This window comes from Strix uralensis, chromosome 18 (assembly GCF_047716275.1).
Source record: "Strix uralensis isolate ZFMK-TIS-50842 chromosome 18, bStrUra1, whole genome shotgun sequence".
Classification (NCBI taxonomy): domain Eukaryota; kingdom Metazoa; phylum Chordata; class Aves; order Strigiformes; family Strigidae; genus Strix; species Strix uralensis.
The window spans coordinates 14,917,571-15,199,148 of record NC_133989.1 but is presented as its reverse complement, the minus strand read 5'-3'; the positions used below and the strand labels follow the sequence as shown (position 1 = coordinate 15,199,148).

At 51.8% G+C, this 281,578-nt stretch overlaps 8 protein-coding genes and 1 long non-coding RNA gene across 17 annotated transcripts; 5 read left to right on the top strand and 4 right to left on the bottom strand.

Moving 5' to 3' along the window:
* Positions 1–40,106: 40,106 nt before the first annotated feature.
* On the bottom strand, positions 40,107–66,275 carry CHMP4B (charged multivesicular body protein 4B). Its single transcript, XM_074888018.1, has 5 exons — positions 65,891–66,275; positions 45,457–45,634; positions 44,591–44,705; positions 43,885–44,011; positions 40,107–40,921 (listed from the first exon to the last, which is right to left on the bottom strand). The coding sequence occupies exons 1-5, from the start codon at positions 66,084–66,086 to the stop codon at positions 40,854–40,856; spliced, it is 684 nt and encodes a 227-aa protein (XP_074744119.1). The 5' UTR covers positions 66,087–66,275; the 3' UTR covers positions 40,107–40,853.
* Positions 66,276–70,808: 4,533 nt separating this feature from the next.
* ZNF341 (zinc finger protein 341) lies at positions 70,809–91,989 on the bottom strand. 7 transcript variants are annotated; one of them, XM_074887877.1, is made up of 16 exons: positions 91,920–91,981; positions 89,367–90,052; positions 87,408–87,518; positions 86,072–86,259; positions 84,803–84,955; positions 83,882–84,121; positions 82,516–82,711; positions 81,202–81,286; positions 79,991–80,181; positions 78,821–79,014; positions 77,804–78,012; positions 76,279–76,375; positions 74,547–74,679; positions 73,996–74,107; positions 73,119–73,189; positions 70,809–71,913 (listed from the first exon to the last, which is right to left on the bottom strand). In XM_074887877.1, exons 3-16 carry the CDS (start codon positions 87,514–87,516, stop codon positions 71,399–71,401), a joined length of 2,493 nt encoding a protein of 830 aa, XP_074743978.1. In that variant the 5' UTR covers positions 87,517–87,518; positions 89,367–90,052; positions 91,920–91,981; the 3' UTR covers positions 70,809–71,398. The 7 variants fall into 7 exon arrangements, with proteins under 7 accessions (XP_074743978.1, XP_074743976.1, XP_074743979.1 ...); XM_074887875.1 differs by having other exon boundaries at positions 87,408–89,478; positions 89,936–90,052; XM_074887878.1 differs by having other exon boundaries at positions 89,936–90,052.
* LOC141951516 (uncharacterized) lies at positions 76,386–79,726 on the top strand. Its single transcript, XR_012631374.1, has 3 exons — positions 76,386–77,039; positions 79,261–79,354; positions 79,463–79,726. It is a non-coding gene; the product is annotated as an uncharacterized LOC141951516 (long non-coding RNA).
* A 470-nt stretch (positions 91,990–92,459) lies between the features above and the next one.
* Positions 92,460–100,234, top strand: PXMP4 (peroxisomal membrane protein 4). Its single transcript, XM_074888117.1, has 4 exons — positions 92,460–92,710; positions 93,116–93,178; positions 93,764–93,962; positions 94,972–100,234. Exons 1-4 carry the CDS (start codon positions 92,583–92,585, stop codon positions 95,233–95,235), a joined length of 654 nt encoding a protein of 217 aa, XP_074744218.1. The 5' UTR covers positions 92,460–92,582; the 3' UTR covers positions 95,236–100,234.
* A 6,508-nt stretch (positions 100,235–106,742) lies between these two features.
* E2F1 (E2F transcription factor 1) lies at positions 106,743–110,571 on the top strand. The gene is made up of 7 exons (XM_074888154.1): positions 106,743–106,940; positions 107,522–107,612; positions 108,196–108,415; positions 108,863–109,015; positions 109,174–109,288; positions 109,403–109,607; positions 109,831–110,571. The coding sequence occupies exons 1-7, from the start codon at positions 106,743–106,745 to the stop codon at positions 110,079–110,081; spliced, it is 1,233 nt and encodes a 410-aa protein (XP_074744255.1). The 3' UTR covers positions 110,082–110,571.
* Positions 110,572–116,434: 5,863 nt separating this feature from the next.
* NECAB3 (N-terminal EF-hand calcium binding protein 3) lies at positions 116,435–146,835 on the top strand. 2 transcript variants are annotated; one of them, XM_074887961.1, is made up of 14 exons: positions 116,435–116,842; positions 121,583–121,607; positions 122,666–122,774; positions 125,594–125,677; positions 129,619–129,644; positions 129,972–130,069; positions 138,894–139,030; positions 139,220–139,341; positions 139,639–139,718; positions 140,118–140,171; positions 140,821–140,933; positions 143,147–143,224; positions 143,583–143,674; positions 144,365–146,835. In XM_074887961.1, exons 1-14 carry the CDS (start codon positions 116,750–116,752, stop codon positions 144,391–144,393), a joined length of 1,140 nt encoding a protein of 379 aa, XP_074744062.1. In that variant the 5' UTR covers positions 116,435–116,749; the 3' UTR covers positions 144,394–146,835. The 2 variants fall into 2 exon arrangements, with proteins under 2 accessions (XP_074744062.1, XP_074744063.1); XM_074887962.1 differs by lacking the exon at positions 125,594–125,677.
* ACTL10 (actin like 10) lies at positions 136,623–137,695 on the bottom strand. Its single transcript, XM_074888071.1, is given in 7 exon segments — positions 136,623–136,834; positions 136,837–136,895; positions 136,897–137,023; positions 137,026–137,142; positions 137,145–137,330; positions 137,333–137,662; positions 137,665–137,695. Coding segments are annotated over 7 exon segments (1,062 nt in total).
* On the bottom strand, positions 146,594–210,862 carry CBFA2T2 (CBFA2/RUNX1 partner transcriptional co-repressor 2). Of its 2 annotated transcripts, none has more exons than XM_074887959.1 (11): positions 210,782–210,862; positions 163,972–164,115; positions 159,915–160,156; positions 157,694–157,783; positions 156,934–157,115; positions 156,050–156,303; positions 155,255–155,340; positions 153,977–154,172; positions 152,002–152,070; positions 151,424–151,614; positions 146,594–149,320 (listed from the first exon to the last, which is right to left on the bottom strand). In XM_074887959.1, the coding sequence occupies exons 1-11, from the start codon at positions 210,807–210,809 to the stop codon at positions 149,030–149,032; spliced, it is 1,773 nt and encodes a 590-aa protein (XP_074744060.1). In that variant the 5' UTR covers positions 210,810–210,862; the 3' UTR covers positions 146,594–149,029. The 2 variants fall into 2 exon arrangements, with proteins under 2 accessions (XP_074744060.1, XP_074744061.1); XM_074887960.1 differs by lacking the exon at positions 210,782–210,862 and adding an exon at positions 187,748–188,006.
* A 25,550-nt stretch (positions 210,863–236,412) lies between these two features.
* Positions 236,413–249,239, top strand: SNTA1 (syntrophin alpha 1). Its single transcript, XM_074888276.1, has 8 exons — positions 236,413–236,705; positions 239,162–239,347; positions 246,040–246,238; positions 246,331–246,538; positions 246,607–246,737; positions 247,587–247,783; positions 247,863–248,050; positions 248,350–249,239. Exons 1-8 carry the CDS (start codon positions 236,432–236,434, stop codon positions 248,440–248,442), a joined length of 1,476 nt encoding a protein of 491 aa, XP_074744377.1. The 5' UTR covers positions 236,413–236,431; the 3' UTR covers positions 248,443–249,239.
* Positions 249,240–281,578: the final 32,339 nt, after the last annotated feature.

The window sequence follows — 281,578 nt, the reverse complement described above, 5'->3', positions numbered from 1 at the left end:
TCACAGAATAAATAAAATTAATTTGTCACCCATAAGTACATGAGAAGCCAAGTTCAAATAGATATTTAATTCTACTAACATGTTATATTGTAATACTTGCCCAATAATCAGAGACAGGAGAGGAAACTTTCCTCGTGGCCTGCTTGATGAGGAGTTCCATTTCTTCTGGGTTTTGTTTGTGGCTTCCAGTGTTGAAATTCAACAACTAGAGCTACGCAGATGCTTTTCATTATTGGACCTTCAGAGGGAACTACATGAGACTAGTCTCCTCTATGAAGCACCATGTATAAAACCAACACCCATCTTAAAGCATTATAAGCAGCACTTCACACTTGCACAGCACATTGCAGTTTAGAATTTCACAGTCACTTGTAGATTAATTAATTAAGCTTTAGCATTTCCCTGTGGAGCTACATATTATCACCCCACTGTTATACAGTAAATGAAAGGATGGGAATGTTCTGGGCCTCTAAATGCAATTGTTGCACAATGTGAACTGGTTTTGCAGCTGTGACCAGAGGTTAGAAGCAACTGGAGGAAAATGGCCATTAATTAATGTTGCTGGTTGTTAGCATGCTTGATTGCTTGTTTCTCATACGCATGCAGAGTGATTGTGTGCATCTTCTTAAAAACCGTGCTCTGCGAGGTGGATTTCTAAAAGGTGCTGCTGTGGTCTTTTGAAAAACTGCCCTGGATGATCTGCCTAGCAAGCTATTTGCAAACCGTTGCAAACATTTATCAGAAGCACGTGACTAGAGGTCTCCACCATGAGATGCTGAGTGCGTTTCCTGAATGGATGGATGCAGCCACTCCCCTCATCCCAGCAGGCACACTCCAGCCAAAACTGTGCCGCTTACCTATTAGTTATCCACTTACTCAGTGTACCATGATGTGCAACTCATCATTCAAACCTGCTCCCTTTCCCTTTCTCAGCAAACCCATGGTTAACATGATTGATGAACTGCGGTACCCTGAATGCTAGTTTAATCAGCAAGAAGATTCATCCTAGGTCGGGATGTTCATGGTGACATTGCCTTCACCACAATTCAGCCAGGAGACGTCCCATCAGACAGTGCAGCCAAGGGTCATTTCACCCCAAGGAGCACCAGTGGAGCCACCTACAACCCTCCCTGCTCCAAGCAGAGCATCCAGGCTGGGCATGGGCTGTTTCTAGGTGGTCGCTGGCAAGAGCACAGCTCTCGAGAGCACTGCTTTTCCTATCAGGGGCTGAATAGTGACTAAATCATTTATTAAATTAATAGCACGTGTGGAAAATGGTTCAGCGGTTCAGACCCTAGGCTTAGGATACCCAAGTGCAAGTCCTTGCTCTGCACTTGTGTGTGCAACACCATGGGGGTCAGGAACTGCTCGCCCAGGAAGAGTGAGGAATCTAGACCAGACTTCGATGAGGGGTAACTGAATTCTGCCTCCTGCCTGCTCAGAGTGGTCCCACCCAGGCACACAAAGGGTGGCCCAGAAGACAAATACTGGATGAATGAAACAGACTGGCATTGACATTCTTAAATGATGTCACTTCGAATTAGTCTCTCTGCCTGAAAAATGAGAGTAACTATTTTTAAGTTAAGTTGGAGATTTGTTTTCAAATTTTTCCAAGTTATATCAAGCATTTTCATTTGAGAGATGTCATAGCTCATGCTTTTGGTCCTTTTTATGACTTTCCTTTGTATTTCTTCATTTTTTCTTTCTGCTGTCATATCCCAGACTTTCATCAGTTTTCCCCACAAAGACAGTATGCACTTGTGATTTTTTTTAAAGGTTTTTCTATAGAAATTCTTAGTGAACAATTCTTTGACCAGCTCTACAAATGGAAAATACTAAATACTTGATAGAAGGATACTTAGCTATAAGTGGACAACTCCAACACAGACACACAAAATATCATCCTTAAGACAGCTTAGTTTGCAAACAAAGCTGCAAAAATAAGTTGCAATTTGCAAATACACTGAAGGTAAAATTCAGCCACTACCCCACTCCTCAAAAAAAAAAAAAAAAAAGTTTAGGAACAAATGCAAGAATGACTACCTAGTCATGACAAAAAGCAAAGTTATTAAGCCTGGCTTGTGAGACAGAGGCCAGGTCCCAGGGTAACAAAACCACCCTCCTCGAGATATTTGCGGAGTACATACACAGTTAGAGCCTGAGCCGGGGTTGCTCACCCAGAGCATCACACAGCCAAACACATCTCCATCTAGTTCCTCACAGGGCACGACACATGGACTTGCTCAGGCTCAGCTCATAGGCGAGATCCCAGCTCAACACCCTCCCAGCAGCCTTGGCCAGAACAACCCCAGATACTGGCATTCAGATACAAAATGCTGAGGATGGCAAGGTGATCCCTGCAAAGCCCAAATCTCATAGTCACTAATATTAATGATTTTATTATAGGATGGGTTCTCCACTGCTGATGTCCCATTTGCCATGTGTCCACATGCAGGGCTGGGCAAAACGCTTCCCTCCTGGCTGCGCACTGAGGTTTGCTCTTGCTTCCCCAGGTGTGAGAGCAGAGGGGAAGAAGGACGAAGATCCAGGCCCTGGAGAAGAAGGAGGTGGGAGACCGTCCCCCTTCACCCCTTGAAAGCATCACACAGTTCTGCTGTTTCCAGTGATGTCAAGGGCTATCTCTGCTAACAAGGTGGAGGTGAACTCAGGGAGAGGAACTTCATTCAGATTCACATCAAAAATAAAGTCAAACAAGAAAAGGCACCATTCTCACCAGGCTTTCCTCCTGCACCCTGGCTAGTCAAGTGACTTACTATTCACTGAATATTTAACTAGTGCATCTAATATGAACTTTGCTTTATAAATGATAAATCAAGCAGCTTTTTTTAAAGCTATACCTTATCATAGTCTCTCCTCCAGCACTTTCATGGGCAGGAATAATTATTTAGTGCACACTGCATGTATAATGAATTTTCAGGCATACTTGTTTGATCTATAGTCTTGGAAATAAAAATCCCATTAGTCTAACAAGCTCACCAATTATTTCCTGAGATCATTGAGGCTATACCGGTGAAGAAAGTTGCATAAAATTGAAAATGAATGGAGAACAGTGCAATATGTTGTTTTACAGAGTAAAATGTTTTAAAATAGTGTTTCACATCATGTTGGGGGGTGCGGGCAGAAGAGGGGTAGAAAGAGCAGAGAACTTGGCTCTGCTTTAGCTAGGTGTTTGTAGCTCACTTCCCGCTAACGGATGGAAGTGGAGTTAAAATTAAGGAAGAAACACATTTGTCTAAATGTAGATATTAACCACTGTGATGTCTCGGTCCAAGCTAACCATTCAGACTCCTTTTGGAGGTTTCATGTTAAAAAAAATCAAAAAAACCTCTCCAAGACACACATTCTCACTCATTTCAGATATCTAAATCCAGAGAGGTGAATGGCACTCCAGAAAATTTCTTCCTCTCAGCTTCAGGGGAACTCGCTCAGACACCTAGTCACCATGAGCTTCTAGGGGCTGCAGAGACAGTGTCCCCCAAGAGCCACACAGTCCAGATATCTTTAGATACCAACTTCCAAATCAGATCGGCTGCCCTCTAGGGTGACCACCTTCCTCCACTGCCTTGGCCAAAAGCAAAAATGCTCTAATGAGATGCCTCAACTTCAGATGGCTGATGGTGAGCTGAATCCAGCACACATCACAGGGGTTCATTAGCTGAGGGCAACAAGGGGACACATCCAAGGCAAAGATTCCCAGTTACGTCTGCAGCTTGGAACAAGCTGGTAGAGGGTGTGGACAGGATACAACCTGTTTGCCAGCCTATGTTCTCAACAAGAAGTAATTTACTGTTAGCATTGTTGGGGGTTTAAACAAGGATTACATCCAAATCTTGCTCCTACATACACTTTGTAGCTCATGGATCAATACGTTAAGGAAGGCGTTAGAAAAGACACTCAGCACGGTTGCTCCTCCAATGACAGAGATAGCTCCAGCACTTTCATCAGACCTTTCTCTGCCTCTCACAGTGGTTGAAAGGAGGAGGGAGCCCCAGGCTCTGTCTGCAAATAAGGGAAGTCAAAGCACGACTTCATTCTTGTTTGGTCTTCAAGGCTGTTGGGAGATGCTTTTTATGTGATTATAGAGGGACAGAGGAGTCTGCAGCAGCAGCAAAGGAAGGAGTGATTAGAGAAAATGCCTTAACATAGCACATACAACACTGGCATTTCTGACTTTTGAGCACTCCACTCTGCATCCAAAAAGGTAGTCTTTTACTGCTGAAACATCCATGAAAAATACAAATTAAACAGACCCTGAAAACAGAAACATTTTTCCCTGTGGGATGGGGTCAGCAACAAAAGTGGACCTTCATAGACAGAAAGGATGATGTGCATTGATCTAACAGGATAACTGTAGCTCTGATGAGTTATGACCTTGTGCATGGAGTGAAGAGATGCATTTTGAGGGTCACTTCCACAGCTTCTTGCTGGCACCACAACAACCCCAGCGTTTATCTCCCAGATGCCAGTCCAGCCTTGAGAAGGAGCAGGACTAGAGGGTGCAGGTCCCTGTCCCAGCTTGCCCAGCCTGCTTCCTTCTGCTTTTATCCCCTTACCCTGTACTTTGCTGTCATGGAGTATTCTTCCTTGTTCTTGCTTCTCACCCTGTGCCTCTGAGCAGGTCACAACTGGTTTTCTTTTCTTCTTTGCAGCCTTGCCCTCTTTGCAAGCCTGAGTGAGACCATCTGTTTTCTTGCAGTCCTGACACATGGCACCCAGCAGAAGCAGGTGTGATTGAAGTCTAGGTGTCCCCCAAGACCTTAGGTGGAAAATGTTGAATTGCTCTGGCTGAACAGACCACACTCAAGTTCATCCCGTGCACGGGAAACAGGTGAGTGCAAAGTAACATCAGCACAAATGGGCTGTTTGGAGGCTCATGACATCCCCGCTCTCATTTTCCGAGTTAACTGACCCTCCTGTTGGATTGATGCAAATGACCATGATGCCATGTGCTCAGTCAGATAAGGTTATTTCAATTAAAAAAAGAAAACCGACCACATTCTTTCCCCCCTGTTTCTCTGGAACAAGATCCACAATTGAAAGTCAAACATGGGAGTATTAAAAACTGGGAATGATGAGAGAAAGGGCATGAATGGGATAATTGAGCGATGAAAATAGAGTCTTGGCTTGTCACATTCAGTACTGTCTAGAGGATACTGGAAATACGTTGCTCACTGAATCCCTTACTACATATCTAACAGTGTCTAAGCTTTAGAGACCCATCCAAACAGGGCCATGAGCCACTTCTGGTTAACTTCTAAGGTTTGCAAGTACTCATCAGACACACAGCAGGATATTAATTAAGGGTTTGAACAGATGGACATCTGCAGATCACATCTGATCAAGTTCAGAAATGAGTGCCCCCCACTCTTCCCAGGAGCTGTTAATTACCACCCATCAGCAGGAGATCACAACTTCAGTGCTGAAACATGCTGCACGGTGATGGAAGCTCCCGGTACATTTTAACACAGGTGAATAGAGTTTACTGCACAGCTGCAGCAGGGATGAAGCCCAGCTCCTCACCTGGGGAGGTGCTTCCCAGCTGTGGGCAACATGTGGCAACCCAAGCCACCAACCTCAATCTGCTCAAATCCACCTGAGCAGCTCGTCTGTCTTTCCCAAGACCCACTAGCCATGTGTGAAGTGCTTCATCTGGAGGAGCAGTGAAGTTTGCTTTTCTACCCAGACTCCTGGGCTATCTCTTACTAATCCCTTCAGCTGAAGGGCTCTTTCTGGACTATCCCAGCAGCATTATGTCTCCCCACATCTCCTGGTCAACATGGCTTGAAGACTCGCCACCCAACAGCTCTCCTGCTCTTCCGGAGACAAGCTGGTAGGAAACTACTTCCCTGGTGCTGGGGCCACTGTCAGCCATGGGCAGGAGGCAATTTTACCTGCTCACATGGGATGGTCCAAATGTTACCTGTTCTGGACCCAAATCAGCCCATGACTTTGCCCACATGGAAGTTACAACTCACCTCTTCCTGTCTAAAATAGAAGCACTCTCTGACATTGTAGAGAAATGGTTGACAGCCAACCCCATTTTCACCAGAAATTGGCATTGGAAGACCCTCCCTGTGGGTATGGAGACCTCCTACATCCAAGGTGTTCGGATCAAGGACGACCAGTGTCTGATAGGTTGTGCAAAGACAAAACACTGAACTGGAAGCAGAAGTCACAGGAAGGATTTCTTGGGCACATGGAGGTTTGTTCATGTCACTGCAACCGCCCTTCCCAGCCTTGAAATCAATGTGGTGCTGGCTCAATAAAGCAAAGCGATTTTGAAAAAGTCTGCCATTGCCCCTGGATCTGGGATGACTGGCAATTCCAGGAGCAGAGCAGGGTCACCCCAGCAAGGGGGATCTGAATGCACAAAGGCAAACTCAGTGGAGCACAGTGAAGGCGGAACAGGGAGCTGGGATGCAGTCTGGCCCAGCCCCACAGCTCCTCTGCTTCTCAACATCAACCATAGGCTAAAACATTGGATTTGGTAATTACACACTGTGTAATTTGGCTGTGATGCTTGCAGGAGGCTTAGCTTGGGCTCTGAAGTAAAATTGCCCCTTATAGCTATGTCTTCAGGAATTGTTGATCAATGAAGGACACTCAGAAAATAGAGAGCACCTGAGAGGCAGAGCCAGAGCTGAGGCTTATCACACACCCCCAGAGCCAAGGGAGAGGGGATCTCCTCTTGGAGCTCAGGACCACCTCCAAGGCACCACTTTTTAGGGACACCATTTCACAGAGAAGAAAAAGGAGAGAGATCAGGAAATTGGTCCACCTGGTCTCCATTTAAAAAGCAGTGCTGGCAATAACCGTGGCTGAAGAGGAAAGATTATCTGCTGGGCCAGCTACTTGCCCTGCCCACAGAAACTGCAAGACTTCCTGCTTGGTTTCCAAGAAATATGGCTTTTTGTCTTTCTTTCCACTTTATAAGGCTGTTTATCATTTGGTCTCTATCAGGCTGTCTTCCATCAATCAACTTTATTCCTAATGTGAGTCCAGCTGGGCATCTCCTTATTTACTATTGCCCACCAAGATCAGAATTGGGCCCACCAAAAAACAGAGAGCACAGCCCAGACCCTCTTATCTCTGCAGCAGGCTTGGTCTAAATGCCAAAGCGAGGCTGCTAAATACTGCAGTTTCAGATATATTATCACAAACCAAAGGGTTTATTGAATAAAATATGAAAACTCAGAATACCATCCATGCAGTACCATTTGACTATTTAAACTGATATTAAATACAATTTATTTTACCCAACTCTTACATTTTTAATTTTAAGTGAGCTACAGAATATTCTGGGTAAAATAAGAGTGTTAGAAAACTGTTACCAGTAAGCTGGAAGCTCCAGCAGCTGAGCTGGAGACACCTGGGCTGCACACCAGGTGGGGAGTCTCAGCAGAAACCTCCTGAAGTTCCTGTTACCAAAAGAAAAATGAAAAAGCATCCCTGGTAAAACTGCCCCCACACCCATGGGGGCCCTGTGTGGAAAGGTTTCTTTGTAGATAAAAGGGAATGATGTTTTTTCATGAGCAGCCCTAGGGTCTGCCAGCAGGAAAGCTGCCTCTCAACATCCCCAAGTGCAATAGCATGTCCGGCCTGTGCCACTTGTTTGGCAACAAAAAAGAAGTTTAAAAATCTTCTAATCCACTCCAGAGACAGAGCAAGCAACCCTCAAGGTGTCTGGGGCAGGTTAGCTCCAGCAGCCCTTGCAGAGAGGCCACTGCCCTGTGCTTTGCAAGGCTTCATGAGAAGCATCTCCATGGGCTCCCCAACCACCACGTGGGCTTGATGGCAGATAGGTGCCCAGTTCAAACCCCTCATGGCAGTGCTGCCCCAGTCACCCAAAGCCACACTCACCAGGGGGAAATTTCCTCCCCAGAAGGGCACTGAGGAATGGGTAGGAGCTGGTGAAACAGAGGGGGCAGGACTGATGGAGAACCTGACTTTCAAACCTGTTGATTCAGCATATACACACACGGAGTCACGCAAAGGCAATTCATGAAGCACGGCCCAGGAGTTGTAGCTGAGGGTCTGGGTGCTCTCCTTTAGCAGTTTGCCAGGTCATCTCTACAATGCCATATAGTCCATTCAGACATCAGTTGCCCTCTAAACTATGGAGAATATATAAGTAATCCCCTTCATTCTGATGTTGGGGACGTGACACTTCTACAAAGGACTCACAGCTGAAAGGACGCTGAAAGCAACAAGCATCTATTTCTGGTCACTGCTGACTTTCCATAGACACTGTCTTGTAGAACACCAGCCCCAACGCGAGTGTGAGTACATCTCTCGGGAACCTTTCTACACCTCTCAGAGCTCTCTGGTCTGCAAATCTCTATCAGTAGGGACACACACACCAGCTGGCCTACCAGTCTTCATCTTGCCAAGCAACTCACTTCCCAGCCTGCATTTGTGGTACTTGTTTCCAACATTTGCAGGAGACACAGCAGCTAATAATAGAGCAGTGCAACTGTCTGCTGGTTAATTTGAGGTGACTAACAGGATTTTCATCAAAATATATCCCAGCAAATTCCAGTAATAGCCTGAGACTGCAGGGAACCTTGAGCAAGATGAGCAGATGGTGAATTTCCTAGCCCAAAACTTTTCAATATCACCTCTATGTCCCAAGGGGCCAAGTAACTCAATGAACATGCTCAGTGCAGGGAACATCTTGAAGATGCAGTTCTCAATGTTGGCCACAGAGACAACCTCATGCTAAAATTCAGGATAGCTCTAAGCTATGTTGTACAACTCAGATGAGTGCTGCCCTCTCCCAACTTCATGGGAGGTTGCAATTTTCCATGTTTTCTGACAGACAAACAGCTGTTAGCAAAGAACAGAAACCCTGAGAACTCAATATCCCTTCCTCTGTCCCCCCAAAAAACCCAAACCAAACAACAACCAAACAAAAACCACCCAAAAAAAACAACCAACAAAATAAACAGCTCTGCAGAAGTTTGGTTTCTTACACAGATGGCAGCTATTCACACATGTTCCCATGCACAGGCAGGTCCCAACCATCACAAGCTTATCTTCTCCTGAGATGCTGGTAGCCTGACCTGAAGGGAAAGACTCCTTGGTTACACAGGTCTAGGAGATGTCTCATCATCTTTTCTTTGTCCCATTGATTTAATAGGATTCATGCTCGCAGCTGCCTTTGCGGCTCCTGGTCCGTGTGCTGACCCCATTCCCCCATCTAACAGCTACAACTCACAGGAGCCAGCCGAGACGTGATGAAACCCAGCACCCGGGGACTGCAAAGCCATGAGGCAACACAACCTTTGCAGCTCAGCAGATCCTGACAGCTCTGCTCCCCTGCACATGTTTGCCCAATGCAAGTGCTCAAGGGAAGATAATCAGGGCAGATTAAGCCAACACAGACATGTTTACTTATGTCTGCCTGAGTTTGTCAGGGTAGACTCACCAGTGACAGTGTACAGAGAAGGACAGCAGGAAGGCATGTGCCATAGTCCTGCCCAGCAGCTCCCCTGGCAGAGGTGCTCCCAAGGAGGATACAGCCCTTTACCAGGCTGCAGTCAGCCTCCTCTTGCATTAGGTACCTCAAACCCAGCCCAGCACCCATTTCACCAGCTCTCTCCATCCCTCCCAACATACCTCTGTTCTTTGTAGGCCTCAGGGAAGATCAGGGATGTGTCTAAACTTCAGCAGATCACAGGTGCTAAATTGGTCTTAGGCAGCACAGAGGCAGCCTAAACAGACCCCACAGCCCAGCCACTCACACCCAGGTCTGCCTTGGCTCCAGCTGGTGCGATGGTCACTCCTGGACACACACCAGTCTGCCTGATATCCCTCACCCCCTCAATCCTAGACATAACACCAAGTTCTTGGTGTCAAAGATCTTCCCTTTCCATTGCTGGAGGGAGGACAAAAAGGGGAAAAAACAAAACAAAACAAGTTTCCCCATCCATATAGGAAAAAAAAATCTGAGGAAGCCCAAGAGAGGTGAGCTCTCTGGCTGAGTCTCAGGACACCCTTGTCCCCTGTGATTGCTCCCAAGAGTGGTTGAGCTTTGAAAAGATTGAAATAGGCTTCATTTTGTGCAGAAGGCTCTCACAGCCTCTACAGCACCAGCTCTTAATGGATCAGCTGTTGGGCTGGGAGAGGGCTCCTGCACACCCTGGAGAGCAGCAGGTACCCTGGGTGCCAAGGTCAAAGGCAAACAGAAAACAAGCAGAAGATATCTCCCTCCAGCACTACTCTGCAGAGCACTCTGCTTCTTTCCCTTCCCGCACCCACCCATCCCACACAGATGGGCAAGACAAATGATTCCTGCTTAAATACATTTTTGAGTTGGAAAGGGCTCAAAGATTGATGTGTCCCCTGGACCAGACAGCTGGCAAGAGGGGAAAAAAATTATAAAAAAAAAATATCAATCACTCCACAAATTATACTCCAATGCGTCCTTCAGGCATGAAGGTCCCCTGCTTGCTGCCATATTTGCTTCCCTTAGGGTATCACAGATGACAGCAGCCGAGTGCGTGTTTAGGAGGACCCTGCCCATGGCAGCCACAAAGCCCGTGCAGGGCATCGCTGCGGGGTACCCTGGCCGGGACGGACACTGGGTGTCATGCACCCAGCATCACAGAGCAGGTCCCCGTAGCCCCTCTGACAGGGCCTGGCTGAGCAGCACTGCTCGGGAGCAAACCAGCACCAGGCTGAGGTGTGCTGGGAAGCACTAAACCACTGCCCGTGCCTCCTGCCTCCCTCCTGCCTGCGGAGGATGCGTTTCCTTTCATCTGCTCAGTTACGGGTTTTTTCCTTCAGTTGTCATTCCTTCTCTCCAGCTGAATCTTGATGCTTATGTCTGTGTTTGATCACTCAGCTGAGAGTGTCATGTTAGACGCCGTGAATGAAAAATCAAAGCTTTCTGGTGTTCCAGAGCTGTCTGCAAACACCTCACGTACATCAGCCTGTTATTACAAGCAGGTGCCTGGCACAGCATACTCGAGCTAAGGTGACAAAACAAGCTCTGTTATTACCTCGGCTTTTCACATACAGGTAACTTTCCAGGTATTCACTATTTAAAGGTGAAACTTTCTGTATTTTCTGTCTGCCTGAACTTTTTGAGAGGGAAAAGGGTTTGAAGAACATTTTGTCATTTTTTTGAGTCATGGGAGAGCAATTGAAAGATGCTTTTCCCAGAGGTTTAAAAAGAAAATAACCATAGACACACTTTTCAGAACTGGAATAAAGCAAAAAAGCAAAAGTTTGAAACTTGAAACTGGTTCAGTCACCAGGCTGTGGAACAACTTGTAAATCAGATGAACGAATCGGATCACTTCTGAGCAGAGGCAGCAGATACGTCCTAGGTCTGTCCCTTCAGTCAGCTTCTGTGTGATGGTTTTCTTTGCTTCTTTTTGTAGAGGAGACAAATGAAGTCCTTTCCCCCTCCCTTCCTCTCTGGCATTGCTGGAAAGTCTTCCCATATCCCTATTGCTGGAGTGTTTTGAAGAGGCGACTGGTCAGGCTGCTGGCATGGCTTTGTCAGGGCAAAAGCAGCCTGAGGAAGCTGCAAAGCAGGAGTCTGGGAAAGGAAGGACTGCAGCCTCAGACCCCTATGTTATGTAAAACACTGCAAAAACTTCTATAAAGACTGATAATCCCCCTCCTCTCTACTATCCCTGGACTCCAATACACCAGCTGTCTTTGAGAAATTGCATCCTATAAGAGCACACATGTCTATTTGCTGTAGCCATGACCTGGCCAAAGGACACAACTCATCAGGGTGGCATCCCTACCCCACAGTTTCTGGCAAGAAGTAGCCCAAGACAGCCCCGACATATCAGAGGATATTAAGAAGTTGAGGGTCAGGTATCAGAGCAGAAGAATGTGGCTTTGCCCTCAGCACATCGCTTGGAGACTCTCTCCACCTGTGGAGCTGCTCTGAGCTCAGAGGGCATTTGAACATGAGATTTGTGTTGGTACAGCCTCCGATATCAACCAAAACTTAATTGTTGGTTTCAATAAAGCAGATTTAGCTCTTAACCCATCTCTAATATGTCTGTTTCTTGTAGCCAGATGAATAATGAACAAATATAAATCACAAAGAATTTATCTGATGATGGCAAGGAGAGAAAAAGATGAATAATTTATTTGACGGATATTATTCATCCATCCACAGAGCCAGCCAAGTAATGAAAACATTTATTCACAAATCACTCTGTTGACAGTTGAAAACTTTATACAATAAGTTATTCATGTATATGATTTGACTCCCTAAAAACCCAAAATAGAGATCTGACCTTGGAGAGGTGGAAGAAGTGTTAGTGCTGCACCTATCTTAGACCTACCTTTTGCCTACCGTCTCTGGGGTAGCTCTGGACTATGGAAAATGGGATCTTCACTCACAAGACAATCCCAGAATTGGACAGTCACATACCATATGGCCATGTTTGGAGGCCCAGTCTGAGCCTGCAGTCCCCAAACGTCCCTGCTGAGACAAGGCACTTTGTCAGTTGTCAGCACAGCTGAGGTTCTCCAGATCTGCACTCCAGCTTAGAAACCTCCCAAGGACCAGTTACTCCCCTGTCTGTGGAGACCATTTCTCCCTGATGCTTCAGAGGGGCTTCCAGCTCATCCCAGTAAAAATCATTAAAACGTGGCATGCCATTATCTGATGAAGGCAAAGAAATGCTCTTCCCACCAGCCCTGCTCTGTTTGAAAGGGTACAGAAGCACCTACCCCTCCATAAATAAACCACTAGAAATGCCTTAAAATAACTTTTTTTTTTTCTGTCAGAGGACATCCTTATACCTTTCCAAATCTCATGCAGCTTACTCCATTATAAGAACCACATTCTCCATCCTGTTTTGCAACTTTCAGATTGAATTAAATAAGCCAAATGGGTCCATATTCCCTCTAAGTAACACAAACAATAGTCAAGCAAGGTTATAGTTGCCACAGATGAAAATATGATATCTATGTCCCCCTGAATTCCAGTCACTATTTTATGACCTCAGCTCCTCTAAAGAGGGTCACAAATCTACATGAAGTCCCCAAGTGCAGGGCTGTGCATTTGGATCCTCCAAGATATTTAAAATTACGTGAAGATGGGCTGCTTCCTGTTGACCATGCATATACAGAGGCACAGAAACACACATTATTCCAACATGACCACAGAATAAATTGCCATCTGCTTTCAAGTAGTAGAAGAGGAAGAATTTCTACAGCCAGACCTCTGGAGCTGGTAAACCAGAAAACTTGCCACGGTTCAGTTAATCTCACAAAATCATGGCTGCTTCTCCGAAGTACATGCAAACTATCCATTCCCCTTTGGTGAATGAAACTGGGCTGGCAATCATGTTAAATCGGGCTTCTTATGAGGTTTTAGTGCTTCTGGGAAACTACAATGGAACAACTCTGGGCATATGGCATTTGCAAGGTATTCTCCCCAGCTGAGATCATTATTGCAGAAGATGTGGAAATGAGAATTAACATAAAAGTTCATGCAGGCTGAACAGATGGCTGCCATTTCTTTGCAGCAAAGACCCTGAAGTAGATATATGTCTGGGGGGGAGAAAGGTGGAAGGGAGAAGAGCAGCCTGGGATGACTTAAGACACAGGGCTGGACTTCACCTCACAGACCTTCACATCCACTTCCCTGCAACAGCTCAGCAGTCACTAAAAGCAAAAGTGTGCACAGGTGAGAAACTGCTCTTCATCCTTATATCCACTTGCAGCAGGACAGAATCTGAGCAGCACTACCTCAACAAAATTCCCAACACGGCCACAGGCAACCAGCTCTTTGTCCAAACTAAAAAACCCTGCTGGCTTCTTCTCCGTGCCCATTTTGCTTGGACAGACAGATGTCCTGTTTGCCAAGATGCAGGTGATGCCAGCAGCAGGTCAGCTGAGGGCAAGATCTACCAGCACGTCACTGTCCCAGGACCGAGGTGGATGGCATGCTCCTGCCTCTGACATGGGGCTGACCAAAGAGACAGTTGTTGGTGGAAGAGGGAAGGAGGTCCTGGTGTTTTAGGTAGCATTTCTGGCCCAGAAAATCATCCTTGACTCATCCAGAATGTTTCGCCGAGATGGTGGGATAAGATAAGAGTGGTTAATGGAGCAGGTGGGTGGTGAGTGCTCTTGGGCAGCCTCACCTGCTGCAAGTGCAACACTGACCTTGCTGAGCCCCAGCCGGCCAAGTGGGAATGGTTGTATTTTCCCACAAAAGAAGGCTCAGAGGACAGATAAATCCAGATGAGTGAAACATCTTCACATCCTCTGCTGATTCTTTCTAAAGTGAAAAAAAGGTATTTACCTTAGAGTACCTGCAAATTATTTACGTATTTTTCAGATTTTTCTTTGTGAGGAGAAAAACCAGCAAGCAGGTATCAAATGAGATCAGCCTAAGGCATCCTGGGGGCTTTGCTGGGATGGACGGGGTGGCCACCGATGTCCCTGTGCAGGTCACCTACATCAGGTCCCTGTGTCCAGCCACCTTCCACTGCTGGGTTGTGAGCGAGTGGGCAGGCGGGCAGCCAAGGGCAGCCAGCTATCCTGTAGCTCCATCTAGTGCGCTGCACCCGTGGCATGGCCAGGGCCCAGGTTTTATTCCTGTCTCCGTATTTTGGGAAGCCCTGGCTCCTGGAGTCCCGGGATTCCGGGCGACTCATGCTTTATGATTCTCAAAATCAGTATGTTTCCAGTGATTGCCACTGCGGACACCACCATAAAAACACAATTCAAGTGTATCTACAACCAGAGAGACAGTAAAAGAACAGTGAGACTCTATTTTTTCAAATCCTCTCATTGGTTTTCCACTTGAAAGTACTTGGGGCTGCCCACACTGCAAAAGCTTGTGCTGCTCACCAGCACTGCAGCCTCCATCTCTGTAAGTGCAGAGCAGAGCCAGGCATCACGGCATGGCTGCCCAAAACACAGCTCTGATTTTTCAGAAAGATTCAGATTTCCACGTTCTCGGCACCCACCCCATTGTCTTCATAAACATTCACCATGCCAGAGATGCTGAGGACTCTGGGAAAATGATGGTTTCCCCTTAACCTCTTGCTGTGAGCTGTCAGCAAACAGGGAGCCTGCACCATGAGCATGACAGAGCCGTGAGCTCCTGGTTTTGCTTTAACCATCAGTATCAAAGGGGGGGAAAAAAGAAAAGAAAAAAAAAGAAGCCTTTTGGAAAAAGAGCAGCATTAATTTCTGAAGGAATGAAGGAAAAAGCGGGATGAGATCCTTCTGGCTGCTTTTTCCCAAAATGCACTCCACTTGGCATAGAGACCAAGTATCTCTCTCCCCAGCACTCCATGCAAACTCGTTTCCAAATGACCCTCTGCTGTCCGTGCCCAGGACACCAGCCACAGACCCCTCTGCACAGCTGCACCTCGGGGAAGCTAAGTAAGACTTCATACATGGGATTACATTTTAAACCATACCCAATATTCAAGGAGTTTCAACAGCAAATACGTCTTTGTCTGTTCAGCCATTTCCCCCAGCCACAGAAGCAAGAGTCTAATTACGTCACTGCGCTAACGAACGACTCGTTTATTTGTCACTTGCCTTAGTGCCAGATCAGAGCCCAGCCCCAACGCTCCACAATTCAGCAGAGCAGGTGGGCTCAGGCTGTCCCCTGCACTGAGAGAGAGGGGAACTTTAAACAGAGAGAGGTGTATAAATACTTAAAGACATGAATGATTAACAGAAATAATTGGTTTTATTTTTCCGTGACAATTGTCAAGATGCGTTATAGAAGGCAACAAATTATTTCCAGCTATTAACGGATGAGGTGTCGGCATTAAGTGAAGGTCATAGAGTGATTTATACAACATGCTACAACACATTGGATCAATCTTTTATTAAATATTGCTGCAGTACTTTTCACAGAATCACAGAATCATCTCGGTTGGAAAGGACCTTGAAGATCATCTAGCCCAACCATTAACCCAGCACTGACAGATCCCAACTACACCAGATCCCTCAGCGCTGGGTCAACCCGACTCTTGAACACCTCCAGGGATGGGGACTCCACCACCTCCCTGGGCAGCCCATTCCAACGCCCAACTACCCGTTCTGTAAAGAAATACTTCCTAATATCTAGTCTAAACCTTCCCTGGCGCAGCTTGAGGCCATTCCCTCTTGTCCTATCACTCATTACTTGGTTCAAGAGACTCATCCCCAGCTCTCTGCACCCTCCTTTCAGGCAGTTGTAGAGGGCCATGAGGTCTCCCCTCAGCCTCCTCTTCTCCAGACTAAACCCCCCCCAGTTCCCTCAGCCGCTCCCCATCAGACCTGTGCCCCAGACCCTGCACCAGCTCTGTTGCCCTTCTCTGGACACGCTCGAGTCATTCAATGGCCTTTTTGGAGTGAGGGGCTCACTAACTGCTAACTCCTCATCAAACACATCCTTCATGCAGTTTACAATGGCTCGGATTTTCCAAGCTGTCCCTCAGCCCAAACCACTGTGTGGAGAAAGGGGAATGGCTGTAAAGAAATAGGTCACAAACTCCCAAGGCCAGCGCCTCAGAGCATTAGAGCAGCCCCAAGGCTGCTCTGCGCTCCCCAGCTGGATGCAGCCCGGTGGCTCCTCGGTGCTGCTGCATCCCGACAGTCAGCTTCTTCCACTTCACAGGAGCTGCTGCCTGCTCTGCCACATGCCTGCTCTCCTCCACACCAGGCCTGCGCACCAAAAATGAGGCAAAGAGCATGGTTTAACTAATGAGACAAAACCTGTGGCCAAAATGTGGGGTTTTTTCCATGGCTTACAGCAAGCAGTGGGACTTCCCACAATGCACCACTCCTGCGGCAGTAATACCAGAGAAACTCCACGCTGCCAGGCTTGAGACTGCAAAAACTCTCAAAGAGAAATCAAAGGGCAAACGTGCTTCTTTCTTGGAATATAATCATTGTGATTTTCCATGCTGGCTCCAGGGCGGGGTGCTGCCCTGCAGGGATGTGCTCCAGCTGGCCGCGGCTCCCATCCCAGGAGCTAAGGATGTGTGGGTGTGGGCCCATGGGCTGCTGCTTTATTTTGGCCTTAAGTCCCTTATGTCTTACAAAAAAAACCTCTTAAAACAACTTCCATAAGTGCTTTTATTCTGAGGATGTTCTGACTCGAATACATCTGATTCATTTCCCTGCTATAAATGACCCTTTTACAACACAGACTGAGCAGTTGAAGGAAAGTAGAGTTGTTTTCTCCCTGCTATCACAATGAAGTTGTTTCGTATAAAATGTGGCTTGAAAGTGAATCCATAATGTTCCTGGCAATACAAGGAAACTGCTATTACCAGGAGTAAAATGTAGGTAGTAACTCTGTGGGTTTTTCTCCACTGAAACTGTAATTAAAGTGGATCCTGTGTACTAAGTGCAGGGAGAAATACAGTCTTCACAGCAGTTAAAACGCATCTCATTAGCACTGAAACTACTGTATCGTCAAAATGCATTATGTTCAGCGAGGAAAAATTGTGTAATTGAATTCCCACCAAAGCACAGTTCATCTGCATCAAATGGCATTGTGCTCATCGTGGAGCTCATTTCGGCTGCTGCTGGAAATGAGGATTAATTAGGATACCTGCTCATTATTTGGGGGAGCACGTAGACGTGCTGTGGTCAGGCTGGGGGCTGCAGTGAGAGGCTGCGTGCCCAAACCTCGGCCAGGCAGAGAGGGGCTGCAAAGGTTTGTCCACTCCCGCAGTCAACACCCTGTTAGCAGGATGCGTTAGACACTCAAAGATTTTTTGTCAACGCAACAAATGCTGGTAAAAAAGGGCTGACAATTCAAATGAAGGCACCCTTTTGCTGCATAAATACTTCGGTAATAATTAATTAATGATTTATGCAATTGCTTTTGAATTATTCTGTGCTGCATTGGTACAAGTGGCAGTGATCTGTATAAATCATTTCATGCACAGCAGCTAACAAGCGTGCTGCAAGAGGTGTGAATACATGAGCTAATAAATCCTCTGAAGAAGTACATGCAGGGCTCTTCACCTTGTTCAAGAATAACTTACTGATCTGCAGCATTTTAATGGGTAAATTATTATTAATTTAAATAAACACATCAAAAGCTTCCAAAGCCAGTACAATGCCAAGGAAAGACTGGGAGCAGATTGGAGACATGCAGACAGAGCAGCAGGGAAGTTGCAGAGATTCAGAGTCTGAACGTCTCTGCTTTCACTCAATAATTTTTCAGTCAGATCAGATGAGATCAGAGTGGATCTAATCTGTCTCTTTACTACAGCACCTCCTATCCATGCGTTGAGGCACTGGGGTGTGTATGGGCAGCAAGAGCTGATTAAATGCATTTCACATCATCATCATATATTTTCCCTTTTTTTCAGAGTCACATGTACACCAGATTCCCGATACATGGGTCACCAGCACAACAGCCAAGCTGAGAAAACCAGCCAGTAAACCAAAAAAGCGGAGTTATTTTGGGGCAGAGGCATTCTGGGGCAGAGTGGCACACGGAGAGGGAGCTCTGCTGCTGCTCACCCTGTCGGACTGCAGCAGTTCAGTCCAGGGATGACCTTACCCCACGTTCACCCACTGCTCAGCACCCCAGGCCCCAGCTCCCACAGTCGCCACAGTCCCCAGGAGAGTGGATCAGCCCCCTCAGCATCCCCGACCCCCCAGCAGCCCCTTTGGCCCTTGCTGTAGGGAGGCCGTGGGAGGAATCCATCATCTTCAAACTCTGCAAAACCAGGGGCTGCTCTGATATCATTTTAAGCAGTCACTTGGGTGAATTTTACTTACTGGAGGCGTGAGGGACACTGAGCCCCAGCTGGCCTCAAATCCCCAGACATGTGGGGCACAGCCCCACCACTCCCGGGCTCTTGCTCTGCTTGCCTCAGTTCCCTCCGATGCGGCCAGGCACGTCCCCTTACTTCTATTCTTCAAATCCCATTATTCAGCTCTAACGAGGAAATAATTTTAATTAAGGAAATTAAAAATTTATTTGCATTTGAATTTTAAGTAGGTGTTAATTTGAAGGCACTGAAAGGAGGCCTCCAGCGGCGTCAGGATCCATTTGTGTCAGAAGGAGCAGGGAATGGAGCTGGAGGATGGAGGAGGGGGACAGCCCACTGCATCCCCGCGGAGCAGGGACAGTACTGACAGTGTGGCCAGGTGGGAGCAACCCTCTCCAGCCTAAATGCTGAGACATCTGTCCAGCCTCCCTGCATATCATTACAGGGCTTGTTTGCCTTTCAACCCCCAGCAGACCTGTCAGACAAACTACCATAATGCAGCAACTGCCAAGAAGGTGCCCGATGATGCTGAGCAGGACATGACTGCTGATGTGACAATGGCATGGACAGCAGGCGACTGCCTCATCCTCACCTGGTCTTTGCTCCAATTTGAAATGAGTTGAGCTGAATAACTAACTATTAAGGCTGCCCACAGCTCCCAGGTCTACCTGATGACCTGATGGCTTTCCTAAGGTGAGAAAAGGGTCTCCAAGATTCTGTCAATCTGTGCATTACCAGTGTGTTGAGCACTTTCAACCCACCTGTCTCCTTCCAGTTCCTGTTCAAACCCAGTTTGTCAGCTAAGCAGGTACCACTCTCTTGATGAAGCTCAATACACAGCCAGTTATCAGGATCTCCCAGTGTGGAAGTGCCAACCAGCAACAGCCAAAGCAAACCCCCAGCTAAGGAGACCTCCTGCTAATTGCATTTCTGCAGTAGGTGGGAAAAGCAGAAAAAAAAAAAAAAGGTGTTGGAAAAATCCTTCAGAGGAGCCCTGAAGCCATGAGGCTGCAAGGAGGGATGAGCATGTTCCCAAACTGGCCCATGTCCCCATGGCCTGCGGTGGCCTCTCGGTCCCCTGCATGGGCAGCCCTGGAGGGCTGAGAACCCTCAGGTCCTGGTTCCACTTCCTCCTTCAGTTACTGATGGTCTCTGACACCGCAAGACTCTTCACCACCAGCTTGCTGGGGCTTCCAGAGGTGCCACCAACCAGCGGGCAGCTCAGCTGAATGATGGTGCCACAGGGAGATGGCTTTCGGCCAAAGAGGAGATGCTTCTCATTTCATGTCCTTGCAGCCAAGACAGCCCAGAGAACAATGCAATGTAAGGCTCAGTCTAATGCATCTGGATAACAGTCCTATTGAAAACAGCAGCTAATTAGTTAAGTAATACCCAGTGTTATTAATTCTGCAGCTCTGCCGTCATCGATGTATTTGTAATAATAGTGTTTCCTCTGTAATAGCATTAATCATAATGGATTTACTAAGAAATTAAGGGGGAAGGGATATTATCTCCCTTGGGAACACCATTTGACAGCAACTCTAATTACTGTGCAGATTTTTATTGGTTTAATTCTTAATGTCTTGCTTATTAATCTGCTTTCTAACATCCCCTCACAAACGCCCCTCTGTGAGTGGAAACCACAGGACAGCAAATGCAGCCCCTCTCCTGCCAAGCACAGCTGGGCGAGGGGGGCTCCAAGCAGAGCAGCCCCAGAGAAGCCCATCAAGTCCTGACGGAGGGTCAGCACAGCCCCTGGCGATTTCTCATGGCCTTCGAGGGCAGGACCTGCTCTGCCTTGGTGGCGATGTCCACTTCTGGGTGGTGTCCACTTCTGGGCAGCATCCACTTCGCCAGTCAGTTTGCTCATTCTCAGCTCTGTGCTCAAAAGCCTCTTTTGGCATTTTCAGGGGAGAAAGAAATAATCAGCATTTCTTCCCAACATTTATACCAAGCATGGAAAGGTTTAATTGAAACTTGTTTTCCCATAACCCCTTCTCCTCCCAGCAGGCTTCTGGCTCAGGACACTTTCACCAGACCAGGCTGTAGACCAGCAGCAGCTTGTCTGAGCCAGGGAATCAAGCGAGACACCCACCATGGTCCTGCACTCAGCTCATGGACAGGCAGGACACCGAGCCCGACCACACTGGCACAGGAGTACCCACGTATCCCCACGCACCACGTCAGTCACAGTCATGTCCCCACAGGAAACCTCAGCAGCTCAGTCCCACCATCCTCACTAGCACCCACCCACAATCAGTTAAGCTTTCACCAACAGCTCCTTTCTGATAAAAAATAAAGCCTGATTTAGCTGCTAAATATCAGATAACCTGATAAAAATTAAAGCCTGATAAAAATTAAAGCCTGAAATCTAAAGCGATCCAGCTCAGGATTTTTACTAAGATTAGTTTATGGCTGTTCATAAAGACGATGACATTTTTAATGCAGCCTGCATTAAACCCCTTCGATGACTTGCCCAGGAGAGCAGCGATGCCGTGGAGGCTGTCCACCCGCCAGCAAGAAAACAAAACGAAGACAAGTGCAGAATGTAAGAGCATGGCCAGTGCTGCTGCGGCCGCCAGGGCAGCACTCCTCCAGCCTGCCCTTCCGAACCAGCGTGGCCTGGCGCTGGTGTCCCCAGCACGGGCAGCTGGCTGTCCCCGGCGGTGGCCTCCGAGGAAACGCAGGGGTTTCATAGCTCATAAGAACATGGATTTGTTGTCCCTGTCCTTCACTCCTTGCAAAGGACCCAGTGATGCCTGGTTCATTTTTTCAGCCCAAGTTCTGATTCACAAATAAAAAACATTTTTTTTCTTTGCCCCTTTAATTTGCAGCAGTGACTTTCTGACAGTGGAGAAAGCTGAGAAGTCATCCCCTGTGCCCTGGATGAACTCTAGGAGAGTCGCTGAGTTGAGGCGATGCCCAAGCTCCCGCCTGGGCTCTGCGCTTTTCAGAGCCGTGAGCCTGACTTCCCTCTCTTCATGTTTGCCATGTTTTGGTTCTAATCTGTTAAGCATGAGTTGCAGCCTGGCTAATTACATTTGTCTTAATTAGTATGTATTACCACACACCGCCGCGCTGAAGAGACTTTTCTTCTGTGGCCAGCTCCTCACCACGGCTCTAACCCCTTGTTTCCATAACCATGAGCCCAAGCTGCTGAAATAACGCAGCCCATTGCCATCGGGCTGCTGGCAGCCAGTTGATTAAATACAGAAATGCTTTTTGCACATGTCCCCAGAAGTAAGTTATAATGTCAGTGCAAAGCAGGATGCCCTTATTACTGTTTTATCCTGGTTTTTTTGACCTCACCAGAAGCAAGCCTCACCTGCGGGAGAAGCTGTGATGCTTTGTGGGCCGCGGGAGCAGGGGGGTCACAGGGAGGGACACCCAGAAAGGCAGGGAGTGGGTCACAGGCAGGTTGAAGGGAGCCTTTAAAGGTATTTAAAGGGAAGATTTCAAACGAAACCTTGAAGTCAGAGTGTACATCTGGAGATGAAGCCCCTGCTGCAGGGTCAGCTTTTCTGCCCATGTTGAGAAGCCACCATGGATTGTGGATGGGGGCTGGAGATCCAGGGGTGGGAGAGGGTGGGGGTGAAGCGTGGAGTACGATAATTAAATGAGCAGAGATCAGGAAGATTAGTGGTAATACCCAGCATTTCACCAGGCAATGCTGTGGGACTTAGAAAAGATTACATTATATTACGAGTGTTTCAAGACATGTGCCGTGGATTAGAAATGAGAGAAATGATCCATCTTAATCAGGGGGACAAGACACAGTGCTGGGGAGGGAATAACTGAGGGTGAGATGGTGCCAGCTGCTGCCTTCTGCTGAGGGGCCTCATCTGCCCCACGCTGCTGGTGAGCAGGGTGTAAAAGCACGCAAAGCCAGGGAGAAAACAAATGCTGTGTCCAGGTCATACCACAGATGCCATTTGTCCCCAGCCCTCTTGGATGTCAAACAGGTTAATCTAGGTACCAGGTTATGATTAATACCGTGTGGAAGAGCATGATTCTTGCATCAGGACTGAGGGGTGGCAAGGCTGCAGCACACAGAGCCCAGACAGGGTGCAGGGAAGAGTGCAATTTGATGTAAACTGAGCTTATTTTCAGCCCCAGAGCTTCTTATTGAGCTTTGAATTTCCGAGGCAGCTGGCTTTGGGGCTGAGCGCTGGAGTTCTGCTGTTAAAAATGAACTGCCAAGCACTGCCAACAAGTCACTGACTTTATGAAGTCATTAACCAGTCGATTGAAATGAGCTTTCTCTTCCACTGCCATCCTCCTGCCAGGCACCCATCCATCCATCACTCCTGGCTCTTCACATCCATCTCAGTGCCCCAGCGCCACTCCCTTGGGTCTGCGCTGCAGCTGGATTTGGGTAGGGTGAAGCAGCTGTGGATGATGTAGGTGAGAAATTCAATTGACTGGCTGCATAAAAAACACATTTTTTGATGGAGATGGGCCGTTTTAGCATTTGTGATGCTGAGAAATGAAAAGCACTGGCTGGGGTCTGGTGGGGTTCAAGCTGGGGCACTGCAGTCCCCCAAATCTCACTGCTCCCCCCCTGGCTCATGCTGCAGTGGGATTATCCTGCTGCAGTGGGCTCATCCTCCCCTGACACTGTTTCACTTCTGTGATGGCACCAGCAGCACCCCTACTCCACATGCCAGCCCAGCACCAGCCACAAAGCCCAACTCCATCCAGACAGAGGAGCTCCTGTGCTGGGCAGGGTACAATGACCTGATCAGAGAATTAACAGCCCAGGGAAATAAAACATAGTCAAGGTCCCAAAGCGAGGACAGGGGCATTTGGCACAGGTCCTCATGGCTGCGAAGGCAGCTCCACCCCCGGCGCAGTCGCCTTCGGCTGCAGTGGGACGTGCTGGGCCAGAGCGACAGCAGCGTGGGCTGGGGGATCACACCCAGAATAGAGGCGTTGGTAATACTCACCTGCACGGGGCAGTGAGACAGTGGGTGACACCACAGCAGCCACCCTGGGAAAGAAGGTCCCTTTTCTTGCAGCTTTGCTGTGGCACCCTGGGGACCAGCTTTGCCATGGAACCCAGGAGACCCCAGCTTCGCCGCAGCAACCCAGGGACCCCCAGCTTCACCTCGGCACCCAGCAGACTCCAGAATTCCTATGAGCAGAGCTGGGGCAGTTCTTTCCCGTTCAAGTTCTGGGATTATACCTCCAAGATGCAAGCAGAGACCCAGCTCTGCCCATCAGGTGCAGCCTGTTGGGGTGCAGAGTGATCTCCAAGAAGGACTCAGCCATTCATGGCACCCCCTGTGCCCCAGGGACAAGTAGCACAGTCTGAACTATGCTGGTTTGCTATGAGCTTTGCTGAACCAGACATCAGCTCTGCATGAACACCGAGCACCCATTGCCACCTGCATCAGGATAAGCAGAAGAAAAAGGCCTTTCCCCTCTCTCAGCCAAAATCTTTGACTCAAGTTCAAGGCAACAGACTTGAGCCAGTTCATGCCCACGATGCTGCTTTGCTCACCAAGCCCCAGAGCCGCGGCAAGGACCGTCCCCAGCTCCCTGCCAGCCACCGCAGGAGTGATGGGGACCTCAGCAGCACGTGTCCAGCAGAAACTGCAGCGCTCGCTGGGTCTTTATCCCGACACTCCCATCACTCTCCCTGACCCGGAATTGGTTTTTGATGGATTGGTAAAACAAAAGCGCCCCAAACCTTCCAAGCAATAATGTGAGCTGAGGCACTGAGAAGGAGCTGATTTAGCACCTCCTGGCCTCACTGCAAGTTGGTTTGGTAGGGGAGAATAAACTGCAGGCAAGTGATGAAAGTAGTGGGTGCGGGAAGATTTGTCACGCTCTCCAATAGCGAACACTAGAAACTGTCCCAGCAGGAATATCAAAGCAAAACTCTCCCCGCTTGCTCGCCGGAGTGACGCCTCCTCCCATCACGCTCCGCCGCAGCACCGCTCAGCCCCGGCCAGGCTCCAGCACTGGGACACAGCCCCAGCCCCGCGTGTCCCTTCTGCCCGGGGGTCTGTGAGGCGCGGCCCACCCTCATGTGCCGGGTCTCCAGCTGGTCCCCTGCACAGCACCATACCTCTGTCCCTGGAAGAGTTACAGAGCAGAGAGTTTCCCTCTTGCATGTGCCATGGAGGATTTTCCATCCACACCAGGACACCAGAGCCCTGGGCACAGGGGGATGCCCGCGAGGGGATGCGCTCACAGCCACCCAGCCCCGACAGCCCAAGGCTGGGCAGACACGTGGGGAAGAGCAGCCCTGGTGCCCAGAAAACACCCCCAGCAAACCGCATGCACACACAGCCTCTTTGCTCTCCCGTCCTTTTGCTCTTATGATTTAACTTTGAGTTTGTGTCCCCTGGCTCCTGTCCAGGGGATATAGACTGTACCAAGCTGCAAATAAAATAACGTTCTCTGGTACCGGCAGGATTATATGAAATTTGTCAATATTTGCTCAGGATTGAGGTGAAACTGAACTGAGTGAGGCTAAGAAATAATGTCAGATATTGGATTGTGAAGTGCCATTGACAGCCCAGGGTGGTGGTTATTGAGGCATAACCAGCTGTTAAACTGAAAAGGCTCTTTTTTTTTTTTTTTTTCTCCCCTTCCTTTGTATTTTAACTTTAGGTAAATTGGTTGTGAATTACACATTGTACAGCCACAGAGCCGACCAGTGCAGAAAACCAACAACCCATAATAAGCTCAGCAGGGTGAGTTAATCTGCACGCCTGCTTCATACTAACAAAGGGAAAAGCAACAGCCAGAACTGAGGGTGCCACAGGCTGCCGCTCGTGCACCCCGTCCTGCACCCCCGATGGCTGGATACGGGGCCCCCTCACCCCGGGAGCTCCCCGCTACCACCTGCCAGCACCGGCCGCTGCAGCTCAGCCCTGCCCGGCTCCACAACCTGCTCTCGAGCAGCATGGAAAGAGTCAGATGAGCCACGGAAAGAAGTGAGTGAGAACCACAGATTTAAAATTTAAACATTTCTTACCCAAATTTGCCCTGGGTGATGGAAAACTTACTTGAAACATCTGCCACAGCTGCTCTGCACAGCTTTTAACGGCTGTTTTTGAGATGCTCCTGCTCCCCTTGTGCGAGGGATGAGAGCTGGCAGCGGCTGAGGCTCACCGAGGCACAAAGCTGGCACAGCCACCACCCCTCACTCGCCAAAGCCTTACCAAGGACAGCAAAGTCAGACCCTTCGTACCACGCAAGGGCTGGTGGAGCCAGTGAAACACATGAGGATGGGAAGGTGCTTCAGCAGGGCCGGGAGACCACGGTGCCCACCCCAGCCTTACGTGCAATGCAGAGCTGCTCCCTGTTGAGACCATCTGACAAATTTCGGTGCAGATGCCTGTAAAAAGAAGTGGTGGCACATCCTTCCACAGAGCTGCCAGGTGGCCAGCAGCCTCCTGCAGTGCTTCCTCCCACAATGGGAGGAGGCTGAACCAGTTCAGGTCTTTCCTGGGGGAAGACATCCCCCACACTGCTCTCAGGCTGACACAGTGGGAATGGGCTTTGCTGACATTGTCCCCTGCAGTACCAGCACCTCAGAGGACAGGGTTTGGTGACAAGAGAGCAGGAGCACCGGAGAGGTCCCACAAAAAGCAGTGTCTGTGATAAAGGGGAAAATGGAGCCTCTGCACAGAGGCTGGCTGGCACTCACAGTCCCTCGGCTGCTCACCATGGACAAAGAGGGAGTCCCAGGGTTGAACCTGCACTGAGAAGCTTTGTGTAATGCCACGAAGGTTGCTGAGACCCAAACCGCACTGTCACAGTCCCCAGTGGTCCTTCTCTGCTGCACAGGAGTGCTGAAGCATCCATCCACATCCCTCGGCAGCCCCCGCTGTCCTGCTGGCTCCCCAGCCCCCCCAGGGCTCCCCGACTCGTTCAAACACCAGTGCTTTGAGATGCCAGGAAGCTCCTTTGCAGCTGACATTCCAGCAGCGCCTGGCAGAGCTGCTCCAGGGCACCCCGAGGATGAGGCAAACGCTGCCTCACCTTGAGATGAAGGAGGCTGCGAAGGCTGGGGTGCACGGGCCTCTGGGGCAGCTCGCATTGCACAAAACCCCAGATCTCCAGCACTGTTCTCCTCCTGACCTGCAAAGCTGCTTTTCTCTCCGGGTCTGGGACCTGCCATGGGCAGAGCACTGCTGAGCAGCACCCCCAAGCACAGATGTCTGTGTGACCATTGGAGTTGCCTGCACGAGCAACACGGCTGCAGCAGCCAGAGGCAGCACCAAACACGGCCACAGGTTTGACTTTCCAAGGGAGTGAGTCTCCAGAGCACCCACTGATGTGGTCAGAGCATGAAATTTTGGTGGGAGCAGCCTCTTGGTCAATGGATGCTCAAAATTGGGTCACTCATTAGACCTCAGCAGAGCTGCAGCCGTGCTGCTGCCCCCACCCTCCCTCCAGCCCCCCCACTGCCTGCGCAGCCCCAGGATGCACCCCCAGACCCCTCCCGCACCCTCGCCAGAGGCTTGGATGCCCCATGAGGGGACCCATGGGTCCTCCTTCCCCCAGCCCTGCACATGCCAGCACATGGCACCAGGACATCTGGGGTGAAGGAGAGCTGCTGCCAACCCCCAGAGCTGGCCCCAGCCCCCATCCCAGCACTGCAGGATGTGGAGCTTCCCAAAAAGCCCCACTGATGTGGTGGCCCTGGGGCCACCTGCTCCCCAGCAGCTTTGGCCCCACAGCCAAGGGCGCTGATGAGCCCATCATCACACTCAGCCTCGCTGCCCACCAGCTGGCCGCTGGATACCACTTTTGCACAACATGAGACAGTTATCCAAAACATTTTTGTAAATAATTAGCAAAACATTAACGCAAAAGTCAGATTTAATTATCATATCAAACGCAACGTTAATTAGAAAGCAGTGACAGATGGCTCTGCCCTACCTCCCTGCGCTACACATCTTTCACAAGCACCTCCTCAGTCTGCGGGACATGCATAAGCATTTTCTGCTGGGAACATGTGTCCCAACGCAGAGATCTAGCACTTGCTTCCCGGCTCGTGCCTGCGGGCAGCAGGCTGTTAATGCAGAAACTGAAAAAACACATCCTGGATGCTCCTGCTCTCCTTGTACGCAGGGTTATGGGTATGAAACCCTGCCTCTATGCATGTCTGACCTGGGGCTGGGAGGTTTCTGTTTCCTCCACGTGCCCAAAAATGTCAGCAGGCCCCCGTGAAAGTCATTACAGGTGTTTCTGCCCTGCACCTCTGCAGTCAGGGAGGAGCAGACACAGGCAAGGACAAGGGTGGACAAGTGCTATCGTCTCTTGTGGGACTCAGACGTGGCAGAAGGACTGTTTGGGACAACAGACTGAAAAAAAGATTACATGTCTCACAGGGCTGCAGAAAGCCCCAGCACAGCCACAACCATCAGCCCAACAATCCCTCCTTCTCCCCTGTTGCACACAAGAGCCCCAGAGCTGGGACACCTTGAAGATGCCTGCAGGGAATGGCTCCTTCACTGCAATGGATCCTCAGGGGCGTGCAGCAGAGATGCTCCCCTCCCAGGAGCCGGGCCTCCATTTTTGGGGATGCTCAGCACAGCATTTTTTGCCTCCAATGCTTCACCAGAGCCAGCACAAAGCCCAGTGATGCCACCAGGCCCAGCATTCCACCACCACCGTGGTGCCAGACCCATCACCTGGGGCACGCAGCTGCACAAGCCTCTGCCAAAGTAAAAGTGTCACAGAGGCGAAGAGTGTCCCATTGCCATTGGGCTTGACATTCACTGCTTAAAATTGTTCATTTGCATCTGTAATAGCTCCACTTACAGCAGCACGCCATCGAGAAACCATATAGCGAATTTCCACTTTCTCATCTTCCAGCAGAGGTGAAGGAGAGAAAGGTCTGGGAGTGTTCACTGAGCATCGGCAATGCCACTGACACGAGTGGGACGCGCTTGTGAGAGATGAAAAACCAGGCCTGCGAGAAACTAAGAAAAACAGCCTGAGAGCGATGAAAGTTGAGGCTGATCTAAGGAATGTCTTAAACACTCGCAAGATGAAACTATTAGTCACGGAGTGGATAGTGTGGAGGTCGAAGCTGATAAGGCTGCCCGAATAACACAAGACGCAGCTGGAGGAGGGAGCCCTGTGGAGACAGGACGGCTCTGCTCTGGGGCACCTGGACAAATTTCAAGGGCCATCTGTCCGGTGAATGACCTTTGCTTCATTATCCACGAAATGCATATTAAAGTTAACATCCCTCAATATGCTAACGAAGACTAACATGATCATGCTAATTACATCATCCCATGAAACACCTTACCCCTCCCTGTACATGGGATATGTGGGTATGTGGGTCGACCTAGGGGATGGACCCAAGGAAAGTGGGTATAAATCAAGGCAGGGGGAAAGAAAGGGGCGGGGGGGGACACTGGAGAGTGCAGTGAAGCGAGGAAGACAGATGCCTCCTGGAACCCTCGCTGGCGGGATCGATGCAGAAACCCAGACCGGTGGTCTCCATTCCCTCTATCTCCCTCGTTTCCTTTTTCCCCTTTTTTCCTTCACTACCATTAAGAAATGCAAGGCATATTGTATTGCTTACCACAACTTGCTATATACCTAGCCAACTATCGTGTGTTCAATTAGTACATTGTGGGTAGTTAATAAATGTTTGGACTTTGAGACTTGTCTCACCGTTGTCTGCTCCATCAGGGATTTGCAAATCTGAGTCCCTTGTGTCCCTCATCTGAGCAGGACGTGACAGCGCTGCTGGTCAGGATGCCGACACGCCACAAGATGGCCCGGCCCGAAGATGGTGGTTGTGCTTCCCAAGAGCCTGACCCACGGGGCAGCGCTGCCACTCTGCACCTTGGTTTCCCCACCTATAAACCAGGTTAACTGCTTGAACCAACAAGCCCAATTCCCCCCTGTGTTATCAAACATCAGCTGATGGTTTTCTTACTAGAAGTGTGAGAGCCACAACCCAGCCCCGAGCTGCACCTCGATGAGTGGGTTCAGTTTTGGGCCCCTCACTCCAAAAAGGCCATTGAATGACTCGAGCGTGTCCAGAGAAGGGCAACAGAGCTGGTGCAGGGTCTGGAGCACAGGTCTGATGGGGAGCAGCTGAGGGAACTGGGGGGGTTTAGTCTGGAGAAGAGGAGGCTGAGGGGAGACCTCATCGCCCTCTGCAACTCCCTGAAAGGAGGGTGCAGAGAGCTGGGGATGAGTCTCTTGAACCAAGTAATGAGTGATAGGACAAGAGGGAATGGCCTCAAGCTGTGCCAGGGCAGGGTCAGACTGGCTCTTAGGAAGTATTTCTTTGCAGAAGGGGTTGTTGGGCGTTGGAATGGGCTGCCCAGGGCAGGGGTGGAGTCCCCATCCCTGGAGGGGTTGAAGAGTCGGGCTGACCCAGCGCTGAGGGATCTGGTGGAGTTGGGAACAGTCAGGGTGAGGTTCATGGTTGGACTGGAGGAACTTCAGGGGCTTTTCCAACCGAGATGATTCTGTGATTCTGTGAAAGCCAGGCAGATATGTAAGGCACACTGGGGCAGAGCTCAGCCTGGTTTTGGGAAGCCTCCAATTCACAAGGAGGGATGGGAGAGGCTCCCTATGTCCACAGATCACAGCCGAATCCACCCAGCTTGTAACGATCCTGCCCAGGATTTATTCACAGATCAGAGTTTGCACCATGGGACTGCTTGCACCACAGTCTCTTTATAGCCCTCATGCCTTCAGGGGGGCGTAAATTGTACAGCCATTGCCAGCGTGGGAGAGAAGAGCCTTGGACTGTGTCTTCCCTGCAATAAATAAGCATATTTTACATTTTATCTCCATGTCATTGCTGGTCAGGTAGAGCTGAGACCTGCATCTCCCTGGCATGGGTGAGCAGAAGCTGGGACAGGCTGTGCCAAACCCCACAGACCCCAGCATCACCCCGGGGCATTACCCCAATAGGCTGGGGGTGTCAGGGTAACAACAGAAAAAAGAGCTGCTGAGACTGGGGTTCAGACACAGCGGCCTGAGGACAGCTCTGCAAAGGAGGGATTTCATTGCTCAGAGCTTCACTAATGACTCTTGCACCTTGGAGGTGATGAAGCCAATGGGGGACAGGAGGAGTATGTGGCCAAGTGCCCCAAAAGCCACCAGCCCTGGCCAGGAGAGCCCTAGAGACTTCAGACCAGGGGCCATGTGGCCATCAGCCCAGTTCATTCCACCACGCCCACTGCAAACAGGAGTCATCAGTAAGTGGTGACATCTCCCACCTGCAGCTGATCCTGCTCACCCATTCAGCATCGCAGGGCTGAGCACGGCCGTGGGGACCTGCCCTGGGCTTGGCTCCCAAACAGCCAAGGCTGAGGGCTGAGGATGGCTTACCCCAGCTATTTTCTTACCAGCAAGCAGTCTTCTGACTTCAGCCCTGAAGATCAAGGCCAGTAACACTCTCCATAATTGATGCCGGAGCGGGTGCATGCTTAATAATGAAGGTGGGGTATATTTTATTTATGATGAAACTGGCCTTGTTCTGATCTTTTTTGGAAGAACGAGGCAAACTTCTTCCCTGGAAGCCAAAGCAGTGCAATCTTGGAAAATCACAGCTGGGTTTGAGGACAGGGCTGTGCTTATGGCAGCCTTAGGAGCAGCAGCTTTCCTGGTGGGTGAAATAAAAGATGTAAGTGTGGAGAGCTGATCGGCTGAGCTGATCCCTGTTTCTGCAGGGAACGGCTGCGGGATGAGGAGAGCCTTTGCAGTGTCCGGAGCAGCATCGCTCTCTAGCTGCAGGCATGGATCGCATCCTCCTCCGCTCAGCGCTTCAGCTGGCTACAAATTTTCCCTGGCTTGTTCTGTTAGTAGAGACTAAAGAGACCGTCATGTGCTGCTGATTCATTGAAAAAAACAGAGCAAGGCAAAGCAAGGATGCCAAAGCATCAGTGGCCCCTGGGAAGGTGCTGCTCCTCTGGCGGGGTGCCCATGCCCTGCGTGGCAGGAGAGCAGAGCCCAGCGCCCGGAGCTGCGGCCGGCCCTGTGCAGGGGTGCTGGTGCTTGTGCTGCCAGTTACCAGTCCCGTAGAGGAAGGCATTGTGCTCCCCGAACCCGATGTTGCTGTCACTGAGTGTGACCTCTCCCACCTCCAGAGGTGGCCAGAAAAGGAAAATGCAAGTTGCTTTTTCAGCACATCTTGGTGGGAGAGATGGGGACCGATGGCACTGCAGAGCACACGGAGATCCAGGCAGAGCAAGGGACAGGCAGCAAGCTGTGGGTGCAGTCACTTGAAAAAGATCATCTAACTTCTTGCAGGATCCGATGCATCCCTCTGTGGCCAAGCTGCCATGTTACTGCCCGTCTGCAGAGCCACGAGAATGCACCACGACACCATGCAGGCACCCTGGGATTTCCCTGATTATTGTAATGATTTTCTGGTCTCCAAGTCCCTACTTTCAGCCTATTACATGCAGCTGCTGCTTTTTAGTGTCTTCTATGCAAAAGCACGTGCTTTTCTGTGCTCCACACCATGTGTATTTAGTGCAACCCCCCTGTATTTTGCCACTTGTAATTAGATTTTCCCCTTCCCCTACCACGTTCGCAAGAGACCAAGTTCCAACCAGCCCCACGTGCATCTGGCCTGCACGAGCGCTCCTCGCCTCACTGGATGGAATCGGCACGCCGAGGGGAGCGGCAGCATTTGTCAGTGCCTGCTGGAAGGATGCTCTTGTCTCCATCGATGATACAGGTGCACAAACCCAATTAGGATGCTTTCAGCCTCACAAAGCCAAAGACAACGTTTCTCCCTGTTCTGCTGAGGGTTTGAAGAGCAGTGTGAGCGCTTCTCCTCTTGCCTCCCAAATGCTCTGCCTTGCCCTTAGGGAAATGGGCCAGCAGCAAAGCCTTGATCTTTGAGAGCCGTCAAAACACTCAGCATCATCCAGGATTTGGCCCACCCTGATTTGGGATACCCCGATCCCGTGGCTGCTTCCCCAGAGCTGCCCACGATGGCACGGCGCAGGCAGGGAGGCAGCTCCCAGCCGTCACCTCCACCCCTCACCGGTGGGACAGGGAGGTGCTGGGCAGTCGTGAGCTGCCTGTCCCGGCAAGAATCACAGAATCACAGAATCATTCAGGTTGGAAAAGACTCTCGGGATCATCGAGTCCAACCCTTAGCCCGACTCTACAAATTTCTCCCCTACCCCACATCCCCCAACAGCTCATCCAAATGACCCTTAAACACATCCAGGGATGGTGACTCCACCCCCTCCCTGGGCAGCCTGTTCCACTCTCTGACCACTCTTGCTGGGAAACATTTTTTCCTAATGTCCAGCCTGACCAAGAAGGTGCCCTCCTGCCTGCTCCTGCCTACTCCTGCCTGCTGAGGGAAACGTCGCCAGGGATGAGGCAGTTTGAAAGGGCCAGGGCGACTGTGGCCCTGGCATCTGCCTCCTTCCCGCTCCCACGCTCTGGGAGGGGGACCAGCTCTGGTTTAACACCTACTGAACTGCACAGAGATGGAAATCCATCACGGCATTGCCCTCTGCTGGTAATTCCTCCTGGATAAACCGTTCCCCTGCCACGTCTCCCCAAAATACCCTGGGGAGCTGCTTCTGGCTGCTCATCTGGGCACCCACAGCATCCCCAGGGCGAAATCCCCGCAGCACCACTGGCCTCAGCTGGAGGGACTGGGCGAGGAAGACCTTCCTCCAGGGCTTGGCTGCAGGCTCCAGCAGGCAGCTGTATGCCCAGGAAAGCAGCCGAGCGACTGAAAAAGGGGACTGGAGCCTTTGAGGGGCTTGGCATCAGTCTTGGGGAAACCGGGAGCTGAAAATTAAAGTGGGGAAAAAATGGTTTTCATTAACAGTTGGCAGCCAGTGACCCTGTTGCAGCATTCAAATATTAATCTCTAATTTACAGAAGTTTCACACAGTTCAGGAGAGACACACAGAAACTATTTTATGGTTGCAAACCTCGTTGGGAGATGCTTTCCAGAGCAGGGGGATGCCTGGCTGAGGGGCCACCACTGCTCTCGGGGGCTGGGGTGAGGCTGGCAGGGTGCCCTCAGCAGCATCAGCACCACCCCATCACCTCCCACCCACCGGCCGCGGGGACCCAGGGCAGGGGGGTGGCTGGCAGAGCCCCACACAGCCCGGCCCCGCTGCTCAGGGCAAGCAGCTTCGTGCCGACATCACAACTCATGGCAGAGGGACAGAGCCCACGGGCAGCGTAGGAAGCCCCGGGCCTGCACCACGCAGACGTGTCCATACGTCTGTCCAGCCACGTGTGACAGCAGGACATGGCACGGATGGCGATGGCGGCCCCACTGCCCGCAGGCCACAGCACAGGTCCAGAGGGTGTCTGCGTGGTCTCGGCAGCGGGCTGAAGCGACGTGGGGAATGGATGGTGTGAACACACGTGTGTGTGGACGTGCGAAGGCAAGCACAGCAGAGAGGATGGGACAATCCAGGGCAGCAGGACAAGCTTTCTGCTTGTGTCTCTGTACTCAATAGCCCAGTCTAAACCTCACTGGTGCCTGGGGCATTTGGGATCCTCAAGCCTGTGTGCTGCCTACCCAGGACCCCAAAAAGCCCTAGAAGTCCCAGTTCCACCTACCCCCAAAGCCATCTTCTCCCTCATGCCCATACGTGAGTCCCTGGGACTGGCTGTCCCCAGCCAGTGCCAGGAGCCGCAAAGGCGGCCGATTTTAGAGAACTCACTGTGGACAGGGAAGATCTGTCTGAGCCATTTGGCCCTCCATGTCGTGTCCCTCCTCCCTGCTGACCACTCTCATCTGCAAAACCTCCTCACGTCATGTGCGTGGAGCCAGTCACAGAGGAGGATGGGGAACTTCCCCTGTTAGCACAGCAGGAGCAGGAGTGCAGGCAAACAGCTGAGCACACAGCAAAGGGCAGGAGAAACCCAAGAACAGCAGAAGGTGACAGGAGCTGGCAGAAGGGTAGCATGAGCTGGCCCCAGACCCAGCTGGACCTGGCCAAGCATCCCTTCCTTGCACCCACTGGACAGCCAACAAGGGATGCTCTCAGCCCCTGCCCTGAGATGGCATGTGGGAGAACGTCACCGAGTTCCCACAGCGCAGGCAAGACAAGGGCAAACTTCCAATAATGCCCTAAAACGTGGCCTCGGAATCCTTCCAGTTGACCAGCTCAGGAGACATCCAGCAGAACTGAAACGACAAGGCAGAGAAGGGAGGGGTGGGGACGGGGATGGGCTGCTGAGAGCCACAAGATCTGGAAAGCATCACTTTGACTTAATGGACATTGATGTTTGAAAATTAAGTCAAGAGAGCTCTTTTATTTGCCACAGGGCTGAGCATAAGCCGAACGCGAGCAGGATTTAGAGGGGGAAGAGCTTTCCAGCTGAGCAGAGTGCAATTTTGTCATAAGAACCAAAATAATGATAAAAATAACTATCAGGGGAGAATGAGAGCATTGAGTGCAGCATACAAATGTCAAACTCCAGATCCTCACAGAAGAGCCATAATAAAAGGGTTTAACCTATCATATCGATTAGCGGTATTACACCTCTTGAGCGAGAAGAAACTCATTCTTACAGACAGGCTAATTTCATAAATATGCTGCATTCAGAGGCTTCAATAAGCTGATCGGTTTTAATGAAAGGGTTGAGATTTAAATATACGTCTGCAAAGGGATTAGAGAGAGTTGCAACAGGTGATGGAATCTCTGGGGATGAAGCCACATTGCCATAGTAACCCAACAGGCTGTCAGATGCTGGCGGTACCCACAGAGGTGCGGAGAAGCCCACGGTGCTTCCCGGGGCACCAGCAACCCAGGGGAGCTGTGGAGGGACAGGCTGCCAGGGACAGACCCCGTTGCCAGGCAGCCCTGGTGCAGCCGTGGGGCTCTCCAGCCCTCTCTGCTTTTTGGATGCCCTGTGCCGTAAAATGCTCACCACGCACCAGCCGTACACAAGATGATGGAGGTGGCCTCGGGACCCCAGGAGATGACGTGTCACAGGGGTTGTGCCTGGGGATGAAGGAGCTGCAGCGTCACAGGAGCATCCAAGGGGTTTCTGTGGTGGGGTTTAACAGGGGATGCAGGCAGCGTAGGTCCAAGGTAGAAAAGAGGAGGAAGAAAGGAACAGCCCAAGCAGCTTAGCCCCGGCTGTGACCTTGTGAGAGACTGAAATGTCAAATGATTGTCTCAAAGCTTGCTTGTATGTGTGCAAACCTCAAGTACAAGTTTTGCCCTTTGGATTAGTCTAAGGAATGTCACCCAAGGAAGCAGGAGTATATCGAAGGCTGCACCCCGCACTCCCTTGCAGTCGCATTGTCAGACTCCTTAGATAAGCCTCAAAGGGAGAGACATGGACTGAGTGAAACCAACTGTTTATCGCTGGCTCCATCGTGTAGCCATTTGTGGCTCCATCTGTACGCCAGACACCGTGCACGCATTGCTAATGGACTGGTGAGAGGCAGCAGTTCTGCCCCAGAAGCTGGATGATTGCTCAAGAAGTGTGAAGTCGGCAAAAAACTCTGGGACCAGAGGAAAAACAAAAGGTGGGCAGATATGTTGATCAGCTGATACGATGAACTTAAAAAGGCAGCAGAAGACTTTGTTGTGTGTGCGCCCACCATCAAAAACTGAAGACTGAGAACCAACAGGACACCGCTGGATCCGTGGTGGTGACTATTCTTGCAACTCTATTCCGGATGTTTGCTTTATTTCTGGAAAACTTCCATTCTGTCCCATCACTACCACTCTTCACTTTTAATAATAAAAACTGGTTTGGGTGTATGGCATTTGACCTCATTTGTGTTTTAATCTTGCTCTTGGGATCATATTGAAACCTCCCCTGACTGGGACAGGCCTCCAGGGCCAGGCTGCCCAGGGAACAGCAGTTCCTCAGTGCCAAAACACACGGTCGCAGCCCCAACCTCCGTCCAGAGCGAGACAGGGGCTCCCTGCTCCAGCTCCAGCCCAGCGCGTGTCCTGCAGCACCCGCACCGGCTGCTCCCAAGGGGCCCAGCGGGTGGCACCCACCCATCCCGCAGGAGAGCCCAGCAGTGAGACACACGCAGGACTCCAGAGCTTGAGGGTCAGTTTAGGGTTGGGAAAATCGGGGGCAGAAGCAACCGGACAGTAACTCACATCAGACAACGTGGGGGCAAAGACTGAGCCAGGGAACTGTGCCGAGCTGCTGTGAGAGCTGGCAGCAGGGTTTCTTTGGCAGTGAAATAAGGTCAGCTGCCCCCGGATCAGGAGTAGGTCCTGCGGGGGATCCAGCTCTATGGGCAGAGGTGAGATGCCATGGGCAGGGGCGGCAGCCAGCATTTCAGACAGAGAAAAGGAAGTCCCCAGGGCTGCCATGAGCTCTCACTCCTGTAAGAAATGTCACACCCTGTGTGTGCGCAGGGTGCAGCAGCTCCTGAAGAGCTGGAAAGACGTTCCTGCTCCCTCCCATCACAGCGCTGACAAATATGGCCGAGATGGCCCCTCGGCCCCTTTGACATAGGCCTCCTGCCTCCCACCACTTCCATATTCACCTTCCTGAGCTGAGGACACAGGTTCTCCATGCCCGTAGACAGCAGTCACATCTCCACCCATCCCTGAAGCGACCACGCTAACGAACTGCCACCCCAAGGGCGCTCAGAGCGGGTTCAGCCTTGCTCACGCTGTGAAAGTGAACTACAGCCCCGTGCAGGCACTCGACCACTGACCTCCACTGGCCGCCGAGCGTGGGCAGAGCCAGGCTCTGGCACAGCTGCAGGAACAGCTCCCAAGCTCTCTCTCCCCAGAGCCATAAGTCCCTTTTCTGCCACTGCAGCTGGCGTTGAGGCCACATCTGACCCCACAGGCATGGGCAGCAGCCATGCAGAGCAGGGGACTTCCCCAGACACAGCCTTGCCAGTCGATGCACGGTGCTTCATGCACGCTGGATGTGAAATGCTCAGACTGAAGCAGGTGGAGAAGACAAACAGCTCTTCCTTCCCTCAGCATTGAGCTATTCTCGCTGACACAAAGGAGGCTGTTTAGCCACGAGCGGTAAGAGCAGGCCTATGAACACAAGAACAGTTGTGGCATGTCCAGCAGAAAAGCCTTTGGCCGCCACCAGGTCCGTCAGGGACAGGCAGCCGGGGCACGACACCCATTCCTGGGGAGCACTTCCCTGCAGGCGAAGCAGACAAAGGCCCGATGACTTTTTCTGGTGAAGTCACACCGTCCCCCCAAACGCTTCAAGTACCACCAGCAGATCACACATTTTAGCGAGCGCGTTGCCCCGCACCACAACCCGAGCTGGTTCCAGGTACGTTACGTCCCCAAGTGCCCCCGCACGACGCGCTGCTTTGCTCCTCCTGCTCCCGCACCCGTGTGCGAGGCCAAACGCTCTCCAGCGAGCGCTTACCGCTCGCGCCAGGGACGTCCCACGAAGCGCCTCCCGAGAGCCCGTTACTAACATGCATTAATTAACAAGCAAATTTGCTTACAACTCATCACTTAAGCAACTGGAGAGTGATTTGCCACACCAGTGGCTAAGGAAGCGCCTCTTATTTCCTGCCTATTTGACACCACGCTGAAGGTTCTCGCAGTTAAATGTCTGTATCTTATAAGAGTCCCAGAAAGAGCATCTGTTGGAGAGAAGACCAGGAAAGGCGCACAGAAAAGCCATTTATACATCTGTAAAGATCCAACAACACTGAAGATGGATTTCACAGACAGCAGTACTGGGCAGAGCTGTGGATTTCCATCATTCCTGGGAGGGAACAGCCCCCACCTGCTGCACAACGCAAGCGCTCTCCAGCCCCGGGGTTTATAACCGACAGCACAGAAAGCAAAGCCATCTCCGCCACTCTCTGGCCCAGCTTTTCAACTGCTCTTTGCGTGTTTGCCCTGTTCTAAAGGGCACAAAAGCAGATACTTGGTGTGAGTGAAAATCTGAGCCTCTACGCAGCCAGCACGCAGCGATCTCTTTCCTAACTCCACCAACCCAAACACGCAGCATTAATACAAAATGTTTCCCCGCCTCTCCCGGTGAAAGTGCTGTGCTTCCCTAGGGCCCAAGCACAAATGCAATGTCCTGGTTTCTTCACCTGCATAGCAGAGAGAACAGCCATCCCCTCTGTAAGGGGCTGAAAGTGTTGAAAGGGTAAAGCAGCAACAAGGTCCATCAGCCCAGGCTGTATTTTTGCCCTGCTTTAAATGTGTCAGTCCCATACACCCATGTGTCATTGGCAATGCTTCTCACCTTCCCTATAGGAAAAAAACAGGATTAACCACAAACTGAAAACACCTGGATCCCAGCTTTCTGCTTGACTCCTTTATCACCTAACAGCAGCTCTACAGGAAAACACTGATGCAGTTGCAAATTAAGCTGCCTGATGAGGGCAAGTTAATTGAGAATGGTTTCCCAGCAGGAATTAGACTGCCTCTCCTAGGAAGGGGAAACCCCAGGCACTGAGTGCACAGCTGCAGAAAGCCTGCTGGCAGTTGGTAGCTGCTTCCTTTTACATTGCATCTTGGTGCTCTTCACAGGTAAGTTCTGCCCACAGAAGGAGTCTGAGCAAGGCAGAAAAATGTTTTAGCCTAAGCATTTTAGCTATTCACTGATATTAAGCAATATGTCAAGGAATTTAGCAATATTCAAAGCAGAAAGGTGATCAGTCCTCAGACATATTAATAAATTGTAGGATTAAGAAACCACCCCATCATTTATTAAAATAATCAAGAAAAGATAGGTTATAAGAAATCAGATTGTCCTAGCTGTCTGGCTAAAAGTAAACAGGAATCATGCACCACTCATTATTGCATTTTCTTCTTGCTGTGCAGACGAGGTTCTTCCTGTAGTTAAAGCAATTGGCTAAATGAACAGGAAAGAAAACATAACCCAGGAAACAGCTGGGTTGCCAGGTGGTGCCTGTGACACTTACAGTTTCTGAGCTTCCACATCAGTAACCTTAAAAGCATTAATGGTGCTTATGGGATTTCTTCTCCCTCTCCCAGCTACACCTGAACACTTTTATTAAGACACTTCACTGCACTTGAGACGCTCACCATAACTCCTGTAATTCCACTGCTTTAAAATACAGTATTTGTTAGCACAGTGCACAACAGATATCATTTCTATAACAAAAAGTATAAAGCCAAGGCTCCCAGCTCTGTTCCTAAACCTGTCGCTTCTACTGTGAATTCATCTTTGATTTCTCCTTCATGTGGAGATTTTGACATGGTGGACCAGAATATTAACAATAAGAAAACAGCTATAGCAGCCCTCCAGCAATTTTGCTTAGCTAAGACTGTAGTTTTATACAACTATGCTACAGTCATACAACCAAGTTCAGCTAGCTTTAGAGTTCATGTCACTCATGTAGAAAGAGGCCAAACTGACACTAAGTTATAGCCAAATTAAACATCACAAAGAACTGACAACAGTAGCCATAGATGAAAATTAATCAAGATATTTAATACAGTGCAATCCATAGTAGTTTCTTAATTAAAATAATTGTGTGCATGTATCTGAATGGGTTATCAATTATCACAAAAAAGCAATAAACATTGTAGTGCTATGTAGAAAAATGTACAACTGAAATTTAAATCTTCCCTACTTCCAAGATAGCATTTGTCAATTGCAAATCATTATCACCAATTAAAATGGGAATAGTGACTACGTTGTTGCGGTGACAAACACAAGGCTGGCCACACATCAGTCAAGGGATATAAATATAACTTGCAAAGAACTAAAAACCTAAAGCATTCTTGCACCTAAACACAGTAAGAAGCCGATGGTGGCTTACGACTTTTCCTGGTTTTTAAATGCCTTACAAGACTTCTAGACACACTTAAACTGACTTAAAATCACAGAGTGTTTTTCAGCTTATTTCAATTCAATATGGCCCAAACTTTGAAGATGAAGATCCAGCAGTGGCAGTAGCACAGTCCAAAAGCTGAATGTTTGATTTTGCAAATACCTTTTTACAGAAATTCAACCGTATAAACTGCAGGCAATTCCCCCTGCTCCCCTTTCTTTCCTCTGTGAAGACCATGCTATGCAGAAAACAGCAATGCAGTTCCCACTGCTTTGGGTTAAAATTAAAGATAAAGACATTTTGCTTATGCTTTCTCCTCAACACAACACATTTGCACCCAGAATAGGTAATCAAAGTCTTTTTCCAGCCAGTTACTGCTGTGGTTACATGGTTCCTGCCCAAGCTTCCAGCTCTTTCATGTCATCATCCTCTTCTTCCTCTTTCTTCTTGGCTGCAAAATATTAACAGAAGACAAATGAGTGGGAATCTTGACAGCACTCTGTCTCAGTTCTTCGCAGGAGAGAAGCCTCTGTGCCACTGACCTAATAAACGAAGCACCAAATGGCAGTAGAGGAAAAAAAATACACAAGACCTTTTTGAAGTAAAAGATGCCTTTTGAAAAAGTCAGTATGGGCTAAACTTTCTGTCACTACCATTTTAAGTGGAAAAAGACAATAGCTCACATGGGAAGGATGCAAACATGCACGGAGGTTAAGATGTGTGCACCAGTGGTGTCTGTCATCTTCCATAACCACCGAGCCTCCAAGCAGAAGACCCCAAGCCTTCAGCTTCTGAGTCCCTCTCAGAGGGATAAAGTTTCTTGCAGAAATTTGTCTGACATCTCCAGTAAAAGAGATGTCTTTCTCCCATAAAAAAGTAATTTCCTTATTCCATCATTAAGTCCTCAAAGTATAACAAATGAGGCCACTGTGTTTCAGACTAGCCAGGTACCGGATTTGGAGACCTCCAACTCTTGTGCCAGTTCAAGCTCTCCAAGGGGCTGAAGAGCTAACTAGCTCTGCGTACGTGGTTACCCCCTCCTCTTGCTGCGCTCACTAGTAGCTGGATGCACATGCCTTGTTATCATTATTGGTTCTTCCAAGGGAGCAAATACTGCTATTTGTCATAACGTGGCAAGTCCAGTTGCTGGAGATGAAAACCATTAACTCAGCAAAAAGGTTTTAACCCAGAAATTGCTGTAATGATTTTGGAAAATACCAAAAAAAAATGTCATTTCCTCAGACAGTGCTTTTGCTTCAAAGGGGGAAAAAGAGTCAAATAATTCATACTCAAAATGGTTTGTGTCATTCCAAAGGAAACATTTATGTAAGAGAGAATTGAGTCAGCTTTAAGTCAAACCCAAGAGCTATCATTTGTACAAGTCTGGAATTTGTTTTTCTATATTAAGCGCTTCCAGTCTCCATTAAACAAAAACAGCTTTTGCCCGAATGTCTTCTGACATCAACTCAGCTGGCAGGCAACAGCAAAAAATTTCTCATTCAGGCTGATTAAGTCAAAATCCAGACAGCTCCTGAGAACTGGAAAAGCAAGAAAGCTCACAATCATTTTCCATTCAATGAATAAAAAGGAGGTAATAGTCAGTTCTACCGCAGAAGACACATTACTTCTTTCCAGAAGACACATTACGCATGTACCTGTGTTGTTAGGTGAAGTAGTCCCTTTGAAAATCCAACCCACGATGACCAGAAGTCAACTTTTAATCCCAGTGTATATTAAGTCAATTTTAAGTGAAAACCAATTTACATTAAAAAAAAGAACAAACAAACCACACAAAATCCCCCACCCACCACCACCCCAGAATCCCAGGGTTTCCCAAATGCTGGTCTCAGAGGCAGATTTATTTAAGTAAAAAGTAGCAAGCCATTTAAATACATTAATGGAAATCTAATTTCCATCCAAAAGCAACTTAACATAAATCCTATAAATCACTGTTCTATACTCACAGTCTTCACTACAAAAACATTCATAATTTTTATTATTTTAGGAAGTGCTATGTCTGCATAAGTCTTTTCCTGTATAGTTACTTAAGTATATGCACAATTACAGTGCCTCTTACTAATGCGCAGTCATTACTACCTAATATAATGCAAAAAGTGTATTAGTTTCAAGTCAGTGTTTTAATGTCCACACCCAAATAATATTTAGAGAACAAACCTCATTAAACCAGCTAGGAAATAAAATGGTAATGCACATGTTTATTTAATCTATTTCTCCTGCTGTTGGATCTGAATCTAGATAAAGTCTCAGATTTAAGATATTTTGATGTAACTCACTCCTCTCATATCAACACTTGTCAGCAATTCTGCCTAGCAAAACACAACTAGAAAAACACAAAATCAATTATGTCAAAATAAAAGAACTATAATGCACAAGGAGCAAACTTCACAGAGTGTCACCTAAACCAGAACCTTGTTGTTTGGCAGTGTCAGCTGCTTCCCAGGTCCTTTCAAGCCTGGAAAGGCAGCAAGATGATTACAGATACACTGACCAACTGGGACTGATTTCATCCACTAGTTTTTTGGACCTTTTTTTCCTAAGCACGTGAAATAGAGCTGCAAAATCTACAACTTATTCATAATACATTAAGGCAGATTCAGCAAAATTGGCTAGTAAAGTTTCATATTTCATTATTGCATGCCAGAGGTATTCCAACTCAACAATATTTCATGAGGTATCACTTCTAGTTCATAGAAGAGCAATCAGTTCAGATTTAACAGCAGCTTTGAACTCTCTGTGAAAACACGGATATTTCTTGCCTGTTCTACATGTAAAATCATCACACTAACTAAAATTTCCTAGTGCTCTAAGACTGGGATGACCCTAAGTCTGGTACTGTCTGGCTTGAGTACGTGCCAACCTCAGAGGAGGCAACAGCTGTCCCCAAAGAGGGGACTCTGATGTTAGTTCTGCCCAAAAGCTGGGAAAGCAGGGATCAAATTAAAAAACAAAGCATCAGCAAGGAAGCATGGTTCAGTATGGGAATCTGAACCAGCCTGGGACTAATTCTAACAGCTAATTTACTCTCCACTCCCTTTCATAGCCTTGGTATGTTTGTCAAAACTACTCTCCTGTTGGGTCAGCAGCAACTGGTAGAACGCTTCCTCTCTCCACATCTCCACTCTACCCTGAGCACCATCCATGCTGTACATAAACTGGTAGCGCTAGAATAGATAATAACAGTTCCTGTGATAGCTATTAATTTTCATGGTTCTTATGAAAGACAGGTTACCCCCACAGAGAAACGACACTAGATGTAATTTGTGATTCATGAAGCAATTTCAAGCAAAATGTCTGTGTTGCCTGCAGCTAGATCTCTCAAATCTGAGGAGCTGGCAGTTAAATAAGCATACTTTTTAAGAACTCAAAATGTTTCTGGTAAAGGTCCATACATACCTGGCTTTGATGGTATTGATATTGAGGGCACATTTGGTAGTGGTACTGTCTCGGGACCACTTATTTCCAGCAAGTTTTTGTCTAGTTCTTCTTGTTCTAGTTCCTCTAGTTCTGCCATGAGTTCATCCTAGGTTTTTAAAGAAGGAAGGAAAAAAATAAAAAATAAAAGGAAGAAACTTTAAGTCATATTTATTAGCAAGCAGATTTAGCTGGTCATATTGTTAAAGAAAGTAGCTTAAACACACACGATCAGAGCAAACCGAGAAGATGAGGAGTCTAATTCTTCATCTGAATTCCTGTACATGATCTCTTGGAAGGTGGGGAGAGAAAAGCAGTGAAGGGAAGAAGAAATCTGAGTCCAAACATTCTCAGATCAGGCCATCCAGACCATTCTCAGCATAAAGTCATGGTCACAGCTGCCGTATGCACTGATAGGAACAGCTAGTAACAAGTTCTAGGAGAGATTTTATATCCTAGTACTATGCCTAGACACAGGCAATATGCAGATTTTAAAAGAAAGATCTCCTATGAGTCACCATCCCTGGAGGTATTTAAAAGACGTGTAGATGTGGCGCTTAGGGACATGGTTTAGTTGTGGACTTGGCAGTGTTAGGTTAACGGTTGGACTCAATGATCTTAAGGGTCTTTTCCAGCCTAAATGATTCCATGATTCTAGGATATAAACAGAGGCAAATTTAAAACATACCTCATCAAATTCTTCCCCGAATCCTACTGGCTTTGAGATGGCTGTTGAAATCTCATCTGCCAGCTCTTGCTGTTCTGCAATGTCCTGCATTAATTCATCTACTTTATCAATATCCCTGTAAAAGAAAGGAAAGAGTTCAATACAATCAGGCACTTTCCCAATCAACGCTTAGGACTGTACTTCTTGGGTTTTGTAGAAATGCCACACCATAGTGACATTTAAGAGGTTCTTTCCCAAAATATACTTTGCATGCAAGTCTGAACTTTATCCCCCTGGTCTCAACAAAACTATGTGTGCATTTTTTACTTCCCTAAATGCTTAGCTCACAGCAGTTATATACAGAGACTTCATATGAAAAGGTTTTGTTCTGCATTACTGGTATTAATAATAATTTGCTCTGTTCCCTGATCCAGCATTATTAAATTACATCTACAATATTTGCTTTTGGAGCAAGTAAAACATTCCCATAACACAATTTACCTTTAATTACTGCTACATACACAAACTCCATGGCACAGAAAGAAGTTTAAGTCTCCCCTTGCGGCTTAAAATTCTTGCTGCTACTAGGTGAATCTGTAACTGGTGCATCCTCCCATTTGCTTTAGACTACACTGGTGCGAGCCTTCTGTGGACAAAGGCAGCAGCTTTGTGCAGTATAAAATGGTGGCAAACTGAGAAAGCACTGATACTCACATATTTTGTTCAATACGGAAGTATATCCAGTATTTTAATTTAAATTAGAGCCTTTTAAAAGATGATTTTGCTACTCTAGCTCTACCTTTGGTTATGAAACAACTGGCATTTAGCAGATCAAACAAATGATAAACTAAAGGTCCTACAGAAAGAGGCAGAAGGGAATAACTTACATATTGTCATGCGCAGCTTTCATAGCTTTAGCAGCAAAACCCATATTCTTCAGCACTTCAGTGTTAGTGTTGGCATTCTCAAGGGCTTCCCTCTGAAATTCAATTGTTGATAACGTGCCATCTATCTGTGCAAGCTGCTTCTCATACCTCTTCTTACGCTTTAGGGCCTGAAGAGCAGCTGAACAACAAAGAAAAGAGTAGGATTTGTGAGATTTATTCCCAAAACAGCCATTCACATTTTATACCAAATGCCACTCAGTACAGAGAAATATTTAGCATGTTCTATTGTTTGTTGTCCACTTTTCTTCCTAGATAAAGTTGCCTAACCCTTGCATTTGCCTCCTTCGACAAAATTGTTTAAAGGTGGCCAGATGCCAACTGTCCGTTGCCCGTCACACAAAGGATGCAAGTCAAGAAGCAACTCAGGGACTGGTAGTCCAGTCACTTGTAACACACCACAGACCAGAGACTACGCTACAAACAGCAGGCTTCAATACGCAAGCTGATCCGCTTAAAAACATCTTTGTTCACCAACACCTCCAATACATCAAGGCACAGCTGTCGGTGCAGGTCCTGTCTGATGAGGTTATGATGCTGTGGCAGGTCCCCACCAGCCAGCTGAACTCCTGTGCAGCTGCTGGGAGAAGCAGCTCATTCAAACACAAAGCAAGACAAATGTTTCTTCAGCTTTGCTACTTAACGCTGTGTAATACACGTATTTATATATAACTAGAAATATCTGTGTACAAACAAACTTTGTGCATGTTTCATATTACTCCTACTACAAGGTACTGTCCATACAACAGTCTCTACTGACAGAAATGAGAAAAGAGATACCATCACTTAAATTGGTTTGAGCAATTTGCTGCTCGCAAGCACTTGTACAGTGCCTGCTCTTGCAAGACAAGCCCACCCATGACAGCACCAACATAGTCCCACACCCACAGGGATCGCGGGAGGACTGGTCCAACTCGCCACACTGCCAGGCTTCTCCAGCTCCTCCTGCAGTGCTCAGCTCCACCCCACCCAGACAGGTATGCATCCAGCCACTCAACAGCTACCTCCTCCCGAGACACCCCGATAGACTACGGGTGCACGCCCGTGCCCGAAACACTGACAGTGAACACAACCTAGATTTACATATAATCTTGCCCATCTGTGGCTAAAAGTTCTGGCAGGAGCTGCAGCGTGGGCAAGACTGGTATACCAAGCACTGAGCAGTGCCGGCTGACAAACAAACACCAAGGATCGCATGGGGTAAGACACGAGCACAGCTTCCCTTCATGGCATTTCTACACCCCCTCCTGACACGAACACACTTGTCCACTGCACGACAGTCTTGGTCATATAATACACCAGGTTGGACACAAGCTTCTGTCTTACCAGCCTTACTCTTGGTTTCTGAACTCAGCCACATGCACAGTTCATTTCTTCAGCGCTCTCATCTCTGTGAGCCTCATAGCAGAAAACAGTTAACATGATACAGGATTAGCTCTGCTACAAATCAACATCCTGGTCCTCGCCAACAGCTCAGTCACATGCACCAGGAATAGTGGCAAATAAAGGCTTTAAATCTCTAAAAGACATTATTTCAAACCTTTGCAGATTTTTTGGAGGGGAGTAAGAAATCCTGACAGCAGCCTGCTTCCCTTATCTCCCCTACTAGAGGGATGATAACTTTGTGACATGATAAGTATGTTCCTGCAACACACACAAAGTTGCTCCTCTCCTAAAAGCAGATTAAGGCTGCAGGCACTCTGCGTATTTTGTCAGATGCCATCTTGAGAAGCTTTACAGTCCTTCAAGATAACGTCCTGGCATCCAGAAGCCCTACATATACCTTCAGTTCTACAACTGGTTATGAATATGCTGTATTTGATTACTTTCAAATTACATTAATGCATTACAGAATAAAAAAAGTACTTTTGAAGGTACAGCTAACATTGCCAAGCATGCAAAGTAGCTCAGGTTGATTTGTACTGCAGTGCTGTGTCCCGCTCTGGGGCCCCCAACATAAGAAAGACACAGGCCTGCTCGAGTGGGTCCAGAGGAGGCCACAGGGCTGGAGCACCTCCCCTGTGAGCACAGGCTGAGAGAGTTGGGTTGTTCAGCCTCGAGAAGAGAAGGCTCTGGGGAGACCTTATAGTGGCCTTCCAGTACTTCAAGGGGCTACAGGAAAGGTGGGGAGGGACTCTTGATCAAGGGCTGTAGGGATCAGACAAGAAGTAACAGTTTTAAATTGAAAAAGGGCAGATTTAGATTAGATATCAGGAAGAAATTCTTCACTAGGGCTGGTGAGACAGTGGCACAGGTTGCCCAGAGAAGCTGTGGCTGCCCCCTCCCTGGCAGTGTTCAAGGCCAGGTTGGACAGGGCTGTGGGCAACCTGTGCTAGTGGAAGGTGTCCCTGCCCATGGCAGGGGGGTTGGAACTAGATGGTCTTTAAGGTCCCTTCCAACACAAACCATTCTATGATATGATACAATTTAGTAGAAGTGATCAAAACCACAAAAGCACAAGGTCACCTCAACTGTTCCAAAAGAAGCCAAAGACCCAAAACAAGCCCCTTCACTGACTTTCACTCCAACGACGAGTAAATCTCCCCCCCGTTTTGGGGATATCCAACACCCATTCTCATTTAACAGAAGCGGGAACAGTACTGGGTTTTCGTGTAACACAAAGGACAATGTCTGCTCTGCAGAATGAAGCACAACACAAATATCATCTAAAACATTCCAGCTTTATGCCAGATCATAAAGTGATGAGCAACACATTACTGGTATATTTAGTCTGGTTAATTTTGTGTTAATGGTTTAATTGAGGATATATAAAGTTTTCTTACTCAGAAGGATAAAACTGTTAATAGGCTGTGTTTATATAGTGACAGATGCTGGGGAAGTGTCAGACAGTGATAGGACAATCTTTATTGAGGATTTTGTGCATCATGGAGAATTACTGGCAAAACCAGAGATTTTATAACCATTATACAAAGCCAAGTAAAGCACTACAGTTTATGTACAGTTCCCACTATAACTTTCTCTGAGAATAGCTACAGGTTATCTACATTTCATGCTTATGTACTTTTAAAACAAGCTGCTCAGACACCAAACATTGCAAGCATCATTGTAAAAGAGCTTGTGATCAGGAGTTTTTATCAGGACTGTTGGGTAACCCTATCCCTCCCGTTCCCATGCATGCCAGTTCAGTGTTCCAGAACTGCACTCCCCAGCCTTCATTGTTCTGTAAATCCTTTCCCTGATTAATTTCTCATTTGTATATACAGATCAAGGCTCCCACTTTTACAACAGCGTGGTACAAAATCTTCTAGCTCACAGAACGAAGCTGGGATCCCCCCACAAGATCTGGAAGATGGCACACATCTCCCACCTGCGTGCAGGCTGCAGCACTGCTACATGCCAAGTGCCTGCTGAACCTCCTCCAGCTCCTGCTGGTCTCTCAGTCAAGCACCCACCATGCTCAGATCTGCTACAGTCAAAAGCCTGGCACACAGACCCCTGCCTAGGAACAGGAATATAAACATGCTCGTTTTAAAAATTGCCTTGTTTCAGGTGAAAACTTAAAATGGATTTGTGGCTTTTCTAACTCCTTCAGACCAAGAGTGGCCAAGGAAGATATTTGTATTTTCTCCTCTCCTCCATAAGGCCAATGCAAGGACTAACCTGCCCATGGCCACAGTGCCCAGCTGTACCTACTTGAGGACCAACTGGTAGAAATGCCTGTTTCAGTAGCTTAAAAGGAATAAGGACTGATACACTGCCCCAGCAACTAACACAGGGCCGCACATAAAGCTTCCAGGTGTGGATAGTTCAGCATGTATATTTAGCACAGATCGATTAACATCAAAGTGATAAATGAGTTTCTGCACGGAATAAAATCTTACACAAGAGATTGCAATTTTTTGCAGCCAGAAGAACTAAGGTAGAACAAGGTATTTAAGTACCTCAAATTAAATGATCGCAACTTCCTGCAATTTATTTTCATCTGTGTTTCCTTGCTTAACTTTTAATGTAAAGTCCTTGTTTATAACTAGATTTTATTAAGCTAAGTTAAGAAGATACCAAGTTAATTTAGGTCACTCACATTCATTTCCCATATTCCTCCCCCCACAGAAGAGGATTTGCACTTGACATTCAGGATTCTCCTTGTTGCAATTGGCAGCGCAGTCCTTTCACCGTGCCCCTTTCAGGGATGCTCCCAGGCGCCCGCAGCCAGACACAAATGCAACTTGGAGAAGGATGCTCTGTGCCATGTTCCCACGCCCCTGCCCTCTACGCAAGGTGGTGGAGACTGCTAGGTATTTGTCTCAGCTAGAAAAAAAAGATCACAATGATCATTTCTTTGCATCTAATTTTATTTAAAAGTTAATAAAAATGCATTTTCTGTCAGAGAAATACTAAAAATCACAGGTTTTATTTAAGACCACTACACTTAAGTCAGTTTTCCATCTCTCAGGACTGATTTCCCAACTTCAAGGTATTTTTTGATGAGCCCACTACATCAATACCCATAGCTCAGAGCTCACAAGGAATTTCTACAGTAAGGACCCATCTGGAGGCAAAAATGGGAGCCATGCCGACCTCTGCACAGGGTCAAGGGGCTTACCCAACTGGGCACAGGGAAGGCAGAAGTGCCCCAAACTCCTGCTTGAAATGCAGGACCAGCAATAGTCTATATTAAATTTTCCATATGTTGCGATCACACTTTACATACTTTACAGAGTGGTGGTACCTGACAGCGGTTAGATCCAAGGAGGTGATTCTCTTCTCATCTACAGCTACTTTATCTCTACTCTCCTATTTAAGCATTGATTTCTGAAAACTGTTGAGCAGCTGTGCCGCTTTTTTCCTGCAAAAGTCTTTACCATCTGCATAAATACCTACTGAAATCTTATGTACTGCCAGAGTAATACATTTTTATTAAGTATTCATTGAAGTCAAAGCTAGAAATACTTAATCTGAAGGGAATGACATTGGCTGTTGTTCTCAAAAAAAGATCAGTTTCCAGAATTTTAAATAAATATGAAAGAGACAGTAGGCTACAAATATGTCCTCCAGCATTACACACATGCAAGAAATCGATGTGCATTTGAAGTCAAAGTGTAACACGGCCTACCTTTGCTCTTCATAAAGACTGCTATCACATTAGGCAGCCGTGGAAGAGGCAGTCCTCAGGACCCACACCCTTCTAATTATGCCTTTACTGCTTCTAAGATAGTAATTACGTAAGTAGGCAACATAATTTAACACCCAGCTTCAATTGCTGTGGAACTGCTTCAGCAGGACCTGTAACCATATATTAACTTTAAAGCATTTATTCTCTAGCCTAGCCAAGACAGAGTTCGCTCATGACCCAGAACCTGTTGCTAAAGAGATCACCAGCACATTTTTCTAGAAATGGCTGATCTAAGTTTTCCAACAGTGTAAGAATTTCCTTATCTTCGACTAAAAATCTATACAAGATTACAAGATCCTCTGACCAGACTCTCACAGCAGTTTCGGCAAAGTGCCTGATATTCAAGAGGCTCAAAACAAATAAGGACTGATGCTTGCTCCCACGTTGTGGCTGCGTATTTGTTGTGGAAATATCTGCCTTTATACAGAATAAAGCACAGAAAGATCCTAACTATGATCTCTACATGTTACTAATTACTTCAGCACAGCTGGTAAGTCCGGTGTGTGGCAGGCAGTGAGTAAGGGCCAGGCGCAGGTCTCACAGGATCAACTCAGCTTGGCACTACTCTTGCACAGAGCTGAAGGAAATCGCTCTGTATAAAAACCTCCCCAGGTCCTAGGCATGGGACTTGCAATGAAGGACAGCAGGAACAGGTACTGAAAAATGATGGGCAGTGTCCCTGATCAGCACTCACTGTCCCATGAGCAGCCCTCCCTCGGTGAGAAGTGATGCTCCAGTGATGTCACTCAGTAACTCCACGTTTCCCCTCGCAGGGCATCCTGCCTTTGGGTGGTTAACTTACTCTAGAAATATCCCTATTACATATAAAACCAGTAGTACCAGTTCAAATCACTGGCTGGTTCAGGGAGGGATTTTTTTCTTGGCCCACCTCCCCCTCTTTTTTTAGCTCAAATCTCCCAGAGGTTGCACATGAGGAAAAGACAGCAGTTGCTAAACCATTTACTATTAAAAAAATTAACATTTGAGATAACCTTCACTTAATGAATCAGTGCAGACCCAATGACAGTAAAAATATTTGATCATTACATGGGAAATTAGTTTTCACAAGATGACAGCAAGCTCCTGCCAATAAACACTCAGTATTTTAGACAACCTACAACCCCTACCTTAGGCTCACCAGGCACCGTGCATGTTTTAGCCTGTAAGTCCAATGTGCATTATGAATTGCATGCACTTAAAGCATTCTCAAAAAAAAAAAGCAGATAACAAAATTTAGTTGTACTTTGTTTGAATTCCAGTAAAGTTTTCAGCAGAATACATAAAGTATGCACTGGGAACAAGCAGTTATATATCTAGTATTACAATTAAATTAAAGGTAATACATTTAAAACTAACTGGGTGACTTCTGCCATTAGGAGATGGTGAGCAGGCTCAAAATTATCTTCTCCACATGACATTTTGATATATCCATTGTCTTTATTATCAGCTACAACTGGGATATTGGAGCCAATTTTTATTCATAAAGATTTCACCACAGAGATCTGACCAATTAAAATTGATATAAATAGTTTATGACCTCTTTTACATTGGCAAAGTAATATAAAATGTCTCAGTGCTAATGAGCATCAGCCTCTAAACTCTGCAGTTCCTTTTTACGCAGAAATTCTCACAAAGAAAACATCACCTTCCAGAGAGGAGGACAAGTCCAGTAAAACAGCAGCCAAGTCAAAAGCAGTTAGATCTGGACTGACTGCTTCAATTACTTGAACGTAAAAACACGTATAAAAGTACACTTGAAGAACATTCTACAGCCTTTTTAAGAAAAACTTTTTAGTACATAAAAAGCTATTCCTCCCTCTTTTTTTGGGGGGGTGGGGGGGTGTTTTGGGTTTTTTTATTTACAGTCTTCAATCGATGAACTACAATTACAATTTTTAATTTCCTATTTATTTAAATTTCTGTGGTAGCCCCCCCCTAGAAATTCCAGCAGAAGCTTTACACTTGCCATTGGACCACAGTGAATAACAAGCAGCCAAGGGTTTCATTATTATGCCTACCACGGCAGCACCCAGCCCTCCAACACAACTGATAAGCAGGACCTCGCCTTACGGTTTTCAGTCACTGCTCCTTCTGACTAATGAACACTCAGAAGTGGAAAGAGTAGAGTCATTTAGCCAGACTATCCTCCTCTGTCAGCACTCACAGTCTGAAAAGCATGACTGCTCACCCACATAATTTCACTTTGTTCTCACGAAATGCTATATGTAAGAATTTAATTTTATGTATTTTGAAAGTATTACAACCTGTTTATAAGCAAATTATTAACAGAGCTGGTTTAAGTCTTAAGACTTTTTTCCTTGCAATATTTACAGCAGCTTGTTAGTGAAATAAGAAAAATGTTCACTGTGATAAGAAGCTAGCAGGATAATAAAAATACAATTTTACTACACAGTACCGCATTCAGAGAGGAAAAATTGACTATGAACGTGTCAGTGATTTCATTAAAAATCAACAGTCCTCCTGCAAATAAGTACTGCTTATACACCTGTAGGACAAGTACTGTTAATAGGATATTTATGCACACAGCAATTCTATTGAACTAATGTTTTTAAATATCATTAGTAGAAAATTATACATTAGTAGATAAAAACAAGGAAGAACTTCACACTTCTTTTTCTACATACTCGCAACTCCAAATTTTGCCAGCAAAAACACGTCTCAACTTCAGAGCAGCAGGAAGATCAGTTACTTCAAAGAGCAATGGGAACAACTGGGAAGTTGTTCAAGAGTTTCACTGAATTCACAATCACACTTGTACCAAGGTCCACACGTTTATGAACCCCAAGGTCCACACGTTTATGAACCCCAAGGTCCACACGTTTATGAACCCCAAGGTCCACACGTTTATGAACCCCAAGGTCCACACGTTTATGAACCCCAAGGTCCACACATTTATGAACCCCAAGGTCCACACATTTATGAACCCCAAGGTCCACACATTTATGAACCCAGAGAATTTGTCCCGACTGGTGGCTCACAATGTGCACATTTCCTGCCCATCCAACTCTTTAGCAAAAATCTGCTAAAAATCCCACTGATACCTAAAATAGAAAGACTTCTCATCCAGAGCAAGACGCATGGGTTAACAGCTCTGATTACTCCAATTGAAGGGAAAAAATAACTTAATCTCACATCTAATTCTTACATTCTTTCTAGCAAAGGAGAGAAGAAATGGCAGCAGCAGAGATACCACTGCAAAAGGACACCAGCTACATTAATATGGGATGAAAAAGTTCCACAGAAGCCTCAAAAACACTGTACGTCAAATGGCAGCCACGCCAAAATAAATAGTGAAAGACAGCTGCAGCAGAGCTTCCCAAATGGGGGTCTCTTGGCCCCTCTAGCAGAAAGCCCAGACACTAGAGATGATTGAGATAATCAGCTTAATACTGGGGGACTGTCTTGCACATTATATTGTGTATCCATCTATAATTTGCTCAACAGAAAGAAGTGTCATTATTTTTGCTGCTTCTGAAAATACCATTCCATCTTCCTGGCACTTGCCTCGGCAGCAAATTTCATCACAAACAACATCCTCACTGTCCTTGAAATAGGATAACCAAGAGGCACCAGTAGGTGTAAGAACTAATTGGCTGCCTTGCCTGCAGCAGAGTAGTTTAATCTCAAGACAGCAACTGCTCATCTCTCGTTCTATTGAGAATTAGCAAACTGCCTGTAATACCTCAAAAAAAATCCTAAGAAGCAAAAAGGTAATTTAAAGCAATTCACAAAATATCCTCCAATGCTACAAGCAGATTAAAAGGTAGATATAAATCCCACTACAGTCTTACCAAACTTATTTCATACCATTGAGTTTAGTCTTGAATAAATATTTCTGCAGGGATTTGCTAGCTCAAGAAACCGTTAACCAGCTGAAGAACGTTCATGTTGGTTCAGCCAAGCCCAGTAGAAAAGCATCCAGGCAGTACCTTGCCACAACAGACCTGCAGTACGTACCAAGCAGTGCTCGTCCCAGACCAGGCCAGTCTTACAAGATGCAGAAGCCAGTGACTCTTAATTCTCTACTCAGGGTCCTAAAGGTCACATCTTTTCAGAGTGTTTCCAAAACCTTTCAGGGTATTTCCAAAACCACTCTAGATATAACAGCTAGAGAGCACCCTTGTCCTACAAGCTTCTGTCTGAGCATTTTCCACGCTCTTTCCAGTTCTGGAAATACTTCCTACCACTCCCATGCTACAGCAAAGCCTTGCCCACATCCTGCACGTTAGTGAGATTTCTCTACATGAAAAGAAATGTAAAGTCTTTCAGAGACAGTAACATACAGGCCTCATGCAAGGGACTGAAGAGGAAGAAAGCAAGCATAGCCACTGAGCTGATACATAAGCATATTCCTAACTAGTTCTCCATTAAATACCCAACGACACTGAGCCAAGTGGATGCCAGAGAACAAGATGTCAGAGGTCCAAGAAGTCAGGTTTGATTTTAAGCATCACAGTGTGAAACTGGTTGAGACACAGAGGCACAGTTAAAAAATAAATTCACATCAATTCCAAGGCTAATACAGTGCAAAGCAGCATGATTTCCTTTCCCATGAGGATCACCTACTGAGATCTGTGATGTCTAGAGAGTATACACAGGTCTAGTCACTTCATGCTGAATGTCTGAAGTCATTATCACACACTTCCCCCAGTGCCAGGGCCTCATGTCTCCAGCATGGCTCCCAGAGAGCAGCTCACAGCAGCCTCCTGTGCCTTTCTTTCAGTTGTTGGGCTTTTAGCAGGGAATCGTGAGCAGAGTTCAGTCTCAGTCCTCCACTTATCTTTCTGTGTCTGTCTACTAAACATCTAATAAAGTTCCCAAACCCTATCATCAAAGGAACGCAACTATTCCCAGCTCAGCGATGAAGTGACTGATTAACACTACTGCAGTGAAGCATCCAAACCCAGGCAGAGAATAGAAGGTTTCTGTCCTACCTGTATTTAAAGCACAAGATTACAACTTCCTCTTGAGCAAAGCAGTGCCAGAACATTCAGTCTGTTATGCAAGAGATTAAACGACACAATAAGCACTCCTCATCTAAAAATCTATAAATACACAAAGGTTTAAAAAAAAAAAAATCATGAAAAAAGCATCCCGTACAACAGCAATCAGAGCTTTGATACAGGCAGTACCCAAACAAAACAGTAATCACCACCTTCACGCTGTCACCGACTGCGGCACTGCTCAGTGCTCTGATCAGCGTCGACCCGACCTTTGCACCAGCAATTGTTGATGTTGTTCCACATCCCAGAGCCGAGGCGTAAGGCAGCTACACTTGAAGCATAACGCACTTCCTCGTCATGCTCCTATTACAAATTGGTCACAAGCAGCCATTTTCATATGGAGTGCAGAAAGTGTGTTTCCAAGGGTTAGAATCCGTGATTACAGTGCTATTTATTCCTGAAGCAGCGAGTAATTTGCTCAGGCTGAAAGTTACAGACGGACACGTATTGCACCTGTGGCTGCAGAACTGGCAAGTGAGTAACCTCCTCTTGGCCTGGCCTTCAGGCAACAGCAGTGGAAAAAGGAAGCAAGCCTTCAGCCTTGGAAGTTGATTCCTCTGCCCCTGGAACATCAAGGCAACAATCCTCTGGTCAATAATCCTCTGTGAAATAATCTCTAGGTGAGCCTGGGACAGTTTTGTCCAAAAAAAGGAAAAAATGTCAACTACAGTAAGATTTGAATCCCAATTGCAAAGAAGTAGACAACAGGCTTGTTCCACCCAGGAGCCACAATGAGCCTAAGAAACACTGGACCAGCCAAGATCACCTAGGCCTAATGCTTCAAACCACTGCATTAAATCTGATCCACCCTCTGGACGCAAAGCATATACTGTATTTCCCAATTTTTGGTGTTTCACTTCTTGCAGTCCTGCGTGTCATTGGATGATGGCAGGGGATTGCAAGGCACCTCCAAAACTGATATGCCCGACACATTTCTTCTTTCCAAATAAAACTAGGTATTTTCTAAGGCTGCTGGGGTAAATTATTCTCCTTACCCTTTTAAATTGCCCAATAACTTTGCTGTTAAAAATCTGCACCTTATTTCACATTAGAATTTTATATCTATATAAAAGGAGATAATTATTCAGAATTCAACAAAAGCTTAAACTTTTAAGAAGAGAAAAGTATATCTTAAGGACTCCCTGGGATTCTCACAGCCTGCAAATACTATTTATGGGTTTTCTTCTCTATTTTGTGATTGCTGAAGATACCTTGTTAAAGAGAATTCCAGCAAAACACTGTAATCTTCCTCTGAATCCCTGCCAGAAATGCATCAGGTAGAGGTTCTGCTTTACAAGATCAGAAGTATCTCTTCTTAAATATCTCAAAATGTTCTTTTCTCACAGGGAAAAAAAAACAATAACAGAATTCCCTATGCTTAACAATATTTTTGCGATTAAGTCACAAAACTCAGAAGATCCTACCCTTAAGTGGCCCATTTCAAGACCTTCTCTTCCTGGGGAATGAGGCAAGTGGCTGCCTGGGTAATCTATCATGCATTTTCCAGCTTTGGGTAATTATTATTAACAGTGTTGCCAAGTCTAAGAATTTCGTTGAGGTTGTCATAATATTTAGCATTTCTCTTAACATATCATCTGGTGAAGTGCTATTTTTGAGATGTGAAAAATTACTTTTTTCATGAATGCTTATATTCCAACACTAACGACTAAGAGGAAAAAGTTGAAAACACAGAACTTTAGAAACCCAAAAGTTATAAAGCAAATAAGAGAAACCATATTTACTTTCAAAAAAAAGTTTGTACTTCTTGAATCAACCTCCAGACACTTACCTGGCAACACTGCAGTACGTCTCAAGGCCAGAACTGTACTGCATTTTTTAATGGCAGTCCCATACTCTTAGGCAGGGATCAGCTCCAGGAGCGGGGGTTAACAATAAGCAGATACTACAGCCCTCGCCTCATATTGATGGTGCTGCCAGGGAAGCACTTACCAGAAGAGGCTTTCTACCACTCAGTTTCCTCTCAGGGCATTGTACATGCTGAGCCCACCATGGGGATGCTGTCAAGACTTTCTATTAAGGTACCACCTTCAGGGGAGATGTAATGACTCCAAAAAGACAGGTTTTACATTTGCAAGTCTTTGCATGCATGGAGTAACGTGGCAGCAGGTTCCCAAATGAGCTCAAGATGCAGATACACAGCCAGATTCACAAACAGTCACTCTCAGGTTAACCTCAAGGGGTTTGTGCCAGCAGGATGGTGACCACATTACCAAGACTCTTAGTTTACCTTGTGCCTAAACCAACTTTTGACTTCAACACATCAGACTTACTGGATAAGGGACTGGGGGACATCTTCAATTCTGTTTTGAAGCAACTGCTGTCCGGAAAGCAGCTGCAGGGGAAGGTGGTACTACCTGGCCATTGCTGCAGACACGATCCTGCCAGCAGGAACAGCACAGTCCGGGATGGACCATCAGTTGTGCCAATACACTTGCTGACCTGACTCCCCTTACGTGGGGGAGGGCAAGGAGCTGGGGAGACGGCTGGCTGCAGGAGCAGAGGCTGGGAAAAGGAGCAGTCATGGAAGTCTGTACCGAGCTCAGCCCTCGCTTGCTGCACACAAGGATCAACATGCACGTCCCAGTGTATGCAAGAGAGATGGCTATACTGGTTATTTGGACAACCCCAAACTTCCATCATTCATTGTCAGTCAGTTGAGAGTTGCAAGACAACAGCTGTCTGTATAATTATCCTATACTTGTATTAGCCCCTATAAAAGCAGTTATTGGCAAGGCTTCATTTAAACCACGAACCTGGAGGAAGCCATAGCAGACCTCTTCCAACTGGGCCCCCAACTGCAAGGACATTACAGGCAGAACTATTCTTGCCTTTGCTGCAGCCAGGCACTGAGCTTCACCATGAGGAATCTTCTGCTCTCCCGTGTTCCCACCAGCGGGAGGTCACTGTGGCCGTGTCACTGCCCTTTGGTACTGGACACCAGGAAGGTTCCTCACCTGCAACCTGGCCACATCCTTGTGAGCAGAACTGCCTGCATCTGCCAACACCTTCAGCACTGCAACACCGCTTCTGCTCGGAGACTCAAGCAGGATGATTACGAGCAGAACTACCCTCCTTATCAGCTACGTGCTGTGGCCTTGGCTTGTCTGAGGGAAAGGCAAAGGTCTATCAACATCTCATGCGTGGCCTATTTAAGGATTCTCCAACTGCATCCTTTTTGTTTCAGGCACTTCGTGCCAGGAGTTCCAGTTTGCTGGACACCTGGCTGCAAACTTCATGGAAAGCAGGTTAAAGCGTGCGAGTTGCGCCAACTTTCAGTTTTGCAAAAATCATCCATTTTTTAAGTGGTGTGAGTAAAAGGCAAGCTTTTACTTTACATCTCACAACCCCCACACACACTCTTTCAGAGCCTTGTTGCCTGCAGAAGGTCAGGCCACATCCTCCCTGCTCGCACCACATCCCATGCAGTCTCTGGAACAAGCTGCACACGCTGCCTCAAAAAAAACCAGAGAGGGCACTGTTAACAACTTTTGTTTTTTTCCAAAATAGATGGGGATTTCACAGGGAAGAGCAAAAAAGCTGTCAAAATCATCACAGTGGTCTTTTCCTAGCTAGACTCAGCGAGTGCCAGCAGCACATCCCGCAGCCTGCTGCTGCCCCCAGCCAGTACAAGCGCCCAGGAGCAGGGCAGAGCACCGCGTGCAGGCAGAAGGCCCACGGTGTGCAGGCAGAAGAAGCTGAACTACCAGAAAAGGAGACACAGAGGCACATGGGCACACACAGCTGCGGCAGAGCTCTCCCAAGGGCGTCCACTCAGGCCAGCAGCACAGGCTACACAGTCTGCACGAGCTGTGAGGTGATGGTACCCTCCTAACGTAGGTCATCCCTGAATGCCAAAGAGCAGCTGCAAAACAGTCTGGGGAACAACAACAACAACAAAAATTTTCCCTGGACAGCACTGGCTGCAGACTCCTCTTGACGTGACACTGTCCCTCTCTTCTCTGTGTTAAATTAACCCCCTGCTCAGCAATGAAGCATGGCCATGTCCTTCACCATCACTTCAGGCCAGGAAGCACCAAGATTTGCCAGGTAAGGAGTAGCAACCGCTTTTAACTCCACGCCCCGGTACAGCACCTTTGCTACGCTGACCTGTCTGCCGAGCAGCACTGTAGATTGCACCACGAAGCAGACCTGAGTGCACAGCACCCGGCCATGCCCAGCGTCCCAGGAGGTCCAGCTTGGGATCCTGCTGCATGGCCCAGATGATGTTCAAGTACGAGCACATGGTTCTTAGCAGAACTCAGTCAGAAGCAGCGAGAAGGGATTGACAGAGAGGCCTGAATAATACAAGTGCAAAGCCCAACAGCTGGTCCAGATAAACATTGCACAACCCAGCACAAATTCTGCCAGCAAGAAACAACCTGGCAGTTTTCTGCAAAAGTCTGAGTAAGTAAAAGAGGGTTAAACCAAATCAACAATTTGGATCACCCGCAAATTACAGTTTTGAGCTAGCACTAGGAGCCCTTAAGCAGGATTCAGTAACTAGGCCTGGTAATTAATGAAATACTAGAATCCAACATCTAATACATTGGAGAGAAAAAGTAATAAACACAAAGTCAGTGGCTGCAAACATATCAGGCTTCCCTTCTGACAGGGCTTGACAGAGAACAGGAACAGAGGAAGGATGCATTGCATCAAATACAGTTACCAAAACACATCTGGCAGAACCACAGGGTTTTTTATTTAAGCCACTTTTTAAAGCTGTTTTAAAAAAGTGTTTGTGAATCCCCCCCATTCCTCACAAACTGTTCTATTCTACAGCAATCTGTTTCCAAAAGCCTCTGTTAAACATAGGTAGGGCAGAATTACGAACTAGAAGTTTCCTTGTTTTTAAACACCTATTTAAAAAGAGTAAATATCACACTTTTCTCAACCCAGGTGGTTAATGCTCAACTCAGCCTCAGGGAAGATGAAGGACTGAGGCCAGCACTCCTGTCAGTACTCTTGCACTGAAGCCGTGGTCTACAGTTAAGCACCTGGAACTCAAAAGACGCATTTTACACTAGACTATGACTTAAAACACAGAAAAAGCAGACTGAACTACTACAAGAAGGGCTGGATAGCATTTGCTGTAGGACTCCTGCTTTCCCTACATCAGCATTTTATGATTCATGGAAACAAAACCAGGTTCATGTTATTTGATTCTGGGAGCAAAGATCACTTCTCTTGCCAAATGTCAAGCAGGATCTCCAAAACACGCTCGCAAGCAATGCATTAATGTCTAAGACACAGTCACAGGTCATCCGAGTCTTTGCCCAGGCCTGAGGTTGCAGCTTTCTCATCCTTGAATTCCAGATCATTGAAACATTTTGAACCACTCACACTTCTTCACAAAAATGTCCATGCCATCATGCAGGCATGCTTCCATTTTTAATTAATGATCAGCTGGCCCCCTTGGTGGGAGATCACACTTCACCCTCAGATTTTATCATAATTAGTAGCTCTAAGCCGACCAGGCAGGGGAGCGTTGCCAGGAGAGGCAGAACTGCCCTCCTCCTTCCAGTGACATTCCTGACTCCCTCTCCTGCCAGCTCTAGCATTTGTGCGGTTAAGTGCACAAAATAACTTTTTTTTTGTTTTCTTTTAGAGTTAGGTTTTGGCTGGATCAGCAAACTAATCCAACTCATGCACTGCCCACACAAATGCTAACACTGGCACAAGAGAAACAGGCAGGACAAGGCACCACCACTTCCAGCAGCCACATCACTCGAGACCAGTTCCACAGCCACACCACCACACACCAGTCCTGCATTTCACCCAGGTTAGCTAAGCTGTGACTGAAAGGGGCAGTTCTGTCTCCTCTCGGGTGCCAGACACAGTAACCCTGCGGCAACAGGCAAATCAGATCAGCAGACCGATGTGACAGATTAAAAAAAGGTAGGGGGATGGTAAACAGTTACTTTTCCATCCCATCAGCCAGCTGAACTGACTTACCTGTGGCAGCACTGTGATCTATCGTGAACCCCAGATGGGCATAAAATCCTGGCTTTTGGCTTCAGCCTACACCCAAGTTTCTTGTTTGTTTGGTTTTGGTGCGGGGCGGAGAATAGGAATGTTCTCTTTCCAGGAAGAAGCTATATTAAACAGCAGGAACGCAGCAGTGGTTTTGCATCCATTTTGTGTACCCAGACACCACTGCTGAAAAAAAAAAAAAGCATTATATTTATTTACAATGAAAGAGAAACTTTGACATCAGAGAAGAAAACCACTAGGTAACAGAAAACAGAGTTGACAGAAAATCCATGAAATGTCAGTCTCCTGCTAAAGCCTGAATATTTTCACTGCATACTGGCATGCTATTAGCTTTTCACCCATTCTGGTGTTCATTAAAAAAAAGGTAAAATCTAGTTGCAGGCAGGAACATAACTGCATTGATTCACCCTGGATCTAAACTCTAGAGTGGACTGCTTATAAAAGCAGCACCCTAGGACAGTGTCAGGTTTCTCTCCCTACTGTAATCTTCACATTGAGACATAACTTGAGCTTTGGGTTTCCAAAAGTACCCAAAGTAGTCAGAGATCAAGGAATTAACCCATCGCTTCTTTGTATGTGCATGCTATTTCTCTGGTAGCTTGGCTTTGTGCGACCAGGCAATAGCCACAAGGAAAGGACTAAAACTGGAGCAGCAGTGATTAAGATCAGCTTGAGCTATCCTGAAATTGAATACTGAGCCCCTGAACTTCATAACCCTTGGCAAGATCTAGCAGTTTGGTTTGTTTCATGAAGTTTGAGTGCCTGATAAAACACCTCAGACTTGATAAAACAATGCCATACTGACAAACTGGAGCGGAATAAAAGGATGCAGCAGCAGCACAGTACTTCCAAACCGTCAAGCTCACAGCTGCGCACTTCTTTTGTTGAAGCAAAATTTATTTTCAGGACAGATTTTAAATCCAGTAAGATACTGGCTGATCATGCTGTACTACTGCTAATTCCATTAACTTCACTGAGGGAAGTAAATCCACTACTCATGAGGCAGAAAGAAAGTGCTGAAGACCCTCTTGAGGGGGGGGGTGGGAAGAAGATAAACATAAACACCAGAACACACACTGTTTTCAAAAGAATAGGCTGAACATTTCCATGAGAACACAAAACAAAACACAAGCATAACTCAAGTTCTTCCCACAAAAGGCAATATTAGCTTGCATCCTTTCAAGAAACCCTTCTAAAGATGATCAATCTTCTCCTCTGCAGTTTTTCATCCCATGGACAAAAAACTGACATGCACATTAAAGCCATAACTACTGGTCTCCTTAACATGCTCTAGAAGCAACATAAGTGCCTTCACACCAACCTAACACTTGGAGACTGTTGCCCTCTCCCTTCCCCAGGGGCTATTTTGATATTGTGGACTAATGAGAAGGAATTTGTAGAGTTTCTTCAGAAGACACGGTGATCATAAAATTGCCACATCTGTGCAGCCAGAAGAGAGAACAGAAAGACTCTGAACAAAGGAACTTTTAATAAAAAGTTGCAAGCGATGCCATGCCAAGAAACAACACAGACTAAGGAACTTTATACCAGATAGTTACTCACTTTAACTTTAGAGTTTCATGAGGAATTGTCTGGTTATACAGCCTGGATATCCTAAATGCAGATTATGAAAAATACACACCTATAATGATTTCATAAATTAATAAAAACATACATGTGCTTGGGGCAGGCACAGGAACCAGAGGCCTGTAAGTTTCTGTGCTTTCGTTAGACTCCAGAAGTGTTGCAGGAATTAGTCAATGAGCCTTTAGAAACCCCGCTCGCTTGGCACCCGAACAATCACACAGTGTGCTGGAGAGCAGAGAACGTTTCCTTTTGTTACCCCAAGCGTGCCAGATACCCATCTTTCTTCTGAGAAAACAAAAATATCATTTCCAGGTTTTTCAAGGTGTCTTTAAGCTTTTAGGTAAGCTCCCTGCCCCACTGCTGCACACACATACATTCTTCTGCCAGCTTTACCACAGCAGCTCCCATTAACGTCAGCACGACTGTCCAGCTGAGCATGACACATATGCACCATCCACAGTATGCTTCTCTATAGCAGGGATATACAGAAATCTCCAAAGTAAAATGCTTAAGTCTTGGAGAACTAAGAAAGATTAAGGATTCTTCAAGCTTTTTTAAAAGTTGATTAGCTTTTGCTCAGTTGTACTTAAAACATTTCAACTATATCAAGGTATCTCCACCAAAAAGACAGACTTTCACATACAAAACATTTTTATTTTCACTTAAATTATGGATTTAAGTGACTTCGCATTAAACTAGATAATTTCTGGATTATAAAACAGCCTGAAGTCAGAGAGGGAAAAATCCTAAAAACTGCACATAAAAAAAATGCGATTTGTTACAGCTCAGCTGCTGACATGTTGAACCCAGAATAAACGAGCAGTCCCGTAGCCTGTCCGGAGGGGAACTCACTTCCCAGCAAGGTAGCAGATAACCAGCTGTCTTTCCTAGCAGCCCAATAATAAAAGTTAGCCTCTTAGTTTCAGAAGTCCTCTGGAAAAAAGAGGGTTTGTTTTCCACCAGAAAACCATCCCTAGCTCTTCTCATTTTCACAGCTCCTTAATTACTCGTCAGGATCCTGTCCTTCTGCAGACCTCAATTAGTCTGACCCAGAATCCCGCTAGTGAATGGGCAGGTTTTTCTCCTTCCTCCACCTCCAAAGAAATTTAATGCCTCCACTACCCAAAGTGCTCCAGAGCACACTGACGGGCAGCATGCACAGCAGGGCATGGAGAGAGATGACATTAGAGCTGAGCAAGATAAAGACCTGAACAATCAGCAGCAGAAAGAGAAGTTTAAAAGTTAAACAGGACCAATGCAAGACAGAGGATGTGAAAACTGCACAAGAAGAGGAAGGCTACAAAGAAATGTATTTTAGTTCTCCTTTTAAGCTCATTACCAATCTAGGCCAAAAACTGCACAAGCAACTCAGACTCATTAGAACTGTTGCAATAAATTTGATTTAGAAACCAACTGAATTAAGCCTGAAGTCAGACTCTGTTGACGTCCTTCAGAAGACACATGGGGCAGCAAGGAAGGCTCTGCCACACTGCCTGCAAGCCCAGCAAGCACCCGTAGCTTGCCCCAGTCACGCTATCACTCACACGCTGTGCAAGTGAGCAGCACACTGTTCTGAAGTTTGAAAGGAGGCTTGAAATGCTGACTGAAGTAGTGACACAAAGCAGAAACTGTTATTGCTAATTACTGTAAATTAACCCTTGCTACTTGGCCGGCAGTTGTGTTAGCAGCTCTCAGTGCCACAGGCGGAGCTGCACCTCCTGCTTCAAACCTGTCTGTAACCCAGCACAGAAAGGGCAACCTCAGCACCAGAATCTAAATATGCTTTCCTGAAAACGCTGCTTTTAACGACCGCTGTAAAATAAGCAAGAAGCTCATCAGAGCACCAAAATACCTGAACTGACAACCCACTTCTTATTTTCAGGCTGACAGAGCATTAACGCATATCAGGCACTGCCTGCAAATACACAGCTGGACCTCCCCGGGAAGGCCGAGTTCCACCTGGTGAACGCCAACTTCCAACCTCCATTTATAAGTCGCCTATAGCTTCAGGATACCCTGACAACAATAAAAACGTATTTAGCCAAATCTTCAATTTGAGGAGTGGTTTGGTAAAGGGTTTCGTTTGTTAGAAGAAAAATACAACGCCATAGTAAAGCAAGGCCTCACTCCACGCTGAGGCAGTGCTGGGCCAGCTACTCCCGCACGCAACCAGCGACCCCCCAGCTTCTGCTCCCCTCATCTCTCCCTAAACCGAGGGGCACACGGAACAGAAAGCAGACCTCGCACAGGCGAGCCGAGCCACACCGTGACATCGTTATCACGCGGGCGTGACGCGGCACCCTCGGCAGGCAGCTCCCCGAGATAAAGGCTGCCCCTCCCGCGCGGGGGAAAGTCTGCTCCGGTACAGAGCCGGCCGGGCAGGGCGGCAGGCCCCGCGGAGAGGGGAGGGCTGCCGCAGCTCCCGGGCAGCGCGCTATAAAATCAAGGCAACGAGCGACAAAATACAGCTACACGGCGACGTCCGTGCTGTACGCAGAGCGCAGCCAGCAGCCTGTCCCGGCCCTCCCCGCTCCCGCGCAGCCGGGCCCGGCCGACCTGTTGCCGGGGGAAGGGGCGGCCCGGCCCGGCCCAGCCCGGCGCCCCCGGCCCGGCCGCTCACCGCGCTTGTTCTTGGTGCCGTGCTTGCGGGCGGCCGCCAGCTCCTGCTCGATCTTCTTCTCCAGGAACTCCTGCTTCTTGCTGAGCATCTCCTCCGTTTCGCGGAGCCGCTGGATCGCCTCCTGCGGGGACGGGCCCTTCCCGGCGCCCTTCCCGCCGGCGCCCGTCCCGAACAGCTTCCCCAGGAGTCCCGACATGGCTGCGCCGGGCCGGGCCGCGCCGCCGAGGCCGCGGTGTGAGGCGGGGGCGGCGAGGACGGCCGTGGAGCACCGGTACCGGCTCCCCTCACTCCGTGCCTGCCTTCCTCACAAACCGACCGTCCGCCCGTCCGCCAGCACAGCCCGGGCCGCCGCCCGCTCGCCGGACTCCCCGCACCCCGCCCGCCGCCCCGCCCTCGCCCGCCGCCCCCGCACCGCATACAGCTCCCGGCGTGCCCCGCAGCACCGCCCCGCGCCGGCAGGCGGCGGCCGCCCGCGGAGGCTGCTGGGAGCTGTAGGCGCAGGCCGCGGCGGGAAGGGCGGGGCCTGCGGGCTCCCGAGCGGAACCTGGAAGCGGCGTCACGGGGCGCGATGACGTCAGGTGACGCCGGCGGGACGGTGGCCCGCGGGGAAGGAGCAGCGGCGGCGCCATGGCGGGCCCGGCCCGGCCCAGCGGTGCCGAGGCGGGAGCTGGGGACGGCCGCCCCTCCGCCGCGCCTCGGGGGCCTCCTCGGGGAGGGCGGAGGCGCCTCCCTGGGCCGCGGCCCCGAGAAGGGCCGGGAGGCGGCGGGCGGGGGAAGGAGGCCGCGGGGGTATCCCGGCCCCACAGGGGCTTTGGGCCGCGTGTGCTGGGTCTGGCGGGGAAACGCGGGAGGAGCGTGAGTAGATGAAAGTGAAACCGCGACCGAGGCTGGACAAGGCTCGGGCAGGCGGCTCGGGCACCCCGGGCGGCGGTTGAAGAAATGAAGGGTGGGAGCCTGCGCTCTCCAGCCGCCGCGCCGCCAGAGCTGCGACCGGAGCCTCCTGCCCCGCCGGGAGCGGGTGTGGGGGCGAATCCCGGACAGCCGCCGCCTCCTCCAGTGCTCTTCCCCCCGGCAAGGGACAGCAGCTGCTCTGTTACCACCCGTAACGTACCCCCCAAACTGCCACTTGGGCACAGCCCACTGAGGTGTCGAGACAGCATGAGGTGACCTTTCTTTTTTTGAACTTCCCTTTCTCAACTTGCCAACTTTACAAAACCAAAGATTTAAATCCAGAGTTATGGTTGCTTAATTGCTGGTGACTAGTTGTGAGCTCCTTATTTCCTGGACAGCTGAGTCACACCTGCTGATCTGTGGAGGCAGGGGGGACATAGCTCCACGCTATGTGACCACAGTACCCGTGTACAGAGTCCAACGAAGAAATCAAGTCTTAAAGTGCCTCAGCCTGGGACCAACCCTTACTGGATACTTTTGAGTTTTGTTTCTTTGTGCTTGGCCTCCATCATCTGTAAAAATAATAAACACCCCCCTCTCCACTCACGGGGGTGTTGTGGAAACAGACTCAGACAATAGTAGTTTACCATTGGAAATCGCCCAAGAAAATCCTTGCTTTTGAGCAGGGTTGGACTAGTTGGTGCTCTGTAAAACAGGCCGGGATAAACACACCAAACAGCAAAGAGGAAAAATGAACCAAACGACTGTTTATAGGACAAGAGAGCCTTTTCACGCCCTCAGTAAGTGGGAAAGGCACTAGCAGGTAAACAGCTAAAGACAGCCTCCCTGTGCACGAGGTGGGAGTTCGGCAACACAGCTGTGTAATGGATCCTGCCTCATCTACCTCGCTAACGCCATAATGGCAGATGTGTAAAAAAAGACAAAAAAATACACAAGAAAAATCCATGGAGGCATAGAAACCACTCCCAGGGTAGGAAAGCTCCCTCCCAGCCAACAACATTGGAGGCTGGAAGGATACAAGTGGAGGCAGAGCTGTTACCTGCCCTTTTCTTACTCTCATAAGCATCTGCTGTCAGAAGTGGAGGCTGAGCGCCACGGACCTTTGTTCTGATCCAGTATGGGCTCCAGTTCTCCCAGGGGATGGCTCTGGCCCTGGAGTACTCCAGGGAACTTCCAGAAAATGCCAAGATGCTTCTGACAGTGGTTTTGTGAAGAAAACAATTGTACCCAGGACACAGGATGGAATCAGTCCTGTGGAAAGGTGCTGCGACAAAATTGGTGCCCCAAGCACCTTACGTATGCCTTGGCCCATGCTGATTTAGTCCATGGGGTAAAATTCTGGGTAGAACTCTTCCCTTTTGTCCAGGAGGAAACAGAAGAGCTTGTACACAACTGACTCCAGGTTTGCAGAGGAGTTTAAGCAGCTGGACAAGACTGGGACAGGGAGGAAGAAAGAGGGTTTCTGAAGTGCGTGGCCTGCTGTGATGAGGCACCTTCCCTGCACAACTGGTCCCCGCGTTCTGAATGGTCCTGAGGTCTGCATGAGACTCACCATGGCTCAGTGACAGCATTTAGCCTTCTAATGAAATTCTCTTTCCCATGACATTTCTTTCCATGTCAAAATTTAATCTGCAGGCAGTACAGCTAGAGGAGAGGGGGTTTTCTGTTGTTGTTTTAAATAACTGCATTTTTTTTTCCTTTCCACAGAAAGGGTGGTGAGGCTGCAGGAGCACCTCCCGAGCTCTGCAAGGCTGCCAGGACCTGCTGTTGCTCCCGTGCAGGCAGCCTTGCAGCTGGGAAGCACCAAACAGCAGCCACCACACTTGCAGCATCCTTTCCTCTGCCCGTCCCCCTGGGGCTGCAGCACCCGTCAAACACGTGTAGGACTCGCATCCACAGAGCTTCCAAAGGCAAGAGCTGCACAACCAACCAGCCCGGCCTCGCTTCCCATCAGGGACCTCTGTTATCTTACATATAGTGCTCAGAGGTTTACTCTAAGAGGACAATCATTACACTCAAGATAAAACTTGATAAAACTTGTTTCGGTTCAGCACCACCGCACATGCAAATGCAGATCAAGCAAACAGCGTGGCACCTTCCAGCCCAGTGTCCCACAGTCAGAGGCTGTTTTGTGGCTGTTTCCGCTCCTTGAATTACACCCAGCGTAGCCAGTGGAAACCAGCTTCCAGCATCTCGTTTGGAGTGGCTGGCCTGTGCGCAGGGCTGGTGGGAAGCAGGGGCCAGAAAGGAAGGGCTAGGCCTCCAGATGGTGCCTCCGAGCCGAAGGAGTGCTTCACCCACACATCATCTGCTCAAAATAGACCCAACTGCAGCTCCGCAGCAAGTGCCAGAGACCACATAATGACACCGTACGGCACGGGTACAGAGGGGAGGAAAATAGGAAAAGTATATTTAGCAAACTATTTCCTGATACTGTTCCCCTCCTGTGAGAGCTAAGTATTTAAAATAAACATTGTGGGCAAATAAACTCTGTCCTTCAAAGCAGACTAGACATTTCACAGAAGCGCAGAAACACGCAAGGAGGAAGGGCCATCTGGAGGTCTCTGGCCCAGCCACCTCCTCCCAAGCACAGCCGCTCAGAGCAGGATGCTCTGCTGGAGTATCACCAGGTACTGAGCTCTCACAACCTCTCTGTGGTCCCCTTCCTTTGACCACCCTCTTGGCAGAAATTTCTTTTTTTTTATATCAAGTCAGAAGTTGCCATGTTCCAGCATGTCCCTGCTGCCTCTCATCCCATCCCTGTGCACCTCTGAAGAGTCTGACTCCACCTTCTCCACCCCCGCCTGCCAGGCAGCTGTAGGCAGCAGCAAGACCTCTCCTCAACCTCTTCTAGAGCCTGAACAACTCCCCTTCTCCAGCCTCCCCTTGAAAGCCCCATGCTCCATTTCCTAACACCCGCCAACAGCAGGAGGTACAGAAGCATCACAAAAAAGGGAAAAGGGCAAGAAGTGAGTTAGGAAAGCAAGTGAGCAAAGCGAACTGGTATTGGGACCCATCCTGACAGGAACCATGTGACAGCCTTCCAGGGGTGACAGCATAACCCATCGGCCCCAGCACGCTGTCTCTGCTGTTTTTAAGATTTGAGCAAGATACACTGCAAGGAGACAGGAAGAGCACCCTGAGGGCAAGCGGTGGGCTGGAGCTCAGGCCAGCAGCAGGGTCGGGCTGGTCAGAGCAGCAATGCTGGGCTGGGTGCTCCAGTGGCCAGAAGCACCCACAGACAGCAAGGCAGGGCACTCTGCAGCCAGAGTTTTGGCACCCAGGACTGACTGAACCCACACTCTGCTCTGCACCATCCCCAGAGAAACAGGCTGGAAATGCAGCATTTTGCATCTGCAGACAACTTAGCAGCTTATCACACAGATTTACCAGGGAAAGCTCAGCTTGGCTGGCCTACACATGGAGCGGGAAGAAAGCACGGGAGAGGAGAGCAACCTTCTCTGCCAACATTGCACAATGGTAATTTTCAGTTCCTGGGTTTGGTGCTCCTGTGCTGGCTTTGGGACTCCTACTTGGGAAATCAGAGAGGAGAAGGCAAAAGGACAAGAGGAATTGTCCCAGTCACAGCAGACTTTCTTGCTACCCAACCACACCAACTCCCCCCCTGCCAGTGACCCACTAAACTACTAACACCTGGCCCACAGAACGGAGCTGAGGGAATGTGCCAGCTGGGAAGCAGCTGACAGAAGACATGCACAGCAGCACCCAGTCCAGAGTCGATGCTAGAAAACTGGCTCGTGGATGCATCACAGGCTTCCTGTGTGACCCTGGACAGGTCACTTCACCCAGGTCTTAGTCTCTCCTGCTGTACACAGAAGGTGTCACGTTTATCTGTCACAAGGATTGACTTACTGATGTCTAAGGCACTTGGAGATACTTGGATATGGAGAAAAACCATGAAAATAACAAACACTGTGGAGAGAATACCAACCAGAGAGAAAAGCCAACGCGCACGCATGCTCCCACCCACTGACTCCACACGGCATGAGGTCCACGGTGTTTATAACACATGTAGTATAGACAAGGTGATCTTTCTACTGATAGAGACAGAGAGAAGAAAGATACCAGAGATAAGTCTATCAGGGTATTTCTGAACAGTGTTCCCAAAGGATCTCAGGATGAACTTGCTTCCACTAGGAAGGATCAATTGTTTGCTCTTGGAAAGGCCACCCAAATACTGGGCAATACAGCTTTTAGGCCAGAAAACCACAGATGGAACAGGCTGTGATTTGCAAAGCCACCTGATTTCAGCAGCTCTGTTTGTTGCAGGTTTGCATGCTCCTCCTTCTTCTTACCCTGATTCAGGGATCTCAGTCTTTCTTGCCCTAGGCTGACTGGTGATGCAGAGGGACAAGAAATAATGGAGCCATTCTCTTCAGTGCCTTGTAGCCGTCAGTGGCTTCCAGGCAGTCCTCTGCCCAAGGATGGGAAGAACAAGTGGAGATGAAAGCCATTCTCTCCCATATCCATCTACCTCCCCTCAAGAGCTTTGGTCTTTTTCACTGGGATAAATTTCAGCACGGAGTCTGACAACCCCAGCAGCAGCCCTCAGCCACACAGTGGCTTTACGCATTATCACTCTGTCGTTTGGATGTAAACAGGGACAGCCAGCATGGTGCAGGGGACGTCGGAGGCAGTCTGCAGTTCTGCCAGGGCCAGATTGGACGCGATGCTGTTGGGCTGCCCAGGAACGACAAGGTCTGAGTCAGCAGCTCCCGACCCACCAACCACGATGGACAGGACTGCATCCGACTCCTGGAAGGGTTCTTTGTTAGGGCCGCCTTCGGGGGGGCTTTCCCCAGCAGCACCGTCCTTCAGCTCTGCCAGACCCAGCTGGCTGGGGAGGGAAAGGCCCGCCTTGCGCCCTCGCGCCACCCGCTTCTTCTGGGGCTTCCTGAGCTGCAGGTCTTTGTCCTTGGGTGACCCCAGCCGGCACTTGTGGTCCTTCATGTACTTGTGGCGCGTGAAGCCTTTGCTGCAGGTGGGGCAGCGGTATTTGTAGTTGCCGGTGTGCGAGCGCTGATGCTCTATCATGTGGGCTCGTCGGCTGAAGGACTTGTTACAGTACTGGCACTTGTGGATCTTCATCCCTGCACAGAGCATCGGAGGAGAGAGAGCTCAGTTAGAGACCCTGCATCCTAATGCAGATCTTCAGGAAACCTGCACCGCGCCGAGGGAGCGCACGACAGCTTCATCTCCTCTTCCAAGGAGATGTTCCCCGATAAAAGCACAAAACAGCCACCTCCTCACCCAAGAAGCCCCATTCTTTTTCAGCTTGCCAATTAAAACAAACCCAAAACTCCGTGGTCTAAGGAGACCCCAGGCAAATTCGCAAGGAAAGGGTGAGCAGCTACACCTGGAAAGTCTGTGTTTAGGAAGGGCTAAAACAATAGTTCTTGCCTCAAATAAGAGGATTAAAATATCACCAGAAAAAAAATCAGGTAATTGTGATAAAAATGTAAAACAGTGTTAAACTCTGAATTTTTTTCAAATGTATTCTCTAAGTAAAAAAAGTTTCACTTTTTTTTGTTTTCTCCCAAGTATGGGGATGTACGGTCTGACACAAACCATCCAGTGCACTGTCAGCACAGTCCCTTCTGATCACACTCTGCAGGGCTTTGGACATGACAGGCATGAGAAAAGGCCTTCAGTTTTACCCCAAGAGACAAATTCAGAACGTTCCCAAGGGCATGGGAATAAATTACGTGTCTTTATTAGGAGTGGGAGCATCATTTTTGAACACAGAGAGAAGGGAGTCAAATCCCAAGAGATCTCCTTTTGAATGTGAGATAGTACTGGGGAGGAGTGGACAGAGGACTGTAGATATTCATTCGATAGCAAACACACCGAGTAATCCAGCTCTGTTCTGCCTCTCACCAGCAGGCCCTGCCTACAGATTTGTGTTGCCTTAATAAACAGCCCAAAGCGCAGACACAGCTGTGAATGCCAGCTCACTTAAAGAGCCCTGCAGCAACAGAGATACAAAGAAATCTAAGCTAATAAATGATAGTAAGAATTTAGGCCTATATCTGGGAAATACTGTATCACACACGGTGGAAAATTCTCCCACAGGAAACTACACAGTAACTGTGTTAACTGAGCGGTGGGTGGAGGGACAGTGCAGGGAAAGCACCTCTAAGGAACATCCTGCGATTCTCGGGGTATAAAGCAGAAGCACTTCCACGGTTTGCTCTTTTTTTCTCAGGCTTACTGCTTAACATGCTCCTGCAGCACCACAGCAAGTCCCCCCCACTCCGTTCCCAACCACCAGCAGCGTGGGCAGAGCTGCACTTACCCGAATGGGACAGTATGTGAGCCTTCAGCTTGTCAGGCCTGTTGAACTCTTTATTGCAGCCCGTGTGGCTTCTGTAAGAACAACAAATGCTGGTGAGCAGCATGGATCAGCTGAGGATCGATGTACAAACAGATCCTGGACCACAAAGAGATCCACAACCCTCCTCCTGAGCAGCACCCAGGCAGGTCCCTGGGTGCAGTCACAGTAGGAGCTGCTCTATTTCAGCCCTTCTGGAGAGGGGCAAGAAATAAACAGGCTGCTACGGGGACACACTGCTTCTGCTAGATCACGCAGGGCCTGTGTCTCCTAAAAGCAGCAGGTTCAAGATCCCGGCTGGAGACAGAAATACTTTGGCAGGAGCTACAAGGTGGTTGGAGTCGAGAGAAGCCGGTCAGTCTTGGCTATCTCAGAAGGCCCATGGTTGTGCCACAGATTTGGGGGTGCACCTTCTAAACCTGGACTTGCCTGGCTCGTACATTAGCTCCTACGTTGCCAAGTGCTTTTTGAGACATGGCAGTTAGGGAGAGCCCATCATTCCGGCAACCTTGTGCTTTGTGGTCAAAAAAATACCCCTTCTCTTCCCCAGTGCTCCCCAGGTGCAAGCCCCCCAAGTCTCCCATGTAGGCAGGCATTATTTTACAGGCAATTTGGTGAACTGAGCTGAAATGATGTGGCCCCACAGGAAGTCAGTGATAAAGAACTGGGACTTCTGGGTTCCCAGTTCAACAACACACAGCATTCCTGCCTTCCCAAGAAGCAGTGGAATGGCAGATGCCACACATGTACCCTCGGGTACCTGCAGGAGACATTCCTTCCATCCCAAACCCCATCCCAACCGCATTAAGACATGCTGCCATGCTGGAGACACGCTACGTACGAGAAGGGACATTTGTATTTCTTAAAAGGCTCATGGATCAGCATATGTCGCTTGAGTTTGTCCTTCCGATTGAAAGCTGCATCACACACTGAGCACTTAAAGGGCTTTTCACCTGGATAAAAAAAAAGAGACCAAGACTCAGGGAGAGTCCAATCACACAGGGCTACTCGAGCCACGTTCAGGATTCGCTGCGGCAGCTGTGCCGCTCTGCTTCTCTATACACTTCCCCAAGCTTCCCTACCCTGCCTGATGAGGAAATGGATGGATACAATCCACACTGCACGCTGCTCCTGCTCACCAGGGCCAGCTTCCTTGGCTTCTGCAACCACAGGCAGTGGGGAAGCCACCTCCATGTCCCACTTCTGACCAGTGCAGCACTGCGCATGAGGCTGAACCAAAACCATACATCTCCTGAGCCCGTGTTACTACAAATGCCTCAGACAGTCAACTCTGTTACTCTGGTTATCAGGAAAATAGCCATGGCATTCCAGGGAGCAGGAAGGACTGTGATACTGAGCTAACGAGCACTGCGGTGCTGGGGGAGCCCGTACCCGAGTGGATGTGGGCGTGCAGCTTGAGGTAGTGCTCCCGGCGAAAGAACTTCTTGCAGATCTGGCACTTGAACTTGCTGCCCCCGCCATGCGTGGGGATGTGGCGGCGCAGGTACCTCTCGCAGGGGAACACCTGTTAACGCACAAAACCAAGGCTAAGAGGCAGCATCACACAAGGGACATCGCTGAGCCCGCACGGGTATGGGAGGTGTGGCCTGTATAGAAAGCATAAGAAGCTCATGGTGATTGCTTTCTCAGAAAGGATGCACTGAGAAAACCTTCAGTTTTGTATAAGGAAAATACAGATAAAGCTTTAAAAAAAACAAACCAACCAAGCAACAACCCTCCCTGCCCCAAAACCTTCTTATCCTTAAGAAACACATAAGCTGAAACCTTGCTGCTAAATTTTGTAGCACCATACTGCTGAGGACCAGCACCTCAGCTGGATGCCCAGTCTCCCACCAAAGCCAGCAGCAGGACAGGCTGGGCAAGGACCCCCAGTAGTTACTACCTTCCCACAGCATTAACTTCAGTTTCTGTCTCCTGATAATCTGTTACCAAAGGCTCCCATTCATTGTCTTCATAGAACCAGTAGGAATGGTTCCTTTGGCTACTGGGGATACTGGAAATACCCAAGCTAAGTGAATTCCTAATGAGCATGCTGCAAGCACACATCTGAGAGAAGCACAAGAGAGCCAGGAGTACCCGGGCCTGTGCTCTCACATCTCCAGGAAACAGCACTAGTTGTAAGAATACGAACAGAAGTAAAAAATGCTGCTTCAGATAATGGCTTTCAAACCCTTATGCTGCATGCTGAAAATCCCACCTAGGCTCAGAAGGGCAGCTGTCACCTGGTGGGGGAAGTGGAGACAAGACAGGTAAAGAAAGATGGGTTACTAACCATGGCAGGAGTGCGTTTCCCCTTCCTGAGCTACCTCAGTACAGAGTGGTCACGCCTTTGAGATTGTCCCTGCCCCCACTGCAGGATTTTCATTTCCTTTGCTATAAACAGAGGAGCAAGGGTCCAAATTTTAGTTTGGATTTCAAAAAGTAATTTATTAGAATTCAAACCCCACAAAATTCTGCCCCTCAAACCCCCTCAGGGGCTGTGCTGAAGGGAGCATTTCCAGCCAAAACATACCCGGGCATCTCTCCAGTCCCAGTCACATCACTCAGACAGGTTTCTCTTTGCCAAGGACACAGAGCACTCGTCCAAAGGAGAGGAATGAGGGGGAACCCGGAGACTTCTGTTGCAAGAGGAGATGAGAGCAGTGGAGGTGTAGGAGCTCCCGCAGGAGCCGGGGCTTTCCACGCCCAACCCTCGCAGCCATAGGTAACCAGGCACGGTGGGTCAAAGGCACTGCCACCACTCTGAGACCTCCCCAAACCAGCCTTGCTCCTCCTGCTACACCTGCTTTTAAGAAATTAGGAGAGCAGCCCGGTGTGCAGTCCTGTGCTGTCATGGGAATAAGGGAGCTCCCCTGAGAAAATCTGTTCAGCAAACAGGACCCGGGAGAAAAGCCAGCACTGCAGGGAGGAACATACTCTGTGTGAGAGGCCAGAGAGCTGGAGGCCAGGGGTGCAACCACCTCTGTCTCTCTGAAAAGCACCTGGCGAGCCTGCCAGTCCGTACTGAGGTAGGAAGGGAGAGGAAAGAGAGCCGAGGGTCCTGTCCCCCTCAGAGCCCTAGCTACATGTCCAGGACCGGTCCTGGCAGCAGTCACCCACCCACCTTCTGGCAGTGAGGGCAGGGAAAGTTGTGCGTTGCTGTCTGCAGATGGTGCTCCAGGGCTTCCGGGGTGGAGTATTTATTTACACACTTCACACATCTGAATGCGGAGAGAAAGGACAGAGCCTGTGAACAAGGCTATGGCCAACAAAACCCACAGAGCAGGCAGAGCCCGGGCAGGACTGCCCAGCCTATTCAACCTTCCAGGTTGATTTCTGACAAGGTTGGTTTGGTACAGACAATACCACCACCACCCCCCAGGTGCTCTGAAACCTCAGCAACCCACATAGCCAGATCACACTCACACTCGGCATCCTTCAGGAGGGGGAATGCTGGAGAACTGGGTGGAGAAGCTTTTAAATGCCAGTGCTCTTCCACACAGAATCCCACAGGAGCACCCAGACCTGAGCACATATTCCACATTGCTTCCTCACGGAGACAAGCCCTAAGTAACGACTTCACCTTACTTAAAACACCTCCTTCCATCTTCATTGCACGAAGACAGCAGCTCCCAGTGAAGGAGCTGAGAGCGGGCTTACAGCACAACAGCAGTGTTCCCCATGGCTGGGGAGCCGCAAGGCGACACGCTTCCACGTGGCATCTCCAGCATCTAACAAAGCTTCAGCTCACACCTCCACCTCTCTGAAACCACCTGGGCCCTCTCCACCTAACTCACCTGTTCTCACACATCCTGGCAGTATTTCTGCTGGAGACCTCTGCCAATGCTGACTGATAATGGGCAATGAGGACATGCATCATCAACAGTGAGTACAGAGGCACTCACACTGTGTATCTGCTGTGAAACCCTTTTTCCTTAGATCAGACTAAAGCCTCCTCAAATAAGCAGGGCTCTGATCTCAAAGATCCCCACTAGCAAGCTGTAAGACAAAGCTCCACAGTGCAAGGACAACTAGAAATCACAGTCTGTGCAAGAAGTAGCAGATATTTATTCCATGAAGCTCCAATAGCTTCTGGGCTTCCTACTCTTCCTGTATGTCTCTACAGGCATTTCAAAAGCTCCAGAGAGCTCTTTGTGGAACTCCTCACCCTTTCCCTCTACACTAGTAGAAAGGCTTTCCCAGGTAATAGACCCTTTCGCAACAAAGGGATAGGAAATTTTTTCTGGTCACATCTTTTACAACCCACACCCCCTTTGCTGCAGGTTTTTAAGAATCCCAGAAAATAGGCTGGGAAAGGGCTTCCCTGGATCTCTGACCCAGTCCAGTGCAGGTTCGGCTGTGCCCATCTCACTCTTGACTGACAGTAAGAGGACTTGCAGTGATGGTATCTTCCCACATAACTGACCCCAGCCTTTCACTATCTTTCTGAAAGGTTCCTTGCATTCAAAGTGCTTGGTCGTAGCAGCCCCATGAAGAGGCCCCCCCATTTGCCACCTGGGTGCCCAAAAGAACCGTGGCCACTGGACCCGCAGCCCCCTCTTCCCTCTAATGCCCCCACCACTCTCAGCCAAACACGCTCTGCACCCACTCACTCCTACAAGCCTTGTGAGCATCGATTGCTACTGTACTTGTACACGGCCACGTCCTTCTTGGGGCTGTGCTGGGGCAGCAGGCTGTGGGAGTACTGGTGGACACCCAGCTCATACAGGGAGGGGAAGTCCTTGCTGCAGAGGTGGCAGCGATAACTCAGCTCCTCCTGGTGGCTCTTGATGTGCTCCAGGAAAGACTCCAGCTTCTGGAAGGTCTGAGCACAGGTCTTCACCACACATTTGTACACCTGGGAGAAGAAGGGAGAGCAACTGGAGTGACACACCACGGAAACAAACAGGGAAAATCCCCTGCCAACAGACAGCGTGGCTTTCCTTTTTGGAAACCGTTGCCTTTACAGAAAGGGACCACAGCCTCTTGACCCACTGTGCTGGAGAACAGCTGAGCTGATGTTATGAACAAAGCAGCACTGTGCTTCCCAGAGCATCCCACCACGGCCACAGCCGTATCAGCGCTCAGTCAGGGCACAGCAGCGAAACCCTGCCCTGCACTGCAGCAGGACACAATGTGGAGGTAAAACATCCCCTTCCTCTGCTGCCTTCCTCAGAGGAGGGGTGTTTAAAGAACAATGCAAAGCAGCTCAGCATCAGAATGTGGCTGACAGCTCCAGGTGAAGCCAATCTCCTGGGAGCTGCACGTTCTGCACACACACATTGTCAGGGCACTCCCCTAAAAAAGCAAGGTGGGAGAAAGGGGTGTTTGAGTGAGCACCTGAAACCACTCGAGTGGGAGAGACTACAACACCCCAGTGGTGACTGTCCTGAGAGTGCCACCTACACTGAAAACTTTGGACTTTGCTTCTTCTCTAGCCACCCAAACTGCTCGGCTGACTTCTCACTTGGCAGGGTAGAAGCAGCAGAGCTTTTCAAAGCCACCCAGACCACACAGCTGCAACCCAGACATGCAGAGAGCTGAGCTGCAAGGGAAGCACTGGCACCTTTACAGAGCAAGAGGCCAAGGACAGACCCTGGGAGCCAGTGTACTATATGAAGCCCATTCCAATCTCGCCACTGACACAGGGCACCCTCCGTCCCTACCTGCTCGTTCTTGTGCTGTGTCATGTGTGATTTGAGCTGGAAATAAGTGTTGAATTTGCTGGGGCAGAACTGGCACTGGTAAGAGCTATCGATCAAGACAACCTGCTTGGCTTCCAGTTTGCCCGCCTCACTCTCCTCCAAGGGGCTCATGTCTTGGGGTGGTGGTGCAGGGTTCCTTGAGGGCTGAGTCAAACCTGGAGAAAGGGAGAGAGAAAGTCACAGTCTGCCATGAGACAGCTTTGAAAGCTGCTCTGCAAGCCCCATGCTGCTGAGACATACCAGGCCTGGCTCTGGGTCCAGGTTCTTCCTTCCTTTCAAAGACAGATTCTTTAGATCGGACTAATCTCACTCTCTAACAGGGTAGTTTTAAATTTGTCTACAGATTAGTAAGGGCTCTGACTACACCGTCTTCCCCTCCTTAACCCAGTCTCTTTTTCCAGGGACATAACTGTGCTCTGTGGAGCAGTCAGCAGAACAGGCCTCCACCAGTGAACCAGAGCCAGATTTACTCCCATCTCTGGCAGGAGACAGGAGGTAAGACACAGCCAGTAGCTCCGAGTCCATGATGTCTGCAGAGAGCAGCTCCAGTGGGGCCTTGTCCTAGACATGACACTGACACTGCCTTCCCTCCCCTCCTACTAGGACTGAGGCCACCAGCAGAAAGGGTGTCCAGACTCCATCTGCCTGCAAGGAGTCTTCTCTGCCTCAGGTATTTTCAGTTGGCTGCTGGGGCCAGACCCAGCCCAGGCATGACTTGCACACTGCAAACAAGCCAGAGCACCGGGCTATGCTAAACCACCAGCTTGTCTGGCGACTAGACCAGAGCTGTCAAGTGTGGCTCATGCACTGCCAAAACTGCACCTCCCAGGGAGTGAGAAGGGGGAAGACACCTCACCCTGTCCGCACGCACACACTTGCAGAGGTTGGAGTCACTGTCTCCACTAGCATCCGAATACCTCACGGCTCGGGGTACAAAAGGATGCACCTGCCAGCTGGAGTCGAGCAAATCCGACCCACTTCTCTAGTGTGTGCTGCTAAACCCCACAGGAGGAATGCGAACAGCACACAGAGCTCCTGTCTCCCCCTCCTCCCTGTCTGGAGGTGTGGGAATGCGCAGACTGCTCACACCACTGCTCTGCCCCAAGCACATGCCATCCCCAGGCAGCAAACCTGTGTGCTCCTCGTCTTCTGGCTGGTTGGGATTCAAGGCCATGACCTGCACTGTGATGGAGTTGCGGGAGATAGTGCACCCCAGCCCTGGAGGCCACACTTTATGGGTTTGCATGTGCTTCTTCACATTGGACTTCTGGGCAAAGGCTCGGCCGCACACAATGCACTGGAATGGCTTCTCGCCTGTGTGACTGAAGGCAGAAGGCACCGGATCAGCAGCTGGTGGCGGGAGGAGGCAGCCCCCGGGCAGGGACCGCGGAGTGGGGAGGCTGCTGCAGGACTGCGCTAGGCACTCTGCGTGGCAGATCAGCACCTGGACCAGCCAAACAAGGGCTGTGAGACCTGATTAACTGGAGTAAGTGGATTGTGAGAGGCCTGGGGAAACAAGGCTGTGCACAGACAAAACGCTCCCGGTCTGGGGATGACAAAGGATCAAAGGAAGAAATGGGAGAGGAAAAGAGCTCTGCAGCAACATCAGGGCATTCGCTGTCAAGGTCTCTGCATGCACCTTGGGCACCCCATCACTTTCTCAGGGGTACAACCTTTTTCTTCCCTGTCACCCCTCCCTCCCCCACACACATCTCTTCTAGATTGCAGCCCCCTGATCTCCCTGAATTTGCTCTCCCCTGTCCACAGCAGAAAGGTCTTTCTACCCTGCCCTCCTGCTTCAGGAGAAAGAGTGGACTCTAACCCATGGAGTAAGTCATGTGGCGAGTCCAGGCCAGCAAGGGGAGCAAAACCACCACTTACTCATCTGTCCTGAGTCCAGCAGACTCCACGGAAGATTTCAACTGCCTCCTGCCAGAGAAAAGCTCTCTTATAAGAGCTCCCTATATAGACCCTGAGCTTGGCTTACGGTTTGTTAACACCAGCAAACACGAAGGCTGCAGCTTGCTAGGGAGGGAGGGTAAAGGGCAGAGGCAAGCAGTGGAGGTGCTGCTGCTCCAGTGACCAGGTGACAGCAGGTTTGGCTTTCAAAGTCTCATCAGTGAGGAAAACAACTCTCCAGTCTCAGCCCATAACCAGCAAGATTACATCTATAAGGCAACCTTCACCCCAGCCACTGGGCAGAAGGTGTCCTGGTGTGAGGGGGACAAAGGACAACCTCCCAACGCAGCACAGATTCTGGGACATGACAAACACAAGCTCCACTGGACTGCGCAGACTCCCTCAGCGGAGCAGTGCCCACCTCCATCCCAGCCACTCATTACCTTCTGATGTGCTGCTGCAGGTCGAAGTTCTTGGTAAAGGCCTTGTCGCAGTAAGTGCATTTCAGCTTGGGGGACTTGGGTTTGCCTGAAAGAGCAAGAGTGCACACAGGAATGAGATCGCGTGGCACAGCCCTGTCCCCCCTGCACCACAGGGCCCTCACCCCAAGACATGCCTATTCAGGACCAAGAATAAAGGGCTTATGAAAGGATAAGATCTGGCTGGCCGGATTGGGGAGAGGTTATGGGCACAAACATATATTTAACATAGCCTGAGCTAACTCTAGAAGTACTGGGGAGTGTAGTAGTGGAGGGGGCAGGGCCATCCCCTTCAGGCATTAACCACTCCAGGGATCCTTCCAGCTGCGCTGCAAATCACCTACTTTAAAGGCATGTTGGGCATTGGGAAAAGACACAGGATTAGTGAGAGGAAGGGCCCCAGTTCTGTCTCTCTCCTATGAACTCACCAACGTCAGCCATCAGCCAGAGCACATGCATATTTCTGCCATCCAGAAGACCAGTCAGTCACATCTTCTATCTACTATGATGGGGGTATAAACCAGTGGAAAACAGCAGAACCGTGGGCTGCTCTAGGACATTCTGGACTGAGAGCTGCAGCCTGCACAATCATTCACACCTCTGCAAATAAGGTTAAACCCTAGCATCTGCATGGTTGTAACTCCAGAGGCCCAGCCTTCCTGGGGAGGAAGGCCATGGGGCTTCCCTCCTCCTCACGCCTGGGACCCTCCTTGCAGCACAGCTAGGTGTGCTGCATCACCCCAGCACCAGGCAGGCTCAGCCAGTGGAGGATCTGATGCTCCTCCATCCTGTAACAGTCAGGCCCATCCTGCCTCACCTGGGGACAGGCGTGTTTTCTTCACAGGCACTAAAACACACAGCAGGGACAGGTCAGCTGGGCCCCTGAGTCTTCAGGGCCAGGCCACACCTAGCCCACCGGCCTTGCGGCTGGGCAGTCTTCCTTAGGTTAAAATTACCAAGCTCTAACACCGTACTTTGCAGGATCTCCCCCATTTCAGGTGTGATCCAGTAAGCCTTTAGCTCCAGAGATGTAGCACAAGCTTGCCCATGCAGTAGCACAGTCCTTTCACACGCGCTCAGAGGTGACAGACAAGAAGCATGTCCACACATCCTCCTCTCTTGATAGCTTCGTGCAGGGCATCGTGTTCCCCCTCGGAGCTGCACACACAGTCAGTGCCACCCCACAAGGCCTGGAGAGCCTGGGGCTCGACAGTCCACTACGGGATAAGCACGGTGGCCTACAGGTTAGCACAGGGCCAGTGCTATAAGGACACTTACCTTCCTGCAGCCCACTCTCGTTTTTGCAGCGCCGACTTTTGGCAGTGGAGGTGGAATCAAAACCAACCACACTGCCTCCTCCTGCACTGGTCAAAGGCGTGGGAGTGCTGGTGCTCTTGGACTTGAATCCCTGCTTCCCAGGGCTGTACACAGGAGGAGAAGGGTACACAGGACTTTCCACACACTGGCTTGGTACCTGCAAGAGTGCAATTTATCAGTGGAAACAAGTCCTAACCTCCATCTCTAGCAACACCTGCCACACCAGGCTATTAGTCTGGCTGAGTTTTTTGCCTCCTGCCAAACTGGATCACATTTCTGCTTCACCAGTCCAACAGTGCATCTCTAACTAAAACTAACACCCTGCACAGTGTGAAACTCTCATGCTGAACACCAGAAAGTATCCAGCAGTTATTACAGCAGGAACAGGACAGCAAAGAAACACTCTGAAGGAGCTGTCTCATCTATGTCTCATGCCTACAAGAGTTTCTTATCCCCCCGGAGCAAGTTACCAGAATGATCACCACTGATGCTGTGGGTTCACACCCCCGCTGAAGGCAGGGATCTCCAGGCCCTGCTGCCTGCTCTGGCAGGACTGCAAAAGGGAAGGAAAGCACAAGAAAACTCTGGATGGCAAAGCACAGCTGTTTACATCGGCACTAATATTAGAAAAGGACACTTTGAGAAAAAGACAGAGGCATCAGTCTGGGGTGACATGGTTTGAGGGTGCTTCTGTTGCCCACCCTGATAAATTAGCACAGACCACTACATATTCAACATCCCCATCTGTTTCTGATCACTGGCACTTCCAGATCAGATGCCAGCTACAAAAATAAGGCTGCCAAAGCTGTCACACCCAGGAGTTTCTGTTGTGAATAGCAGTGCTAACATGGAGGCTGCGAACAGCTGACCCACCAGTAAATCCACCCCTGCCTGTGCCTCTCTTTAGGAAAAGCTGCCTTATCAAGCTCATCAACATTTAGACTGTATTCTTCTCTCCACTTAAGCCTGCAGAGCACAGCACGGTGCTCTGTACCTCTCTGGGATGTGAGCCCCTCACCTCAGCTCCCTCTCACTCCCAACACCTGCAGGTATCCCTCGACCACAGCAGATATTTGGGTCTCCTAAGCCTGTGCCAGCCAAGTCCTCCGTCCCTCTTAACTGTTCCTCTTGTTCTCAGAATCCCCATCTCTTGCCGAGACCCTTCCCTTCAGTAACTTCTCCCAGAGGAAACAATCACTGTCGAACAACCCGACCCATCTCCCCAGACTCTAATTCTGCATTTCTGGTCTGGGTGACTGCCGAGCAGCCTGGCTCGTTAGACAAGGCCCAGGAGGACAGAGCCCCTGCACAGAGCCCCCGGCCATACCTCCATGGGCGGGTAGGGCTGCAGCCCCAGCGCCTGGATCTCCACCGTGCTGTTTGCTGCCAGGGGAGCAGGCGTGCTGTACACTTCGACCACCCCGCTGCCGCTGGCGCTGGGCTGCCCCGGAGGCCCCATGCTCGGCGGGGGAGGCGGCGGAGGCTGAGGAGGGGGTGGCGGCGGGGGAGGCGGAGGCGGGGGGGGCTGGGAGAGGTAGCCAGCCCCAGCGTGCATACTCAAGCTGCTCTAAAACCAGAACAGAGACAGACAAGACGTTGAAAATGCAGCAGCGATGAGTCGGAAGGGCTGCTCCCTTACACACATTCCCAATCCCAATTCAAAATGGCACCTACAGAAACAGTAACAATGTCTTGACATGATACAGCCCTGTCCAACTGCCAGGCTGGACCAGACTGTGCTGGCTTGAAGAGGCTTGGTGTGACACACTGGTAGACACTGTCTCCTCCAAAACCCAATCGCTCAAGACCCACTGCTTTTTTTGCTTTGTTTTTAAAGCTTTTAATCCTTCTGGTTACAAAGAACATTTTCAGAGCATGGAGAGTGTATACAGCCTGGCCAGTGCCAAGGAGAGGCCAAAACAACCATGCCAGGAGGAGAGAGATCTGTGGAGCAAATTGACAAGGGCTCTGGAAGCCAACCATTATACAGGGCCTCAACAAAAAGCTGGAGAAGCCACGTTACAAAGATCTGAGCATCCAGCAACAAGGACACCAGGAAACAGCAGGCCCTGGAGCCATCCTGTCGTTTATCCATCACTCCTTCCTGAGCTTGGCTGTCATGCTGGGAAGGTGCCCAGGATTCAGCACTGAAGCAGATCTCTAGAGTCTGATCAACCAACAGGACTCTCCTGCTGTGCAAGCACAGCCCCATGCAGCGGGACTCCCCAGGCCCACACGTGCCCCTTACCTGCGCCGGGGGCTGCACCGTTGGCATGGGCTGGTCCAAGGATGTAAAAGCAGACATGGCTGACATCAGCACCTCATCGCTGACTAAGATGTTTCCCTGCACCAGGGTCTGAATCAAAGGTGATGGAGGAACAGTGATGTACGTAGAAATTTGCTGAAAGAAAAAAAGGATGCATTGTTGACCAGCAACAGGACAAAACAATAAACAAAAAACGATGACACTGTTTTTTACTGAAGCTCAGAGTCTCTGCTTTCACAGCCTCTGGTCAGCAGATGAGCCACAGTAATTATCTGCAGCTTCCTGCTGAGTCCATGGTAGTTTCTAGCCATAACAATAAGGCAGCTCCAGAAACATTCTCCAGAAAAGGAGATAAAAAATATTGCAGTGGCTTGGGAAAGTGGCCACTGGCTACAATTCAAGTCAGGGGTTACTAAACAAGATCTGCAGGACAAACTGGTTGCAGACAAGTTCAGGCCTTTCCTGGGTGCTTCTCACAGCAGGGAAGGGGGAAAACTGAGGGAGGCTGCTCTGGCTGCAGATAGTGAATGTCAGGCTCATCTCTTCAGACTGGAGTCGGATTATAGGAGGGGAGGGAGGCTGTTCCACATTCTGGGTGGAAACAACTCATGTTTGCAGCCCTGGGCAGTACCATCCACTGGCACTATGTCAACTTGAAAAAAACAGTTGGTTTGAAAGCACTTTGGAAACCACTATGATTGCAGGCACAGTACATGTCATGCACGAGGGACCTGCTCCTGAGAAGTCTGCTGGGAAGGAGAGTTACTCCAGAGAGGATATTCCCTTAACGCTCGTCACACCACATTACGTAGGCTTATTTGCAGGAAACTGAGGGGAAGGATGCAGGGAAGAAGCTGTCAGACACTGCCCTCCTCTTCTGCCCACGAGCCAGACCACAGCCCAGGGGACAGCAAGAGCCATTCCACCCTGAGCACTGCACAGCGTGCACCCAGGGATGGGGGCAGCCTGCCAGGCTGTGATGCTGGGCTCTTTGGTAGAGCCAAAGTCTGGCTGTTGCACAGACACAAAATGAAACACCTCCTGTCCTGAAAAAAGGGTTATCAGACACTTATGCTGAAGGACCAGGCAGCTTCAACCATGAGGTCAAAAGTCAACAGGACCACAACTGAGCCTCCTAGAAAAGAGGTCAGTCAGGAGGCACCACTGGATCTACAAGCATCACCCAGAGATCCCCCCAATGCCCAAAACCACGGCGACAGACCAGTAGAGCCTCTGCCTGCAGCACGGTACCTGCCGGCTGGCGCTCGGAGCCTGCTGCACCGATGTGATGGAGGGGGTGTACACATTGTTGGTGGCCAGCGAGACTGTGGAGAGGGAAGGGGCATTTCCCTGGCACTGCTCTCTCTTGTGGGTCATGAAGGCAGGCAGTGAGTTGAACTGCTTCTTGCACTTTCCACAGAGGAACACGTCTTCATCATCTGCAATTAAGAGGACCAGATCACTGTTCCAGGCTTTCTCCCGCATTCCCCAGTGCTACACCTTACACCCACAGCTGTAGGAAAACAGACACCTTTTGGATCTTAGCACCTCAAGGACATGATCACCAGGAGAGATCAGCCACAAGGGACAAACGGTTCCTCCTCCCCAGTCCCAAGCTCTGCCTAGAGCCAACTGATATGACTGAGCCCATCTCAACCGTGCTCCCATATATGACACCCACCACCTCCCTGTGACAAACTGAACCCTGTTGTCTGTCTTCCCATCCCAAAGACATGAACAACCAACCCAGCCTTGCTCCTGCAGCACCCTCTGCTTTTAGTCAAAACAGCTTCTTCCAAAGCACCTGCGTTATGCCAGCTAAGGCAGATATTATTACTCAGGTTGCACAAAGGAAGATCCAAAACTTGCATCAGGGCACAGAGTCAGTGGCAGCTTGTGACCGAAAGCCACTCCCCACAAGACTGCTGGTCTTTGGCACCTCTGCTTGATGTTAGAAGCAGAAAGAAGACAACCCAATTACCGCATCCTAGACAAAATCTGCAGCATTAGCATAGCACACACCATTGTGCCCTTGATCCAGTCAGGCTCACAGGCTGTACCTCCTGTCTGAGTCACAGCCTGAAGCAGAACATTTCCGAGGACACAGACTATAACCCCTCCAGGGGTAACCCGGTACCCACCCAGCGAGTCCTACCCAAGCCCTGTGAGTGTTCACGTGCACATAAATGACCAGTTCCCATATTCATTCACACAGATGAGATACTCAATGCCTGGAGTAGCTGTACATCCCCACAGGATAAGGAATGGCTCGTTACGTAAAAAATGTGAACCGTAACAAGCACTAGTGGCAGGGAGAGCGGCTGCTCCCTCCCTTCATGCCTTTATTGGAAACACATGGTCAAGTCTATCATCATGACCATCTCCAAAAGCAACTCTGCTTGCTGGGGCACTTGGTCCCTTCCTCCTGCTCTGCCTAGTCCTGCTGAGTGCTCACAGCACTTGTAGCAGCACCCTGCACATACAGCTGTTCTGCCAGCTGTTCCAACAGTCAGGAGTGCACACTGTAGGAAGAGATCTGCAGCCCTCCTGCCCCTCTTCTCTCTCTCCCAGTGCTACCAGGACTCACCCATCGACTGGATGGCAGTGGAGGAGTTGACATTTTGAGCAGATGGATCCGTCACACCTCCTTGGCCATCCAGTAAGGACTGCACAGCCAGCACCGTCTGATTATCCATTCCTGAAAGGAGACACAAGTACGGATGGTAAATTGAGCACAGCCCAAACATGGAACGCTTGGGCGCTGGGAGCTCGCTCATGAGTCATGGAGGGAAGCTTCTCCCACAGAGCCACTCACCTTCCCATCCCCCTCTACTCCAGAGCATTATTAACTATCATACTAAAGCAGTGCTCCGTTGATACAAGAAGAAAAGGAAGAAGGACAAGGAAAGCCAAAAGCGAGCTTGGCTTCAGGCATTTGCTGCAGAGAGGAAGGATGCTTATGAACAGTGGGTATGAAAAGAGCTAAGAAGTAGATATTTGGGATGTCACGGGCCAGGCAGGGTAGCAGCCTGGGTGGATCTGCCTGGGGACACAGTGTGACACAGCACAGACAAGCACTGAGCTCGGTGAAGACAAAATCCTTGGTGTGCAGCAACTGTCCCAGCAGCACTGTCAGAAGTGCCTCCCTGTTTTCAAAACCAGTGTTCCCGGATCTGATCAGACACAGCTCTATGAACTGCGGGAGGATTTAGATACAGTTTTAAGAAGGAAATATTAAACATGGGTTCCTGGGAGAGAGGCTTGGGAGGGGACCTGCTCAGCCACCAGCTGCCACCCTGGTTCTGGGACATGCGGGAGGGCACGACCGTGGCTCCCCTTGCTCCCAGGACTGTGCTCCTCCACGGGCTCCTCTCAGGCAAGAGCTGCCAGTCACTCGCTCTCACTTCTATTTCCCTGAGGACTCCACGAGAGCACACGCACCCAGCCAGATTTGTTGTCAGAATCGGCTCACTTGCTTTGGCACAAATATTTTTCGCTACAGCTAAAATGTTATAAAATATTCCAGATAAATACAGGAGATGGGGATTGCTCATCTAGGGAGACAACCTGGCCAGCAGCATGCAACCGTGGATCAACCCTGACATGCTCTTTCTCTTTAGAAATAAGATGTAAAGACATGTAGAACAATCTGATTATGGAAAAAAAATAGTGAAAAGGGGGGATTTTTATGCACCACTCCTCCCTACCATTTCTTTATGACAAGGAACCCATGAATAAAACAAATGGCATGCCAGGTTGTATGTTATACTTTGTGGATTAAGAGAGAAAAGAAAGGTGGGGTGTTCTTAAGTTGCTTTTCACTTTTCTTCAAGATCTTTCCCAAACAAAACTGTAAAGCTCTGAACTTGGAATTATGTGCCACAGTAAAAAGAAAATCTATCAGTCTGATCATTTCCAAGCAGTGAGGTGAGGACGGTTCCTGACGAGAGGCTGCGCAACAAACAGCACCAGGAGGGACAGTGAAACACCCTAACAGGTCACAGCATAAAGAACAGCGCAGCAGAAGCAACCACCACTGCAAATTCCTCTTGTAATTTTAAAATTTCTCCTGGATAACCACGATGTTATCTTCCTGATGGAGAGTACCCATATAATCCATGGCATTTTAAAGATACCCTCAATACTCATTTCTCCTGCATCTCCAGTGTGAAGCAAGTGACATTAAAACTCCGTGAACACCTTTTTCATCATTTCACCAAGAAGAGGTCGCAAACACTGCACGTGGCTCTGGGGGAGAGGACAGCAACCTCTCCCAGTTGCTGGGGAGCAGAGGGCACAAGCAACTACTGGAAAGCAGCAGATCACACTACTTCACATGCTACCGTAAAATTACCACCGTGCCTATGGGAACTCTGTCACATAAATCACGGGCAGGCACAGCAAAGCTGCAGGTCCAGTTCTGCAAGCCTTGGCTTGCACAGAGAGCTGCAAGCAGCCCTGCAGGACGGCCCCGCCGGCAGAAGGCCGCCGGAGCACTCCTGGGTGGATCTTCTCACACCAGCTGAAGCCCTGCTTTAAAATATACCTCCTCTTTACAAATAACCTCCTGGTCAACTGCAAAGGCAGCACTGCAGGTTCTTGTTGGCACATCCAAACCAGAGAGTGAAATGGAGCTGCACTTCTTCAGCACAAATAAGCTAGCACGATACAAAAGAAAAAGGAGGATCAAGAATTTAGGTTAAGTATATTATGGGGATAATTAAAAACAGTTTGCATCAAGAATGCCATTCTTGATATGCCCGGCACTGGACAACGGGGTTTCCTTCTTCCACATAGTCAGATCTTCCAAGTAAAAAAGCCAGATGATTGACTGCCTCGATCCTGCTAGCAGGACGAAGCTCGAGGAGAAGCCAAGACATGAAGACAGGCGACAACGATGCAGCAACACTGTCTGTGTTGCATTCAGCCTTGTGCCGGAGCAAAGTGGCCCAGGACAACAGAAATATGTTGCTCTTCATTCATTTGGCAATTCATGCCAATGCCCACAGAGTCCCCACAGTTCCACAGGGTAAATGCACATCACCACACTTAACATGGAGGGAAATCACCAAGTTCAAGGTTTAGTAATCCACAAAAACAAGCAGGTGGAGTTACTTGGTTACACGGATGCCGTTCGTGGCCATCCATGGACTCCAGGAGAGAACTTTGGATCAATCCTGCACGGATTACAGCCAGCACCAGTCTGAAGGATGTTCTTCACAGTCATGAAACCTAAAAAAAAAAGGCCATCTCTTCTCTCCTTGCAGCAGCAGCAGGCTTTCCCCAAAGCCTGACAAAAACAAGGCAATTTGGGGAAGCCAGGATAAAAGTACAAGACTACTGATCCATGCTTTTTTTTTCCCTTTCAAATCTCTCTGTTAGAGATGAAACAAGACTGCCCATTTCACTCAGGTGCTACTTTTCCCTCACGCCCTGACTTTCATGCACTGAATCTTTTTTCTGCTGACAAGAGCACCAGGTGCTTCAGTGACAGGCGAAAATGCACCTCTGCCCCACAGCACCGCTGGGAACACGCTGCTCTCAGCACCGAACTCGAATGCCAAGTCACCATCAATTTGTAATCGAATCAACAAGACAAAACAAACAAGCTCAGCTACTCAAAGCTGCCAATTGTTGTGGGCTTAAAAAAAAAGTCACGCTTTTTCTTTAATTTGCTAAAATGTTTTGCTCTTTTGAATTCTGCAAGGAAACCCACACAATGAGGAGCTGATTGCATAGAGGAAATAGGGAACCTGATTATACAGAGCACTGTCAAATGCACCAAGTAACCTGACAAAATAGAAATATTTCTTCTTTGCTCCTCTTTCTGCTGCTGTGATCACAGGTGCTGTTTACAAAGCACGGGGTGACGATCTTGATTCAAGGCCTTCCAGTCAGTGGCATCCCCCCACATAAAGGAAAAAAACATGTGTAATCCGATTTAGGAAATAAATGCCTTGTGAAATAGTTTTTTCTCCAGATGGGCTGACCCTGAGCTCAGTGTCAGAATCCCACAGCTGAGCACGTCCAAGAGTGCCCCTCGGATGGCACCTGCCCAGAGCACAGTGTCCCCACGCTAAACTGAGACCAACGCGACCGCGACCCGTTCGCCCACACAAGGGCCAGGAGCCGGGCACTGCCCAGGCTGCACCTGAGAGCGCAGATCCCCTGCACTAACACACACATGCCGGGGGCCAGCACCCACCCGGGGACCATCCCTGGGGCAAACGGCGAGCGTGGCACATCGGGGGGGCCGGCAGCGTGAGCCCCGGGGCGTGGGGAGAATGGGGGGACCCCAGCACTCTGGGCATGAGGGTGCCCAGCTGCACAGCGGTGTCCCAGCACAGGGATGGGAGGCGAGGGGAGGGCAAGGGGCACATGAGCAATGGGGGTGGCCCTGGGAATTGGCGGGGCACAGAGGTGGGGGTGATGGGAGCACCCCGATGTGCAGGGCACAGGGGCTGGAGGAGATGGGGTGCCCCGGGGCAGGGTGGCAATGGGGCGCCCCGGGGCACAGGGGCCGGGAGGAAATGGGGTGCCCCGGGGCTAACGGGGGCTGGGAGGCGATGGGGTGCCCCGGGGCACGGTGGCGATGGGGTGCCCCGGGGCTAAAGGGGGCTGCCCGGGGCACTGGGATGGGCGGTGCGGGGATGTCCCGACGCGCAGGGAGCGGGTGGCACAAGGCCGGGGGACGGGAGGTGCCAGGGGTGCCCCAGGGAACCGGGGACGGCGTGGCGAGCCCCGGGCTGCCGGCGGGGGATGCCCGCTGCGGTCCCGCCCCGCCCCCGCCGCCGCCGCGCGGGGCCGCTCTCACCGCCCGCCTGCCCCGGGGCCGCGCCGGTGCGCGCTGCCGCCGAGGTGTGTGGCGGGGAGCGGGGTGGAGGGAACGGAGGGGGAACGGGGCACGGCCCCGCGCTGCCGGCAGCCCCCCGTGCGCCGCGCCGGGCCTGGCCTCGCGGGGCGGCCTCGCCGCGGCCCCTCGTCCCGCGCGACGGCAGCGCGGCGGCGGGCGGGGTTGGGAGGGGAAGAACGAGGAGAGGCGCATCCCCGCTGTCGGCGCGGCGCGGCCCGCCCGGGCCCGGCGCGGCGGCCCCGTTACCTTCCAGGGCCTCGAAGATCGCCTGCGCCATCTTGGAGCCGGGGCGGCCGCGACCCGCCAGCCGGAGCGGGCACCGGGAGCGGCGCCGCCGCCCGCCGCCAGGGGGCGCCCCCCGCCCGCGACGGGCCCCGGGGTGGGCGGGCGGGGCGGGGGAGGGGGTGGCCCGGGGGCCGGCCCGCCGCTCTGGGCAGCGACGCCCCGGCGCGTGCGGCCGGGCCTGGCGGGGCCTCGCGTTTAACCTGGGCCGCGGCGGAGCGGCTCCTCTGGCAGAGCCCTGGGGGTCCGCGGAGGCCGGGCCCCGCCGAGAGGGGCGGGAACCGCCCGGCGGCTGCACACGCCGCGCTCGGGTTCCCGGCGAGACGCCTGCGGGGGCCCGCGGAGCCCCGGCCCCATGACCCGCGCCGGGCCGGGCCGGGCCGGGCCGCGCCGCCCCGCGGGGCCGCCAGCGGCGAGCGCTGCCCCGCCGCCGGCCTCAGCGGGCGGGGACGGGCGGGTCGCTCCTCGCGCTCCCATTGGCTGCGAGGCAGACGCTCCCCACCAATGGGCGGTTAAGGTGGTGCCGATGGACGGCCGGGGAGCCTATGTGAGCGGCGGGCGGGGCCCCGCCCCCGGAAGCGTGCCTGGTGCTGGCGGCGAGGGCCGGTGCCGGTGGGCGCTGCGGCCATGGCTGGTGGTGGGGATGCGCCGCGCGTTCCGCTCCACGCTCTGCTCCGCGCTGTCAACGCCCTCCTGCAGCAGCGCCGCTACCATGCCGCGCTCGCCGTCCTCAAGGGCTTCCGCAACGGGGCTGTGTGAGTGCGCGGCGGCGGCTGAGGGGAGGAGGGGGCGCGGGGGGCGGTGTATGCCGATTCCCTGGGGCCCAGTCGCCCCGAGGGCCGCGGGAAGGCCGCCGTGTGCCCTCCTTGCCTGTAAAGGGCTCTTGTGGTAGAGGTTCGGGAGAGGCGTTTCCGTCTCCCCTGCCGGTAGGCGAGGTTTCAGCTGCTTTTGGGGTTCGTTTTGGGCCTGGCTTATTGGGGTGCATGTTCTCTTAAGTCTGTGGCCTGGGCTCCTTCTGGTTTGGTGTGCTGCTGCCACTGGGATGACTTAAAAGTAAGATGTGGTTGCTTAAGTAGCATCTTTTGGCTGTCAGTAGAATAGAAATAGAATCATTTGATAGTATGGTACAGAAACTCTGAAATATGTGTTTGCTTTTGCAGTTATGGAGCCAAAATTCGTGGCCCGCATGCCCTGGTGATGACTTTCCTATTCAAGAGCGGAAGGTATGAACCCTAGTTCTGTATTTCTGTGTTACTGCTTAGAACGCTTTCATTCAAGCATTAAATTTTTCATGTTTCTAGAAGATTTAAAAAGGTACACGAGCCATGTTCATAGCCTGTTGTTCTGATAGCTAAGCAGGACAACTCCTATGCATGCACAAATATGTCATAGGGATTGACCACTCTTAGAATGGTTGATGAGGACCAGTGGGAAGAGGAGAAATTAGCAGATGCACACAGCAGCACTCCACTCTGTTCATATAAGGGAAGTCAAACTGAGTCAAACTGTAGCAGTGCGCGTTGTGGCTTTCCCCACTTATACCAGAGGTTTGCACTTAGGCAAAAAAATTTATAAAAGGCTGCTTGACTAGTCATAGAATTCGACAGAAGCACAGTTCGCAGTCTGAGCAGAGCTGTGTTCTGATGGGTGAGCCGGAGGTGAAGGTGTTCTCACATCTCACAAGATGTTCTGTGGGGTGCCCAAGCTGTCAGTCTAGATGGGCAGGCCGGAGGGGTGTAGTGTCCAGGCTCAGTAGCTGCAGTGATCCTGCCTTTTTGCTCTCCTAATTGTCTGTTTCTTTTCTTCAGTTTAAGAGAGAAATTGAAATCGATTGCTCAGGCTACGTACACTCATTCCCGGAACTTGGCATATTTTGTGTTCACCTACAAGGGGCTGATGGCCTTGCAGTCCCAACTACAGGGGAAAAAAATTCCATTTCATACTTTCTTTGCAGCCTGCATTGGAGGTTGGCTAGTGTTCCGTGAGAACAATCCCATCAACAACCAGGTAAATGCGTTCATTGAAAGTTTCCTTGACACAAAAAAAAAAAATAAAACCAAAAACAAAACCACAACAGATGGGTGATGGCATGCTGGGAAGTGGTTGGTATAGCCTGGCATGTTTCTGGTGGTTCCTTACCATGTAGCATTACTATATCACCATATTCCTCTTCGCATAAGTTCTTGTTTTGGCTGCTCTGCACTCAAATTCTAGAGGTGGTTGTGTGCCTCCGTGAACGGTGTGTGCAGTTTGAGCACTAAAAGCCCAGGTTTGCCTCCGGAGCTACACTTGTCTGCATCAGAAGGCCAGCAGTCATGCAATCCAAAGCTTTGGGCTACTCCACCTGTGATCTGAGCTGTGGTAACTAGCTGTGTGCCCTCCTGGTCTGCCCACTCGCAGGGTTAAACCCTTTAGCTTGAATGTTGTAAGTGTAGAGCATAATCGGTTACTGAGCTACACTTAACTAAACTGGTTAAACTGACAAAAGCTGCTCAGGAGCCATTTGATTTCAACCTGGTTGTTAACACACAGTCACAGATTAGTCAGTAAAACACACAGATGCAGATTAATCAAAAGTGTTCTACTTATGCAATGCCCTGTAAGAGCATCCCTTCGGTCTGGTTTTAGGCTGTGTCCAGACTACCCAGTTTGTGTCCGCCTGGCAGGCTAGCAGGGCGGCTCCTTGGCTTTCTAGTAGCAGCAGCATCTAAGGTAGTATTAACTGAGCAACAACAAAAGTTGTGCAACTGCAGAGATGTGTTGCGTGAAGTGTAACTTGTTGATTACTAAATTAAAGCGCCAGCAGCGCCACAGGACTTTGAGGATGTAGGGAAGACACAAACATCTCCAGTTATAAAGACTGCTTGATATGTGAACCTACGGCCTGTTTGCTTTTAAGTTGGGTAAATTGTTTCCACTCCACTTGCCTAGCTTATCGCTTCAAAATCACTTAACCGGGCTAGTATATCTGGTCAGGTTATTTACCTAATGCCCTTTGGGTTTTCTCTTCATGCAGATCATTATGTACCTGCTGTCTCGTGTGCTGTTCGGCTTGTCTCGGCTGGCGGTGGAAAAGGGCTATGTCCCACAGCCAAAGCGGGATCCCTTCCCACTCATCGCTGCTCTGTTATGGGGGACAGTTCTCTGGCTCTTTGAATACCACCGGCAAACTCTGCAGCCTTCTCTGCAGTCCTCCATGACCTACCTGTATGAAGATAGTGATGTATGGCATGACATTTCTGACTTTCTCATTTATAACAGAACGACAGACAGCAAGTAGGTGGTTCATTGTAAACACCTTTGAATGGGATGGTACCTTTTGGCAGCTAAGGGAAAAGGTTATTCTGTTGCTCTTCACTGGTGATTTTTTTTTTAAATTAATATCTGTCAGGCAGTTGCCTCTTGTGTCCTGGTCAAAACATTCTGATTAGTCTTGGCTCTGTTTAGAGCAAGTAAATACTCCACAGAAACTTGTTGCAGTCTTTTTTAGGAGAGGCCTTATTTTCCCTACAATCTGGCTCTGGGTTTTTTTGTTTTTTAAGAAACTAAACATACTTACAAAATGTCAGCCTGACAGTAATTGGAGAGTATGTCTAATCATGAAAAACTCTTCTAGGAATCATCTGTGTGCTTGCAAGACAGAAGGGTTTTTCTGTGCTCACTGTAGTGTGATGGGAGCGGGGGACCTGCTCAGGTCTGAAAGCAGGGACATAACCTTGATTTCTGTGGATGACTGGAAATCTTGTTTAATCTGTTACAAGGACAGCTGTGTGCTCCTTAAGAGAGTTTCTCTGGAGTTTTCCCTCAGGGAGACAATAAGATGTTTGAGACTAAAATTGTTAAGGCTGTCTGGTACAAGCCTGGTAAATCCGGTTTGGAAGGACTGGGTTTGCTCAGTTTTTCATGCACTTGAGCTGAATCTGTCCCTCTGCAGAGTGCACTAATTAATACCCTGTAATTATTTTAAACTTACATGTAAAGTTTTTAAGAGCTGCTTGAACTAAATACCAAAAACAGTTACACAACTTAAACTCCTTTGAAAACAGACTGAGATGCACTGCACGCCTTCAGATATCACGCTGGGTACTTTATATGTAGAAGCGAGCAACACTTTTAACAAGCACTTTTATTTTGGTGGAAGGTAAGCACATGGGTTTCTCTTAGGTCCCAAATCTACCCTCCACAGCAGTGGCATGTATTAGCTGTAGTGAAACTTGAATGTACCTGCAGTTTGTGTAGGCTTGCTGAGTCAGGTTGAGGCCACAGGTGAATAGGTGAGTGAATCTTCCTCTTAAAAATACACTTGCTGAGCCCCAGGAGTAGTGCAGCACACACTGGGCTTTAACAGAACAGAAGATTGACTAGATAGCTGAGAAAAACAGGTTCTGTTCTTAAAAGTAATAAATTCAAACTGTTAATAGTGCAAAGCACTTTGCACTGCCATATAACACTATACCATTCCCTTCATGATGTACATTAAAGTAACTCCTGATGCAGTGGTTTTATGTGGTGATATTTGCAAGAGAGTCGTTAAGTTTCCTGTGCTAATTGTTCCCTTTTGGCTCAGTTGGGATTATTTTGTTTGCTCTCTTTCTGTACCCATCTGCTTTTCCATCCTGACCTGACCATGTCATGTCATAATCCCACTGATGCTGTTCTTCATTGTCTTTTGAAGTCTCTTTACACTCCAGGCTCTAGCAATTTGTTGTATTCAATGATATGACTGAAACAGTACATTTAAGTTCAGGTAGTTTCTGAGTAGAAAAAAATTCTCAATTTCTTCTTAAGTCATTTTTCCTTGTCCTCCTAAGATCTTTGTATTACTATTACACATATTATGAGTCCCACTTTGCTCTTTATTTTTCCAGTCTCTGTGTCAGCAAGAGGGAGAGTGAAATGTTCCCCTCTCCCTAGTCTGTCTGGTGCTGCGATGTTTGGGATTGAATTGCATCAATCAAGCCTGAGTGGCTCAGGTGGAGTAGGAATAGAGTCTTCTGGCTCTTGGACTGAATCTAAGGCTGAGTCCAACTACATTCCCTGTGAGATCTTGCAGTGCAGAGGTGGAACCTTCTCTGTGCTCTTGCCATGCAAATCCACGACGTACTCATGTTTGGTGCCCAAAAGACAAGATACTGCTTTGCCATAATAACTGTCTGTGGTACCTTTAACTTTTAACTTCACCTGCTGTTACAGTCTGTACCGAATACTTAAATGCTGATTGGTGTTCAAATTTAATCAGGTAGACCCCAGGAAAGCTATAGAAGTTAGGAATTGGGTGTGTTTCTTTGTAGTTAAATGTTTTCTTTGGTGTAGATAAGCTTAAAGATTCAAGTACAGAAAAAATACTGAAGCTACAGGTGAGGTCTGATTTCTTTATAAACATTGTATCTTCATTTGCACCCCTGCTGCATATCTGAAGCAGCACCAGTGCAGAACTCTATTTTTCTGTCAGAAGCCTCAATATTGTTCCAAATAAGAATGTTAGTATTCTGCTAATATTGCTGAACTCCTACAAGCTTTGATGGGACAATCTGACAGCTATGGCTTGAGAATTTCTCCCTAAAATTATTAGACTGACAAATCCTTGACCATGTACAATTATTGTAGTAAAAGATGGTGCAGGCTGGTTATATGAGCTGTGTGTCTGTAAGAAGTTTTTAACCTTTTTAATTTACAGCTGGCATTCCTTTCTCTGAGAAAGGCTTGTGATTCCCTTAGAGGCAAAATCATTTTCTTCTGCTAGGAGTTCCACCACTGCAACCACATGGCTGCTCGTGGAGCACTTCTCTGGGCACATGAAGGACAAGTGACCTGTCCTGTCTTTTTGATACTACAGTCCTCTCTAGATGACAAAAACAAGGCAATAACAAGTTTCTAGTATCAACCTGGCAGCAGTGGCCAACAGTCCTTGGTTCAAAATGCCCCTTTTCTCTTGGGAATCTATCACCAAACTCACTTTCAAAGCAAATTGTGCCTGAGCCTCCAACCATCTGTACTTCTGATCCAGGAACCAGCTGCCATCCCTGGAAGACAAACTGCAGCTCATCCCGGGAGCAGGACCCGTAGAGCAGCAGCCATTAGCTGGGTGTTTGCAGGCGGTTGGTTTTCCTGCTGCGTTGGGGCAGGACGTTAAGCTGCAAGTCACTTCTTTCCCCAGGGAAGTAATTGGAACAGTTCTTTAACGGCATTAGTCTGCATTGCTGTTCCTGTGACCAGATAGCTGGGGATGAACCCCTTATGCTACCAAGGTGTTGGAACAATGCAGGCGTGTAGTAAGGAAGTGAACTAGAAGTAATCTGTCTGAGTCAGACTTCTCGGATACATAAGTTACACTCTCTGCCCTCCCCCAGTGCATTGTGTGGGGGATTGAGTCCCCTGTTTGTGTTCCTTTTTTATTAGCATTAAAACCAAAAGAAATAAAGAGACAGTTGGGAAGCCACCTGCGAATCGGCCAAATGCTTAAGAATCACAAAGGAGTGCCATTTTCTCGCCCCAGCCCTGATTGGTTTTGAATTTTAAGTTGAACGTGGGTTTGTTTGTCTATGGTTTTGAATTTTAAGATGAATGTGGGTTTGTTTGTCTACATCAACTTTATTTTCCCTTGTTATTTCTTCCTTGACACCTGACCGTGAGATGCTGAGTGCCTCTAAGGAGGAGTAGAGTGTCTCAATGCTTAGCTCAGTTTGTCAAAAATTAGGTTTACTGGATAAAATTGAAGTGTTCATTTTAAAATTATGTCTCTCCTTCAGATTTTAAGCCTTGTTTAGAGGCAGTTTTAAAGGTTAATGAATCAAACCGATCAAAAGTTTTCAGCAAGCCTTGAATAGCAGACTGCCTATACTGAGCTATTAATCATTTATTTTATGAAGGAACAAAGCAAGCTCAGGGTTATTTACTGCCGCTGCATGCTGCCCTGGCATACCCACTGTGCTTCACTTCTCTTTGGAGGACAGCTTCTATGCTAGTGCTGGCTCTCAGGATTGCTGAAGAACCGTTTCCGGGACAATTACATTATTTAACAAAGGTGAAAATTAAATGGGTGCATGACATTTGGTTTAGCTAAGGTTTTTTGTAGTGTGTTTGATCCTTTCGGTTAAGGGGAGGATACTTCTGAAAGCAAGACCTGTGCTCGTCCAATTAGTGCCCCAGAGGAGCGCTTAGGGAGGCGGCTGCTGCTGGAAGGGATGAACCGGTGTTGGCAGTGTGACAGCCTGCCTTGTCCCGGTCACCAGCCCTGCGCCGGGCAGCTGGGTCAGGAGGGGGAGGCTGCAGAAGAGCTGTGATACTGGTGCTGCGAGACTTTCTCGCCCTGGTGGAGTAGTTCAAGCTCTGCTTTAAATCGAGCTGGGTGGCAGGTAGAAGTGTGAGGATGTTCTCTGGCTGCTGCTGAATTAGACCAAAATGAGGTGTCCATGGGGACAGCCTGTGACTGCAGAGGGTCCCCTGTGCACGCTGGCTGGGAGCTGTCGTGGGTGGCTGGTGCCAGTGGAGTAACCAGAACCCCGTGCAGGTACCTTCACACAGGGGAAACTGCTGTGACTCAAACTCATTTTCACTGCATCAGCACAAATACAACCTTTGGATAATACCCCGAGCCCCATGCTGTTTCCTATTTGTCAGGTTGTGTTTGTCTTCCAGGATCATGCCAACTTGAGCGGAATGTGTTAGGTTTTCTGATGCTGGTTTTGAAATCCAGCAGATAAGGGAGGAGAGAAAATAAGGCGTAATGCTCTCCAGCATAACGTCTGCCTGCCGCTGTTAATATTTTAGGGGTTCTAATCTTGAATTTTCAACCTGTGTGTTCATACCAGGTTGTTGAAGGGGGTAACTTTTTTTGTTTACTTAGAAGAATTTTCATCTGCCTCATTTCCTTACGAGACTGGTGATGAGGAGGGGGAAAAACAAATTAAATGCTCTATAATACAAGCATTATTACCTCTGATTTTGGTATATATTTTGTGTTGATAATTGCTGTGTAATCCAGGCCCTGATTTTCTGACAGCGTAGAATAAAGTTAAGAGCATAAACTCAGGTAACTTGTAATTACACTGATCAGAATGCTTGTAGGAATTAATGTCTCCGCTTTTGGTTTTAAAATGTGTGAAAGAGGGGGCAGTGGGTTGTTGTCCACTATGAATTGACTTCTTGTGCAGTTGAAGTACATCAATCCAAGACTTTGTGCCAAACTCATTTGCAGATTATTTCTCTATAATAACTCTTTGAATATTATAATACTGGGCTTTCTATAATAATAATAAAATCCTCTTTTTTCCTCTTTTTTTACTGTCGTCATTATTAAGCTAAAATATTGGAAGTAATGCTTAATTATTGCATGTTACCAGTCCTATATGTAGAGAAGTTATGCACAGAGTGTGTTTGTGGCATCAGTTGTGCCCTTGTGTTACCAGCGTGGAGGCAATAGGCAGTGCTACTTTGAGCACACCGTCAGATCGAACTACTGCAACATTGGCTAGCTCAGGTGAGGATCCTAGATGCAAAGACAAATTGGGGTGGCTGTCTTTTTTTTTTTTTTTTTTTTTTAAGCGTGAACTTTCCTATGCTGCAGCTGTTTGGATCACTCAGCATGGCCATGCCTTCAGACCAAGTGACTCCAACTGTGGCTGGGCTGGGAGGATCGTAGCACATACAAATGCACGCACTCAAACGCAGTGTAAATGGGAAAGAGCGTGACCAGCTCTTGCATTGCAGCAAAGAGTCTGTCTGTCCCACCAGGTGTTCCTGGGGTGATGTGGTTACAGGGCAGACTGCTCCTTGGTGCCTTGCAGTCCGCCAGGAACGCATGCAAGTGTTTGCAGAGAGCACACAACTGTTCGGAGAAGTCGGCCGCAGGAAGCTCTGCTGGTGACTGCCCCGCTCGCGTGTGGAGTCCTGGCTTCGGTCTGTGTGCCTGGTCCTCGCCCAAATACCCCTCCTTAGGGCAGGTGGCCTGCGGCAGGACCATCTGCCAGAGCAGGGCACGGATACAAGGCACTGGATGTGTGTCTGAACCTGCTTCGCCCATTAGCTAAACACAGTAAGGACGTACACAGTCAAAATACAGATGTATGTAGATGATTGTACTGCCTCTTCCAAGCTAAGAGCTACAGAAAGGATATGCTGTAGAGGTAACAGCAGCCCCTGTGTGAGGAGCTCCCTACGCACGGGCAGGTAGGGGAGGTCCTGATCCCAAGCAGAAGGTCCTTCTTCGAGGGGATCACTGAGTAGCTGTAGGACAAAACCTCCTGCTTTATAGCTGCTGCAGTGCTGGAGTGTCCAGCCCAGGCACATGAGAAGCCAAATTAACACTTCTAAACTGATGTCAGTCCTATCTCAAAGTGGTTTTTTCCCCTCTCAAAGCATCATGCTGTACCTGAAGCCTTCTTCCATTCCAAGTGAAGCTCTGACTGAGCTGCAGGTTTTGCTCTGACTCTTTACCTGCCTTTTGGGTTTGCAGTGCCAAGGACCATGCTCTGAACCTGCTGGGAAGTGAACTCAGACTGGCTAGAGTTACTAAGTCTAGGTAAAAGCTAAAGCACAGAAGCAACATCAAGGGGCTTATTCCCAAATGTACTCCTTGATGACTCTCAGGCTATTTGCACAATGTACTGCTCTGAGAGGAGACACTTCAGCCTCCTTCCCTGTGCAGGCCTTGAGTGAAGGACGTCATAGAATCATCAAGGTTGGAAAAGCCCTTGAAGCTCCTCCAGTCCAACCATGAACCTCACACTGACAGTTCCCAACTCCACCAGATCCCTCAGCGCTGGGTCAACCCGACTCTTCAACCCCTCCAGGGATGGGGACTCCCCCCCTGCCCTGGGCAGCCCATTCCAACGCCCAACAACCCCTTCTGCAAAGAAATCCTTCCTAAGAGCCAGTCTGACCCTGCCCTGGCGCAGCCTGAGGCCGTTCCCTCTTGTCCTGGCGCTTGTTCCTTGGCTCAAGAGACTCATCCCCCCTCTCTGCACCCTCCTTTCAGGGAGCTGTAGAGGGCGATGAGGTCTCCCCTCAGCCTCCTCTTCTCCAGACTAAACCCCCCCAGTTCCCTCAGCCGCTCCCCATCAGACCTGTGCTCCAGACCCTGCACCAGCTCCGTTGCCCTTCTCTGGACACACTCGAGTCATTCAATGGCCTTTTTGGGGTGAGGGGCCCAAAACTGAACCCATTCATCAAGGGGTGGCCTCACCAGTGCTGAGCACAGGGGTGAGATCCCTTCCCTGTCCCTGCTGGCCACGCTAGTGCTGATACAAGCCAGGATGCCATTGGCCTTCTTGGCCACCTGGGCACACTGCTGGCTCCTGTTCAGCCGGCTGTCAATCACCCCCCCCAGGTCCCTCTCTGACTGGCAGCTCTCCAGCCACTCCTCCCCAAGCCTGTAGCGCTGCTGGGGGTTGTTGTGGCCCAAGGGCAGCACCCGGCATTTGGCCTTAGTGAAGCTCCTCCAGTTGGCCTCAGCCCATCGCTCCAGCCTGGCCAGGTCTCTCTGCAGAGCCTCCCTACCCTCGAGCAGACCAACACTCCCACCCAACTTGGTGTCATCTGCAAACCGACTGAGGGAGCACTCGATCCCCTCGTCTAGATCATCAATAAAGATGTTAAACAGGAGTGGCCCCAAACCCGAGCCCTGGGGGACAGCACTTGTGACCGGCCACCAACTGGATTTAACTCCATTCACCACAACTCTTTGGGCCCGGCCATCCAGCCAGTTTTTTACCCAGCAAAGCCTGTGCCCATCCAAGCCTGGAGCAGCCAGTGTCCCCAGGAGAATGCTGTAGGAAACGGTGTCAAAGGCCTTACTGAAGTCAAGGTAGACAACATCCACAGCCTTTCCCTCATCCAATAAGCGGGTTGCCCTGTTGTAGAAGGAGATCAGGTTTGTCAAGCAGGACCTGCCTTTCATAAACCCATGCTGACTGGGGTCGAAGAGCCTTGTCACATGGAGTGGCTTTTAGCAGCTGTGATGGGAAGCAGCACAACCAGTAGGTTGTACTGTGCTGTCTTACAGAGGCTGGAACAAGAGCAGAGCAGGGGGCAAGCGGGCTCTGTGCCCCTGTCACTTCTACTGAAGGACTCTACAGATTGATGTGAGCTTTAATAGCAAATGCCATCACATGAGAGAAGGAAATAACACTGCTGAATCTGTTGTGCCCAGCATCCAAGAGAGTAGCTGACCTCATGTCCTGGGAGAAGAACTGCTAGTGTAATCTTCTGTAACAAGATGCAAGGGAGCAGGCAGTTCCTAGCTTTTGGGACCAGGATCTGAGAGGAGACACCTAAACCAGTGATGCTCTCCTGCCACAAGCAAGCTTTAGTTATTCTATTTGTGCCATCAGAAAATTGCTGCGGTTCCTGTGGACAAAGGACGATGGCTGACGGAGATGGAGGGCAGTAAGGTCAGGATAGCAGGACTATGGGAGCTCTGGGCTCTCCCCAGCTGCCTGTCCTCTTGCAGCAAGAGCGTGCCACACTGTCAGCTCACTGTCACCTGAACCAAAGCGGTGGGAATGGGAGTGTTGGCAGGAGGCCCCGGGGGAAGCCACAACGCAGCCGTTCCAGGGCGACAGCTCAGCACAGCCCGTATGGGAGCTGCTGAAAGCAGGACCACACTACGGATGACAAGGACACTGAATGTGCTTCTGGGGCACCTACATGCTAAGGTTAACTGAGCACAGGGATGCAGGTTTGCATCCTGCCAGCTCTCCTTCTGCCTGCTCCCACGGACAGGAGATGATTTTGCAGTGTAGATAGCAGCTGGGGCTCCATCTGCAGCCCTGGTCTGCGCTTTTCCCTCAGCACAGGGACCAGCAGGCACCCCCCTTGGCCTGAGTCTGTCCTGAGGTGCAAGGCAGCCAAAACCCACCCGAACTCGGTGACTGCTGCAGGGTAAATCCGGCTGGGGTACAAAGCTTATGAATAGCCTTCCTGATCCTCTCCATGACCAAGTGGGGCCGGAGGATAAAGGACTTTATCTTTGTGCAGCACCCGCCAGACAGCTAATCTTGGGAGCACATCTCCACTCCCTAGCAGGGCTGGCAAGGCTGGGAGGAGTCTGCAGCTGTGCAGGAGACAGGATTCATCTGCTTTCCCTCATATGCATGCAAGAAAAGCTCCTGCCCTTCCTTCTCCCACCAGCCTTTGCTTTTCATTTGTCTTTGCAGCCACCCTTTCTCAGTGCCGCCAGCACTAAAAGCCTTGGAGAAGTTGCAGAGCAGCCAGGCAGCACGACGGCTGGGGGGAGAGGGGGGCAGAGCACAGCCTGCTCCCCCCGAATAAGCTCCCGCATGAATTAGGGGGGGAAAAAAAAACAGCCTTTGTGAGCAGAGCGGGAGCAGCTGGTGCAGCAGCTGTGTCCCAAACCCTGCATCACCCCAGGAAGCGCCTGGCCAAGGCTCCCTGGGGACGGGGAGAGCACTGCCAGCCATTCGCTCCCACCCGGCTGTTGGGGTTGCCTTTTCCCCCCCTCCCCAGATGGAAGAAACATTAACTGTGTGCAAACATCTGGTCTAACTGTTGCTTATGCTTCACAGTAATGATAATATTGCAGTGCAAGGGCTCCAGAGAGCGGGCCCTTGAATATTAGAATGGCCAAGCATTAATTAACTGTATTAATTTCCTTTAAGCAGGGCACCATTTCTGTTTGCTTTTTGCTGATGAAGAAATGAGGCATGGCGAGGTGATATGATTGGTCACGGACATGCAGTATGTTCCTGGTGTATTTAAGGATGTGTAGGGACTTGGGGAAATCATGGCATTGCTCTGTGCTGGCTGTCCTGCAGGGCAATTGCAGCCACTGCCAAAGTATCCAGCATAAAATCCTTTAAAGCCTGAAACCTGTTAGGCCAGTGCAGGGGCACTGCGTGTCAGGATCTGCTCCGCAGCAGAGTTAACACAGCCCTGCGAATGCCTCCTGCATCCCACGCACTGGTGGAAAAAACACCCCATCTCCTGCATCCCAGGCAGGTCGGATTTGGCAGCAGGGCCGGGGCGGGAGCCAGCGCTGGCCCGCGGCCCTGCCTGGTGGCGGGAAGGGGCCGAGGGCCATCGTACTCGTCCATGGGGCCCCCCGGGGACGCACGGGGCAGCTCGTGGGGGACACAGAGGCGTTAAACCCTGCGCTCAGCTCAGGGGGGTTCTGGGTGCCTGACCAAGACCCAGCCACCACACTCTGCCCATGAGCATCAACATCTCTGGGCCCTGGGAAAGGCTTAATCTTTAAATGCGGCAGTTTTATTAGAAAGGTATATATATTTTTTTCCTTTTTAATTTTGCCTTCTCATGCAGCAGGAGGGTTATCAGCGTCCTGCAGACGGGAGATGCTGATGGTGGGAGCTCCCTGTGCTGTGTCTCCTGGGTGGACTATCATCTCTCAGCGTGGCGGGGCCACTCCCGGCTTGGCTGCCACCCCCTCGGCCGCTGCCTCGCCCCTGCCCCCACAGCCCCACCGCCCCAGACAGCTGTCGGCACGGTCAAGTGCAGATTTTGCTTCCAGCAGAGCTTTTTCTCCGTGCCGCCCTGCGAGGGGTTATCAACTAGTGCTGAAGAAGCTGCCGAGATCCACAGCTGTTCAGCGTTCGGAAACACAAAATGCCGTGAATCGCCCAGCAAACGGCCGAGCAGATTGCAGTGTCCCAATCCGTCTGCGCGAGCGGGACCCCTCGACCAGGATCAGAGCCCAGAGCCTCCAGACCTGCCCAACAGCCTCGTCCGCAGTCTTGGGGGAGCTTTGCAATCCTGAACTCATCCCTTTGTCCCTCCGTCGGTTTTACAGACACGGTACAAGAGTCCCAGCATTCCCCTGGGAATGCTCCCCACAACACGGCAGACGTGCTCGAAGGCCGCACCCCAGCACGGCCGGGCACCCCTCGACGCCCACCCGCACCCGACGGCGGGCAGGGGCACTGCTGCCGGGCTGCCCCCGCCTGGGCAAGGCTGCGGTTACCGTCACCCCCCGGGGAAGGGGCACGCCCGGGGGCAGCCTGGGACACCCCGTACAGCCCAAACCCACCGGGCCCCACGGGTGGGCAGAGTCCGCGGGGAGGGGCGAGATGAACTTTGCTCGTGGGTGTGTGCCAGTGCTCTCCTCCTCCTCCTCCTCCTCCTCCTCCTCCTCCTCCTCCGCCATCCGCAGGGCAGCTGCGCCCGCAGCCGGAAGCCCGTCACCCCGACGGGGCCGGACCTGCAGCCCGGGCCCGGGGCTCGGAGAGCGCTCGGTGTCCGCCGGTGTTGCGTGGCCAGCTTTTCCCGAGGCTTAAAAAAAAGCGGGTGGGCAAGGCACGGGGCCGGGGAGGCTTCGGCGCGGGAATCCCGGCGGGGGGGTGCTGGGGGCCGGGGGTGGCGCCGCTCCCCCGCCCGCCGCGCTCCGCACCCACGCGGCGCCCCCGCCGCGTCCCCGAGCCGCCCCCCGATTGGCCCCTGCCTCGGCGCGGCGCCGCCGATTGGCCGCCTGTCAGCGCGTCGGGCGCCGCCGTCCGCTGCCAATCGGCGAGCGGCACCGCCCGTCGCTCCGGCGTCAACGGCCAATGGGACGCCGCTCCCGCCCCCCCGCCGCGGCGCCCGGCGGCGGGCGCAGCCAATGGGCGGGCGACGGGGAGGCTCGCGCCGCTTTCGCGGCAAAAAGGATTTGGCGCGCAAAGGCGCGCGGGGCTGGCGCGCCGAACAATACGGCGGCGGGCGCGGAGCCGAGCGGAGCGGAGCGGCCCCGCGCCCGGCATGGGCCGCGCCCCTGCCCGCGCCCTGCCCGCCGCGCCGCCCGCCGCCCCGGCCCCGGCGGCCATGGGAGCCATGTGAACCATGGCGGCGGCGGCGGCGGGCGGCGCGGCGGGGCTGGCGGCGCTGCTGGGCAGCGCCTCCCCGCACCTCCTCATCGTCTCCGCCGCTGAGGAGCCCGCGGGCGGCGGCCACCCCGACGCCGACCTCCTGCTCTTCGCCACGCCGCAGCCTGCCCGCCCCGGCGCCGCGCCGAGACGGCCCGCGCTGGGCCGCCCGCCGGTAACGCCCCGGGGCCGGGACGGGGAGCGGGAGCGGGACGGGGGACGGGGGCCGCGGAGCCCTGGGCCCGGCGGGGCCGCGCCGTACCCCGGGCCGTGCTGTGTATCGAGCCGCGCTGTGCTGGGCTGCGGCCAGCCGGGCGATGCGCCGGGCCGGGCTGTGCCACGCCGTGCTGCTCCCTGCTCCGCGCCGGCACCTGCCGTACCCTGCCGGGCCGGGCCGGGCCGGGTGTGCCACGCAGCCCACCTGCCGAGCGCGGCTCTGCCCCGGCTGCCGCTCCGGAAGCCGCCCGGGCGCTGGGCCGTGCTTTGCCTCCCCTTCCTGCGGCCCGCGCCTGCTTTGGGGAGCTCCCCACACCGTGGCGGGGCCCCTCAGGGCTGGGCCAGCCCCCCCCCGTCCCCGCTGGCGTGTGTGGCAGCCGGGGAGCCGCTTGCATCGACCCGTTCCTGCCGGGGGCGAGAGCTCCCGCGGTGCTGTGCCCTGGCGGGGGCTCTCGGGGGGGGGCCCTCGCGGCCGCCCTCCGTCGCCAGCGCTGTGGGGGGCAGCGGGGCCGTCCCTCTGATGAGCCCCGTCCCTCGCAGGTGAAGAGGAAGCTGAACTTGGAGACGGATCACCAGTACATAGCAGAGAGCCTGCCGGTGGGCCGGGGCAAGGCCAGGAACCCCGCCAAAGGTACCAGCCCCGCTCCCCCTGACCCCCCCCCCAGCCTGGAGCAGGGGGTCTGGCCGCCCCACGCTGCTGCCCATGGGCTTGGCTGTGCCTCCAGTCTCGTTCCTGGCAGCTTCTCCCCATCCCTTCGTGTTGGTTTGGAGAGGCTGTTCCTGGGGCCAGGCTGTTTCTGGCTACTGTTCCAGCCCGTGCTGTTGTCCCCTGAGCTGGTGACACGGTTGTCCTGCCCATCTGCTGGCCACCACACCAGCTCCATCCCCCTCTGTGCTGGAGCTGCCCACATGGTGTCGGTGCAGTGTGCCAGGTGGACCCTCCATCATCTCCGTGCTGAGCCCTGCCTGGCACCTTGGTGTCACAACCCAGCTTGCGGTCACAACTGAGCACGGGTGTCAGAGCCTGCGCCAGGCCCTGCAGCATTCTTCCCTTGGGGGATGTGGGGAGCTCGGCCCATTGCCCTGAGGAAGCAGATGGGTGCTGGTCCTGGTCCACGAGCCACCTGCGAGCATGGGGAAGTGTTTTAGGACCTCTCAGCTCTAGCACTGGGTTTCACTTGTGGCTAAATCACACTTGTCCTCGGTGGCTGCAGGGGCAAAGTCTCCTGGGGAGAAGTCCCGCTACGAAACCTCGCTGAACCTCACCACCAAACGCTTTCTGGAGCTGCTGAGCCAGTCGCCTGACGGCGTGGTGGACCTCAACTGGGCAGCTGAGGTCCTGAAGGTGCAGAAGAGGCGCATCTACGACATCACCAATGTCCTGGAGGGCATCCAACTCATCACCAAGAAGTCCAAGAACAACATCCAGTGGCTGTATGTCCCTGGACTGGGCTTGTGGGGCCGTGGCTGGCTGTTCCCTGGGATGGGGGAGCCACCTGGGCCAGGCTCAAGTGGAGTGGGAGAAGCTCAAGAGTGGTGTCACTGGGAGCTTCTGCTCAGGGGTGGAGTGGTGGCTCCCCCTTCCCATGGTCCACGACCCTGGGCGAGGGCCGCACTTCTATGCGGGTGGCTCCCGGGCAACATCGGTATTCCTGAGTCAGCTGTGAGTTCCCCTCAGGCTCCTCAAGCCAGCCTGGGGAGTGGGGGGGCTGCGTCCAGGCTGAGGGAAGGGACCCCAGGGCTGTGCCTGCTGGGAAATCCCCATAAGGCTGATTCCCTGGTTACGGGGTGGCCCAGGTGGGGACAGTGCATGGGGACAGCCACGGTGTGGGGCAGAGGGAGCGGTGGGGTTGGGCTGCTGATGGCTGTGGTGCTCCCCAGGGGCAGCCAGGCCACCGTGGGGGCCCCCGGCCGGCACCGGCTGCTGGAGAAGGAGCTGCGGGAGCTGCAGGCTGCCGAGCGGCAGCTGGACGATCTCATCCAGACGTGCACGGTACAGCTGCGCCTGCTCACCGAGGACCCTGCCAACCAGCAATATCCTTTGGTGCGGGGCCGGAATGGGGCTGGCTGGGTAGGGGGGGGATGTGGCTGAGCCCTGAGCTGAGCCTGGCCGTGTTGCAGGCAGGGCGTTTCGCAGTCCGCCCTGCTGCTGTGTGAAAGCATCCCCATGTCTGCTCCTTGACCCGCCACACCGCAGCCTATGTGACCTGCCAGGATCTCCGCAGCATTGTGGACCCCTCGGAGCAAATGGTGATGGTTATCAAAGCGCCCCCGGAGACCCAGCTGCAGGTCTCAGACCCAGCAGAGGTGAGCTGGGGCCACCCTCTACTCCCCATGTCTGCACAACCCTCGGCAAAGCCCAGCCCAGGCTCCCTGGACATCCTTGCCCCTCCTTGTCTCACTCGTTTCCCCTTTCCCCAGGCTTTCCAGGTCTCTGTGCGAAGCACTCAGGGCCCCATCGATGTCTTCCTCTGCCCCGAGGACAGCTCGGGGGTCTGTAGCCCTGTCAAGAGCCCCTTCAAAGCCGCCGCAGAGGAGTCGTCTCCCAGCCATTCACAGGCCAGAGCCTCCCCCCTCCTACATCCTGCCCAGGACGTGAACATGCCGCTGCTGCCCGGAGAGCAAGGTGGGCGACAGGGGGGCTGGTGTGATGGCACAGGGGCTCTTGCTTTGTTTGCAGCTGTGATCCCCTCTGCTGTTGGCACAAGCAAGGAGCTGGGGTGATGCTCGGGCACCTCAGCAAGGCAGGGGGGTGGGAAAGCAGGTTCTCCTGCATAGCCAAAAAAACCTGCTTGTTTGGGTTTTTTGGCAAGTATTGTGGGATTTACGGCTGCTTCCCATCCCCGCAGAAACACTGCTGCCGGGGACAAGCGCGCTGCCCAGCAAGTGCCCGGCAGAGGAGGTGAGCCTCTCACCACTGGCCTCCATGGACGCCCTCCTGGAGCAGAGCAGGGAGGATTTTTCGGGTTTCTTGGCGGACGAGTTCATCAACCTGTCGCCGCCGCAGGCGCAGGACTACCACTTCGGCCTGGAGGAGGGTGAGGGCATCAGCGAGCTCTTTGACTGCGACTTTGGGGACTTCACGCCCTTGGACTTCTGAGGCTCTGCTGGGGTGCTCAGGGGAGCTGCCAAGTGTGTGTGGGGGCCCACCCCTGGGCTCCTGCCCTTGCAGGCAGGGTGGGCAGGGCAAGCAACCCCTCCAGCGGCAGCACCCACAGCTCCTCTCCCTGTCCATTTTTGCAATATTTTCTTCTTCCACCTCCAGCCCCCCCCAGTCCAGCAGGAGCTGGTGGCGTCCCTGGCTCCAGCCCCACGAGGGGGATGCCAGGGTGGGGGTCCCATCTCAGGGGACCCCTCACAGAGCCCTAATCACGGGGAGGGGCTGCCCAGGGCAGAGCCACTGCCCCCCCCCCCCCCCCCCAGGTGCCCGTTACGGAGCTTTAAGCAGGCCTGTGTATAGATTTGATTAATTTATTATTGTCCCCTGGGGACAGTGTTTAATTTCCCAGGGGGGTTGGGGGGGGCCGTGCAGCAGAGTCGGGGTGCCGAGAGGTTTCGTCACGCTGGAAAGGGAGTGGCGGAGATGTGGGGGGTGCTGGGTTGGGGCTGTCCCTCCCCCCCCTGCGTGGGCAAGGGGGGGGGGGGGCTGTCCAGAGCCCAGCTAAGTGTGGGGTATTTATTTATTATTTATGGTGTGTGGGAGCTCTCCCGGAACATGGGGGGGCAGGAGGGAACAGGGGGACGGTGCTGGTGGGGGGGACATGGAGGGTCTCGCCAGGGACTCACTGGCATGTCCCAGCTTTGCTCGCGGCCAAAAAGGGGCTGCTGGCGAAGCCACCGTGGTGGCAGGTGGCTGTGGGAGGGGGACAGGGCTGGATGGGGCTGGCGGCTCCAGGACCGTGTGTATGTCCCCTCGGAGGGGGACACAGGGGTGCCCTGGGGGGGTGCATCTCTGCAGGCGAGGACCCATTGCTGTCTCCAGGCTTTTCTTCCCCTCCCCACGCAGCCATTCAAGCCTTTCGTCTCTGTCTCCCCTTCTCTGGCCCACTGGGGCTGGGAGAGGCGGAGGGGAGGAGCGGGGTGTCCCGGCACCCCTTGGGGCCGGGCTGGAGACGCACTTTCACTTTTACTGCCTTTTAACAAGCTTGTGTTCCTCTGAGCTTCGTGTTTAATAAAGGTTTCTACTGACTCTGGCCTTTGGTGCAGGGCTGTGTTCAGGGGGCTGGGGGCATTAGGGGTGGTGGGGACCTCAGCCTGGGAAACCAAGGGGTTTGGGGTTATTTGGGGGAATGGGGGGTGTTTGATTTTGAACTTGAAATGCATGACCAGGTATGTCACTGCCTGGGGTTGCAGGAAGTGCTTTGGTCCTTGGGGTTTTTTTTTCCTCCCTGCAACTCCATGCACTCCCGTGTGTGGGATGGGAGCTGGGGCTGATCCTGCCGCCCTCTGCTCCTCCCGAGAGGGTGTACCCCAGGGAGATATGGCTATGGCTCTGGGGGGGGTCTGCTTATTTCGGCAGTCCCATCCTCTGACAGCCCCTGTCCCCTCTCAGCTCCTCTCCTGCCTGCCCCCCTTCCCTGTTTTCCCCCCGGTTTTGGGGCAGTGTTTGCACAGGGTTGCCCAGAGCCGCAGCCCCTGTGCGGGGAGGAGGAAGGCAGCGTGGGGCCTGTGTGAAACCAGTCCATGCATCCACCACCCCAGCAGGCTCCCTGTGACTTCCCAGCTCCCCTGTTCACCCCAGCACCTCTTTGTCCTGCCTGAATGCAGCTGCCAGCACCACTTTGTGGCCCAAAGTTTGAGGTTCCCGTGTCCCTGCTCACTGGGGACGAGCTGGCTGCAAGTGGCAGCCCTGACCCTGAATGCCCCCACCCCCTCTGTGGCACACTGTTCCCTTCCTGGGGAGCAGGGGACATCAGGGGCCCCCGGGGAGGGATGCTTGGAGACTCCAGGGGCTCCCTGGCAGCCTGGAGCAGGCTGAGGGGGGCTATGGCCCCCACCCCAGTGGCAGGCAGGGATGTGCCACTTCCTTCCCATATGTGAGTGCTCACTCCCTCTTTTTGCCCGGCCTCCTGCCTGTTTTTCCTTTAAACAGCCTGATAAATATTTCACCCCGGATCATGTTGCATAAGCTCACCCTGCTCCTGTGCCAGGTTTTGCAGGGAATGGGAGCCCAGGTTCCGGCCAGGCTGCCAGTGGGTGCTGGGGTGGCACGACAAGCCCATCACCGCTGCCTCCATCCTCATGTCCCCATCCCCAGCTCGTTGTGCTGCCGCAGGATTGTTCTTACTTCAGGACACGTGTGGATAGCGGTGTACCAGTGTGGGGTAGCAAACCTCACGGCTCAGCCCCATCGTGGTGCCAGCTGCCCTGCTCCCAGCCCTCCTCCTGCAGCCCCTGGCACTGGCCAGGGCTTGAGAGTGGGGCCAGCTGGGGCCCTGGCGAGGAGGGGAGCGTGCCATGCCGTCCCAAAACCCAACGGTCAGGAGGGCAGTGGCACACACAGCCTGTCTGTCCCCTGTGCTCGAGTGGGAGGAGCCAGTGACTTGTGTCACGCTGTTGCCCCATCAAATGGGGCTTTTTTGGGCAATTAAACTGGAAGAGCTCTCCTGCTGCTCTGGTCCATGGGGCTCCTGCCCCACAGAGCCAGGGGCAGGGGGACAGGGAGACCAGGGTGGGTTGGACATGGCCCCCAGTCCCCTGCCTGCTGCATCCTTCTTTGCAAGGTCGATCTTGGTCACCTGAGGTGACAGAGGTGCTGAAGCTTTCATGATTTACTGCGGGGTGCCCAGCCCAACCGTATGCCAACTCATCCTCGCCCCTGCACTTAGCAAGATCCGGCACTCCTCCTCCTCTCCCCCTCTTAGTTTCATTTTTGTGGAGGATAACAGTGATCTGCACTGCTGCCCAAAGGGCTGAGACCCCGCCGAGGGGGAGGGGGCCGTTGGCTTTCAGGGGAGCCAGTGGGCACAGGGAGACTGGAGAGGACTCACCAGCATCCTGAGCTCTGCAGGACTGCTCCCATGTGAGAGCTAACTGCCGGTCACAGCACAGCTTTTCCCTTTTCCCCTGAGCAAAGGCGAACCTCTCTGATGGCATTCACCATCACATTCCCCTAACAGGGAGCCTCATGGGATGATGAGCCCTTGGGACTCCTGGTCCCCATGAAAGCAGGCCTCCCGGCAGGGACAGGAACGCATCCCCCGCTGCGGCAGCGCAGCCCATCTCAGGGGGAATGCGTTGGCGGCTCCACACGAGCCAGAGCACCATAAAAATAACCGCTCTGCCTCCCAGGGATGATTCATGATGCAGCTGAAGGGCTTCCCTCCTGCTATTTCAAATTGCTGGAGAAAGATCTGATGATAGCTTGTGTAGGGGCTCTCATTTCCAAAGAGCACATGGTGGTTTTGGGAAGCAGCCCCGGGCGCTGCCCAATTTTATGAGTTATCTGCACCACAGATGCTTTTCTTTGTCAAGTGAAGCAGACACGGTGTGGGAGGTGGTCACCCTGGACACATCCTGTGTGCCCCATGTGTCCTTGGTTCCTGTTCGCTGCCATCTCCCTTTCCTTGGCAGCAACCCTGCAGGGACTGTGCCCATCCAGCTCAGGGGGTGCCCGGTGCCATCGGGCTGCGGTGGCAGCTCCATTGGCACTGGCAAATGGTGCAGCAGGTGGGCAGGGATCTGCAGGCTGAGCTGTGCCAGATGTAGATGTGGTGCTGAGCCCAGGCAGTTGTAGGGTCTCCTGTCCCCGTGCTGAGAAGTTTGGGCTCAGAGGAGTCAGGAGAGTTCAACAGCGGGACGAGCTCTGGGACAGGCTGGCAGTGGCTGAGGGGCAGCGTTAGATGCTGACACAGCATCGAGTTTGCCAGAATTCATACCTTTAACCTAATCCCCCTTGGAGGGTCCAGGCAGGTTTTGGGGTCTCCATAGGCCCCTGTGGTATGTCTGGCCCGGGGTGCTGTGCCCCTGCCAGCACTGCCTGCTGCCTGCCTTGCTTCTGCATCCCGACCCACGCTTCACTATTTCCACTTCTGAAAACCACTCACATTTCTTCTGCAAGAAAGTAACTCAGGTAGGTGAAGCGCAGCAGCGTTTATTCACCAGGCACTGGTAAGTGGGTGCTTCGTTTAATTCCTGCCTGGTTGTGGTCCTGTGCCCCCCGTGCCTGGGGAGCAGAGCAAAGCCCTGGTCTGGTGTCCCCCCCGAGCTGGGCTGAGGCCATGTGTGCCTTCCCTGCCGGTGGCTTTCGGGGTGGCTTTGGAAGGAGCTGGGGGCAACCGCTGCCTCCTGCTGCCGGCAGAAGTTTTGCTCTGGACTTTGGCCTCAGGACCTTCCAGCTGCTCCTTCTCACACAGACACTCATGCTGACCCCGAGGTGCCCTGATAGGACCTAGCATGGATTTTAGCAGCACGGGAGTGCAGAAAGGCCCCCCCAGGGCTTTGCTTCGATCCACGGCAGAGCCACGCCATCGCCCAAGCCCCTTCCCACACTCCCTGGCAAGGTGCTCTGTCCCTGCTGCCGTAGGGTCTCCCCTGCCTGTTTCTCTAGCGCCTGCCTCCATTTTAGTTTGATTTGATGATGGCCACGCTCGACAGCTCCAGCTCTTGGACCTCTTTCTGCCTCCCCAGGGGCAGGGGACAGCCCTGTACTGCATGGGCTGGGTGCACGTGCTCCCCGGAACCCTCAGATACCCCCATCAGGTCCCAGGTGCACTTTTTCCGCCTCTTTTCCCTTGCACACACCCGGAGCAGCTGGGAGATGGTAAAAATAACTGTGATGCATCCCTGCAACTGCTCCGGGCTCAGCTTGCAGCTGGTTCTCCCTGGGGGAGGAGGAGAGCGAGCGAACTACACGTGCCACGGCTCGGTCACGTTGGGCTAGGGAAGTGTCTTGGTTTTGAGACCTGGGTTAAGAGAAGCAGAGCTCAGCAAAACGGGTTGGCCTCGAGAGGTCCATGTGAAGGGAGAGGTGGTGCAGTTGGAGGCAAGCCTGGCTGGGATTTTGCATCCAAGTGAAACTGGTGCATACCCCTTTCCATAGTAAAACCCCAGGATACTCTGAGAGGGATGGGAAGAAGCCCACCACTCCAAGAAATCACCGTGTACCCTGGGAGCAGTATGAAGCTTTGCCCAGGCACAGCTTTATCTAGTTTATTTACCTAATTAGCTGTTCCTTGTCTGTGAAAACCTCCGAGGACAGGCTGGGGTACAGACATGGATGTCTGTCCTGTTCCTCTCTGCATGCACAGGCCTCTGGGAGCCTGTGCCAGGCAGGGATGGAAGCAGCTCCTGCCTCCTTCTCCTCTTCCCCACAGCCTGCCCCCCACTCCTGCAGCCCCTGTTTGGGGCGCGAAGGGGTTTTACATCTTCTCAAGGTACTGGGGACCCAGCGCCATCGGTACAACCCCCTCACGCCTGGCGTGTCACTCCGGGGGGCAGCAGCACTGAGGAAAGGCTCCCGGCATTGTGGGCATGGAGGAGCTGGCACCACTGGAAAGTCATTTGAAACCACTCGGGGTGGCGGGGGGACCCCCCCAGGGCCATCCGCAACCACAGTGGGACCACCCATGGCCAAACTAGGACCACCTCAAGGCCAACTGGGGCAACCAGGGCTACCCCACGCCAACTGCAACCACACTGAGACCACCCATGGCCACACTGGGACCAGCTGGGACAACTAGGGCTACCCTGGGGCCAACAGGGACCACCCTGGAACCACCCTGGGACCACCCATGGCCAAACTGGGTGAGTTCAGGCCAACTGGGGCAACCAGCACTACCCTGGGACCAACAGCATCCACACTGGGACCATCCATGGCCACACTGGGACCAACTGGGGCAACGAGGGCTACTGTGGGGCCAACAGCGACCATACTGAGACCACCCGTGGCCAAACTGGGACCAACTGGGGCCAAACTGGGGCAACCAGGGTTACCCTGAGACCAACAGCATCCACCCTGGGACCAGCTGGGACAACTAGGGCTACTCTGGGGCCAACAGGGACCACCCTGGGACCACCCATGGCCAAACTGGGGTGAGTTCAGGCCAACTGGGGCAACCAGCGCTACCCTGGGACCAACAGCATCCACACTGGGACCACCCATGGACACACTGGGACCAGCTGGGACAACTAGGGCTACCCTGGGGCCAACAGGGACCACACCGGGACCCCCGTGGGCCGCACGGGAGCCAACTGGGAGAACAGCGGGTTGCGCTGCGTCCAACCAGGCCCAGCCCGGGGCTGCCCCACGGCCGCCGCCAGGCCGTGCCCACACCCGGGTCACGGCGGCCCCGCCGCGGCCCCGCCGCCGCCCCGCCCCTCTGCCCTCCGCCAACGACAGGCGCGGCCCTGCGGTGCCAATCACTGGCCGCGGCCAACCGGATCGCCGCGGGGGCGGGCCCTCAGCGGAGGCAAAATTGCCTGGCGGCTGCGGAGCCGCTGGGGTGAGTCCGGCTCCGCGGCGCGCGCCCTACGGTATCGCACCGCGCGGTGCTGCGCCCTACGGCAGCGTACCGCGGGGTACCGCTCCCTACGGCACTGTACTGCGCCCTACGGCAGCGTACCGCGGGGCACCGCACCCTACGGCATCGCGCCCTACGGTGCCGCAGCGCTCCCTACAGCACCGTACTGCGCCCTACGGCATCGCGCCCTACGGCGCCGCAGCGCTCCCTACGGCAGCGTACCGCGGGGCACCGCACCCTACGGCGCCGCAGCGCTCCCTCCGGCACCGCTCCCTCCGGCACCGCAGCGCCCGCGCCCGGCGGGGCCATGATGGCGTGCGCCGAGCTGCTGGCCGTGTGCCTGCTCTCAGCCGACCGCGGCCCCGCGCCCCGCCGCCAGCCGCTCCCCATCTTCCACGACGTGAGTACCGCGGGACGAGCTCCTGTCCCACCCCCGGGGCTCGCACGGGCCAGGCGGGCCGCGGTGCCTCCTGGCGGGGAGCCGTGGCGGCGCTGCACATGTAGGTGTCAGGGTGAGGCCCTTTCCCGCCTGCCCTGGCTGAGGAGCCAAGCCCAAGAGACATGCGAGTGGGCCCTGCGGCTGCGCTGGGCCCGAAGCTGTGAATCGAGGCGTGGGTTGTGATGTCTTAAATAATACTTAGTGTTGTATGTTTTTTCTGAATTATGGGCCTCTGAGTGGCTAGAAATAGCCCACTTCTTATCAAGAGCTGGCTGTCGTGACTCCTGGAGCGGGAAGCTGTGTGTGTCTGGCAGGAAAGCTGCAGAAGGTACCGTGTAGCTGTTAAAAGCCGTGGGATCCCACAGGCAGAGTGTGTCTGTTGCCCGCTGCAGCCCCCGTCCCTGCCTGCTCCTAACGCACCAGGAGTTGTGGAGGAAGATGCTCTTTGTGCAGGTTGGAGGTTGGCCAGGCGCCCCGGTGGCTATGGGTGGCTTGGGGGAGTTGAGGGTGTGGATAGTGGCCGTCTTTGTTTTCACAAGACAGGTCCTGGCACAGTGCTTCCCATCACACTGTGTCCCCTCAAGCCCTGCGGCGAGGGTGCTCCTATTGAGAGGGAGCTGTGCGCCCTGGAGCCAGGGGTCTGGGGGAGGTAGTGCCTCTCCTGTGGCACCTGGCAGGGTGGGCAGGCAGCTGCATGCCTGGCCATATCCCAGGGCAAGTGGCACAGCCTGGGTCAAAGCCCACCTCCACTGCTGGAGCACATCAGAGGTGCTCAACTCCCCTGTTCCTGGCTGTCTTTTGTGAGCAGTAGGGTGCCTGGGTCGGATGGGCAGCACCCAAATCTCCCTGGTGGGCTGCCAGCTCTTTCATTCCCTGCCCTGCTGCAGGGACTGGAGAGGAGAAAGCAAGCAAGAGTTAAGGGCAAAGGTTGCTGTGGTGCCCCAGCATCTGGACAGCTCAGGGTGGTGCCAGCTGTTGTCTCTGTCCTATCCCAGTCTGGGCAGTGCCACCTGTGTGTCCCAGTTCATCCTGGAGAAGGGTAGCAGGAGATCTCAGGCAGCACTTTGGGAAGGCAAATGCAATGCCTAGTCTGATCCTCTGCTTGGGAGACCTCCTGGCATCACCAGGGAGCATCTGGAAGGCACAGCTCCCTTGGCCGCAGTGGTACCCCAGCTTCCAGCCAGGGGTCAGGGTCTCTCTCCTGCCGAGGTGGGATTTCAGACTGCAAGGCTCTCCAGACAGCATCATTAACCACACTAATTACTTGGCTGATGGAAGATGGTCTGGAGGGGGGTTGGTGGTGACAGCTGTGTTCCAGCTCAGCTCCTCGGGGCAGCCGCTGAATCCCACATCTATCCCTCAGGGCATCATTAAGCCAATTAAAATGGGAAGTGTTAACAGCAGTAGCGGCTGCTTTCCGGGTTCTGGCGGCTTCCCTTCCTTTTCCCCATGGCTCCCTTTGCTCTGGAGATTGACAGGGTGAGTTTAATATCTCCCCTTTTGGGTCTGGGCAGTTGGCTGGTCTCCAGCTGCCCCGCAAGGCTTGTCAGGGCGAGCTGCTCCCTGCCGCAGCCGGGCAGGATCCCAGCCTGCCCCTCGGGCAGCGGAAAGGCACGGCTGCCCACGACAGATCCCGGGTGGCAGCCAGTGCTTCCCCTGGGGCTGGAGCTGCCGTCTGCCTGCCCGCAGATCGCCTGCCTTCAGGAGAGGTGAGGAGGAGAAGGGTTTTGCCTGAGACACTTCGCTGCAGGCGCGGTACTAACTGCAGTGCTGCCATCGCAATTGTTTCTCTGTGCAGACATCTCAAGCCTCTGTGAGGTTCGTCCCCCAAGCTGCCGCTCGAGGGTTGCTTACTCCCCGCTCGGCATACGAGAGGTTCAGAAAAGCTGCTTGGACAGCCCGCCGTTTTTCGCCAGCACCCAGCCGCAGCCCGCGTTAGCCTGCGGTGGGTCGGTGAGCACGGTGTCCCTGGGGTGGCTGTGCCCTCCCCAGCAGCTGGCGTGTCCCTGGCTGTGTGTCCAGCAGCCACAGTTGCTTCCAGCCCTGTAGGCAGGGAGAAGCCCTATAATGTCCCTCCTTCCTGGGGTGTGGGGGGTTCATCCCCAAATAAAGGCACTGGGTGGGGCTGCGGCTTCTTGGACCCAAGCAGATGCCGGGGGCTAAGGGAGATGTCTCGGGCTTCAGGCAGTGTCCCTGTGTTTCTGAGACTGCAAGCCTGTAGGGCCTCTCCAGCAGCCGATGCAGACCTGATCCTATTCCCAGCCTGGCTTTGCATCGCTTTTGCCTGGCTTTGTCCGAGGGCTGCTCTCCGCACCAGGCTCTTGCACCAGGAGCAGCACTTATCTGTCATTGCCGTGCATGTGCTTGCGCCCCAAGGGGGGGCTAGGAATTGCCCCAAGGGGGCCAGGAGTCACCCGTGGAGTGTGGAAGTGGCTCTGCACTATTTTTGCTTGGCTGGAGTTGGATCCTGCCTCTCACACAGGAGCCATTGGTGTTTTCTGGCACATCAAGGCACCCCTCTGCAGCCGGGGTCGGCCGAGGACGGGCTCACTGGAGGTGGCGAGGAGCCCTGCCGTCCCCAGGGGATGTGGAGCAGATGGGGGCCTCGCCTCCAGGGCTCTCACAGCTCTGCTGCTTGTACCACGTTTGTTTATTTTGAGCTTCAGGCAGCTGTTGTGTGTGCACTGGCAGTGCTTTTCTAATGCACCCCTGGAGCAGAGGCTCCTGTGTGTGAGGCAGAAGCGTCAACTGTTTGCTGAGATTCATGCTGAATCCAGGATGGGCTCACCATGGATTAGAGACCTTCTCAGCCCCATAGGATCCCCCCGAAAATTGTGCTCTCCTCTTAGCCCACAGTCAGACCCAGCGAAGCAGGGCCAGCCTGTGAGCGGGAAATGTTTGGCCTCCCTTGAATCTGCGTTTGTGAAGTGTCAGGGTGACAGTTGACTGTCTTTGGGATGAGCTAGCTGGCCTCAGTGACATCTAGAGTCAGAGAAATGTCGTTGCATGAGCCATGTGTCCCTCCGGTGACAGAGAGCTCTGCAGGATTAAGCTTTTGCCTTGATGGAAAGCGGCTGCCCGAGGCAGGAAGGCGGCAGGGTGGCATGGGCATGTGGGACCCGCTGGTGCTGCCCCTGCCCGCAGGCAGAGCTGCCCCTGCCCGCAGGCAGTTCCTGTCGCAGCTGGTAGCAGTCGAGCTCCCAAACACCTCGAGTGAGTCCTACGGGGCGTTCAGAGTGCGCCTGCCTGCTTTCCTGCAAGGGAGGCAGCCTGGGCGGCTGGAAGCCCGCATGCGGAGGGACAGTTACCTAACGCTGGTCAGCTCAGGGCAGCCTCCGTTCCCTGCAGCGGTTTGGGTCAGCAGCCTGCGTTGCTCAGAAGAGCATCCTCCAAGGAGGTGTCCCTGCTCCAGATTTCGGTCATGGGGAAGGACCAGGGAGCTCCCCACTGGGACCAACCTCAGAAAAGCCTCTGCCCGCTTGCCAGTCAGCAGCTTCCTCAGGAGTGAGCAGCAGAGGTTTCTCTGGGCAGCTGTTTACCTCAAAGCGATTTTTCAGAGACATTTCAGTAGTAGATATGGGCTTGTGCCCTCAAAACACGCAGCAAAGCTGTCAGCGGTGCGGAAGGGAGCTGGGGGCAGAGGGGGCAGCTGGCAGCAACGCGTCTTCCTGTGGCAGGGAGCAGAGCTTGTCTGGGGGTGGTTTTATCAGCGGTCTCTGCTTTGCAGGTGTGTGAAAAAGAATATAACAAAGTCTGCTTTCCCCTTTTCCTGCGCTTTTTTATTCCTGATCTTTCTTCAGACCTTCAGATTTCTTCATCAACCAGGATGATTAAGAAGAATGATTAAAAAGAAGAAAGTTGCCACACACAACTTTCTGTCACTGGCTCCATAAGGATGTGCTGGCCAAAACCTTGTACTGTTTGGTCTTGCAAGATGTTCCCAGGCTTTGGAAATGATGCTGTTGCTCGCTGGAGTCAGCCCTAGACCTTCTGACAATTATTGGTGGAAGAGGAGCCAGGCAGGGATAAGAAGCCCCAGATTTCTCCTGGGGTGTGGGCAGAAGCCTTGTGGTTGGGAACCTGGGTTGAGACCCTGAATTGGAGCAGCTCTCCAGCTGTGCTCTGTGGCAGAATTAGTTACAGATTAATTCATTAATTATTAATTACAGTGTGTGTTCTTGTCGAGGTGTTGCAGGAAGGATTGTTGTGAAGGGTGATTACAAAGTGCGGGACAAGAGCTGCTCCTTGGTGCAGACAGTTGAAGTGTCAGTGGTGATGCACCAAGTGCTCCTGTTATGGAGTGGTTTTATGCTTAATGTTCTTTCATTTAAAGGGTCTGAAAAATTAAACACTTTCCATCACAAGGGTGTAGTGAAGCCCTTTCTACTTCTTCTCCCTCTGTGTTCTCTAAAAGATGCTCGGTGTGAATGCTGGGCTCACTCGGGTGGCAGCGGCTGTGCCGAGATCTTTGCACATTGGAGGCAAGAAATGGTTTTAATAATTTGCAAAGGGGAATTTCCCTGGAGCAGCCTGTGCAGCACTGGCCTGCGCAGCCCTGGCAGTGGGGGCTTCTGCATGGCTCCCCTGGACTCCAGGAGGTGTTTTTTCCATGGTGGCAGTGCTGGGTGCTGCCTGGCTCGCCGCTCAGCTGTGCTGCTCTCCCTGTTGCCTCGCTAAACCCTGTTGTATTTTCTCTTGCAGATTTTCCGACGAGCTGACAAGAATGGTGAGTGCTTTGTTCCTGCTGCTGCCTCCCCCTCCCTGCCCAGGTCTGGGCGAAGCAGCATAGCCCGTCCCTGCTGGGAGGTTTGGCTGAACGAGTGAAGGAGGATAAGGGCAAACAGCTCTCTGCTGCAGAAAAATGCTTTTCTGCTTTGTCTGGAGGAAAAGGCTCTGGAGGCAAAGGGCCTGGCCAGGGGCTGGGGAAGTGGGCTCCTCCAGTTCAACGCCCATGTGCCACGCAGGACAGAACCCCTTCCAAACCCTCTCCTGCCTGCATGCTCACAACCTCTCCTCTGCACTGCTAGCAGCGAGAAGGGAAGGCTGTGCAGCAGGCAGCCCAGGGGCTGTCAGGCTTCTGCTCCATCTCTTGCATGATTGATTCAGTCTCTGCGCTCATTCCAGGGTTTTAGGTACCCTTGGTTGGGTGGCCCTGTTCCTGGTTGCCCAGGGGAGACCCTGGCATTTGAGAGTTAGGCTCTGCCCCTCAGTTTTTAATCTGTCACCCATAAACCAAGAAGTCCAAAATCACAAGTTGTTTTTTGGAGCCTTCCCACTCCCTCTTGGGCTCTTTTCCTTCACATTAGCTTGCAGGCTCCAGGAGCTGCTTTTGTTGCAGATCAAAATGCAGCCCAGGAGCTGAAGTCCTCCACAGACGGGAAGAAGAAAGCTCTTGAGTCAATGGAGAGATTTTCTTTCCATAAAAACCTAATGCTGTCTTCACTGTGCTGTTTGTAATGGACTCTGTGCTTGGACAGTCAGCTTGGACAGTCGTCTAAGTACAGAGTATCTGCATGCGTTTCTGAAAATGTTGCATGGGACCTTTTGGAAGGGGCTGAAATTCCCACCTGAAATTCCAGCAGCAGTGTCCCTGCTTGCCAGCGCTGCTGGGTTTTTGATGGGGACTGGTGGGACATGCTTTCAATGAGATATCAGCTCTAATTATCATGCACAACACGCCTAACCGTCCCACGCTCCTGTAGAGAGGCTGCTGGGAGGATTGCTGGGGCCTGTGTGCTTCTTTCTGCAGATATATAATTATTCTTCCCTTTTATTTAAATGCAGATGATGGGAAGCTGTCATTTGAGGAGTTCAAGAACTATTTCGCTGATGGGATCCTGAGCTCGGAGGAGCTGTGGGAGTTGTTCAGTGGCATTGACAGGCGTCATTCAGAGTAAGTACTGCGGTGGCACAGAGGAGGGGAGACGAAGGAGAATATAAAACTGCTTGACTGTAGATGGAGGACATTTGGAGGCGGGTGTGATAAATAGTCAGGGTGAGATAAACCTACCTCTTGTAACACACAGATGTTAAAACCCATTGAACACCAGCTACGAGCATTGGTGATGAGAGAAGCCAGACATTTTGAGAACAGTTGTTACCAGATTTACTGTAGTTCCGTAAAAGCAAGCATCCATTTAAAATTACATTATGTTAGTTTGAAAAATGTATTCCAGAAATATACGTTCTGTAGAGCAGGTTGTGTCTGCAGGAGGAGCATGTGGTGGTGTGAGGACGATGCACAGACTGTGCAAAGTTGCAGACTTTGCCACTGCTGACACAAGAAACTGCTTTTCACTTACATAAGAGCTGCTTTCCACCAGAAATGGGACTTAGGAGTGTAACTGTGAATTTAGGCCAGCTACTTTTAAAAAAAGAAACCCCCAAAGAACAGGAGAAGTAATTGCACTTAGCCTTGGTGTTCTCTTGATTGGTGCTATCTAGAGGAGTCCGTTGGGCTTGGCTGGGTTTCTCATCCCAGTCTTTTGGATATCAGCGTGGCCTCACTGGGGTCCCTCTGCCCTCCCAGCCGCTGTGAACGAGCATGTCTTGGCCCTGGGAGAACCTGGCTGCTGATGAATGGCATGTCTGGGGGCTGTCTGGTCAAACGCAGGGGTGCTGCTGGGGGAGAAGGTGGCTGCAGCTTCCTCCCAGTCTCGGGCAGCAGGCTCGTCTCTGGCTTGTGCCGCTTCCCCAGCACCCCAGGAAGCATCTCCCACGTCTCAACGATGCCCTTGGCCCCAGCAGTGTCTGAGCAGGTCCCCACCAGGGAGAGGTAACTCAGAACAGCCTTAGCTGCCCACACTGGTCCCAGGGCTTTGCAGGAGCCAGAGCAGCAGCACGTAGGGCCTGTGCCACGCCGAGATGCAAACAGCCCCTGAACGCCACCGAGCCACTGACAGCAGATCCCCAGCGGTCCCTGGCTGCAAGTCCCCCCATCATCCACCCAGGCCTGGGGGAACGGGGTGACTGACTCCTGCCAGCGGTGGGGTGGTGGGGCAGAGAAGTGGGCTGGTGTGTGTAATCCACTTTTAAGCCTGGCTGCCTGTTGCTGCCTGTCCTGCCAGCTGGGCTCATTGGATGTGAGCAGCAGGAGATGTCTCCTGAAAATACCTCTGTCTCTTTGGGCTGTGGGAGTTAGCAGTGAGCTTTCATCTGCAAATGCTCCTTTCCTCTCCATTTTGGGGTGGCCTTGGAGTCATCCCCCATACAATACCGCTGGAAAACATGGGTTGCAGCAAAGCAGAGTTTCAACCGTGTCCTTAACTGAACGGTGAAGATCTCCTGGTTTACCGTTGCTTTTAGGTCGGGCTTCTTCTGTCTGTCTAGAGCAGACAAGCAGGACTCACCGAAGCCAGTGGGCTGTCAGAGCCGGGCACGGCCCTGGCTGCAGCAGTGCTCTCTCCAACTCATTACCCGTAATGACGGTGCGGTAGCTATGACAACGTGGCAGTTGCAGCGTTGAGCTGGTGACATCTGTTAGCCAGGCATGACCATTGGGTCTTTGATCTCTTTCTGACATGAAGAGCAGAAGGGACCCTGCAGACAGAGCTGGTTCCCAAATTCCTGCGTTCAGTGACTTCAAGCAAGCGTAGGAGACGCCGTCCCTCCAGCCCTGTGAGGCTGCTCCCATTTCTGCAAGAGCAGAAGGGAAAGTCCGGCCCTGAGGCCATTCCAGGTGTAGTTCTTGTTTCTGTCCCTGACTGGGTCATGGTCCATGCGGGACAGGACATGGGAGGGGGCAGCAGGGAACTGTACATTTCTTCAGCTTCATCCCCAGCTCATGGAGGAGGAGGAGGTGGGGCCTCCCCGAGAGGGAGCCTCGCGCTCAGCTTCTTGTCTGGTGAGCAGCATCCTGCCCCCTGCAAACAACGTGGGGCAGCGCTGGTCTGCCCCAGCGCTCTGATCCTGCCCCAGAGCCGTGTGTCTGCCGGGACGAGGGACTTGGAGAGACAGGCCTGTCCCCGGGGAGGCATGACCCTGTCTGTCCCCCGGGGCTGCCCGGGAACTGCTTGCCCACTGCACAGCTGCAGATAACAGAGATCGAGCAGTGTTCAGCATACTGGGCCTCGTAGAGGTCTCTGTGGCTCTGCGTGTAGAGCTGGACCTTCTGGCATTTGTTTTGGGGGTTTGCAGGGGGACTTGATCCTTTGTACAACATCTGGTGTTGTGTAAGGGCTGTGCTGGTGCTCTGCTGTCCCCTCGCTGGGGGGCCTGGACAGCCCCTCTCCTCTGGGCTGCCTGCTTGCCTTGCACTTGTAGGAACTTAATATTTTTGAGAGGTGGCTGAAATTTGGTGCCAGATTCAAGAGTTATGACCTGAGGTGATACTTGGAAGTATTACAAAGCTGGGAAGCAACTACAAGCTCTACAAACATATCTGGCATGCTTCTTTCATGTCCCGTAGCTTTTCTGGTGATGGAAAAGTTTCACCCTTAATCTGGTGGGTGGATTTGGCCACAAGGGTGCTGTGTTCATCAGGTCTAGGCTGAAACTTGTGTTTCTTTATCAGTGCCAGCCTGGCCCAAGGGGAGGCAGTAACAGAGACCTTTATACCCAGGCGCTCTGTGTCTGGGTAACGGAGCGCTGCCCAGACACGTCCTGACCCTCACCCATCACTGCGAACCTGCAGCTGCTCCCCTGAGTCCCAAAGCTGACATCTGGGAAGATGAATATTTCAGAGGTCTCATATGTTACTTGTTCTCCTTCCAGAGAGCCCACGGTGCCACACTCATCCTTTTCTCCCTGTCCTTCCTCTCCAACCTTCGCTCCACCTCCCATCCACCCGGCGCTCAGGTGGGATGCTGTGGCCTGTGCGTCAGGCACCTCTGTTGTGTTTGGTTCAGATTTTATGCTTCCCCATATGGCTTTTTTTGTTCTGCATTTCTGAAAATTGTTCCATTTTGGCTTTAAAATATCTCCTTGCTCTAATTCTTTGACAAATTCAACTCTTTATTGCCATTTGGTACAACAGCTCGGTCCACCATTTCATGTAGCTTGTCAGGAAGCTCCACACCAGCTCTGGCACTGGCGCAGAACAGAAAGATTCACCTTCCTGGAAAAGTGCATTTTCATCCACTGAAATGCCTGGGTGAGAAGAGAGAGATGTTTTTGAAGGGATGAAAAAATCTCCATTGCTGCAGAAGCGTCTTGGGAGATGTGGTTTGCTCTCTGAGCAGCCGTGTGTCCGTCTGCAGCCCAGCCAGGCGGGATGGCAGCAGATCCCAGGGTCTCACGGGGACAACTTAACGGAGAGTTGGTTACAAAGGGCTTTGGACTGGACATTGTAGTGTTGCATGGGTCGCATGCCTACTACTCTTTGCAGGGGACTGTGAAACCTGCCCGGGGAAGCATCACATGGACCTCATGTGTCTTTCTGTCCTGCATCTGTTGGGAAAACTTAGAAAAATAAGGTCTGGCAAATCCTCCTTTGCATGAGAGTGGTCAGATGGTGGTGGCAGGAATTGGGTACAGATTTCCCAGAGCCTGTGTCTCTGAGTGACAAGTGAAAGAGGTGGGAGTGCTGACTTGGGGGTTTTTAAAAACTCTCAGTGGAAATAACCTCAAGACTGGTTCTGTGGAAGAAGGGACTTGTGTGAACTTTCCTCCCCTCTCTAGTCAGAAAGTCGGAGCCGCAGCATCTACCAGTCTCTGAATGATGGAGAGTGACTGAAACACTGTGGGTTACACTGGAAAGGTTTGGAAACCAGACCTGTGATGGCAGCAAAAGTTCCCAACATGATAAAAATAAAAAAAATCCCATCTGCTTTGCTGAAGCTGATTGCTGTTTTCTCACATAAATTCCAGGCGCACTCTGACAAAATCCCGACAGCATAATGATGACAAGATCCTTCATCATCAGTTCAAGCTTAATTACAGTTAATCAGTGGTTTGAGCGCAGTCAAAATACAGCTATGTGGAAATGTGAAGAGTCTCAGGATGAGTGTTTTGGAGACAGAGGCTGGCTCTTCTCTTGGAGTGGGAGAAGGGATGGCAGAGAGAGGAGCAGAGCAAAGCCTGCTGCCCCGTTGCAGCCCTGCAAAATGGGTTGGGGTTTGACGTGCAGGTTCTTTACGTAAGCTCCTCCTGGTTTCTGGTACGAAGTAGCTTCTAGTAGCATGAAAATGGCACCGCTGGCCTTGTAATTTGCTTACTGTGCTCTGTCCTGCCCCTGACCGTGCCCTGGGGGCTGCCACAGGATGCAGGAGGTGGGAAGAGGTGTCTGCGCCGGGTTGCTGACAGAGCAGGCTGCACTGGGAAGGGAGCAGATCTTCCACTGGACAGCTCCCAGAGGGCTGGTGTTTGCCACAGGATCTTGGCAATTGGTTCAGTGTTTAACTGTTCAGTGTTTTAGTGATTGATTAGTTAACATTTATTTTTAAGCAGCAAACAGACAAGATAGATATATATTAATAATCTCTGGCCTCTCCTTAAAAGCCGTAGGGTTGGTGTTGGTCGTAGCTCCTTCTCACACGGACATCTGCTCGCTAGAGCCGAGGTGGGGAACTGGGCAGTGGGATGAGCTGGTGGCCCCTTCTTCTTGCTGGTGCAACCAGTCCCAGCCCCAGGTTCTTGCTGGGGACAGATGCAAATGCCTGGGTAACGTGTGCATTAGATGTTTCACTGTGTATTTTGTTATCTCACGTCCATATCCCTTCTTTTGTGATTTTTACCCACCTCTTGGCTGGGAACCAGTGGTTGCAGTTATTACTCTGGGGCACAGGTCTAACAAGCAGTGCTGCGGATGCTGCGGTGCCAAGTCTCTTGTGGCAGTGCAGCAGCGGTGGCTCTGCAGGCTCCAGGCAACTTTCAGAAATAAGTGGAAAAATTAAGAAGGAGCAAGACATTTTTCCAATTTAAATTTGTGCTTCAAACCCCAGTCACTCTATCTAGCAGGGCTGTGGTTGGATTCATGGAGCTGCTCAGAGATGGGATCGCAAAGTTTGATGGAGTGGAGTTGGCAGAAGAAGGGGCTGTGGTTTTGCTGATTATCTGTATTGCGTCTCAAGGGAAACGCTATTTTTTTTATCCACTTTAAAAACTGTCTGCAGTTCCAGGACAGTGCGCCAGAGCCCTGCCTTAATCAGCTCCTGCGGTAGGTGTTTAAAATAGATGAGCCAAATCACATCCTAAAACTGCCTGTCTCCGTTGCCTAAGGCGGCGCCTGATGCAATTAGCTAAACAGAGGGGTCTGCAGTCCCACTGCTGCAGGTCGGTGATGACATCTTGCACCAAAATATTTTCGTGACTTGAAGCACTGCCTATTATTAAAGTACACAAAGTGGAAGCCCAGCAGAAAGAGAGACACAGTAACCAGCCTTTGATGTCTGGGGGAAAAGCTGTAGAAAAATTTTGCTTAAATTATTACACCTGTTCCTGGCATGGCATTTTGGACACTTTGCACACTTTCCTCTAATTTTACCTCAGGGCGTTTTTGCCTCTTTGCCCTGTGAGCAGTGTCAGAGGGGGGACAGGGTGATGCAGCCGTGGTTTGACTTCCCCTGGGCAGTGGCACTCCAGCCGTCCTTGTGCTTGGAGCCCAGCAAACTCCGGGTATCACTGGTTCCTCCGTGTGTGACAGCACACTTAAACTCTTTCGTGCTCTCTTCCACTTTCACAATCAGGATTAAAAATGGTTGTAATTATTTAGGGGATTTTGAGACAGCAGAATTTCTTGAGCAGAGGCTGATTTGAATACATGATGTCCTGGGGCCTTTCCCTGCAGGCTCTGCAGGTGATGCCGGGCATTGCAAGCAGCTCTGCCTCTGTGGCTTTGGCCACCTGAGCATATCCGACAGCTTCATGTGAACCCATGGCTCTGCTTGACATCCCTTCCCAAAAATGTGGCTGTTTCTGGACATTTCCTCCTCCTTCTCCACCCCAGCAGCACCTTTATTAGCAGCAGGAGGGACCTGGCTAAGCCCTGCAGGGACACCAGCATTGATTCTCCAGGGCAGTGCTCTCTGTTACTGAAAATGGGTGAGAGGTTGGCCCCTGCCTTCAGATTTTTGGATGCAGCTCCCTGATTTAAGGCCTTCACAGCAGGAACAACCCCTCTCATGGGCTGTGAAGCCAGACAACCCCCTGGCCTGGGAGCCTGAAGGCAGCCCCACATCACCAGGCTCTGAAGGCCAGGAGGAGGAGCAGCTGGGGGCTCCTGTGGGACAGATGGGAGAGGAGGGGGCCTGGTGCCATGGGGCAGCCGTGAGGGAGGACCTGGGCTGAGGTCAGGGGAAATAGGAGGAGGGAGCCCTGGCTGAACGCTTCACACCTTTGGGGGAAGAGGTTGGCTTGAAGAAGCAGCTTCTGGGACTCGTCAGCTCCAGGGCTCAGAAATGGGGCTGCCAACGCAGCTGGCCAGTCCAGGGGTGCAGGACGCTGCCTATCTCCCCTGACCTCTCTCCTGGCCCCATCATACTCTCACAGGCACTTTCCCAGCACACTGCAGCTCCAGGAGATGTTGGTGGAGCAGCTTTGCTTGCTCCTTCAGCCCCTGAAGCAGAGGTGATGCTCTGCATCCCTGCCTGCGTGCTGCAAGTGCTGGGCATAGCTCCTGAGCAGCTGGCTCTAAACTTGTGCAGCTTTTTGTTCTTCTAATCCAGCTCTTGGAAGTACATGGGAGGAGCAGTAAATCCACTGGTGGCTCAAAACAAGCCCTCAAGACCCTGCTCACCACAACTGTTTCTCCCCAACCAGCCCTACCATCTAACAAGAATTTGTTTTTCTGTTTCTTGCAGTAATGTGGAGACGGAGAAATTGTGCGGTAAGTAGGGTGATATCCCTGCCTCGGAGGGCTTCTCTTGAGGGTCTGTGGTGGGGCTTTGTGCATGTCTGACCTGGGCAGGACTGGGCAGTCAAGTGACATTGACAGTCCCTGTGCCTGAATCCCAGCACAGAGGGCATCCATGCTTTTCCCAAGAGGATGGGACATTCTGTCCCTGGGGATAGGAGAGGACTCTTCACTTCAATGCTGGAGAGGGCCGTGAATGCTCCCCTGCAGTGCTGGGCTGTGCATGGGAAGCACCATGTGCAGGGCAGGCAGAGATGGAGGCACTCGGGAAGCTCACCATGATCTTCTGTCCTGCTTCAGATTATTTCTCAGCATATCTCGGGGAATACAGGAATGTGCTTTCCGCCCTGGAAGCCCTCAACTCTGCGGTCCTGGCAGCCATGGACAAAACCAAGCTGGTAAGGATGGGACTGCGGGAGGGTGGCGGGGCAGGTGGGTGTGTAAGAGAAGCTGTGGTGATCTTAGCTGCTTGCTGAGTGTTAAACTGGGGTGTCAGAGGCAGCAAATATGGTACCTCCCAGATCCACCATCCTTCAGTTGTCTCCATGTGCAGTGAGTGCTGCAGCAGCACAGCCTGCAGCCTGCCTGAAGGAGGGGGAGCCGTGCTGGAGGGGAAGGGTAGAGCTAGTGCTTTTGTGCTCTGAAGACGTCTTCTTCCTCGTAGGGCTCTGGCTACAGTTGTTTCAACAGCTCCTTGCAGACCGCTTGCAGGGTCCTGCCTGGGGCCACTGTTTCTGGGAGCATCACTGATAGTCTTTGTGTTGCACCTCCGAGCCAAAGCAAGGTCTTTTCCACAAAGAGTGTGACATGAAATGAGGGACTCCAGGGTTGAGCCTGCGCTGGACTGACCCCAGCAGCTTGTGCTCAGCACAGCCTGTGCTAACAGCAACAAAATAAGCTGCGGAAGAGGGGGCAGGACCCACTGGGGCAGGAGAGCTGCTCTGGGAAACAGCGAGGCGCTTGGGAGAAGGTAGAAGATGGTGAATTTCATTGACTCCCAGCCTCGTGCTGAGTTCATCCCTGCAGTGAATACTCTCCCTCTCCCTGCGGCTTGTGCTGATGGGAGGCAGATTGGAGGCTGCTAATTAGGGCAAGGAGCCTCCTGCTTTGTGAGCCCCCCTGCCTCTGTGTCGGAGAGCAGAGGTCTGCAGTGCACAGCCTCACAGGCTAAATAAAGCTGCAAAAAAGCAGTGTCCAATACTGGAAGGGACCCTCCTCAGGAACCAGCAGCCCCCTTTGCACTCAAAATGTATTAAATGGTTTAGCCATGGGGTTGGGGCTGATGCTATTCACAGCTGTGGGAAGGGCCTGCTCTTTCTTTCCCTTCGGTGTGGTGGTTTGATGCTTGGTAGGAAATGGATGAAGAGCATCATCCTGTGCACGCTGTCCATGGACCTGTTGATCGGACAGAGAGGTGAGGTGGGACCAGTCCTGCTCTCAGCTCTGCAGAGTCATTGAAGTGCTGTTTGTGCCTCTGTAGTGTCAGTCATGATCTTGCCCTCTCTTTGAGTTTCCTCTGGCCAGATCCAGTCTCCACAGGATCTCCCTGGACATTGTGAAATTCATTCCAGGAGAGGGAATCACTTGAAAATGCATTTTCTCTTTGGTTCAGCTGCCTGGCCCCCTTCACAGTTATTAAATGCAAGTCCAGAGGGAGAGAATGAATCCTCTTCAGAGAGCTATGCATTATTGCAGTTCTTTTCTGTTTTGCTTTTTTTTTTGGTAATGAATTTGTATATTCACATATTTCTCCAAAGGACAGCACAATTACTGTCTGCGTAGCAGTACTGGCATGATGCATTCCTTCACTTAATAGTTTCTGGTGCCACAGGTGTTCGCTGGAAAAGAGAATCAGATTTTCCCCGTTGAAACAGATTTTTGTGGACTTGCTTTTCCACCCCTGTTTCGATCCACGCGGAGCCAGGGGGCCAGGGCAGCCTGACGTTCACAGTGCTTCTCTCAGCGGTGAGGTCTGTGCTGATGGGGTGCTCTGATCCCAGCCCTGAGCTCCTGGGTGCCCCGATGCAGATACTGACCCTCCTGGGAAGCATCTCCCTGCGCTTCCCTGCGCTGCTGGGCTCTGAGCCGGGGAGAGGGCAGGAGAGGGCAGGGCTCCAACCCTGTGGTCAGGGCTCTTGTGGAGCTGTGGGAAATTGCCGCTGCTAGAGTCTGGCCTTATTACCTACTGTGACCTGAATACATTCCCACGTTTGTGTTTCCAGAATGGGACTCAGTCTTGGGTTATTATGGGATTAGTGGGTTTATTAGGTTGGATTTTAGCCAAAGCTCACACCTCTCTGAGCCAGGGGAGGGGGCAGAGAGCAGAGATTTCCCATATGACGCATCTGTCCCTCATTTCTGTTGATTGAAACACCTCTAATGCTACCAGGACTGAGGACTGAGAGCCCCAGCTTGACAGAGACCACCCTCCTGGAAGAGCTGAATGAAACTTCATCCTGGGGAGCTGCTTTTGCTGGAGATGCAGCCATGCAGTGCACTGAGCAAACTGGAAGAAACCTGCCTGCTCTGATGGCCCTCAGCATAAAGCTCTGCTTCCCGAGCAGGGCTGTGGAGTCAACAGATCCTGAAGGATCTGCAGTCCCTGCCTGTTTTCCCCCGCTGATTTAAGAGAGCTCTGTGTCACTCCCGAGGAGGCAGTGGTACCTGGGCTAGCTGGGAGAAGAAGGGGATCTCTGACTTGGGCTGAGTCTCACCTATTGAACCACAGCATCTCTTGGTTAGGACATGGTCCATCTCCGGTAGTTCCTTACTAATGCTGCCGCAGGGTTGCTCACCCCTGCATCCTCCAGGTACTTACCCCACCGCTGTGAATAGGCTCATGTGAAATACCAGCCCACTTTACAAGCAGAAAGACAGACAGGGCTGCTTTGTTCGTACAATGAAAGCAGAGCCTGGGAGGTGCATTGGACTTGCTCAGACCATGCCAGGGTGATGAGCCACAGGGAGGAGAGAGAAGGATAAGGAAGCCAAAGCTCGGAGAAGGTATGCTGTGGCTCTGTTTGGGAGCTGTGGTTTGAAGCAGTGCTGCCAAAAGCCTTTTTAGTCTTGAGGATTCCCACCTCCATGCGAGCTGTCGCGGTTGCTATGGGCCAGGGTCCCCGGCGTGGATCAATGGCCTGTCTCAGTGGCTGTCTCCCTGCTGGCAGGATCCTCGACCTGCTGCCTGCTGTGCACATTGCTGACTGCAGGATAAGCACTGCGATAAAGCATGGGAAAGGCAAGGCGGGTTCGTCCTTCTCGCTGTGTGAGTGACTGCAGTTACTGTAGGAAATAGGGTATGTGTGGGCAGCAAACCTGCTCGTGGTCTTTATGGATCCACAGGTTCGCAGGAGGAAACCAAATCATTTAGGGGGTTCCTCACTGGGTTGCTAGAAACATGGTAAAGAAAAGATGCCTTTTCAAGAAAAGAGGATTTTTCTCCAAATTCTGTCATTCCCACTTAGATTTGTAAAATATAACTTGATAGCTATGCTTCAGGATACTAATTAAAGCTTATCTTGCAGCTAAACTTTGCATTTGTAATATAATAGCATCAGAGTAAGAAGTGAACTGTGGAAATACCTTGGGAAACAGTCTGATATTTCTCACATGGGACCTTTATGCTAAAATCTTTCCATTCTCCAGTTTGCAGACGCTGCAAACTAGCCCATAAATACCTCTCCAAGTCAGGCACTCTTATTTCTCCTTTGGCAGGAATTATGAGATCACCTATTCCACTCTGTCCTGAGCTTAACTATCATCATAAGAAACTAATAAAACCTCTCAAAAGCAGAATTATAGCAGCTCTTGGCAACTTTGGGATTTTCATCTGGGTCAGCGGAGCTGAAATACCAGTCCATGACCAAAAAGCCTTGTCTTGTGCTTGCTGAGTTATTTTCTCTGTGACTCCTTTCCATGAGTCTTTGCTGTGAGCAGAAAATGCTGTGCTCAGTGAGACAGAACACGTTTTTATTGAGCCTCTAACAGAGGGGTTTGAACTACATGCTGCAACACCTGCCAAGAGGGTTTTGCTTGTTTGTCCTAAAGTGAGGAGTGCAAAGGGGGCCGGGTGGCTGAACTGAAGAGAAGGTGCATTATTCAAGTGATTCCCTCCCCTGGCATGAACTTTTCCAAGTTGATGCAGAAGGGTGAAACAGCATTTGGGGCTCTCTTGAGAGATGGTAATTTCCATCCTTCTCGCTGGTGCGTTCCCCTGGGCGTGCTGTGTTTGACGAGGTGAGAGACAGGAGGCAGCTGGCTCGTCGTGTGCAATGCTCGCCCGAAATACTGACACGTCTGCGTGGGATCCTGCTTTGCCCTTGCAAGGTGGGCTGGGGCGTGCTGGGCCCAGGAGGATGGGGAGCCTTCTGCATGGCGAGCTTCAGAGCCGCATCCCCCCCGAGCATGGCCTGCCCCAGGGCTGGTAGTTGGGTTTTGGGGGGTGACACTCCCGGCTGGTGCCTGTGCCTGTGTGTTTGAGGTGTAAGGACTTTGCTGGGGTGAGCCACAGGGCTCAGGGCAGGCTGAACGTGCCCCCCTCAGCTGTGACACGATGTCGGTGGGAGCAGCTGCCTGCTCCTGTGATGAAGCTCCATCCACCAACATCATCCACAGAGGACATCAGGATTAGGCCGCCCTCAGGAGGAAAGTTGAGAGGATGGGCAGTGCAGGGAGGCTGGCTTGGCACTGGGGTTTCTCCAGCACCTGGCCCTTTGAAGGGGAGCGATGCGGCTGGGGAGAAGCATCCGGCCCCCGTGCAAGGGGAAGTGTCCATATGCCAAGGCTGTGGGGGCCACAGCCAGCCCCTGCGGGGGACTGGGGAGGATGGGTTGGGGATGGGATCGCACCTCATTAAGTGGGTCCCACACGGCTGTGGAGGCTGCTTGCTGTGGGAAGTGCCCTCTGTGCAGAAAGAGGGGTGACAGCGTTTGGATTTGGACCAGCTCCTGAAATGAAACAGCCTGTGCCCGGCCATGTGGTGGATGAATAATGTATCCTTTCTGCTGTGCCCCGGTGGGGGGGACTCTGTCAATTATTCTTCACTTTTCTTTCTCAGGCTTGTCCTGGGGAGGTTTGAGTGTCGGTTGTTCCCCTATAAGCAGGGGTTGTGTGTCTGGGCTGGTGGGAGCTGAGCAAACACAGAGGAGCGGTGCTGGTGGAGATTTCAGTGCCTGCACCCCTTGAGAGTGAGGAGGTGAAGGAGGGGGCAGGAGGAGTGGCAGGGGCCCTGCCTGGGGTCCCCAGCCCTGTGCTCTCCATCTTCTGGGGCCGTGGAGAAGGAAGGCTTGTGGGACCTGATGGGATGCTTGGCTGGGGAAAGCCCAGAGATGCAGAGCTGGACCTCAGCTTCTCACGGCTGCATCGGATCACCTTTGCTGCCATCTTCTTCCTCTGGCACAAAAATGAGATTCATTTTCAAGCACAGATGAGAACCCACAGCAGCACGGCCGCTGGGCAGAGGGCTCTGCTCACTGGTTGCTGGGGGGTGTGGGGAGCAGCTGTGGCCGTCCTTCGCCTGCTCCAGCACGAGCCCAGGGCAGTGCTCAGTAGATGAGCATCCCCTCTGCTTACCTTCCCCTCCCAGCCAGCTGCAGCTGTGCCAGCAGCCCCAGGCAGACGTGGCTCTGGGACTGGGCTGGTGGCTCAGCTGTGGCGCAGAGGAACCAGAAAACCACGGGGGGCTCAAGGCCCTCCCCGCTTCTCAACAGATGTCTGACACCAGCATCGGAAGGGTTACCTCCATGAGCTTTTGTGCAGAGCTTCTGGAGTTCAATATCCTCAGTTCTCTTGTGTGTTGGAGAGAAACACAGTAGGAATTGGAAATATTTGACCTGAATAATGTGGTAGCGTTGCTGGACTCTATTTTGGACATGAAAGTGGAGTTCATGGTGCTCAGGCATGTGAAGGCAGCCTGGTGGCTGGTCTGTGCCGCAGCCTTGGGGGCGCATGAGGACACCATGGGGAAGGCAGAGGTGACTCTGGTCCAGTCTGTCTCCTTGTCAAGGAAAGGGGTTGATCTCTCTTGGTGGATGCTCCTGAGGGGCAACCAGCCCTCCTTTCTTGACCTCCCAGTTCAGTCCTGTCTCTCATAGTGCTTACAGTGATGTCCCGTGGTTTCTGTGTCCCTTGACAGGCTGGCCATGGGGAGAGGAGTCTGCTATGACAGCTGGGCAGTGCTTCCCAGCTGCTTCCCCCCAGGCAACCTCTGATCCTTTTGTAGTCATCTAAGCTGACTCAGTTCACTAAAGCAGCAGCAAAGCCAGGTGAGTGCTTTTCTGCCTGTTCAGTGAGCTGAATCAGCTCCCTGAAGCACCAAATGACCTTTATACCAAAATTACAAAGAGCGAATTCAGTTCCCTGGTTTCCACCAGCTCATCCTCCGTACCCAGTGCTGAGCTGCTTCAGTGCCAAGATCAGAAATCACCTCCCGTAGTAAAATTGATGCAGTGCAGGCGTCCCTGGACCTTCTCCTCCTCAGCTCGTTCCTCCCACCCCTGTGGCTCCCCACGGAGTGTGGGGCTCCTGCAGAAGGAGCTTTCCTGCCTGCTGGAGCGGAGCCGTTCCCTGGTCCGGCAGCCGCGGGCAGTGCATTCAGGACAGCTTTGCTGCAGTGCTTGGGCCATGCGCAGCCTCCAGCCCGGAGCGTCGGGGCTCGCCTGTCAACCGGCTGTACCCAGACAGTCGGCGTGGCCTGAGTTCACAGCACGAGCTGCTGTTGTGTTGCCAGCCTGACTGGACACAGACTTACTAGAGTGATGGTGGATAGGCACAGAAATAACCCAGAGTGTAAATGAAAAGCCGTTTACTTCTTTTGGAGCATTTGAATTGACTTTGCATTCCTGCAGCGGCGCAGGAGCTGGCCCTAGCAAGGCAGTGTTTGGGAGACCCCCCTCCTGCAGCAGGAGCTATGCCCCGCCGGTGGGATGCTTTGAATGCGTGGCTGTCGTCTGCCTACTGCAATATCTTGTGTGTGTACATGGCACCGTGCTCCCGGTACTCGCCCTTTGCCATCCACGTGTGCTGGAAGCATGTGAGCTATGCTGCCATCAAGCCCCCGGCCCAGGCTGCTGTGCCGCTCTCTGCGCTCGCCAGGAGCTGGACGTGTCAGCCCGTGCCATGGAACAAGGCGTTCAACTCTAAGCACATCCTCTTGGGAAAGCCAGAAACATTGAGGAGCTCCCTGACAGCGTAGTGTTACCCACCATGTCCCTCCTGGTGTGGTCATACCTTCTGCAGCCTCTGCAGGGCCAAGTGGGGAAGCCCTGGGGAGCTTTGGTGGAGTAGCTTTGGTTGGAAGAGCGGCTCCGGGCAGAACCATCCCTTGTCCAGGGTTATCCAGTACCCATCGGGGCCTGAAATCTGGCTGAATGATGGTAACCTTGGTCGTGGAGGTCCATGGAGACATAGCAGCACTGCTTCTTCAGCTGGATCACTGTGGTCTTCCTCAAGGCCCTCAGCCCTGCGGGGTGGCTGGGCTCTGGGTCAGCAGGCTGTGCAGGTAGCCTGCCACTCCAGGGCAGTAGGTGCCCTACCGCTGGGTCTGGCCCAGGCAGGAGGAGGTGACATGGGACACTCCTGCCCCAGCCTCCACAGCCAGACCAGTGACTCCGCCATAGGCGCAGAGGGAGAGGAACCCGGTGTTAGCCATGTGCAGGGCCTGAAGCTCTCGAAAAGCATTTCCACCACCTTTTCCCTGCTGGTGGAAGGGCAGGATGGGGAGTTGGCCATGAGCACTGGCTGTTCCTCTGAGAGAGCTTTCCGGGCACAGAAGAGGTGGCTCCACAGGTTTTCCATGCCACCCCAGTCCCCGATGATGCTGTGCTTGAGTGGGTAGGTCCTGGGTGCTACGGCAAAGCCTGCTGCGCTTTCAGCGGTGGTGGAATGCCGCTGGGTCTCCCATGTCATGGTTGCACTGAAGGGATGCAGCAACATGGTCCTTAGCACAAACTTAGGCAGCTTCTGGCCTGCAAAGCCTGCCCGGGTCAAGCTCTGCCGTTGTCCATAACGAGTGCAGGCTTTGGCATGACTGGCACTCCTGAGGGACGCCAGGGAGGGAGGAAGAGCCTCACCCTGCAGTGGAACAAGAGGAGTCTTGCAGGGGAAGACCAGCCACAGGTACCTGCTTTGCAAGGGAGACTGGCTCAGCCCCAGCAGAGGAGAACTCTGCCTGCTCTCGAAGTGTCTGTCTGGGTACGTGCCTCAGCCTTTCTTCCTGTCTCCTTGCTCCCTGCCTCCTGAGCGTCCCTCCTTGGGTACCTTGTCTTCATCCCTGGGGGCCTGGAGATTTTCCCCAGGCCCTTGGGATGTCTAACAGTGCAAGGACAAAACTCCAGGTGGTTTTATGGAAGCAAGTGAAGACTGGACGGGAAAGTAAAGGGATTGGACCAGGCTGCAGGGAATGGTGCTGCCAGCAGAACCCATAGCATGTGGAAAGGAGCCATGCTCCAGGCTGCAGCCGTTCATTGCACCCAGATTTTTGGCCAAGAGGATTTGTGATCTCAGCTGGCAAAGGAAGGAAGGAGTTTGGGGTGCCTGTGTCTGTGTCCAGGCACTTCCCTGGCTCTCTATGCTTCTCAGACATGTCCTGGAGGATGGCATGCATCCTGACCTGCTGCTTAGGTGCCCTCCGGGCCATCTTGCCTTCTTGCCAGAATGCACAGTGACCCCCCCATTCTCCCCAGCGCTTCTTGTGTGCCCCCCTGGACCTGCCTTTACACGCCCCCAGCACCAACGCCTGTGGTGCACACTTTGCACATCAGACCGGGCAGGAGTGTGGCGAGGAGAGGGCACACAGCCCCGTGTTCTCACCCGACACCCCTCCAGCACAGAGCACACTCCAGAGCAGTGTGTGAGCTGCTGGGTGCAGCAAGGGATGCTCTTCCTGCCCCAGAGCCCTCCCCGGAGCTGGGGGCTATTTCTGCAAGTGGCCTTTACTTTGCAGCTTGGAAGTGTCCACCTGCAGTCCTCCAGGGCTCCCAGGGACTGTGGGTGCTGCGGACAGGATGGGGAGGTCTCATGCTGTGTGTTCTGGGTTGTGACCTCGCAGGCATGCATCCAGAGGATGCTTTTGTCCTACAGTGCTGTCATTTCTTACAATAATCGAAAATTTGATCAGGATCCCCCTTGTTGGGTTTATTTAAGGGCCAACCCCTTCCAGATGTGGCTCCGCTCCCCCTGCGCAGAGCCGAAAGCATCTGACAGATCCTCTCCCCTTCCCTGCAGAGGTACGAGACCTCCTCAAAGATGGAGCAGTTCTTGACCCGTTTCCTGCTGCGGGAAACCATGCACCAGCTGCAGTCCCTGCAGGCCTCGCTCGAGTGTGCCGTGGACACCGTGGAGGAGCAGGCGGGACGGGAGAGGTAAGGAGGTGGGACATGCTGGTCCTCCCCCTCTCCCCACCACCCGTGGGGGTTGCAGCATGGGGCAGGACTGGCGGATCTCCCTGGGAGGGACACCTGGGAGCAGGATCTGCCCTTTCGAAGCCTGCTGTGAAGCTGACCCATATAGTCAGTGACTTCAACCCTGCCTTTTGTATTTTATTCTTTCAGAAAGGACATAAAGAAATCTGAGACCTCAGTTGGCCTGCGGTCAGGGAGACGATGTGGGCGCAGAGGACAGAAGAACGTCTGTCTGTCTCCGACAGACCCCTACTCCGGGATGCTAACAACAGGTATCTGCAGCCTGGCCATCCCTTGGGTTGGTGTCTCTGCCCCACTGGAGCCTGGAGTGGGTGTGGGAGTAGCAGCGCGGGACAGCGGGGCCTGGACCATCACACCCAGGCGCCAGCTGGAGCTGCTGTGGGATGTTGTATCTCTTGAGCAGTGGGAAAAGTTTCTGGAGAAAAACCAACCAGTATTTTGGTTTAAATCAGTTTAGAAGCTTTTGTGGTTTTCAGGGTCTTGAGCAAGCTTTTGCAATGACAAAAGCAAGCTTTTTCGGTGACACCTCTCTGCCCTTCCCTGTACAGGTGTTTGTGTCGAAGACAACAGCCAGTGGATGGCACAGATCAACAGGCTGCAGCAGCTCATCGAGAAGCTAGAGTGCAAGGTGCGTGGCAGAGGGGAGGTGGGCTGGGGGCTGCCCCGCACCTCGACGCCGGCCAGGGCAGTGTTGGGACCTCTCCCCGTGCCAGTGGCACTGGCATTCGGTCCTGGCACCCATTCACCACACCCCGACTTGCAAAGCTGCTGTCTCCAAAGCCCCCCTCTCCCCTCAGCTCTGCTGACCCTCCCCGGGCTTCTCCATGGTCCATGCTGACCTGACCCCGAGCCCCACAGATGTGCAGCTCACATCCCTGTTCTCCCCCAGGTTCCCTAAGGAGTGTCCCCGCTCAGCTGGGACCCATCCGTCCTGCTCAGCTGGGCTGCACTGTGGGTTACTGCCACGTTTTACCTTGTTGTAAAGTTCTCCCAGTAACGGTGATTTTTGCTGTGGTGTTAAATGCAGAGCCCACGCCTGGAGCCGCTAAAGGAGGAAGCGATGTGTGAAGGAAGAGATGCAGTAAGTCCCTGTCCTTCTGTTTGTTGTTTGCAGGTAACCCCGTAGCATGCCCTGATCCCCTCTCGCACACACATGTGTGTGCTCACACAGCCCCTGTGCCCCGAGACTGGAGTCACCTGGGTGAGCTGCTGCCTTTGTTCTGGTGGGGGGGTCTGTGCCCGGCGACGTAGCAGGGTGGGAGTCAGAGCTGTGAGCGTGGGACCATCCACAGGACAAATGCAGCTCCATCATGTCCCCGAAAGTCCCGGGCAGCACCCCCGGCCAGCCCAGAGGAAGGCAACGCTCCACTTGCGAGTGCCCAGATCCCCCAGGTTTGCTCCGAGCGCTACAGAGCCCCTTGGAGGGGTCTCGAGGCCCCTTTCTGTGGGGGGAAGGACACAGGGAAATGCAGCAGCCCCAGAGCAGGACCCTGCCACCGGGGCATGGAGCATCTCCTGTTGGTGCTGTCCTCCTTGTAATGGCAACCTGCCCAGGTAGGAAGAAGCTGCTGAATGTTGGCGTTGTCCCCAGCACTGTGGTGCCAGCCCCTTCTTGCAGCTTCCCCTGCAGTGCTGCTCGGCACTGCCTTGTCCTGCAGCAGGGTGGGAGCAGGGAGGGCAGGAGGGAACAGATCAGTCCCTGACGCGGCTGCTCCGCTGTCCCTTCGCAGCACATCCTGGTGGCCAAGAGGCAGATCTCAGTGGCGACGAGCAGCATTGAGGAGTTCCGCCAGGCGTTCAGGTCCTACACGGAGGTCACCGCCGGGCAGAGCAGCTGCCTGCAGTAAGTGTGGCAGGTGGTGGGGCTGTTTGTGGAGTGGCTTGCCCAGAAATAGGGGCTTTTAACATGGCACACTTGGGGGATGAAAGGGCTTTTTGTGGAATTTTTTATGTGCTGGTCAGTGCAAGGGTGGGCTTGGCGCGCAGAGGTTTGACGTTGCAGAGAGGACAGGACAGTGTCACAGCTGCAGCGGTGTCTCTGCCTGCGGTGCTGTACCATCTCCTGCTGCAGGTACTCCCAGCGAGAGCCCCTTGTCAGCCTCTGGCAAGGAGGGGATGGTTTTTATGCCAGCAGGAACAGCTGTGGCATGTGCGAATGCACACGTTCCTCCCGCACTGAAGAACTTGAAAATCATAGAATCATAGAATGGTTTGGGCTGGAAGGGACCTCAAAGATCGTCTAGTTCCAACCCCCCTGCCATGGGCAGGGACACCTTCCACTAGCCCAGGTTGCTCAAGGCTCCATCCAACCTGGCTCTGAACACTTCCAGAGATGGAGCATCCACAACCTCCTTGGACAACCTGTTCCAGTGCCTCACCACCCTCACAGTAAAAAACTTCTTCCTTATATTTAGTCTAAACCTCCCCTCCCTCAGCTTCCACCCATTACCCCTTGTCCTATCAATACAGTCCCTTGTAAAAAGTCCCTCCCCAGCCTTCTTGTAGGCACCCTTCAGGTACTGCAAGGCCACTATGAGGTCTCTCCGGAGCCTTCTCTTTTCCAGGCTGAACAAGCCCAACTCTCTCAGCCTGTCCTCATAGGAGAGGTGTTCCAGCCCTCTGATCATCTTGGTAGCCCTCCTCTGGACTTGTTCTAACAGTTCTATATCCTTCTTGTGTTGGGGGCTCCAAAGCTGGACACAGTATTCCAGGTGGGGTCTCACAAGGGCAGAGTAATAAAAAAAAAATAATGGGGAGAAGTCAATGGGAGAGTGCAGGTCAGAGCAGTGCTTTATGTAAAGTGTGTGTAGCGCTGGTGGGAAGCAGGCGTGAACACCTGAAGCCAACCCTGGCGTGAGACCAAGGCTCTGCCCCCCAGCACTGCTCTGGAGCTCCGAGCAGAGCGGAGGATGGAGCCCAGGTCTGCCTCCAGTGACACGCCACTGCCAGCGTGTCCCTGGAGATTGCACAGCTGCTCTTTGAGAGGCGCTTTCCTTCTCCCACGGGAGATGTCAGGCAGCTTTCAGTGGGAAATGTTCGTGCTGTTCCCATTTAAAGTGTCATTTTTCAGCTCTTCAGTTCCAACAGCACAAAATTGCGTTTTCAGTCCAAACAAAAGGAAGATACTTATTTTGACACGTGTGGCAGAGAGAATGGTAATTTTTTTCTTCGGAATTGATGGGCTTTTCTGTCATGAGAGCTATTAGTGCAGACAACTGGGTAGTGTTGCACGGGCAGGCTCTCCATGTGAGTGGAGAGCTGCAGTGAAGCCTGGGGAGACTCCGCTGTCCTGGTTCACACCAGGGAATTGCACCACGCAGGAGGATGCAGCCTCCGAGCTGCCGGGTGACTTGCTTTGCTCTCCCGTCCCAGAGCTTGGTCCTTTCCTGCAGCCCTTGGCAGCAGCTGGAGGAACCGTTCATCCTTAGCCAGAGTGCAGATGGTTCCCCAGGCCCTGCACGCTGAGCCTTGCTCTCTCGCCTCCCTGCTGCTTCCCCCTCCATCTTCCCATGGACTGGAGAAAGCCCCAGCCTGTTCCTGCGGCAGGAGGGAGCGTGGGAAGCATCGTCTGGCGAGACAGCATCACTTTGGGGAGCAGCGAGCTGTGGTTTTGTGCTGGGATCTCGGCTCCTTGCACTCGTGCCTCAGTTTCTCTGTGTGAGGTGTGAGGGATGATGCACACCTGCTCCGCAGGGCTGGAGGGATGAGCTCCTTTGTCAGGCTGTGTGCTGCAGTGCTAGGGACGCGCTAAGAAATGCTTAATAAAACACTTAACACGCTGGTTTCTGGGCAGCAGCAGCAGGGACCAGTTTAATAGCTGTACAGCTCCTCTGCTGCCTGCCTGCGGGAACTGCGAAGCACAAGGATTTGGGTTCGGGATCTCCTGGAGCCGCGGGGCAGCCACAAACTGTGGATGCCTCCAAACCGCTCTCTGAAAGCCCCGTGGTGAGGCTCACGTGCAGACTGTGCCCCTCGCTCCGGGGCCCAGCGGGACTGACGTGGCTGCACCGTGTCAGCTCGCCCGGCCCCGTCTCAGCGTCGCTCCTGTCCCCGCAGCGTGTCTGCCTGCAAGCTGACGGACGAGGCCTGCTTCATCCTTTACGAGTTCTGGCAGGACGTGACTTCATGGAGAAGGTTGGAGGCTTTTTTTGTGCGGGGTGGGTCCGGATGCTCTGCGGGGGGGGGATGGGGGCGCTGAGTGGTGTTTCCTCTCGGGGCTCCACCAGGACCCCACTGCTCCCTCTCCTTGCGCTGCCTGTCCTGCTGCTGACTGCTCAGCCCAGCGCGTCCCCGCGGCCCTTTGCAGCGGAAAGGGGTGAACGCCCTGATAAAGGGTTTAGGGAGCAGGGCAGGAGGGGGTGCCCTGCGCCGGGTGGTGCGGAAGCAGCCCCATCCCCGTGCCTGGGCAGGGATCCCGGCGCACAGCCGCTCTCCTGCACCGCCTGGCGTGCGCAGGCCCTGCGCCCTCCCCACCCCACACGCTGTTTTACAGCCACTTGCAGTCCAGCTGCAGCAAGACTTTCCAGCGGTCCATCATCAGCTTGCTGGAGTCCCCGGAGCTGCTGACCACCATGCTCTTCCCAGGTGAGAGGGCCCTGGGGGGCTGTGGGACCCCAGCAGCCCCGTGCTCCTGCTCCGGGTGTTGTGCAGAGGGCAGGACAGGCGCCTCCATCCCTCCAGAGCAGAAGATTGGCTTGGGGGTGACCTAAATTGTGTTTTTCAAGCCCAAGTGAGACCTGTTTCCCTGGGCAGGTTTAGGGGGGTGTGCTGGCTGCTCTCCCACCAGGACGGCCGAGCAGCTGGGGACACTTCCTGGGTAGGAGATGAGCTCAGCCCTGTCTGGAATACACCTGATGCCTCATTTTTTTTTTCCCATCTGAGCCCTGAACCTGCTCTGCAAAGCCCTGGCCCTGCTGGGTCAGTCCCAGGGGCTGCGTCCACTTTACAGTGGTGCTGAGGCCGGGGAGAGACCAGCTCGGGGAAAACGCACATTCCCCATGGTACCAATAGAAATCTGACAGGCGTGAGGAACTGGGAGAGCTTGGTCACAGATAATACCAAATTAAGCCCCAGTTTGCTGTCACTTTTGGGTCTTGAGTAAAATAACATGGAACATGGGTTAATTTGGACTAAATCCCACGCTGGCAGTGCTCCTCCTGACCTGCTGCTCCCACTGACCGCGTTCCTGGTGCTCAAGTCTCTGCCACCTCCAATCCCCCTGCCCTGTTTAACGCTGACTGCACGTCCCTGAGCCCTTACACTCTCCCTCCCCAGCTTCCTGGTGGATCATGAACAGCAACTGACCCTGGGCAGCCGCCTCCAGGACGCCGTCGGCATGCGGAAGGATGCGGAGCCCTCGGCACAGCCGGCGCCTTCCCTCGCATTCGTCACCCCCTGCCCCTCTCCCCTCCTGCGGTCTGGCGGGGGCTGCCCGCCCGTTGTCCCTGGCAGTGTTTTACCCTTTTGCTCTTTCCATGTTAATTTATTTATTCCCCCCAACCCAGACAGTCTCCGTGCTGCCCGGGGGGAGCGGGGCACTCCCAGCAGCGCTCATGGGAGCTAAGTTTGGGGGTGGCAGCCTAGCCCCTGGGGGAGCACGGGTCTGCTTGCTGCGTCCCAGCAGCCCTCAGCCTCTCTCACACCCCGGCTCCTCTTCCTCCTGGCTCTGAGGACAGGCCAAGAGGCTCCACAGGGTGCTGGGATGGTCTAGGGGACATTGCCCTGGCCAGCTGTGGCCTGGCCCACCAGAGCCACCCTGGGCCACCAGTGGCTCTGCCCAGGGAGCTGGGCTGCCTCGTACAAATTGTGAATAGTGTTTTATAGAAAAAAAAATGTCATTGTGTTTCTGGCAGGGTGTGCCAGAGCCAGCCCTGGCCACGCCAGCAGCCTGTGCAGCCATTGTCACGGCTTTGAGCCTGGACTCGTGCCCCCCCAGCTGTGCCTGTGGCTGTGCCCGTCCCCCCAGTCACCCACCGCACACCCCCTGGGGAGGGCGAGCATGGCCAATAGCTCTGTTGCTTCATCCTGCGGCTCAGTTAACATAAACCAGCGTTAGCACCCGTTTCAGTGCTGTCAGAAAGAGGTTGTAGCCGAATTAATTAATGGTGGGGGTCAGTGGCGGGGCATGAGCTGAGCGGGGAGGCCCCCTTGGCTGCCCCGTGGGTCCCACACTCGGGGTTGGTTTGTTGGTGCTGCAGAAGCGGCTCCTCCGCTGACCTGGCGCTGTCACAGGCGGCGGGGAGCTGCTGGGGCACACGGGGCTGGGCAGGGCAGCGAATGGCCACAAATACCACTGTCCTTGCACCCTGCCGGTCCCCAGCACCCGGCCTGGCTCACCATGGGCACCCACACCACCAGCCCTCACTTGCTTGGGTACCTGCCCCGCCCAGGCTCTTCTCCCACTCCCCATGGGTGCTGCTCCCCAGCAGCACCCCCAGAAACATTAATTTGTTTTTTCCCCAATCCCCGGGTGCAGTAATGCAGTTAATCTGTGGCCGAGGGAGCGGGGTGTACAGCCCCACCCCGGGGACACTGCAGACAAGCTGTGCTGGGCACGGCCAGCACCGTGTCACCCCACATCCCACTACCATGGAGCCCCAGCGGGGGGGTCTGGGTTTGGTGGGGGGCTGGCTTTGCCCTGGCAGGAGCTTCCCAGGGGCTCCCTGGGTTGGGGTGCAGGGAGGGCGGCCTGGCTGATGCAGGGAGTGACCTGCAGAGATGGCATCAGGGAAATGTCTTGTTCGGGGCAGGGGGGAACCATCAGACCCCAGCCCCGGGCAGGTGCAGGCACCCAAACAGCAAACGTCCCCCTCCCCGGGACAGGGTGAGCACAGAGCCTGACCCCGTCCCCACGTGGGACCCCTCCTCCCAGTGCCCAATTATGTACCCAGTTATTGGTAACTGCTGATTTCCCTGGCCCAAGCCACAGTTTGCTGTGATCACGGGGCAGTGGTGGTGGCTCCAGCCTTCCGGGGGCCCCACACCCGAGGGGAGTGGGACGTGCTGGGGCCGGAGCTGCGCCGGGGCACTGCCAGGGGGTGGTTGGAGCCGGCACCCACACAGGGCTGAGCTGCAGCCTCCCCAGACTAGTGGGGGGTTTGGCCCCACTTTGGGGTTTCTTAACCACTGGATTAGCGTTTGCAGTGGCCTGGAGCCTGAAATCCTCAGATGAGGCAAAGGTGTGTGCAGTGGGCAGCCTCAGGTGGCGACAGCACCTCCAGGCTGTGCCGTGCTCAAAAAAAGCTAAGAAAAGAACATATTTAAACATGAACCCGAAGAAATCTGGAATTACTGAGGAAGGGGCTGGACACCAGCTCTGCCCGTACTTGCTCCCGGGCTTTGCTCAGGGCTCCCCCATGACCTGGAGCAGCATCTCCACCCCTGGGGAGGCCGTTTTTGTCCCCTGGCCAAGGCCGGGGCCTGGCAGCGCAGCTGCAGGGAGCCCAAGGGCGGCCCGAGCCCCCCAGCAAACCTCTGCTCCTTCTGCCAGAGGAGGGGGAGCTGTGTGATGAATATAGTCTTTTTATTGACTACTTTTGAGTAGAACAAACTAAATACATCTGTAACAGTTTGGGTTCCTTTATACAGTACATTAAATAAGTTATGCACAGGAATGAAGTAACAAATTTCTATTACAGAATTAAATGTCAAAAAAAATAGAAACCTCAACCCAATGTCTTCCCATGTCCGAATTTCACATTTATCATTCCATGTTAAAAAAAAAAAAAAAAAAGCAATTGTTCTAATCATGACTGTTAGTATTTCATTCATTTACACTGGGGTTAATTTTAATACACGGCCATCAAAGTTGCATGAGAATTATGGAAGACAATCTATTTACAAGCAATTCCTCCCAGCCCTGCCCTGCTCTTTCCACACCCGACCCGCAGCGCGGGGTCGGGGGGCAGGTGAGGATGGGGACCTGGCAACCAGACGTTATTTACCTGAGGCTGCTCCGAACGTGCCGGTGGCCCCTTGGGGCAGGAAAACCCTTCAGCCCCCCGGCAGAGGCCTGGGGGTGCAGGGGCAGCCCCCACCCTGCTGCTCCTCCCTGCTGCAGCCTGGGGCCCTGGAAAGCTCCTTGAGCTGGGCGGCAGCGCGGGGTCACCCCTGGGGGAACCCCTCGGAGTGGGGTGACACTTTCCCTGGGCTGCTGCACCCCAGTGCCACCCCCCCCGGGGGCTGCCGCACGCCAGGGGCACAGCACCGCAGTGCTCAGCGCCCGGCAGCCGCGTCCCTGCACAGCGCCAAGGCACCCGGGGGACACAGGCCCAACGGCCAGAGCTGGCGGGACCACCGGGCGACTTTGTGGCTTTTTTGCATAATAAAACCTTGCAGACAGGGGGATCGCCCACTCCAGCCCTGACAGCAGCTTCCGGAAGGGCTTTCCCTAAGGGGCAGAGCTGGTTCAGCGGGTCGCTGTTTATCCCCAGCAGCCAGCTACACCCCTGCAGGCTCAGTGACGATTCATTACAGCTCCATTATTCGCCTCCAACTGAAAAAGTGATCAAAAATAATTTGGGAATTACTCGCCTCATTGGGCTCCAGCCCGGCAATCGCACAAAACCAGTCATGGAAACACGGCTTTGCTGAATAGATGGTTTCCTAGAGCCCATTTGCGTGCAGCGTGGGAAAGCGGAGGCTCCTCAGAGGTGCCCATCCCTGCCCCGGGCCGTGCCTCTGATGAAGCCCCCCAGGATGAGCCCTGCTGCGCCCCGAAACAGCCCTTCTGCGGGGCGGGGGCGACTACAGGGTCTGCGCTGCCCCGGATCGCTCCTTCCACGCACAGCAGGGACGCTGGGAGCGATGGATCTCCCGGCTGGCCGGGGCAGCCCCGCAGCACCTCCCGCTCTGCGCCCGCCGCGTTCCCGGGACGGGCTCCGAGGGCGGGACACGGCAGCTGCACATCCCGGGGCAGCCCCGGCGAGGGGAGCGCAGAGGGTGTTGTTGGAGCAGCGCCCCAGGAGCCCCCCAGGGCTGGGGGTAAGAAGTGATGCAGGACACCACGTCCTGCTTTTATTCTAATAGTTTGGCCAACGTGCGTGGAGAGAACAGACTGTAAATAACCCACCGCAATCGTGTGAGGATCTCTGTGGTTAAAAACAACGGCAGTAACTCTCAAACCAACAACTTCCATGCAGTGAAAAAAACCACTTTCTGCATAGCAAAGTAACGGTACCCAGGTGGGAAGGGCAATAACCGCCTGCAACCAATCCAGGTTTGCTCTGCGCTGTCCCCCAAAGGTCCCACTCCGGGTAACACACAACTGTCTGTCCCGTCACAGAATGGGATTAAAACCAGGCCTTCCAGAAGTGACCAGCCGTAACACCCTGGTGCTGACATTTGAATGCTCTCCCCCTTTCTGCAATCATCGGCCGCCAGGAAGGCAGAAGAGGAGAAGAGGGCTCGGCTTTTGCCATTGCAGTGGAGGACGAGATGCTCCTGCTGGGAAACGGGCTCTGGTCTGTTCACAGCAACAACCGCCAGCACGGCCCTCTGGGACACTGCTCAGGGAAGGAAAAAACCCACAGATGCATATTATGGAAAAAAGGTGGCTGAAGGAGGCCGCGGCTCAGACACCTCAGGAAAAGAGCTTGAGCACATCTGACCCGTGAGGACGGGGCTCAGCATCTCCCGCATGCGCTGGCAGCGCTCTCCACCGAATCCAGGTCCCCCTGAGTGACTGCCCGGCCTCCTCCCGGTACCCCGCTGCAGAGAGACGGGCACGGAGGTGCCGCAGGCAAGACCGGCCCCAGTTCTTCACAAGCCACAAAAGGAAAAAGGCAGAATGAGATGGCAAAGCCCGAGTGTCGGTGCTCTGAGGAGGCGGCGCGATGTGTCCAATGTGTCAAGTGATACAAGTTGCTGTGGGGTTTTTTTTTTTCAGCTTTAAAAAAACCCAGGGAAACTGGTCAAATGGAGCGAACCAAAACTTCCCCTTTAGAGTCCGTTCGTATCTATTGCTGTCACGGATGCTGGGGTGGAGGACCGGGAGGTGGTCGCCGAGGTCTTCTCGAGGGCTGGGCTGGGCACGCCGTCCAGGCTCTTGGCGGCAGCTGCTGCCGATCGGCCCGTGGGCAGAGCCAGCGGCTTGCTCTGGCCGTGCAGGCCTTGGCCGCAGATTCGGTGGTGCCTCTCCCAGTCCTTGTGCTGGCAGAAGGAGCCGCAGTACCGGGCGATGTTGCAGCCGCTGCACGTCTCACTGGCTTTGCGACCGCAGTTCCAGCAACTCTGCAAGACCAAAGACGCCACACTTTAAAATGGGTTTAGTTTCCAAGAGCTGCAGGATGGTGCTGACTCAACAGCCCTGGAGGGGACTGTTCATCCCCCTCTGGCCTAGTTTTAGTAATATTAAAATAAGCAATCCATTAATTCCCGCCATTTCACAGCCCTTTGCCAAGGGTACTAACCCCTACTCTTCTGCTCTGCCCAAAACCGCCTGCCAGACTGCACCGGTCACATCCTCTCCCCTAGATCCGCCCAAACGCACAGAAGAAACAGCAGGCAAGGACTAAAAAACACGCTGCAGATGCTGCTATTCGGTCTTTTTATTTCCTGTTTTAAAGCAGCTCTATTTTGGTATCGCTCCCGGCCAAGTGCTCTCTGCAGGGATTACAGCGTGCTGCACAGGCACCATTTGCTTTGCACCCTGCCTAGCTGCACAAGAGGTCGGAGCAGGCTAATTTGGAAAAGAAAAAGCTCATTTGAAAGCCTCCCAGCCAGGTGGAAGCACTGCCAGAGCCCGAGCTTCAATCTGGAAGCGGAGCAAAGCCCCTCTGGCCGCTGGGAGAGGCGTCAGCTGGTGGGCTTACGGCGTGCCACCGCTTCCTTACGAGCGAGCGCGGGGGCAAGGGGCCAGCCCCGGGAGCTGCGGCTGCAGCTGCTCCGAGGAGGGGAGCCGGTGGATTAGCTTTCCTGCAGCTGGACTCGTGCGTTAGCAACCACATACTGGGGAGGGCAAGTTCAGCTGCAGAAAAGCAGCCTCTGCCCAGGCCCGTCTGGCTCTAACCCTGCCCGACGGGGCAACTCGCACCAGCCACAAGCAAAAAAGCTGTCGAAGCCGGAGAGCGGGGTGGTGGGAGATGCTGGCCTGTATGGGGCAGCCCTGTTGTGAGGGAGGGCTGTGAGATTCCCCGCTCCCAGGGTCTGCACCGGAGCCACCAGCTCCTCGTGATGATTTACAGGCTGGCAGCAGAGTGCCGAGGTGAGCGGGTCGGGAGCGAGGCGCTCCAGAGTCAGCATGTCCCCGAGGCTCCTCGGTCTTCCCGGAGAAGCAGGACTCGCGACCAAATAAAACCCCCACTGAAGCCTGCAGTAACTCTTGGAAAACTGGGTCACTGCTTTACAGCTGTTTGCACTTCAAGCAGTGTTTTTAAACTGTATTTCAGAGGTTACACGGCATGCCAGAATACATGACAGCTCTTCAGCGTGGCCTGTGGAGAGGAGCTCTGGGGCTTGCATGGGAGCTGCTGGCGGGGGGACGCTTGGCTGCTCCCGAGGTCCCGCGCTGCTCCCCGGGACAGCTGGAGGAGGAGGACACTCCTCTCGTATTCCCCTACAGAGAAATCATTGCTTGTCTCACTTCTTCCATGGCTTCCTGAGCAGTTCCACCCACTCCCATCATATGTTTACCGACTGGTGCATTCAACTTTCAGTGATTTAATCGGGAAATATCAGAGTTCAGACATACTTCTCTGTAATAACACCTAATGTTTACATGGTTCCTTCCCAAGCCCTGGTCAGCAGGGTGAACTGAAACCCTGCAGGAGGAGGGAGATGGACTTGCTGCCCACACAGCCCATGTTCCCACCAGATTTTTGCTCGGCAGAAAGAGAGGCAAAGCCTCTGCTCTTGCATTTGTGCGGAGAAAATAAAACAAGAAGCAAACCACACGTGGCTGGGCTGCGGTGACGCAGGAATTAACCATGCAATTCTTGCCCAGTCCAGCTGAAATCTCCAAAGCTTAATGAAGTGAGCTTCCTGTTAAGGAACAGTGAAGGTAATTAATGATTGAAGAGCAGAAAGAAATACTCTTGAGACACCCATTCAGCAGGTGTCACTGGCTATGACCAACTAAGAGTCTTCCCTTGTTTTCCAATGTGCAAATGTTTCATTAGGTGTTATGAGGCTTAGTAATTTAGGCTGATTCCCCTCGAGCAAAAGTGAGGGTTTTTTTTAGGGTATCAATGCATCATTTTAGTTATTGACTGGAGAGAGACTTTTAAAAGGGAAAAGGGACAGGGGACCTGCAGGCTCCAAGTCACTGTCGGATAAGACCTGGAGACCTTGTGAGTCTTGGGAAGTCCCTTCCCAGGATGTCCCCTGGCACCTTACCTCTGTAGACTCCTCCTGCTCATTTATCACCAAGAAAGCATCCTCGGTGGCCTGGCGCTTGGCGTCCGCGATGGTCTGCTCCATCCGAGCCCTCTCGGAGGCAATCATCTCAAACGCCTTCTGCTCGGCCTCCGCCACCGCTTTCTGCACCTCCGACATGGCCTGGCGCTTCACCTCATTCACGGCTTCTTCTGGAAGAAAAACGCAGCTTCATCCACCCGCCCGAGGAGCGGGACGAGCCTCAGAGAGATGAGAGATGTTGGGACGTGGCAGCGTGTTGGCTGCAGCTGGGACGCCCACGGGCAGCGGGGATGAAGGGACACGGTCAGCACCAGCATCACGACTGCTCCTGGGAGCGGAGGGGCCAGGCTTAGCCCCACAGGATCCCCACTGGCAGCGTCAGAAGGAGCAAAGCCCTTTGGAAAACCCAGGCGGGGGGCATTGCAGCCAGATGTGCACATCCTGAGGCTTTCCTGCAGCTGGGCTTCTCCAGTTCCTGCAGAGCAAATCTAGAGCATCTGTGTTTACCTCAACCGATCTGGCAGAATCCCTCGCCGAGGTTCCTAGCAAACACTTACCAGCTTTTTTCCATATCTCTTCGGTGACGTAGCCTGTTCCCGACCTGCTGCTGAACTCCCGCAATGAATCTGTTGGATAAGGGACACAGAGTAAGGTTGGCAAAGCCTCGTCTCCCCCCACTGCTGCTTGAGCACCCAGCAAGTGCTCGGCGGTACCTCGGTACCTCGTGGGGCAGGGTAGAATTAACCAGCTAAAACTCAAAGCAGAGGATTCCTACAGTTAAAGCCATGCATCAAACGCTCAGATGATAGACTACAACGTTTAATTAGCGCCTTGCATAATTTATAACACTATATAACCCATTTCCATCTCCTGGTACTCTATAACAACAGGCAATGCTTATAAATATGTGCCATCAAACATCTGCACTGCCCAGCGACTTTGTGCATCGATCTATACGTCCAGAAGTTTACATTAAGGGCAGCACTTTCATTCCCAGGGGCAATTCAAAAGCTTGAACTGACAAATTGTCCTGCCACAGCTCTTAGGGCAAGAGGTGTGTATGCAGCACCCGTGAGCCTGGGAAGAGCCTACGTGGCAGATGGGGACGGTCACACGAGGACCTAACACAGGCTGCAGTCACACAGGGAACCTTCTCAGAAGCCTCGTCCTGTGTTCTATCTGCATCCCCTTTTTTAAGGCTGCAGAGTTACTTTCTGAAGGGTCAAAACAAAAACTGATTCGTGTCAAAGGCTGGTGGGAGAACCAAAGCACTCCAGGAGGGCGGTGAGGTTAAGCCTGGGGTACACCTGAGGATGCTTCTTGATGTTTAACTGCACCTTCCTGTAACAGCAACAGAGCTTGAAAATTAGCCCTAGGTCCTACGAGGGGAGAAAGCATCAATAACGCTCCCAATTTACAAAAAAAAAATTAAATTATATCACCTTTAACAACATGGAGCTGTGTGTTAGTCACAATATACTTAAATGTAGAAGGGCTAAAACCAGGCTGTGCTGCTCAGGCCATCACGCGTGCGCAGCCACCCCACGGGCTGGCTGCATGCTGCTCTGCAGTTACAGCTGGAGCCACGGGTGCTTGGTTTCCGAGAAACTCCGATTAATATCTTCTATTTTAGTTCCTTTTGCTTGTGTACTTGTTATTGTTTTCCCAGGAAATACTTGTTCTCGCTCTCTGGAAACTATCAAAACTTGTTCGATTGCAGCTAAATCTGGGCTGGGCTCTAATTCAGATGGTTCTTTTTGACATGCAGGAGGATTCATTCTTTATTTTGTATACAAATAAGTTGAATGTATATAAAATTGGGAGTTTTAGTTTGACATTTATTAGTATTGCTAGAAAACATCCATCCTCATTACTGAATGATCAGCTGCTTTTTTCAGCATTTGATTTGCAGCAAATTTATTTGGATGGAAATTAGAGTTCTATTCAAATGCATAAAATCAGCATTTCAGACTTGTTTTTTGTAAAGGGTCAAAACCTCCACATGCTGGAGGGGAAAAATAGTCAGCTTTAATAAAGTTAAGTTGACTCATGATACAAAAATAGAATTAATAACTCAGGTAGTAGCTCTTACACTTACAGCAGTCTTTGGTATTTTTAGAATTAGTAGACCTTGACATTTAAAATCCTTTAGGCAAGACAAACTGGAAAGGGAAGAGGGGTGGAACCAACCACCTCTCCTGCCTTTTCATCCACGGTTTCACAGCTTGGAATGATCTTGGCTCGGGTTGCTCAGCCAGTACAGCTCAGTGACAAGGGAGATGCTCTCCTGGCACCAGCAGAAGGTGCTGCTGCTGCTGCCCAAAGGTGCCTTCAGACCTCAGCAAATGCTGCTTCCCGGAGCTCACCCAGCTCCTGTCCAATGTCTCTCTTCAAAGCTTTGAGAACAGCTTAAGTATTTAATTTATATTATCATTTGAATATATTATCATCGCTTTATGCCTAATATAGCTTTGTCGTAATTAGACACCCACTTAAAAAGGTCGTGGCACAGCACGCCCACCCCTCGCTTACCGCTGCCGATGGAGTCGGAGCTGCTGGGGCTGTGCTGCCTGGAGACGAGCTCGCTGCCCGCCTTCCGCGGCTCGGCCGTCTCACTGCACCGCCTCTTCCAGTAGTTGAGCTCTTCCCGATCGGCCTCCTGGCAGCGCCGCAGCACGGCCATGGAGCGCCGGGTCTTCTCCACCATCTCCATGATGCAGTTCAGGGCCTGCAGGGAGGAAGGGGTTTTCAGTCTCACTCACGAGGTCACCTCCCAAATTGCTCGTCAGAGGGACCATCCCAGGAAGATGAAACACGAGGTCATTTCCCAGAAACAGGCTCTGAGCACGGTATTTTGGATGATGCAGGTGGGTAAGGTCTGGGGGCCGTACCCGCATGCGCAGCAGCGATGCTGAGCAGGGATGCAGCAGCCGGTGGGAAGGAGCTGGTCAGACCCACCCTGTGAGGCCTTGGCCACCACGGGAGGTGGCTGAACTCCTTCAGGCCACGCTCCTGAAGGTGGAGGGGAAAAACCCACCACTTACCTATGGGAATAAGGTGCCCGTGCAAGGGTTGGCTGTGGTCCTGGTGCCAACTCTCCATAGTCACATCCCAACTTGCAAATATTCAGCTATGGGGCCTCTACTCTGCCCCACACCCCCCAAAAAAATCCACGAGATCTCTCTGCCTTTACGATCAAAGCTGAATTACAATCGCACCTCTCTAGGGGAAACACTCCAATGAAGTGCTTGGATGAGCAGCCTTGCTCAGAGGGAAAAAGCTGACTGCAGAAAGTCTGCCAGAAATACCAAGTCTTGCTGTCTGTGTGCCTAGTGAGGCCCACAAAAGGCTGGCACCTCAGGAAAAAAAGTCTTTAAAAAAATAACGACGGGTTTACTTATTTTGCAAGCTCCATCTCTGATTGCACATAGCACATCTGCACGCTTGTCGGCCCAACGCTGGCCAGGGCTGAGGCAGGAAGACCCGTGTGGGACAAGGCTGGGTTTGGCTGCTCAGCCAGCCAGGGCAGCACATGGCTGTGCTCGGCAGGAGAAGCTCCCCAGTTCCAGACACTTTGCCCACAGTGATCTGGGCTCCCACTAACCGTGGGCAGAGAAAACCTGCCAGGAAAGCGCTACTGCTCTTATCTGCCCTCCCCGACATCCACCTTCTTGCGGTGGCTTGTTCCTCTACAAGCCACTAGGAAAGGCTGGATACGGTATCAACAACAAGAAAATCACAAACTGGAGCAGGTGGAACACTGGGTTGCTGCATCCCACAGAGCTTCCCACACCTCCTGCCGTTCCTTACGTGATCGAGATGCTTCCACTCGTCAGCCCACTCTCTCTCCGTTAAGCGGTGGTCCACCAGCTCGTCCTGGTATCCCCCGTTCAAACCTGCAACAAACCACAGCCAGGAGCACGATTCGATGGACTGAGCTTCCAGTGCTGGCGAGGGAAGGTGGCCCCGAAGCGATAACAAGGAGCTGTATTTCCAGCTACACAGAGCTGGGATTTTAAAACACAGCTGAAGGAGGTGGGTCTACAGGGGCAATTCCACCGCAGTGCTTTTATCCCTGTCGGTGCCTCATCTCAAAAGTGCCACAACCCACTCACGGGTCTGGATCTGACCTGCCTGGGGAGCCAGCTCCCTCGTTAAAATCCCACAGGAGCTCAGAGCTTGTGATTCAGGCTGCTCTGCTGGAAACACAGCATGCGCCTCCCACACCCCCCCGGGGAGAAACGGGGCGGGGGGTCAGGCTCTGCTCTCCAGCTTTAGTGATCTTGGAAAAGTTACTTCCTATTTCCCCTGCCCTCCACTCTTGCCTGCCAGGTTGGCTACACTCAACTCACACACCAGCTCCTTCCTCCTCACCCTCATCATCTCCAGCCTTTACACGTACACAGGGAAATACAAACTCTCAATCTTCCCATTTTTAACGTCCCACGATCAGTTGTTTTCTCCAAATTCCGTGCAAAAACTCAGCTGAGGACATGCCCAGCATTACACAGCTTTGGGTGCGAGTGGCCAAGCAGGGACTGATGCCAAAGCTCAACTGCTGGACCTCACAGCTCCTATGACTAAAAGCCCTCCTGGCTTTCTTACCAAGACTGCCGTGCCTGTCCCGAATCTCTCTGTGCTCCAACATCTTGCTGGGGTCCCTGTAGAGGTGGGAGGTCGCGATATCTTCCAAGGTGTAGTGCTGAAGGGGCGGCGGGGTGGGGTGGAACTGCCCCCCGGGGTTCATCAGGGGGATTGTCAGAGCAGGGCTGTGCCGGGGCGCGGGGCTGATGGTGCACACCCTCTTGGCCGGAGGCTCTGTCGGCAGCGGCTCCCTCTCAAAGCTGTTGTCTTCCCTTCTGCAACCACATGGGCAGAGAGAGGTGTTTGTTAGCACCGCATAAATGCACTCAGGAAGGGAAAGATGCAGATTGCGAATCAGCAGAGTTTGGGCAGCGATGATTTTACCAGGGGGTAAAGGCAGGGAGCTAAAACAAACATGCTCAAACTCGTGAACAAATCCACAAAATGACCCTGTCAAAGAGAAAGTTCAAGATGTCCAAGTGTTGTGATTCATCTTTCTGAGCATGACCAAATTAAAATTTCACAGTTTTTATAAATTTGAAGCATGCTCCACATAATTACGTAACAACTTTTAACTTGGAATAAGAAGTGGTGAAAATGAACTGCATGCTTCTCAGCCCTGACAGTGCCCCCGCTCGCCGCCCGGGGAGGCGGAGAACCGCTCAGCTCTCCAGCTCAGGCTTTTCAGTGCTACCCAATAAGTCCCCCTGGGACAGAGCCTGCCTGAAAGAGGATCCCAACCTGAATTCACAGTGCACGAGGAGCAATCATCGGTGTCTTATTAACAGCCACAAGAGTCTCTGGGAGTGACAAGATCCTACGGTTTAGCCCTGGGCGCTGCTTGAAGCTTCGACAGCAAAGTCACAACTTCGAGAACGTGGCAGAGCGATGGAAGCTGTTTTTACCTGTCTGGACTGTGCCTCTTCCCATTCCCGTTCACCTCGATCAGCAGCTCGGAGGAGTCGGCGGGGGACGTGGTGTTTGTGTTCAGCAGGATGTGCTCGTGCTGTGCCAGGTACTGGGAGGGCGTCTGCTTGGCAGCCCGGGCGCAGTGCAGCAGCTCTCTCTGCAGCAGTGGCAGGTTGGCCTGGAAAAGAAGCATCGGTCTGGTTTATGCAGGCTGCAGGCAGGCCTTTCCAGCCGTTCTCAGAAGGTTTGCTCTGCACACCTAATCCCTCAGAGCAGTAACACCTAGAGCCTGTGGCCCCCGCTCAGGATCCTCCAGCTCCTGGCATCTGCACGGTCAGATCTACCTGTATTTTCTCAAGGATGACCTGACATCAGTGCCCCCAAAAACCAAGTGTCATGGGAGGCAGTCTGTGCTTCCAGCATCTAACCACCCCAGACATGCTCCGTATGCCAACACTTCAAGTATTCTAGATCTGAACATTTACAAGTAAGATTATAAGATCAGAAGCTGCTGAACGGAGCTTGGTTTGTCTCCTTTATCCCTAACATACAAGCAGACATATGTGGCACTCGTTATAATGTTAGCTTTCCGCAAGCCAGTCCCACATGGCCACTGCTACGGTCTGTGCAGTCTGTCTTGGACTTTAACAGAATTGCCGTGGTGCTGGAAACAAGAGCTTTCCCAGCAAGGACACGCTGCCAAGCGGCACAGAGCGGCACACAGAGCACCAGCAAGCCCCACCAGCTCCCTGTCACCTTCAGAAAAGGGATCACAAACGGCCGGAGGGGGAAGTTCGTTGCCTCTTGCAGCTTGCAGTGAAATTCCTCGATTGTCACCGTTGAGTTCTGAGAAAAGAAATTAAGAAATGAAATGACAATTTGTTCTTATTTTTAGACACATGGAAAACGGCTCCAAATGAACAGAACTGGAAGGGAGACTGCATCTGCCACTACAGGACTGACAATGTTTGCATCAGATCCTGCCTAACGCAGCCAAAAAGACTCAGGCCAATGGAGTAGACATGCTGCACTAGGCGAGGGGTGAACGCTGCGTGCAGCCGGGCGCTACCCAGCCCAGCATCCTCCCAGCTCTGGGGCTGGGAGGCAGGGACGGGCTCCAGGCAGGCAGCAGGACCCAGCTGGCATCTCCTGCACCCCGGCCAGGGGCAGGCTGTGGGGAGCCAGACAGCAATTCCAGCTGCTCGAGGCTGCACGCCTTCCTCTCCTCCTTCCTCCCTTTCAGCTCATCTCACCTAATCCATTCACAAGGTCAGCACCAGCCCGCTGCTCACCCCACTCGCATGGTCCCCCGCGGCCTGACCCTGAATCCCTGTGGCTGTGCAGGCTGGGTGCTCCCTGGGACAGCAGGATTTGATAACCTGCATGTACAAAGTTCACCCCTGCGGCAATTACCACGATCAGTGGTGAGAACAACAGGCTGAGGAACCTGGACAGCTTATCGTTTCCCTTCCAAAGGGTAAGCTGAGGTACTCCCCTATGCCCATGGAAATGCATACGCCTGTCTTCAGCAGCAGCAGCATTTTGCATCCAGTGCTCAAGCACTGTGAAAACCCCCGAGGCCATGGACAGACCCACATTTGCTCTGCCCGTGCCAACCTTGGAAGCAGAACTACTGCAGGCTGCCTGCGGTCTAGCTAACTTCACTGCGTGCTGAACCTCAAAAGAAACCTGCCAAAAACCAGAGATCAGCTTAGAAGCAGCGCTGGGAGCTGCACCGGACCCCAGCCAGGCAGGCGGCGTGGTGCTGTGCTCCAGGGTCTTGGTCCAGGGTATGGGCTTGCACAGCATTCCTACCAGTTAGTTTCTATACCTGCAAATATTAGTCACAATCCCCCAGCAAGACCTGTTCATTTGTTTTTTGAAGGGTGTTCTCAGCTGTCTGTAGCTACAAAAGGGCACGATGCACTGTTTATGCACCCACACGCAGCCACCAACCCCAGCTCTCACAAATCCAAGGGTAGGACTGCAGAAGAAGGGCAGAAGATGCCTACAGGTTATTTACCAAGCCTCTTCCTGTAGCTGCACCTTCAGACTGTCACAAGCAAAAGAATCAGTGCCTTTGGTAATGCAGGCAAATATGCAATCAGCAAATCAGCAGCACACCAGAAGCCCAGACCTCCTATTCTGCAACAGCAGCCTTCCCCTCCTCTGCAGACCTTGGCAACAGCCAGCCTTGCTGTGCTAGTGGGCTTGTTTAAGACATGCAGGAGCAGCCCATCGAGGAAAAAACCCAATAAATACATCACTGCCTAAGATAAATGACATCTTTGAAGTGTCTGGATATTCTCTGCACACTCAAGAGCGGAGAAGCACTACCAGCTTTTCAGAGCAAGTCCCTGCTAGTGCCAGGACCCAGTGCCCGAGCGACACCCCGGCTTTTCCGTGACTTCTGGCTGCCTTGCCGAGCAAAGCAGGTTTGAGCACCCTGAAGTCAGGGCAGCGCTAATGAAACAGTGCCTGGAAATGGCATTTCTTTGTATGGAGGCAGATCAGAGGTAAAGTGATCCACGGTCAGGGTCAGGCATGAGAAGGAAAACACTTTCCTTAGTACAAAACTACAGGCTCCTCTGAATTGTGTGAAAAGTTTCATTCATGAGGGGAAATGAAGGAGCCCAGCATAGCCCATGGCTTCCAGCAAGCCCATGGCACCAGACGTGTGGCCTTTATAGAAAAGCTTAGACCAAATCCTTCCAAGTTTTCCTAAGTTCAGCTGCACCCAAGCTCATGCCAAAGCCACTGGACAGCTTTTTGAAACCCACCAAAGACAGGAAAAAAAGAAGTCAGCAAGTCTACTAGAAAGCATAAACATTACAGAGTCTTGCTCAGTCAACAGCTCTGCTCGTAAAGACACAAACAGATAATATTGTGTAACAGGGGCACGCGCTGGCTGCCAGGATCCCATCGCCAAAGGGCTCTGGCAAAAGCAAGGCGGCCCGGGCCAGCGCATGGGGCTTACCACTAGCGCCAGGACGAGGGTCCGGACCTTCTCCCCGATCTCTGGTGAAATGTCGTTGCCGAACTGCTGCAGGGTAGTGAGGAAGCGCTTCAGCTTGCTGAGCTGCCGGGCACCACATGTGGCTGGAAGCTGCTGGTTTGTCAGTGAGGAGGAGGAGGAGGAGGAAGGACCGTTGCTAAATCTCTGGGGTGGGGACGGTGCCCCGTTCAGCGTCGGGGGGGAATGGTTTATTCCGTTGGGCACTGCAAATGGGAGACAGAAGCGTTACTGAGCATCAGATGGGCACGTCCCTGTGGTCTGGTGTTTACGAGGATCCATCTTCCACCCAAGAACCTGCTGCTGCTGGTTAATCACCGCTAGCAAACTGGGCAAGAATCAGAAAAAGGGCCATGGCCAGAGCAGAGCCTGCATGCCATGCTGGAGGGCACCCAGGTGGTCACGGGCAATGTGTGTGCCTTCTCCCCCACCTCCCCTGAGCTCGTGGGGACGCTCTGCAGCTGCCAGCACATTAGAACCACGCGCCCAGCGAAGGCATCCGCAGGAGTTTTCCTTATGGGACTGCTCAGGTGTGATTTATACCACTGCCAGTGACTTCCACAGCGTTTCTCTCCTCCACCAGCTCCATTTGCACGGCCATCAAACACCGCAGAATTAGGGCTCAGCAGAGCAGGCACACCTCCATCCACGAGGACATGGGGTCAGGCTGCATAAAGTCGATGCTGTGGCAGACGGAGTCGTGCCATATGCTCAGCCCGAGGAATTAAACGTGCTTTAGCTCAAAGTTTACAAGCCCTCGGCAAGAATCAGAGAGCAGTGTTTTCTGGTCTGCGTCAGGCTGAAAATTACACCAGATGATCCAAGGATCCTTCCCAGCCCCATCGTTTACGTCACCAGTGTTCACTACAGCCGGGGTCCTACTACCAGACACCGCAGCTCACGTGCCTCCACGTCGCCCTGAGGATGGCCGACACCATCCCGCCCCGCGGCACCTCCCCGGGGATTTACAGGCAGTTTTGCAAACACGGTTGTTTTTTCCAACCTGGTCCCATCTGCAACTTTGCCTCCTGTAAGCAGCAAGCATGTCGAAACAGACTGAAGGGCTGGAAGTTTGGGAACTCGGCAAGGGATTAGAATAAATTGTTGACATCCCCGCGCCACCATTGTGCAATCTAGAGCCCCGTCTGAAGAGCAGCTGTGCGCTTGGGGCCTCAAGTCAGTATAAACTCAGAATTTTAGAGGTGAAAAGTACATCATTGTAAATATAGTTTTAGCTGATCCACTGGGCTATCCTTAAAAGCCCAGCCCTGAATTCTTTATGGATGCAAGCACTGAAGAGAAAGCCACAAGCTATAAAAACCCACTTCAAACGACAGCGTTCAGAGCAGAAGCACTGAAGCCACTCGGCACAGCTGCCCCTTACATTCAGGGCAGGGGAAGGTGTGTGCCACGATGGAGCAGCAGCTTGCAAAAAAAAGATGCCAAAATTTCCGCTGCAGTTTCGCGAGGATCATACCAAATGATCACGACCCCAGTGAGGGTTTTTTGGAGAAGGTGGCAGGAGGTACTTGAACGGTTAAACCGCTCTGGAGCGCACTGGGGTCAGAGGCTGGAAAGGCTCCACACACCTGGACCTGCCGTGGTGAGCGCGGGAGGGAACCCAAGAAGATTAACCAGAGTCAGTTAAGATGCAAGGGAAAGATAAGGGTAGAGAGACCATCAAAGGTGGTTCCTGCTAACCAGGGGGTGACGGGCTCTTCTGCGGCATAACAAAGACAGAGAGATGGTGAAGTGAAGGCAAAGGCCAGGATTGAGAGGATGAAGGTGCAAAGAGAAAGTGAGCTTATGCCTCTTGCTATGGAGCAATGCAACCTGAAAAACTCCTGTCCATGCCAGCTTCCCCAAAGCAGCAAAGGACCAGAGATGTCCTGCAGATGACACGTACTTGCAGGGTTAGCTACCATGGAGTACCAGCAAACGCAGAGATACGTGAAAGGCAAGGCTTCTGGCAATTACTCATGAAGAACATTTATTTCATGATTAAAGTGTTTATAAATAGGAGGGAAAGCCACCCAGAGAAGCTCCTCTCAGAGGACTGCACAACTCTGCACTCTCGGGCAGCCACAACCGAGGTGCTTTACCCCTTCTCTTTTTTGCTTCCTCTTATTGTTTCAAACGAAAGACTAGGGAGAGCAACAAGCTCTATTTATACCCCGGGAGAAGTAGGGGCTGTGCAACCCAGCTGGGGGGCTGCAGGGGACCCTCGGGGGAGGCTGCCAAGGATGGGAGTGGCAGATGTTGATGGACTCAGGTGATGCCACGGAAGCGGAGCGAGCTGGGTTGGCTCGGGGCTGCTGTTAGATGCAGCCCCTGTAACCGCTCTTTGTGTTTTTAGGTTTAACCTGCCTGACCCCTCCTGCAAACGGCGTTACCGCAGGGTGGCTGGCAGTTATCTGATCCTGCGCATCGCCAGGATCTGCTCTGCCACAGACCACAGAGCCAGGCTGGGACCTCTATTTCCAGGTGAGAAGACAGTGATGAAGCAAGTTGAGGCGGCGTACAGAGACCGGTGGGATTACAGCTGTGAGGAAAGGAGGATGCTAAATTCCTGGGAACATAAAAATCATCACCTAGGGCTGCTCTGTTAAATTCTGCCTTAGGTCCTCAGTATTCAAAGGCTTCGCTGTTTCTCCAACCCTTTTGTTACTGATCTGCAGGCAGGCATGGCCTTCCTCCAGCATGCTCCTCCTCGCCTGCCCAAGCCATGAGATTTCACAGGGCAGAAGACAAACCCACTGACTCTGACAAAGACCCTTTGGTGTAACTGAGAAGTAAAAAGCAAGAATAAACTTCACCACAGGCTGTATCTCTCATCTCTCTTGGAAAGAAGCAATCAAGTCATCTGCAATCAGCAGATTCAGGCTCCTTGGCCCTTAACAGTGTGCCAAACAACCTCATTTGAAAAATTAATTTCTGTCACTTTGCTAATGATCTTTTTCTGCGTGAGCAAAAGGAGAGCCATTAAAAACCCCTCAGCGCATAAAGCTGGGGACAACGTGTCTGGCGGGATAACCCAGTGATTAGTGCTATTGCCAGCATCATGCAATACATCAGTGTGTGTCCTGAAAGAGGCTGGATTGTAAATCTCCGAAATCCATTGCCAGTGTGAAACTGTGAGATATCCCAGACACCACTGTGGACAGCAAAGCAATGCAGAACCAGCCAGGGAGACGCTCAGCGCAGGGAAAAAGGAGCGAGGAGGGCTTGGAAAATATGTACATGCCACGTGTGGGGGTCAGATAACTCTGTGCCCAACAAAGTAAAGCAGCTTTGCTCCAGAATGATGCTTTTAAAAGGATATTAAATGGCTTAAATATCAGCTAAGGGAGAAAAAAAAAAGTCTCTGCTCTTTCTAGACTGTGAGAAAAAGGTGTACATCCACTCCATCCGCAGAGTCACCTCTGTGCAACACCCTGCTACAAGTGAGTGCGAGGCTGGGCAGGGCCAGGATCTACTGCGGCTTAATAGCAAAGATTATAAAGCGAAGATGGAGAAAAGAGAAGCTGGATGGACAGCAAGGAATTTCCAAGGCTGGGAAATTAAAAAAAAGGAAAACTTTCTAATCTCCACTGCAGAAACGCTGTCTGCGAAGTGAGATACAGCAGAGGGGGAATTAACTTCTCCAAAAGATACAGTGAAAAGCCTGGCTCTTGGCTTGTTTGAAGCTGACCTGATAAAAGACTTCAATTTCTTAAGGAGTCTATGGCAGAAATCAAGGCTGCACCTGCAAGGAGAAGGACTCAAGGCAGCACTAGGAGTAAGGTAGGAGCAGGCGGGGTGGGAGGAGATGACAGACCCCGTTATACTTCCTGCATATGTAGCAGAACAGGAGGAAAGCCCCAGTCGCCCCTTCCTTACAGCCCTGCAGCATGGCTAACACTCGCCGTGCTGGCGAGCAGCCCTGGCTGACGGCTGAGACATCCCCGGTGACTTCTGTAAGCAGAACCTTTCCTCCTGGCTAGAGCTGGTCCCAGGGAAAAGCACATTGCTGGGGTCTTACGTGCAGTCGGGGTGAAGGACACTGGCCGGGGTCCGCCAGGGTTCACGGGGGGCAGCGGCGGCATGTTGGGAGGAGAGGACCTGGACTGTATCTTCACTTCCACGGGCGATCCGGGCATCACTGGCACCCTCTTCTCACCAGCAACTGTGTGAAGAGAAGGTGGTAACGCTTAGTGACAGTCACGGACAAGCACTTCCCCACCCAGCACGTGAAGTACAGTTGCAAGGGCAAAGATGAGAAGGGGTGGGGGAGAAAAATCACACGAGGCTCCCACACGGCTCTGCACAGCCCCGGGTGGGCGGGCACCCGGGGGGCAGCGGGTGTCCCGAGGTGCTGCCGGGCAGGCTCAGGATGCCCATGTTCACCATCCCAGTCTCTCAACTGCATCTTTTCACCCCTTGTGCCCAAAGATGCTTCCTCGAAGTATTTCTGCCTGCTTGCTTTGCTTTTCTCCCCTGTAAGATCCCCTTGGCACTGCCCAGGCGTGCCCACATGCACCTCGCTGGGATGCACGGGGCGGCACTGGCGAGGGGTGCCGAGGTTCCACCGCCAGCCCTGCTCCCCAACAAGAAAAAACACACTCCAAAGCAGCCACTTTGGCAAACACCTCTCTGACCAGCTTTGCACGTTTGCTTTTTAAAAAAACCTCACAAATTAAGTGTTCCTACACCTCCTCTCCCTTGCACCGGGGTGTTCCTCGCTGCCCAGCACAGCCTCCCCATGGCTGCACACACCCCACACCCGCGCTGCCGACCCCGAGATGGCTTCTCCGGGGGAACTGCCAGGTTGAAGCCATGCAACAGTCAGCTCGGTTTTCGGGTGGATGCTGGCCCACTGTGTGGAGACCATCACTGCAACGTTGGCAGCAGCTGTGTCAAAAGTGACTGAAATGCTCATGGCATTGTAAAAATGAGCCCGCATCGGCTAGTCACACCCTCCCTCCGGCGTGGAGACTCTAGTGTCTAATACAGCACCAGTTCATGCTACAGCTTCTTTTTCAGCCTCTGAGGGTCCCTCCTGAGGACCCAAGCTCTGGTGGGACGTCCCAGCTCAGTTGAACCACTTGGCCACGCTCCTGGCTCCAGTGTGGCTGAAATCAGCCTCAAAAGGGGAGAAACTGAGCGAAAAGGAGGAAATGTGTGCTTATACAAGCCTATGGGGGGTGTTGGGATTTTTGGGGGGGATTTGGGTTTAGTTTTTTGTTTTTTAGAACCAGACAGCTCAGCAGACAAAACCCAAGCATCTCCAGAAGTGCAGCTCCTGTGGGAGCCCACACAACCCCCCCGGGGGTGCTCCATGCCACGCTGTCAGGGCTTCGGCACCTGCCTGGATACGGAGCTCAGGACCCTGGGCGATGTGACATGTGGCAAATTGTCCCTCTGAGAAGGTGGTGACTGCTCCCTGCTCCTCAAGCCACTGCTCCCTTGCTCAATTAGCTTGCTAACAAGTTGTGACCGCCAGTGCAGGAACACTGATGGGTTCCCAGCACCCATCTGCACCCGGCTTGGGGGTGAGGGAGGTGTAGACACTCATCTTTCACCTCTCTCTGGTGCAAGCAGGCTGGGCTTCGGACCGGTGAATTTTCTCAGGCAGTTGTTGGCTTTTGGCGAGCAGAGAAGTCTGCCGGAGCTTCAGGGGGGCAGCCAAGCGCACCGCTTTGTGCTGGCACACAAGTGAGCATCGCTGCTCGGCGAGGCGGCCCAAGGGGGCTCCCAGTGCACCCCCTTGAACTGGGCACAGCCAAAAAACGACACGAGCACAGAGGCTCTCTACCACCTGGGATCAGTCCTGATGCTGCTTTAAGCCACCGAGGAAAGGTATTAAAGATCATGCTGTAATCTAATCAAATTAGATTACAACCTAATTTGTAATCCACTGTTTTTACAAATATCTATCAACTGTAAGAAATTCAGCTTTCAAGTTCTGGCAAAGCAATTGAATGCTGTACTCCCGCAAAGCTGAGAAGCACAGAATGAATGGTAAAGTTTTGCACTGAAATACAACCACAAAACCTGCTACTTCACAACTCCTGACAACAGAAATGCTGCTTTTGAGGAGAGAAGATGCAAACTGCCACCCAAGCCCTTCGTGTCGCTGACCTGGAACCTGCTCCGTGAACCACCAGCACCTGCTCTGCCACCATGCACCAGGCACGAGCTGGCTCATTTATTTTCCTTGTGACAAGTCATGGTTAACGTCAGCAAGGTAACAAATGAAGTGTATTATTTCTCGCATTTTTCTTTCTGTTTGCTGGACGATTTGTGGAAGGGGGCACAGAGATGAATACATGTTGAAAACCCATGTTTTCCTGCCATTTCAGCACAGCTGGAATAACTGAGGTGGTGGGGCTGGAAATGCTATAAAACCTGTGTCTGTGATACTTCCATGGCAGAGTTTGTGTCTGTCTTTATTTAAACCTGCTTTCAAAACAAAGGAATTTCTAGGCTTTGCTTTCATGAACGAAGTGAGGACCAACCAGATGCTCTATTAATCTTAACATAGAATAACCATATTAATATTGTGAACTACTATTCGCATACATTTGGTCCAACTTCCCTATGATTTAATACTGATGTGCAGACTCTCCCTATCACATCCACACATGAGTATGGTGTTCAGATGAATAACAATACATTGATGTAGGAACAGGACGTCATTCGTGCACACAGGTACCTATTCCAGCAGGTGAGTTTATAATAAAGAGCAGGAGGAGACAAACTCTTGCCTTTCCTCCCACTCAAAATAAATGCAGCAAACTAGTCAAAAGAGCAGGGTTTGTGCATGAAGTTAGGGGCTTTCCTAGCAGGAGAAGTCTGAGTTCACTCACCCAGGCAGGGAAGGGAGGTGTTGCTAAACAACCCAAATTTTTCAATCAAAACAGCACTAATTGTGCCTACCTACCACTTGGTGCCAGCTGCTTGATGGCCATCAGGGGACAGAAACATGTTTGCTCAGAATACGGGAATAATTGCAAAACCGTGAGCTAACACGGGAGAACCATGACCTGTTTGCACGTTGTCCACAGAGATGTGAGATGTGGTTCAGGCTTTCCTCTGCAAGCTCTCTGCCCACCTCTGTGCCTGCCCGGCTGCAGGCATGCCAAGGAGAGCGCTGCATCACTCCCTGCCTGCTGCTAGCCCTTTCCTTCTGCACACCCCAAATACCACTGTGCTGCCACCCGCCCGCCTCCTCGGATCTTCTTCATCTGCTTCCTATGAAACCCTCTTCCCCAGGAGTATATGGCCAACCTGATATTGCCATGCTCTGGAGAGAAACAGAGCGTGAAACCAATCCTTAAGGTTTCTCCTCTTTCCTCCTAAAATGCTCCTAGGGCGCATTAAGAAAGCAGAACTAATTTGGTTAATTTACAGGGGGGGGGGAAAAGTCACATGGAATTTATAATCCCAAAATAAAACCAGCTACTGCTGGGTTACTGCATGAGACACCAAAACCAAAGCCCACGAGAAGCCAACACCTTCTTTTCCGAGCTTACTCCGACAGACAAGAAGCAAACAGGATTGTTAAATTTAAAAGCTTCCTGCTAATGACCTGGGGCATCTATAAACGCAGATAAAAAACATCTTTCTAAAACCCCTCCTTTTTAGCCTAAACACATCCATTTAATGAGAATCATGTGAGCAAACCAGACTGCAAACGAGGACTTGAGTCAGCCTTGCGTTGACCTGGGGCTAAAAATGAGCCAGTGAGATGGTCCCTGGAGAAATGCCGCCTTCCCGGCCTCTTTCTTCTGCACTTCACTGTTCAGAAATATTTACTGGCTCACCAATGGCAACATTTCAGAGCTGTCTCCAGATGCACTGAGAGGATGCTGAGATGCTCCTCAAAATGCCTGCGAGTCCCTCCAGCATATCAGTCATCTGATATCACGCTGGAGTCAAACACTGTAATAGATTTTTGGATGATGCTCTAAGAATAATTCTTGTCAATGACTGAACTCCAATTGTCAGAGCATGACATCTACCTAAACTGGAAACATTGGTTTGTTTTCCTTCAAAAACTCCTCCTTCCGAACCCTAGCTGGACTTAGAAACATTTACAAATGCGTGGTTATTTTTCAAGCAGTGTCTGCAGGACACAGACTGAACATGTTTATGGCACAACACTTTTGCTGTCAAGCTGCCAAATGTCAAAACTTTGCAGTGACACTTGCTCAACTTTGCACCCAGGACCTGCAAAGGTTAACCAGGGAAAGAGGCGTCAGCGACGTGGCCACCCAGTCGGGTGGGAGAGCTGCCTTCCTGGCCTTGAATGTGCTGGAGTTTCACATGGGAAGACGATTCACTGGGAGTAGAATGAAACCCGATCACAGAGATGCTGTTTTAGTCTTGGCTTGGTGCAAGAATTTCATCTTCTCCAAAAGCTGACAAAGCCTGACGACCAGATTTCACAGCGATTGGAGTTACAGATTTCAGATGCTGCAAAGCTGCTGTCTGGGTGAGGACAGCTGTAGGCACATATCAGTTTATGCTGCGTGCCCTATATATTCGCGTGTCCCATTTAAGGAGCCCAGGTGTGCAAGAGGCTAGAAAGCCCCAGAGCTCTGAATACACCTGAAACCCTTCATCCCTAGTGACATGCTGAAAAGCCCCAGTTCTACATGACTCTCGCGTTGACTGTCGGTATGTGCTGTATTTCCTTTGCTGCTCCAGTTCTCATCCTAGCGTAACAAATTGAAAAGGAGCATATGTCAAGATTAAGTGCAGCTGATGATTCTCCTTTCTGGGGAGGAGAAAGAGCTAAGTGTGGCAACAGGACAGCACGCCAGGAGAAAACCTGGGGTCTTGACTGGTCCTCAGAGAATTCCCACTCCTGCGCTGCCAGGGGACCAAGACTCCAGCTCTCCAACACAACAGCACATTTTAGAAGGGGCAGTTTCAACACCCAGTTGAGACGCATTTCATCATACTTACTTTCTTTAAAGAAGTCTTTCACCTATGGTGTTTAGTACAGAGAGTGTTGCTGTGATAGGTAACCTCTGAAGAATGGCTAGCATTTACTTGCGTCGTAAACTGTATAAAGAAGCTGCTTTATTAATCTCTCTTCATGCCTCTGGGTTTGAGAAAAGGGAAAAGGCAGAAGAAAAAAAAATAGCCACAAGTTAGGGAGTATCTCAAGTACCCTGGAATTTAAATTAACCCTTAAATGCCTTTGGCAATTAGAGAATAAACTAGGTGATGAAAAAGAAATAAAAACACTGCATGAAGAAAACTGGATGTTACTTTCCCCCAAAAAGCAAGATAAGGAACTGGAGAAGAGAGCCAGGAATTACCCTGGGGGGCAGACAGACATAACTGGTCTCCTCCTCATCCGCTTCCCAAAGTTCAAAACATAGTTCCAACAGCCATCGGAATAGTATCAGGATGGGAGATTTATATTTATTAACAAAAAGCAGATTGTGAACCTTTCTCACATCCTTCTGGGGCTACGACTCCTGGGTTGCGACTCCCATATACATGGTTGCATTTTGAAGAGGTGATGGGCAGTTATGAAGTGCCTGACGCTGGTGGTGCTGCACTTTGATCTAGCTGTGAGTGCGGACCGTGAGCTTGCTGAGAGCAAGGGAGGAGAGAAAGAGCCCCTGTTATGGTGCAGAAAACATGGATGCTTTATAGGAATTCACACTGTAGCGTCTGCATGGGCACAATTTAACACCATCCATCAACCTCTGTGAGTGAGCACATGGAGTATGCGCAGGCTCTTAAACCTTCTTATCAGCTCAAGACAGTAAACACTTTCCTCCTCCCTCATGGGAAATGGATTTAAAGTCTGTGGCTGGATGTTTGGAGGGCACGTACAGCATGAACATTGGTATCTTCAAGCCATTCTTGACACAGGTGCAGGATTCCCCTTGGTTTGCTGTCGCGAGAGTTAAGGAGGGACCTGCCTGGCCTAGAAGCGATTTTGTAACTCCCATTTATAAATAAGCTGCACAGAGTTGGAACTGCTTCTCACAAACCTGTTTGCCAGACTTGAGCACTCCAGCTTTCTGTAGAAGTCAAAACATGAAACATATTGGAATAAATAAGAGAAAAACACATTACATGTGAGACAGCACTGCAAAACTGGCAGGGATGCACAGGTAAGGGTTTGCTTTTGCAGTCTGCAGGACAGAGAGAGCAGACTCAAAATCAGACCTTGCCCACAAGGCTTTGATCCCTAAGTGGTTAGATTGAAAGTCTTTAAATTAACAATGTTTTGGTTTTAGTTCATGTCTTTTGAACAAAAGACTGTTTACAAGGGCTTGCCCAGTCGTTCAGTCTCAGGAGTGAAAGCACGTAACGGTTTCATACAGAAAGAAGAGGCTTAATCAGAGCAGATGTTTTCGACTTTCATCTACAACAGGCAGAATATGCTCATAACCTAAAAAGCCTCAAGAAGAGCCCCAAATTCATACCTGCCTCTTGAGAGCAAGGGACTGGAGAATCATCCCAGTAGCAGCAGCTGAGGTTAAGTCTGCCAGGAGAAAGTCTTTGGTAGCCCAGGAGCCAGGTCCAAGCTTGTTCTGGAGCCAACAGACAGACACCTCCAAAGGCAATTCAGCCCATCCCAAAACATTCACCAAAGCAAGGAAAATAAGCCACACTTCAGACACACCTCTCTTTCCACTGGCCCTACCACTTCAGATGACCACTCGGACTAGAGGCATGAATTATAGATTGCCTACAAGTCAGCAAAACGAACCCTTCCTAGAAATAGTCCTTTGAACCAGAGGCTTGTTTCCCCACACTTTACATGGGTAAGAATCTCTGGTTTAGGACAAAGCAACACAAACCTTGTCTAAATAGATAAAGAGACCATTTGAAAGAGGGAAACAAAGGAAGGACACACCTCGGTGCCCTCTCCAGTGGCTGGCAGGACCCTGCCTACAGCCTAGGAGAGCTGGTTTTAGATAACTAGCTCAATATATCGTCCTGGAGAAAAAAACAGGGAAATGGCCCAAACCCATCCATTCCAGCCCAAACATGTCTACGATGAAAAGGACACACTGCAGTTGGTTGCGTCGCAGGGTTCCCTGTTGATAGTCTGAATGCAAACGAGAGGCAGCATCACTGTAACCTGACCTGATAATGTAAATAGGGTGAAATGAAATATGGTTCGCCACCTCCCCAGCTTTGGCGAATGTTTATTTTGAATAACATGCTTATCTGCTCCAACTGCTCACCATCTGTTTTCAGTCTCCACCAAGCTAATATTTTTCACATTTAGGAACTGAGAAATGGGAAGAATTACATTTAAATTTTATTAACATCTTTCCTCCGCTCTAAGGTTGCCTTTCCCTCCCCTTGACGGCTCTAAGCCATCTGTAGAGCACCTTTGCAGTTCTCCAAGGCATGCAGATGAGAGGTTATCTACATGCAAAACAAGAGTATCATTACTCAGACTTCCAGAAGACGCTGTTTACTGCTACTCCACTGCAATCCTTCCATCACCTGCTTCCAGACAGCTTCCCCCAAGCTCAAACTGAAACCACATCATCGAGGAAAGAGCCAATATTTTATGTTTTTGATGCAGTGATGCTGCAAAAAGTGATGGAGGGGGAAGACTGAAGATAAGCATTGGAAACAAGGCAGCCGATACAGCAGCCTTAAGAAAAAAAGGACGATTGGGCTAGTCCCAATTTGGTGAGGGAGACATTAAGAGGTTTGCAGTCAAGATTACATTTCTGTACAAATATTGACATTTATTTGCGCATAGGGTGGTTTCCAGAGGTCTCCCTTTGCTTGAATCAATAAATGATAACTTACTGGGAGACAGAACTGGGAGACACGAGTGTGTCACATAAACGGGTCAGCAGCAAATGTTGGTCAACTGAGGTCCTTCTCCATCCTCCTCCCTCCATGCCAAAGCACGGAGTTGGCTAAGATAATACTATAGCATCTGTTGCAGTGGGTAACTTATGTTACAGTACGGATACTTCCTCCACTAAATGCAGTCAGCCTATTTTTACCCTGTTTAGCTTGGTTTTATAGCACATCTAGGCTCCTGAGCTGTAAGATGCTGTGGGAGTGGAGAGGACTCGGCACCTCACAGGAGAGCCTTGCATCACACAGGAGGGAGCTGCTGAGCCTGGGATAGGCATTTTATAAATCAAAAATAAACGCGTGTATCTCCATTGCCATCTATTCCTCTCCCACACACAGCTGTTTCACTTTAAATCTCAATTCAATGTGAAACTCAGATAGAAGAACTTGAAAGAGCAAAGTATGTTATCGCTCGCAACCAGTCCAGAAAGCAGTTAATAAGGGAAATAAGATTAATAATTTATTTCTGAAGGCAGACTGCAGATCTTTATCAGTCTTGCCCTTCAGTGATTTTATAAAAACCTATTAATGTGCCTGGCTCTACAAACTCATCGGTAGCACAGGTTGGACTTCACAGCAGTTCTCTTTTGCTGTGTTCCCACCCAGACAAGACGGTTGCAGCTCTGACTCTGCCCTCGCCTTGGCCATGCCAGACCCATCAGCACAAACCCACCTCCACGTCATCTCTGCCTCCTTAGCTCTGGTTTCCTCTGGGTCCACGGCCTCATACCAGGGCCAGCAGCGCAAACCCACGGCTGCAGGATCCATCCCACAAAACAATCGCATCTGATAGCTTCCAGAGTGGGGTATGCAGCAAGCCTCCCAAATTCTGGTCATCTGACTTCTACAAGAGCAAAACCAATTTGGTGTGGTAGCCCCCCCTCTCCTCCTCTCTCTTCCATGAAGGAGCGAGGGAATAGTTACTCAGACCATGAAAGCTGCCCTAAAAACCATTCACACATGGTGCAGCAGCCACCTGGGAGCTGTTGCTGCTCTTACCAACACACCATAGCAATGCCCTTCCCACACAAGAAGTTTCGGGGACCCAAATTCATCTCTTGATGTCCCTGCCAAGAGCTTTTGCTCATCGGCTGTCTCAAAGGGATGCAGCGAGCACTGCTGGGGAGCCCGCGTGCCCCTGGGCAGGGAACCCACCCCACCCTCGCCAGCCGCTTGCTCTGCCCCCATCAGAGACAGCCACCCCGAAGGGAGGGATATGCTCCTGGAATATACCCCAGCAGAATACAATCCTGGAAACCAAAGCCCACAAAGCAGCCAGCATTACAGTTTTAGGATGGGAAGTGCTCTGGGGATCGGGGAGAGAGCTCCTCCCTCCCCAAAACCACCCCTCTGGTTGCTCAGACCTCTTTGGCTGGGTTATAACCTGGACATGGGCAGGGGCTGGGCAGGGCAGCTGTGTTCAAGCAAAGCCAGAGATGCTCACTAATTCATGTGATCAGTTACTGCTAAAGTATTTTGGTAATTTTTCATTCGTCCATTGTTCCACTTAAAGTTACAGAATCAAGACTTATTTTTGTTTTAAATCATCCACTCCCATTACAATATTAAGAAATATTTACTCCTCTGCACTATTTACTTATTAGGCTAAAGCACTCTGAATGAAAAATGAAAGCAGTTACAGATATCAAACAGGCAATTATCACAATCATGGAAAAATTAGTTCTTAAAAGTCTCAGCCTGCTGCACTGCTCTCCAAATCCTCTGACTCCGAGTGAAACAACGGTGGCGGGAGCAAACTTTCCAGATGGGAACATCTGTCTCTCATTTGCCGCAGGGAAGAAAACACCAGGAAGATTAACGGCTCTCAAGGCCGGTGGAGCCCAGACACAACACGTACAAAAGGGATGCCATTTAGAAAGAGACTTGAAGCAACAGCTTGGTATCAAAGATTTCATTCTTTTTTTTAATTATTATTTTGTGGGGCTTCTACATACAGAGAAATGTTATGTCAGGATAAAAAAGAGCTTGAGTTTCACTTATAGTAAATGCTATGTACAGTGAAAGCAAGAACTGAGTTAACCATGCTTACATGAATGACACACGGCACTTCTACCAACTCAGCTACTTTTTAGAGATGAAAAGTCATTACAAGGGTTGGCTTTAGGGAGTTACCCCCAAAAGGTCAGAAATAGCTCCCTGCCCAAAGCAGCAAGGCCATGGATGGGGTGATGTGCCCCTCTGGGGTCCAGTGACTGAACATCAAGTTTACTCCAGAGAGTAAAAAGCAATCCAACACATGGGAAACTCACAGCTGAAGGACATGCTAACCCAGCCTCCCACTGCAACGCTAGCACTGAAAATCCATTCCTCTTAGTTTTCTTTAAACTCTGCCACAGCTTAGGGACTGCATTTATGAAGGCAGGCAGGCGTTTCAGACAGGCTCCATCTCCTCCAGCCACCCGTGCACATGTGATGCTGCCCAAATGGAAGTGTCAGACCCTGATGCTCGCTTCTGCCACGGTTCAGCAGCACAGCGAACGTGCAAGACACACAAGCCATCCTCTGCACTTCGACACCAGAGCCACCAGCTCTGCCTCCACTACACACCCAGCACTGGCGTATCACAGCTTTCCTCCCTGTCTTTGACGTTCCTCAGCAGCACTTTTTGACTGTAGAGGTACCCATTATAGCAACTCATAAACTCTTCTTAATTCTAATTCTTGATGTCTATTCAATACCCGCCAGTTTTAGCTGGCATAAGCCCTCTCTGGAAGAGCATCAGCCTGTTGTGCAGGGTAACATGCTGTTAATTGTGAATTAGGACCCAAGTGTTGAAAAAAGAAAACTTCAGAATGGATGCAACTGCCTTTAAAACTTTAGAATTTTGCAAGCACTGGTGTTAAACCAAAGTTGTGCTAAACTCTGCTGAAAATAATTTGTTACCAAAAATCCCACAGGTTATATAGAACAACTGAGCACTGTAATTTTGGTAGTGGAAATTTTTTTTCTTCTTGCTTAGGCTAAACACCATAAGAGTAAATAAAGCTACAACTTTTGTACCTGTAGAATTCTGGGTGACCCAAAGGGGGGAAAACCACAGTGAAACAAGCTCTAACTTTTGAAAGTGTTTTCCACCTTAACAGAGGCTTTGAGACAGTCTTTAAGATATGATTCTATCTAGCACTCATAAATCCGTTTAAAACTTGGATTGCTGGCCATTTAACAAGCAGCTCCACCCTTCTCCTGCTCTCCAGATGAAACACATACGCACTAGGCTCCATTTTGTTACCTTCCTCTCCAACCCAGCAGTATCAGAAAAGCGGCAGTAGAGCCCAGGGAGCAGTGTTTAATTGGCAGCCTCTTATTACTAATTAGCTCCGAGGGGCTCTCCACAGCTTGTAATGGTCAATAGAAATGCATCCACTGAATTAAATGGGCTTCGGAGCAGCAGAGATGCTGGAGCAGACTCCCAGGAATGACCCCGCTGCAGTCGGGGGGACCCAGGCCACCACTGCAGCTCCCCATGGAGGTGCCAGCACGGGGCCACCGCAGCCCTCGCTGGGCCTCTCCGGTTGCAGGTACGGGTCTGGAGGAGCCTCGGGGAGGCTACAGGGTTGTCTCACCCAGGGGAAGCGTTCCCAGAGGGAATGCTTTGGGCTGCTATGCAGCTTCCCTGCAGCGCGCCCTGTACAAGAGCCTCTCGCGTGGATAATGCAATTAGAGGTGTCCGAGCAGGCACAACATCAGCAGTGCTCGCTGCTTAAAATCCATCAGCAAGTCTTTGGCAGAAGAGATTTAAGCCACAAATTAATCTCACCACCACTCAACAAACTCCATTTGAGAGTCTGGGACCCTATCTCTCCTCGGCTGCCCTACTCTATTCTTTAACAAAACAGTTCAGAAAAGGGGAGTCTGCAAAAAGCATTTCAGCACAGCAGTGCCATGATTTCGCAGCGCCGTTCTGCTCACCGCCGGCTGAGCCGAAGAGCTGCCGGTGCTGTACCCACAGCAAGGCCACAGCTACGACACTGCAGCAGCGCTCACCGGTGATGCAGCCCCCTTCTCCCTGCTGGGCTGCTGCAAAAAGCCCAGGTGAATGCTGCGGGTCCAGCATTCCTGTGGCTTCCCCAGGGGAGCCACATTTCCAACCTAAGTCCCTTCCAGGGGGAGTTTTGCTGGGTCCTGCAGCTTCCACGCTGTGAGTCTGGTTCATTCCTGGAAGCGGGGGGGGGGGGAAGTGGTGGTTTATTCTGAGACACCAGGCTAGCGACCCTTCTTTTACACCACCTGGTGTTTTATATCCCAGCTCTTCGTTTCAGTAGGAAAAATAAAGTTGTGGAAGAGGAGGTAATTTTCTAGTCAATTCTGTAAGAAATTTAGCAGATGTCGAGAAGGATGCTGTTTCTGGGTCAGTGCAGCAAGCCCTGCTTCTTAAAGGCTTCCCACCAGCGGTCCCTCTCTGCTCACTGCAGGATGAAGCCCTGCGGGTTTGGGAGCAGTCATTTAGGGAGTTTCCTCTGAGAAAAGCATCACATCAAGCAGAAGCCTTTTCACTTCCCGGTGCATTTTTAACCCCTGACTCCAAGCAGTTAAGGGATGGTGCGAAGCCCCGGGCCACAGGACCAGGGGAGCTCGGACCCATCACCACGGCTCCTGGGCCTTCGAGTCCTGCCCACTGCTGCGCCTCTGCTCCCTGTTAGCTCCTGGGAACCAGTTTGGTCACACGCAGCACCAGTTCCTGCCAGGATGTGTACAGGTTGTTTTGTTTGTACAGACACTCCCGTGGATCGCTAAGAGGATCTTTCGGACCAATAGGTCTCAGGTATAACAAAATAATCCCTGTGCCCCAGACATGAGGCTCCTGGATGCAGACTGTCAGTTCACACCCATCTGCTCTCCAGCATGCTGGGGAGGAAACTCCCAAGTAGCTCATAACCACGAAGCTTTAGGGATCAAAACTGTAGGTTTTCTGCTGCCCTTCAGAGCAGAGCCCACGTGAACCAGGAGGGGCATCAAGAAACACCATGAGCAACTCCAGGAGTGGACAGAGCTGGCGTGGGCTCTGCTGCCCAGGCAGCCCCAGCAGCACCCCGCAGGGCAGTGGGAAGAGCACCCATGAATGACGAACCACGCGTGGTCTGGGCTGGCAGAAAGGTTTACTGGAGTTTTGTGTCACCAGATAACTCAGAAATGCTTCAACCACAGCAGCAAGAAGAAAACACAAACCTCCTTTGGAAGACAGCCCTTGCCTATATAAGCTTGTCTTTTTACCCGAGCATCCCTGAGATTAGATTGCACCTTCACAGGGATCCTGCCTCACTGGGTACAACAAACACAAGCATCGTCCATGACTTGGAAAAGTTCTCAGTCCTGCACTACTCAGCCTGACTGAAGAGGCAGGTATAGACACTCCTCACAGAAACATAGAGCCTACATAGGGCAGAGCCATCCTGGAGCACCTCAGAAATTCATACAACACAAGGTAAAAGGGGAACAGCCTGAAAAATCATTAGAGGAGGAAACAGTCTCATTTAAAGTAAGATGGATTCAAACCCACCACAAATTCCTCTTAAAATCATCCAGTAATTGAAGATTTAAGAACTTTACAGCTGGTTACTAAAGACATACAGGAGGAGGTTTAAGTCAGAAGCTTTAAAACACCAATTTAAGAATACATCCCTCTCTCAGTCCTCCACCTTCCAAGCCCTGCTGCTTGATGATTTGGTTCCCACCACTATAAATCAACCTAAAACACCACCACTGACCTCAAAAAACAGCCAGTACTGAGCAAATCTGGATTTCTTATAGCACCATAACTGCCATTGAGCATGTGGGGATCTGAAGCTAATGAGAACTGGTACAGCAGATCTGGCGCCTAAGAGGTGAGGGTATCTGGTGAGTAGAAAATAAACCAATACAGGAATTGAAATAATAAAGTCTATGCATACAAGACAGACCCAAAATACCAGCGCCGGCAGCCCAAGCACCCCTACCAGTAACTGGTAAATAATGCCACTTAAAAAAAGGCAAGTAAAGGAGTGAAAAGATCAAGGCAGAACACATTTAATCTATAACAATCAATTAGACCGCAGAGAGGCACAAATAATACCAAGGACACCCAAAGCTATTACCAAAAGCCCAAATTAAACTAGAAAACCCCAAAGCTGTTAAGCACAGAACAGGTACAATTCCTGACCATCTGGAGAAGGAAGCAGTCCAGAAGCTCAGTCAGAAGGGCTAGTTTAGATGAAAACAATAGTCATTTTCGCAAAAACAAAACAAAAAAATCCAACCCAAAACAAACCACGATCCAAGTTCTACCACAAACCCAAAATGAAGCAATCAAGGAAGGATACAGAAAAACAATCCCCCTTGGATCCCTGAAGTCATACTGTTTGCTCTCTTTTCCAAATACAAAGCAGAGTCCAACAGGGAGTCTCCCTTCTCTGGATGGAGGCTGAAGAGCAGGAGCTCACCCACCACCAGCCAGCTCCAGGGCTAAAGTTCCATCAAACTTTATCCTAAACTGAGCAAGTTGTCCCAGAAATCAAGGAGGAACTTAGAAAAGACCTGGGAAGTCTTTTTCATCCCTGTTATTTACAACTTTCTACAAGTGCTGAAGTCCAAACTGAGGACCACAAGCATCCCTCACCCCACAGTCCACTGTGGCTTTACTACTGCAGCCCTTGCACCGATGCTGGCAGTGCTGCACGCACTAACACCCACCCATCTTGCTACCCCATCAATGTACCTAAGGTAGCCAAGATTTGCTAATCACGCCATAACTCACGCTGGCTCTCTTTAGAGAATGCGCTTCATCCACTTGGGCGCTAAGTACATTAACTGCTGCCCAGCTAATATTCATTCCCGATCAATGACACACGTAGGAGCCCTGCCAAGATGACAATTCTGCCTCTTAAAAACACTCCTCACGTCACTACACAAATTGCTCTTCCCCTTTGCTCCAAACCTGATCAGCATGTGGAAAGTTCTCCACTGTCCCACGGAGCTGAAGCACAGGAGCAATGCATTTAGAGATGGGTTTCAGAGGTGTTTAGGAGCCTATTGATGTAGATGGGCACCTACACACCCTTAGCAGCAGGGCCCCTGGTGTGGTGCTGGGGCAGCATCTCCTGCAGAGCCCAGGCATGGAGAGATGGGGGTGAACAGAAGAGCCATTAAAGCTCACTACTTCTTGGTCTCTTCAGGGAATGACCCCAGCAGAGATAGATGCAGAGCAGTAACTGTCTCTGCTGTGCCTCGCTCCTCTCTCTTATTGGCAGCAGAGGTGGAGATTTTCCATGGATAACCTCTGGAGATTCAGTGATGCACAGGGACCACAGAGTGAAGGTGCTGGCTCAGCTGCTGATGCACTTGCTTTCAAAGCATCATGCCGCAACACAGCACAAAACCCACTTTCCAACTTGTCATTCTTAGGGTTGTCCTCATCTAGTTACTAGTAACCTGCATTAGCCTGTTCACCATCAACTGGAGCACAAGGGAAAGACAAAGACTGTATTAACCAAGAAGTGCAACCACCAAAATTGCAACACCAGGAAACAGAGAGCCCACTTTGCAAACAAAAAAACCCAAGTTTGTTTTAAACTGCTATTTTCCTCCCCTGGTCACAGCAAAGCCTGTGACACAGTGCCTATAAATTTCCCCTAATGATGCAGCAGCGAGGCAGAGACCCATCTGTGCTTCAGCACAGGTGAGACTTTTCACTATCATGTAAGCACAGGCTGCCTTTCAATTACACTCACCAGCCCATTAGGCAAATTAGATTTGCATACGAGAGGATAACTAGAAAGTCAAGAAATAGGCCCTGAAGTAAAATATGTTTTATAACCTACACATCCCTGGGAAGATGTGGACAGTAAGTTTGCTATTCAATCCATGGCTGCATCTGATGGTCATGTTCTCCAGGTTTCTGCTCTCAGCACTGGTGTATTTTTAAGGATGGTCTCTCCACCACGCAGAACTGAAGCCAAAGACATCTGCTTACCCTGCATCCCCACCTCCCTAAAGGTATTCCCATTTCTGTGGGGTTTTGCATCATTTGCAGGTTCTGCCTTGCAGTATGCTTGATTACTGGTCCCACGGAATTTAAATTGATTCCGCCTGGATTTCAATAAATATACCATTAAACTACAGAATTATTTCCAGCACCTGAAGAAGGTGCACTGGCACATGGTGCCCAGCGGTATGGGATTGCACTGGTGTCCCATGTCACCAAGGACATTCGTGTGGACTAAATGGTTCTGCTCAGGTGATCCTGAAGAATTACTCTGCCTGCACGTACTTTTTTTTTCCTGGTGAGTGTATGCAAAACAGAGACAACCTAGCTCATCTCCCAGAATCCAGATGGCACTTGCAAACCTTGTCTGTGTATCAAATGTTGTTTTTTAGATCAAGTGTCCCTGGTTGACAACACAGAACTTCACGATGCTATCTTTAGAGAGGCTTCTCTGCAAAGAAACACCCTTTGAGCATACGTTACAGGGAATATGCTAATATGGCAGGGTGCTTTCAGCGGACGCAAATGTATCTGTTTCTGGGAGCTCAGATACCCCAGAACAAGCTGAGCCTGGCTGAAGATGAAAGGGTCATCCATCTCCCCTTTTAACACCAAGCCCCTACAGAAAACACATGTCAACAAGTTAAGACTGCAGAGAAAGGTTAATGTACACCACTGGAGAGATGCAGGATGAGCTCACAGCAAAGTCCACTCGCACACAAGAATTATGGTTACCAAAACACCCTACGAAATGAGTTAGAGTAGCTGAAAACAGACAGCAAAATCAAAGGAAAAGTCTCAGTTTCTCCTACAGGTTTAGAGACTTTTACCCTACTTTCCTGTTCATCTAAATGCAAGGGTCTGATAATAAACCAATGGTTTTCTTCCTCAAGGTCTTCATTTCCTCCTCCAGATTTCATGTAAAGATAAAAGCAGCACATGCAAAGTAACTTTTTTTTTTTTTAAGACAGGCCATTAATAAAGAACAAAACTCTACAAAACTTTCAGTTTCACATATTCCTGAGATGGTAATGTTACCCTCAACAAAAAAATTAGTAGTAGTTGTTAAAAATAACACCATCACCCGCTGAGTTGTTTTCTATGCTCCTCAGCTCCAAACCCAAGAATCATTACCTGCCTATGAAGAAGCACGAAAATTCCCTGACCTGCACGCAGTCCCACTAAGCAGCAAAATGGCATTACAAAAGCTAGAAGACAAAGAAGGCTGCAGAAACAGAAAAGGTTAAGATCCAGCTCATCCCCAGGATCAGAAGGTGACACCAACAGCAGCGAGGTGGCTGAAATAACCCCTCACACCCGCTGCTGAAAAGAACATTTCAGAACAGTGACATCAGGTAAAGCAGCTTCTTTTGAAAAAAGAAAGTGATCCAGGAGGTAGCTCCTTCCATATTGCAGGCGCTCACAGTAAACACCATATGGTCTGTTAATTTAATTAGGGAGAAGAAACCCCCTAAGTTTGAGATTTGACTTTGAAGGGTTTAAAACAAGTATGAGGAAAATCGCTCAAGATACTCTATTAGGTCGTCTTGCTAGCTTCATCCATCCTTCTGACCTGATTTAGCGGGTGGCTCTCCCCACCCTGCACAGCACCTCTAAGGGGCTGATAATTTTTTTTAGAAGTCCACTACCAGATGTGCACAATCCACACCATTGCACCTGCACAACTGCTTCCCAGGAAGATCTGGGTGGTCCACGCAGGGCAGCCAAGCCAGCACAGGTCCGTATCAGAAAGGAGGTACATGCAGTTGATAACCCCAGTACTTCAGCTTAAACCCATCTTCTTGGATACCAACCAGAATTTTTATTTTAAATCCTTCTCACAAACTACATTGGCGGGTCCCACCCATCACGGCAGGATGGACCTCAAGGTGGAGGTCAACCTGACAAATGCCAAAGAACCAATGCTGAGACACAAAGTCTCAGGACAAGGCCATTCCCCATCTGTAAGTAAATTTACATTTGTAATCTTGAGGTCAACCAGCCAAGCCCCAGCCACTCCCAAAGACCTCTCTATCTGAGCAAAGACTCACTGCAGCATCTACGTCCAGACCAGCAAGAGGGACTCTTTACCCAAAGGGGCTGTGTTATCTGAATAAAGTCATTCTTCATTTTGATCACATCTTCCAGGTCTTGCTCTGAGGAGAGAGGGGCACATCTAGGATCTTTTATAGCTAAAGGTTTGCATACATATATCTGTACTGCAACAGGAGACCGCAGCACCACTGTCACGCTGGAGCACCCTGTCAGGTCTCAGCATGAGCTGCCCAGTGCATCACCAGCAAGGAACAAGACAGATCCTATGGAAGTGGCTGCTGGGGCACCACCAAGAATGCAAAGACACAAGACTTACTGATTATCTATGAAATAGCTGGGACTTATGGGGCTTTAATGGGCTTTCATCTTCAAGCAGCCTGGCCAGGCCCAACCAGTAGCGTGCAACACCTTGGTCATGGTGCTTCGAGGACCATCATCCCCCAGCAAGCTGCTCTCTCAGGAGCCACCAGCACAACCCTCATCAGCTGCAGTGCTGCAGCATAAGCAAAGACCTTTTGGGAGGCCCAGTGTGTTGTGAGAGAAGCCCAACGTTTCTCAATAGAGGTATATACTCCCACCAATCGACCTCCGGACATGGACAGGGCTTTGACACCAAAGTTGTTGGGACAGAGCACAGAGGAAAGCTATACCTGATGTCTCCAGTGTGGAGACAAGCTGCCACTTTCCTCCATTCCTGCCTGGCACAAAGTAGGTCAGGGCTGCGTGGGCTGGTCCCCTCGTCACAGGACACGACCCACCGGTGCTCCTCAATGGAGATGCTCTGTGCCTCTGCAGAACAGGTTCATTTTCAAGCCCTAGCTAGGGCAGAAGGAGATGCACACCCTCCCTCTCTCCTGTTATCAACTGCAGCACAGCTCACCTCAGGGCAAACCTGGGCTGCTCCATGACATTCTGTCAGCAGGAAACCCAGAGGGGATTTCAGGGGGTTTGGGGTTTCATGCAACCTGCTGCCCTGAAGATGAATCACACCAGGACAAAAATCACGTCATTCCCAGAATTTTGTAACCTCAATGGCTGCATAGTTTCCCTTTGGCTCCTCTCAACAGTTGACTACACTCACAAATTAACAACCCACTTGTTCAATTATTTTTTCCTTTTCTATCCAGACCCAGGCTGGCATCTGCATGTCCCTTTAGTAGGTGTGTCACAGCAACATGCCAGAGACCAGAGTTTCCCATTTTCTAGTAAAAAAACCCCCCACCAAATAGCCAAACATCTAAAGCCCAGCAGACTTCTTCCTGCTAGCCAGAAAACCTCCTCTCAGGACACTGCAAAGGTTTAATTTACTACCAATTGCCCTCTGGTTATTTTACATTTATGGGGTGGGGGCTGAAGAAAGGAAGAAAGCAGGGCAAGGGTGTAATTAGCTTTGCTTGTAAAATGTTCATCCCAGTTGTAATAGCAACTGGAGCCTATTGGGGGCTTAATAGATTTCAGGGTTTTGTGCCTTGTGAGTGCTGAAGTGTCTGTGTGGGGTGGGGGGAATAAAAAAGGGGAAAAAAATATTAAAAAAATCAGTAAGTGGATCCTACTTCTTTCCACAACCCCATATGGAAGTAATCAAGCACAAGGGTGGCAGCTGGGGCCAATAACAGTCACCTGCAGTTGAGGGACATGGGGGTTTCGGATGGGTTTTTAATGCTAATTTCCTGGAGAAACAATGAGGGAGCGGGCGCAGAGCGGCAGCCGAGGGCGGATGAATAGGGACCAGCCGGAACAATGGCTGCACCTGGTGCCGGAGCAGCGGCACAGAGCCGGCACGCGGCAACAGCGCACGGCACATCTGTTCCCCGCACAATAACCCGCTCCCCCCAGCGCTCCACCAGCATCCTAAGTAATACCGGTCTTTAAACATTCACAGCTTGCCGCGGAGCAACAGGTCTGAGCTGTTTTGGGGCTGCAGTGTGCTCCTCCTCCCCTTGTTTGGGGCGAGCTCAGTGATGATTATCAATACTTTTGGGGCTTTCTTGGGGTTTTTTTGTGAAAGAGATGCCTTTGAAAGGGATGGCTACACAGCATCCCACCATCGGGGTGTGGCGTCCTGTTGCTGGAAGGAAAACTGACTCCTTGCTTTTTAGTTTCCATAGGACCGGCGAGTAACTGAACAGCAGATCTGTGACAGTCCTGGTTCTTCCAAATAGTCTTCTGGCCACCTGCGACTGTCCTCCTTCAATAGCACAAGTCCTGCCGCAGGGACGAAAGACAGGAGTCCTACAGCCGGGAGCGCGCCAAGGAAATTCAATACATGTTATTCTAAAGCCTTAAGCTTGGCTTATAAGAATGCCACTGCCCAGCCCAATAAAAAGGTGCAATAGTTACACTTTAAAATGCTTTGAAACCTCTGAAATCGCTATTGTCCTTTTGGACGCAAGCCGCCGACACACAAAGCAGCACTAAGGTCAAGGTCTTGACTCAGAAAATTGCTTGCAGACCCAGGAACTGAACCCAAGCCTCTAGGTACTCCACTTCAACTGCGGGATCATCGCTCACCAGTTCTTCCCAGCTCCTGCTTTTGCTCTAAACAAAGGTTTTTCCAGCCATTCCCTGAACGCTGCATGAATTAAGACAGTCTCCATCATAAAAATAAAAGTTGAACAGGCTCCCAGAGACCTGCAGTGATGCTGCCCTCAGGGACCGCTCTGGAGTGTCTGTCGAAACACATTTCATATCCAGCTTCTAACAAGCAATCGGATATGGAAATAGTCACTAGATGCTAGGATAAAGGCAAGCTTACAATCTAGCCCAGAACAAGTGTAGATAAGCCAATCCTTATTATGGGAAAAAAACCAATAGGCAACGGATTACGACCATCTCCCGATCAGATTTAAGAACTAGCCAGCATTGCCTTAAATCTGCTACATATGCCCAAGTCCTCAAACGACTTCATTCAGCTATCCAGCTATACTATAAACATTGCACATGCACATCAAACAAATCTCGGTTTTTGTCCAAATCCTGAAAAAACAAGAGGCCACCTGGCTTGCCCATCCCAGCGCACAATCGCGGGAGAGCGCTGCCTCCTGCAAAATGCTGCCAACGGTTACTGCATTTATGGGTCAATTTGTGGACCAGAGAGCTGGCTGCTTTGAAAACTCAGCTCCTGAAGTCAAACCACACTCTTTCCCTCTTGCCTACTTCCCTCAGTGATAACCTCTACAAGCCAAAATCCACCGTGAGTGATGCGCAACAAGCAGCAATAAAATAATTTGGGACTCCCGTTTAATCCAACAGACAAGGTAGCATTAAGAAGTGAAACCCCGCTCTCTGAGACACCAGTACTGTAAGACTAAGAGGAAGAAAACAGAAGGAAAAAAACCCCAAAAGCCTGACCCATGGTTCACGTAAGAAAAGCTTCCTTTGCTTTTGGCTTCAGCGGGTTTAAACAAGCCTCTGCAAAAACCAGCAGATGCAACTTGCAAAAATAGCAGCATCTTGGAAGTAAGCAGAGGCCGTGGCTCCAGTCCCTGGGCAGAGCAGAACCCGACTTGGCAGCACTGTTTTGGCCTTTTCACTATTAAATGGAGTCTCTGCTCTTTTCCTCGGGGCATTCCCTGTGTAACAGACTTCTCAGATTAACGATTTATTCTCCTTGCCTTTAGCAATTTTGCTCCTTCCTCAAACCCTTCAAATCCTTCACTTGGCTTACTGCACTCTCCTGTTGGCAATATTTTCTCAAACTGCCTTTGCTTTACCCCTTTTACCTTGTTTCTTAACACTGGGGTCTCTTAGTTTTGTATTATTTGCAGGTGTCTCTAACCACTGGATGTGCTGGGGTAGGGGTACCCAGCCGGAGAGGACCCACAGTCATTTAGGTGAAGCCTAGGTAGTCCCAAAAATCAGGTGAAACATCTTCATATTAATAGTGAAAATCGCATTATCCAGAAGATAATTCTGAGAAAACGAGTCTTCACTTAGAATAATTTTGTAGAAGTGAGGTAGCCCATCCAAGTGGCCACTGGGTTTCAAGCCATCCCCTTCCCCAAAATACAACTACCACTCTCACCTAAGCACTCAGCTCCTCAGGCACCCCAAATCCTTCCCCAGAATAAGGGAACCTGAGAAGAAAAAAAGTTTCCTGCAGGGCTTGAGCAAGACACCAGCAAATTAGTTGTTTAATGGCCAAATCATGCTGCCCTGATGCTGGCAAAACTTCTGTTTGCTTAATCAGAGCCCGACCTGCAAAGAGACTGCAGGAGCAGATGCTCCAACACGCTGTGCTGCGTTCTCAAACTCGGGGAGTCTTCAGGAGAGCCGCAGCAGCGGAGCACGGCTCTTTGCGTTCAGATATCATCACACCCTGTATGGCTTTGCTGGAGATTTTCTGGTTTTCATTCCTCCTTTGTGCTGATGCACTTTGAGACGCTGAAGTCGCAGAGTATTTAGGCAGCACACGCTCCTTCTGCCTCCTCTCTGGGGACAACGAGGGACACATAGGAGGTGTTCAGCATGTCTGTAGAAGCAGACTTATATATTTTTTATATATTATAATCCAGGGATGTTATCTCCTGCATGCTGCAAGAGAAGGAAAACCTTAAGGCGGCACATGCAGCAGCCAAACCAGACGAGGATGGAGCTGCAGCCCATGCAGCAGCACAGCACCCTGCCAGGGAGCCTGGCCTGGCTGCACCGCGCTCTCCCTGGGGAAACCCTGTCATTTGGCACGCTTAAAACTAACCCGGACAAAGCAACAGCAAAGTGCCCCAAAGGGAATCCTCCTGCACCAGACAGCCTAGCAAATATCCTTCTCTCTTTTTCCAGCTCAATAGCAAACAACCCTCAGCCACATTTTAGCTCCCCAAACTTTGAGTGCTGATTTTGGTGCGTGTCCTGTGGCTGGGCAGGATTTCTCCGGTACATAAAATGGACTGTGAGTACTGTTGCGCAGGAGCCGAGCGCTGCGGGAGGGAGAAAAAGCCGGTAATATTTTGCAGAGCACCCACCCGGGGCAGCAGCTCAGCAATCGTGCAACAGCGGGATCTTTACAACAAGCTACTCTGGAGGGTTGGAGGAGCAATTTCAACTGCTGAACCTTCCCCCCCCCCCCCAAAAAAAGGGGGGGGGGGGAGCACAGGTTTAAAATACACACGCAGGATCAGGAGATTACAATGGAATAAGAGAAGATACAGCAGTCTGCAGCCTGACAGTGAAAACATATAGGGCAGGGAGGTCTGTTCCGGTATCACAAAATTGATCAGAGAGATTTAGATGCTGGTAGCATCAGTTGCTGCTCGAGGAGCGCAAAGACAAAAAGGGAGCAGCCTCTGCCACAATGCAGAGAAGCACTGAAAACACAGAGAAAATTAAGGAAATTTGGGAGTCGATGGAAGAAATCCACCTCTGCAGATTTACCCCCCCAGCTTCAGTATCAGCATGCAGAAATGAGAGCAAGGCTAGGCACAGCGGAAAAACACATTCTGCTAAAATACACAAAAACCTTCCTGCTTTTCCATTTCCCCAGAAAATGCTGAATCCCAGCTTTCTGCTCAAGGGGAGTGGGGGGGGTGGGGGATAAAAATAATAAAAAAAAAATAATAAACCATTCCATGGCAACATAGAGAGAGCTCTAACGCAGCTCTCCTCAGAGAGTTTAGTATTTTTTCAGCTGCAGAATCCACGCATGCAGCCGGCTCCTCTATTGAAGTTTTCCCCCAGCAGAGCCACTGCAGTCGACCGGAGGCAGGCTGGGTGGTGAAGCGCTGCGGACGGCGCCGCTCCCACCCTCTCCCTTTACCTGAGCTCAAGGTTGAGGCTCTCCCCAGCCCGCCGGCAAAACCCACGTCGCTCTTCAAACCTACTTGGCGGCACAGCAGCTAAGCATCCCCCCGAGCATCCCCCCCTGCCCCTGGATATGCTGCGCCCTACCCAGTCCCGTTTAAAAATAGACCCATCTCTTGCTTACCCTAAACAGCAAGGTTGCAACGATCCAGCTGCTGTTGAACACACCTAGTTTCTTTGAAATATAAATAAAAGCGCTCTTCCTCCTCCTCCGCTCGTGATCTTCGAGCACAGCCGGAGCCCAGCCTGCCTTCTCCTTTCATTAGCTGGACATGTGTCAGGTCCCGCACATCTGCGATTTCTCACTGCCTGGAGCCGCCTGTCCGATTCCAGGGAAACACAGATGGATCCCAGATGGGAAGGTCCTGCCAAACAGACCAGCTCTCCACCTTGCCAGAATACCCAGCTTAGAGGCACACACCCTCGGCTCCCTGCCTGCTCCCTGCCTGCGCCGCGCTGCTGCCAGGCTGCTCGCCAGCTGATGTCACCAAGCACACACCTACCAGCGCCTCGCAGCCGGGCTAACATTAACTTGTTAAATACACGTAATTTGTTTATGGCCGGCAATAACAGCGAGACGACGGCGGGGCGGCGAGAGGGAAGGAGGGCTTCGCCGACACAGGCGCTTCCACCGGAGCGACCCTCCCAAAATCGGCTTTGCTTTATGCAGCACTGGGTGTAAATCAGCCTTCGTCTTAGCCCTCAATTTTGAAATCTGGATAAGCTGTTGGGTAAACGAGCGAATTAATTTTCTGAAGGTTTCCCCATGCACGTAAATCTTCCCTGTAAACTCCCCTCCCATCCCCAGCGCCAGAGTTTGCAGCGCTGGAAAGCTGGCATGTGTTAGCAATTAGAAGCAACAACAAGATAACAAGATACTGATGTTGCAAGGGTACCAAATGAGGACTGGAAAATTCAAAGGAAAAGCAATTAAATGTGTAACATATTACTCGGATCGAAGAGGAAGTGTTAAAGGAAAATGTAAATCCGAAACATTTTATAGGGTGAGTAAACTCAACCAGGGATCTCACAGCAGCAGGGGAGGCTCATAACAGAAACCCACTGGACACAACTACATTTGGCCATTTTCCCCCCATTAATACACAGACGTGCCAGCTCTGCCACCTACAAAGCTCTTGGTAATTTTGAATAGCTGTTCCCCGATGTGTGGTGTGAACAACAGATATTAACTGGAGGCCCCTGACTAATCCCATCAGCCCAGCACCATTCACCGCAAGCTGGGCACTGGGGAAACACGGATTTACACACAGCATTCCTCACCACACAGACGGGCGTCCCTGGCTGCCTGCGGTACTGCCTTGGGGAAGGGGCAACCACCCCTCCAGTTACCGCCCAAACCATCCTCCTCCATGCCATCCTCCTCCCAGCTCCCATAAAACCTCCCAAGGAGGAGAAGCGACATTTGCATTTTGCTTGCAGACCACGCACAGGCACATTTTAAGATCTCAGGAGGGATTCGCCACTCCAGTCCATATTCCTCTGAGCCGAGAGGCTTCAGGTCTCGATGTAATCCTTTCCAAATCTTTGCAGGCAACACTAACTCTCCCCCCAGCTACTTTTTTTGAGAACCAGCGACCTACATATCTTGCCAGGACAGCAAACTAAAAGCCTGCCATTGCCCAAGCTGTATTGCTGGTTTTTTAAAAGCCCAGAAATCACATGAGCTGCATTCTCTGCAGTTGGTATAAGCATGGCAGGATATTTACTCACTTACAGACAGCAAAATGCTTATTTTTATGAAATTCCCAGTGCTTTGGTAGGCTACTGCTAACTGCCAAGCCATGTCCATAAACTTCCTAAAAGTACTGCCCGCCAGCATCCCACCTAACCCTTCCCCCCCAGCTTCTCTGCCTCTTACTCCTAATTAGTTTAAGGTACCTCTGCTTCCCTTTGGGAGGGGAAAAGGCTTTAAAGGAAGTATTAAAAACCACTCTGTGAGCAGGCATGGCATGCATTCATGAAGACGTGGGCCATGATCTCCTCCCACGTAGGCAGGATGCTGGATGCTAACTGGGGGCAGGCATTTGGGCAGGAGACTTTGAGCTGTTGTAGGAGCACATGAAGCTGCTGCAGCCTTGGCTGGGCAAGCGCATCGCTCTGAGAACAGCGGCCCGGCTGCAGGCAGATGGGGCACAGATTTACAGCTACTCTCCCACCTCCAAACCTCACCTAAGAGCAGAAATATCATATGCTTCAGTTAAAAAAAAAAGAAGAAAAAATGACCATCAACTATCAGCGCACAGATACCTGGAGCACCCTGCAAAGCAATGCTTGGGCAGCAAAGCGCGCTGGGGACAGGCAGACGATGCAGGCAGATCTGCCAGCGCCACGTCTTTCTGTGCCCCAGTCCCCACTGGTAGGGCTGCTGGCAAGGCACGTCAATAAAACATTTGATTTCAGAAAGTTTAGCTCGCTGGGGCTCTGACACTTCTGATGAAGGTTGCGCAAAATACTGACGCTCCAATATTTCATAAACTGAGATGGAAAAATCATCTCTAAATTATACAGACAATGAAGGGAGACAAAAACCAAACAGCTCCACGAGCACCAGAATTAATAAAGTTATTTTCCTATGGACTTGCATCTCATGATTTGCTCCCTGGCGCCTCGCACTGTGAGGTCCCCAACAGGAGCCCTCCCTGGCCAGGGTCGTGCCGACAGCAGTGGCTCTCATGTGGATTCTCTGATGTCTTATAAGGAGTGAGCTTGTGTTGCAGCTTTGCTCCCAGTGGAGATGGTACCAGGCAGATGGATGCAGCCCTATGCTTAAGGCATTAAGCATTTAGCATTAGACACCACTGTTCCCCATCCAGCCCTGTCCCGACATCACCGAAGCAGCCTGAAACCAGGCAGTGAATTCAAAAGCTGACGTTGGTCTGAGCACAAGAGAGGAGGGGGATGCTGTATGACAAATACAAGATGCTCAAGAGATACAGCCTGGGAGCTGTCAGGTCTCTGGGTCAAAATCATCAGAGAAAGCCCTCTTACAAGGTACATGGGATGGCCCGGGGTTTGGGGATTTTATTTGAAACGGGTAACTAGCACTAGATGTTCCCTCACCTTCTTTTTTTAATCATATTTTAACCTAAGGACCTCAACAGCTTGTAAACGTTTCACTTTACATAAACAAAAGCTGTCCCCAACTATCACAACTGGGTACTAACTACCATTTGTCAACCCATGGCCAAATAAATCTTTTCTCTAATTTTACAACCTAAAGTGGTTTGAAACATCAAAAGCTCAGGCCACTCCAAGAATTTTAAGTATAGTTAACAACGGTTTGACTTTGAAAACCTTTCTGAAAATGTACTCACTCTTTGCCATGATACCCACAGGCCAGCTTCTACCAAAAACCCAACATCCTCAGGAAAGACATCCCTGCTTCTGGCTTAGAGAGGCAGGAATATGTCAGACCTTGTGGCTCGGTCTAGGAGTAAGGAAGATGCACGTGTGGTTTTGGGCTCTCAAGGCATAAAAACTAAAGGTGAGGTCCCCAGGGTGTCGTGAGCAGGAGCCATTGCAAAGCCTCCTTTGAAAGGCTCATGGATTGTATTTTAAACATGACCACATGCCTAAGCTCACCCAAACCATGACCTAAGCTCATGACCCTAAACTCACCCAAGCTGGGAGCCCTCCCTAAGCTCACTGCTGGCAGAGGCAGGGCCGTGGAGCCTCAGGCAAGCATCCCACCGCCAGCCCCGTCTCTCCAGCCGCGCTGATGGGGCAACTCCTGCTACTGCAGAGTGAGGCAGGAGAAAGCATCCCACACGCCATGCCCTGCCCAGCCTCTGCAAACGGAGCAGGGGGAAGCACAGGCAACGCACTAATAGAAGACACTGAAATACATCATCTACCAACCTCAAAAACACCTCCATGTAACCAAGAGGCTAACCCGCTCCCCTGCGTTAAAATAGATTTTGTAACCCAGACATCAGCATGACAGTGGAAGGAAGGAGGACTGCAGGCAGCACAGGGAAAACTGCTTTCCCCAGCTCGCTGCATTAATCTGCTTCTGCTTTCTTCTCCTGGGAATGTTCCATGGAAAGAACGATGCAAACAAAGTCTGAACACTGGGAGCTATTGATACCTGCTGCTAAGTGTGGTTTCTGAGGAAAGCGAGGAAATCTGAAGAATTTTTCCAGTTTCCAGTGGAATTTTTATGCCTATCACAGTCCATTGCCACAGCAAGCACAAGAGAACTACTTCTGATTTCTCTTCTGTTTCACCCATATTTCATGACGTGCCACAGCTTTATTTTTTTGCCTGCTGTGTTCTTACCTTGGAAAGAAGCTTCACTCATATTCACGGCAACCCTGGAAAGCCTTTGCCTTTTTAAGCTGACTACTTTCCATCGCACAGAAAAATAAATCCAAATGCCCTAAGGCAGCCAAAGCCATTTATCAGGCTAAGTGGAAACCGTAAATTCATGCTAACTGGAATCTGATGGAAACCAATTGGGATCCTCCTCCTCCTCCAGGCTCAGGTCTGGCAGGAAAGTCAAACATTTTATTGCCTTCTTTATGCCTTACTTACAAGTCAGTGGAGCCAAGAAGGGACTGCTCCCTTTGAAGCGATGCTGGTGGGGTTACAGGGAAGGCTCACTGACTTGAGTTCAAGCTCAGCAGACAGAGGCATCCCCCCCAAACAGAGAGTAGACCTCTCCATTCCTACCAAATTTATCACATTTAACAAACATCCCCTTTTCAATACATCCATTATTTAAATTAGCACATGGCAGATTATGTTAACAAGCTTAATTTGTCAAGTAAATCTAATCATATTGCCTCCTTCAGGAGTGAACATGAGCAGTTTTTGGCTTTTGTGCCATTTCAATATTAGCCAGAGAGGGGACAAAATGTATTAAAAGTTGGCCTTAACTGAGCTGGCAGCATTTACACCCAGAACAACTGTGATCAGACATTGCAAAAAAACAGTGGGAGCAAAAGCGCAACAAGGAATTAAACATAAGCTAAACAAGTTGCTGAAACTTTACTTCTGGTCTCTGATTTAGGGCTGGGGGGGGGGGGGGGGGGCGGGGGCAGGACAGGATGATGGGACACCTAAGTAAAAGCTACCTTATTCTGGCTATGGGATCACATAAGAAAAAACACCCAGGAACTGATGCCCTATCCAAAAAATCCCCCCCAAAACAACACACCAATTCCTAAATTTAACACCCTTGCTCTGATTAGAAATCCAAGTCTCTGTAGCTGTCACGGGTATTTAAAACAAACACAGAAATACGGAAAAAATGAGTAATCGTATTTGGAGAGAGTAAAACCTAGCCTGCAGAGGATTAAGTCTAGTCCAACTGCAGCTTGACAATATTTTCCAGATCAATAGCAGCACCATTTGATTACATAGAGTTGTTAAAATACATACATCCGCTCCCCTCCAACTGCAATTTTGGTGACGCTTGTCTTTAATTGCTCAGCACCCCAGGTGGGGGATCAGGAGCATTTCTGGTTTCAGAAGCTCTGCTGATAGAGCTGTCTCAGGCACCTCCCTGTTACTTTAGAAAAGCCAGTTACCTGCCTAGATCTGACATTTTTGCTTAAGTCCTTACAGGGCCATCCCCTCTAGCATGTGTTTATGATGCAGACAAGCTTTGGAAGCAGAAATCCTCCCTTTTGCAGGGGAGATGATGTGCTTTGAGAGCTGTGTCCCAGCCCTACTCTGGGCTCCCAGTACTCCCCACCACCTCCCCTATAGAAGTTTTTCAACAATTGAGAAAGCACATGTTAAAACTTATCAAAGCACGACTTGTCAGCAGAACTTGTGTTTTTGGTCTCATCCCAGAAAGGACAACATTTACAATCAAAAATATGAGCAATAAAATGCATGTGATGTATCCCAAGTCCCCTCCCTACAGCAGGGTCATTACGCCCCAGCTTGCTTCCTGCACCTCCCTCCGCTGGTGACTGCCCTCCTGCAGGCTGTCGCTTTTCCCCTGATAACGGCTTTTCCTTCTTTATCTTGGGCTCTTTTAACAGAAGCCTTTTTCCCTGCTTCATCCTGAGCTTCCCTCCCCTCCAGTCCCTGGGACTGCCACATCTGTGAGCGCTGCTGGGTCTCTGGTCCTTGCCCAGCCCTTCAGAGGAGATGGCACCTCCCTACGTCTTGGCATCAGACAGCCACCAAAGGAGGTTTATTTTCTCCTTAATTAGTTGTCACTAACCTGGTAACCTTGACTAAAAACATCCAAATTTCTCACCCAAACCACAGCCTCCTTTTAACACACTTAAAATCCTCAGTTGTTTTGTTCATTTCACCCAGTAAACCCACCAGTTCAGGATTTTAAGCAGGGCTTTCAAGTAGCATCCCAGTTTGTTGGTTTTGCAGGTTCAGCAGTGAACAGGGCTCCCTCTCTTCCAGCCTCATTGAACAACAACTGCAACAAATTATGTTTTAAACAGGTTTTTTTTGGGGGGGGGGTGTTTTTATTTTTCTTTGCAAAGCCCATCCTTGCCAGCTCCCTCTCCTGCTGTCGCTGGCCCTTTGGACCTAACAAATGGTGGGTTTGGGGAAAGAAAAAAAAAAGAAACAACCCAGCTCAGCCCTTTGCGCCTGGCCCGGCATTCCAACTCTCCGCTCCCGGCTCCACCAAGTCTGATTTAGTAGCACTGCTGGGAGCTATTAGTTTACGAAAGAACCAGCACGCCCACCCAAGCGCAGACGACTGCGAGAGGCTCCTCTTACACCGCTGCCATGTGCCTTTCATTCTGCCCGGAGAAGTCGGAAAGGTTGCGGTTTCTCTAAGGGCGGGAAGCCAAGGAGAAACCAGCACGGCGGTGAGCGAGGAGAGCGCCGAGGTCAGGCTGAGAAGGGCTGGATTTCATCCACACCCCTGTGCTTCCACATGAGAAAGTATTAATTAATGGGATGCTTATTGAGAGAGTTCAGCCTCCATCCAGATCTTCCTTTTATCCTGCCTGTTGCTCCTCATTTCCATGTCCTGTAACCACTCCTTTCTTTCTGTATCCTTCCTCCCTTTCCACTACCACGCTTTTAATGTCTTTTTTCACCTTATTGCTGCTTCCCTTCTCCACTCTCTGCTTCCACCATCTTCCAGGCTCTCACCTGCCTCCATCCCTTCCCTGATACGACAAGGAAGCCCCAGCATCCCCAAAAGTTGATCAACATGGTCATGCCCAACCATTTTAAGCCCACATCATCTGCCAAGCTCCACCATCTACTGGGGGTCTGCTACCTACCCAGAAATAAAGCATGCATCAGCCTCCAGCGTAGGGAACCAGGCAGCTATTCTCTGCACGCTGCTGCCTCTTCCCCCAGTGAGCTGTGGGCACACTTGTCTTGGCATCAGGAGAGGAAAGGTAAAACATTCAGCTTGCTAGCTGCAGCTTCATCTCGCAGTGGCATTAAAAGGCAGAGAGAGCAGCCTGGGGCTGGCGGATGCCCCCAGCTCCGGGGTCCAGCCCCCAGCCCCACGTGGGATGAGGCTTATGAGCTGCCGCTGTATGAAATGCAGAAGAGCGAAGCATTAACTGTGAAAGGGAAAACCAACTAGTGTGGGCTATGTGTCCCAGCAGATCTCCTCTCAGAGGTAGCAATAACAGCAAGATTAAGTGACATGGGTGGTAACATGCGAAGTCTTCTAATAGCCGCCTAAATTTGGCCAGCTTGTTACCCAAAACTGCCCTTTTTGGATGTAGGATAGAGTTAACTCCACAAAACTGAAGTTCTGTGGTGGAAGAGGCAGGGGAGAAAGGAAAAGAGAAAACAAGCAATGAAGCATCATTTTATAGTCATTAGGGTTTTGAGATTCTCCAACTGGCTTTTATTAGGATTGCTTCCGTATTTGAGTGTCTAAAGAAAAGGGGGAAAAAAATAAAGGGAAAGACTGGCTTCCAGAGGTGCAGAGCAATCAGCAGGTTCCCTCCTGTGCCTCTGTGCTTCCACTGCCCTTGGGGTGCTTGGCTGCAGCTCAAGGAGGACCAGGCACAGCAAAAGAGGACCTGAAATTTTATTACCTCCATCTTCTGCCGGAAGCAGAGCCTATTTGCAGATTTACAGCTGGTGTCAACAGGAAGTTCATGTTTACAAGGTTCCAGGAAAAAAAGCCAGCATTCCTGTCCTATGCAATAGCTCGGTGGGAACACTGTCTCACGTGGGAGTTCTTAGATTGGTATGCTAGACAGGAATGAGTTTTAGCCATGTAAAACATCCAGACAAAAAGATAAAGCTATGAAAAAAATTGAAGGCCAGAAGGAAAACAGTAATTCAGCAATTTGGTGGAAAATACACAGCAAGACAGCATAGCCATGTCTGGAAAAATACTTTTGTAGCATCTGGGATTCACACTTCAAAGAAACAGAAGAATTTTAAGAGGATGAAAAACTATATTCAGGCGCTAACATGAATTTTTCTCCCCTAGTCCAAATCCCTTGTCACTCCTCCAAGGGTCAGCAGCCAAGCTCAGCCCACAGTCACACTGGAGCGGCCCCTTCCCTCCCAACAAGCGCACACATGGGACCACAGTGGTGTCTGGGGGTACTGCTGGAGGCACCAGGACCTGCCAGGATCCACCTTTCCCCCAAGCTCAACCCCAGATCAAGCCCCCTCTTCTCTGAAGCCACCAGAGAGGTTTGAGGGATGGTGAAACCACAGCCCATAACCAGAAAGTGTGGGCAGCAGCAGCCCGCTTCAACCCCGACGCCAGGACGTGCCAGCAGCAGAGCAGATCTCTGGCAGCGGTGCCACCTCGAATCCTCCCTGAAAGGGAAGCGCAGAAAGCGGGTTTGCACAAAGGCTCCAGCACCCTGCACATTTCTGCAGACTGTGTTAGTGCAGCAGCTGGTACGCTGCAAATTCACACCCGAATTTCACAGCAATTTCCCCGTGCAGAAAAGCGACATTGTCAGAGTAAAACTTAGAAGGCTAAACCTCAGGCTGAGGACACCATTTATTGCCTTTAGGAAGCAGGAGGCCTGGGCAGAAACAGCCCCATCCTGGGAAACCGGGACTTAAAATGTTCTCCTTCCATACAATTATTAGAACTCCAAACCAAACAAAAAACCCAACCCCATCTCAAAAATTACACAAAACAAGGAGACATCAGGATAGCCAAAGATCAAGCAGCCAGCATTCTACCAGGATGCCAAAGAACCGTATTCAAATCAGTAAATATTTATTTAGGCCATGTTGTACACTTCAGTAAACACAATTACAGAGTGCCTAGGGTGGCTTCTGATCTCCTGAGCACGTATTGGTCCCAAGGAAAGTTTTTGTCTTGGAAAATGGACGTTTCCATCAGAAGAATGATCCAATCAAAAGATTCTTCCAAAACAAACTCATTCAACAAAACAACAGGTACAGAAAATCAAGTCTCAAAAAAAAATACAGATAGCTTCTCCCTAGAGAAAAGCTGAAGAAAACCAGGACAAAGCACACAACCCACCCACCTTAAAAACCTACAGGATTTAACATGCAGAAGCTCAAGACCAACCCAGCTAAAGAGCCCATAATTGCTGGAGGCATCAACTCCCTCCAACACCACCATGTCTGTACACAAGACCTTCAGCCATAGGCGCCCCCAGCACAGATTTAGGATGACCCGCCTCACTCAGAGGTGCACATCTCCACCCACTCCCTAGGCATTTGAGCTCTTTCCATATCAACGCAGCAACACTAACAACAATATTCCTGATGGACTCAGAGAGATGGGGAGGAAAGATCCATGCAAAGTTCCAAGAACTTATTTTTCCATCTGAAGTGCTTAGGAGGAAACACACCATTACCAAGGAGCTGCCTGCCTTGGATCCGAGCATTTTACATCCAGGTGACACCATTCCTGTGTAAGGGGACAGGCACCATCAGATCCCTTTATCGTTTCCATGTAGGAGAAAGGGGGAACCGCTCGTGCTTTGTGCTCCTGCCAACCTCTCTGTGGCAGTAGAGCGAGCTTCATGGTCTGCTTTGTGCATGTCTAGCACGCCCTGCCTCCACCTGCTCCCACAGACCTGGGAACATGCTGAAAAACACTTGAGATGGTACAAAGAGAAGATTTTTCAATAGACTGAAAGGTGTTTGGTGAGAGCATCATATCAAATACGTCAGAGGTCTTCCACCCCACACACCGGACATATACATTCAGACAACTGCTAAAAGCTAGAATAAGTAAAATGTCTGTATGTTGAAGTTAATTAACATGCATACGAGGGAAAGAGGAAGAGGCCAAACATTACCTTCAATCTAAAACTCAGATACACTAAACTTGAAACTTCAACAGCTGTCAAAGTCTTGCTTTTCTACACAAGTTATTAAAAAAATAGATCTCAGGAGAAAGAATAAGAAAGAAACCCTTAATTTAAAAAAAAAGTTAAAAACCTGGAGTAGGAGATGAAAAAGAGATGTTCATCAGCAAAGCTTCTCCAAAGCGGGGTTGGATTTGATGACACAGGCAGTTAAAAGGCAGCATGCTGGAAATAGTTCATTTGATTTGGCTGTGCTGCTACCGAGAAAAAAAAAAAAACCTGAACCAACTCAAGCATACATCTCCTTCCCCTTCATTTCATTAATCCTACCCAGAGCCATTGCTGAGGTGAAGCTGTGTTTATTGCAAATGATTTGCTTTGGGGTGTGCTCTGCCCAGGTGAAATAGCACGTTGTGGGGCTGCTCTTAACTTTTCCCAGCTGTGTTTTGCTGACGGTCCTGAACGTCTCCACCTGTTTCTGCAGATGGAGCAGCTGCAGTTAAAGGCAAACACCTGGCCCATGTTGTGGGGGGAGATCAGAGTTACAGCAGCTCCTGCCCTACTTAAGGCTGTATCAGTATTTGGATTAAAATGTTGTGTCCATGGTTAATAACCTGGTTGCTTTGAGCCCAAGTAACCTGACATGCTGGACAGAGTTTTGAGTTCAGCGTGACTCAGTTACGTACAGTTAATGACCAGGGTCAGCTTTCCACTGACGGGCCACCAAAAAAAACCCTGAGGGTGTGGATACACCACCGGTCCTACTCAGAGCTGTAGGCCACCATTGCATGCCGTAACAATTGTCCACTTATAACCAGTTGCACCCCTTGCACAACAACTTTGGGTTGCACCAACCCAACCAAGGCTGCTGGTGGGACTCAAGAGCATCAGAGAGATGGGGAGGAAGGCAGAGCATGCGTGCTGTTAGCTGCTCAAGTGTGACCTGATGCTCCAAGCTATAGCATGAGTACTTTGGATTTTACTTCTCTGTAGATCTAGAAAAACAGATGACAAATATATATGCTGTAGGGAATGTCATTATGAGTAGAGCAAGAGAAGCACTGAAACAGTTTTCTAAGGGATTTTTACAGCAGCCATTTCAAACAACACCTCTTCAAGTTAATACTGCAGTCTGAGCAGGCTTTGAGACCAAGAGTTCATTCTTCTTCTTGGAGACTTCTTACAGCTAAACAGCAGTGTAATACATCTACCTGATTAGCAGTGCTGCTTCAGCATTTCTTTTCACCATTTTCCTGCAAGTCCTTGTTCAGTGATGACAATATTTATATTAGGAACACAAGGATATGCAACTATGTGACTATAAACTGTAGAGACAGTCAGTGCATTTAAAAAAAACCAAACAAACCCACTTCCCAATAGACTCCAAACGTCTGCACACTACAGCATCACTAAAAGAAGCTATCTGTTACTTAGCAGTGATTTGTAAATGACTTGAACATAACTCAGAATCGTAGTCATTCAGGGGAAAAAAATCCCTGAGATGTAATAAACTTTTGGAAGAAAGCAGATAATTTGAGGGAAAAAATTAGATCTTGCAAAGCCAAACTGACAGGAATTAGTTCAAGAAAGCCTGCAGGGTCAACTTGTATTGACTATAGAAGATCCTCGTGCAAATTAAAAGGTCTTCCTGCCTGCTTGTTTCAGCAGATGGAAAAAGCTGCAAATTCACCTCCTAAGGTTTGCACCAACGACAGATGCTGTTTAATGCCAGAAGGAGTCTCGGAGATGGGATGTTTGAATGATAAGAAGTGCTGGAGGTGCAGCCCACTAAAATTTTTCCATGTGTTCAAGAGTCAAGTCCAATCAAACCGATGTTTGTAAAAGCTCCTCTTGGGCCCTGTTTCCAAGCACCTGCATCCCTGTGTCTCCTGGGTACTCAGCCTCCCACTTGCTTTGGCTGTTTCACAGTACATCTCTGCAGGCAGGCAAAAGTTTACTATGAAAATGGAGTGTGGCTGTCCTCTTGACCCATGCAGAACAGCTAATCCCAGAGGGATAATCCCGCTTTAATGAGGAAACAATAGGACCTTTGATAAAGCATATAAATTTTATAAAAGCCCTACTAAAGCATTCCTTAGTCTCTGAGACTGGATGACGGACCTCTAAAATGAATTTTGTATGCGCCTGTCTCAAGCTGTGTAACGTAACACGAGGCAGGGAGAGCAGACTGCTCTTTCTTGTTTGCAAGACACCGTAAAATCTGTAACAGCGCTGGAGGCAAATTTCCCATGCCTATTGACATCTGCGTGCCACCCCTTCAACAAAATGCCTCATCCTCTGCCTGCTGGAGGAGCCAGAAGACACCACAATCTCCAGCTCATCCAACTCCATCTCTCCAACTCCTGGCAAACCTCCTGCATGCCAAAAATGGGACCAGCCGTGGTAGAGCTGACCTGTCCCCAAGAAAGTGGACCAAAACCACCAGCTGATTTCATACAGACCAACAGCTGTGAGATGGCAGAAACTTCGTCAAAGCCAACCTGGGCTGCAGTTGAGCTGGTGACCTCCAAGCTGAACCTTCAAGCCTCTGCAAAACTCAGAATTGGTGCTAGGTTTTGCATTTAAAAAAGCATTGGATTTGAAAACAATTCCTCATTACAACTTAGGGGTAGAAATCCACTTTATGCTCATTGTACAGAAATCCTCAGACACTTGTCTTCTGACCTCATGAGACCTTGCTCTGGCACCAGAGAAGAACCCAATGAATTGACATTTCAACACTTTCTTTTACCCTTAAGTATAAACATGCAACCGCTGAGAAAAAACAGCGATGCTCTGACCTGACACAACCAGTCGTGTCGAGGGATAATTCCTGTGCTGTATCAGTGACTGGAATTACCAGAGCTTTGCCAACAGCTTAATGAGATGGAAACTCACGCTCTCACTGCCAGAATTTGTTTGTTGGGGTATAAACTATTTGGATGCCCTGAATATTTTGCTTCTGTGTTATAAAACAGGTGTGATGAGGTGCATCTCCACTCACGGAGCCGCCACTCAGAGAAGCACAGCCATTTGGACAGTACTGTTGGTGACAGATTTAAATTCCTGGCCTGCTGCGTGTATGCAGGCAGATCTGTCTGTTGGCTCATCCTCACCTTGGTTGTCCTGCTGATCTACAGACTCACCCTGTGTTGGAGAAGCAGAGTCAGCAGAGAAGGCTACTGCACATGGGCACCTGAACAAGCCCACACATGCCACTGTATCTTGTCCCATCTGGGGTTTTTTGCTTTTCTTTGGGGCTGGACCGGGAGGACCAGCAACGGCTGTAGAAATCTTGGACAGGGGAGCCAAAAAAACAAGTTTCTGTAAAATTCTGGCAAAGAAGGCTTCATGCAGGGCACAGCGGGGTGTTGGTGCATTTGGGGAGGCACCTAGGTACTGCTTCAGCCCAGCGGCACAGCACGGGGACGTGCCCCTTCGGTGGCTCTTTCTAACAGGGCTCCCTGAACATAGGAAACATTCCTGAAATAACATCGGGCTTTCACCCACCGGGGCTTTCAGAGCCTGGATGGAGGCTGGGTCATGTCTGCCCAGAGTCTAACTGAAGCAGGACTGGTTCTGCGTGGTGCTGCCAGGTTCTCCAGGGCTTCCTGGGCCACCCTACACCACCAAGAGCACCAGCAGGACAGTAAAAGTGCTGGTGGGAACTGAGGCAATCCTTATCAACACATGCAAAAGGGAAAGCCAAGACCCTATGCCAGCCAAACTATCGTGCAGGGTATCTGTGAGACCGAAGGCAAGAATTTCTGCATGGACCAGAGCCTGGTCTCTGACCATCAGAAAAGTCATCAGTAGTGACAGAGGGTCAAGAAAAGTGGTAAACTGTGTTCAGGAGTAGCGACTGAGTCTACAAATGTTATTTTTGCAAGCATATTTTACCATAAAAATATAACAAATTTTATTCCATTAACTTTATATCAAACTTAGCTTTCTTAATTAGAGGTACAGAGCTCAAGGGAAACTGCTGTAATTATTAAGTGGGAAATAAAACTTGATGAACACAGGAGCTGCAGTGACTGAAGACTTAACATTTAAAGAAAACTGGTAGCAGACAAATCAAGAAACATCTAAAAATTACCTGCTCAACAGTTTGTGTACTCTGATAGTTGTTTACCCATTCACACGCACAGAGAAGTTTTATTTTTTCTCTTGCTAAAATCAATTCTACACAGGGGAAAAAAAGAGGTTTGTTCAATAAGCCAAGTATATTCAAGAAGAAAAAGGATGGACAAGTGCCTGTGAACATTTCTGGAGTACTGCAGTGCAAGACCAGTGCAAGGCCAAGTGGGTATTGTTAGATACAGGTGGCAAGGAGGGCAATGCTAAAATCAAAGCGGGTGCAGGTCACCTCTGCTGCTCCCTTTGCAAGATCCTCATCCGCAGGCTTTCCGGAAGAGGGGTATCTGCTGCTGTCCGAGATTCTTCCTAAGGAGATTCCATCAATTTAAGTTCTAGGTGCTCAGCAGACCTAGATACAGAGGGCAGACCATATTTCCACAGAAAACAATCATCCTCTGGGGGAAAAAAAAGGCACCGACCAGTATATTTTGAAACGTGGAGACTTGCATGGACTAAGAGTTGTAATCTGTAGCCAGAGCTTTTGCAGCAGAGGAGTAAATGAACAGCAGCAGATGGATGCAGACGATCCACCAAAAATTAAATTTTGCATGACGCTGACCTGCAGTCCCTGTTACCCCACGGTCAGATTTACAAGCTCTATGAACAAGCCACTGCCTGCATCCAAATTCTCACCCCTCCTTTCTGTGTACACCTTTATAGCTGAGGGGCAGCTTGGCTGGAGAAATGGATGCACGGATGACAGCAGAGACCAGGTTAAGGATCTGCTCCTGCCTCTGTGCTTCTTTCTCCCTCCCACACCCTGAATGGTTTCACCTCCGCGAAGATCCCTGGGATGCTCTCCCAGATCCGCTAAACTAGTTTGCTCTGTGGTTGCCATAAATTTGATGGTTTTTTTTTTTCTGGAAACCATCCTCCAGATTGCTGCCTTTTCTCTCCACCTCTAAGCAAATCTCCTGGCAAAAAAATTCGGTCCTGGGAAGCGGATGGCTCCGCAATGAGGACATCAAGTTTAATACAACTTTCATCTATGAAGAGGGAGGAAGAAGAGAGCAGAGAATGCACAGAAGCCTGGATGCATCAACTTGTACATGCACCCAACCAGGGCTCAAGCCTGCTGTAGCCTCAAGTATGTGCCCAGGCTCAAACAGGAGGTAGGTGTTTAGGCTGACACAAGTAATCTCAAGCTAGGCTTGAAGGTTTCTCAGTGCTGCCTGATCTGTGATGGTTTAGGAGTGGGAACGCATCTCTGAAAGAACATTCCTGAAGATGACAGAGTTTCTCAGCACAACGTAAAGTACGGCTTGTATCGTTACTCACCAAGGGAAGGTGATCCATTAGCATCTGTAGTGTGAAGAGGGAAGCAAACAGCAGAAGGAAAGCAAAGTGCTAGAAAGAATTTCTGGCTAGAATTTGCTGCTTTAAATCTTTGCGTGAATACGGGCTGTGTGCTGCAGAACGCCACGCTCACATTGCGAAAGCAAAATGGGCACAAGGCTTCCATCCAACTCGGATTTAATGGCAGAGAAGATAGATCTGCTCGTTGAGAAAAATCCCAATTGTTGATTTCTATTTTGTCTGGCGATGGAGCACAGTATTCCTCCTTCCTTCCTGCCAAAAGTGGTGGAAGTACGATGTACTTTCAAGTAATTACAGGAGCTCATCCCAGAAATGGCTGCATTTCAAACTAAGCAGGAGATGCACAGTGGGGAGTGGCTCCCTGATGAATGTTTAACCTGCCTTCAGACCTCGGGATGAAAAGATGCTCTCCAAAACAAACCATTGCTGTTTGCTTCCAATACCTGTCCAATTTGTCTCCCTTTTGCTTGCCTAACCCTGCTAGCACCTCCATGCTACGGCTGGCAAATCCAGGGCAGCACGGCCCCAGCGTGGCAGGCGTGGGCAGGAACTCTCTTCCTACAGAGATGCTCGGCTTCATCCAGGCTTTTTTTGTTGAACCGATGTGTCTCTGACTCCTCAGGAAAACTGACTAACATTTGGCCGTGCCAACCCTGTACCCTCCTAAACACACAGCCTGGATTTTGCAGTACGCTTGGAAGTGTTCAGTGTTCTGATTATTGGTAGAACAGCCACAATTATCCAAATAAAACTATTACTATATTGGGCCTTAGATCATAAATAGAACTTAATGGATTTTATTACATCCCAGGAAGCAAGAGCTACAGAAGGAAAAGTATTGCTAAGAGTGCATTGCTACTACCTATCAATTTCTCCTAAACACTCAGCACTTAAGAAATACCCAAAGAAACACACTGCTCCCACAGCATAACTATGTCAAATTCCCCTCTGAGCTCTTCCCTTTTAGCCAACTCGCATGGTACGGTTTAGCAGCTGAAAATTAAAGGGTCACAATATTGAGCCTTCAGGTATCAAGTTCACAATGGAAACAGCAGCTGACACAGAAAGGGCGCCGCTGAGCGCGGCGGTAATAATTCTGCTGCCTCGGAGCTGGAAGCAGCTCCCTAACATGAAATTTGTTATTTAACTCAGTGAGAAATGAAAGAAAATGCCACAGCCGTGGATTTATTCCTTACACAGCCTCTTTCAAATCATACTCCAAAACCAGAGCCGCGCTAGCAGTGAGAGTTTTTAACTCAGGCTACAGTATCCTCTTTAATCCAAATAATTCCCTTTCAGGTGCCGGTGAATGCAGTGTTGGCCTAAGTGAGGGCTGCTTAGCCTTCAAGCCCATGCAAGCCCTTCTGCTGGAGCCCAACCTGCAGAAATCTTCACAGGAGGCAAACGCAATTAGATGCCTGGGATCCAACAGCAAGCAACAGCAGATCTGAGATGTCCAACAGCCACTGACCTCACGGAGAAGGGCAGGAACAAGGAGGGCTTCTGCAGGGCCATGGGAAGCCAGCCAGATACGCCTGCTTCCCGTTTGCCCCTCCTCACACCATCCAGGAAAAGCCATCTCGCCACCCCCGGGGACTCCCCACCTGGCCCTGCTCCGCGGTGACAGCCCAGGCCTGCTGTTATCTCCCAAACAGATGCATTTATTCTCTTGAGAGCCTCCCACGTCTTATCTAGCTGGCAGTTTCCAAATGTCGATCACCAAGTCCAGCTAAAGCCACTTTAAGCTCTTTTAGGCAACTATTCCTGAAAGCATTTTGTCTGGGGAGCGTGGAAGGCAGAGTGGCAGCCCCATGGCAGGGTCCCCCCTCACCGTCCTGCTGGGATGGGTACGGAAAGCACCTCCCGCACCCCGCTCCGGTGCTGCTGTAAACAGGACCTGGCACGGAAATGGATGTACAGTTTACAAAGATCCCTTGCTTCAAGCAAATTTGCCTCTCAACACATGGCCAAACTCTCACGCAATAAATTAACTATTTGGCAGCCACCGAACTAGCGCTGGAGCCAAACCAATTAGGGTTTAATGTGATCCCAATTTCCTATTTCTGAGACGGGGGTCAGGGACGGGGGGAGAGAAGAGGGAAGAGGAGGGAGGGAGGGAGAGGGAAGTAAATCCCCTCTGGTTTATAAATCCTTGCCAATCATCCCAGATAAACCTGTCACCCACAGCTCTAAATCTGTATTTGCACTCGTGTGCTCCAAGGGACGCTATGGGAAAAGGCGCATTGGACGCAGCCAGCCTGACTCCCAACATGTGTTTTCCATACTTGGGAAATTCAATCATTTAAAAAATATTTACCAAGCTTTGTCTTTAATTAGAAAAACATGACGACGGATAAGGCGAGTTATTGTTTCTAAGCTAGAAATGTCAGAGATCCTAATGATGTCAGAAGATAAACCCCATTACCGACCCATGTACACGCTGCCAGGGCGGCAAATGTTTCAAACGTTTTTTTTCATCTCCCCTCAAAGTTCAGTGCTTTACAGTCTCAATTTATCACCGGCTTCTTGGCCCCCACCAAACCTAATCAGGGAGGAGGAGGAGGGAAGACTCCTGCCTGCAGATCTGCTAGACAGGGTGTTTTAATGCTAAAGAGCTTGCACAGTGGGGGAGGAACATGGGAGCCATTTGACTTCTTTGTGTTTTAACATCCTGACTACAGTACCTCCCCTGCACATGCAATTACCTGCCATCACCTAAAATAAGCAAATTAATCTCATCTGCACCTGGAAATGCCACAGGCTGAGATATCCCCATCCTTTAAAAGTGTTAAATTACATTTCTGCTTAATCAAGATCCACTGAAATGCTTGCTCCCAAGAATATAGGCTCAAAATATTGTATCCCCCAATCCTCACTTAAGAAAAGAAAGCTGACCGTGCTCCAAGCAGACAACCACGAGTGTCTGCCTGCCCAGGACCACGTGCAACCATACAGATGTACCCCCCACTACAGCCCCTCTTCCATCTCTGTTTATTCAAGCACCTCCAGCCAGATGCAAAGAGCCTCCACAGGCAGGATGCACCACAATTTCGAAGTATAAAGAAAATATTTGTTGGCTAACAGACACAAAAGATAGCCGGGATGTAATGAGTTATTAGGCTAAGCATCTGTGTGCTCACCACTCCTGATAAGGAATCTGAAGAGTCTCTGACAGCCAGGCAGGCACCAGGGAGGGTCCCTGGATCTCCCCAGTGCTGCGGAGCTGCTGTCTGCCACCAGCCCGGTGCCACCAGTGCCGGCAACTGCTCGACCCAGTCATCCCCGGCCAGTCCCTGGCCAGAGCAGCCTACTTCCACATACACCAACCATGCACAGCCTTCCTGTTCTGTTGCCTTCTGGATTTTATACCTCCTTTTTCTCCTCCTGTTGCCTCCTGTCAGAAATGGCATGATAAAATGAATACAAAAGCCAGGTGGGAGCATTCCAGGTGATATATTTGGAGGAACTTGCTGCTACAGCAACTAGGTGCACTATTAGGAAGTGACAGACCAACTCCCAAGAGATCACGAGGATTAAAAACTATGAATATATTTAGTTCAGGGAGAAGGTGGTATTGATTCTAACAAACTGGTGTGACTATTGAGTCCACTCAGAGAAAAGCAGCAGTAATTCTTCAAGCATTCACTAAGTATTCGTCCAACTATTTTATGACATCCACAGGAAAAAATGGCTAATGCTACACTTTCCATTCAAAACCATACCTGCAATGAGAGAATTCTGTAATATTTCAAAAAGCTTCAAAGTGTCACCTATGGACCCAAAGTCAAGACAACAGCATACAATTTATCTTCTGAAAATATCCTTGGAACCCAAGGTTGAGGGCTATTATCAACTACTGTCTTAAATACCAACATAAATCTACACTGGAGAAAATCCCTGCCTGAATAGTCTGATCCTTTAAATTATACCAAGGCTGCAAAGCACATCTGAGGAAAACATATGTGCAGATTTTGACCTCAAAGTCCAATTGCCAGGTAAGTTACTACCTGTAGAAGTTCTGTCTAGAAGAGCATGAAATGGAGTAAAGAACGTTTTAGCTGAGCTCTAAGGTCAGGATTGATCAACCAGGAGTGCACAAATACAGCCAAAACGATGTCCCTGACACCTTCCTAGCTGAATCAAACATGGGTGCGCACACGTGGGATGTGGCAGGGAGGGATAGGAAGGTGACAGGGACACAGGAGAAGTTTTCTGCTCCAGACTCTGGCTGGGCAAGTGCCTTCAGGAAGGTGGTTTTCAGTCTGGAAGAGTTCCAAGTAAATCACCTGTCTGGGTAGAAACACTGCCTCCAGGACTTTTCACATCAGAGGGAGAGACCTTTGTGAGTTTTACACCCACCTCCTCCTTCCGAAATCAAAGAGTTTACCTCTGATTCTTGCCAGCAAAAGGGAAACCCGAGCAGTCCTCCCCCCTCCAGTCATTTATGGCAACATCTGGAGGTAGCAGCAAAGCCTTGGCAGCTCAGGCTGATGGAAACTGTACTCAGCTCACTATTGCACTCCAGTCCTGCTTTTAAGACAGTCAATTACATGGGATATTCCTGAAGTACAGGCTCTTTTCTATCCTCAGACAAGCTGCAAATCAAAAAACTTTTTCTTTTCTCTGACTGCTTAAAAAAGTCAGTTTATTTCACTCCCCCGAACACTGGTGCAAGGAAAGAGTAACACCTTAAGCTTTTTATTTTACAGCATGTGAAAATCAAGATTAAGTCCCTGAAAGATCCATTTTAATTTCTGCCTATTGGAAATGAACATGCTTTTCTTACTTGCTTATGAGAGTCGGTATGTGCCTTAAACTAATATGGAACATCCCAAAGTTTCAAAGCAGTCCCACATTTCTTCTTTCTGGATCATTAGCTTCACACTGAGCACTGAACCACTTCTCTGTAATACATACCCAAAGAAATCAAGCAACCTCCAGACACTGCCAGTAACTATATTTATAATACAGCAGAAATCACTGGGCTGATAACCAAGGCAATGTATGTAATTTGTGCTTATAAAAATTATGAGTCTACAGCTGATTATTCATTTTCTTGAGACCAAAGATAAAATCCAACAGTGTTCTTGGGCAGACACTGGGCTTGAGAACTAAGTGATGCTTGTGCCAGTGTTCAGCCTGTTTAATAACTGGCACTAACAGGACATCGTTACCTGCTCTATCTATAAAGCTGCTGAAGGCTATAACACATATTTATGTGCTTATCCTTATAAAACAGCTGTATGGCTCACCAGGGTTATCATTAGCACTTCACCAGTGGATGCTGAGCCACAGGTACATTAAAGGTGTGTAAGAAATGATGCTTTAGCTGCCGCTGAGTCATCTGAAGCATCCCCAGTGCTTGTCACCCTCTCTTGCCAGGGGCTACAGTTGTACTGTACCTGCTGGCATGAGGCCAGTGCAATTGCTTCCTGACTCAGTTCTGTCAACGGGACCCAGATGAAAAGCCCTAATCTCAGACGTGGTTTAATACTGCAAAACTGAGCAGCTACACGTACATTTATATGTTCCTGCCACAATCCAGAAAAACATTCAAACTACTTGCCCAAGGTTGCAGAAAGCGTCACAGCTGAGAGAGGAAATGGTTTCACATACCCACCCTGCAGCTATGGCTTTAGGCACAAGATCGATGTCTCTTAGCTTCAGTTATTTTTAAGCAGGATTTCAAAGGCCTGTCTCTCCTCCCAGTGCTCAGTCTACGAGAAACAGGGAATCTGACCAGACTCTGCATACACCATCAAAGTGCACCATGAGCAGACACACTGGGTGGGATTTGTTTCATCTAACTCCTTGTTGCCAAAGCCAGGACTCCCCTTGCAGTCAATGAAAAAGCCCAGGCACCTCCAGCATGGAATTCGTCTCATCCAGAGAGAGGTGTCCAAGACTGGTGAGATGAATCACCCTCAGTTTCTCTGCTGTGACTGCAGAGGAAGCTTGGAGACAGATCAGGCACAGTGGGCTGACTTCTGAACAGAGAGGTTAAAGCAGATGATCTCACCCAACCTCCTTCTGTGGGGCTTTTTCTTCAAGGCAGACGAAATGAAGAGCCCTCCCTGGCAGCAAGGTTAGGAGCCCGTCAACCAGGTACCAGGGTTCTGTAAACCCATGGGGATGTTAACGCAGCTCACTCACTGCTGTGCCCTCCTCCCGCTGCCTGGGCCACTGGCTCTTTCAAGCCTGTGTGCTTTGACAGGCTAATATTTGTAACTGCCTTAAGGAATAACAAACTCACTCTGAACATCTCCACACATTTTGCACTAAGCAGTATGATAAAGCATTCACCCACCCTCTGCAATTTCTGTCACTTGGTAATTCCTTCTCCTATTGGGAATGCAGCTTTCAGGGTGGTTTCCACATTAGCATCACCATCTATCTTTACATTGTTTCCCTATGAGCAATCACACTTCATGTTAAAATTCCCTCATTTCCTCTGAGCTTTAGGATGTGCTTTTAAGTGCTTTTCTCCCTTCACTAAACTATGACTTATCAACTGAGTCGCTGTGAGGCTGTGATCCAGCCCGTGGGTAAATGGCCCATCCAGGCTCTCGGCCTGGACATCGCTACCCACCGACATCGCGGCCCTGTCCGGACCTCGCTCCTCTGCCTGGGACGGCTCACAGTCCATTCCCGATTCTGGACAAACAAACGCTGCGCATACAAGCACAGATGAGAAAAAACGATCAGGAGGTCAATATGGTGAGAGGCACAGGCTAACTAACCATCTACCCTGCTCCTCGGCAGCAGCAACGCGCTTCCCTGCTCTCCTGCCGGCCTCATGGCTTTCAGAGAGTGCAGCTTCTGGAAACAAACCTCCTGTTTTGAGAAATTAATGAGAACAGAGCTCAGTTATTCACCCTCCCAGCCCCACGCTGCAGAGGATGCTGCCACAGACAGGCTTCTCGTCCACGCTCGGTCGCTGCCGCCTGAGCGCACGGCGTGGCTCCGGCCCTGCCCAGCCCACCGGCCCGCTCCCGGCCCAGCGGCGGGGTGACCGGGGGGCTGCGGGGAGCGGCCCCGCCGCTGCCCGCCCTGCCCCATCCAGCCTGGAACCGAAAAACAAACCCCGCGGGGCTGCTGCTGGGCTGGTTTTGCAGGTGGGGGCCCCCAGGCGGCTCCCGGCACTCCGAGGGCGATGAGCCGCACGCTGAGCAGCACACACCAACCACACACCTATAGCAGACATTTGTCCATACCAGAGCCGAGCAGGGCGCAGCACCCTCCCTGCACCCCCCGGCGGGGCAGGGCAGGCCCGGGGCGGGGAGCTGAGCACCAGCGCTGCCCCCCGCTCCGCCGCCTCCGGCCGCGCCGCCCCCCGCCGCCCGCGGCCCGGCCAGGCCGAGGCGTCCCCCCCGCCGCCGCCCGGCCGCGGCCCCGCTAGGCCCTTCGCCCCGTCCGAGCGGCGCCGAAGCGGGTCGGCGCCTCCCCCCCCGCGCCGCGGCTCTTACACTGGCAGCCGCCCGGGATCCCCACCATCGCCCGGCTCCTCGGCGCCTCCTCCCGCTCCCCGCCGCGGCCCCACCGGCCCGGCCCGGCCCGGCCCTTCGCCGTGACGCTACCGGGGGCGCGGCCTACCCGGCCCGCCCCGGCAAGGCCGCGGGAGGCCCGGCCTGCTGCCGGTTAGCGGAGCGAGACGCCCCGGGTTGATCAGAGGCGGCGCTTTATGTATGAATTTAATGAATGAATTTTAGCCTAATTGTGGCTTATGGCCTCCCCGAAACCATCTCACCGTCGTCCCCCCTTGCGCTGAGGCCTCCCCGCTAACCCAGAGGTGTCACGGTACCCGCGGGCCCGGGGCCGGGCTGCAGCCGCGGGTGCTGTAACCGAAGTGTGTGAGCTGCCTCGGCCCGGCCCGCAGCCCAAGGGCAGCCCCGCGCCTCGAGGGGTGGCCCGGAGGGACATCAGGTCCTGGAGATGATGTTTCAAGAGTTGCAGAACAAGTGGGATGAAGAATCATGAAGTGGTTTGGGTTGGAAGGGGCCTTTGGACATCGTCTAGTCAAGGGGACAGGGACACCTACTCCAATCTACTCCAATCTACTCCAATCTACTCTCAGCCTACTCCAGGAACATCTTGCACTAGACGGGGTTGCTCAAAGGCTCATCCACAACTTCTTTGGGCAACCAGTGTCTCACCACCTTCATCATAAAAACTTTATTCCTTATATCCAATCTAAACTGACCCTCTTTTCTTTTTAAAACCACTGCCCTTTGTTCTGTCGCTACAAGCCTTGGTAAAAAAGTCTCTCTCCATCTTTCTTAGAAGCCTTTATCTATTGAAAGGCTGCAATAAGGAAGAATGGGACTCTTCCCAAGCACCAGCTAACTCCGTGGTCCTTCTTCTGTGGAAAGGGGGACCTGAAAATCACAGAATCACAGAATCATTGAGGTTGGAAAAGACCCTTGGGATCACCGAGTCCAACCATCAGCCCGACTCTACAAAGTTCTCCCCTACACCATTTCCCCCAACAGCTCATCCAAACGACCCTTAAACACACCCAGGGACGGTGACTCCACCTCTTCCCTGGGCAGCCTATTCCACCGTCTGACCACTCTTTCTGTGAAAATTTTTTTCCTCATGTCCAGTCTGAATCTCCCCTGTTGCAGTTTAAAGCCGTTCCCTCTTGTTCTGTCACTAATCACCTGTGAGAAGAGACCAGCACCAACCTCTCTACAATGTCCTTTCAGGTAGTTGTAGAGTGATGAGGTCTCCCAAAAGCCTTGCTACAAGCTCTTACGGTTAAGTGTGACTTTGTTGGCCAGGGAGGTTTGTGTGTCAGGAGATCTCCCATGGGCTGCTGCCTTTCCACAAATACCTCAGGGAGTCTGGCCACAGGAAAACACATTTAGATTTACATGGAAAAAAACCGCAGAAATTAAGTCAAATATCCACGTCAGAGCTGAGACAGGAGTGTTTTGACTCTGACAAAGTCCAAAGCTTGAGTGCCATTTACCTCTGGTAGGAACCTCAAAGCCCAGAAATGCTGGAGTTTGTGAACGTGAGAGTTTCACTGAGAGTCCTGCCCAGGGTTTGTCGAGGCTGCAGCCTCGTGCTGAAGTCTGACTGGCATCTGAAAACTAAGCACAACCTTCCTTCCTTCCTGGTGGGATTTGCCATGATAAGTGTTCTCTAGGGAAACTGCAAGTAGGCCAGCTGGGTCAGGGACTTCCTCAAAGACTTGAAAGTAGCTGTAGGAGGAAGATCATGTGTCTACAAATTGGGTTATAGCCAGGGTTTCTGTTCCCAGTAATAAAATATATATGTGGTCGTGGAAGCAGGGCCAGGACCCAGTCTCCTGTCCTTGTGTCCTGGTTTTGGCTGGGAAAGAGTTAATTTTTCTTCTTAGTAGCTAGAATAGTGCTGTGTTTTGGATTCAGTATGGGATTTGGTATGAGAAGAATGTTGATAATATACTGATGTTTTTAGTTGTTGCTAAGAAATCAAGGACTTTTCAACTTCCTATGTCCTGCCAGTATGCAGGTGCACAAGAAGTTGGGAGGGAGCACGGCCAGAGCAACGGACCCAAGTTGGCCAATAGAATATTCCATATCATACAATTTCACGCTCAGTATGAGGGTTGGCTGGGAAGCTCTCTCTCTCTATTCAGGGATTGCAGTTTGGAGATTTCCTCTCCTCTGGGATCGCTAGCTGAGAACAGTCTGGGCAGGTGGTGAGCAAAGGGCACACAAGTCAGGGTTGCTGTTTCGCAGTAGGACCATGCTCCCAACAAACTGGGCTTGACCTCACCCAACTCTGGGCTGGTGGTTGCTGGCCAGAAGCCTGTGGAAAGCCCAGCTACGGGTAAGCTTGGCAGTGGTTAGCTCTGGATGCTCAGGGAGCCACGGGCTCATTTTGAGTTTGCTGGCCAGCAACAGGCATCTCTTGCGCCCAGACGTTCCATGATGGAGCAGATCCAAGTTTGCACTAAAATGACAGGAGCATCCATCTGGTCCCATCGTCCTTGTTTTAACTTTGTGGCTTTGCTTCCTTCCCTTGTGAGGCACCAGCACTTCCCTGGACCAGCCTGTCCGCCTGAGCCTGCATCCCCTGTGAGGCTCTTATCTCATGCCGCGCTGGCTGCAGCTTGGCTCTGGCCTGTGTTTACCACCACTTCGTTTCAGTGTCATCTACAGCCTCACTGTGGCCAAATTTACACTGGTGAAGCAGAAGGGGTTGTTGTGTGGAGTGCTGATAAGGACTTTGTTTTAATTTAGCTGGTCTTGAAAGCCTGTGAAGCCCCTAGAAGAGCAGCAGGTGGGCTGCATTAGAGGCTTCACCATTGTGATGGGAGCAGCCCCCCAAGCCACCTGGCCGTGCTCCCCAGCTGCAGCCTGGCATCTCCCCAAGGCTCACCCACGCTGGAGCCCTCCATGTGCCTGAGTGCGGAGGAGGAGATGGGAACTGCTGTGCTGACAGCGTGGGGCCGTTGCTGCCCTGCTCCGTGTCCCGTCCGTCCTGGGCACCACGACCTTGGGGGGATGTGCCCTGGTGTGAAGTGTCACTGCTGGGAATGGGGAGGAGGTGGGGAGGGCTGGGACTGCATAGCAGAGCACTGAGATGTGCTGGGGAAAGCTTTGAAGGAGGAGCTAATGTATTCTCATCTTCCTTTTCTGTTTAGCAGTTTTGGTGTTGCTCAAGGTAAAGCCATGGTGGGCACAGAGCAGCTCCATTACAGGTCTACATTGCTGTTTTGTTTCTAAAGATGAAACAGTGCAGAGAGAAACCCCAAAGAGGAGAGGATTGTGCTAAATAACACTCATAATACCCATGGACTACCAGGACAGGGTACATACAGGGCTTGATCCTGCAGACCTCAATGCCCATGAAAGATGTAGGAGCTCAGGACAGCAGCTTTGGGGATGTTTCCATAGTCACATGTGACTTCCCCACAGAAGCAAGCTCATGTTTTAAACGTGGCCATCCTGCTCCAGCAAGTGTCTTCTACAGAGACAGAGAGGTGTGAGCGGGGAATGGGCTCTCTGTGCTCTTTCTCAGGAGATCTGAGATGAGTGGTGCCAGGGTTGTGGGTGATACCTGGGGCATGGGCATGGTCCTGTAGGGAGGATGAGCTCCGGATCCTGATGGTCTGCGAGCAGGGGGACCATGTCACCCTGAGACACACACTGAGGTAGCCTGCCCTGCGGGGAGCACCGCCTCCCTGCCTCCAGCCCCCCAGATTGTAAACCATACAGTGAGCTGAACTGCTCTCGTGCTCTCTGGAGCTGGGGTAGAGGTTGGGAAACATCAACAGCCATCAAACAAAGGGGTCAGTTGCAATTTTTGCTCTGTTGGTACATTGGTACACAGAACAGCATTTATTTGCTGTAAGAGAAAAAAAACCCACCCAGCCTTTATGAGTATGGATTTATGTCCAACCGAGCAACACCTGTTCACTTAGCTGATGTTTCTATATGTCCTTGAAATAGGCTTATGTATTAGAAAAGGAAGCTCTGCGGGCACATGGACTTTATTTGGAACCCTTTTCTTTTTATCATTTAAATGTGATGTATTTGGGACAAGAAAAAGAAGACTTCTCAGCCCAGTGCAGTATGCAGACACACGCAACCTACAGAGGTAGATATGTATGTCTATATATATATATGTATATCACACTTGACTGAGCATCCACAGTTTTGCAAACAACATTTTTAGGACTATAAATACACAGCTACTATACACGTTATATATCTATGCCCAGTAAAACACAAAACCCCTTAAAATATTCATACATGCACTCCACAAGTCAAGAAAAGCTCCCACCATCTTTAACACATTTAATTGCGTATCAGACAGTCAAGCCATGGACTCTTCTTCCATGGTGTATTTCTCTATTTGGTGCATGGGGGAACAATGCTTGCTGTATGAGCAGGTACTTGGCATCTGCTCTGCTTATTTGCTGGCATCCCACACCACAGCTCATGCCACGCTGAGTGAGCTGTGCTCTGAAGACAGGTTTTTTCAGTTCTGTTTCCTGTCCTGCCACATCCTCACCTGTACCCAAGCATTGATGTAAAGCACCCTTCTGGGTATGATCATCTTTCACTCACTGTGCTCCTTCCAGCTTCTGCTCCATCTCCTGCAAAGGTCCTGCCAAAGGAAACCTCCTTCATTGCATGGCCTTGAGTCCCCCTCTGAAAAAAACCTTTCCACCATCATGACAAAGGTGTCTGCAGGTGGGAAGCTCAGTCTCTGGGAGGAGGACTTTGCAACCTCGTTCCTGTTCTTCCAAAGTGTGGGTTTGTGTGAGCCCCCACCTCAAGGAAGGCCCTGCACAGCAGGGTATGGAGCAAGGTGGGTCACCAGCAGGTCTGAGGTGCTTAGGTATCTCTCCCGGACTCTGTCCCTGCAGCTGGTGAGGTCGCTGAGGGCAGCTGAAGGTCGTTCTCCTCTCTGTGGACTCGTGTTAAAAGGAGGGAGCGGGATGCTGAGCTGGAAGGCTCCCAGGTCAGGGGAGGTCTCAGCTGATGACCATGGCCCTGGGCTGGAGCAAGCTCTCTCAGGCAAAGACATATGCCCATTCTTGCTCCCCACAGCTCAGCTCCTTCAGCCTTGTTCTGCCTCTTCCTCACCCCTTTGCTGTCCCCCTCCCAGGTCTCACACCAGCTCAGTCCTCCCATTTCCTCTACAGGGGAGGCAAATCTGGTGGCAGGGATTAACAGGTCTGATCAAAGAACAGTGAACACAAGAGTAAGGGGGTAAGTTATTTGGAAATCTCTCATCTCACAGGCATGTGTAGCTCTAAAAATGTTGAAGAAAGAGTAATTACTGTCATAAAAATGAGTGGGAAATGAGATAAAGGGTTTATCTCACAGGGCAGATCATGGCAGAGTAACCTGCTTGCTTCCTTCACTGAGAACTGGTTTTCAAAACAAGGCAAAACGGAAAGCTTAGTACAAGCATCATTAACATGGGTGAGAACTGAGTGAAAAGAAAGCCAGGCAGATGGTGCCAGAAGGGGAGGTCTGGAGCTTGGTGGAGTTTCCCGAGGTCAGTCCTGGTGTCCGGTCAGTGTTTCTCCTGGCACGATGCGAGTGCACGAAGGCAGGTCAGCATTGCCTGGAGAGGCACGTGTGCCCGGTGGGAGGAGGATGGGATCTCATCGAGCAAGAACCGCTGGAGGAGAGGAGGGGTGGGATGAGACCTGTTCACCAGGTGGGAGGCTGAGTGCACAGCGGCTATTGAACCCAAACAGGCAATAATTCTGTGACAAAATCTGTGGACATTATTTATCACACAGGTCCCTTTCTTCAAACATGAATGAACCTGAGAATGTCCAGCCCAGTTTAGAAACTGTAATCCTGTCCCTGAAACCATCTCAGATCTCCCTTGTTTGTATGTTCAAGCTGATGGGTGCCTGCTGCAGCCATAAAGATGGTGATACTGTCTTGAATATCATATTTGTTTTCCAAGGGCCATCTGGCTGCATTTCTTTATTGTTTGAAAAAGAAGTGACACAGGCAGTGCTGTGTTACCCCAAAAATGCCCTGTGCTGGGAGAGTCAATGACTGGAGGGGTGGAAAACAAACGTGTGAGCATTCAGTAGTCGGGGCTGTGTATTGGGGATGTGCATCACCTTGCAAGATCTCTCCTCTCTTCACTGAGATGAAGAAACTCGCCATTCAGGATCTCAGGAGACAGCAAGCAGGTCCTCTCCCACGTCATCTGCTCCTCCAAGTCACTGCTGGCCGGGCACCCACACACTTCTGCAGCTCAAGGTGTCAGCCCTGGGTTTCCCACCCAGTGCACACAAACTGTGATGGCCTCTGCAGGGCCGGCTCCCTGCCAGGGCCCATGGACCTGCTCGAGAGAGCTCAGTGCCAGGCAGGATCAGGCCAAGGTGATGCAAAGCCAACGAGTCAAAGGCAAGTAGTCAGACCCTGCCCTGTCCCCGACGCATGGCAAGAGCTGAGGAAAGCCCAGCCCCTGCACTGGTTTGGACTTGTCAGAGGATGATGCTTCCCAGGTTGTCTTGCTTTTGGCTTCTGCCACTCTCTTGGGCACAGGCACACCACCCAGCCTTGGGGACACCAGAGCCACAGTGTGCTTTTGTGTCATTCGGGGACCTGCAGCCACACAACTGCTCAAACTTTTAACTTTGCAGTCTCAAACCACCCCTTTTCTTGCTTCAGAGCAGCACTCAGCTAAGCCCGTGCCTAGCCACACAGGCTGCCTGCCATCTGGCACAAGCAGGACCAAGTAGAGTTAAATAAATGTTAAATACACGCTAATACCATGTGACAACTAGCAAAAGGCAATGACTTCAAGCTCGAAGAGTCTGGTTATGTAAACAGCATCCTGAAATTAATATTTACCTTTTAAAACAAACAGATATTTGGGGTGTTTCGTAGTCTTTCTGCCTAGCAGATGCCAAGAACAACAGCTTGGTACTGCAGGGAATTGACTTGACAGCTCAGGGGACAGTAAAATCCCCACCAGTCTCCAGACTGCGAGGTCAGAGCTTGTCCCTCTCTTTTCAAGCAGATAAATTCACACAAGCACCAGATTAATCTTTGCTCAGGGGCTGCGACCTCTAATGAGGAGTGGGAGCCGCCCCAACGTTGCAGCCGGGGAGCGGGGATTTGAGCGGCAGATGGGCTGGAGGATGAAGGGTTTGGGGATGCTCGGAGCGGACCCTTGTCCAGAGGGGCTCTGGGGAGGCAGAAGGCCCATCCTGTGGTGGGAAATGCTGCTTGAGTGGCAGCATCGCAACCAGCCTGACTGCTGTGCTCCATTTCCACTCAGACCTGCACCTCTGGGGTAAATCCCATAATTTCTCTAAGGGATGATCATTTTGCAAATGCAAATCGCAACTAAAGCCGCTGTCAGAGCACAGCCAGTCTCGGGGATGGGGGCTCGCTGCACACCCCCGGAGTGCCCCTGGTTTCTGCTGCTCCTCCATGAAGAAATGTCATGGCCAGCCCCATCCTCGTATGAGCACACAGCACTTTTCTGGGATTTGATACAGTGTTTTTACAATTTTTTATCATTTTCCAGCAATGGGACATGTGTGCCCAACACAGACACAAAGCACTAGTCATCTGCCACCCTGGAGGTGTTCAGGATCTCAGTAAATAGGGGGTGAGTGGAGGCAGGGGTAGGAGCCCGGTTTCAGTTTTAATAGGATATTTTTTGCAGATGTCTGAAGCGGAAGGAACTTTAGGTACATCTTGCAGCTTGTCACTTCTGCCATCACCCACCATTTGACTTTATTTCACCTCTCTGCACCTCCTCAGCTTCATCCCTGGCAGTGTGCTTTCATCCGCTCCCTCCCAGCTGGGGATGGCTCTGCCCAGTTGGCTGCGGTGCTCATCCCCTCCCGCATCCCGTGTCTGGCTGTGGGTGCTCTCATCCCACCCGGGAGCTCGCCGAGGGCTTCAGGCTGGCATGGCTGTGCAAGGGTCACACTCACAGCCACCACATGCCTGTCCCAGCGCTCAGCTTGCTCCTGCCTTGGATTTTCAACTCCCCCCAGCAGATTCTCCATGTATTTTTCTACCTCCCTTGGAAGGGCAGAGAAGGGGCATGGGGAGCTGGTGGTGTTGGGGATATGTCAGGGCTTGGAGCGGGGCTGGGGATCCTGAATTTGGCCCTCCAGGACACACTGATGCCACGAGCATCGTGCCCTGCGTGAGGGGACATGAGGCTGTCACCTGCTACTCGCCCGCTGCACAGCTGCTGGCTTGGGATGACAAACTGACACCCACTTTCGGAGGCCGTTACCTGCCGGGCACGGCAAAGTAAACCCATTAATGCCGGCAGCGTGTGGGTGGGAGCCGGGGCGAGCCGGGGCTGGGAGGATGTGGGTAGGCTCTATTACCCCTGTAAAATAAAAGCCAACAACGACGCTGGCACGGCTGCGAGTGGGGCCCCTCTGGGTGATGGGGACTGATTAAACAGATGACACCCAACAAGTGATGTCAAGCCAAGCTGAGCGCACCAAACCACATCAGCTATAGGATGCTCAGGCGCCAGTGAAGGGCTGCACCCTGGGGTGCTCAGCGTTTCTGAGTGCCTGTGCTGGAAAAAATAGTATATTTGAGTAAGGATTCATGCTGAATACCTCTTTCTTTTGAAATCTAAACCTCTTTGCATTTAAACTGATGACAGCGTATGTCAGGGCTTGCCGTTACAGTGATTTAAAACATGATAGAGAGCCATAAGCAATGCATCTGCGATGCCAAAGTCGAATGGGGAACCTGCAGCTCATTGCAGGGGACCAGGGCTGGGTGATGTGATGAACAAACTTTGACAGCGATTGCCTCATCAGGAAGGGCCATTGGGCTATTTTCTGACTTTGCTTCCTTCAATTAGTTCAGTTTGCTGATGAGGTCAGCCGAAGTTGAGCTGGAGAAAGCGGGGGAGTTTTCCTATCGAGTGACAACTTCAGGCTAAAGCTGGGAGGATGCGACTGGGTCACCTGGAGGCCTCTGGGGATGTGGGGACGGGGACGCGATGGCTGGGTCTGGGGGATGCCATCCGCCCTTCCGCCTCCTGGGCCAGGTCCAGCTCCAGAGGGGGTGTCCAAAATGTGCTTGTGTCTCGTCTGTGTTGCATCTCAGTGTCCTCTTACTAATTAAAACCAATTGGTTATGATGGTTGGTGCATGGTAATCAAATGCCAATTTTCCCTAAATAGTGGTTGATATAAATAAGACAAACCTTGAATGTCTGTTATTAAAGTGAATGGGTCACTTTCATTTTATGTGAAAGCCTAGAAACTGAGGCTCCAAATAAGCAGACACAAATAATCCTCTCCAAACTGGAAAAAAAGAAATATGGGAGTTTTGAGGAAGAGCCATGCTCCGGTATAAATGGGAATGTTTTCAGAGCTGGGAGCAGGAGTAGGTCTTTCTCCAGGGAAATAACCACAGAGCTTGGTTAGGAGTGATGGTTTAGAGCAAGTTTTCCTGCCAGCTGATTTCAATCATGGACCTTAATCATTCTGCCCTGCCCATGTCCAGCTTGACAGTGGGTTTTGTCTGAGGATTTGTAGGCCCTGGCATTTCTAAGAAATATTTATATAATATATAAGAATAATACAAAAGGAATATTTATATGAGAATACATATAAAACTTACAAATATAAATAAATATGTAATATATATAATATTTATCTAAGAAATATAAGAAATATTTAATTATATATTTAATTATATCATATACAGCAAGGTAGGGGTGTTTCATGGCCATGGAGATGCCCTGCAGAGGAGCTCAGAGGGGCATGTTGGCTCATGGATGCTCTGCCCAGTGCTTGGCACATGCCGTGGCCCCAGCTCCAGTCCTGGACACCTTCCCACAGAGCTTGCTTTCCTAGAAAGCTCTCCCGGCTGCCGGCCGGCCGGTCCCAAAGCGCCTGCTGCTCCCTGGCCCCAACACCAGAGATGCCATCAGCCTGAAGCTGAGCAGGGAGAAAACCCACCAGTGCCGGGACTCCTTCCATCCCTGTGCCAGGGCTGCTGAGCCCAAAATAAGACCTGCCGGAGCGACCAGCTGTGTTTGGGTTCCTGGGCGTGCATGTGTGTGAGTGTGAAACAACACGTGGGTCTGCTCCTCCTACCCCGCCACACTGCCCGGCTCTGCCCAGCCGCTGGCTCTCGGTGGGTTGCCCCCAGCAAAGGGGCTCTGGGTGTCGGTGGGAGGGTGCTTAATCCAATTTGGTTATGGCTTTTTTTGTTGTAAGTTTTGGGGAAAAAAATAATCCAGGAACACTAGGGAATTAAAAATAGACGTAACATCTAAGCCCTGAATGGAGCCTTCTCTCCCAGCCATCTCCTGCCCTGGTCTCCCCAGGCAGGGTCTCGATGCCCTTGGCTGCCAGGTGATGTGGCACAGGGTGGATTCTGCTGGAGCAGAGGGGAAATTTCAGCTGGGCAATGCCCTGTGTTAATTTGGATGGAATTAGGTTTTGGAAAAGATGAGGAAACAAGCATGTGACGTTTTCGTTCCAAACTCAGGCTTCGTGTTATGTGATAAGCCATAGAGCTGGAGATCAGCAGAAATTGGAATAATGAATTTCACTGTTACCGGCTTTAAAAAAAAAATCCATTAAAAGGCAAATTCTGAAATGTCATGATTTTTCCGGCTGTTCAGCACAAAAACCAATCTGGAAGTGTCAGCATCCGAGCCCCCATCAGCCCTGCGAGTCTGGACGGCTCCTGAGGCTTTGGCGGATCCCTGGCCAGATCCCTGTTTGCTTTGGCTTCCTTGGAGAGGCACCCGGCTGCACATCACATTTTCTGCATGAGGACAGCAGCCTTGACGGCATCTCCGAGTGGCAACTGGGTCACTGCCCAAAGTACCAGGAGGGCAAGGGGGTTTTTTTGGCAGTTTTGCTCACGGCTGGACCACCGGCCCCGGTCGCCGATGCGGTACCTGCCCCAGGATCGCGCCTCTCCCGGCCGGAGCCGGACCAACCGGCAGCCCAGGGTGCCCTGGGAGCAGCCAGCTCAAACGGGGAGCGGTGGGTAGCGCAAAGCCCATATCAGCAATGATTTCCTGACAAACAGTGCGGCTCATTGTCTGTTCTCATTTATAAACTGCTCCACACCAGCCATCTGATATCCATTATTACAATTACAAACAACCCACAGTAACTCTCCAGCTGGTCAGCTCCATCCTAACAGCACTGCAGCCATTCAAGGATGCCATATGGTACCAGAGTTTCCAAAGCAGCATTGTCAATCAGCCTTATTAATTTCTGAGTTCATTTCTTTTCCTTTTAGGGATATATTTTTTTTTCTTTCTATATAAGACAGAGACACTTCTCTGGCCTTAATTTGGAATATGCAGCTTGACAGAATAATTGAAACATCTACATCTACAAGGCAGCTGGCAGGGAAAGGAAGAGCCTGAACTCTGCAAGCAGCCCCCCGAGTAATGGTGCTCATGCAAGACCTCCAAGTGTCTCTTACCATATATACCACAGTGCGTGCCACGAGAATATTAAAAACCCATTAGATGCAGAGTGCCGGACATGGCTGGCTTTTTTACTGCAGATGGAGGGTTGCTAATGGCCATTTCCCTTCGATCTCTTCTTCTCCTTTGAGCTATATTTATTTTTTCCCCAACATTTTGGAGCCTCTGGGCGGTATTATTGGAGACAGTTGAAGATGCTGAGATGCTGCCGGCTCTGCTCATGCCTGTCCTGTGGCGAGCGGGCACCTGGGCACGTCCTCAGGTGCTGCCTGACGGGGTCTGCACTGCTGCTGTCGAGTGGACCCTCCCTTGGGGTGATTTATGGGGAAAGAGCCACTTCTGTGCCGGGCTGCTTCCACGTGGCACCGTTGCAACTGGGTGTGTTGTGTATTTGTTGCTGTGTCGTCGCAGCTAGCAGTAAGGCCAAGAGTTGTGTGTATCATGGGGGCAGGCGCTGGATGTGGCCACTTCCAGCCCTGAAAACACACAGGTTGTAGTGACCAGGCACTGCATCTTCTGCATTCACAGCAGCTGGCTGCAGGGGCTAATGGGGTTTAATTTTTGCTTTGCTCTTGTATTTTAAAGCAAAACAAGCAATCACCAAGAGATGATTTCTTTTCTCAGCTCTTGAGGGGGCTGTATTTTGTAGTTCTGAAAGGCTCAGCCCTGGCTAAAGCTCAGCACCTAAGCTCCAGCAGGAGTTTCCTTCCCCGGGGGTAGGATAGAGGTGATGGGGGGAGTGGAGAAGGGGACCTTTGAGGATGAGCTGCCAGCAGTGTGGGACCCTCAAAGTGTCCCTGTGAAAATGTCTCAACAAGCTTTCACGTTTGGTCTCTCCCCAGTTGACCGTTGGTGTTTACGTGCCTGAGCAAAAGCTGCCTGTCAGGCTACAGGTGCCACCAGCAGCACCCCCAAAAGCACTGGGCTGTGGGTACCCATGCCTGGAGGGCTGGCAGAGCTGCTCGGAGCATGGTTTTGCTCCTGGCTGCAGTACTTGGCCAGGGAAATAGGGAGCAGGCTGAGGAGAGGAACATCCAGGAGCTCCGTGTGATGTGGCGGGTGAGAGCGGCACGTTTCGGGGGCCGTGCATTATGCAGATCGCATGGGATTATGTAAAACCTCTTTGTTCATCCTCCCCATCGAGGGCAAAGAGCTCCGTGGGGCCGGGACAGTTTGGGGGGGGTGAATCTGCAGCCGCACAGATGGTGACACCGGGGCTCCAGCCACCGGAGGAGAACCTCCCCTGCCCTCCCATCCCACGGTCCCTACGGGCTTTTCCCACATTGCTTTTAGCTCTTTGGAGGCAGGTCCCAGCCGTGGGGAGCCCAGCAAGGATGCAGCACCAGCCTAGCCCAGCTCTGCCAGGGGCTTTGCTCACCCCAGAGCCGTGGCCAATGTCCACCTCTGGAGGGAAGTGCTGGGAGCCATCTCGAGTAACATCTCTTCAGTGATGACTGTTTGCTAGTGTGCAATATTCACCCCTGCAGATGCCTACACCCATGAAAAGTGCAGTTTATGGTGCTCCTAGCTACTGTTGCTTCTGGGAGCCCCTTTCACACAGTTATTCCTTACTGCCATCATTTTTGTCTTATCCAGTTGTCACGCTTTGAAGGGTACATTGAATCGGGTGGATTGTTTGATTTATTTATGATAACAAAAGACCATCTTTTGTTGCTGTTTCACACTTGTTTGGCTCCCAGCACCGAGCCCTGGTCCCCACCTGGGACTCTTCAGCCATGGTTTGGTGCCCAGCTCGTACATCCATGGGGATGCTGCAGGGCATGGTGCTCTCCGGGTGGGTGGGGGTGACTTGTGTCCCTGTGGATGAGTTCCTGTCCCGAGCTGAGTGCCGCGTGTGACCTGATCTCACCTGATGTAGCTCATTGTGGCAGTGCTGCCATGTTGGGGCAGCAGCCTGAAGCCCTCCCCGGTACCTGTGGGCCACAATGGGCTTGGCTTATGTCACTGCTGAATTTTCATCTGGCTTTCCCTACCCCTCTGGCCCTCTCCAGTGTGCAGATGAAGAAGGTTTCACAGCCCTGTCTGACATGGACACCCAGCTGAAGCTCATCTCCTGCTGCTCTGAGTTTAGCACCGATATTTTCCCTGCTTTGTGCTGCATTTGCACCAGGACTGTGTAACACCCCATCCTTCCAGTCCCTGCTCCCCTCCTTGGCTGGGTGTCTGGGGCTTTTCAGAGGGCTGGGGGTGGGTGCAGTCCCCAGCAGCGATGGGCAGGACTTCTCCTCTCTCCATCCCACCACCACCTAGCACTGTCCCCCCATGCTGTCCACAGCCCCCAGCAAAGCTCTTCCACTCACAGCCTCTCCCTGCAGGGCGCACAGACCTCCCTTTGCCTGCTGGTTATACCTTTTCCTTTGAGTTTCTGATTTTGTGACATTTTGCTTGATTTTCCCATGTCTTTCCACCTCTGGCTCTCAGTAAACCACCCCACACCTTCTGCAGGAGGCTGCTGGCTTGCTCTGCGTCTCCCTTGCTGTGACCACGGGGACGTGTGAGCCTCCCCGGAGCAGCCCTGCGCCTCTCCCTCTTGCTAATCTGGCACAAACGAGTTTGTCAGTTTGTCGTTAAACATGTGATAGTGCCATAGTCAGGCATTTTGCAGAGCCTGGCGTTGAGCAGCCCTATTGTTTCCCAGATTCTCGATGACACTTGTTCAAAGGAGCCCTTGCGACCGCGACATTTCTGGTGGGTTGAGAATGCACTGGGAGAGTCTCCGGGATCTCACGTGGGTCCTTCCAGCCCACTGCCTCAGGGCCAGATGCTGCAGGGCCATGTGGCGCCCTTTGACTGTCCCGCAGCAGAAAGTCGCTGTTCTCGCGTTTGTTTTCCTTTTTCCCCAGCCCTGATGCAATTTTGCAGTTATCCCTTTGCGCCCTGAAGAACATCCAGTTGCTAAACCCGTCCTCTTTCATGTCTCTGCCCAGCGCCAAGGCTCCGGGTTCTGCACCATTGCTGTTGCTTTTGCTTGAGGGTTGCTGGATTTTTTTCCCCACATTTTTTTTTTTTTTGTGGGATTTTGCTGTTTTCTCAGCATTCTTCAATTATGATTTCACATACCTCCCGGAGCTGACTCACTGCTGACACCATCTTCTCTGCATATCGGAGGGGATGCCAAGCCAACATGACTTTCTGGTCTTATTCCTTCCTCTGCCTACATGATCCTTTCTTCTCCTCCAGTCCTTCCTGCCAAGTGTGGTTCCCTGCGTGCCATCACTTCCTCGGGGACACCTCGCCACGAGCACAGTGTACACCTTGCTTCATGCAACATGTGGCCATCGTGCTCTGGGTGAGTCCTGGCATCGCCCACGGTCATCTCTGCCAACACTCCCAGGGCCCAGAGCACAGGCTGGGTGGGGGAAGCCTCCGTGTTAGCACCCTACTGACATTGCCATTGCAATTTATTCTAAGATTGACAGAGGAGAGAATATTTCCCCTTTTTCCCCCAAGTCCTTCAGGGTATTGGAGGAAAAAAAGTCCACTCTGGCAGCTGCTCTGCCCCGGGGGCTGCTGCCTGGAACTGCCTGCACCAGGGGTGGGGAGCAAAGTGGTCAAGGACCCATGGAACCCCCCAGCCCCATGGCGTGATGCCAAGGTCAGTGTTTGCTCCACAGCCTGACCCGCACCAGCTTTCCAAGAAACTTTGGAGCAGGAAAAAAACAAACCCCCAACCTTATTTTTTCATTTGCAGCTGGCGTGAGGCCAGAGCTTGCAGCAGGACATTTTTTGGTGAAAATGGAGCTGTTGTCTTCTGGCCAGCACCCACTGAACGGCTCCTGCCTGGTCACCACTGTGGGTCAGCAGAGCCGGGGCTGGCAGGGGAGAGATGAGGGGCACCAACCCACTGCCCAGTGAGTTTTGGGGCCGAGCCTGGGCCCCGCTGAGTCCCCAGTGAGGTGCTGCCAGAGGGGACTGGCTGCCTCTCCCGCAGGCTGTGATTGCAACTTTGCTTTGAAAACTCTCCAGTGCTTTGTTCTCCCCCTGATACAATCCATTTGGAGCAAATGCAGTCTCGGAGCATCTTGCCAAGCCCACAAGCTTTGGGGACACTGCTGTGAAGCATTAGTGGCAGATAAGGCCTCCTCGGGGATGGATGTCTGGCAAGGGAGGTGGCTGTGGCAGAGTCTTGCCTCTTCTTGTCCCTGGCCTGGGACTCCGCTGCCTGGGCAGAGGAGCCTGAGGGGCCTCCACCAGCTCGGGGATGCCAGCCTCCACCTTGGCTCCTTTTCCTGATGGGCTCCAGGGTCTGACCCTGCACACTGCTGCTCCTTGCATCCCATCGTGGATGGTCCCCTGCCTGCTGGGCCCTAGCATCCCCCCAGCTCCCTTAGAGAGCTCGCTGCCGGACCGAGCAAGGGTCAAGGGCATGTGGCTTGGTGGCAGTGGGTTTGGGATGGAGCCCCCATGCTGAGGGTCCTGGTCCTGAGCCCCAGCACTGTGGGAGCCAAGACCAGACTCACCCCACCTGCAGCTACAGGAGCGCTGGAACTTTTCAAGCCCCGGGGAGGCAAATTCCCCTCCTGTCTTGTCCCGCCTGGTCCCTGTCCAGGCACCTCTCCTGACACCCATCTCCTGCGCCCTCCCGAGGGGTGAGCCAACCCTGGGTGTGGTGCGGCTGCTGCAAGCCCTGGCACCCCCTTGGCTGCCCCTGCTCCCCCAGCCCCTCTGGCTCCAACACTGCACCTCTGTGTGTAGCACCAATAAGCAGCATTTATGCGCTGCATTTGTACTGGGCTGCATTTGCACACCCCATGCAGCAGTGACATGCAGCATTTACATACAACATTTACACAGAGTATTTACATGCAGCATTTACACATAGTATTTACATGTAGCCTTTACATGCAACATTTACATGCAGTATTTTCATCATGCTGTTAGGAGGGGAGAAGAGAGATTTCCAGCCCTGCTCATGCATGAGTTAGCCCGCAGGCAGGCAGTGTTAGAGGTGCAGGCAGGGATGCCCGTGCCTGCAAGGTGCCGGCTGGGCAGCGGGCGAGCGGTGCGATAAGCCCGGGATGCAGGCTGTCCTCAGCCCCACGGGGACCCAGGGCTCTCGGTGACGGTTGACGGTGGTGGGAGTGGGGCAGGGCGCAGCGGGGGAGGTTAATGCTGTTATAAGCCGGGGCAGGGGGTCTCCAACAGACGAGGCCTCGCTGGCCAGATGGGGAGACTCGTCTGCTGCTCGCCAGGGCCACAAAGGAGGATCCCCTGGTAGCAGCTGGTCCCAAGGAAGAGGTTAAGGAGACACGTGTCAGGGCAAAGCCCAAGGGTGGCAGACGCGGCCCCGGCCTTTGTTGGGGGTCACCTCCCATCTGACGGGGAGCAGGTGGGGTGGGAGCCGCCCGCGCCCGGGGCCGGAGAGGCGGCGGGATGGCTCCATCACAGCCCCGCCGGGCAGCGGCCGGCTGCGGGGCCACGACATTGCCTGCCAGAGCTATTCAGCACCGCACTGCCTTTGTTGCTCTTTCAGATAATGAATCTTTTTTTTGTTTTCTCTTTTCTTTTTTTCCCCAAAAAGAATGGAAATGGCCCCATGGCGGGAGCCCTGGATGCCCCAGCCCAGAGCAGGGGATAAGGCAGGTGACAACAGCGCCTTGAGAGCAGGGGCAGGGTCTGGCTGAGCATCCTCCGGGTCTGACTTGCCAGACAGGGACTGGGATGGGCGTCCATCCTGCCTACTCACTTCTGGTACCATCGGGCAGACTCCAGGCAATAATTCATCCCTGGGGCTGGGACTGGCAGAGCTGCAGCCCCGTGGACACTGCTGGGCCCAGGACCCACTGTGGGTGGTGCGCAGTGAGTGTCAGGATCTGGCCGGGGATCAGAGTTCACCCCCTGGCACAGCTCTGCGCCCCTCACCGGGCTCAGGCCCCCACTGCCTCCTCTGCTACCCTCACCGGTGGCGTGGGGCGAATTTCAATTATCTTCTCCAGACCATATGAATTCTATTAATATCAAAGTAATGAGGTAATTACTGTGATTTGGAGGAACGGCTGGGGAATTGCTTGGGATAGGATTTCGCCAGCCGAGAGGGTAAATTAAAACCTCTCTTTGGAAAGGAGCAAAGGGCTCTATCAGAGGTGGGGGTCCAGCCTGGGGCAATGGGTGATGTTCAGGGTGTCCTTCCCCAGGGGGCCACTGCTGCTGTCCCTGGGTCCCCTCTTGTGCTGGGTGGCTCCTTTGGAGCTGCCATGGGCTGGATGGGGAGCTCACAGCAGGGGTGATGCCCCCATTCCCTTGCTGCAGCACCTCCAGCCCCTGCACAAGCCCCCTCAGTGCTTGTGCCTGGAGCATCCACCCTTCAGCCTTCCCCGAGCCGTGTGGGTTCAAGCTGCTGCCTTTATGCTTGGTTTAGGGAGCCCTTAAAAGTGTCACTGAGGTGGGCAGTGTAAGTCCTGCAGCTGGCAGCAGCCCAGAGCTCAGGGCTGTGGTGGGTCCCCTCAAGGCCTGAGGGGTCCAGCAACCAGGGGAAGGATGGGGAGTGCCCACAGACCCTGCCTGGTCCCTGAACCTGAGGAGCTGGGGCTTTTCCAGGTCCAATACCCTTCTCTGATCATCAGAAAGACCTGGCGAAGCTCCCAGCGCTGATTCCCCGGGGAGCCCTGAGTTCACTTGAGGGATCTGGGCCAGGAACCTGAAAAGACCATTGGGAAGGGGGAAGTAGCAGGGGCCACGTATATATGTATACATCCTCCTATAAAACAATCTCCAGCTACTCGTTGGGCTGAAAAAAGAACTTTGTCCAGGGCAGTGGATGGGGCCTGCAGAAATGATGCCTGCACACAAAGTGAAGGGGCCCCTCCTGCATCCCCCCAGCTGTGGGGTGCCTGGGGACACAAGCAGAGCCTGGTCCCAGCTGCAGCGGGGTCCCAGCCAGGAACCAGGGATAATGCTGGGCACGGGAGGGCAGGAGGCTGAGCGGGGGGAGTGTGCGTGCAGCTCAGGGGTAAAAATAGCTCTTGTTGCGGAGCAGGAGTGTCATGGACGCCTGCCAAGCGGGGAGGGAGCATGAGTTGCCTCCTGAGTCCTTATGAAAGGAATTTGGTAAGGAGGGGGAGGGTGGGTTTTGGGCCCACGGTGCTGAGCAGAAAGTCAGGGCATGGAGGAGGACCCTGCTGAACACCACCCCACAAAAACCCAGACTAGGGCCCGAGCCCAGACTGACTGGGCTGTGAGAAGAGGTGAGAATCCCTCTCCAGTGCCCCCTTAGCCCAGATAAGAAGGGCAGTTTTTTACAATGAGGGTGGTGAGACATGGGACCAACTTGTCCAGAGAAGCTGTGGATGGCCCATTGCTGGGATGTCAAGGCCAGGCTGGACGGGGCTTTGAGCAATCTGATCTAGTGGAAGATGTCCCTGCCCATGGCAGGGGGTTGGACTGGATGGTCCTTGAAGGACCCCTCCAACCGAGACCACTCAGTGGTAACCAACAGGCTGAGCAGGCAGTGGCTGGTCCCGGGGAAGCACATCCCCTGTCCCCTGTGGGTGCTGGCCTGGGCTCTGGGGCACAAAGCCATGGCGAGATGAGCCAGAGGGAGCAACATCCCCTGTTTCTCTCATCAGTGCCACCAGTTTCGCAGCAGCCGTGACCCCACTCACTCTCCGAGGCTGGAAGGGGTGTCAGGGCAGATGCTACGATACGTGAACTGAGCGTGGGGGTTCTCAGCTGTGTGCAAAGCACTGCCTGCGCTCCTCCGGGTGCCAGGAGGGGTTTGTCCTCCAGCAGGCAGCGCCCAGCCAGATGGGTGGGTTTGGGCAGGAGGTGCCCCAGTGCCCAGGGTGGGGGGCTCTGGCCACCCCACTGCCCACAACAGGCCCTGGCTGGCTGCAGAGTGGCTCTTTGCTGGCATCTGCTGTCAGCTTGAAATTCTGCAGCTGCCTTTTTTCCACGGAGTGATACTGAAACTCGGCCCAGAGCTGTTCCTTACCCCACTCGTGGGAAGGAGAAACGGTCCCTGGGAGGATGGGTCCATCATCCAGCAGGCATCTGCAAGGCCAGCAGTGCTCGGCAAGGATGTGGCCCTTGCAGGGAAGGTGAAGCCCCAGTAGAAGGATACACTTAACTCAAAAACCTGATGCTGAAGGTGACTTTCTAGCTAGCAGTGGGAAAACATCCCTTGGAGCTCATAAACAGCTTTTTCCCGGGACACAAGGCCCTTCCCATCCCTCCTGCACCTCTGCGCTGTGCTCAGGACAGGTGCCTCTTCCTGCAGCATCCCCTGAGCCAGGGAACAAAATAACATCCATCAAGGTCTCCTCTTGCTCTGGACAACTTCAGTGTTGTCATGTTGACAGGCCATCGGAGAGAAACGACAGTAGAGGAAAGAAGTGACATTTATTGAAGCTCTATTTGTTGAGTTAAAAAAAGCCCAGGGGAGTGGTGAATGTCGGGACGCTGCCAGGTCCCTGTGTGCTGGGGGAGCTGACATTTCCCCTGGACATCTCAGTGCAATGGAGGAGCCAGGAGGGGATGGGGCTCTGAGCCCACGGCTTTGCTGGAGTGTGTTGGCATTTGCATGGGGACAGAGGCACTGGGAGGGGTGCGCGGGGGTCCCTGTCCGTGTGGCTGCACCCAGAAGCCCTCTCCATGCATGGGACTGTGTTTGCCAGGGAGGAGGGTTTTGCTTGCAAGTGTGTTTGTCCATCTGTCCATTGCCCCACTGAACTCGCAGCCCACCCCAGGATTTTAGCAAACCCCCTAGCATACACATGGGATGCAACTAAAGCCAGGCTGAAGCCGCTGGGGAACAGGGAAGGGTTTGATATCACTAAATAAAGCACCTGGAGGTAAAATGCCCCAGCATTGCCTGGGCACATGCTGCCCGGAGGGAAGATGCTGCCCATGCTGAAGGCAGAGGCCACGTCACCAGTGCTGGCCAGCAGACAACATCTCCAAGCCACCGTACATTGCCCATGCAGCCGGGAAACACCGCAGTGATGTGCCCAGCGCTCCTTGCAGGCCTGGTGTGAGCTAGGACCTGCCCACCCTCACTCTGTGCCTCAGTTTCCCCATGAGCTCTGGCTCTGGTGCCACAGATACTCCGACCACGGTGTCAGGGGACATACAGAATCATGGATAGTATCTCCAGTGGTGTATCCCACCAACTCTGTAGTCCAAGAAATGCCTCTTCCCTGGTGCCCAGCACGGAGGAAACAGCATTTTTGTTTGTAAGCTGAAAATTAACCAGAACAGGGGCTGTTTGCCCCATCCCCTACAGAAGAGGCCAGTGGGGTGAATCAGCCAAATCAGAACTGCAAACGTGATGATAGATTTTACAATCTGCAGTTCATGTGCTGACTTTTATGATTAATTTTTGTCTGTTAAATTACCCTTGGGGCTGATTGAAGTCCCTGACATCACCGATGCCACTTGGTCTTAGAGCATCTGACAGCCAGAAGCTGCAGCAGGCAGTGAATACTGGGCTTTAACGTGTGAGAACTTTCACCTTTCCCAAAGCTCCCGAATGCTGCTTTATCCCACCTGGTCTCTTGTTCTTTGATAGAAACGATCCTGCTCTGATTACATCAGATCTGCCATGTGGGAGCAAAAGTATTTTCACAGCATGAGAGCCCAGCTGATTGTGGCTATCTTACAGGCATGTGGTAAGAGAAGAGCCTGGACTGAGATGGAATAAACTTCGTAGGGACTGATTATGTCCCAAAGCAAACAGAAACTGCTCTCAAGTTAAAGGACTCGGAGACTCCAGTGATTTTAAAGTCAGACAATGTCATTTTGCTGCATTTCCTGCATAACAAAGGATGAATTCATCTGGTAAATACATATTGCATATCTAAATCTATTAATATCTACATTAAAATCTATCTGTATGAATATCTATCTATATAATACAAGTTATTTTATTTTCCTTCCATCACTTGCAGGGTTTTTGTGGGGCTCAGTCCTGCAGGGCAGGGTCGGTGCTGTGTCCCCCATGAATTCCCAGGGGACACTGAGCAGAGCAGCACCTCCCTGGTCCTGAGGGCTCAGGACTGTTGGAGCATCCCCAGCACTGCCGGCAGCCTGAGATGCTGCCTGGATCCCCATGGTTTGGGAATGTTGTCCCAGGGACTAAATGTGAACTCTTAAGGTCTTTTATTTTGCTTCAGAAGGGATTAATTTAATTAACACAAGTAACCAAACATCTCATGGCACTCTATAAATAGGCTGGTGGGCTCTGACACAGCTCCTGGCTATGCCAAGAAATGTGTCTAATAATAGCTGCTCAACGACGAAGTTCAGGGGGCTGGAGAGATTATTGAGAGAAGATGCCAGGACAGGCTCAGCCCTGCGATGGCAATCAGCTGGGGAGGAGCATCTGAACAGGTCGCTGAGAAAGCACGGCTGGAGGGACCTGCTCGGCGTGGGGGGCACGCATCGCCAGGTCCTCCTACCGGGGACCATTTGCAGGAATGCTGGAGACAAGTGATGCTCTTTTCATCTAAAAAGCAATGATTTTCCCCAGGGCCAGTGTCAGGGCCCTGGCAGCACCCCCCACCCTGCACTGCAGCCTCCCGCGCTCCCCAGCCCCTTCCCCTCCCACCGCTCCTACTGCCAGGGAGAAATTCCCAGCTGGGCTTTTGTCACCAACGCACACGTGTTTCTGCGGGAAGTTTCTATTTCTGTGAATAGCAATTTTTCAAGCAACTCCCCCCCCCCCCCCCCCCCCCGCCTGCTTCCCTTCAGCAGGAGCCCTGACGAACGCCGCTGGCATGCCTGGAAGCTGCGACTCACTCCCGCGTGCCAGCCCTGGCCAGAGCCTTCATCCTCCTCCCTCCCATCCGCAGCCCATCCTGCTGCACCACGGCATGGGAATTACGCTCACAGTATCTTGCAGAGGGTCAAATCAAGCTGGGACCACCCCATGAGCTGGGCCTCCAGCACTCACCATGCACCCTGGGACACGTAGGGGCTCCTAAGAAGTGAAGAAGCCTGAGCAAAAACAGCCTTGAGAGCCTGGCCGGGGAGCCAAGCCTGCTGGAAAGTCCCAAAAGCAGCAGCACCTCTGCTTGAGGAGCACCAGGACCCCCAAGAAGGTCCTGGAGGGCTCAAACTCCCCAGGCCACAGCCTGACCCAGCTGTGCAGAGGAGCCAGCAGATGATTTTTGTCTTTGATTAAAGTCTGGGGCCAAGACCCCCCGCAATTCCTGAAGCCAAGCCCCCCAACGCTGTACCACTCTGCTGAGCCCAATTGCTCCTCTCCTGACATACCCCCTCCTCAAGCTGAGCTTCCCAATTTGGGACCAAGGTCTTAAGGGCTCTTTGGACTCCCAATTTGCATTAGAAGAAACCAACACCTGCAATACTTGCCTTGGGTCTCCAGCCCACATAAGTAATTGATGCAATTGCCAAAGGAATATTAATTGCTGAAGAAAGGGAGAGCAGGTGGCCCTGCAGCCACAGAAGTGGTGGCCGTGGGACGAGCTTTCTACCATGCCTGTGTGTCGACCTTGCTGTGCCGGTGGGGTGAGGCTGTTTCCCCAAGGGAGGTGAGAAGTCAGCGTGCCGTGCCCTGGCTCCGGGGACTGCGGTTGTTTTCTCCATCCCAGCAGCGGGATGGGGAAAGGCAGGGCTTCTCCCTCTGCCTGGCATTGACACCATCTGGATGGCTTCCACGCGTCCAGGCCGTGCTTCTCAGCATCCGTGCTGCCAGGCACAGAGCTGAGAAATGAAAGAAAACAACTCAAACGATGCCGTTCTGCTGCACTAAAAGCAGTATTTAGAGTTCCCACTGCTGCTTCAGATGGGAACATGGCCTTAAAGGCTGGAAATATCAAAAGCAGCGCTGGGAAGGAGAAAACCCAGACAAACTGCTGGTTGCAGCTGCCTGGCTAGCAAATAAAACAAGTGCTCCCAGAGTGAGTGGCACAGGGAAAATGAGCCGTCTCTCCACTCGAGGGCCAAAGGGGACAAAATTCCCCTCCACTGTACGCGAACCGAGTGGCACCCGTGGGCTGTGCAGGGGATGGGATTGTAGGGAAATACCTTTGGCTGGGTGATGGGACAGTGTAGAAAAGCACTGTACTGCAAAGGCGAGGAGTCACTGAAGCCAAACCCCGGACTTTTTAGCAAAAAAGAAAATCAGGAATATGTGAACTGTCTGTTTTGTAAAGAAATAACCTTCAGGGTTTCCTCTGCTGCAACCTCAAGAAATTCCACAGCTGCTGCTGTGTGGGAGGAAGCCCAGGGAGCATTTTTCCCCTCAGCACGTGGCCGATACTCAGGGCCGGCTGTGGCCCCCGCCGGGGGAGGGCTGTGCTGAGCAGCGCAGGCTGCAGCCCCCCTGCCCCGTGCGGCCAGAGCCCCTCGCTCCATCCCCTTCCCAGCCTGTGGTAAATGTTACCTAATTCTTAAAAATCCTTGAGTTTTGCAGAGGGTCTGGGACCTCGGTAGCCCCATCCCGGAGGCCCCTGGAGCTGCCTGAAGCATTAGGAGTGCAAGGGACACAGGGGATGTGCCAAGAGGTATTTGCTGTGCCTAGAGGTATTTTCTACTCCTAGTTGCTGCCTCTCGGCCGCAGAAGAAAAACATGGGTCTGCCAAGGGAAACAAAATATTGTTCCTGTTTTCAAGATCCAGGACAAGCAAGGGAAAAGCAACACTAACTCTTCTGAACGTCGGCAAAAACCATCTCCCTCTGCCTCGCTGCTGTTTAACACCCGCTGGGGCTGTCAGGAGGTGCCTACTCTGGGGTCACTGCAAAGAACTGGCTACCGAGAAACTCCTTGGCCCAGGGTTGGGTGCAGGCCCTGCCCCGTGGGGCCTCCTGAGCCACCACCCGCCCCAGTGCCACCACTGGCCCCTGTAAAGGAACCAAATGTGTTTTGGGAAGCCAGTGCATTGCACAGAAACCCCTGTAACACAGCACCCACCCCGCGGTGCCCTGCAGGGTCTGGGCAGGCGGGGCTGTGGGAGCAGGGTACTCCCCGGGCTCCCCGAGCACCCTGCCCAGCCCGGCAGATCTACACCCCAGGCCTTCAGCCCGCTGCTGGTGCTGAGATCCCGCTGCTGCTGGGCACCCCACGGCGTGGGCTGCAGGCGAGGGGCTGTGACTGCTGTGGGGCTCTGGCTCTTGGGGGACGCACGAAGGGCTGAGCCCGCTGCCCCCTGCCCGGCTCTTGCCGCTCCCCTGTGACATGGCCCAGCGCAGGGACCCCCAGCACGTCCAGGGCCAGACCCAGGACAAGCAATGGAGCACTGGGGACCCGAGTCCCTCCCTGTGACCCATCCCAGGCTGGAGCAGGGGGCACCGAGGTCCCAAGTCCCTCCCTGTGCCCCATCCCAGGCTGGAGTGAGGAGCACTGGGGAACCGTGTCCCTCCCAGTGCCCCATCCCGGGCCAGAACAGGGAGCACTGGGGAGCACTGGGGAGCACCCAGTCCTCCTGGTGAGCCATCCCAGGATGGAGTGGGGAGCACTGGAGTCCTGAGTCCCTCCCCGTGCTCAATCCAAGGCTGGAGTGGGGAGCACTGGGGAACAGCCAGTTCTCCCAGCACCCTGTCCCAGGATGGAGTGGGGATCACTGGGGTCCTGAGTCCCTCCCTGTGCCCCATCCCAGGCTGGAGTGAGGAGCACCAGGGAGCGGTGTTCCTTCTGGTGCCCCATCCCAGGCCTGAACGGGGAGCACTGGGGAGCACTGGGGAGCACCTGGTCCTACCAGCGCCCCATCCCAGGCTGGAGTGAGGAGCACTGGGGAACTGTGTCCCTCCCGGTGCCCCATCCCGGCCAGAACGGGAAGCACTGGGGAGCACCCAGTCCTCCTGGTGCCCCATCCCAGGATGTAGTGGGGAGCACTGGGGTCCCGAGTCCCTCCCTGTGCCCCATCCCAAGCTGGAGAGGGGAGCACTGGGGAGCACCTGGTCCTACCAGCGCCCCATCCCAGGCTCGAGCGAGGAGCACCGGGGAACCGTGTCCCTCCCGGTGCCCCATCCCAGGCCAGAACGGGGAGCACTGGGGAGCACCCGGTCCTCCCGGCGCCCCGTCCCAGGATGGAGCGGGGAGCCCCGGGGAGCCCCGGGCAGCCGGGTCCCGCCCCGTGCCCCATGCCGGGCCGCAGCGGGGAGCCCCCGGCTGGCCGCGTCCCGGCGGGGCGGTGCGCGGGGCGGTGCGCGGGGCGCGGAGCGGCGCGGAGCGGGGCGGCGGGGGCGGCGCGGCAGGCGCGGAAGATGGCGGCGGGCAGGCGCGCCCCGCGCACCGGGCTGCTGGAGCTGCGCGGCCCCGGCGGGCAGTGGCTCCGCGTCCTGCTCACCCTGGCCGAGGACGTGCTGGGGGTGAGCCCGGCCGACGGCCCCGGCCCCGCCGCCGGCCCCGGCGAGGCCCCGGCGGCGCAGCTGAACGGCGGCGAACCGGGCTCCGCCGTGCCCGAGGCGCTCGCCAATATCAGGCGCACGGTGCGCGTCGTCAAGCAGGACGTGGGGGGGCTCGGCATCAGCATCAAAGGTGAGGGCCGGGCCGCGGGGGGGGTCCCGGGGCGGCGGGCAGGCACCGGGCACCGCGACCTGTTGCTGCCGCCGTTCCGGCGGCCCGCTGCCACGCTCGGAAGCAAAGGCGGCGGGGGAGCGGGGCTGGGGTCGGGGCTGGGTCGTCGCGCCCCGTGGCACTGCCCTGGCCCAGCCCCGGCGCAGGACGAGGAAGGGGACACGTGGCAGTGGCGGGACCCGAAGCATCCCCAGCCCACGGAAAGAGCAGCACTCTGGGGTGCAGCAGTGACCGGCCAGCCCCTGCCTGTCACGTCCCGGCCGGAGCGGGGGACCCCGGCGGTGGGAGCTGGAGGGGCTCCCACTGCCCCTCACACGCAAGGGGAGGGCGCTGTGTCAGGGGGCAGGTGGGACGCACAGGGCACCCGCTTACACAAAAGCTGCCCTTTTGCAGCCAAAGGGAGGGCTCTGCCGGCGCCCCCTTGTCCCCTCCGTGCCCCTGTGCTGAGAAATGCCCCTTTTAAGCTGTCGGCAAAACGAAGGAAGCGATTGTAAAGCCCGTGGAGATCTCCAGGCACGGAGAGCTGGGGTGTTAAACCAAAATGCTCTGGCTTGGGAGACGTCCGCTCCTGGAGAGCTGAGCAGCGGGAAGCCTCCGTGTTACAATCCCTGTTTTCCCTCCCGAGCTGCCCCGCTGCTCCGTGACTCGCCTGAACTTCAGGCTGGAAACTTCTTGGGGCAAGGGTGGTGTTTGTGCCTGCCTTTGCTTTTCACGTGGCTCCGAGCGTGTGGAAACTCCGTGAAAGGAGGATGAAACGGGCAGCAAACAGGCAGGCAAGGGGCTGGCACGGAATATGGGTGAGGGGGTCTGTAGCTCCGTGTGCAGGCAGGGCAGGCAGCGGGCTCGGCAGCCCCGGGAGCAGCAGCGGGGCAGCTCTCGCCTCCTGACGTGGCTTCTCCTCCCAGCTCGGCGGGGACGCGGCCGCAGCCTCCGGCTCCCTCTGGAAGGGGGGAGGTTTTGTGATGTGGATGTCCGGGTGCTGGGACTGGATTGAACGCGTGCCGCTGTGTCGGCGGGGTGCCCGAGCCTGCCAGCTCTTCTTTTTGGGAAGCATAAAGCCGCCTTCATAATAACCCCTTGGCTGCCAAGTTATTGCTAGCTCTGTGGCTCTCCCAGGAAAGGAGAAACGTCACTTGCTTCAGTTAAAACTTTTTATTTTTGCAGTGACGTATGTGGAAACCGAGTAGTCGCCATCCAAACTGGGAGCCAGAAGCTGCTCCGGGTGGTGGGGCAGCCCTGCCAGTGCCACGGCCACTGCTGGGGGAGGGTGTCGCTCCCCCTCACCCGGGCTGCTGACGCTGCCCCGTTAAAACACGTGCCAGCCACATTTCACCCGGGGACGCTTCATCGCACGCCGGGGTGCGGGTGAGGTGCCCCCTGCCTTGGGACATGGTGAGGCGATGGGCGCTGAGGCTGCGGGGCTGGCCTTCCCCCGGCTGGCAGGGCGGCGGGGAGCTGGGCAAGAGCCGAGCTGGCGGGGGCTCCTGGCCCTGGCAGGGGCTCTGGGTGCCGGCAGCCCGGGCGAGGAGCCGCTGCTGTGCGGCTGGGCCCGGCAGCTCGGAGCAGCCCCCACGGGGGCCTCTGACAGCTGATAACCAGAGCCCTCCGAGGGGCTTGGCAGGCGTCTGAGCGAGGAAATGCCTGTGGCACTGGCTGGGAGCAGCCCTGGAGCAGGCGGTGGCAACAGGCTGGGCTCAACATCTCCTCTGGGGTGAGAGATCAGCTCTTGGAGGCTCCTTGGGACAGGCTGTCCTGGGGCGTAGGGCACGTCAGGGGCTGCCAATCCCTGGCTGCGGCTGGGCAGTACCTGCTGCACCCCTGCTCCCTGGCACGGAGGCAGCAACGCTGCTCGGATCTCCCTGCAGGTTCAAAAGTTAATGTGCAAATTGATCTCCTCAAGCCGCTGGGAGGTTTGAATAGCATCCTTTTAGACTGGAGAATGGGGAGCAGGAGGTAAATAGGGCTACTGTGCGGAGAGGAGCAAACAGCCAGGGTGGTTCACTTCTCCCTGGCTCTTATGCCTCTTCAGAAGCATTTAGCTGTCTTATCGGTTTAGGTCATGAAGTCCTTAGAGCAGGGATAGTTGCTCAGCACACACAATTAATAATGCAAATAAAGACCTGCTTTCCTGCCAGAATTGATGGGGAGATGGCCAGGTTATGTGTTCGCTCTGTGAGGAAATCTGCAACCATTCAGAGCAGTTTTGGAGCAGTCATCTTTGTCTGCTGTAAAGCCTGATGGTATTTTGGCTACTGTGGTTGTTACAGGTGTACCGTGGGCATCCGAGGAAATGGGGCAGTGGGCCGTCCCGGCACGGCACCGCTGAGTGCTGGGAGAAGGGGCCAGCTGGTACCCGAGCATCCCCCTCTCCACCTGCTCCAACAGCCACAACCACTTCGTTTCTCTTCTGTTTCAAGGTGGCCGAGAGAATAAAATGCCCATCTTGATCTCCAAGATATTTAAGGGGCTGGCAGCAGATCAGACCGAGGCGCTGTACGTGGGGGACGCCATCCTCTCTGTCAACGGGACCGACCTTTCCGAGGCGACGCATGATGAGGCGGTGCAGGCGTTGAAGAAGACGGGCAAGGAGGTGGTCTTGGAAGGTAGGAGGGGAGGATGGACAAGGGTCCTCCTGCTTCTACGGGGCTGATCCCTGTTTTTCCCAGGAGGTACTGGGAGCACAGGGATGGCACATCATCTGCATATGTATTTGCATACTCTTTGAAATGGAAAACAACATGTACAGACTGGTTTATCTGCTTATCCTGAGAGCTGGAGGTAGCTGCTGGGATCTCCCTATCTCCCTCCAGAGAGGGAGACATGCGTGTGCCACCGCTCGATGCCCAGCGGCTCCGTCTCCTTGCTGCGGGACTGCGGGCAGGCAGCGATGGGAGCGTGGGATGGGTTTATGGGATTTGTGACTCTTCTGTTGTACTGCGTCACCCTGAGGTCTGCAGTTCCTGGGGTAATAGAAAACTTTTTCTGCTTTTCCCATGATTTTCATTTAAACCCACATCCTTGGCTGGTTGGGCTCTGCAGGCTTATGCTAGCGGGGAGGGGGTACGCTGGCACCCCACTCCTTGCTGAGCACCTTTTGGTTTGCTGGGGTGGATTCTGGGCAGATGGAAGGAGCAGGCTGCCGGGTGCAGGCAGGGCCAGCTCAGGAGTGAGGCCACAGGAGCTGCCTGCCCAGGGGATCCCTGGCAGCTCAACCCCAACTGCAGCCCCCCCAGATCAGGGCAGCTGAAGCTACAGACATCACAGGGATGCAGCCTTCACCATCCCAGGGGAGACTGGAGCCAGACCCACTTGGTGCCGGGCAGGTGGTCCTTGGCGTCTCCCAGCCCTGCAGGAGCTCCCAAACCCCACTTGGGGAGTGGGTGAGGGCTGGTGGGTTGGGACCGTGGGAGCCCTGAGGGAGAGACCCCATTCTTCTCCCGTTACCCTTCACATCACATCTATCCGTGCTTGCCCACCTCACCCTCTGCCAGCTCGGCTGGGCAGGGGTAAGCACCCAGGATTTGCCCTCAGGACAGGACCCTTCCCCTCCCCTCCCCTCACTGTCCCCCCAGGTCACCCTGGCTAACCAGGAGGGTCTTGGCACCAGAGACCCTTCCCAGTGCAGTTGTGGGGCTGCAGATCCCAAAGCAAGGTTTTATTTGGGAGCAGCGCTCTGGGCTCTGCCTGGACAAAAAAGAGGTCTGTGCCAGCAACCGCTGTGGCTCTTGCTTTTCTGTGCCTTCCCCAGATTGTCTCAGCTCCAGATTTTCATTTTTAGCTTTGCTCAGCCCTTTCTGCTGTGGGTTCCTCCTCTCCTGGGAGCCACAGGACCATGGTTCAGCTGGAGGAATGTGCGGCTCTGCACAGCTGCTGGGAGCAGATAGGGTTGTTGGTGGGGTGGGTTTTTTTTTTTTTTGACCAAAGAGAAATACAAGAGCCTCTTTCTCTGGGAGTCTGCGAAATTCCTCCCCGTAGCTGCTGTTCTCGGACCACCCTCTCTCTGTTATTTTCTTTTCATCCTTTACTTTGGCATGGGTTTCCTTTCTGCTAGAGGTTCCTGCGGGAGGTGGAGATGAGCTGCCCTTTCTGCAGAGAACAGCTTCTCTCCCTGGACCACCTCCTCCTCCTCCATCCCCCTGGGGAGCTGGGCGCTGCCACGTTGCCCGCCCAGGAAGCAACTGCAGGCAGGGCCTTTGCTGTGGCTCGCTGAGCTCAGGTATGACCTCCTGGGCTTCTTAATTAATTAAAACTCCCAGCAGGTACCTTTGGGAGGAGAGCGGGGCTGGGCTGGCTCCCACCACGACACTCTGGAGGCTTTGTGATTAGTTTGTAGCTGATGACATTGGGCTCCTGCAGTGTGATGTTGCTCAGGCGTGCTGCAGGCAACAGCCGGAGCGGGGCTGGGTCTCTGCTGCTCATCCGATCGCAGACATCGGGTATAAACATGATGCATCTCTACCTCCTCCCCATTTTGGGTTTGCCAGCGTGGTACAGCCCTGCCCATGGAGGGTGGCGGGGCTGGTGCTGCAGTGTGGTCCCCGCCGGGCTGTCACTGCCCTGCGGAGGTGGTAGCCGTGCCTCGAGACGGGGTGTCCTTTGCCTTTTTTATACCTGCCACCCCGGTAGCTCTCCAGGAGCCGGCCGGCCAAGCACCCTGCCCCGGAGAGGGGTGGCAGGGCTGGGGGACAGGGGGTGGCCTTAAGGCACCCGAGGGGTGTTAAAGGGGGGGCTTCCCTGCCCCCTTCTCCTGTCTGGGCTCACTCCAGAGGTTGGAGAAAAGCACCTTAAGATCACTTAGGCTCTTTCTGGTCCCTGTGTGCTGCCAGGTGTGACTCCGACTTCCCTTACAGTTGCTGTAGGTACCAAAACTGAGTAATTTGGCACAGTTGGTGTCTGTTTGCTGCCTTGCTCCTCCTGGCTGCATTCATTCCTGGTTTCAGGAGTTTTTAGGGTAGTTTACAAGCAGTGTCACAGTAGGTAACAAAACTGGGAGAGCTTGCACCTCCTCATGGGGCAGTGAGCTGGGGTGAGACTCTGCAAAGTGGCAGAGCTGGGAGGTGAAGCATTTTAATTTGAATATCAGCTGTAGCTCCACATGCCAGATCTCACCCTGGGCTGCTCAGCTTGGCTTCTGGCTCCTGGGTGTCGTTGCTGGCCGGGCATGAGGACATGCAGATACCTCTCCGTGTGTCCTGCCAAGGTTTTTTTTGGATGTGCCAAACTACTCTCTTGATATTTGCAGGAGGAGTTTGACTGTATTTATATTACATTGTTATTTTGAGGAGAGTTGCTCTCCCTTACCTTATTTTTCTCTTGGGTTTTTTTTTGAATTGCTTGGTATGCAGAGACCCTCCATGGCAGGGAAACGGCTGATAAACATCCTTCCAGCTGCCCTGGGAAGGGCTTTGGTGCCAGGAGTGGTCTGTATTGGCACGGGGAGAGAACTGGGAGCATTGGGGAGGAGGAGGTGGGGCAGCCATGGGCATCTTGCCTCTGTGGCAGCCTAGGGCTTGTTGGCCGCTGGGGAGCTCCTGGGGCTGTTCAGGACTCTACTCAGCCAAGTAATAGCTTGGAAGCTTGAAAATCAGAAAAGCTAAGGGGTGCCAGGAGAACATGGTGCTGGGGATGTCCGGCTCCGGCAGGCTGATTGCCCTAACTGTGGGGAACCCAGGCAGTTGCAGAGGGTGGAGATGTGCATGGTGTGCAATGTGAAATACCCACAAAATTTAGGTGACCCTGAGGTAAATAACACACAGTGCAGAGTGGAAGGGGGTTTTGAGTGGAGGCAGGTGGTGGCAGCCAGGATTTATGTGGTTGCCCATCGCTGCTGCCCTTCAGGGCTCCGAAGGGCTTCGGGAGAGAAAGCCCTGAGGTGGCCTCCAGCCCTTTGTGGGACACTAAAGTGAATGTCTTCTGGCAGGTGTGATGGTCCTCAGGGTCTGAGCAGCTGTGCTTTGCCCAGCTCTCGTGGTTTAAATGTGGTAATTGAACCAAAGCAGAAACAGAGGCCCGGACCTGCCCTAGGATGATGCAGAGAGACAGTAAGGGTCCACATCCTCCTACCTCCTCCACACCTCGCTGCCCTGAAGCTTTGCTTTCCCTGGGAAATTTTGTGGGAATGTTTGTCCTCCTGTGGAAACACGGAGAGTTGTCCCATGATCTCCCTGGGATCACTCAGCCCGTGGGTCACTGCTTGCCATGCCGCACAGGGGAACGTTTAGCAAAGAGCTGGGGCATGTGGCACTGAGCTCTGGGACAGGGTCCTGGGGCAGGAGGGACAGTGGTGGCACTTCCACCCTGCAGCGTCCCATGGCATCTTCCTCCCTGGGGTAAAAGGACTGAGTTGAGGCAGTTGGGTCCAGCAGCTGCTGCCTTGTTCGTGCTTGGAGCCAGGGCAGGGGACGGCCCCTGGGTGGGAAGCTGGATGGGGCAGCGATGGCAGCCCCTGCGTTGAGTTTTGGAAGCACATCACAGAGTCAGCTTGAAGTTTACAGGTTGTTTCAGGGTGTCTCTTTGGGATGTGTGTTTGCTGACCACCCCCCTGCCCTGATTTAACATGTTAAGTTTGCATAGTTAGTCCTGAGGCAGAGAGAATTCAGCTGGAGATGGGCTTAACATCTCCTTAGGGCCAGTGCTGGAGCTCCAGGACCTCTCTGGAAGCCTTCCTGATGTGACGGCCACCAGCACAGTTGGACCTCTTTGACTCTCCATGCTGTGTAGATGCTGCTGAAGAGCTCTTCATAGGAAAAGCCTGTCCTACTCCTGACTGGAAATGCAGTCTTAAACCTCTCTCTGTTGAATCCATGCCGTGATCTCTAGGCTGAAGCAGAGTGTGCCAGCACTAGCCTGGAGGCCCAAGCAGCGGGTGGGTGCTCTCGAGCCTGCTACTGGGTGTCCGTGTTGTTGGGCTGTTTTTATGGCTGGAGGAAGGTTTGTGACCCCTTGGCGAAGCTCTCCGGGGTCAGGAGCTTGGCTTGGGGTGGTGCTGAGCCATGGGCACATGTGTGGGACAGATCGTGGTGACTCAGGATCGAGGGTGCAGGAGCGTTTGGTTCAGGCTTAGGAGGGATGGGCTGGTGGAGGGGGAGGATCTGTTACCCAAGAAGTAAAACCAAGGGATTTTGGTGGTTCTGCCACTTTCTGGAGTGCTGAGAAGAAAAGGGTCTGAGTTGTTTGCTTTAATGAGATGGGTGTAATTAATTAATCCATTCAGTACCAGGCAATTCTGCTGCAGTGAAGGGACTGGCAGCAGTCTTAAGTCAACCTGCTATAAAGCTTGTGCTGGGGAATCTCCATGGCTTTGTTCTTTGCTCAGCAAGGAACGGGCAGGGGTGCAGCAGCCACTGCTGCAGAGTGGGCTGGGCACAGTGCTGTCACGCTGTGTCCCCTGGTCGTGCCGTGTGTCTCTGACATGCAGCCTGCTGCTGTCGTTGGAGGGACAGCAGCTCCCATGGCAGAGGTCGGTGGCCCGACCTCGGGTGCGCAGCTCCCCGGGGAACCACTGCAGCCCCCATCACATCCCGGCTCCCAGGATCCCCCCGTGCTGTGGGAACCCATCAGTATGTTGTCACCAGCCTTAAATCCTCCTTAAAGCCACATGCCAGAGAGGCACACGCACTTGCCTAATTCTTCATGGCCTGTCCTGGGCCGGGCACTGCTCCTCTCCTCCTCTGCTCCATCGGGACGTGACCCCACCATCGCACAGCTAATGCCAGTGACGTCCTCCGCATGCCCGGGGAGCCACGGGCTGGCGCGGGGATGCTGCTCGGGTTTCAGCGGCTGAATGATATCTTTCTGAACTCCAATTAGTTCCCAGGCACCGGGATAATGGCCGGTCCCCACTGCCAAGATTAAGGACTCGGGGTAAAATCCAGCCTGGCTCAGATGCCTGTGGGAACACGGCAGCTATTTATAACGGGAGGTGCAGGGCACGAGGCTGGTGGCCCCACGCCGGCTCCTTGGCCCCAGCCGCGCTGCGGGGCCACTGCGGGGTAACCCGAGCCACGTGCCGCAGCGGCATCGCAGCCATTTATAGCTGCGTCCCGCTGGGGCCGGGCAGAGCGGGGCACAACGCGGGGCTCTGCCTCCCCGCCGTGCCCCACCGCAGCTCGAGCCGGGATCTCAGGATTCAGAGGTTTTGGGGAGCTCACTGGGATAGGAACGACGGGGAAGATGGGTGGTGGTGGGCGGGTGAAGGATGGGTAGGTAGGCTCTGCGTGGGAAAAGGGCGTTTTTCTGGCACAAAATCAGGCTGCCGCGGCTTTGCTGCAGCGATGGAGCTGGTCCACCAACCAGCCACCTACAAGAGTTGGCTGCAAAGCCAAGCTCGTGTCTGTCCCCCCTCCTGCCACCCACACTGCTGACTTGGACCTGGAGTGAAACCAGCGGTGATGGCTGGGGACGTGGCAGCGGGCACGTGTCTGTCCCATGGTGTTTTCCCTAAGGGCCACCAAAGGGAAGCCCTTTCCTGGAGCCACCAGCTGGTCCCACGCTGTCCCCAGGGCAGGACCGTGACTGGCATCCCCCCCTGCTCAGGCAAAGCTTTTTGCCCGGTGCTGCCAACCTAATTTTCAGGACGTAGCTATGGGGCCACATCAATTCACAGTGACTTTTATCTCCCTCTCCCCCTAAACCTCGGGAGCCAGCTGCTGTCCCAGTGTGGCTCTGAGGGCTCTGGCTCCGCAGCTGGACTTGCTGGGGGCTGGAAGCTGATTTCTTGTCCCTGGTTTATAACTCATGGGGCAGGGCTATGTGAGCTGTGAGCACACAGTTCGAGGCTTTTCCTGGGGCCAAGCCATGGTATTTGAGAGCTGTTGCTCCCAGTTGGCGGTGGGACCAGCTGTACCAGCAGTTTGGACTCTGTAATTTTGGCCTGGGACTCCTGCCCATTCCCCACCCCCTGCCTTCATGTGCCGCCCCGGGGACCTGATCACACTTGGATCTCTGAGCTGACCTGGGTTAAAGGAAAGAAAAAAGGGGGAAAAGGCCATTTTCATCCCTCCTGGGAGGCTCCCTGGGCTGCAGTGGTGGGGCAGAGGCACTGGGAGGATCCTAGGTGACATGTCACCCTCTGGTACGACCTTGCCTGCCAGTGCCATCTCCTCGCACACCCACAGGGGTGCAGGGCAGAGGACCCACAGCACCTATGGGTGGCAGCGCTGGGGAGGTAACGGAGGCAGCACTGACTCCAATGCAGGGAGGGTATGAGGGGTTTCAGCAGGGTGGATGGGTGCTGGCGTGCTGAGGCCACCCTGGCCTGTGCCATGCCCTCAACTGGGTGCTGCCTCTCTTCCAGTGAAGTACATGAAGGAGATCTCACCCTACTTCAAGAACTCCTCCGCGGGGGCGACAGTCAGCTGGGACCCCTCGCCTGCCACCCTGCAGAAGCGGTCATCCCCCCTCCTACCCCCTCGGGAGCTCCGGGAGAGCAGGACCGTGCCTCTGAAGATGTGCTACGTGTCCCGCAAGTGCCTTCCCACCGACCCGGAGCACAGGTCAGGGCACGGTGCTGGCGGATGGCGATGCCACCGCATTGCCCCGGGGCGCTGAGAGCTGTCTGGGACCCAGCGGGGCCGCGTCCCTGCAGGTACCTGGAGGTGTGCTCGGCGGACGGGCGCGTTGACCTCTTCCTGCGGGCGAAGGATGAGGCCACGGCGCAGTCGTGGCTCAGTGCCATCCAGGCCAACATGGGTGCCCTACTGCCGCGGGTGAAGGAGGAGCTGCGAGCCCAGCTGGCAGGTGCTGGCGTGGTGGCTGGACGGGATGTCAAGCACGTGGGCTGGCTGACCGAGCAGGTACCCGCACGTCCCCCGCCACCCCATGCCGCCGCGCTGCCCGTGGCCCTGACCCAGTCCCCTTGCAGCTCCCCAGTGCCGGCACCAGGAACCTCTTGGCCGTCCTCACCGAGAAGGAGCTGCTGCTGTACGGCAGCCTGCCGCAGAGCCGGGACGCCCTGGGCAAGCCCGCGCACAGCTACCCCCTCATTGCCACCAGGTAGGGGCCACCGGCCCAGCACCCTCCCACCCTGCGCAGGGGGATGGGGCAGTGGCAGTGTCCGGGAGGCGGTGGCAGGGGCTGGGGGTCGGGGCAGAGCCACAGGGGCGATGACAGGGCCCCAGGGGTGGTGGTGGCAGTGACTGGGGGTGATGGCAGGGGCTGGGGGTCAGGGCAGAGCCCCAGGGGTGGTGGTGGGGGTTGGAGGTCAGGGTAGGGGCCCGGGGATGATGTTGGAGCCCCAGGGTGGTGGCAGTGCCTAGGAGTGGTGGCAGAGGCTTTTGAGATTATGACAGGGCAGTGGGGATAATGGCAGAGCCTGGGGGATGGTGACAGTGTCCGGGGGTGGTGGCAGGGGCTGGGGGTCAGGGCAGAGCCCCCGGGTGGCGGCAGAGGCGTTTTCGATGATGGTAGAGTCCGGGGGACGGTGACAGTGTCAGGGGTGGTGGCAGAGCCCCGGGGGTGATGGCGGTGGCGGGGGGTCAGGGCGGGGGGGGGGGCGGGTCGGGGCGTGGGGGCGGTGCCTCGGGAGGGTCCGGCCGCGGGAGGGGCATCCGCGGGGCTGCAGCGCGCCCTGCCGGCGCCGCCGCGCAGCCACCACCGCGGAGCCACCGGGGCGGCGCGGAGGGGCGGTGCGGAGCGCCGAGCGGTGCGGAGGGGCGGTTCAGGGTGCGGTGCGGAGCGGCGCGGAGGGGCTGTGCGGGGTGCGGAGCGGTGCAGGGTGCGGAGCGGTGCGGAGGGGGCGGTGCGGGGCGCGGAGGGGCGGTTCAGGATGCGGTGCGGAGCGGCGCGGAGGGGCGGTGCGGGGTGCGGTGCGGGGCGCGGTGCTGAGGCGCGGCAGTGCCGCAGGCTGGTGCACTCGGGGCCGGCCAAGGGCTCGGCGCTGTACGAGGCGGAGCTGTCGTTCGCGCTGCGCACCGGCACCCGGCTGGGCGTGCAGACCCACCTCTTCAGCCTGGAGAGCCCCCGCGACCTGGCGCTGTGGACCCGCCTGCTGGTGGACGGCACCCACGGCGCCGCCGAGCTGGCCCAGGAGGTGTCGGCAGGTCAGCGGGGGGGGGCCGGGGGGGGGGCCCGGGCGGCGGAGGGGGGCGGCTGCCTTCTCACCCCTCTCCCCGTCCCCAGCCTGCTCGTGGAAGGGGCAGGATTGCACCCTGTCCGTCCACATCGACAAGGGCTTCACCATCTCCACCACCGAGCCCGGGCTCAGCAAGACCATCCTGCTCCAGCAGCCCTTCGAGAAGCTGCAGATGTCCTCTGATGACGGCACCAAGATGCTCTACCTGGACTTTGGTGGCCCGGAAGGAGAGATTGTGAGTTGGCTTTACCCTCACCACCCCCCACCCACCCAAACTCCCACCGGCCCCGGGGAGGGGAGAGGGGGAGCAGAGCACCCGCCCTGCACACAGCACCCATCCTGCCTGGCACGTGGGGCTGAGACGTGGCCCATCCACCCACCCCTGGCCGCACGCCTCTCCCAGGGCCGCAGTAAGGTGGTGGTGGGGTTTGGGGGCCCCTGGGTGGTCCCTGCCCTCCCCACCACAAGCAGAAAGCTGTCTGCTGCAGGAACAGCCCTCCCCATTGCAAACATCCCTCTGTTCCTTTCTTGCAGCAATTGGACCTTCACTCCTGCCCCAAAACCATCGTCTTCATCATCCACTCCTTCCTCTCAGCCAAGGTGACCCGGCTGGGGCTGCTGGCATGAAGAGGGAGCGGAGCACCGGGCAGAGCAGCCCCAGCCCCCCACCGATCTATGCACCCCCCTCCAGGCCAAACCCAGCCCCAAGCCATCCCAAGGAGACCGGAGCCCTCGCGGGGTCACGTCACCCCCGCCAAGGAAAAGCACCGTCCGGCTGGGAAAAACCACTCCCAGGGCGTCTGGGGGGCAGCGGTGGGCTGAAATCCCTCTTGGATGGCAGCACCAGGACCTCTCTGGTCCCTTTTCCCCTCCTTCCTCCACCCTGATGCCCAGCGGCGACTGGAGAAGCCCGGTCGGAGCCCGCTGTGAGCGGCCGCACGGTCGTCACCCCAGTGCCTTGTGAGATGATATTTTCTGTACAAAGAACCTGTTTGTATCGATGTTTTATATTTATACCGCCCAGTTAAAGATGCTGACGCAGCAGCTTTCACCTGTCTGGCTTGGACCGCCCGGAGAATCCCCAGGTCCTGCAGCACAAGGACGTGTGTCTGTCCCCTGGACAGACAACCTGAGGGCTGGAGACCGAAGCCAGTTCTGTAGTGCTTGAGAGATAGGAACTGCAGATCAGCTCTACTTGCCAAATTTTTCCATATTGTACCAAATGACAGGAACCACTTTTCTTTGTCAGAGTTGGACGGTTCATTTTATTTTGCTAACTTCTGGGTCACTTTATTTCTTGGTTTAGGGGGGAGGGCTGTCAGGTGGCTGCTGGGAAAAAACAACTTCTTTTATGAACCAAAAGAACCATTAAAATGCCTTTTTTTTTGGGGTCAAATAAACATTGCAGATCACAACCAGTGGGAGCCAAGGTCTCTCTTCTGGTTTTGCTTGGAGAATTAGAAAATCTGTGGGTGATACCTGGGCTGTGCCCCGGTGTTTTCTACCAGGGAAAGGAAAGGTTTTTCTTGGAGGCTGTGGGACGTTGCTGTGAGCTGGTGGTACTGGTCTGGGAGTACTGGGGACCCTGGCGGGAGTGTTTGGGTGGGATAAAAGGTCTTTTAAACGCCCAACGCTGTGCTGGGCACAGCAGAGAGGGACACGCTGATACCTGCACCAGCTTTGATGATACCAGGTGGGTTTGAATACCCTGTGCTTCATGCTTCAGGATGCTCAGTGGAGGGTAGGCATTGTTTCCAAACTCAAAAAAGTTGTGTGTTTTGGTTTTTATATTTTTCCAGTTAAAGTAGCTGCTTGGCTGAGTGGCAGCAAAGCTCTGAATGTTGTTCCCTTCACGTGCCGCCCTTGCTGTAAAAGTCAGGCAGCGAATGCAGCCCTTGTGGCATGGTTATGGTGTCTGTGGGCTCCCAGCACATGTGCAGCACCGCTGGTATTTACCAAGTGCTTCCCAGATTAACCTTGGCCACTGTTACCCAAGGTGCATCCCTCCTAGTGTGGGGCTCGGCACTGAAAAGCCTCTTCTGTCCCAAAAAGTGAGGAGCCGTGCTGTGGCGGCAGCTGCTGCAGGTGAGTTAGAGGATGCCCAGAAATGGCCAAGTTCTCTGAGAAAACCTCCCGGAGCTGACAGCTCTCCACGCTCCGCTGATGCAGCCTGTCCTCACAGATGCCCAGTGTGAAGCGCCAAGGCTGTGTGTGGACACTGGTCCTCGAGGGCTTGGTGAGAGCTGCCAGACACCCAATGGTCCCTCCGTCTCCTCAGGAATGTGCTGTGCCGGTGCCGGGAGCTGTTGGCATGGCTTAGTGAGAGGTGTTACTTGCCAACGCCTTTGTACCAGGCTGTGAGATGTGCTGGCCCAGCGCCCCGGGGTCAGTGGCAGGAGCAGAGCTCTCGGCACAGCGTCTGCACCTGCACAGGGACACCAGGATGGGAAAGGGCCGCGTTTGCGTCGCTGCACAGTGACAAATTCTGGATTAACCTTTTCCTTTTGTCCTGGCCCTGTGTGTGGAGGAATCTGGAGTCTTCCAGGAAAGTCATTAGCAGGGTAGAAGGCAAATAATTAGCAGCTAAATATCATTTTTAATAAGTCATGCATCCTGTTGCGCTGTAGGGAGTCGTCCCCTGAGCAGAGCGGTGGGGTGTGCTGGCAGCATCGCTGTCTGGGCTGAGCGGGTGATCCCGTTGGAGCTGTGTTTGAGAGGGAATCCCCAGATCGGCCGTGGGTGTAGGGTGCTGCTCCTTGGGTGCTTATTAAGCAGAGGTGGCACTTGCAGGTGAGGAGGCTGAGAGCTGCAGGGCTCCTGCTCTGGTTAGAGCAAATCTCGATGCAATACTGGGAACTTAATGGTTTGCCTCACGAAGATGAGCTGGTCCCTGGCAGATGAGGGTGGGCGCAGCTACAGGGACTGGGGAGAGGCTGCCCTTGCTGCCCTTGCAGAGTTGTATGTCCTGGGGGAAGCATTGTGGGGGGGGGGGGATGTGGTTTGCCATGTGCAGAACGTCTCCCAGGTGCACGGACCCAGGTGCTGTTGCAGCCTTTGGGATGCAGGAGGAGAAGCAACCATAAGCTGCAAAAAATGGAAGAAAAGCAATGAAAATGTGAAGCAACAAGGCCAGTGGGGTGCATGCGGTTTGAGCGGGGGAAAAAGCACAGGAACAGCTTGTTTGGTGTAAAGAAATAGTTCTTATGGGGCACATCAGCACTCAGCTGCTTAGCTCTTGGCAGGACAGGGTGCTGGAGAGGAGGGGGCTCGAGGAGTCCATGTGGGTACGGCCCGTTCCTCCCCGTGCAGAGCCCCGTGGCTGGCAGCAGTAATCTTTTATGATGAACAAGCCTGTACTTTTTATTGCACATAACTGTCAGATTTCCAGGAGCCCTTGCAAAATGGATTTGCAAAAGAAAAAAAAGAAAAAAAACCCCCACATTACTAACTGTTAAATCAATACAACAAGTAATTTAGAAACAGATGGTGTATTTTTCTATGATCAAAAGCATGTCTGCACAAGGAAACACATTATTACTGCAATTTACCTTCCTCTTCCTGCCCTACAGCCATTACTCTTTGGGGTTCATTCCAATAAAAGAGGGAATCACTCCCAATCCGGAGGAGATTTCCTATTAATCTTATAGACCACAAACTGCCTTGACTTTACCAGCGCAGCTCAGGCAGACTGTCCCACTCCATGCCTGGGCTATGAAAGAAACGGCTCAGTTTGGAGATGGCTATTTCTTTTTTTTAATTTTTTTGCATTTGATACTGTATTTTTATGGTGGTTTCTCATCCTCTTCGCCCTTTTGGCACCATCCTTTGCTTAATGGGACCCTTTGCCTGATGATGTTCTTGCAGAGGGGCCTGTGAATAAGATAACTGCCTCTTATTTCTCTGTGTGATGTGGGACCTTGTAACATAAACCACCCAGAAAGAGAGGACAGAAGCTGCCTCCCCCAGAGGAACCTGTGGCAGCTGGAGATCTCTCCCTAAGTCCAGCAGCATCTTTGATTCCTGGGAGGATATCCAGAGAGGTGGTATGGGCATCCCTGGGACAGTGGTTATTTTCCAGGTTGGTGCCAAAGGATCAAGGGTGGCACTCATCATAGACCCCAAAGTCTTGGGGAAAAAACATTGCAGTTATTTCCCAAAACTCCTAGTTTTCCTAAAATTCCCAGTTCTTACTGATGTAAATGTCCAGAAACATTCAGACATCCGGAATCAGCACTGAATTTCTCTGCCCAGGGAAGGTTTCGGGGTTGGCAGCGGGGACACGTTCCCTGTGCAGGAAGGCATCTGTGTGGAGGGATGAGCGTTCCTGCTTGGGACCACACCACGCTGTTCCCCGGGGAGGAATAACAGCTCATTGGGATTTTATTTTGCCAGGCACTTTTATGGCAGAAAGACTAATATTTTTGAAAGCAGCTTTAAAATAAACATAATGAACTCAGCTTATAGAACTGGAATGATGGTAATGGGCTCAGATAAAAAGCAGATTTCCTCAGCTGAGTCACTGTAGCAACTGTAGTTTTATTTGGCCACCATGACTGAAACAGCTCAGGGAAAGGGGATTTTAAAGGTGCTGTGAGGGTCAGGAAATGCATGACAAACGGGAAAAGAGGAGGAAAAAAGTCATAATTTGCTCTCTACGTGGAGCTCTTGGGGTGCTGGTTGCCAGAGGGGAGCCAGATGGGGATGGAAATGGAGGTGCAGAGACCTTGACACCCAGAAGACTTTGTTGCCAGCCTGAGCCATGTGTGGAGAGAAGTGGGTGATGGCAGTGGGGTTGGCAGCAGCCCGGCTCTTGTGCTGTCCCTTGCCCTTTGGGAGCAAATCCACCAGGACGTGGCGAGGTGAGCTCTCCCTTTCCTCTGTGGGGAAACCTGGCGCTGTCAGCATCCCTGGCAGCACTGTCACAAGTGAGAATTTTCCCCAGAAATGGCTATTCCAGGTCATAAGACCTGGAAAACAGCCCTGAATGAAGGAGCCAGAGAGGGGAGAGAGAGATGCTGCGGGAAGAGTGATTAGGTTGTCCCCAGGTGTTTGCTCACCCACGGCAGAACACTGTTTCCCTCCCGATACCGCTTGTACTTTCCATTAGTCGGCTCTGACCTTTTAGTGCCATAATCAAACAAGACAACCTAACACTTAAATCTGAGTGTTTAGCGCTGACATTTACAATTGGTTCTCGAGTTAGAGAGACCAAATGAAAATTTCCTAGCAGACAGCATGCTGCAGGGAAGGGGAATCAAATAATTCATTTGCTGAATAACAGGCGTGCCAGCCCCCTTCAGCTGTCTGCCCGGGCCCGCATCGCCGCGGCTGGTATTTGTACTAGAGCGCTTGTCATTAAAAAGTCAATATTCATCTGGAGTTAGTGCAGCACGCCAGTGCCGGCGATCCTGCAGACATCTCCCATTCGGGATGCAGGGAAACTGTATTTGGCATTTGATGAAGGTAAACAGGAGTGATCTTACCCAGGCGGGAGTGGGGAAGCTACATTAAATGTTAAGGATCCAAGACAGTAATGAGGATGTTTCCTCTCGTTCAGCCTCAGCTGTATCCTTGCCTGAAAAGTGACCACCCCTTGCTGTGGCTCTATTGGGGTCACCATTAGCCGGGGTCCTTATTTCTCCGTGCGGGAACAGAAACGACGCAACACCAATGTGATGATCAGGTCGTCCATCTTTTTTTTATAGTTATTGTTCTAGTTTTTTTCTATTCCTTTTCTGGTTACATTTATACTCTACTAAGTTCCGTACACGCACTCATCTATCTTCTAATAGGCTACAGGTCATCTACATGCGCTGTTCATGCGCCTCTACAAGCATTTGCATTGGTTAATTGCAATTAGCACGTAAAGCCCAAAATTTGCCAAAACTCCCTTATCTCATACCCTGTTTTGCTCAGACTTGTGTGCTTTTGCTGACCACAGGTGTTTCTCACTTATCTGCTATCTTGTGTGTTTTTGCCAGCCTTATTTTGCTGGCCTTGTCTTCGTCCTTGCACTAACTTTCTCCCAGCCTGGCCCAGACTCCTACATGGCTCCACAGCCCCACACAGGGCCTGTGGCGGCTGCTCGGCTGTGCTGTCCCCGTGCACATCCCTGGGCAGGGCTGGGCTTTTCCAGCGCTGTCTTTGGGGGAACGAAGTCCTGAGTATTTAACAGTGTTTGCCTGGTGAGGATATAAGGTCGGTGGGATGTCGGGGAGTGCTGAGAGCCAAAACACCCCTGGGAACCCCCCTGCACCCATCCCACCGTGGCTCCCCTGGCTGGTTCTCACACAGCTGTGGCTGTGTCTTCTCCTCCTGTGTGAGAACTTGAGCCACTTTATTAAGTTAAAGCCATTTTAAAAAAATGTCTGGACAAGGTTTCCTGTGCCTCCTGCAAACAGCAGCAATAGCAGACCGGCTGTAAACAGCTCACCTTGCACCTGCCTGGCAACATCCTCATCCCAGGAATAGGCTTAAACAGCCAAAAATACTCTGCCCCACCTGGCTGAATCATGACTCTCCTCTTCCTTTGCTAATACAACATTTGAAGAAATTAATATATTTGTTTAAGTTATAGAAAACAGAACATGAGCTGTCCAAAACACTTGTTATTGCCATATTTTCCCAGCATTGCTCCATGTGCTGCTTTTCTGAAATACCAACGTTGTTCTCCTCCGCGGGGACATCCCATTAGGATTTTGCATGAGAACCGGGATCAGCATTTGTGTCTGCAACCACTTTGCATCAAACAGCATTTCCCAAAGTAGCTGGACACAGAAGATTTTGCTCAGAGGAACGAGAGTGCTGTCTGCACGATGTTCCCGCAGCCTTCAGCTCTGCTTGGGGGTTGCTTGCTGGTGGCGGTGTGAGGAAGGGTGAGGGCAGGGTCCCCCGCTGGGACAGGAGAGATGAAGATGTTCAGGTGCTGTGGGGCACCGGCGGGGGCTTGGGGGGCACGACCGCTTGCACGAAGGCACTCACACCATTGGCAGCTGCGTCGGTGGTGGCGTGCAACCCCTGCACCACAGCCTGCCAGTTTCATAACGAAATAAGAGAAACGTGGAAAAAGCAGTATTTTTTAAAAAAAGACTTATTTCTCACTTTTATCAAATTGCACCTGAAAATTGCACTTTAAATTTGGTCAGCTCTCAAATGTCGATGTCTCTAGAAAACTGCAGGGGCTTCACCGCAGCCAGCCCCGGCGCTGGGATGCTGGCCTGGGGCACCCAAACACCCCGTCCTGCTCCAGGGGTGCTGCTGGAAGCGGTGTCCAGTGCCCGGCGGGGATGTGTCCCCGACCTGCAGGGACGTCAGCTCCGCACCCCGGTGCCTTGTGCCTGCCATGTTCCTCCTCCTTTCATTCTTTATGGAAAATACTTGTTTCCTCCTCGCCTCGCCAGTGCTGTGCCTGCCTGCCAGGGTGCTGGGTCCCCTTCCAGCCCGCGTGTGTGACATCTCCATGGCAACAGAGCGTGATGCGAAATTGCACGGCTTGCAGGAGAAATGAGTCATGGATAACCCTTTTCTCCCCTCTGTATTAGATGTAAATCAAATTGCAGTGGGATATGCTTTAACGTGTGACATTCTCAAGGAGACTCTCCCCCGAAACGCTGCGGGGCGGCCGATGGTGGAGGTTTTCAGCCATGTCCTTGGGTGGAAATCTGCTTGTCTGGGGAGGGGACAGAGCTGCTTGGTGCGGGCAGGGAGATGCCGTGCCCAGGTGGGAGCCCCTAGTTCAGCCGGAGCTTTTCCTCCATCTCCCCATGCCAGGACATCCCTTCGCCTCTCGGTGCCTCCATTTCTGGCAGCGCTGGCACCTCTGCAAGGCTTGCGTGGGGATATAAGCACCTTTTAACTCGTTTCCCAACACCAGGTGAGGATATCCCTATTTCTCCATGGGGCTGGGCCCTATTTCCCTTTCCAGCTGATGTTCCCCTGCCATCACACGCTCTCCGGGAGCTCCACGTCCCTTTCCAAGGCCCTCCCGTGTGCTCCAGCCGCAGGCAAAGGGGCTCCGAGCAGCCTTTCCCTCCCCGCTGGCATTGCTGGGGGGCGTCCTGAGTCCTGCCCACCACGGCAGAGGCTCCTCCAACAGCCTCCTGAACTCTCTGGGGTGAAACACAGTGACGTACACCCATGTTCCATCTTCCCCCCATCTCTTTGCTGAACATGGAGGGCTGTGGATGCTGCACCGGGTCTTGGGGAAACCATCTAAACCATCTCCCACACAGCTATGATCTTTGAACTCAGTAAGTATCAGCATCTACTCAATGCAAGTTCTTATAAACTGTTAAATCCACTTGGTATCTCACTTCAGCCATTTCCTTTTAAAACCTTTTGCCTTATTGTAGGCAAATCCTGGACCTTTTCTGTAGTAGTTGTCATTTTGGGAGTTTCTCAGTGATATTAGTCTGCTTTGACTAATTTCTACTATTTTTGGTTAAAAAAAAACCAAAACAAAACAAAAAATCCAAGAGTACAAGTAGAGGGAAGCAAATGGGTCTCATGTCTGGTCCTGATGAGACAGAAGGAAATGAGCCCACAGGTGATATCTCGATTGTCCTCCTTGTCACAAAACAAGGACGCAGCCAGTATGGATGCTGTTATAAAAAGTGGGGAAAGATTTGGCAGAAAGCCGGGTATTTTCACCTCAGCTCTGCTGCTCATCTGCTTTGGGACCAGGTACGGTCTGTCTCTGTGCCTCAGTTTCCCTTTCTGTAAAATGGGTCTATTCCTGCTCCCTCTCAGTGCTCATTGACAGTCGTGAGCACAGTCCTGCATAACTAATTACCTTGAGGGATGAAGTGCTTTGGAAAAGTTCCTGTAAAGTGCATGTGTGATACTTTTGTAAATGTAAATATTATAGCACTCGCCTGTAAGGAAATGCTGGAATAAAAAGCTGAATTGATTTATACATCCATCCATCCACCCATCCGTCCATCCATCTCTCTCTCTCTCTCTCTCCCCCTCTAATATATCCATTTAATTTCTCTCTGTGTGTTCTCAAACAGATTGGGTTTCAAGAGGCTCAGGACCGGAGGATGGCTGAATTGACAACCAGAAGATATAGGTTTGTTCTACATCAAGAATATGAAAACCACATAAAATTGGACTTGGTTTTATAACACTCATTCAGGAGTCCTGAAGCCAGAAATGGATTTAATGTATAATGTGGCAAGATACAGATGAGACCTTTTCAGAGTTTCCACGTTTTTGTTATACTCTATATTATCAATGCCGCACGGTGGATTTTTTCCCCCAAAATAATTCCTTCTAAAAGCAGAAGGTTGTTTCTGAAGGTTTTACTGTACTGGTGACATATCCATATGCAATATAAATGACCTGTTGTTTCAGATGATGATAATGGGAATAAATACCGAATTAAAAAAAAAAATAATCAAACCCTGTAGATCAGGAAAAATAGCAGAATTTCCAACACCCAGAAAGCTCCTACTCTAGCAAAGGGCATGTATCCATGGCAACAGGAGCCCTCACTGTCACGATAATAAAAAAATATATTATTCTAGGAGAGCTCTTAAAAGGGAAATATACATTTTGCTGAGGTGGATGATGAAATATTGGGCAGCAGAGTGAAGAATGAGCCTGAGGAGTCCAGAAAGTGATCCCGGCAGTTCTGCAGCCCGCCGCAGGCAGGGAGGGGGGTGCAGAGCCCGCAGGAGGGTGGGAAGCATCCCGTGGCCATATCCAGGGCTCGGCTGCCTCCATCTCCTCCACGCTCCCCTGCACATGGAGGAGGTCCACCCCAGCGTGTACACGCGGAGCAATGCAAATCTGGTGGCAAAGGCTGGAAATGATGGGGCTGTGCTGGTGCAGGGCGGCGTGGGGTGCCGGGGAGCCCTGGGGGAGCCCTGCTGAGGTCTGGTGGCAGCAGCCAAAGCCCTGGCATCGGTAGGCACTGAGTGTCCTTGTGGCATAGCGGCCTGCTGTGTGCTCCTGGCTGCGGGGGACACGTGCCAGCCAGCTGTGAGCTGCTGAGCTGCAGCAGCTTTTTGGGAAGGCTTTGAGTTTTTATCAAAGAGAAAATTGTGGGAAACCAGCATATTGGCCGAACTTTTCCTGGGTTTGAATTTTGTAAAGAGGCTAAAAACCGGTGCTGGCAAGTTAGCATTTCACCAAAAAGGATGTGTTGAGGTTTGCAGAAACCTTGAAAAAACGGGGAGGAACAAAAAGGCTGTATATTCCCCATAGGATACCCAGGATTTTCTACCCAGCAAGAAGTAGGGGAGAGCAGCTCAGTGGAAAAGTCCAGCCGTCTGCACCGCAGTGGGCACAGCTCTGCACCCTGCCCAGGGCGGGATGCAGTGCTGGGATCCCCTGTGGAAACTGCACTGCTCCAGGTGTGGAGCACCCAGCTGGACTTCGATGTCCCCTGTGCCCATGGCCCTGGCACTCCCAAGCAAGGGACATCTCCTGGCTTGTGTCCCGGTGGCTGCAGGACTGTCCATGGGGGAGCAGATCCTGCAGCAAAGGGGGTGGGAGGGATGCCCTGGCAGCCACAGGAGCCTGGGAGTGCTCAGCGGTCTGGGGCTGTGCCATGGCTCTCTCTGGGTTTCAGCGTGTTTAATCTGCTTCATCTTTGGGTCCTGCCTGCTGACAGCACCAAGGTGTGGGGTAAAAACACCCCCTTGGTGAACCCTGTCTGCACGTGCTGTCTGCAGCATGGAGCGGGGAAGCTGGCCCAGGAGTGGAGAGAGAAAGGGAAACATTGACCCAAAACTATAGGGGCAAAGCAGAGCAGCCGTGTCCCGGGAGTACTGGGTGTCAGGGGAGCTCGGGCGCTAGTTCCCCTTGTCTCCCCCTTTGCAGCCTGGCAGCAGCCACAGAGAGCTCGTGGCTTGTGCTGCTTCCTGCAAATCTGGAGGGAAACGGCCCCTCTGCCAGTGAGCTCCCTCCAGTCTGGGTGAAGGCGGGAGGCTGGGGGGCTTGGCATGTGCTGTGCCTGGGTGGGGGATGGCAGCTGGCCAGGGATGCTCCTACTTTTGGTCCTCCCCATCTTCGACACACTAACTGGGTCTCTTCTCTCGCTTTTCCAGCATCTCTCCCCAGCCCTGCCCTGCCCAAGCTGGCATTTTGGCCCAGCATCACTCCTGCTACAGGTAAGGGAGCTGCTCAGATGAGCCCAGGAAGGAATGGAGTCAAAATACACATTTTTTTGTGAGTCCCCAATGAAGCTGGGCAGCCAGGGCCCTGGAGGACTCCTAGCTCACTGCTCCCTTCTTCCTCAGCTGTCACCTCCCTGCCGTAGTTACATCTACAACCATATCCCCACTGGTAGAAACCACTAACACTTTGTGTTTCCCACTGGTTCCCCTGGCTGTTAAGGTTTCTGCAGCATCGTTAGCAGTTGCTGATGGAGATAACCTTGCTTTCTGCCTGGAAAAGATGTGTAAATCCCCATGTGCTGGAAGGGTCCTTAGGCTGCCTCATCCCTGCTGTAACCTCTCCTGCTGCTGGGATGCCAGCAAAAGCTGAGCTTGTTTTAACTGTTACTTCTCCTTCCTCTTTCTGCACACTGTCTGTGGCCAACCATGAAGTCCCCTTTCCATGCTCGTACCCCCCCAGGGCAGATCGGGAGCACTTGTCCCAGGAAAATCTCTCCTGGCAAAACACTTGGAAATATTTCTGGATCCTCTTGGGTGCTGAGGGAAGGGAGATGGCATTCCTGGATGCTGCCAGCACTCTGTGCTCCTGGCAGAGCTCCCTCTCCAGCGGCTTTAATAAGAGCATAGACCTGGGGCTCACACAATGTGCTGCCCAGAGAAAACCCTACGTAGGTGTCCTCGCAGCAGGAAGAAGTCACTTCTACAGACATCGTGGAGAAAGCAGAGGCTCTTGAGCCCTAAATGTAGGACTTGGGCACTACATCTTAGCTCCACTATCCCACAGCACGTCCTCATCCCAGGGGTGTTATCTTAGCTCAGGGGAGTGAGAGATGAGTAGATAGTAATTCCCTTAAAATTCCCATCTTAGAGGAGAGCCCCTGGCACTTAGAGGAGAGCCCCTGGCAATGCCGCTGTGGCCAGTGGCAAGCGCAGCATCCCCTGTGCTGGTGGGGCTCTGCCAGGCTTTGCTCGCGTTCTCACCAAACGCCGGGGCCAGGGAACTGGTGAATCCCAGCCCTATAACCCCATAAACCTGGGCTCGAGCCCCCGCCTCCGTATCCTGCGGCCAAATTTGGGTCCCACTGAGTGTGTTTCAGCATCCTCAGCCTCCACTTTTCCCTCGTGGTGTGGTGCTGGTCTCTGTGTTATTTTAGCTTAAAAGCAGGAATCGAGGTTCTTGGCTCCAACACAGCATTAATGCCCAGCACAACCCATCAGAGCTATAAATACCTCACTGCCCCATTAGACAGCAAATCCAAAACTGCATCCAAAGTCACCAGCAGCAGGATGGAGTGCGGCTCTCTACCCGCCGTGATCCCAGGGCACTGGCATTTAGGAAACGGCTGTTCCAGGAGTCCCAAAATATCGGTGGCTTTTTTCCTTCCATTAGACCTATAGGCACAGGGTGCAAAATAAATGCAGTACGCAAAAGATTCCTGAAACCTGTCCGGAGAAGAAAGGTGGGAGCTGGATGCTGGGGGGTGATGGCAGCGGGAGGATGCGGGGGCTTGCCCGGTCCCCTCCACACAGCGGGTCCCCGCGCACCGCCCTGCTGCAGCGCCGGTTGCAGGGATGATTTCTTGGCTAAAAGCGGACAGTTTTGGTTTCGCTTTATTGGTGGCCGGGGGCTGGCGAGTGCCGGCCTGGCTGCGCAGCGCGGCTGCTTTTCCCAGGGCGCTGCAGGGGGAGCTCGTGCCGTGCGGCAGCGCACCCCGACTCCGGCAGCACCTTCCTCGTCCCCGGCGGGGTTTGTCCTCCTCCTCCTCCTCGGAAATTCTCTTGCAAACGAGTCGAAGTTTCCTACCTCGCAGACTAACTGAGGAGAAATTGAGGATGGTGACGCCTCCCTCCTAACGGTCCCCGCTGCAGCCTGGGACAGCCAGGCTGTGAAGTAAATAGCTGAGGGGTGACAAAGGGCATTTACTTGGGAACTGGGGTCAGTTGTAAGCACAGATACACACCCGCATACACACACAGACACACAGACCCCCACCCCCACCCCCACCCCCCACTGCCCTCGAGGCCAGTGCTCTCTGCCCATACAGCAGGAGCAAGCTCCATCCCAAGGATGCTCCATCCCAAGGATGCTCCTGCACCGTCTGAGCTGGGGGAGCAGATACCTCCAGAGCTTTTGCCTGGCTGGAGCACTGCTTTATCCTGAAATAGGGAATGAGCAGCCACCTCTGGGCTCGTGCTGCCTGTGCATCATTTGAAGTAACCCCTCTGATTTTCCTTTCTTGTGCCCAGGAGCAGCAGTTGGCCCTTAAGCTCTGTTTGGCCCCTTTGCACTCCATTTGTTGGTGCTTACAAACTATCCCAGGCCATGGGAAAGCCTTTACTGGACGATCTTTCCTCCTTGCCCCAGCAAAAGCTTCCTGGGAGATGGGCAGAGGGTGGAGGTGGCAGCAGAGATCACGGTGACTCAAAGGCATCACCCTTTGGGAGGCAGTCTGGATCTCGGGGTGCTGCTGGGCAATCTCATGGTTTTCAACAAGAACAGAGAATTCTCTCATCTGATTTTCTTTACTAACAGCCAGAGAAGATTCAACATTAACTAGGATTAACTGTGTGCATAGGGAAAAGGGGAAGGTCCCCAGGATGCTGCAGTTGGGTTGGGGCCACCAGGAGATTACGTGCAGCCCCGGGCACACCCCGCTCTTTGCGCACTGTTGAGAGATGTAAGCCTCCAATTATCCCTGTTTTCAAGGAAACCTCAGCTCAAGGTCTCCCTGGGACGTTTTCCTTCCTCTCAGCCTTTACCTTGTTTGGTGCAACCTTGTTTTCCCTACTCTTAATTCCAAACTTTGCTCTGGATCAGGACCAAAGCAGCAGCAGCAGCAGCGGAGCTCCTGGGAGAATCTCTCGCTGCTCTCGGTATCAGCTCAGGTATGTCTGATACAAACCACATGAAAAACAGCTGAACAAGAAGGTTAAATAGATGTGTGCAGACTTATTTATGTATCTTCCACTGCTTGCTCTGGGGAACAAGTAAAAAGAAATTAAGGAATTAGAAGTTACTTATCCACCAAAAACACTTTTTAGTTTTTTATCTGTATTCGTCATAGGTGCCATTTTCATATAAATATGTAGACTATATGCACTTAGGAACATAATGCATATAGGAGATATAAAGGACGTTGGATAAATTGGAGATAATTTAGCTTTTATATGTACACAAATATAGATATACACATCATTACCATTTTATTTATGCGTGTGTGTTTACACATACAGATCTTATATTTACATATTTATAGAAATGCTAAATGTATTGAATGCTATCAGAGACAGCTCACAGATAAAAGAAATCCTGTGAGCTAATGAATGTAAAAAAGAAGAAAATAAATATAAAATAGTGGGAAATCAATAGCCTCACCTTTTTCTTCTGTTACTAAAAGTAAATTACAGTAGTGAAGGTGGTCATAAACAGCCTTCCTTCTTCTTCAGCTTGCTGGTTTTCTATTTTTCAAACCAAAACTATCAGAACATTCCTTTGGAAACCAAGCCATAAGGGTCATTTTTGCCCCAAATCCACTTTTCTACCTAAATATCCCCCTTGGTGCTGCTCTTTGATGCCATGGAGGCACCAGCACAGCCCAGCATCTGCCTCGCTGTGGGGCATGGCGCGGTTGTGATGGGAATTGCAGCAGCTTTCATCAAGTCTTGTTTTAGAGTGGCACCAGATGGTTTTGCCTGGTGAAAATACACCTGGACAGGACATTGCACACCGCTCCTCCCCTTGGTGCACTCCCAGCTCGTGTGAAAGAGACTGGAGAATTGGAAAGAGGGATTTTTAGCACTGAAGTGGAATTTCACACCTTTTCTGAGATATTTCAGTTTTTGCATTTTTTTTTTTTTTTTTCCCCCCTGCAACAGGTCTTGGTGTTTCTAAACCGAATTGAGCATGAGCTTTAAACTCTGGATGCTCTCCTGAAGGGCAGGTTCCTCTGTCCAGATCCTCACGCCAAGCATTTGGCAAAATAAATGTGAAATTACCTAGTCTGTGCAGGTGAATCTCTCCCAGTGTCGTTCAGGCACTGTTTTTTTTGGAACGGCTTCTCTTCCACAGACAAGACAATGTGAGATGATATTTGGAAACAAAAATATCATCAGAAGAGCAAAAGCCTGTCCTCAGTGGGGCTGCTCTTGCCCTGTCTGCAGCAGACGGCTGCCTCTCAGCTCACTTTGAATTGCTCTCAATGCATTACTTGGTTTTCAATTTCATTCCCCTTCCTAGGAGCAACCTCAGCTTTATGTTTCCCTTTTAAGCTGATTGAAATAAAGTATTTGAACAAATGTCATGGGCACTTAGAAATCTCTCCTCTGTTTACTCTCCTTTGCTTTCATTCTGTCCACCTTCTGCAGTACCAGCTCTTAAAGCCTTGAGTGCTGTCTGTCTAAATGAATGCAGCTTGTAGGCTGGATACCATACAAATTCATTAATTTTTTGAATATTGGAAATACGCCTTTATTAAGTCTTCGTTCATGTTTTTCTGATGGTTGAGTAGTTGAGCTTCTTTATAAACCATCAGCAAAGAGACAGTGCCTCCTTGAGATCCATTAGGTACATACCTCTGGGAGCGTGTTCTTCATTCAACAAACATTTATAGTCAGTACAGAAAACAGGCCCCAAAGAAGTCTTGTGTTCTTCCAAACTTCCTTCAAAACATCTGCCATTGCGTGCATGACTCCTGGAGGTCCAGGCAGGCAAATCCGGGGTGGGGGGTTCCACCTCAGGGAGGTACTCCTACCTCTCCAGCTCCCCGGGGGGTTGCATGGTCCCTGGGCAGCCCCATCCCTGGAGCCAGAGCTGATGTGCCTTCTCTCAAGCCATGTTGTCATTGTAGCAACCCAGATCATCCTTCTCCTTCCTTCCTCGCCCCTGCTCAGAGGAGATGCCTGCTCCTGGGGCACAGAGCTACTGCCCCCAGTTATGTATGCTTTGCACAGGGGGCATGAGTTTTGCACCCACCTGGGAGAGTTTCATCATGTTTCTCCAAGCAGAAAAGGCCATAAACCTTTGGTTGAAACCTTCAGTTCCCCAGTGCGATGGGGGCAGTTCCATATATTAACCTTTTCAAAGATGCTTGTCAAAGCTTTGAGGACACTAATAAGAGTTTAATGGCCCTGACCAGCCTCATCCCTGGGATCATCCACCCACATCCCTGGGCCCAGGAGCTCTATCTAAGGCCAGCAGTTGACCTTCAGTCATCAACTATGTTGGAGGAGTGCTGGTGTGGTAGTTGCTGAGCCTGGTCCTAAACCTGACCTGAGTGCTGACTCCCAGGATTGACCTTGGACCTGCTTCATCCCCATGATGTTGCCTCATGAGCTGGACTCTTGGTTGGGCCTGGCTGCTGTCTCAGGGTCTGCTCTGCTCACCTTGCTCCTTGTCCCTTGAGGAGCAGCCCTGCTCTTGCTGCTCCCTCACGGTGACATGGGGACTTGAGGCTCTTCATGGAGGGCCCAAGAGTAACAGTTTTCACATTGCCTGTTCCTACCCTGATGTTGCAGGTTCCCTGTTGGAGACCTGCTCCTGCTGACCGCCCGGGGAGACCAAGGGCAGCACAGTCAGACTGGGTCACTTGGTGGTGACGTGTGGATAGGGAGGCAAGGGCTGAAGTCTCTTGAGCAGGTAGGGAAGGTAAAGGTGTCAGCACCAGCCTCTCTGGGCCCTGACTACCTATATGGGGCCAGCTGGTGAGCCAGGAACAGTGCAGGCACCCAAAAGTTCCCACCTCACCTGGCTACGCCAGGACTGTTTTTCCCAGGACCTGTTACAATTAGCCAAGACTTTTTCTGCCTCTGGCTTGTGGTGCACCTTCCACTGGGGCTGGTAGTTCAGCTAAGATGGCTTCAGGATGATGTCAAAGATGAACTGTTTCACTTTCCTTGTGGATCAAAGAGAACATCTTCTGATTGTGCTGCAAGATAACACTGGAGCTATGTGGTGGGCAGAGAGCAGGTCCCATGCAGGGCACTGAGGTGAGTCTGGCCCAGGGTGCCCTTTGCAGCTATCCTGGGACAATAGTGACACAGCTCCCATGCTGAGGGAAGGTTGCCCAGTAAAGTAAGGAGCAGGAAGCCGGGGAGCATGTGCAAGGTCTCATTTCCACCACACAACAGCTTGTGGGGAAAGTAGCATGTGCTCTAGACATGCAGTCTGAAGTGCCTAACCCAAGTGAGAGTCCAGGAATGTCTGAGCACTCCTGACAAGGAGGGAATGAATGTCCATATTTCAGGGCAGGGCTTGAAATCATGCAGCAACATGCTGAATCAGACACGAGACCAGAGATCCTGTAGGAAAAAATAAGGCTGAGTTTTGGTTTGACTCCAGATTCAGATCTAGTTTATGCCATAAACTAGGGAGGGGACAAGATGGGGAGGACAGGCCGCTGGGGCTTGGGGGAGGCTTGTGAGACTTTTAACCACTCTGATATCGGATGGCTGTGTTGGCACCATGTTTCCTGCACATGGGGCTCTGGGCACCAAGCACCATCTGAAGCAGAAGACCAGACTCTGGATGTTGCTGCAATGTCTTTGGCTTGCACCCAGTTCATGCCTCAAACCGAGGCCCTGATCTACATGGCTTCCTCTAGGCATGATATTCTTTAACCCCCACGTATATGGGAGGTCTGTTGCTGGTCTCTGCAAACCATTCTGGTTTCCCCAGTGAGATGCCCATTCTGCATTTCCAGGGCTCTGAGCACAGATGTGTTTATTTAACTGATTTTCATAGGTTTCTTCCAGTGATGCAGAGAGAGTGAAAGAGCTGTGTACATTAAATGAAGGCAGTGTAAAAAAATCAATTTAACTCCCATCTGAGTTGCACAGAGAAGGGAATAAATTGAAAATTATTTTTAAAATGACAATTTTGATTGTTCCCACTGCCAGCTGGACCAGTTCCTTCTGCTGCAGGAACTGCAACCCTGGCCAGGAATATTGGAGACGTGTCTCAGTCAAACAGCTTCAGAGAACACAAAGAGCAGCAGAAAGAGTTGAAAAGTACACACAGTAATACTGGTTTCAGGCAGAGGTGAGGAGCACTGGCTGTCCAAGCCCATGGCTTGCAGGGGTGGATATAGATACACACAAAGTACTTACCTATGCCTTGAGAGTCCTTGAAGTTGGGCTCATGGGGAGGAGGTTGGTGTTTGGCTGATGCCACTTTCCAATCCGTGGTGCAGGTGGTCACACACTGGGTCAAGGGCAGGTCCCACCCGTGGCACAGTTCCACGACTGTCATGCTTGTCACTGCAATGCCACATCAAAGTAGATCTGGGCACAGCGCTCCAGGATAGGAGCTTGGTGGCTAGAAAATATTTTTGACTCCTTGTCAGCACTATGGAGCTTTTAATGTGAAACTACAAAACTAAGTCCAAAAAGAGTGAGATAATTCCGGTCAGTTTGCTTTTTTAATATTCACTTCCTCAGTTTCAAAAAATCTTGAATGTGCTTTTTTCTCTGCTGCTGAAAAGTTAGATGAAAACACCATCCTTTCATTTGAAAGAAGTGATTCATTTTAACAAAAATTTTGAGTTTTCTTTGCAATTTTGGCCCAAAATTTGAAGTGTGATTATTTGTAAGGAAAACAGGCTAATAGCTAAAATAGATGCAGCGATCAGACTCAGAGGAGCAATGCTGGATGTAGCACCCAGCCAGCCTTGTCCTCTCAGGCTACTAGGGGTGGCAAGGAAGCCACTGTCCCTGTCCCTGTGGGATCTGATGGAGGATCTGCTCACCGGGGACCCATGACAAGAAAGGAGGGGGTGAAGGGTAATTCTTATGGAGTGTTGGGGTGGGAGTTTGGGACTGAATAAGAGAACCTGGGGGTTGCCCAGGACTTATGGATGTTTAGGGGAAGGGCCAAAGGAGGTGAAAAGATCAAAGTGGATCAGTGAGGAATGAACATGGGAAAAGGGGGACAAACCCCACTGGTATTGAGAAAGATGATCTCAGCAGCCTGTCCCACTGAGTAGGAAAGAGGTCCAACAGGACAGTTGGGAAAGGGCTAATAGATGGAGAGGAATGTTGGAGCTGAGCTGGCTTTGCCCATGCAGCTCTAGATGCTTCCCTGGAGACTGCTCATCACCCAGGGTTCACAGGGGAGAGCTGCACAGCCATGGCTACAAACACCAGCTGTGGCTGGGAGCCTGAGGAAGCCCAACCAGGGTCTCTTCCAAGGAGGGTGGTTGTAAATGTTCTTTTCCCAGGGTCTTCTCAAGGCAGCAACGAGGTGGGTGAACACTGGGTGCATACCTGGCTTCGCCACGTCTGTCAGAGGGTTGCAGTGAGGAGGAGGGACAGCAAACAGGAGAGAAGGTAGGAAATAGGAACTGAAGGGACCCTGGGGGCTGGGCATGGAGGGGAGCAGGGGTGGGTGCTCTCTGGGAGGGGACCAAAGTCAAGCTGCTCCCAACAGGAGGCACCTGGCAGGTCCCCCATGGCTGCTTTCCCCGGGAAAGAGGCACTTGGCTGCATGCAGGGATTTAGCTGGAGACCTGAACCCTGTGGACCTTAGATGTACCCCACCACATCGCTGCAAAGCCCAGAGCCTGCCCCAGACCTTCCCAGGCTGCTTCTTGCTGTGAGAAAAGGGAAAGTCCCAGGTGAACTTTCTGAGAAACACAACAAGGGTCCTGTTTCTGCTTATTAGCACATCTCTTACCCAGCGCCCTGGATGCAAAAAGTCTGTGTCCAGCCTCTGGCCAACATGCTGGAGCATCGTGAGGCAGTGAGGGCAGCCCCACCTCATCGGGCATGAGTCTGGGTTGAGTTTCCCACTGCTCTGGTAACCTGGACCTGGGGGACAGGCAGTTACAGATAGAGCTTGATAACCTGGAGTTGATGTCAAATGTTCAAAAATCATCATTCATGGCACCTATTGCGTGGATGTCTAGAAAAATCTGTTTTTAAAACCATACATTTTGAGTTCTGGGTATTTGGTTTTGCTTTCTGAGCATGCAGTGTTTCCATTTTCAGGCTTCCCTTTAAAACCAAAAGGCGAGCTTATTTTTTGCCTTCACGTAAGTAACTGGACACTAGCCAGAGGAGAGGCTTTGCAGCTGCATGAAAAAAGAAAACACCAAGCCCTGTAATGCAGAGGGACGAGCAGCCCTATGTTTAGGGATGGGTTTAGCCCCAGCCTTTGCAGCAGAAGTGTGGCAGGTCCAGGTCAGCCCTCCTCACTCACAGGCTGGGCTTTGCAGCCTCCATCCCCTCCAGCCCGGTTGACTGTAGAGCTGGGGGTGATGTTTTTCACTCCAGGTGCTGCAGATTGGGGTGCAGGCTGCTCTCTGGGTGCTGGCTGGTTTTCCCAGCTGCAATATGAACCCATCCCCTTGCCAGGCTGCAGTAGTGACGGGGTGGCAGGTGGACTTCACTGAAGTGATGCCAGAGTCTGCTCTGGACCTGCCCTCCATACCTGGGATGCCTTTAGGACAGGAGATGTTTTGGTGCCAGAGTGATTCAGCCCCAGTGCTCAGACACTAACACTTGTTCCCACTCAGTCTCTCCCTTCCATGAAAAGCCTCTGAGAGACCAACCTACTCACAGGATTTGACTCTGGTCTAAATAGTAGGAAGGGGGAATTTGGCTACACTGGATTGAAATGGGAGCAATCAGGGCACCAGACACTGTTTCAGGAGATGGGCTGATTCCCCTCATCCTACAATACCCCATCTCAGTTAAGCCACCACCTACTTGTGCATCATCAGCATTTGCACATGCCAGTTGAAGCTTTCCTTGGACAGTCAAAGCATTTCCCTTGTTTCTGTCCCCATCCAGAAACCAAGGGGCAGAAGGGCTGTAAAGGCTGGAAAAGAAAATGGCAAACTGCCCTCACGGAGGGCATGTTCCTTGCTGCCTCGCTCTTTTGAGGACATTTGCTCCATGCAGCAGGCGGGGACAGGGCGACAGGTTATAGGGAGCTTTTGGCTGGTGGTGCTGCCCTGTGGCATGGCCCAGGGCTGGAGGGGATGAGCTGGCAGGAGCAGAGATGGAAAACAGGGAGATCTCCTTCGGTTTCCCTTGAAAGGGAGAAAGTGGCAAGACTGGTATATCATATCTCCAACCAGCAGCTGCAGAAATAAATACCACCTTTTCTAATTTTGAATGGCCCTGAAAAAAAAAGTGCTTGTAAATTCTCTGTTACTAATAGTTAAGAAGTCAATCTCATAGTAAAACCCTTTGGTCCACCACAAACATATCTGCTTGGAATTTCCCCTTTTAGGGATTTTCTGCTTGCTCTTTTGCTCCGGTTCAAAAGCTCAGATGATATCTTACAAAATGTAACTCCTGTACTCTGTGCAGCTGGGTGCCGTAATGACCATCAAAAGCCTCTCTTGGGCTGGGCTCTGAAACTGGGCATGAACTCCTGCAGGTTGTTTTGGGGAGAGAAGGGATTATGAAATCTTTCCAGTTAAACCATTTCTCTTTTTCTGTGGGGTAAGAAAAGCAGGATTGATTATGCCTCATCCTGATAGCCCAGGGCTGATCCACCTCCCCTTCTCTCTCATGTTCACTTACCCCCAGTCTCAGGTGCCTGTTGGATATTTTGGGGGCATTTCTGAGGAGAACCGACCATCCCATTGTAAACTCCCCCCATGCACAAGCTCCTTCCCACATCTGCTCCCAGCCCAGCGCGAGAAATGCAGCAAGCCCATGGCATTGTTTATGGCCGTGATAATGTGTCCTTGCTTATTGAGTTTATATTTGCTCTCTGAAGAGGCAAATTTATTTATGTCCTATAATAAAAGCTGTTTGGTGACAGAAAAAAAATGCATGTAGCAATTAAGCAAAATTGCTGATGTACCCACAGCAGTAGGCTGCTCTGGGGAGTGCGACTGGAGAGGTGGCGTGGTGGTGCTGGTCCATGAATGTCTTGTCCCTGGGGTGAGACAGTGGCTAGGGTCAGTGCTGGCCCTGCATGGAGAAGCCTGAGCTCAGCCACGTTCAGTCATGGTCTCAAAATCCCCCAAGAAACTCAGATTGAGAGGAGCATGAGATGTGGCCACAAGCACGAGAGTGACGTGGGGAAGATCCTTTGTGTCTCAGCATGTCACATCCAACAGCTAGTGAACAGCACAGGCACCTTTTCAGCAAGAGAGTGACTTCAACCAAATGCCAAATGTTTCTGTAAAATTTTGCCAAAATGGTTAACTTTCTGGTAGTCAGGAGGGCAAAAGTTAAGCTTTCAAAACCAAACCATTTTATTCTTGTTACCAAAAATTCACACTCTCCGCCCAAACCAACATTGAAAACCAGGGTATATTTGAACCTGTCAGCTCTGCTTTGCTCCCTGTTGTTAAAAAAACCCGCTGCTCCCCACCTGAAAAATGTCAGCGAGAAATTGAAAATAGCATTTTCTCCTTTTCCTGCTGCCACACCTGCTTTCCTTCAACAGCAGCTGACATTTCTCCAAGTATCTTGACAAGCTCTGTGCTGGCTGGGTGCAAGAAGTTGGGCTGGCATCCACAGATACGGTGGGGTGCTGCTTCTCCCCAGGGACATGGGCAAGAGCATGGGACCCCATCTCTAATGAGCTCTTCCTCTGTAAAGGGAGGGGGTAAGGAAAAAAAAGGAAGGTTTGGTACAGGTGCATTATAAAGATGGAGAGACTTAGATATGAATCTCAAGCGCCCCAAAAGTGCTGGAATAGCATCACTGTGATACTGAGAGTAACAGCACAAAGAGTGGCTCGCTGCCGCGGCAGTTGCAGTTTGCTTCACTTACTCAACAGCTTAAAAGCATGGAAATAAGTTAAAAGCCAAGTAACTCGCACTTTTTATCACCTTGCTATCAGCTGTGCTGCAGGCGCTGCCACCTCCCTGGCTGCCTGCAGGCCGGCAGCCTCAGGTTTGCCTGTTTGTGTCACATGGCTGAAAAATACGGGCGGCACAACACCTCCGCAAGCCCACCAAGAGAGGTGGGATGGGGCATGTACAAGCTGGGCACCTAAAGCTCGTCGGGGTGCAGCCCACCCACCCGCCATCTCTTATCATGTCACCTCACTTGTCAGTGGATGCTGAGTGCTGCTGGAGCTGGGATAGCCCAAATAACAGCATCTGGGCTGGAAAAACACCAAGCCGTCTTGCTAGCGTTTGTAGACCATGTGTATTATCCAACTGGCTTGCTTTTCCTGCACGTAAAGGCGCCTCACCCAGCCAAAGTGCTTGCTCACGCCCTCGGAGCTGAGCAAACCAGAGCAGGACCCAGGAAGTGCTTTGCAAGCTCAGGGACAAAATATTGCACTAACATCAGGGAAAGTGAAGGCGTCTTGGCAATTACTTCAGAACTGAGCTTGCAAGTCTGCTGGTTTTGTTCGTGTTCATCTGAAAGCCTTTGACACATCCGTGCTGTATGTTTCTTTTATGAATATGCAAATCAAAGCAGTGAAATTACAGATAATGATATGTAGTCAAAACTTTTCAGAAGTTAATGCATATTCCTTATTTTGCAGATTTCTATCACATTTGTATTTGCAAAATAGATGAGATAATGCCGCTCAAGAGAACAGCTTTCCTGTCACCAAAGCAGTGATACACCTTTCAAATCCCACCCTGGCAAGCTGCCAGCTCCCTTCCCAGCCCCAGGGTCCATCCTGCAGAGATGGGGGTCACGCTGGGCACCCGGGTATCTCTGCCTCAGGACTCCGAAGCAGAGCTGAGCTGCCGTGTGGTTTCAAGGGCTGTGAGGTTGGACCAAGGTGCTGCCGTTCTCCCACAGTCCCACCACGGTGCCGTGGTCCTGCTGTGGATCTGGGACAAAACCCTGTGGGGGAAACCACATTGTGTCCCAGGCTTCCCAGGCAGGCTGGGCACGGGAGGTGGGTGGTCGCCTGCATGGGGTGCCCGGCACTTTGGAGCTCAGCCGCAGCGCTCTGTGCAGCCCGCAGGGGTTTCTTTTGGAAAAAAAAAAAATGCTAGTTTGATCATTTGTTGCTGTTTTGCTATAAGCCCAACTTCAGACACGACAGTAACATAATACTGATGCAGTAAAATACTTTTGAAGATGAGGATATCTTTCCAGAAAGCAATTCAATGTTTTCCCAAAGTGAAGTTTTCAAAATAATGCTGGTCTGGTAGGGTTTCTCGTTAAAAGAGAATGTTATATACAATATGGAGAATTTTACACAAATAGTTGGCTTTTTTCTGCTTTAGGAGAAATGTCAGAACGCTACCATGTAGCAGAAATAGAGTTTGACCAGAGTGCTCCCGATTCAGACCCATTTGCTGCTGTTCCTGCGATGTTCCCTGTTACCAGGTGAGACGCAAAGCTCACCTCTGTTCCTCATTCTGCTTTCACTCCTTCCTGAGTGCTCGGTGCATGGCAGACATAATTCACTGGACCTGTCTAGGCTGCACTAGCAAGCACCATCCCTTTGGCCACCAAGTGTTTCATGGTAAAGCCACGGGGCTGACTCGCAGCACCTGGGCTCCTGGCAGTGCCTTGCCCAAGCTCTCTGCACAGTCCTTGGGTTGTCAGCCTCCTACTGTCCTTGGGTTTTTGGCTGGGTGCTGCCTACACCTCATCCTGCTCCTGGCTAGTCTAATTCCTCAATTTCATCCTGTCTCTGCTGCATTCCAAGTTCATCCCCATCAGCAGCTTCCTTCTGATTTTTAAGAGGAACCAACCCAGGCTGCCATGGATGATACCCATCACCCATGGTTAAGGCTACTCGTAAGAACATCTTTGTCCCTCCCAGTCCAGCTCTGGTGGGAACCTGACCCTTTTCTGCTCTGTTCTCCCCCAAAATAATTTCATCATCTTTAATAATGCGTGTGGGCGAGCTGTTTCCAGCAAGTGACACCCGCTGAGGAGCCTGGCAGCAGCTGGCAAGCCCTCCTCCCTTCCCCCTCCTCTTTCTCTTTCTTCTTGCAAACACCTACATCCTTCCTGTATTGTTTCAAACCACAAGATAATAAACTGAGAAGCAAATGCTGTCAAACGGTGAGTGGAAAGGTCTGTGGGGGGAGGTGGACCTCTGCACCTCAGGGGCTCCACCTCCCCCTGCAGATATCACCGGAAACCTCTGTCCTGCTGCTTGCGTAACCGAGGCTGGGGTGCTGGGGTGCTCACCCTGAAATGGCAGCGCTTGGTCAAGGCCCTGATCTTCTCCAGCCTTTTTTGGTCATCGCGTCCCTCGCCACCTTTCCCACAGCCCCAGCGGACGGACCCAGCAGCCCAAGGCTTGTGGCATGGGGCTCTTCTGCTTCTGGGAGCTCCTCGCTGGGTTCTCACCAGCAGCTATTTTAGCAAAGAGCTTTTTTCAAGTTTTTGAATGGCTTTTCTCCTCCCCCCAGCTGTTGTTGAGCCATCTCCATCCCAGCTCTGTGTTTGCTGGGGGAGAGAGGCTGGATCCCCCATGCTAGGCAGCCAGGCTGGGAGAAGGGTGCTCCATAGTCCCCAGGTCCTGCTTTGCCCTGGGGATTTTGCACTAATGGTGATAAAGTGAGCAAGAGTGGCAGCGCAGCAGCAATGCTGGAGGAGAACACCGAGGCTGCCAGCACCCACAGAGCAGGCAGGGGAGACACCTCCAGGCAGGCACAACCCAGTGCTTTGGTGCTGGTGGGAAAATCCAGGAAAAAATCAGGAATTCCTCCCCGAGCAAGCCGAGGTCCCCCTGGCTCGGGTGGGTGGGCAGAGCAATCCTTGTCCTGCATCGCACCCACTGTCTGGCGGGTTTGGGAGCCTGACTGCTGAGTGTGGTCTGCTCCCAGAGAGAGGAATAAACTGGGGCCTGTCCATCTTGCTACCCCTCAAGGTGTCTCAAAAATGAGTCCCCAGGTGATTGTGTCCATGCCCAGCAGCTCCAGATTGGCTAGTCTTCTGCTGCAGCACCCAACAGCCTCGTGCCAGTGTGGCTTTGGGGCTGGATTTATAAAATACAAGGCTTGCAAGGGGGGAAAGGAAAGGCAATGAGAAGCTGGAGGGGTGGGCATGCCTGAGCCCCCCAGCACCAGCTGGGCTGGGTGCTGAGCACAGCCTGGGTGCAGGGTGCACCTTGTCCTGCACAGCGTGGCAATGCCTTCCCGCAGCCCTGACCCCTGCGGCAGGACAGGGACATGGCCCACCACAGGAGAAGGGTCACTGCAGGACAGGGACGTGGGACCACCCCAGGAGAAGGGCCACTGCAGGACAGGGACGTGGGACCACCCCAGGAGAAGGGTCACTGCAGGACAGGGACGTGGGACCACCCCAGGAGAAGGGTCACTGCAGGACAGGGACCACCATGGGAGCAGGACTGCTGCAGGGGAACACCAACTTTTGTTTTCACCCAGGTGTAAATCCAGCACAAAAGTAAGTGTAACAGCCAGGTGGCTGTCTGGGCCACAATAACTTGTGTTTTGGGGGCTGGGAGAGCAGAGCACAAGCAGCAGTGCTGAACCATTTCTGTGCAAAACATGACTGCAGACAGTCATATGTAGTTGAAGCCTGGGAGATGCATTTAGGTCATTTTTTTGACCTTGTCTCTATGAAAACCCTGAGGAGTTTGTGAGGCACCTGTAAGTGCTCCTTATGTGTAGGGTGCAGAGGGTCAAGAGGACCACAGAGACAAAATTTGCTTGGAGGAGGAGGAGGAGGAGAACACTTGAGAAATACAGAACAAATTGTGCTGTTGTGATACCAGGTGCACTGAGGTCTCTATACATCAGTAACATGTTACCTCTCCCCACCATGAGCAGTGCGGAGATAAAACATACAGTGACCATGTAGGCTGTGTGCCCCAAAGCTGCCTGTGAGGTGGGGTGACAGCCCTGCCCCACATGTCCCCCAACCCTGCCCCGCTGAGCCCTGTGTGCATTCAAAGTCATGCTGGCAGTAGATTATACTCACTGCTGCTTGAAACCCCAGAGCATATTTCATGCCTAAAACATTATAATTAGGCAGAATAGTGAAAAGCTGCACGAACAGAAGGCTCCTGTGACTCTCCAGGAACTGCCAGCTGAGCACCGGCAGTTCAGGCAGGCACCATATTATCCGACTTCGAGGAAAACCTTTGCTCAGATTGGTTTGTCACAGCCAAACAGTTCCCGTGTACCTCTGAGATGGAGACACCTGGGAAGGTCAAGCCAGTTCCCAGACAGGCAGCATTTAATGGGATTTTGTTCTTGATATACTTGGAGGTTATCCTAGGGCAAATACTTAGGTCGTGATAAGACAAGGCAGGGCTTCAAGGGAGCTCAGAGTACCACTGTACTTCTCTGCAACTGATACCCTATATGTACAGGGTCAGAGAGATGGTCTGTGTGTCCGGGAGCGGTGCTGGGTGATGCTGTTTTGGGAGAGCACATGTGCCTGGCCGTATCCTGCAGCCCACTCCCCGTGCGCTCCACCAGCACCTGCAGCTGCAGCACCGGGCACGGACGTGGGAATGTCTCCATTCCTCTTAGTCTCCGCTTATGGGGCTCTTGTCCATGAATGTCTCTAAGCCCTTTTCGGCCCTGATGGTGCCTAATGGTACCTGATGGTGTCTAATGGTACCATCGCCACACCAACCCGCTTCATGGTAGGTCCTGGGGACACAGAATTGAGTGGAGCTGCCAGCCCAGTTGCCAGTTTGCAAAGGCAAATTCTTTCTGCTCCCCAGATGAACTGATTTTCTTAAAAAGTTGTGGAGAAATGCGAAGGGGAGTTTCAGGAGCTCAGCTGTGTGTGCTCCGAGGCCATACAGCACCCAATGCCCATGGCCTGCCTTGTGCCCTGGGATGAGCTGATGCTGAGCAGGGCTCAGTGCAAGGACCCAGACACAGCGGTGAAACCAAGCCCTGCAGTGGCAGACACCGCTGCAAACACCAGTGCATTTCGGTGCATTGACCAGGAGTTGACCTACTGCCTGAGCATGTGAATAATTCTGAACTCTGTGTCTGCCCACTGATGCTGGGGGCTCTCTGCACTTGTGTGGTGGTTTGGCTTGGTGCAAAGCTGGTGGTTTAAAAACCAGGGCTCTCAGAAGTTACCATGCTTCAGCTTAAACATGACTTGATCTAAAACCCACCAAAAGCACTGAAGGACCACTTGCAGTGCACTTTGAATCAGGCCTGTAGTATTCAGGCTGGGTACTTATAACCTTAGGCTTGAAGTTCTGAGTTTTGGGGAGCAGCCCAAGCTATCAGAGGGACTAACTATGGAGGAAGCGTGAGCATGACCTAAGGCAGACAGGCTCATGGAGTCTCAACAGCATCTGATGATGCTCCTGCACGCTCATCACGGTGTGCCGAAACCAGTGCTGCAGTTACACTTCATACCAGCTAAGACCCTCACCTGCTTTAATCTATGCTAAACCATGCAGGAACATCAGCGGGCTTGCTGCTGTTACTGAACCCTGTGAGGGGTGTAAGAGTTGAACTTCCAGCTGGGTTGAGGCTCTGCCATGCTATGGTCTACAGAAAGTCATCTTTCTGGTCTGACGTTAAGCAGAATATGGCTATTTCCACCTACAAAAGGCAGTATTACACAGTTCACTCTAATGAATCAACAGTTGCCCAACAGAGAATATCCAGGCATGGAAGAAATGACCCATTTTGGGCTCACTCCACTCTTAAAGAGCTGGAGTGATTATTTGCATGGCTGCCCTACCCGGAGCATCCTGCAGAGACTGTATCTCCAGGGTGTTGATGTCTGTGCAAATTCAGAACAAGAGACACCCCAAAGGGTTTTCAGTCGCTCCCCTGGGAGGCTCTGCAGTCCCCTGCCTTCCTGCCTGGCTGCGAGGGAAAGGATTTGTGCGTCGGAGGAACCGAAGAGAAGGATGCAGTGGAGGTGCATTATTATCTTTTCATGGGAAATTTCTAGATGAAAGAAAAAAAATTAAAGTTTATGTCTCGTTCTGTATTCACATTTTCTTTTCATTTTGGGTTTTGAGAAAGAAGAAATTATTCATGTCTCCAGTTCCTCCTTTCTCTCTTGTTTCTCTCTTTCTCTCCCTCTGTGCCAAAAATGAGAACACAAAGGGATGGATAGCAAATGTTTATAGGGAAGAGGAGACTTATTCTCTCCAGGTTTTTGATTCTTTTCAAGTCTATAGCTTTAAATAATACCTGTAACTGTGTAGAAATGGCAACTTGAAAAGGAAAAAGTGAAGTGTTGAGACATTTCAGTACAGAGAAAAGAAATCAATTCTTGGGCATTTCTTGCCTTAATGCATTCAGTGTTATGAAGGGGTCAAAGAAAAAAACCAGCCTAGAAACATGAAACTCTTGATTGAGAGTCTTGAATTTCCGAGGGGGTTTAAGAAATCAAAATTTTCTAATCTGTAAAATGGGAACCATGCATTTGTTTTGCAATATGAGTTTAGACTGCTTTTCCATTATTCAAAATAAGATATTTAGCTATTTCTTCTCTTGATACTTGGAGCCCCGAACCTGATGTAGGCTTTGGTCTCTGCATGTTTTCAGCGGAATTACCGGCTCTGAGAAAGGCACTGACTGCCCATGCTGTTTTGGAAGCAACATCCCCAAAAATCTGGGGAGTTTTTGTAGGTATTTTTTTTTGCTACCTGATTTGAGACAACACTTTGGTGCCAGGGATGGGAACAGCCCTGCGAAGTAGCCAGCTCCCTTGTGAGCACTGCTGAAGCTCCAGCAGGGAAGGTGGGACTTGCTCACCTGGGTGACAACGGCAAGTGGAACCGTTCGTGATCTGAAGCTCATTTTGCCCATCGTAATGGCCCTGACTTTCTCTGGGCCTTATTAATTCAGCCTCACTTTACAGTCTGGTTCTCCCTAGAGAGGGCAGCAAAGCTGTGGTCCTTCACAACTCAGTAACCGAGATGATACAAGAAACTCCCAGGAGATGTGTTCTGAGGGTGGAAAAGACCTTCCAGTCCATCCTGTCCCACCTTTTTCCTTGGTTAATTTTAGAAGCTGAAAGAGCCTCTCCATGTGCCATTTCCAGAGTGTTGGCAGGGAAACTGGGGGAGTGTTTGTGTCCTTTTTTTCTCTGTATCCCCCAGTCACTCAGGTGAGTGGAAGATAGCATGAGCCCTCTAAAGGGTAGTACTACTCAAGCCCTCTGCCAAAAGACCAGCCACAATTAAAGCAGTCAAATAAGGCTCTAATTATAAAAACTCCCTGCATAACTACAGAAATATTTTGTGTAAATTGCTAGAGAAAAAATTTAGTATAAACTGTGCTTCAAGCCAATAAATCTACTTACAGTGTAGTGCTTCCGGAGACGGTATCTAGTGAATGTCTGTGTGTTCCAGAAAAAGAAAAAAGGTTCAATATGTTCTGAAATGCCTTTATCCTGTTTCTCTGCTAACTTCCCCCAAGCCGTTCTGTCTCCTGGAGAAATCCCAAATCCCTGGGACTTCTTCCAGCCCTCCTCTTTATTGTGGGAGTTACACACTCCTAATCAGGAAACAGCAAAGATTGCATGTTATATGTGTGCCCCAACAGGATAGAGAGAAGCAGTCTGACTTTCGACATCCAGCTTCCAGATTCCTGCTGCTGGCGCTGCATGGAGTGCAAAGGGTTATTGCATGAAGCTGACTGCAGTAGAGATGGGTCTGAAAGCCCATGCGGCTCTCTCCAGCCAGTCCTCCTTGCTCACTCTTGCTCCCATCAGATGTAGGGTGCAACCAGCGGTCCTGGTGTTCCCCATGGGACAGAAGTGTGGGTTTGAACCAGGGATGGAGGGAGCCATATCCTCTAGACATGACTATGGTGACACATGACCATCCCACGGGTGATCAGAAGGAGATCTAGAGGGCAACTGCCATTTCTGCCTAGCTATTTCTCATACACCAACAGGCCTTATGGATTTTCTGCTATTTATCACTAATAGGTGGCATTTTTTGTTTCCCCCTTTGTTGGGAGCAATAGGAGCCATCGGAAGGGTTGAGGAGCAGAAGGACCCCAGTAGCAGAGCAGCTGGCTGGCTGACCTGGTGTCCCAGTGGTGTGCCATGGGGCAAGGGTGATCAGCTGTGGGGCAGATGGGTGTAAGAGAAGACAAGGACACATCAAGCTCCAGAAGACCCTTTAGGGTAGGTGCATCTCAGCCTCTGTAGTCTGGCTGTTTTTCTACTGTTAAATTGTCACCAGATGTGCAGTGCCTCTAACAAACAGGTGGGCTTATTCTGTTCATTTCCTCTGGGCTAATCCTGTCAACCACTTCAAACCTCAGGATTTCTGTTAGTGGGGTATTGCTGCCTTGCCCGTGGATCTCCACACCAGGCCCGGGTGGCTGCACTCTCCGTCTGCCTTCCCTTCGCAAGCACCAGCCCTGCAGGAGATGGGCAGCACAAGGCACGCATGCATGGCCTCTTGGCTTTGCAGAAGACACTGACCTATAGTCTTTATCCCATCAAAAGTAATTGTCATTTTATAGTCATAACTATCTCCCGTGACCAAAAATTCATCTGGAAAGCAATGAAATGTACATTAATTACATATCGAAGAGCAGTAAAAGTGTTACTCTTTCTCATAGACTTGCAGTGCAAGAGGCTTCATTCATAATAAAATTTTAATGTGATTACAGGCCGAGGAATTGCATTACACCACCATGACTGAGTGCCATCAGTGACTTAAGGCAGCTGCAGGTGCCTGACCTGGCTGACCTTAAAAATGAGGCCAGGGGAGGGACAGCCCTGCAGCATCTCCTGGTCCTTGCTCCTGTCTCTGAGTGAGGCTACTGGGAGATGAGGGATGGGGATGTGCCAAGTGACTGGAGAGATGTTCAGGATCCCACCTGGGGATGTATTCATCCCCTGTAGGTTTGCAGTTGGTGCTGGAGTCACAGATGGGGCAGGCACAACACAGATGTTCTCACACCATCAGGCCATGATGCAAATGGGCCAGAGCTTAGCCTTTCCTTGTGTTACCTTCTCATTTATCGCCAACCTAGAGCTGGCCTAGGTGTCTCCATCCATCGTGGCCACAACCACTGCGAGCCATGGTGGCAGAGGGGCGGTGCTGGTGGCTGGACGGTGGAGTGGGCTAGGGGGGTCTCTGGGCCAGGAGCCGTGGGAATGGAGGGTCTGAGTCATGATATAGTGAGGGGGTTAGGGCAGGAGGGAAGTGGGGGGATCCTCTCTGGCAAAGGCATGAAGACCCTGAGGACCTTGGTAAGGAGAGGGGTTGGGGGAACCAAGGGGGTACAGGATAGCAAGCAGCATCTGCCCACCTCCCACAGGGTCCTGACTGGGAGAGGCAGAAGAGCACACAGCTCCACAGCATCTCTTTTTGCTTCAGAAACCTGGTCATCCCACTCAGGCAAATAAGGAACAATAGGTAATGCACTACCTATGTAAGTTAATAAAAATCCTGGGCAGAGACTCCCTGGAGGGTTCCCAGCCCTTTTCTGCCTTGGAGCCATGATGGGAGCATAAACACACGCAGAAGAGCAAAACAGTGAGTTGGCAAGAGCCATGGGGGTGCTGGGACAGAGAGGCTGAGCACTGCTGAGCAACAAGTCATTCAGCTGCACAAATACCTGCAAATGAGCTCACCAGTATCATCTGCAAAAATACCCACCTAGTAAGTTCTGCATTATTTGACCTTCTGTCCCCACAAATAGTAATGGCAGAGCAACAGAAAGCTCTCTAATGTACTTGCAGTGTAATAAAGTAACCCCACTAGGAATAAAATCTACAGCAATTACTGTGCCAGGTATTATGCTGATTTATCAAATTGCAGTTGAAAGTCAAGAAGAGTTGAGGATACAGTGATAAAACATCTGATCTCAAATCTGACTCTAAATTACCCTTCTGGCCAGCACAGTATTTCATCCAGAAGAATTGTTATTCCTCTCATCTCTCTTCTTCAAAAATCATTGTTCAAACCGATAATTTTGCACTCCTTGTGTATTGGAGTACTTTGCTTGCACTCTGCACTGTGTGATTAGCTGCTAAGGTGATGCTGAGCATTTTGGACTGGGCCACACAAACCTCCCTCTGCAGGGTAGAGCATACGAAATGGGAGCAAACTCACTGTGGTTCATCCCTACAAGACAAGGTCTCTGTTTTGGGCCCTTTTGTACTCAGAAGGACAGCAAAGCTGCACCATGTCATGTTTGCCTCATGGGTGGACCCTTTCCATCACCTGGTGACAGCGGTGGGCAGTGGACAGGCAAAGCGCAGCAGGTCCTGCCCATGAGGCTCAATTCCCAACTACCTCGGCTACTTGCACCGTGCAGCGAGGACCCTGTGAACCCAACACCTGTGCCAGTGGGCTGGGTCATGGCACAGGTGGAAGTATTTGATGGTGGCCACCACCTTTGTGAAGCACAGGCATGTCTGGGGCGATGAGCTGGAGGTGCTGTGCAGCCAGTGCTGGGTCCGACATACAACCTCTTTGCCTGGTTGCACGGCAGTGCTGAGGCTGAGCGGGGGGGGTCCCGGTGCTGTAGGTGGGGGCTGTGCCAAGAGCCGGGTCCCACAGCAGCAGTACATTTCCTTCAACACGGACTTGCTCTATGTCTGACCACTCAGCAGCCCCAGCCCCATGGGATCTTTGGGAATGGGGACACTTACTGAGGTGCAAAGCTGCCCTTGGTGGATCTGGCACAAGACTTCTGCTTCTAGCACATGCTGCAGTTGTCAGGGGCCTAGGATTTGTCAAATGAAGTCCTTTCCTTTGATCCTTCTTGCGTAAAGTTCTCAATATTGCTTGTCAGGACTGCTTTCCCTTCCCTTCC

Bases quoted from the DNA above. Each gene is read 5' to 3' on its own strand.
- CHMP4B (XM_074888018.1), bottom strand. From the start codon at position 66,086: ATGTCGGGACTCCTGGGGAAGCTGTTCGGGACGGGCGCCGGCGGGAAG. The intron at 45,635-65,890 runs GTGAGCGGCCGG...TTTGTTGTTCAG, and splicing joins CGGCACCAAGAACAAGCGCG to CTGCTCTTCAGGCCCTAAAG. The intron at 44,706-45,456 runs GTAAGTTATTCC...TTTCTTTTACAG, and splicing joins AAAGCTGCGCATGACAATAT to GGATATTGATAAAGTAGATG.
- ZNF341 (XM_074887874.1), bottom strand. From the start codon at position 87,597: ATGAGCGAGCTCCCAGCGCCCAAGCGTTCCATGTTTGGGCTGTGCTCA. The intron at 86,260-87,407 runs GTGAGTCCTGGT...TCTTAATTGCAG, and splicing joins CACTGCCATCCAGTCGATGG to ATGATGAAGACGTGTTCCTC. The intron at 73,190-73,995 runs GTACGTAGCGTG...TTGTTCTTACAG, and splicing joins AAATACAAATGTCCCTTCTC to AAGCCACACGGGCTGCAATA.
- PXMP4 (XM_074888117.1), top strand. From the start codon at position 92,583: ATGGCTGGTGGTGGGGATGCGCCGCGCGTTCCGCTCCACGCTCTGCTC. The intron at 92,711-93,115 runs GTGAGTGCGCGG...TTGCTTTTGCAG, and splicing joins GGCTTCCGCAACGGGGCTGT to TTATGGAGCCAAAATTCGTG. The intron at 93,963-94,971 runs GTAAATGCGTTC...CTCTTCATGCAG, and splicing joins ACAATCCCATCAACAACCAG to ATCATTATGTACCTGCTGTC.
- E2F1 (XM_074888154.1), top strand. From the start codon at position 106,743: ATGGCGGCGGCGGCGGCGGGCGGCGCGGCGGGGCTGGCGGCGCTGCTG. The intron at 108,416-108,862 runs GTATGTCCCTGG...GGTGCTCCCCAG, and splicing joins AAGAACAACATCCAGTGGCT to GGGCAGCCAGGCCACCGTGG. The intron at 109,289-109,402 runs GTGAGCTGGGGC...CCCTTTCCCCAG, and splicing joins AGGTCTCAGACCCAGCAGAG to GCTTTCCAGGTCTCTGTGCG.
- NECAB3 (XM_074887961.1), top strand. From the start codon at position 116,750: ATGATGGCGTGCGCCGAGCTGCTGGCCGTGTGCCTGCTCTCAGCCGAC. The intron at 125,678-129,618 runs GTGGGATGCTGT...TGTTTCTTGCAG, and splicing joins CCCATCCACCCGGCGCTCAG to TAATGTGGAGACGGAGAAAT. The intron at 143,225-143,582 runs GTTGGAGGCTTT...GCTGTTTTACAG, and splicing joins GACGTGACTTCATGGAGAAG to CCACTTGCAGTCCAGCTGCA.
- CBFA2T2 (XM_074887959.1), bottom strand. From the start codon at position 210,809: ATGGTGGGGATCCCGGGCGGCTGCCAGT. The intron at 164,116-210,781 runs GTAAGAGCCGCG...CTCTTCACACAG, and splicing joins GATCCCGGGCGGCTGCCAGT to TTGCTGGTGAGAAGAGGGTG. The intron at 157,116-157,693 runs GTGACAGGGAGC...CTTCTTTTCCAG, and splicing joins TTGTGATCCCTTTTCTGAAG to GCCAACCTGCCACTGCTGCA.
- SNTA1 (XM_074888276.1), top strand. From the start codon at position 236,432: ATGGCGGCGGGCAGGCGCGCCCCGCGCACCGGGCTGCTGGAGCTGCGC. The intron at 246,738-247,586 runs GTAGGGGCCACC...GCAGTGCCGCAG, and splicing joins TACCCCCTCATTGCCACCAG to GCTGGTGCACTCGGGGCCGG. The intron at 247,784-247,862 runs GTCAGCGGGGGG...CCCCGTCCCCAG, and splicing joins GGCCCAGGAGGTGTCGGCAG to CCTGCTCGTGGAAGGGGCAG.